General features: G+C 49.0%; 8 protein-coding genes and 1 long non-coding RNA gene across 28 annotated transcripts; 4 read left to right on the plus strand and 5 right to left on the minus strand.

The window, feature by feature from the left end:
• The first annotated feature begins 11,644 nt into the window (after positions 1 to 11,644).
• On the plus strand, positions 11,645 to 37,916 carry LOC115634909 (protein-glutamine gamma-glutamyltransferase 6-like). Its single transcript, XM_030532930.1, has 13 exons — positions 11,645 to 11,931; positions 14,112 to 14,285; positions 14,529 to 14,768; positions 22,006 to 22,124; positions 26,712 to 26,840; positions 27,013 to 27,193; positions 27,738 to 27,873; positions 30,179 to 30,282; positions 30,373 to 30,615; positions 33,263 to 33,580; positions 34,548 to 34,711; positions 35,805 to 35,929; positions 37,190 to 37,916. The coding sequence occupies exons 1-13, from the start codon at positions 11,925 to 11,927 to the stop codon at positions 37,341 to 37,343; spliced, it is 2,094 nt and encodes a 697-aa protein (XP_030388790.1). The 5' UTR covers positions 11,645 to 11,924; the 3' UTR covers positions 37,344 to 37,916.
• A 31,679-nt stretch (positions 37,917 to 69,595) lies between these two features.
• On the minus strand, positions 69,596 to 80,848 carry CCNDBP1 (cyclin D1 binding protein 1). The gene is made up of 11 exons (XM_030532931.1): positions 80,527 to 80,848; positions 80,306 to 80,365; positions 77,939 to 78,018; positions 77,194 to 77,275; positions 76,622 to 76,718; positions 76,180 to 76,253; positions 75,815 to 75,891; positions 74,278 to 74,531; positions 73,820 to 73,880; positions 73,184 to 73,230; positions 69,596 to 71,830 (listed from the first exon to the last, which is right to left on the minus strand). Exons 1-11 carry the CDS (start codon positions 80,621 to 80,623, stop codon positions 71,722 to 71,724), a joined length of 1,038 nt encoding a protein of 345 aa, XP_030388791.1. The 5' UTR covers positions 80,624 to 80,848; the 3' UTR covers positions 69,596 to 71,721.
• Positions 80,849 to 84,390: 3,542 nt separating this feature from the next.
• ZNFX1 (zinc finger NFX1-type containing 1) lies at positions 84,391 to 108,590 on the minus strand. Of its 6 annotated transcripts, none has more exons than XM_030532877.1 (14): positions 108,511 to 108,590; positions 107,185 to 107,290; positions 104,133 to 105,965; positions 102,635 to 102,766; positions 102,178 to 102,326; positions 101,746 to 101,889; positions 100,035 to 100,152; positions 98,384 to 98,634; positions 98,106 to 98,245; positions 97,628 to 97,782; positions 92,228 to 92,373; positions 91,767 to 91,877; positions 89,202 to 89,297; positions 84,391 to 87,221 (listed from the first exon to the last, which is right to left on the minus strand). In XM_030532877.1, exons 2-14 carry the CDS (start codon positions 107,243 to 107,245, stop codon positions 84,789 to 84,791), a joined length of 5,769 nt encoding a protein of 1,922 aa, XP_030388737.1. In that variant the 5' UTR covers positions 107,246 to 107,290; positions 108,511 to 108,590; the 3' UTR covers positions 84,391 to 84,788. The 6 variants fall into 6 exon arrangements, with proteins under 6 accessions (XP_030388737.1, XP_030388742.1, XP_030388738.1 ...); XM_030532882.1 differs by having other exon boundaries at positions 107,185 to 107,287; positions 108,511 to 108,542; XM_030532878.1 differs by lacking the exon at positions 108,511 to 108,590 and adding an exon at positions 108,379 to 108,487.
• A 123-nt stretch (positions 108,591 to 108,713) lies between these two features.
• DDX27 (DEAD-box helicase 27) lies at positions 108,714 to 116,640 on the plus strand. Its single transcript, XM_030533364.1, has 21 exons — positions 108,714 to 108,819; positions 108,905 to 109,036; positions 109,867 to 109,929; positions 110,142 to 110,298; positions 110,751 to 110,800; positions 110,976 to 111,062; positions 111,335 to 111,440; positions 111,526 to 111,699; positions 112,059 to 112,209; positions 112,357 to 112,456; positions 112,574 to 112,715; positions 112,865 to 113,018; positions 113,123 to 113,204; positions 113,293 to 113,470; positions 113,606 to 113,712; positions 114,076 to 114,178; positions 114,324 to 114,418; positions 114,521 to 114,647; positions 115,164 to 115,248; positions 115,771 to 115,845; positions 116,155 to 116,640. The coding sequence occupies exons 1-21, from the start codon at positions 108,730 to 108,732 to the stop codon at positions 116,168 to 116,170; spliced, it is 2,274 nt and encodes a 757-aa protein (XP_030389224.1). The 5' UTR covers positions 108,714 to 108,729; the 3' UTR covers positions 116,171 to 116,640.
• A 3,717-nt stretch (positions 116,641 to 120,357) lies between these two features.
• Positions 120,358 to 124,045, minus strand: SNRPB (small nuclear ribonucleoprotein polypeptides B and B1). Its single transcript, XM_030532865.1, has 7 exons — positions 123,932 to 124,045; positions 123,609 to 123,760; positions 122,322 to 122,433; positions 121,919 to 122,071; positions 121,333 to 121,471; positions 120,855 to 120,980; positions 120,358 to 120,545 (listed from the first exon to the last, which is right to left on the minus strand). Exons 1-7 carry the CDS (start codon positions 123,932 to 123,934, stop codon positions 120,508 to 120,510), a joined length of 723 nt encoding a protein of 240 aa, XP_030388725.1. The 5' UTR covers positions 123,935 to 124,045; the 3' UTR covers positions 120,358 to 120,507.
• Positions 124,046 to 124,154: 109 nt separating this feature from the next.
• ELMO2 (engulfment and cell motility 2) lies at positions 124,155 to 187,532 on the plus strand. 7 transcript variants are annotated; one of them, XM_030532859.1, is made up of 22 exons: positions 124,155 to 124,457; positions 142,827 to 142,962; positions 143,096 to 143,136; positions 143,624 to 143,696; positions 144,113 to 144,163; positions 146,306 to 146,487; positions 148,414 to 148,513; positions 154,119 to 154,270; positions 160,709 to 160,787; positions 161,413 to 161,448; positions 167,084 to 167,134; positions 167,442 to 167,564; positions 167,886 to 168,020; positions 168,512 to 168,616; positions 168,707 to 168,815; positions 183,879 to 184,015; positions 184,333 to 184,496; positions 184,657 to 184,769; positions 185,038 to 185,145; positions 185,508 to 185,590; positions 185,979 to 186,056; positions 186,722 to 187,532. In XM_030532859.1, the coding sequence occupies exons 2-22, from the start codon at positions 142,885 to 142,887 to the stop codon at positions 186,920 to 186,922; spliced, it is 2,199 nt and encodes a 732-aa protein (XP_030388719.1). In that variant the 5' UTR covers positions 124,155 to 124,457; positions 142,827 to 142,884; the 3' UTR covers positions 186,923 to 187,532. The 7 variants fall into 7 exon arrangements, with proteins under 7 accessions (XP_030388719.1, XP_030388717.1, XP_030388722.1 ...); XM_030532857.1 differs by lacking the exon at positions 124,155 to 124,457 and adding an exon at positions 126,864 to 126,916; XM_030532858.1 differs by lacking the exon at positions 124,155 to 124,457 and adding an exon at positions 126,876 to 126,916 and having other exon boundaries at positions 142,824 to 142,962.
• C14H3orf86 (chromosome 14 C3orf86 homolog) lies at positions 126,383 to 127,796 on the minus strand (the record flags this gene model as incomplete). Its single annotated transcript, XM_030533001.1, has 3 exons — positions 126,383 to 126,394; positions 127,278 to 127,370; positions 127,674 to 127,796. Coding segments are annotated over 3 exons (228 nt in total), but the record flags the coding sequence as incomplete, so codon positions are not given.
• LOC115634883 lies at positions 152,888 to 172,290 on the minus strand. Its single transcript, XR_003996467.1, has 3 exons — positions 172,280 to 172,290; positions 155,389 to 155,395; positions 152,888 to 153,055 (listed from the first exon to the last, which is right to left on the minus strand). It is a non-coding gene; the product is annotated as an uncharacterized LOC115634883 (long non-coding RNA).
• A 15,585-nt stretch (positions 187,533 to 203,117) lies between the features above and the next one.
• Positions 203,118 to 250,096, plus strand: SLC35C2 (solute carrier family 35 member C2). Of its 9 annotated transcripts, XR_003996564.1 has the most exons (12): positions 203,242 to 203,427; positions 203,707 to 203,857; positions 206,037 to 206,100; positions 206,340 to 206,412; positions 206,649 to 206,817; positions 207,057 to 207,140; positions 208,269 to 208,444; positions 209,211 to 209,340; positions 209,542 to 209,783; positions 229,370 to 229,503; positions 244,371 to 244,576; positions 248,824 to 250,096. XR_003996564.1 is itself a non-coding variant. In XM_030533841.1 (9 exons), the coding sequence occupies exons 1-9, from the start codon at positions 203,156 to 203,158 to the stop codon at positions 209,658 to 209,660; spliced, it is 1,035 nt and encodes a 344-aa protein (XP_030389701.1). In that variant the 5' UTR covers positions 203,118 to 203,155; the 3' UTR covers positions 209,661 to 214,935. The 9 variants fall into 9 exon arrangements, 6 of the variants coding, with proteins under 6 accessions (XP_030389701.1, XP_030389702.1, XP_030389703.1 ...); XR_003996562.1 differs by lacking the exons at positions 244,371 to 244,576; positions 248,824 to 250,096 and having other exon boundaries at positions 209,542 to 214,354; positions 229,370 to 229,388; XR_003996563.1 differs by lacking the exons at positions 229,370 to 229,503; positions 244,371 to 244,576; positions 248,824 to 250,096 and adding an exon at positions 213,292 to 214,935.
• The last annotated feature ends 33,644 nt before the right edge of the window (positions 250,097 to 283,740 follow it).

Genomic DNA, 283,740 nt, shown 5'->3' on the forward strand with positions numbered 1-283,740 from the left:
AGAGGAGAAAAACAAGGGGAAATATAAGGGGAGCAGTAAAACAGGGTTGCATTCAACACAAGGTCCCACAGGCCTGGTGGTAGCACAATCTGAAAGGGCAGGCACTGAGCAATTGTCTACACACAGAGTTCACGAGTCCTGAGTAAAGTTCCAGTCCAGTGGTGAGTCTTGGGTGCTCCTAGTCATCTTTGGCACCAAGAAACTTTCCCTAACAAACCCCTCCGGTGCCCTCTTCTGCCACTCTTTGCAAAGCCACACAGAGCAACTACCTCCCCACTTAATTAGCTAGCAGACTCCCTTCTTATGCCCAACACATAGTCACAAGCCCCAGTACCAGGGGCGGCTCCAGGCACCAACACTCCAAGCACAAGCCTGGGGTGGCAAGCCGCAGGGGGCGCTCTGCCGGTCGCCGCTAGGGCGGCAGGCAGAGTGCCTTCGGTGGCTTGCCAGCAGAGGGTCCACTGGTCCTGTGGCTTCGGTAGTGCCTGCAGGAGGTCCGCCAAAGCCACAGGACCAGTGGACCCTCCGTGCTTGGGGCAGCAAAATGTCTAGAGCCGCCCCTGCCCAGTACTCACAGCCCCATGCAGCTCTGGGCAACAGTGATACTGGGTCCAGCTCTGGCCTGTCGTTCTTGGGTGAATCCTCCTTGGCATGGTACTCTTCCTGGCTCCCATCCTGGGGTGTCCCTGATTGGACCTGTCCTTCCCAGGCTTCAGGCAGGTTCTTTGCTGCTTCACTTTGTGAGGGCCTATAGGCTATGATCCTCCTCTCTCTGGAGCTCTAAAACCACACACTGGAGTTTCCCTTCTATCTCTCACTACTCCCCCTCCCCACTTAGGAAAAAGATTTAAAGGGGCCATGCTCTCTAAACCCCAAAGGGATTACACCAGGATTTCAGATTGGCTTGTACAGCATGGTAATAAAGCCACACTCAGAATGATCAAGGGAATGAGACACCACAGGTTGGATTTGCTTGGTTTTATATGAAATTCCTCTCCCTCCACCTCACAGTTCCCATGTTCCCACCCACCAATCCCCACATTCAGTTACAGTAATTTTATCTTTCTGCCTTCTAGTTTCCACTCCAAAACTCAGTGCAGCTTCCCTTGGCTGAAAAAAACCTACTCCCCTCAGTCTCACATCCGTCTACTACCCCACTTTGGTATCTACATGCCAACACACTAATGCACAAATGCTGTCAAGAACTATGGGCTTGAGTTCCCTCAGCTGAGCCTGGGGCTCATCCCTCAGGCCAACCAATGTACCCAGTTGGGCTGCAGCAGAATCGCCTGATTGGCCAGCCTAGACAATTGGCTACAAGGAACCAACAGGTCTGCATTTAAACTCAGCAGCAATTCTCACACCTGAAACAAGTATCAGAGGGTAGCCGTGTTAGTCTGGATCTGTAAATGCAGCAAAGAATCCTGTGGCACCTTATAGACTAACAGACGTTTTGGAGCATGAGCTTTCGTGGGTGAATACCCACTTCCTCAGATGCATGTAATGGAAATATCCAGGGGCAGGTATATATATGTGTGCTAGCAAGCAAGCTAGAGATAACGAGGTCAGTTCAATCAGGGAGGATGAGGCCCTGTTCTAGCAGTTGAGGTGTGAAAACCAAGAGAGGAGAAACTGGTTCTGTAATTGGCAAGCCATTCACAGTCTTTGTTCAATCCTGAGCTGATGGTGTCAAATTTGCAGATGAACTGAAGCTCAGCAGTTTCTCTTTGAAGTCTGGTCCTGAAGTTTTTTTGCTGCAGGGATGTTTGTGTAGAGAGCCTCTACATCCATGGTGGCTAGGATGGTGTTTTCTGGGAGGTCACCAATGCATTGGTGAAACTACAATCATCCCACACACAGATGGAATACAAGCTGTCAGGAACACCATCCCTGATGATGCCACAGCACAACTGGCTGCTGAGCTCTGTGCCTTTATACTCACACACAACTATTTCAAATTTGATGACAATATATATCTCCAGATCAGTGGCGCTGCTATGGGCACCCGCATGGCCCCACAATATGCCAATATCTTCATGGCCGACCTGGAACAACGCTTCCTCAGCTCTCGTCCACTCACACCCCTTCTCTATCTACGCTACATTGATGACATCTTCATCATCTGGACCCATGGGAAGGAGACTCTGGAAAAATTCCACCACGATTTCAACAGCTTCCACCCCACCATCAACCTCAGCCTGGACCAATCTACACGGGAGGTCCACTTTCTTGACACCACGGTGCAAATAAGTGATGGTCACATTAACACCACCCTATATCGAAAACCCACCGACCGCTATGCCTACCTTCATGCCTCCAGCTTCCATCCCGGGCACATCACACGATCCATTGTCTACAGCCAAGCACTGAGGTACAACCGCATCTGCTCTAACCCCTCAGACAGAGACCAACACCTACAAAATCTCCACCAAGCATTCTCAAAACTACAATACCCGCATGAGGAAATAAGGAAACAGATCAACAGAGCCAGACGTGTACCCAGAAGCCTCCTACTGCAAGACAAACCCAAGAGAGAAACCAACAGGACTCCACTGGCCATCACTTACAGCCCCCAGCTAAAACCCCTCCAACGCATCATCAAGGATCTACAACCCATCCTGGACAATGATCCCACACTTTCACAGGCCTTGGGTGGCAGGCCAATCCTTGCCCACAGACAACCTGCCAACCTGAAACATATTCTCACCAGTAACTGCACACCACACCATAATAACTCTAGCTCAGGAACCAATCCATGCAACAAACCTCGATGCCAACTCTGCCCACATATCTACACCAGCGACACCATCACAGGACCTAACCAGATCAGCCACACCATCACTGGTTCATTCACCTGCACATCCACCAATGTAATATATGCCATCATATGCCAGCAATGCCCCTCTGCTATGTACATCGGCCAAACTGGACAGTCTCTACGGAAAAGGATAAATGGACACAAATCAGACATTAGGAATGGCAATATACAAAAACCTGTAGGAGAGCACTTCAACCTCCCTGGCCACACTATAGCAGACCTTAAGGTGGCCATCCTGCAGCAAAAAAACTTCAGGACTAGACTTCAAAGAGAAACTGCTGAGCTTCAGTTCATCTGCAAATTTGACACCATCAGCTCAGGATTGAACAAAGACTGTGAATGGCTTGCCAATTACAGAACCAGTTTCTCCTCTCTTGGTTTTCACACCTCAACTGCTAGAACAGGGCCTCATCCTCCCTGATTGAACTGACCTCGTTATCTCTAGCTTGCTTGCTAGCACACATATATATACCTGCCCCTGGATATTTCCATTACATGCATCTGAGGAAGTGGGTATTCACCCACGAAAGCTCATGCTCCAAAACGTCTGTTAGTCTATAAGGTGCCACAGGATTCTTTGCTGCTTTTACACCTGAAACAGTGATTGCGCCTGTGCTTGCCTTGCTTCAGAGCTGCTCCTACCTCATTCTTGTCCCACTCCATTCTGCTCCAGCCCTGCTCCCTTGCCTGGTTCATGAATCTGGCTCTGACTCCCTGTTCCTGGCTCTTAACCTAAGGCCAGACCTCAGGGGTATCATTTGGGGGTTGCCTCCCCTGCCCGAGTTTCATACAGGAGGTGTGCTCCCAGGCAGAGCTCTTAAATACAGCACAGCATTAGCCTTTGTCCACTCTGGAATTTTGTTGGCAAAACTTTTGTCATTCAGCGGTGTTTTAAAAAAAAAACAGCCCCCCAAACAACAAAAGTTTTACCAACAAAAAGCACCAGTGTGAGCTGCTGCCACTCATGGGGTGGGAAGAGTTTTGTGTCAGCAGGAGAGCTCTATCCTGCCAACAAACAACAGCTACACTGAATGCCTTTTAGCAGCATGGCTGTAGTAGCACAGCTGTGTCCTAAAAGGTGGGTAGAGTAGACAAAGCCTTAGTGTGGAATGTGAGTTCTGCAGAGAAGAGACAGTATTTTGTTCAGATAGGGCACTGAGGCACAGAGAGACTAAGGGTCAGATTTTCAAAGATATTTAAGGCACCTAGTCGGATTTTCAAAAGCACCTAGAGCAGGGGTAGGCAACCTATGGCACACGTGCCAAAGGCGGCATGCGAGCTGATTTTCAGTGGCACTCATATTGCCCAGGTCCTGGCCAACAGTCCGGGCGAGGGGGCTCTGCACTTTAATTTAATTTTAAATGAAGCTTCTTAAACATTTTAAAAACCTTATTTACTTTACATACAACAATAGTTTAGTTTTATATTATAGACTTCTTGAAAGAGGTCTTCTAAAAATTTTCAAATGTATTACTGGCACGCAAAACCTTAAATTAGAGTGAATAAATGTAGACTCAGCACACCACTTCTGAAAGGTTGCCGACCCCCGTTCTAAGTTATCTACAAAAGAAAAAAGAAAAAAGAAACCCTTAGAGTTTTCAGGTGCCTAAGTAGCCCCTGAAATCACAGTTAAGTTTCCACCCGCATCCCAAATCTGAAATGTAGCCCGTGCCACCCACATCCTGGTCCCTGAGAGCAGTGTGGGAAATAACTGAGAAGATGATCAAACATGTACATCTTTAACCTGGTAGGGTGACTCTCAGCCTAAAAGGGCAACACACTCAGAGAAGATGGCAGAATGGGCTCAGTTGCCACAGATTTTCATCAAAAGACATCTGCTTCTGCTTTCCTCTGGAGGAGAGGGGGGGGCTGTAAGACTCCCCTTGTCCTCCACTCCCCACCTTCCTCCACAGCTGCTGCTGCTCTTCCTCCCCCAACTTTAGGGAAAGGGATCTGAAGCTCCCTGTCTTCCTGCTGCTCCTCTCAGGTGGGGAGCAGGGTTCGCCTTCCTCCTATGGTCATTCCCTTAGTTTGGGAGGCAAGGGAGCCCCCCTTCCCCTTGCTGTTCCTCCTCCACGGCTTCCCTTTCTGACCGCAATTCTCCCATTCTTCCCGCTCGCATGCATAGAATTTAGACTGGCACTTTGATTCTGCATATGGGTGGAAAAGAAATAGGCGGGATATTAGTAACCACACCACAGTGGAGTCTAAATTCATTCTAAGTCCTGTTTTTATCCTAACTTTAGACTGGGGTGACTGATGGGCAAATTGGGATACCTGAACTAGGGCATGAAAATAATATTTTTCAGAGAATTTGGCAGGTGTCCAGCTGAAGATGTAGCCATGCTATTTATTCAAAAATGACATTTTAATTGTTTTCTGACATGTCATGATTTTTCAGCCTATCTGATCGCTTTCAGAACATTGACACAGCTCTTTACGAATCATGTAAAGGGTCACTATAAATCACAGCACATTTTACAGGTATGATGCAGTAGGGACTGTCTGAGTGGGGAGTGGGAGAGCAGGGGAGGACTTTAGGGGATGGACGATGCCAGGGCCTGTAACCTGAGCTAGGTAAGGGAGGGAAAGGTCAACACCTTTGCCCGGGAAGGGGACAAAGGAAGGGAGTGGCAGGAGGGAAGCAGTTTGAGTTTGGGCTTGGGGCTGTGTGGGCGGAATTCAGGGGATCCTAGCTAGGATCCAAGCACCCTGAAAGCCCAGAAGGACTCGGTGGAGGGGTCCTGACTGTGCCTGCAAGCTCTGCTGTAACCTGTGTTCCTGTTGTCCAATAAACCTTCTGTTTTACTGGCTGGCTAAGAGTCACTGTGAGTCCCAGGAAGAGGGGTGCAGGACCGGACTTCCCCACACTCCATGACAACAGGTGAGAATGATTTTGGAATCTTCATCATTACAGACTGGATCAGTGCTAGGAACACCAGTATTGAGAGGTTATCGGCAACGTATTAAATATGGAAACCCATCAACTTCCTGAGCAGTACAGAGCTCTGAGGCAGAAATTAGACTACTTAAATCCCTTTTTGGGAGACGTCTGTCTGCTGAGTACAAAAGAAACTAGGGAGGGAAGAACAGAGGGTGGCGTTAAGCTTGTTCAGGTGTTCTTCAGACAGAAAATTCCAGTCTGAGGTGTGTTTTTACTGAAGGGTGTGTTAAGCTTGAAGGTCAAAAAAATGGCATAATTAATCTTAGCTCTTGATTTCCATGTCTTCAATATTTGTTTCTAAATAGCATGTACAATGGCAGATGTTCTTTGAATCAGTAACCTTAACTGTTAGCTAACAAAGTAGTGTGTGGAAACAAATGTAAATGCCAGAACAGCTTCTGATACTCTATCTAGTCTAGTGATTTAGGAAAAGAAGTGGCTGGCAGAGCCGTAACTAGGTATTTTTGGGCCTGAGGCAAGAATATAAAATTGCTCTCTCCCCCAGGGCTGGCTCTTCGGCAGCAATTCAGCGGTGGGTCCCTCAGTCCCTCTCGGAGGGAAGGGCCTGCCGCCGAATTGCTGCTGAAGAATGAATGAAGGGGTGGTGGTACAGCCTGTGATTTTGGGGGGGTCAACTCATGATTTTTGACTGCTTGGGCTGGTAATGCTGCTTCCAAGATGGTCTTTGGTTCCAGTCCAGTTCCAATCCAGAGAGGGACTCACAGGTTAAGAGAGGAGGGAGGTGCTGGATATCATCAGTGGCCACTAGGGATCAGCATGTGTCCTGAGAATGCTGAGAGTTCAGCTGTGCAGGGCAGGATCAGGAGTGGCAGGTTTGTAGAAATTTTGGTGGTGTCCAGAACCCAGCTCCATCCAAACTCCACCCACCCAAGGCTCTGGGAGGGAGTTTGGGTGAGGGAGGGAGGAGGTCTGGGGTGAAGGACCTAGGTTGGGGCAGGGGATTAGGGTGCAGGGTGCAGGCTCTGGGAGGGAGTTTGGGAATGGGAGGGGTGCAGAGGGATGGGGTGCAGGGGTGAGGGCTGTGGGGTGTGGCTGCAGATGAGGGGTTTGGAGTGTGGGAGGGGCTCAGAGCAAAAGTAGGAGTGAGGGCTCTGGGGCTGGGAATGAGAGATTTGGGGTGTGGGAGGGGCTCAGGGCTGGGGCAGAGGGTTGAGGTGTGAGGGCTCTGGCTGGGACTATGGATGAGGTGTTTGGGGTGCTGGAGGGGCTCAGGGCTCAAGCAGAGGGGTAAGGATGCGGTGGGGGGTGAAAGCTCTGACTGGGGGTGTGGGCTCTGGGGTGGGGCAGGGTTGGGGATGAGTTTGGGATGCAGGCAGGCTACTCCGGAACACGGGCCAGAGAGAAGGACTCCCCCTAGCCCTTTCGGGCCGGCAGCAGCAAGCTCTGGGAGAGGAGCCCCCCTTTCCTGCCCCCTCCGAGCAGCACACTCACCCCCATCACTGTCACTGCATGTGCTCCTAGGGCCCCTCTCAGGTCCAGGAAGCTCCTCACCTCCCCCATGGTGGGTGCCAAGGGGTGCTGCATATGCCTCCTCCCCTGCTGTTGCCCCTGACTGTAGCCTCACTGAGAGTGAGAGATGGGGCTGCCTCCTTGCCCAGCATGGGGCAGGAGCAGTGGCTGTGGGTGTGGGGAGCCCTGTGCTGCTGGAGGGTCCCATTGGAAAATGAAAGGGTCTGAGAGGGAAGGGCAGGCTCAGAGTCAGTCTGCCCTGGCAGTGAGATGGGGGGCACTAGGATCCTGCGGCAGCAGTTGCTGCAGGGAGGCAACATAGAGCTGCTCTGCTCCTGGTCCGGGAAGGGGCTGGGAGAAGCAAGTCAGGGCCTGGGGGTACACTTGGGGGAGGCACGGGGGGGTGGCAAGTGGGGGAGATAATCTGGGTGATAAATATCTCTGTGCCAGCGGCTTCTTTTTTCTCCACCACTTTCTGCGCCCCTCGACTTTGTGGGCCAGATGCAAGTGGCTCACTCGCTTCGCCCTTGTTACAGCACTGGGCTGACTGTCCATTTCTAGGACTCCTTCTGTGTAGACTAGGTGAACAGCAGAGTTAGGGTCTGTCTACACAGGGATAAAAAATCCATGGCTGGCCCACATCAGCTGACTTGGGCTCACACGGTTTGGGCCCCAGGACCAAAAAATTGCTGTGTAGACATTTAGAGCTTGGGCTCCAGCCCAAGCCCAAGACCCTCTGCCCTTGCAGGGTCCCAGAGCTTGGGCTCCAGCCCAAGCCCAAATGTCTATACCATGATTTTTCAGCTGCAGAGCATGAGCCCAACTTAGCTGACCTAGGCCATCTGTGGGGTTTTATTTATCGCTGTGTAGCCATAGCCATAGCCATGAGCACTAATGAGCGGGTGAAACAGAGGCAGCTGTCAAGGCTCTGACTCATCTTACACCAGTGTAACCCAGAAATCAATTAAGAAATCAATTACATAAGTGAGAGGAGAATCATGTCCTTTATGAGCTGTAATGGAAGTTCCAAGGGAGTTTGAGAAGCCAAAGAGCTGGACACTTACCACTGCCAACAAATTAAGAGATTAGTTTTTAATTAAAAACTCAATTTGGGATACTGAATGGCCCCAAAGGACTGAGTGGCATCTGCAGTGGAAATCACATGACTTTCCTCTTTGTAATGATGAGTAACAAGGCTACACTAAACAGAGGTGCAACCTGGGTATCTTCATGAAAGAGAGGGTGGAGGAACTTGAACAATGGATGAAATCACTGTGGGAAAAAAAATCAAAGTCAAATGAGACAGGATTTGAAAGGAGACACAACCAGGACCCCTCAGGATGAGTTCAAGTGACTCAGTTACGGAGGAGAAGAAAGACACAATGACAACCAGAAAGAACAGTAAATTCAAAAGGCATTCATACCGACTTCCAACCTTATCAAGGATAGATTATTTTATGCTTAAAAGCACAAGTCTGGAAGTCAGAAGGCCTCTGCTCTACTCCCAGCTCTGCCATAGATTCACCATGTAACCCTGGGCAAGTCATTTAGCCTCCCCATGCCTCAGTTTCCCTATTCTGTAAATATTATAATGCTTCCTTACCTCACTAGACCATTGTGAGGACTAATTAATTATTCTGAATTGTTTTCAGAACTTTGGATGGAAGAAGTTACAGCAGTGCGAAATAACAGCAGAAGCACTGACAACAATAGATTTTATGCCCTTGAGAAGAAGGGCTGTTCAAGCACGTCTGGCTGTGCACTCCATAGTGAAGATCCTGGCCCAAGATATCTGTGACCCCAATTAACAGAACAGTATAGTATAGCATGCTGCTTTCTGCAGACCAGGCTGGGGGAGAAAAATAGTGGTGTATATCCTTCAGAATGCCCACTGTACTTTATAGGAACAAGTGACTAAAGTAAAGGAGGACTGGATAAAATTAAGATGCACCACCACGAGGAGCGATATAAATGCCTAGATTGATTAGACAGTCTGAACAGAACCTGGGAATATGGAAGGAATATTCAGAGAAACTTTCAATAGCAACTGGGAAGGGGGAGTTGATACTGGAGACAGCGTGCACTCATTTGTGGAGGAGAGCTGGAGATTGATGAAGTAGTGGAGACTCCTGTGATATAGAAATGACTCTACAGATCAGTTTGGCTATGTTTACACTAGCACTTTTGTTGGTATAACTTACATCACTCGAGGTCTGAAAAACGCACCCCTCAGTGACGTAAGTTACACTGAAAGAAGTGCTGGTGTGGACAGCGCTATGTCAGAAGAAGACACAGCTATCACCACTCATTGGGAGTGGTTTAATTGTGCCAACAGGAGAGCTCTCTGTGCTGCTGTAAGGTCTCTAGTGTAGACATAGCATTTGTCTCCACTTAAGCAGAAGAATTGCCTCTTGGATTCACAGCTGGCAAGATTTGTTTAAAGAGCTTTAAACTAGGCAAGATGGGGGGAAAAGGGAGAGCTTTGTCTTTGAGTCTTACGTACTTCCAAGACACAAAGTAAGGCAGAAGTTGGGTTGTTTTATTTTTAATCTTCTGTTTCACAAGTGTTAACATACTTGAGTGTCCTTACACAAATGCAAAGAGTATGGGAAATAAATAAGGAGAAAGATTGAACATCTAGGGATAGAGAGAGGAGAGACACAGAAAGGGAGAGGAGATGGACTGGATAGAATTTACAATGGCAGCAGTAAAACGTTGTGGTGAAATTCTCTGAGTTATGAAACAAGGAAAGAGGTACATGGAACAGCATCTTCAAAGCCCCACAACTGGAGGAAAGCAGGAACAAAACACTCTGAACCATTGTTGATAATGAGAGGGTGGAGCTGAGGTAAGAAAAATGACTGTAATGTAATGAACACTGTGAGTAGGAAGACAGTCGTGTTCCAGAGGGATTACAGAAAGCATCTACCAATGCTTTAGAGTGGTGAGTGACAAGGTACGGGATGACTGTTGTCTGTTTCTGATTGGGGCTGGGGGTTGTTGTTTTTTTTTGTTTAAAACTTTTTTAGTGTCTTGGTGAACACCACAGTTGGCATTCTACAGTTGTCAATGAGGTGGAGCTGAGGCAGAAAAATGTTATGTAACTTAATGAACAATGTGAGTAACAACCAGAAAGACTGAAAAATAAGAGTCATGTTCCAGAAACAGTATGGAAACTGGTGAAGGCACGATACTTCAAGTAATGAGTGCCTGAAGATCAGAACTGGTTGATGGCTGTTTGTTATTAGGGCTAGGTGTTGGGTCCAGGTAAACGTCAGAGTCTGTGGCCCTGGTGGATACAAAGAAGAGTGAATCTAAGGTGAGGAGGGGAAAAAAATGAGTGAACTCCATAAGCAGCAATCAAATGAGCTCAAGGGAGTTCCCAGTGGGAGTTTTGAGAGTCTGAACAGCCCAGCTCTGACCATTTACAAAAAAAGGAGCAACCTTTGAAATCAAAATGTCAGTGGAGATACAGAATAGTCACAAGAGAGCCATGCTTCCTGATGTGGAGAGTGGGCAATGTTCCTCTTTCTGAATCAAATCCAGAGGGCTACCCTAAATGCTGAAACTTGATTAATTTTTGGAGGATGAAGTAGAAAGTTTCAAACAGTAGTTGAAACTTACAGGACTATTAATTTTTATTGATCTAAAGGATACAGTACTGATAAATAAAGAAAACTGCCCTCAATTTTTGAAGCCTCCTGGTTTCCTCCATATTCAAATTGTTCTGCCTTTTCTGAGTTCTAATCTACATCATCAGGTTGGGGCTCCCACTAAGGGAGATTCTCAACCATGGAGATATTTAAACAAGGAGATTTCTAAAAACAGTTTTGGGAAATCATTTTAATAAGGTCTAACCTAGTCATTTAGTTATGACTTTTGCCAGGAAAATAACTACTGGGTTTTTTTCTGTTTTTTCCTAGGTTTTACTTTTTGAAACTAAAAACCAGACAGCTTTCTTGTTAAGTCTTTAATGAGAGCTAAGAAAAGGCTGTTGGAGCTGACAGGAGCCATTTCCCCACAAAAAATACTTTATTCCTTGTATTTTGAAGGGGTTGCATATTGCAATGATGGGTGCTATCCAAATATGAGACAGAAAATTGGAGTGACAATTTCTAATTATTCCCAGAGCAGATACAACACAGACAGGCCAGCAAATAGGTATAAACTTGCTCTAGGTGAAAATTCAGCATTCTACAAAGAAAGTAGCTTTTTGCAAACAAATATATTGCTGCTGCTGCAGCTAAACAAGCAAAAAAAAGAAGTCACTCTTCAAGCAAGAAGTGACCCTGAGTTCTATATGGCTCATACACTCCCACTCACTATTTCCTCATCCCTAAATGTGATTTATTCATGGATTACCTAGGATTCCCGGTAAGAAGTCCTACTTGTCATAGGTATCTCAGGAAATGTACTTCTTCTGGGTAAACAAGTTTAGCATCTCTTCCCACAGTCACACCCCATGTTAAGCAGGAAAATTGGCATTAAACTGACATAAATTATAGGAACTGGCTAATTATATTTGACAAGTCTACAGGGATCAGTTACAACTGCCAAGCACCTCACCCAACTCTCTTGAATTTCAGATGACAAAAGCAGACTTTGATCTTTATTATTAATGTGGATGAGATTTCCCTGAGGAATTAAGTAGAAGATATATACAGTTCATACAGAGAGAGAGAGAGAGAGAGAATGGCAGGTGAGTTCAATGTGCAATCTGAGTGTTCATCAGCATATTAATCATGTCCTTAAAAGTGTTTTCTTAAGAGGCATTTATTGAAAGTGTCTGTATAGATTACTTATTTCAGAGGGCAGTTTTGCATTGTAATTTACAATTGCACTGCATTGTAATGTTGTTTTGTTATTACTGTCAGTGTATTTGTGATCCTGTAGCTTGTATGTAGAAACTAGGGTTTCAACTTACTGCTGCCATCCACCTTGTGTAGGGTGACCAGATGAGAGACGTGAAATATCGGGTTGCGGAGGGGTGCTGGCGGAGCAAAAAACAAAAACAAAGCAAAAAAAACCAAGAGCCACCGGAGCATAGGAAAAATTGGGGAGAGGTGGGGAGCCTCCTCCATCTGTGCGCCGGAGGGCAAAATATTGGGACAATTCACATCCCGACCAAACATCGGTTGGGGCGCAGAACAAACAAGTAAATATCGAGACTGTCCCAGTAAAATCAGGAAGTCTGGTCACCCTTGTCATAGTATAATTCCCAAATCTGGACCTTAGAGTCCAAAATATGGGTACTAGCATGAATTCCTCTAAGCTTAATTACCAGCTTAGATCCTGTAATGCTGCCACCAATCAGGACTTAGAGTAGAGCGCCTGATAGACTCTGGTCTCCCCCAAAACCTTCCCTGGGGACCCCAAGACCCAAATTCCTTGAGTCTCACAACAAAGGGGAATAAACCATTTCCCTTCCCTCTCCTTTCCTCCTCCCAGCTCTTTTCCACCCTGGGTACACTAGGAGATCACCGTGATTCAACTCCTTGAATCACCACACAGAGAGGAATGATATCTTCCCCCAGAGGCAATCCAGATTCAAGCTCCGTGAATCTAAAACAAAGGGATTCCACCCTTCCCCTCCCTTCTCCTTCCCTGTTAAGTACAGACTCAATTCCCTTGAGCCTCAACAAGGGAAAAAAATCAGACAGGTCTTAAAAGCAAAACTTTTAATAAAAAGAAAGAAAAAGTAAAAGGTCTATCTCTGCAATTTAGATGGTAAAAAATTACAGGGTCTGTCAGCTTATAGAAACTAAAAAGAAGCCTCTCCCCAGCAAATACAATTTAAAATACTTCCAGCAAACTACACAATTGCAAATAAAGGAAAACAAATAAAAAGACTACACTGCCTTTCTACATTTGTACTCACAAAATTGGAGTAGAAGATTAGAGAGCCTGTAGGTACATGTGGTCACTCTCAGAGCCCAGAGAGAACAAAGCCAAACCCAAAAAACACAAACAAAGGCTTCCCTCCACCGAGATTTTAAAGTATCTTGTTTCCTGATTGGTCCTCTGGTCAGGTGTTTGGGTCCCTGTTTGTTAACCCTTTACAGGTAAAAGAGACATTAACCCTTAGCTATCTGTTTATGACAACCCTAACCTTGTGTAATCATTTATACAAGTGCAAAGTGTGTGTAAAATACTAAAAATCTGAATCATAGAATTTTTTACCTACTTTGCACTAGTGTAAATGGCTATTCAAGGTGGAGGGCAATAGTGAATTGGGTCCTAAGAAGAGAACTTCATATTCTAATTAGAGAGATGAAAGAAATCTGTCCAACCCAGTTTTTAAAAATCCTAGGTTTCCCTCAGTAGACTATTCTGCAGCCTGTTAAGTTTTCCCAGCTATTCAGCCTAAATTATGTTCTAAATTCATCCTTTTTATGTAATCTTATTACTCCTTGTTATACCCCACTAACCCTTCCTTCATTTTTAATATTGACGGTCCATTATCCTGTCCGCCTTTTTACCCCAGTTAGACAGATTCCTAGCACTTCAGGGACTAGTGTCCACTCTAATTTCTGCTGCCTTGTCTGATATCCCACCTGCCCATCCTTGTAAAGTGTGATAATGAAATAGCAATACTTTTCTTTTAATGACTTCATTATATGAAATGTGGAAGCTTGTTATATCATGTGAGATGAATGTAACAGAATCCAACACAACAAGCTCTTCAAGCCCTCATTAAGCATTGAGCTTAGGTAAGGTACTAAACAGTCTTCCCTTCAGTTCAACAATTCTCCAGCAGCAAAATCCCTGAACCTGTGACTTCTCCAGCCTCAAGGAGGTCCCTGCTGCCAGTGACTGACTTCTGCCTCTGGGAATTAAATATACTGGCTATTTCTTCAGCTCTTCTCTCTTATTTTACAGATCTCACACCAACACAAATCAGCTGGCATCCTAAAGCCAACACTAGCGCACACCATACTGACAGACATACCTATGCAGATCTGATTGTGAGGAGAGGGCAAGTCTTCATGATGACCCTGTGGTTCAACAGGACACTTCAGACAGGGGACAACTTAGCATTCGTCACAGAAATAGGTAACTCCTACAGATACCCTACTAATCCTCCCTCACAGAGGATTAATCTTTCCCCATTTCAGCATCCCTCTCATCCCACTCAGAGACAAGTTCTTTCCCCTCACTCATTTCACTTTTGTAACAGTGTGTCTCTAATGTGCTCATGGTAAGTCTGAGATTTGTATCAGTGTGGACCTCTGTCTATGACCCACAAACAAATACCCATTCTTAGTAAACACTGCTGTTTGTTGTTCTCTCTGCCAGGGCCAGCCCCTTCTGAGACACATCACACCAAGGCCATCTTTAACCTCTCTGAGGCAGGGGCTAGTGGCTGGACTGCAGTTCAAGGACCCAGTGAGTCCAGCTACATGAATTTCTCAATATCCAGCCCAGCTAATGCAGTCATTGGACGTTACAAACTGAGCCTCCAGATCACCTCTGGCAACAAGGTCTCCTCCAAGTTCCTGGGGCACTTTGTACTGCTCTTTAACCCTTGGTGTTCAGGTAGGAACTGAGATATTTGCTCTTCAAGGTATTAATTAAATTTTATTGCTTTCACAGCATGCACAATGAGCTCATGCCTCAGCCCTGCTCATTTAGAGTTATTGCAGGTAGCAAATTCAGCTAGTCTTAAAATTTTAAAAATTTGTTTTGACTATGAAAAATATCCAACCTCTGCATGGGTGGCAAGTTTAAACTGTACCAGTGAAATATCCAGCTGTGCCAGGTGGCCCCGTAGGACGTTTCTAGGAGATCCAGAATACCTGATTTCCACAGCCAAGAGAATGGTGAAAATCTATTAAAAAAAATGCTTATACCTGCCAAGGCCTGAGTTAGAGGCACTGTGATTTCTTGTAGAAGTTAATACCCTCACATACTCCTAAATCTAAGTAAAAAGCCCAGCACTTCCTACCAAGGTGATGAGACAGCAAATGTGAAAAATCGGGACAGGGGTGGTAGGGGGGGTAATAGGAGCCAATATAAGAAAAAGACCCAAAAATCAGGACTGTCCCTATAAAATTGGGACATCTGGTCACCCTATTTCCTACATCCTTCACAGACGGTGCTGGCCAGGTGAAGGCTGGGCCAGTCAGAATTCCCATATCCCCAGAAGGTATGTGATATGAAGGAGGCCAGGGTCCTGTGCTTCCCCACTTCTTTCACAGTGGATTGGGAAGGGTACAGCTCTGCTTCTCATATTTTGCACTCCTGTAGAAATGAAGACCCCTGAGATCAGGTCTTGGCAAACAAGTGATGATGGAACAGTGACATTTAAGGCTTGAGTTAGGCTCCTAATTTTAAGGGAATTATCTCTAACCAGGCAAGCCATTAACCCCCAGTGTAAAGGAAGAGGAACAAGAGAAATGACTGCAGAATTAGCAACAGCTTCCTCCTCTAATTACAAAGCAGCAGCCATCACATCAATAACTAGGGATCTGAGTCAGAGGCCACCCCAATTAATGAGTCAAGATAAAAAAACCTACTAATTAGCTCAGAATGCCTTGCAAGGCACCATCATAATAATTAATGAATAATACTTAGGACACAGAGGCTGTGTCTACACAGAATTTCCCAGAGAAATGCATAGCTACCTGAAACGCTATCGGCTAGGTAAGCATCTGGGCGGATGGAAATAAATCTGCAGGTACAGAACAACCCATTTGCCTGCAGTGCAGACACTGTGGTGAGCCACTGCTCAAAGTGGGGCACTGGGGCAGCAGTGGTGGTGGCAGGTCGAGTCTCATTGTTGCTGGTTGAAAATGGAAAGATGGTGAGGAAAAAAATGTGGCTCTCCCATTTCCTTTGTCCCAGTTTAAACTCTGAGGTTTGGAAGATCAGCTCCCCAAATCAGGGTATCAGAGGATTCCATCTCAATGGCCAGATAAGGGAGAGAGCCCTAACATGAGGCAGCATGACTATTATCTGGCTACGTAATATTCTACCCTGTTTAACAACAACTCCCTGATGCCAACACAGAGAAGGGCTTCTGCCTGTGGCTGGGTGATATCACTGAAGCAAGTACCACTACTGAGAGGAAGTGGAAAAGGAAGATCCTCAAAATTCAAAACATATTTTGTTTGTTCTTGTTTTAGTCTCTGTAGCTAAAGTGCTGAGATGCCAGGAAGAGAGGCACAATGGAAATGAGTAAATAACAGTCACACTCCAGGCAGGTGCTCACAAAATTCCTGCCCTAAGCACAAGAGTTGTCTCAGCCACTCTATGTGAACAATTTATCCACAGCAAACACAGCCCATTTCAGTTTGTGATGCACAGATCACTCTTTGGCACAGCTTGCAAGGCCTTACACCCACCTTGATGGCATTTGTGTTTATCTACAACATGAGAACTGTTGGACTTCATATCTAACCAATTCCAAAATTACTGAGAATATTCTAGGCATCAGTGAGCAGAATCCTATTGATTCAGGAAAGGAGGGAGATTGGAAAAACTGAAAGGGAGAAAATGGGAGACATGGCATCCCTGTAATCTGTTTATCACAGCTACGGACTCAAGCCCCTCTGTAACTGTCTGTTCATCGAAGAGCTGTTTGATGGCACCCATTAACATCTCCCAGCAGAACAATACCCCTAACTCTGCTCTACCCAGCCTCCCAATAGTGGTGAACATGTGAACATCCTGAATGGTGGGGTGATGAGAAGAATGGGGAAAGGTGGACATATACAGTCCCTAACATAAAGGCTATGTGGGGGAAGAGGTAACAGGGGGACATACTCCCTGGGCAAAAGTGGGGATATGGGCTAAATGTGCACACTCAGAGCCCCTGCTATGCAGGGAGAATGGGGAACAGAGGTGCACACATGCAAGGGAGAAGGGGGATCCTGCTGTAGAAGAGGGCACACTGAAACCCTAGCAAATGGGAGTGGGAGACCATGGTATGGAGAAAGTGGTACACAGAGAGCCCCTGGCTTAGGGTGTAGGGAGAATGGAATGGAAATGGGTGGCATAGAGCCACTGACAGGAGTTGAGGAGTACACACAACCCCACCACCAGAGGGGCTATTGGGGGAGTTGCAGGGAGTCCCTGAAATAGAGGGGTGTAGGATGGTGGCTCACAGGGAGTTTGTGGGAGTAGAATGGAGGAATGCAAGGAGCCTCTAGTATGTGCAATGAACTTTGCTCCAGCAGCTACAAACCCCTTACTATTTACAAAACAATTCTGAATATCAAACTTTTTCCAGCATACTTTGGCCTCTGGGTATTTGATAGGCAGTGTGGGCAACTGGTCCCCAAGGTCAAATAGTACTGTTTTTTACGTGATTGGTTGGTGACAGGTTGGAGGTGGAAGGAGAGGGCACTAGTGCAGAAAGCTGTACAGGGAGCTGTAGAAAGTCTGGAGATTCCTATGGTGCTAACTTTAGAACTCCATATTGGCAACCAGCAGCAGCCACAGTGCAGTGTACAGCACAGGCTGAAATCGGGGGGTGGGAGCATAGCTGCTCCTAAAGATCAGATTTATTTTTTACCTCACTTTTTCACATTAGTCTCTCTTCACCTTCTACCACCCTCACTTCCCTACAAAGACAACAAATACATACCAATGCCAACATTGATGAGGCAAACATGCCTGTTTACATATGTGCATTTATATAAACTATTCCCCAAATATTTGTAAACAGAAAACCATTGTATCAATGCTCACAGAAAAGCAAGCCACAAGGGCTGTAAACAATTCAGAATTTGACTAAGTATTCTGACACAAGAAAAGTTCAGACCATTTGCCCATCCCTAATTGCCCTGTCATTGAGTGCTATTTTAGTGAATGTGAACACATTAACTTATATTTCCTATTAAAAATGTACACAAGCCATCCTGTGGCTCTTGAAGCCTCAGTGGAAGAACTCTCCAAGTGCCATGCCACTGCTGAGGAGCCATGGTAATATGAGAGTAGACAAGCATAATCCCTTTGGCTGAGACTGCGGCATGGCTGAGGTTCTGTCCAAACAGGACTGAGGTGTTGTTGGTTGTCTGAGGAAGCAACTGAAGGATATAATTTCTGCTTCTTCATGAAATGTGTGTCCAATATTAGTTCAAATTTGCAATGTAGGGGTCTGATTAGATTAAGTGTTTCCAGGAGGTCAAGTAGTAGCAAGGCAACAGCCATCAGGCAAGAGCAAGGACTTTTACATTTACATATGGCCAGGAGGTTAAGACTGTTTCTCTGAATGTAGATCTTGCAGCTGTCATCCAGGCCTTTGTCACCTTGAGATTAGACTACCTCAGCACACACTATGGCTATGTCTACACTACAGATCGTATAGTGGCACAGCTGTATGGCTGCAGCTGCCCTGCTGTAAGGTCTCCCATGTAGCCTCTCTATGCCAACAGGAGAGAGCTCTCCTGTCAGCACAATTAAGCCACCCTCAATAAGCAGCGGTACCTGCTTGCCCACCGACATAGTGCTGTCCATACTGGTGCGAATGTCAGTGTAACTTATGTCAGGCAGGGATGTGTGTTTTTCACACCCTGACCAACAAAAGTTTTACTGACAAAAGTGCTAGTATAGACATAGCCTATATGGGTTATACCTTAAGCCCACTTGGAAACTGAGGTCAGTGTAGAAATCAGCAGCTCAGTCATTAAAGCAGAGTATCATGCAATGAAGCACAGTACTCCAGTGCTCTATGATCTGTTCTGGTTGTCTACTGTTTTTGTGGTAGAAGTAAAGGTGGGAAGGAGACTCTGGAAAAATTCCACCACGATTTCAACAGCTTCCACCCCACCATCAACCTCAGCCTGGACCAATCAACATGGGAGGACCACTTCCTAGACACCACGGTGCAAATAAGTGATGGTCACATTAACACCACCCTATACCGAAAACCTACCAACCACTATGCCTACCTTCATGCCTCCAGCTTCCATCCCAGGCACACCACACGATCCATTGTCTACCGCCAAGCACTGAGGTACAACCGCATCTGTTCTAACTCCTCAGACAGAGACCAACACCTACAAAATCTCCACCAACCATTTTCAAAACTACAATACCCGCATGAGGAAATAAGGAAACAGATCAACAGAGCAAGGCATGTACCCAGAAGCCTCCTACTGCAAGACAAACCCCAGAAAGAAACCAACAGGACTCCACTGGCCATCGCATACAGTCCCCAGCTAAAACCCCTCCAACGCATCGTCAGGGATCTACAACCCATCCTGGACAATGATCCCACATTTTCACAGGCCCTGGGTGGCAGGCCAGTCCTCGCCCACAGACAACCTGCCAACCTGAAGCATATTCTCACCAGTAATTGCACATCGCACCATAGTAACTCTAGCTCAGGAACCAATCCATGCAACAAACCTCAATGCCAACTCTGATCTACACCAGCGACACCATCACAGGACCTAACCAGATCAGCCACACCATCACCGGTTCATTCACCTGCATGTCCACCAATGTAATATATGCCATCATATGCCAGCAATGCCCCTCTGCTATGTACATTGGCCAAACTGGACAGTCTCTACGGAAAAGGATAAATGGACACAAATCAGATATTAGGAATGGCAATATACAAAAACCTGTAGGAGAACACTTCAACCTCCCTGGCCACACAATAGCAGATCTTAAGGTGGCCATCCTGCAGCAAAAAAACTTCAGGACCAGACTTCAAAGAGAAATTGCTGAGCTTCAGTTCATCTGCAAATTTGATACCATCAGCTCAGGATTAAACAAAGACTGTGAATGGCTTGCCAACTACAAACCAGTTTCTCCTCCCTTGGTTTTCACACCTCAACTGCTAGAACATGGCCTCATCCTCCCTGATTGAACTAACCTCGTTATCTCTAGCTTGCTTCTTGCTTGCATATATTTACCTGCCCCTGAAAATTTCCACTACATGCATCCAGTGAAGTGGATATTCACCCATGAAAGCTCATGCTCCAAAACGTCTGTTAGTCTATAAGGTGCCACAGGATTCTTTGCTGCTTTTGCAGATCCAGACTAACACAACTACCCCTCTGATACTATACTCACACTGAACTGTCCAGATTCAGGGATACATAACAATGAGATGTACTCTTCCTGCTAACAGATCCACTTACTCAGAAAGATCAAAAAACAACCATGGCTTTGGCTGAAGTTTATCATCAGTGTTGTTGCCAAAGAGGCCTAGAGCTCCCAGAATGCCATACAGGTTACATCAAGGGAATGAAAAAGGTTTACCTGGCTTTGAGCTTATTGAACTAATTTAGAATGTGCCCTCTTGAAAGGAATGGAAATCTCTCTAGGCATGACCTATTTTCATAACCAGGTTTATTGTTGCCTAAAGCAGCTTGCATCCGACAAAGTAGGTATTTACCCGCTCATGCTCCAATACGTCTGTTAGTCTATAAGGTGCCACAGGACTCTTTGCTGCTTTTAGCTTTTAACCACATACTTGCTAGCTGATATAGCACATAGGAAATGTGTTTCTTAGGTAAAATGTGATTGGCTCTGCTATATGAATAGCAAGTTATGAAACTGTACCCAAAACCAAAAGAAAGGAAGAAATAGGTAGACATGATGGTGTGATGAAGTGGGAATGTTCTTAATGTTTTCTCTGAATACTGTGTGGGTGCCTCGGTTTCCTCTGTGCCTTTCTTAAGTATCTAGGTAGTGGGATAAGGGTGTGTGATTGTTGCAGAGCCTTAGAGGGCTAGTGTGATGCTGTCTGTACAGAGGATGGCTGACACCCTGTCTCCTGCAACTGATGGTCTGGGCCCCTCCGCTGCAAAGGTGCCAATTGAAAGTGTTGGAGAACAAAGAGATCAGGTGGCCTCCTGGTCCTGGAAAGAGACAAAGGCCAGAGGAGGGGCTGGAAGGGGTTTCAGTTTGGAGCTGGCTGGGGAAAGAGAGGGAGGCCCAGATTCGGGGATCTGGCCTCCCTGGCCCCAAGATGGATCAGACTTAGGGGTCCATTTTCTGTACCTACAAGCTCTGTTTTGGACTGCATTCCTGTCGTCTAATAAACTTTCTATTTTACTGACTGGCTGAGAGTCATGTCTGACTGTGGAGGTGGGATGCAGGGCCCTTTGGCTTCCCCAGGAACCCAGTGGACTCACTGTGGGAAGCGCATGGTGTGAGAAGGGGATGCTGAATGCTCCGAGGTCAGACCCAGGAAGGTGGAAGCCGTGTGAGCTTCTTGCCCTGGAGACAGTCTGCTCCAAGAGAGGAGGTATACTCCCCCAGAGTCCTGACTGGCTTTGTATGGAGTAGTTCCAGAGCATCCCACTTCTCACTGTATGAAATAGGTAGATATGATGGAGTGAAGTTTTGCATAGTTATGCAAAGAGAAATAATGGAAAATGACTCACAGATGAGTTTTATACTGCCCATAGATTGGAAATGTATGGGGGAGAAGGAGGAGAAACATGAATCTTGCAGGTATACAGGAAATGTTAACCACAGAAATGACATTAACATATGACTGGATAATGTAAACATGTAACCAACTGCAAAGTGTAACGGACAAGTAAAATACTGTAAACAAGCAAGATATAACAATCCAGGATTAAGAGAGAGAAAGTTCGAACATAAGTGAGCTGCAACCTCTCTCTGTGGACTTGGTCAAGTATTAACCCTTTTTGTAGAGAGTGCTGATTAATTTTTGATGTATAATTATTGATTAATAAATTCATTGAGCTTGGTTATGTGACCTCTCAATCAATAAGCTACACTGAACCCTCTTACAATGCCCTCAGTTATAGGTGCAACAGCACCGCTAACTTTGTGCTTTCAGGTGATGATGTCCACATAGCTAACGAAGATGCAAGACAGGAATATGTTCTGGATGAAAATGGAATCATCTTTATCGGAAATGCCAACTATATTGAAGCTAGAGGATGGTATTATGGGCAGGTAAGAATATAAGAATGTCCATACTGGGACAGAACAATGGTCCATCTAGCCCAGCATCCACTCATCTGACAGCAGATGATGTCAGATGGTTCACAGGGAATGAACAGAGCAAAGCAATCTTCAAGCAATCCAATCCCTTTTGTCCAGTCCCAGCAACTGGCAGTCCAAGGCTTACAGATGGCAACAGCATGGGTTTGCATCCCTGACCATTGTGGCTAATAGCCATTGATGGACCTATCTTCCATGAAAATAATTCTTTTTTGAACCGTGTTATACGTTTGGCCTTACGAACATCCCCTGGCAATGAGTTCCACAAGCTGACTGTGTGCTGGGTAATGAAATACTTCCTTTTGTTTGTTTTAGACCTGTTGCCTATTAATTTAATCAGGCGACCGCTAGTTCCTGTGTTATGTTAAGGGGTAAACAAGACTTACTTATTCATGGTCTCCACATCATTCATGATTTTATAGACCTCTATCGTATTGCCTGCCAACCATCATCTCTTTTCCAAGATGAACAGTCCCAGTCTTTTTAATCTCTCCTCATATGGCACCTGTTCCATACCCTCAATCAGGTTTTTTTGCCCCTCTCTGTACCTTTTCCAATTCTAAAACATCTTTTTTGAGATGGGACGACAAGAACTTCATGCAATATTCAAGGTGTGGGCATAACAAATGTATACAGTGGCATTATGATATTTACTATTTTATTATTTATCCTATTCCTAATGGTTCCTAACTCATAGACTCATAGACTCTAGGACTGGAAGGGACCTCGAGAGGTCATCGAGTCCAGTCCCCTGCCCTCATGGCAGAACCAAATACTGTCTAGACCATCCCTAATAGACATTTATCTAACCTACTCTTAAATATCTCCAGAGATGGAGATTCCACAACTTCTCTAGGCAATCTATTCCAGTGTTTAACTCACCTGACAGTTAGGAACTTTTTCCTAATGTCCAACCTAAATCTCCCTTGCTGCAGTTTAAGCCCATTGCTTCTTGTTCTATCATTGGAGGCTAAGGTGAACAAGTTTTCTCCCTCTTCCTGATGACACCCTTTTAGATACCTGAAAACTGCTATCATGTCCCCTCTCAGTCTTCTCTTTTCCAAACTAAACAAACCCAATTCCTTCAGCCTTCCTTCATAGGTCATGTTCTCAAGACCTTTAATCATTCTCGTTGCTCTTCTCTGGACCCTCTCCAGTTTCTCCACATCTTTCTTGAAATGCGGTGCCCAGAACTGGACACAATACTCCAGTTGAGGCCTAACCAGCGCAGAGTAAAGCGGAAGAATGACTTCTCATGTCTTGTTTACAACACACCTGTTAATGCATCCCAGAATCACATTTGCTTTTTTTGCAACAGTATCACACTGTTGACTCATATTAAGTTTGTGGTCCACTATGACCCCTAGATCTCTTTCTGCCATACTCCTTCCTGGACAGCCTCCTCCCATTCTGTATGTGTGAAACTGATTGTTCCTTCCTAAGTGGAGCACTTTGCATTTATCTTTATTGAACTTCATCCTGTTTACCTCAGACCATTTCTCCAATTTGTCCAAATCGTTTTGAATTTTAACCCTGTCCTCCAAAGCAGTTGCAATCCCTCCCAGTTTGGTATCGTCCGCAAACTTAATAAGCGTACTTTCTATGCCAACATCTAAATCGTTGATGAAGATATTGAACAGAGCCGGTCCCAAAACAGACCCCTGTGGAACCCCACTTGTTATACCTTTCCAGCAGGATTGGGAGCCATTAATAACTACTCTCTGAGTACGGTTATCCAGCCAGTTACGCACCCACCTTATAGTAGCCCCATCTAATTTGTACTTTCCTAGTTTGTCTATAAGAATATCATGCGAGACCGTATCAAATGCCTTACTAAAGTCTAGGTATGTCACATCCATCGCTTCTCCCTTATCCACAAGGCTCGTTATCCTATCAAAGAATGCTATCAGATTAGTTTGACACGATTTGTTCTTTACAAATCCATGCTGGCTATTCCCTATCACCTTACCACCTTCCAAGTATTTGCAGATGATTTCTTTAATTATCTGCTCCATTATCTTCCCTGGCACAGAAGTTAAACTAACTGGTCTGTAGTTTCCTGGGTTGTTTTTATTTCCCTTTTTATAGATGGGCACTATATTTGCCCCCTTCCAGTCTTCTGGAATCTCTCCCGTCTCCCATGATTTCCCAAAGATAATAGCTAGAGGCTCAGATACCTCCTCTATTAACTCCTTGAGTATTCTAGGATGCATTTCATCAGGCCCTGGTGACTTGCAGGCATCTAACTTTTCTAAGTGATTTTTTACTTGCTCTTTTTTTATTTTATCTTCTAAACCTACCCTCTTCCCGTAAGCATTCACTATACTAGACATTCCTTCAGACTTCTCAGTGAAGACCGAAACAAAGAAGTCATTAAGCATCTCTGCCATTTCCAAGTCTCCCGTTACTGTTTCCCCCTCCTCACTGAGCAGTGGGCCTACCCTGTCCTTGGTCTTCCTCTTGCTTCTAATGTATTGATAAAAAGTCTTCTTGTTTCCCTTTATTCCCATAGCTAGTTTGAGCTCATTTTGTGCCTTTGCCTTTCTAATCTTGCCTCTGCATTCCTGTGTTATTTGCCTATAAACATTCCTGTGTTATTTGCCTATAAAAATCTAACATTGTTAGATTTTTTGATGGCCACTACACATTGAGTGGATGTTTTCAGAGAACTATACACAATGACTCCAATATCTCTTTCTTGAATGGTAACACCTAATTTAGACCCCACCATTTTGTATTATAGTTGGGATTATGTTTTCCAATATGCATTACTTTGCACTTATCAACATTATAATAATATATGGAGATATACCTATCTCATAGAACTGGAAGGGACCCTGAAAGGTCACAGAGTCCAGCCCCCTGCCTTCGCTAGCAGGACCAAGTACTGATTTTGCTCCAGATCCCTAAGTGGCCCCCTCAAGGAGTGAACTCACAATGCTGGGTTTAGCAGGCCAATACTCAAACCACTGAGTTATCCCTCCCCCTGTCTGCCATTTTGTTGCCCAGTCACCTAGTTTTGAGAGATCCCTTTATAACTTCACATTCTTATTTGGATTTAACTATTTTGAGTAATTTTTTTTATCATCTGCAGGATCCCCCCTGGAGCCTTATTTAAAAATTGGCATCACATTAGCTATCCTTCAGTCATCTGGTACAGAAGCTGATTTAAGTGATAGGAAAGCAGTTTCTCCTCCCTTAGTGTACACACCTCAACTGCTAGAAGAGGGCCTCACCCTCCCTGATTGAACTCACCTTGTTATCTCCAGACTGATTCTTGCCTACATACTTATACCTGCCTCTGGAAATTTCCATTACATGCATCTGAGGAAGTGGGTATTCACCCTCAAAAGCTTACGCTCCAATACATCTGTTAGTCTATAAGGTGCCACGGGACTCTTTGTTGCTTTTTACAGATCCACACTAACACGGCTACCCCTCTGATACTTGATACCACAGTTAGTAGTTCTGCAATTATATCAACTGTAGGAGATGTACTTGGGAACTCAGGTCTTTATCCCACCTTTGATTTCATGTTCTCTTATGCACATTTGTCTCTTTGGTATCTGTATCTGTTTATTTAGGGGAGTCAGGTTATTTGCTTTATTTCCAAGAATATCTTATGCTTCTGATCATGATTTTATGTATCACAATTCTGCTGTTCAGTGCAGCTATAAGGAGGACAAAGGAATCCCAATCCAGTATTAATGAGTGCACTTACATCATGTACAGGCAGAAGTTTTGTCTGAGAGGAAGGTACATAGCTAAGCACCTCAATAGCAAACTGAGGATGGTACTTATACACATATCTTATTAGACACCCATTCTTCACTCATTCACTCAAGAGAGCAGGGTGAAAAAGGGATGGAGTGTAAGTCAGCAGGTGCAAAGGAAGCTGGTGTGGTAGGGAATTAAACCTTGCATTCATTGCAGAGGATTACATCCTGAGTTTAAAACTGAGTAGCCTCAGCCCACACTTTCACTGGAGGACAATAATGTTGCCCTCCCTGCAGTGCACCACATAAGAACTTGCAGGAAGGAACAGGTTCTTCCTAACATTCTATTTCCTTGGGCTTTATCAGTTTGCTTGACTTAGTTTGTAAAGTCTTTGAGGCAAGGACTTTCTCTGTGTTATATGTTTATATAGTGCCAAGCATCAAGGTGCCCTGATGCAGATTAGAGCCCATAGGATACAAATACAAATCTAATCAATACAATAATTTGCCTTGCTTGAATTACCTTTGGAGCAATACAGATCTACTGTACCAGTTCATCCCTGGTGTAACTCCATTGAAACAAACAGTTACCAGGATGAATTTGGCTTATTTTGATTATACAATACTTCTCCAGTCTGGTGTCCATGTGCAAGCCCTCCATTATGTCCCTTCACTCCAGCCAGAGGGCTTTGTGTACCTACAGTCCCAGTACATCTGTGTGTTTGGATTTCTCAGAAAGAGGAAGTTGCTGAGGAGTTTATCTTCAAATTCTGTTTGAAAAATTAACTCTCTCTTTACAAGGCTTTGTCTCTTCTGGTTACAGTTCCAAGATGATATTCTAAATATCTGCCTTACTATGCTGGATCTGAGCCTGTACCGTCGTCAGGACCCAGTTACTGATATGTTCCGCAGAGGAGATCCTAAATATGTGGGGCGAGTGATTAGTTCAATGGTAAGGAATGGGTTATTTGCTCTTGGTTTCAAACACGTCTACCAGCAAAAAGCAGTAGCTGCATAGTGGAACTCAGCAAAGTCCAACAGAACCATCTGTGTCTGAATAATGTGATGGAAGAACTTGACACATGACTCCTCTTTTTGTTAATTCTATGTCTCTCATATTTTAGATCAACGGGAATGATAATGATAACGGGGTGCTGGAGGGAAGCTGGAATGACAATTTTGCTGAGCATGAAAACCCATCCAGATGGAATGGTAGTGTGGTGATCCTCAGGAAGTGGCGTCAAGAGAATTACAAGCCTGTCCAGTACGGCCAGTGCTGGGTTTTTGCAGGCGTGATGTGCACAGGTACATCTTAGAACAGATAATTCTATTGAAATGGAGGTGTCCTGTAACCTCCATCACTTCATGAGCATATGCGTACACTAGAGCTGGAAGGGATAAATTTCAGCTTGGGGAGACATACCCATGCCAACTCTGACCGAGCTAGAGCGTTAAAAATAGAAGTTGAGCCCTGGCAGTGCAAACATCAGGAAGGGGCTAGCCACCCTAAATACAATCCCATCTGATACCCTAGATTCATACTTAGGGTGGATAGTCCCTCACACCACTGCATCTACACTTCCTTTGGCATGCTAGCTTGATCAGAGCTAGCATGGGTATGCCTCCTTGAGCTGCAGTTTGCACCTTCTAGCTCCAGTGTAGACATATCCTACGAAACACAAAATGACTCACTCAGCACTTGGAAACTGTGCTTGAAACACAATGAAAATGCTGATTAGTCGCAGCCAGTGAAACTAGTCAGTCTGGAATGGCTGAGAAACAAGGTGTTTAGCATTTAAACATTTACAATAAGACAGTTGAAGCATTCCTGTATATTTGTGTGTTTCAGTTATGAGATGTTTGGGGATTCCAACTCGTTTGATTTCAAACTTTAATTCTGCCCATGATGCGGATGGAAACCTGAGTATTGATAAATACTATGACAGTGCTGGAAAGAGCCTTAACATCGGCAGAGACTCCTCATGGTAAATATAAAAGCTTCTGTATCTCAGCAACACTTAGGGAGAGGGCATCAGTTACCATAAAAGCAATGCTGCTCTGGTCACTGCACTAGTAAACACAGCACAACAGCAGCACAGACCTGAAGGAAATCAGAGAATCTTCATATAAAAAAAAATATCTTGATAAAAGAGTTTCCAGATTGGAAGGAAACTACACTGAACTATTTTGCTCTTGATTTAATAGTATCTGGTTTTCCTTTGGCAAAGCACTCTTATGACTTGAAAATTAGCAGTAATTTAAGAAGTTTAAGATTTCATGCACCAAATCTCTCACCCACCAATCTCTTAAAAAAAAAAAAATCTTGTTCTTGCCCATGCAGTCACGTTTCTGTTTCTCTCATGCTCTTACCCGATTTACTGCTGTAATGACCTCTCGTCATCACACATTTATGCTTCAGTCTCCTTCACTGGACTCTTGAGTCTCCTCTGGTGAATAGGTGACCAGAGTTTGTTGCCCAAACTTAAAATTAGGCATTCCCCATACGGGAATAAACAACACAAAAACCAGTCCAAAAACAAACAACTATCTTCCAACTCTCCCCAGGTTCAGTAGTTCTGTCCTGTTGCTAAAATACCAGCTCATGTCCAGAATTACCAATAGCTAAGTGTTCAAAAATCATGAGTCCAGGCCCAAAAAGTCATGAGACTAGTTTAAAAATCATGTTGTGTTGCTGGTTTTTGAAAAATACATTTTGGATTCATTTTCAACTGCCTTCTGGTTTCTGAGCCTTTAGACTACTCACTTCATGTTTTCCTACTTTTCTCTACAACTAGTTGGGCTAGATTTTTTTTTTTAATGAAAGTGGAGATTCTTAAGATTCTCACACAACCACATGACTCCATCATGTGGGGCTTTAAGAAAAACACCAGATATCACAAGACTCACAATAAAATGTTAAGAGTTGGCCACATTTCCTGGCTTATTCCTTGCACCAGTAGTCCATTTATTGATGGAGGGCATAACGCAGTAGTCTTTTGCCCTCCCTGGACTTAATCAGTGATCCTTTTGTTCTCACCAGGACTAATTGGTTCCTTACCCTGATAAAACAGGATTGAAGGGGATTGGGTTTTCCTCTTTCCCTCCCTTCTGAAATTCCTCATCCTGAGGCCCCTGAATAAAATTAGAATTGGAAAAGGTACAGAGAAAGGTAACAAAAATTATTATGAGTATTGAACAGTTTCCATGTGAAGAGAGATTAAAAAGATTGAGACTGTTCAGCTTGGAAGAGAGACAACTAAGAGGGGATATGATAGAAGTCTACAAAATCATGAATGATGTGAAGAAAGTGGTATTTATCCCTTCACATAACACAAGAACCATGGGTTACATGATTAAATTAATAGACACCAGGTGTAAATACAAACATAAAAAGTACTTTTTCACACAATGCACAGTCAACCTGGGGACTCATTGCTAAGGGATGTTGCAAAGGCCAAAACTATAACATTGTTCAAAAAATAATTAGATAAGTTCATGGAGGATAGATCCAACAATGGCTGTTAGCCAAGATCGTCAGGGACACAAGCCCATGCTCTGGGTGTCCTAAGCCTGTAACAGGGGGATGGATCACTCTATAATCGCCTGTTCTGTTCATTCCTTCTGAAGTACCTGGCACTGGCCCCTGCCAGAAGACATGACAGTGAGCGAGATGACCCAATATGGCCATTATTATATTCTATGTTTTTAACTGAGTTGCCAAGTTCCTACCAGTGCTATATTGCCTTCAGCCTTTCCTTTTTGCTCTCACACCTTACAGGGTCCTTTTTGTGACCTGTCTCTCACAGAGAACCTCTTCCCCAGGTTTCACCTTCTAGTTCCGCAGGTGCCTCCTTCTCTCTGCAAGTTTCTCTTTCAGCCCCTACTGGGCCAAGGTTTACCCAGCTTCCTTAATTGAGAGCCACCCTCCAGGTCATGTTTCCACCTGGAGACTCCCTAACTGAATTATGGATGCTTTCTTACATAGTCCTAGTAGTCACATGACTCGTCTGGGTCACTGTCCCTCCCAGGATGCTTTTTCTTAAAGGCTGAACCCCAGTAATACCCAGATAGTGTCATTTTCCCTTAGGGACGCCATCATGTTCCGTTACAATCCCAAGAGACTCAATGTTACATCACAGCAACACCTTAAAAGCATCATACTCCATTCTTGTGCCCAGAATGGTAATATGTAGGTCCTCCGAAGGATCTCTTCATAGTCCCATCATTAGACTGATTGGCTGGATTTCTGCCCTTCTTTTGAACCACACTTCTGTTCATTTTCACCTTCAGGGATTATCATGTCTGGAACGAAGCTTGGTTCAGTCGAAGAGACTTGGGAACACCATACAGTGGATGGCAGGTTCTAGATTCAACTCCGCAAGAGCAAAGCAAAGGTAACAGATAAAGTTCCGCTTATGAAATTATGTCCCTTTGCTGAGACTCAAAGTGCCTAATAAGGTTGCTGATTTTTCTTCATGCCCTAGGGATATTTCAGTGCGGTCCTGCTTCCGTCAGAGCCATCAAAGAAGGTGATGTAGACTTGGACTATGACACCCTATTTGTGTTTACGGAGGTGAATGCTGACTGTAACCAATGGATAGTCTACAAAGATGGAACCAGGAAAAAAGTGTATTGTGACACGGAGAGAATTGGCAAGGCCATCAGCACCAAAGCTGTGGGCAGCAATTCCCGTGTGGATGTCACTAACAATTATAAATATCCAGAAGGTAAAGGAAAACTATCACAGTTAATTTCCCCTTGGGGTTCTTGGCACTGGACAGTTAGGACTGGTTGCATATTTTGGTTTAATCACTTCTCTGCTTCATTTGGAACAATATTCCTGGCAATATTGTTTTCAATCTTGCTTCATAAAACAATGGGTACCACATTCATGGTGTTGTGTGCTGGATAGAATCTTTAGCAGGAAGTGCACTGACTAATATTCTGCAATAAATTGTTTCATAGAGTTCACAGATACTTTTTGCCACCCAAAGCAAACCAGCAATTAAAATTTCCTGAAAACTGAAGTAAAAAAAAACGATTGTAGAAGACATCGCTAATATCATTGAAACTGAGTTCCATATACACCACCAGCTACATAAGAAATCTCTAGACTTCTCTGTGCCACCAAGGCACTGACTATGCCCAGGTTCCATCCATGCCATTCGCTATGACATGAACTGGATCCTTGCAGGCAGCCACATGCACTAGCTACATCCTGAAATTCTGAGGGTTCCAGAAGAACATCATTCTGCTTGTTTCCATTGGTCTTAATTCTGCTTTACAACTGGGACAATTCCATGGTTTAACTTTGAATGAGCAAAGTTGAACACGCTAACAACTGTGACATGAGGAGATTCAGATGGGTAAATACACACTCATTTCAGTTCCTCAGTCACCCTTCTACCCTATAACTTCACCAGATCCTCCCCACTAGCCCCTTTTCTCCCTTTTCTCATAAGAAAGATGTCATCACCACTCCCCGACACCACACCCTTCCTCGGAGTGAATCATCCCTCTTTCTCCTTGCCTGCCTACCTGTAGCCATGGGCTCATTTCCCCCTCTGACTCCCAGACACTCCTGTGCACATTCACACTTGGCTGCCCTGTCTCCACCTTGCATTTCTGGCCTTATAGATGGATGGAGAAGTAGTAATGGGCGTCAAGTTGCATTTATTCATATTTTAACATCCTCAGTCCCCCACAAAACACTATCTTCTAATTATGGCCTGTGTAGACACCCGTTTCTATCACTTATACCCTAATCCTCCCTCCAAATGTTTGTTACATCCACTTGTTTCACCTTGTCTTAAATACAACTGTTAAGTGATTCAGGTCAGGGACTGTCTTAACAATGTGTTTCTACAGCACAGTGGGGCCCTGATACTGATTGAGGCCTCTGGGGGCTACTACAGTACACATAACAAACAATAATAGCACACAGACAGGACACCAGCATGGATTTCCCTCTGTGGAGAGATGGAATCAAACCTACTCTCGACAAGAGTCTGAGCCTTTCTGTGCTCCATGCTGCTGTGAACCTCCTTGACTTCCAGCAGCAACCAGGACCGGCTCTACAGTTTTTGCCGCTCCAAGCAGCATGCGGAATTGCCGCCGCAGACGGCGGGGGCAGTCCGTGTGCCCTTAGGGCAGCAGGCATGTTTCCGCAGCCATGGCAAGTCGGCAGCAGCTGCTATGTTTAGCTGAAGCCACAGCGGACAGCTAAACATAGAAGCTGCCACCAAATTGCCGCCACTGCGGAAACATGCCTGCTGCCCTAAGGGCACACGGACTGCCCTACCCCCACCCGTGGCGGCAATTTGGCGCGCTGCTTGGGGGCAAAACAACAGAGACTGTCGCCCCTTGCAATTTGCCGCCCCAAGCACCAGCTTGGAATGCTGGTGCCTGGAGCCGTCCCTGGCAGCAACAACCCCTCTCAGAATAACAAATCCACAGAAAACAGTCAAGCATTTTCATCCAAGGAACTACTCAGATTTTTAAGGATTAAAACTGTATTAAACTAAATGGAAACAGGTTTAAAATCTGAGCATGTGTCATCCCCCACATACCTTGTATCACAAATTTTGTCATTTGTCTACATGATAGCTCTGGAATACTGCAATAAGAAGTTTATTTGTCACAAAATACAGTTTCATTTATTCATGGCATGAAATGCTCATAGGATGAACATTCAGACTGGCAAGAAATGCTGTGCTAAGCTAAGCAGGAGCAACTTTTTTCTGCTAACTGGCTAGCTTCCTGGCTTTTGTGGTTTTAAATCATGCTGATGCTATGACATCAGTGATTTACAGACACATTTTCTGAAATGGCCACTGATACTGGGTGCTTTAGTGTCTGGATATCTGACTTCGAACACCTGGAATCTGATTTTTCACAAGTGCTGAGCACTTAAAGCATGAACTGAAGTTAATGGAAGCTGGAGATGCTCAGATGAAAGTGTCCTGAGTTGAGCACCTAAAATCAGTGGCCACTTCTGGAAATTTGCTCAGGATGTTTTTAATGCTACTATAAATAGTGTAGAAGTTAGTTATCAGAAGGGCCTGCAGAGTTATAGAACAAAGTCCTGTTGCATACTGTGGTGAAAGACAGGAGACAATAGGAGCCCTATGAGCCAGCAGTTAGCAGGAAGACAATGTGTTTCATTTTAGTGACTGTTATCATTTCACTGTTTCACAAATACTTAGATGTGCAAATCCCAGATCCAGGGAGCTACTATACAAGTGGGATCTGCAGGTACCTCAGGTTGGTAGGTAGTGCAGAGCTGGTATACTGGACTCTCTTTATAACCTTAACCTAGGGACTGTGTAATGGAGACATGGTTATGAAATTTACTGATGTTTCCCCTTCACCCAGGCTCTCACAAGGAAAGAGAGGTGTATAAAAAGGCCTGTGCCAAGGCACGTGGATCAAATCTCACAGAAAGGCTCTCAGAAGTTCCTAACGAGGGATCATCAGAAACAGTTAGAAAACCTGAAGTCTCTGGGGTATTCAAGCTAGTTGAACCCCCTGTGTTTGGCAAAGATATCAACCTAATCTTAATTCTCACCAACTTATCCTCTGAATATAAACCTGTAAAGGTGAACCTGAGTGCATCAACCATCCTGTACACAAGGAGAGCGGTGGCAGAGATCTTGCAGGCAGCCACATCTGTTGATCTTGGTTCTAAAGAAGGTAACTTTTCATATGATTGGACAGTGAGCAAAACCATGTTCTTAAACTGAGAAAATAACTATTCACAGTCAGATGGACAGGAGGATGATACACCAAATGCATATCTATGTCAGCCTTGCAATTCTTGCAAAATTGCTCAGGAACAAAATCTGGTTGTCCATCCTTTACTAGCATGACAGTTATAGTATTAAAAAAATTATGATATCCACAAAATAATTTCTCTCTGTGGTGGGCTAATGGGTAAGAGTGTTGTAAGACTAGGTGATGCTCGCTCGCTCTCTCTCTCTCAGTCAACAGGGATCACTGAAGAGAATTTAACACAGGAGGGTATACATGCAGTAAAAACAAATTAAGATACAGTAAAAGTTTCAGCAAAGCTCCATGTCTCCTTAAGGTTAGGGTTAATAAAACAAGTGCAAGATACATAGAACTTCTTCGCCCCAGAGGGCTGCAGAGGTAGAAGCTATTATTTTTCCATACATAGCAGAAAAACTGTAAGGAATGAGACAATGAGGAAGGGGATTGGGCTACTCTACAAGGGACCTTATGATAATTGGACCAATCTTTCATCTAGTCAGCAGAGGTAAAAATCTAGAAAAGGATACATGGAGGGATAGACCAAATGTCTTACCCAGCCAGTTGTCAGTAATATAAGGACAGGTATACAATTAAATGCAGAGGGCCAAATTCTACTTTCAGTTTCACCAGTGTACTCTGTATTGAAGAGAGTAGGGTTAGACTGAGGAAGCAAAATAAAATTTGTACCAGATAACAGAACTGTCTGCAGCAGCCAGCAAGGAGTGATGCAGAGCAAGGGCTTGCAGGCAAGAGATTCACATGGAACCAAACATCCTCTGTCTGTGCCATCTTGTAAACACATACTACAGAGAAGACTAAAAACAAAGTCACCCAGGGCATCTGTGAAATTACTGGAGTCTGATACTTTCCAAATATGTTTGCATTTCAGAGAAACAGATTCAGTTAAAGATCTCTTATGCCCAGTATGAAAAGTCCCTGACTGATGATAAAAAGATCTTAGTGACTGCCTTGTGTGAAGTCATGCATACACTGGAGGGAAAGATGTTGGTGGTGAAGACCATCACTTTAGAGACTCCAACCATCTTCATCAAGGTAAAGAGCTGTCTCCCTGCTGCCCATAATGGAAAGCAAATGGAAGAGTTCTCACAGAGTCTTGTGGCTGGAGCTCAGCCCAGAAGATGGGCTGTTTGCCAGAAGCTGGGAACAGGTGACAGGGGATGGATTGCTTGATAATTACTTGTTCTGTTCATTCCCTCTGGGGCACCTGGCATTGGCCATGGTCAGACGACAGGATACTGGGCTAGATGGACCTTTGGTCTGACCCAGTATGACTATTCTTATGTTCTAATGGGAATTCTAGGATCAAGCGTGAAAATCCAGACCAAGTTTTCCAAAAGTGGCTACTGAGTTGTTGTTGCCCAGCTTGAGAAAACCGTAGGATGTCAAGCTGGGAATGAAAAAATCAGAAGCCACTTTTGAAACTTTGCCCTGGCTCTCTGTGTTTATTTACCACTTGTGTTTTCTCTTCTGTAGTACAAATGTATTCAGGCACATTCCCTACCAAGTCACCTTACAAGTCAAGTGCCATCAGATCATTTGTTTTGGATTAGTTATAAATTTTCCATTCTTACTTTAATTATTGTAGTTTTCTGGCTGCTCTCAAATGACATTGCCCTGTCCTGAAATAGACTTGGAGCCTGAATTCACAGTAACATGAAGATTGATTTATACTGTTTGCATCTTTAATCACTGTCAAGAGCGTGTTCAGTGCTCATTGTACCACAGAAAATCAGGCAGGAAACTAAAGGACAAACCGATTTTAAAAGACATGTCTGAGTAAATCTGAGCGTGAAATCTTTTAAAATATATACATTTCCCTGCCTCTGCTCAACTGCACAGCTAATACAGCCCAGCTTCAGCACCAGGAAAAGGTAGGAAAGGGGAGATGCACATCAACCAGAAGCTAAATTCCATAGTTCTACCTATAGCCCATCTATCCCCTGAAGGAGAAATATGCTCTGCCCACATCAGCATTATGTCTGGCACTCCATTCCTGGGAGAGTGTCTGACACCTCCTGAAAAGGTTAACACCTTTGGCTGTTCACAAGTAAATGTCCTGCAAGGGGCGGGAGGAGAGAGCATAACAACTGTGAATCACCAGAAAAGTTTGTCCCCCTCCATTTAGATTCCTACACAGGTTGTGGTGAACAAGCCTGCTACTGTAGAGATCTCGTATGCCAATCCTCTCCCGGAGCCAGTGAAGGACTGTGTGGTGCTGGTGAAACTGATGAATCAAGAAGTCAAAATAGAGTAAGTAAAAGGGGAGTCATCTGTCCATCACTTTTGATAAAAGACTGACAGAGTCCTGACCTTGGTTTCTTGGTGAGCAAGACTTAGAACACTTACATTCCATCTTCAACATGCATTTTAAACTAAGTATGAAACTGCAAGTCTTAGGAAATACATATGAAGAACAATGCCCAGATCTGCTGGGTGTGTTCTTCTCAGTGTGCCATCAGGTCTTGAACATGTGACTTAAAACTTTTGGAGATTTCTCATTTTCAGGTGAAATTTATTTGTTATTCTTGACTTTTTGTGTAAAAAAATTGAAGACAAAGTGTGGTGGAACAGGTGGGTGAGTCTTCAGTGCAGCATCTAGAGCAGGGCTTTGTATTTCTGCTTTTAAATATGTGGGAGCTACTCAGATAGTACAGTGATGAGTCCAAGATACAGTAGATAGATAAAAGCTTGCCATAGCTTTCTTCCTCCCAGCATAAGCAAGCAGGGTTGCTTTGACTTCCCTTAAAACAAATAAATACTGATGAATGGGAACCTGGGAAAAAATTGTGCCTTTGCAAAGCATGTGAGCAGAATGCCTCATTAATTATTGTTTTGCTGGGCATTGTCTTTTTGAGTTCTTCAGTGAGGAATCCACAATGTTCAATATTCCATACGGAGACTAACAGCATGTTTTACCATGAGCTGGTCTGGCTAATACTTCCTGTGGGAACTATAAAAGTCCCCTTAGTATCCACAGGACTCTGCAAAATGAAATTCCACAGAGGGTCCCTGGAAGCTTTTGCCTCTGAATTACCAGCCCAGTTCAGAGGAAAGAAAAAAAACAAACGCCTCCACACGTCTGCCCCTACGCGATAATGATGGGGTGTCAGTAACACAGGTGCCTGACAACCCGGGGGGAGGCTCTTTACAATATGAGTTTTTGCCCATTTTGAGGCCCAAAATCAACAATCTCAAAACTAGACAGTTGACAGCTCTGTATTGCATCTAGATATGGAGATGTGCAGTAGCACTGTCCGCCCTCTCATCTCTTTCCCTTTATAAATCTAGCATTTCTTATTGCTTCCTGATTCACACAGGTGCCTTGAGTCCCAACAATTCCCAGGAAACAGGGCTGCCCCTCAGATACTTCAGATCGTCTCTTTGGTGTGACAGTTATAGGTGGCGTTGCTTTTCCTTTCCAATTCAGCTTGTTCATTGAGTCTCGCTGGGATACATAATAGGAGAATTTCCTATCTAAGCCTGAACTCATTGATTTTTTCTTTGTTTTAGTGTGGCAGCACTGGCACCCAGGGAGCGATCACAGATTTACTTTGAATTCACACCCCACAGAAGCGGTGTGATGCTGCTGCAGGTGGACTTCTCTTGTGACAAGTTTGCCTATGTTAAGGGCTTTGAGACCATCGATGTGGCCCTCGGTCAGTGATTCAGTTGCGATAGTTGTAATGTCTCTGATCACTGAGCCAATCCCCTATTTCTGAACTAGAATTAAAAAGCATTTTTCCCTGCACAATGATAGTTATGACTGTAAATTAGTACATTTTCATTCTGAATGTCCTTCTGAAGCGCAATGCAGGAAAATAGATCATCTCTCTGCATTACAACAACAGGATGACTTCTCTTACTTCCACAATATTTCCGTGTCTAATCTCAAATATCTGTATTTGTGTTTCTTTTTCACCTCTCTACTCTGCAACTCTTGTCCTAGAACAAATGCAACAACATAAAGTTCAGCCTGTAGGATACTCTCCTGCCTCAGGTGAATTGAGAGTGACAGAGTTAAACAATGAGACTATTACAATATTCCTAAGGGGATATGGGTTGTATTTGCTTCAGTGTTTTACTCACTTTATACATTGACTCTTGGCGTAAAGATTGGTCAGAACATTGGCTTTTCTCATAAGTGTTTAATTACAGTTATGGTCTAGTTGTTACCTAATCCCAGTTTGTTAGCAATTAATAAAACTTTCAAAGAATGGTTTCAATTAAGTATACTTTCCTTGTAATGCCAGTGATACTGTGAATTATGTATCCCACAGAAATAGCATGGGAAATTCAAGGTGCTGAGGATGCTTTTTCCAGATTTTACAAATTAATCAGTAATAGAATATTTTTGCCAGTGCCCACTTCATTTCTGTACTTTTGTGCTATGCTACTACCTCTATATCTGCATAACAAGTTACTGTACCATGCTAAACTTTGTCAAGCAAAACAAAATGTAAATTAGTATTTTCTTCAAACTTCCTTTCTGACCTCTAAGAATAAGAAAGACAAATATTGCAGTCACCTTGAGGCTGGAAAACCAATTCTGGGGACCTGGAAAAGCAAATTCAGGACACTAAGCATTTCCATAATCCATGCAATACACCTATCACATGTTTCCAGTCAGCCTCAGAAGCACTTGGGGAAAGAAACCAAAGACATCAGCACCACAAACTGAGGATTCTTGTGCACGTCTGCATCATGCCCACTCATAGAACATAGTTAGAGGTATGACCCATACACATTTGACACTATCTAAGTTTAGGACAGCATGCTGTGACCAAGAAGTGTCTTGGAGTTTAGAAATTAAAATCTTGTATTTACATGCAAAATCCAGCGTTGTTTCTCCCCGCCCCCACCCCCGATAAGGTGATCACAGTTACACAAGCAGCACACTGTACAGCCAGGCCAAAACTTCAAATGCATACTTTTGCTCATACCTGACTTGCAATATGTAATCACCACTGCACACTTCAATGAGGGTGTTTGCATTCACAAACCTCAGTTTAAAGCCATCTTTACAGCACCCTGATCCTGGCACTGCCAAACACGGGGTCAAGTCCTGAGGCACAATTTAAGGGCAGCCTCAGGCAACTGGGGTGTCATGAGGTGGACATAGCTATAATAATAATAATAATTAATTATTGCAATTTTGTAACATCCACAGGAGAATGTCACATGTGACTTTATCAGAAGAGTGCAAAGATTCAAGTCACTTTCCTCAGTTTATTCTCTGTAATAAGTCAGGCCCACCTATGCAAGCTAAGCAGAGCTAGATACACTGCTGCAACATCCTCTCCCACGCACCCACCCACTTTGGGTTGGCCTTTCATCACCACAGACTCTTCTGTCGAACACATTTTGTGATGCCAAAAAGGAAACCAGATAGTATATTTAATTTCCTTTAAAAATAAAAATTTTAAGATTAAAGTCAGAAAACTTACACTGAATTTAAAAAAAGTTTGAGTCTTCGAGTTCAGATGTCAAATCTTAAAAAGCCAATTGATTCAGAAAGAAAGAATGAATGGATAATCTGCTGCAGATCAGGTAAACCTAATGATCAATGAACACTCTTGGAAAAAAATAAATATATCTTCAATGAAGTAACTTCCAAAGTTATTTAGTAATGTACAGAATTTTAGCTTTTGATTATGAATTTACCAAAGCAGAAAGTTTTTAGCAGTGCAGCAAAACAATCACTTTAAGAAATAGTTCTGTTTAACCTCTCAAAACTCAAATGTTTTAAGGACTGCAAGTCTTGTATAAACAGTGTTATGAGTTCATATACATATCAGAAGACTGGGAAAATATGGAAAGCTGAGTCCAAAATTAAGAGTCCCAGTTTGAAACTTCCAAGAACCTTTCACCAAAATGCCATGTAGTTACCTACAAAAATGACATCTTTTTTTTTAAAAGATAAGTAAGGGGTCAAATTTATTCAGTGGAATCATGCATTTTAGATCAGCTATTGCACTTGCCAAGATGTAAAGATCCTCTATGTGCCCAGATATGTGTCTTGATTGCCTTCTACATGCCCTACATCACATCTTGAAAGATTAAGAAATTGTCATCTATGTTGGACAGAGAGGTGGGGAGCAGGGAGGCAGAGAGACTACTTGTAAAGTCTGCAGAATTGTTCAGATTCATCTTCCATATGTAAGAAATGCCAATATTTTACTCCTTCACTTAAAAAGCATGGTCAAAACAATACAATCATAACCTACACTCAGGGCCAGTGCAACCATTTAGGCAAACTAGGTGGCCGCCTAGGGTGCCTAGTGGTTGGGGAGCGCCTAAAAGCCTGCTCAGGCAAGGAGGTGGAATGGAGGTGAGCTGGGGCAAGCGGGGCGTGGGGAGGGCCGCCCACAGTAATGGGGGGGGGGAACAGGGGAATCATTCCCTGCTCCAGATCACCTCCACTTTGCCTCCTCCTCTGAGCACACAGCCCCTGCTCTAATTCTCCTCCAATCAGCGCCGCAAGCCTGGGAGGAGAGGAGAATTAGAGCAACACCAGCGTGCTCACTGGAGGAGGCAGAGCTGAGGTGAGCTGGGGCAGGATCCCCAGGCGGATTAGCTGCTGCAAGGGGACTCCCCAGGCGGGGTAAGCTTCCGCAGGGCTGGGTGTCTCGGTGGGCAGGGTTAGCTGCTGGGGGGGGTCTCCCTGGGCAGGGTTACCTGCAGAGGGGGGTAGTTGCTGCGGAGGGGTGTCTGGGGGGGTGGCGGGCTCCCTGGGTGGGGAGGCTGGGTTAACTGCCATTGGGGAGCAGGGTTAGCTGGGGGGAGCACAAGGTGGAAGTTTCGCCTAGGGTGTGAAACTTCCTTGCACCGGCCCTGCCTATACTATCTGTATTTGGAAATCTAGGACCTCATCCGAATCCCATTGAAGTCAACTAAAAGATTCCTATCAAAACTTCAGTGGTTTTTGGATTAGGACTCCAACACAGGGACATTCTTATACAGGTAAGCCTTCCCTTCCATTTAGAAAATAGAAAAATCCTACCATCATTTGCTGCAGCAGAGATACTATACAATGAAGGGGTGTCTCAGGTTTTCTCATTGCTCTCCCTACATCAGGGTGTGAAAGAAGGTGCGATAGGAACTGCTATGCCAACCCAACCAGTTCAACTAACCATCCATTTAAAGGTGCATTGTCACTGGGGCATTGCAAAGAAGCCTTAACAGGGCCAAAAAGCTGAACCAAAGAGTTGCAACAAGTTTGAGTAGATTAATCAAGTTTCAGTTGCTTGTTATCTGATGTGATATAATCCCACTGTTTCTTCAGTTGGTCAGTGTTTTTCAGGAAAAAACTGGATTAGCATAGACAAGATCTACATTTCTGTGTGTGAAAAATAAGACATCAAAGCAGCAAAAGGACACAGACTTTTTTTTTTCATTTATAAGTGTAGTAAGTAGAGGCCCTGAGATATAAACCTTGGTATCAAAGGCCTGGTATGAGGCCTGAGGCCTGAACTAAAGTAATGATCAAGACTTTGCTAACATAAAGCAAAGTTAAGCTGTGAGCCAGAGGCAGGCCCTGCTCACAAAAACTGGCACGAAAACGGCTGATGTTGCATAAACATATATCCACATAGTGTATTGAAGCATAAACACGGTACCAGGACACTCTAATACTGTACATTCCACACAGATAACAAGGAACAGGCTGACCCATCCCAACGACAGGGCCAAAAGGGTAACATGATGGATAGAGTTGTTTTGTTCGAACCAATATGTACAAGGTGAGAGGCGGCACCTTACTATGTAGAGGGGTTGTACCTTGCTGCGTAGAAGGGTTGCACCTCAGTACGTCAGGAGTGATGTGTAACTTCTTTGTATCTGTGTATAAGAATGCATCCCTGAGGCGCTGTCTCTGTCCAGCCGAGGGGGCAGTGGAAAGTCCCGCAACTGACTGAGCTGAGTCCATTGCCAGGGGGCACATACTCGTAGTATGTCCTGTAGAGTAAAAATCTAGAGGGAACTATCTTTGTGCTTCGTTTGACAATAAACCTGGCTGACGTGCCTTCATACCTTACTAGACTCTGTGGTCACTGGGGGTTTTCTCGGGATCTGCAGTGTCAGCTATCTGCACAGAGCTGGGACAGCACACAGAGGGAACACACGCACGCAGCTGAGTGATATCAACATTGAAGAGAGCAGAGCACCACACCAGTAGCATCTGACAACAATAAGCACCCTTGAAATTAATATGGAAGACAAGAAAAACCCAGTACAAAGATACAAGATACCTAGAACAGTGGGATAGGAAGCTCCCCTAGTTCTTTCCCTTTGAATTTGATCACATTGTAGTGAAATCTCATAACAGCCTCATTCGAGGATGAGTTGCCAGCTTTTGTTTCAAGTTAACTCTTGAGACAGGGGAAGATGAAAAGAGCAGAGAAGAGAAAGACAAGGGTCATTAGTGTAGGCAGGTCTTACTCACTCAGGAAAAACAGCTCTGCTTTCAAAAGCTTTCTCCAGGGCAAAGGGCCAAACAAACTGGAACTAAATGTCTACATATCATTAACGCCAAAACTATTAACAAACAATTAACGAGTACAGTGGAGACAGAAACTAAACAAACTTGTGAACTTTTTAAAAGGAAACCCCAACGTCTAGTATTTGCACAGGCACAAGTCAACACCAGAGCACACTGCCAACAATGCCTGCATGTAGCTCAGACTACTGTATCGTGGCATTTACATGTGCCAGTCTTAGGTAAGTGTAATTAAGCTTCTGATTGTGTAACAAAACATGTTTAAAGTAGGATGCTTACAAGGATTTTTACAACTAATCCTAATTAAGAACCACAGGTCACACACAGACATAGAGTTTAAGGCCAGATGGGACCACCAGCAGGGCTGGCTCTAGGCACCAGCCCTCCAAGCATGTGCTTGGGGCAGCATTTTCTAAGAGGTGGAACCCCTCCCCCCTTTTTTTTGTTTGGAGTGGCAAAAAGCCACTCGCCCCGTCAGCGCATGAGCCAGGATCCACACCCCCTGCCCAGCCTGGCGGCGCCCTGCACAGCCCACTCGAGCAGGAAAACGCCGCGCCGCCCTGGAGAGACTCAGAGCAACAGCAGCAGCAGGACCCCTCCTCCTTCCCTGCATCCCGGGCCCCGCTTCCCTCCTTCCCCAGCTCCTCACACACTCCGGGAGCCCCTCTCGCCGCCACAGTCCAGGCTCAAATTTCCTCTGGACTGAAAAAAAGTATTTAAATCACTATTAAAAACATTATTTAAAACGCTAATAAAAAAATTATTTAAAACAGGACAGGTGTCGACCGGCCGGGATTTAAAGGGCTCAGGACTCCCTGCAGTGGCGGGAGCTCCCGGCTCTTTAAATCCCGGCCCCAGCCCGGCTGCAGGGGGCCGGATTTAAAGGGCTCGGGGCTCCCCGCAATGGGACTGCTGCTCCTCAGCCCCCACCACCACCACCCTGGGGGGGCTGTGCTGCCACCCCTTCCCCTCCTAGCAGAACCCATCCCTGCCTGGGCAGAGTGCACCAAGCGAGGCTTGGCTTAGGGAGCTGGGCAGCTGTGGCTGGGGGGAGCCAGGCAACCAGCCGACGCCACATGAAATGAGCAAACCAGTCTGGGGATGGGGGAGGAGGGCGGTGTGGAGCCCAGAGCCAGCTGGGGCCGCATGCAAAACCAGTACTGGCTGCGCAGAAAGGCGGAAAGGCCGCAATTTTAGAAAATGTGCTCAGGGGGAGCGGCCACACCCCCTGCTCCGTCCCAGCTATGCTACTGGAGGGGGCCATGTTCTCCGTGCCGCCTCGTAGCTGCACCGCCACCTGGAAGTACTGCCACTCCATGCCGCCCAGCAGCTCCACCTGCATGGGGATGGAGTTGCGGCTGGGCCAGGGCTCGGCCACTGTGTTCTGGTAGCGGATCTCACGTTTAGGGGTGGGGAGCCCAGTACTGGGATGGTAGGAGGTGGGGGGGGGGAGAGAGAGCCAAATGCTGAGGTGGCGGGGGGGCACTGGGAACAGGGGGAAGCCCAGGGCTGGGGTGGGGAGGGCAGCCAAAATTTTTTTTGCTTGGGGCAGCAAAAAACCTAGAGCCGGCCCTGTCAATTAGGCATTTAACTCATCAGCCATGAGATTTCTTCTTTCTCTTCCATATTTCTGAATAGCTCATTGTATGGATGTAAGACTGTCAAAGTGTCCTATCAGCATTAATAATAAAGAACTTAGGGTTCTCTTGCTACACTCAAGACAGCTAAAATTTAAACAAGGAGGGTGTGAAATGGTATTTCTTCATCCCTCATATACTCTGCCTGTGTCATATAATAGTCTAGTCTCCTGAGGGGTGCAATACTTTGGTCTAATTTTAATTGTTGGGTTTAGTATGCATGTACCTGATGCTGTTGGTAGTCTGATATATGCAAGAGGTTAGACTAGCTGATCCGGTGTTCAGGGCTGGCTCCAAGGTTTTGCCACCCCAAGCAGCTGGAAAAAAACAAACAAACAAACAAACAAAAAGCCACGATCGTGGTGGAGCGCACTTCAGCTCCATCGCGCCACTTAATTCTTCGGGAGAGACTGAGGGACCCGCCGTCAAATGGTCGCCAAAGAGCCGAGCGTGCCGCCCCTCTTCATTGGCCACCCCAGGCACCTGCTTGCTGTGCTGGTGTCTGGAGCCGGCCCTGAGCGGAAGGCAACAAAAATTATTAGGGGGCTGGAGCACATGACTTATGAGGAGAGGCTGAGGGAACTGGGATTGTTTAGTCTGCAGAAGAGAAGAATGAGGGGGATTTGATAGCTGCTTTCAACTACCTGAAAGGGGGTTCCTAAGAGGATGGATCTAAACTGTTATCAGTGGTACCAGATGACAGAACAAGGAGTAATGGTCTCAAGTTGCAGTGGGGTAGGTTTAGGTTGGATATTAGGAAAAACTTTTTCACTAGAAGGGTGGTGAAGCACTGGAATGGGTTACCTAGGAAGGTGGTGGAATCTCCTTCCTTAGAGGTTTTTAAGGTCAGGCTTGAGAAAGCCCTGGCTGGGATGATTTAGTTGGGAATTGGTCCTGCTTTGAGCAGGGGGTAAGACTAGATACCTCCTGAGGTCCCTTCTAACCCTGATATTCTATTATTCTATTCTATGATTCTAATTTCATTCGGTGACCCCTGATTCTTATGTTATGTGAAGGGGTAAATCAACACTTCCTTAGTCCCATTCTCCATACCATTAATGATTTTATAGACCTTGATCATATCCTACCTTAGTCATCTCTTTTCTAAAATGAACAGTCTCAATCTTTTTAATCTCTCCTCAGATGGAAGCTGTTCTACACCCCTAATCATTTTTGCTGCCCTTCTCTGTACCTTTTCCAATTTTAATATACCTTTTTTTGAGATGGGGCAGCCAGACCTGTATGGAGTCTGGAGGGTAGCAGGGATTTATATAGTAGGAGTATACTATTTACTGTATTATCTATCCCTTTCCTAATGGTTCCTAACATCGACTTTTTTGACTGCCACTGTATCTTGAACAGATGTTTCCAGAGTGCTATGCATGATGACTCCAAGATCTTTTTCTTGAGTGGTAAGTATCAGAGGGTAGCCGTGTTAGTCTGGATCTGTAAAAAGCAACAGAGAGTCCTGTGGCACCTTATAGACTAACAGATGTATTGGAGCATGAGCTTTCATGGGTGAATACCCACTTCATCAGATGCATGTAATGGAAATTTCCAGAGACAGGTATAAATATGCAGGCCAGAATCAGTCTGGAGATAACAAGGTTAGTTCAGTCAGGGAGGATGAGGCCCTCTTCTAGCAGCTGAGGTGTGAACACCAAGGGAGGAGAAACTGCTTTTGTAGTTGGCAAGCCATTCACAGTCTTTGTTTAATCCTGAGCTGATGGTGTCAAATTTGCAAATGAACTGAAGTTCAGAATCAGAGGGGTAGCCGTGTTAGTCTGGATCTGTAAAAGCAGCAAAGAGTCCTGTGGCATCTTATAGACTAACAGACGTTTTGGAGCATGAGCTTTCTTGGGTGAATACCCACTTCGTCAGATGCATGTCATCTGCATCTGACGAAGTGGATATTCACCCACGAAAGCTCATGCTCCAAAACGTCTTTTAGTCTATAAGGTGCCACAGGACTCTTTGCTGCCTTTGAAGCTCAGAAATTTCTCTTTGAATTCTGGTCCTGAAGTTTTTTAGCTGCAGGATGGCTACCTTAAAATCTGCTATTGTGTGGCCAGGAAGGTTGAAGTGTTATACAGGTTTTTGTATTTTGTCATTCCTAATATCTGATTTGTGTCTATTTATCCTTTTCTGTAGCGACTGTCCAGTTTGGCCGATGTACATAGCAGAGGGACATTGCTGGCACATGATGGTGTATGTAACATTGGTGGACGTGCAGGTGAATGAACCAGTGATATTGTAGCTGATCTGGTTAGGTCCTGTGATGGTGTTGCTGGTGTAGATATGTGGACAGAGTTGGCATTGAGGTTTGTTGCATGGATTGGTTCCTGAGTTAAAGTTGCTATGGTGCGATGTGTGGTTGCTTGTGAGAATATGCTTAAGGTTGGAGAGTTGTCTGTGGGCGAGGACTGGCCTGCCTCCCAAGGTCTGTGAAAGTGAGGGATCACTGTCCAGGAGGGGTTGTAGATCATTGATGATGCATTGGAGAGGTTTAAGCTGAGGACTGTAGGTGACAGCCAGTGGAGTTCCGCTGGTTTCTTTCTTGGGCTTGTCTTGCAGCAGGAGGCTTCTGGGTACGCATCTGGTTCTGTTGATTTGTTTCCTTATTTCCTCATGCGGGTATTGTAGTTTTGAGAATGCTTGGTGAAGATCTTGTACGTGTTGGGCTCTGTCTGAGGGGTTGGAGCAAATGCGGTTGTACCTCAGTACTTGGCTGTAGAAGATGGATCGTGTGGTGTGACTAGGATGGAAGCGGGAGACATGAAGGCAGGCATAGCGGTCAGTGGGTTTTTGGTATAGGGTGGTGTTAACATGACCATCACTCATTTGTACTGTAGTGTCTAGGAAGTGGACCTCCCGTGTAGATTGGTCCAGGCTGAGGTTGATGGTGGGGTGGAAGCTGTTGAAATCATGGTGGAATTCTTCCAGAGTCTCCTTCCCATGGGTCCAGATGATGAAGATGTCATCAGTGTAGCACAGGTAGAGAAGGGGCGTGAGTGGATGAGAGCTGAGGAAGCGTTGTTCCAGGTCAGCCATAAAAATGTTGGCATATTGTAGGGCCATGCGGGTGCCCACAGCAATACCACGGTTCTGAAGGTATATACTATCACCAAATTTGAAATAATTGTGTGTGAGGATAGAGTCACAGAGCTCAGCAACCAGCTGCGCTGTGTCATCATCAGGGATACTGTTCCTGACAGCTTGTATTCCATGTGTGTGGGATGTTTGTGTAGAGAGCCTCTACATCCACGGTGGCTAGGGTGGTGTTTTCTGGAAGATCACCCATGCATTGTAATTTTCTCAGGAAATCAGTGGTGTCACAGAGATAGCTGGGAGTGCTGGTGGCATAGGGTCTGAGTAGAGAGTCCACATATCCGTATAGTCCTTCAGTGAGAATGCCAATTCCAGAGATGATGGGGCATCCAGGATTTCCAGGTTTGTGGAACTTGGGTAGTAGATAGAATAAACCCGGTTGGGGCTCTAAGAGTGTGTTGATTTGTTCCTGTGTTAGTGTAGGAGTCCTGGCAGACAGCAGCGTGCCATTAAAAATCCTGCCCAGCCCAGCCCGGCCCACTCTTCTCTACCCTCCGCTCGCCCCACCTCCCCCTGTGGCGGCAGAGGGCAAGGGGCAGAACCTTGGTCCTGCCAGCTCCCCTGGCCCTTCCCATAGTGTGCTGGGTTCCTGCCCCTCCTCCACCTCTCCGTCCCTCCCTCCCTGCCAGCCGATCAGCCAAAGGCCCTTGCAAGGGAGGGGGTCAGGAAGGAGCAGAGTCAGCATGCTCGCTGCTTGGCGGAGGCAGAGAAATAGTAGGGGCAGGGCCTTGGGGAAGGGGTGTGTGTGGAATAGGGGCATATCCCCTCCAGCCTCCTCCCCTGACTCCCCACACACACACCCCAGCCTTCTTCCCTGACCCCTGACCCCCCCCACGCACACCCAGACCTCTGCTCTGAGCCCCGCAGTCCTGCACACACCCGAGGCCAGTGCCCTGAGCCCCGCACACTCCCCAGGTCCCTGCCCTGAGTACTATACTCCCCTCACACACACCCAGCCCTCTGCTTGACTCCTTCACCCCCCCCACACACAATCCCAGCCCTGACTCTGGCACCCACACACATACTCAGCCCCCCCCACCCTGACACCTGCACCCCCCTCACATACTCCCAGTGTCTGCCCTGACTCTTGCACCCCCCCACATACCCAGTCCCCCCACACCCCATGCACCCCCCACATCCCAAATGGGAGCTCCTGCACCACCCCCGCACATTCCCACCTTCACCCCTCACACCAAATGGGAGCTGCCCAGGTAAGTATCCCACACCCAAACCTCCTGCTCCAACCTGAGCTCCATCCCCCATTCTAGCTCCTGGCCAGACCCTTCACCGCCCCCCAGCCATGTGCTCAGTGCACTCCCACCCTCGGCTCAGTGCCGAGAGAGGAAGAGAATGGGCCAGAACCAGGGAGAAGGTAGGTACTCACTGTATGTGGGCAGGGCCAGGACCCCAGACCGGCAGCGGGCTCAGTGGGTCCAGCAGCAGTTTTCAAGTATCTAAAAGGAGGAGGGAGAAAACTTGTTCACCCTAGCCTCTAAGGACAGAACAAGAAGCAATGGGCTTAAACTGCAGCAAGGGAGGTTTAAGTTGGACATTAGGAAAAAGTTCCTAACTGTCAGGGTGGTTAAGCACTGGAATAAATTGCCTAGGGAGGTTGTGGAATCTCCATCTCTGGAGATATTTAAGAGTAGGTTAGATAAATATCTATTAGGGATGGTCTAGACAGTATTTGGTCCTGCCATGAGGGTAGAGGACTGGACTCAATGACCTCTCGAGGTCCCTTCCAGTCCTAGAATCTATGAATCTATGAATCCTGGCTGGCAAGAGCTGGCGAATGGAACCCCTGAGTGGCAGTGGGCTGAGCCGCTCAGCCCACTGCCGGTCTGGGGTCCCAGCTGCCAGCCCCGCACAGCCCGCTGCCGGCCTAGGTGAACAGAACCCCAGACCAGCAGCAGGCTGAGCGGGCCAGCGGCATAATATTAACATTTTAATTTAATTTTAAATGAAGCTTCTTAAACATTTTGAAAACCTTGTTTATTTTACAATACAACAATAGTTTAGTGATATTATATATAGACTTATAGAGAAAGACCTTCTAAAAAACATTAAAATGTATTACCAGCATGCAAAACCTAAATTACAGTGAATAAATGAAGACTCGGCACACCACTTCTGAAAGGTTGCTGACCCCTGGTGTAGGGAATGTCCTCAGTAGATGGTGCAGTTTCTTAGTATATTCCTCAGTGGGATCTGAGGAAAGTGGCCTGTAGAATTTGGTATTGGAGAGTTGTCTGGCAGCCTCCTTTTGGTAACAGTACCTCCTTTATCAGCCTATCTTGAGTGGTAACACCTAATTTAGACCCCATCATTTTGCATCTACAGTTGAGATCATATTTCCCAATATGTATTACTGTGCATTTATCAACACTGAATTTCATCTGCCATTTTGTTGCCCAGTCACCCAGTTTTGTGAGATCCCTTTGCAACTCTTGGTAAGCAGCTTTGGATTTAACTATCTTTAGTAATATGTATCATCTGCAAATTTTGCCACCTCACTGTTCATCCTTTTTCCAGATCATTTATTAACATGATGCACACTGGTCCCCGTACAGCTCTGTGGGAGTGGAGGCACCATTTACCTCTCTCCACAGTTAAAACTGACAACTTATTCACATTCTGCTTAACACTCTGTCCCAAATTGTTATTCTTTAACTTGTTATTTTCCTATTTTGGCTTGTGTTACTTTTTCCCTGTTGTTAATATTAATTGTGTTGAGTATCTGACCACCATAAATCTTTTTAGTGAAGACTGAAGCAAAATAGGCATTAAACTCCTCAGCCATATTGATGTCATCACTTATTAAAGCAGCAAAGAATCCTGTGGCACCTTATAGACTAACAGACGTTTTGGAGCATGAGCTTTCGTGGGTGAATACCCACTTCCTCAGATGCATGCACAAATACACAACTGCCAACTATTCCGATGTGAAGGAAAGATAGGAAGAATAGTAAGAGGCCAATATGGCTCCATCAGGAACCCTTTAATGATTTGGAAATCAAAAAGAGATCCTATAAAAAGTAGAAATATGGACAAATTGGTGAGGAGTGAAAAGAATAGCACAAGTATACAGGGACAAAATCAGAAAGACTAAGGCACAAAAGGAATGCATGCATCTGAGAAAGTGGGTATTCACCCACGAAAACTCATGCTCCAAAACGTCTGTTAGTCTATAAGGTGCCACAGGATTCTTTGCTGCTTTTACAGATCCAGACTAACACGGCTACCCTCTGATATTTGATCACTTATTAACTTTCTTTCCCTGATAAACAGAAGATTTATACTTTCTTTTGTCTTTATCTTGCTTCTGATGTATTTAAAGAAGCTCTTCTTATTCCTTTTGTGCCTTAGCCTTTCTGATTTTGTCCCTGTATACTTGTGCTATTCTTTTCACTCCTCACCAATTTGTCCATATTTCTACTTTTTATAGGATCTCTTTTTGATTTCCAAATCATTAAAGGGTTCCTGATGGAGCCATATTGGCCTCTTACTATTCTTCCTTTCTTTCCTTCACATCGGAATAGTTGGCATTTGTGTATTTAATATTGTCTCCCTAAGAAACTGCCAACTCTCTTGAACTCTCATCACTTGGATTGTCTCACCATAACTCTTTACCTGCCAATTCTCTGAGTTTGTTAAAGTCTGCTTTTTTGAAGTCAGTGGTCTTTATTCTGCTATTCTCACTGCTTCCTTTTCTTAGAATCATGAAGTCAATCATTTCATGATCACTTGCCCCAAATTACCTTCCACCTTCCCATTCACAACCAATTCCTCCTTGTTGGTCAGGATCAGGTTTAAAATAGAGTTAAATACAAGTTGAGAAAGAGTGTTAAAGCAGAAGGAGGCAGCCACTTGAAATGAAGCGGGCAATTGGGGGTTAGACTGTTATGCATAAAGAATTTGAAGTGGTCATTTCAAATCTGTCCCAATTTAAGTTCAGGCACTCTGCTTCTGTTCCCAGACTTGAAGAACTCTGTTTAGCTCTGGTGGTGGTGTACCTTCCACCAACGGAAGCTGGTCCAATAAAAGGTGTCACCTCACACACCTTGTTTCTTTTATATTCTTGGACCAACATAGCTACAACAACTCTGCAAATGACTACACCTGTCACTGAGGCTTAACCTGGATACTACCTTCAGCTGTAACCTCTCTCTAGGTCCTCATATCCAGGCTATGTTTAAGTCTTGCAGATTCTTTGTATATGACATCGCTCAGATCCGGCTTTCCCTATCCAGTGACACCAGGCTCTCATAATCTGTATCTCAATGACTGCAACATTCTTCTTACTGGACTTGACAAATGCACTCCTGCCCTACTCATCTCCATTCAGAATGCTAATAAATAATATATGGAGCTATACTATCTCATAGAACTGGAAGGGACCTTGAAAGGTCATTGAGTCTGGTCCCCCGCCTTCACTTGCAGGACCAAATACTGTCCCTGACAAGTTTTTTTTTCCCAGATCCCTAAATGGCTGCCTCGAGGACTGAACCTCACAACTCTGGGTTTAGCAGGCCAATGCTCAAACCACAATATCTTCCTAGCCCCTTGCTTTCACCATACTATCCCTCTCCACTGGCTCCCTCTTTTCTCTGATATCAGTCAAACTAGTCTTCACGTTCAAGGCCCTTTCACAGCTTATCCCCATCTTACATGATACAGCAGGGCCAGAGATCAGCAGAAGAATGGTAAATGGGAGGTATATAAGCCCTAGGATGATCAAGGCCTTATTCCCTGTGGACTAGGGGAAGATTACTACAGGGTAATTGGAGCACCTGTAGTCAATTATGGCCCACCCACCCAAAAAAACGCTGCTTCAGTCAGACAGAGAGAGGGAAGGAGAGCTGACTAGAGTTTGGAGGAGTATTGCTATTAACCAGAGTACCAGGAGAAGGGAAACCCTGCCCAAGCAGAGGCACTCCCTGGCTCAAAGCACTGAGGGAAATCCTACCCAAGGGAAAAGAGGGTAAGAAGTCCATAAAGATGAAGGGGCTGAGACGTGGAGTAAGGGTGCAGATGTGGGTCCCTTCCCCACTCCCTTCTTCTTCCCCACACTACATGGCATTGGGGAAGTCATTTCACCTTTTTATCTCCATGTCCCCCACAGCAAGATGAGTCTAACAACTCTTGCTCCCTTAGAGGTGTTGTGACAACTAATTGTTAGCGCATATAAAGCACTACTAAAAGTGCTCTGAAAAAAATCAGGCCTTCCTGTCATGAGATAGATATCCAAAATTAGCTAACACTATTGTGCCTCGGCTCTCCATAGGGGAACAATACTGTTTACCTATCTCACAGGAGCTGTGAAAAAACATTCAATAATATTTGTGAGTTACTGGTATACTATGAAAAAAGAATGAGGAGTACTTGTGGCACCTTAGAGACTAACAAATTTGTTAGTCTATAAGGTGCCACAAGTACTCCTCGTTCTTTTTGCTGATACAGACTAACATGGCTACCACTCTGAAATCTGGCATACTACGGTGATGAATGCCATAGAAATGCTCATAATAAAACTAATAATTCTTTATTCAGTGCAGGTTTTGGATGGCGTCCAGTAAAGAAAGCACTGGCTAAACAACATTCATAGAATCATAGATGATTAGGATTGGAAGAGACCCCAGGAGGTTATCTAATCCAACCTCCTGCTCAAAGCAGGACCAACCCCAACTAAATTCTTTTAACATCACTTTGTATATAAGTCTATCATTAGCTTGTTAGAGACCAGAACACAAAAGAGGGGCAGAGGGGAAAAAAAGGAATGTCCCTTCCTCCCTCTCCACAGTTTTCCTTCTTTCACTTCCCTCTTCTCCATTTCCCTTTGTTCTGCTCCATGCTACAATACAAAACACAAGCATCTAAAGCACTTTTGAAACATGGTGCATCACAACAGAGGAAAGGAAAGGGGAGATCACAAATGACTGGGCTGACAGCACAGTGAGGGGATTTTAAAGTTGCCCCAGGTGGACTAGTAATACCCTTACCTAGGCCCACAATGGCTTTCACAATATGGCTCAGAAAAGTTGGTGGAGGAGCCTCCCATTTCGCATTGGCACAAAGTTACAGGTAATTATTGTAAATTCAATCTCTGGAGTTTCTATGTTGTGGTCTCTCCTGCTGCCAGTATCAGAGGAATGCATGCACAGGCATAAATGTGGTTCAGGAGAATCAACTGCCTTCCTGTACACTCACACGTATTTCCCACAGAGGGGACCCTCCTATATGAACCTGTTTCATGAAACATTTTGGCTAGGAGCCACTCTGAGAACTATAGAGTATCACACCCATTTGTGCCTTTGGGCTCCAAGCTCCATAGAGAAGGGATCAGTCACTCTGCAAAGATCACACAGAGTATTGCACCATGTACATAAGAAACAATCTTCCAGCACAACATAAATATGATTAGTCAGGCTCCCTCTTCTCCCTTCCCTACACGAATTTCTGTGTCTGGAATAGAAGCTGCGTCATCAGAAAAGACCTGTGCTCATCTTACAGTGAATGACAGGTGCTGGATGCAACTCCTCAGAAGAGAAGCAAAGGTAACACCCAACATTGCTTCTCCTAAATCAGATCCATCTCACTAGGTTCCTGGTGCCCTAGGCAGTCACTTAATTTCTCTTGTAATCTACTTTGGTGCACTCTTGCCTCTGTCAGAGCCAGCAAAGAAGGTGACATGGACCTGGAATACAACAGCTCCTTTGTGTTAGCAGAGGTGAATGCTTATTAAGTTACTTGGATTTACCATGACAACAAAAAAGGAAAGAATATACTCTGACCCCAGGAGGTCTGAAAATCTATCAGCACCAAGGCTGTGGGCAGCAATTCCCAGTTGGATGTCACTAATCATTACATGTATCGAGGAGGTAAACTCTCTATCCCAGTTCTCTTGCCATAGTCAGTCACAGTCCCAAAAGAATAAAATTTTATTGGGTGGTCGTTGATTTAGATTCTCTGCTTCAAATGGAGCAGAATTATGATGAATTTTCAAAATGTTCAATGCCAATTTACAATATCTAGTCAGCACATCAGGGTTAAGCATGGTGTTTGCAACACTCATCAAAGTCTTAATTTAAAACCAGCTTTGAATAATTACTAGGTAACAGCATTCCATCTTCTGGGGCTTGGATCAGCCAATTGCAATAAATCTGCTGATGTAACTATCGTAATATATAGTAATATCTTTGATGGGGAGTTGTGTGGGCTGAGTTTTGTGAGAGCCAGATTGAACTGGTTTCCCCTGTTCAGAGGAGACTGCAGTTCCCCAGCTTATGCAGGTGAATTAATCTTTCTGCTGGCCACACTTTATAGGACATGCAGTCAAGTGGAAAATCAGACACTTTTGTGAGACTGCAATGAGAACATCCAAACATTGACACATTTTTTTTCTTTCCTTCTTTCTTTCCAGATCATAGAATATCAGGGTTGGAAGGGACCTCAGGAGATCATCTTGTCCAACCCCTGCTCTAAACAGGACCAATCCCCAGACAGATTTTTGCTCCAGATCCCTAAATGGCCCCCTCAAGGATTGAACTCTGGGTTTAGCAGGCCAATGCTCAAACCACTGAGCTATCCCTTCCCCCGAAACCATCAAACCTATCATATTGCAGTGTCCCAAATATGGTTTTAAAGGTGATTGCCTACCAGACTCGGGGGAAGAGAGCTTGTGGCTTCTCCCCTGCAGCAGGATGATAGGGGTAGGGACTTCTGCCAGAGATGACTGCTGCCTGCTGAGAATGAGGGAGCACAATTTAACGGTTTGAGCCCCACCCAACAGATTGAGTCATGTCCCACCAGGCATGCCCCCTTTCTTACCCTCGGTATCCCCTCCCTGCAGCTCCCAGAGCAGTGGCAAACAGCTAGGAGCTGCAGGGAGGGGCTGCTGCTTCAGCTCTATGGGGAGAGGTAGCAGCAAAAGTAGCAGCTCTCCCTGCTTCTCCTGTTTGCTGCTGCCTCTCCCCATGGCTGCAGCTCCCAGCTTGCCAGCTCCCACAGCTACCATGCAGAAAGAGGGTCTGGCAGCACCATGTGACCAAGTGGGGCCAGAAAACCCTGGCAAAAATTGTGTGTATGTGTGTGTGTGACACCCCCCTCCATTCTCCCTCCAATGCATCGCCTCTGGCTTCTGCCCAGTGGGAAGGGGGATCTTTGGGCTTCAGCCCCAGGCATATCTGTAAGGACTTGTGGCTTCAGCAGGAGCATGGCTGAAGCCTCTCATTCCTGCAGATGCCTCCCATGGGTCTGAAGCTCTGAGCCCCAATAGGCGCGTCCCCGCTCTTGAACTTCTGAAAATTGTCATATGCGGCTCAGAGGGTCAGTAAGTTTGGCCACTCCGATCTATAGAATGTTGCTCTGCAAAGGCCATATGTGGAAGAGAGATAGGAAGTGCAGTAGTTTACAGGCACCATGTTGGAGGGACACAAAGAGGGCACGTGTTCCCCCCCCCCCGACCTGCATGTTAAGGACAGCTTCATTATTCAGTTGTGTCTGTCCCATTGATGACTGGAGATAATTTTTAAGTCTTCTGAAGCTGGAGAATGAGTTCAGGATGATACAGGCACAATGAGAAGGATTCTTATACATTTGCAGTACTCTGGAAACATAGTGCTTCCAGACTACTGAAAATGAGTCCAAGATCTCTTTTTTGATGGGTAACAGCTAATTTAGGCACCATCATTTTGTATGTATTGTTGGGATTATATTTTGCCATGTGCACTACTTTGCATTTAACATTGAATTTCATCTGCCAAATCACCCAATTTTGTGCAAACCTTCTGTAACTCTTTGCAGTCTGTTTTTGACTTAACTATCTTGAGCAATTTTGTATCATCTGCAAACTTTGCCACCTCACTCTTTACCCCTTTTTGCATATCATTTATGAATATGTTGAGCAGCATTGATCCCAGATCAGTACAGATCCCTGGTGTCAAAGTCAGATTCAGGACTCACAATTTATCAGATCACTCTGTTTATTAGCAAAGGGCTCTGCTAATACACCCAGATAATGTGAGCACCATGCAAGACACAAACTATCTTATTTATACAGATAAAAGGGCATGAACTTAACAAGATAACAGAAGGAAGAAGAATCTGATAAATTTACCTGGGCTAGACATGCATATTTTATCTCCTTACTAACTATTACTGATCTCCTGTTAATGTCCCACCATTAGCTTAAGTGGACCCACTGTTTCGTACCTTAATGTTTTTCTTCCTGACAACTATATTTCAACATTTATTATTTCTGCTTAAAGGAACATACAGCATTTCTTTAATCCATTCTTATTTTTTACAATATAATTCATTCTACTTTCACACTGGGAACACCTCTCTCCATTCTGAAAATGGGCTATTTAGTCCTATCCTTTGTTTCCTGTGGTTTAACTGAAGTGCCTGGGAAGGCTTTCTGGATAATTTAATGATCCTTAATTTAATGACAAGCCTTTTGTTATCTTAATCACCCTGCCTCTGTTTATAAACAAACTCCCTGCACCAAGGGCAGACATCAGAAGTCCTTAGCAGCACAGAACTCATCACATTCCACACTCAAGCTCTGGCTCCTGTGTACTGCTGGGCCCTTGCCCACCCCAGGTGATTGGGGAGGGGCATGTGACCCTTTTAGGGCCCCACACACTTGTGTCCCCTGACTCAAGCACCCAGCTACCATGCTCACAAGCACAGTACAAACATCTAGGTAGGAAGGTATCATAAACAGATAGTTAAGGGTTAATGTCTCTTTTACCTGTAAAGGGTTAACAAACAGAGACCCAAACACCTGACCAGAGGACCAATCAGGAAACAAGATACTTTCAAATCTGAGTGGAGGGAAGCCTTTGTTTGTGGGTTTGGGGTTTGTGCGTTGCTCTCTCTGGGTCCTGGATGGGACTAGAGGTGCAACCAGGTTTCTGCCAATCTCCCTGCTACAGTCTCTTATCTATTCAGAATAGTAAGTAAGTACAAAGGCAGTTATAGTCTTTTAACTTGTTTTTCTTTATTTGCAGATGTGTACTTGCTGGAAGTAGCTTAAATTGTGTTTCTGCTGGAGAAAGCTTTTTTCTATTGTCTATAAGCTAAAAACTCTGTATATTTACCCTCTTAATTACAGAGACAAATTTTGTTTTTTCTTCTTTATTAAAGTTTTCTTTTTTTTTTAAATAGAATCTAATTGATTTTTTTGGTTATCTATTGTAAGACTCCAGGGAAGGAAGTTTGCACTTACCAGGGAATTGGTGGGGGAAAGGAAAGGGAGGAGGGAAGAAAAACCTGCTCTCTGCGTTTATCTCTGTATCTCTCTCCAGGGAAGAAGGGAGGGGGAAAGTAACATTCCTTTCGGTGTGGTGATTCAAGGAATTGAATCACTGTGGTCTCCTAGTGTACCCAGGGCGGGAAAGAGCTGGGAGAAAGAAAGGAGGGGGAAGGGAAATGGTTTATTCCCCTTTGTTTTGAGACTCAAGGAATCTGGGTCTTGGGGGTCCCCAGGGAAGGGTTTGGGGGGACCAGAGGGTATCAGGCCCTGGAATTCCTGATTGGTGGTAGTGCTACAGAATCTAAGCTGGTAATTAAGCTTAGGGGAATTCATGCTAGTACCCATAGTTTGGACGCTAAGGTTCAGATTTGGGAATTATACTATGATAGAAGGAAAGTACTATCTTGTCTCTGTTATGGTCTTGTGTGAACAGTGTTTCAGAAACTCTGTAACTGCTAAGTGTTGAAATATTCTACAGAAAGAATAAACCCCAGAACTACCCCGCTAGTGAAGATGTCCACCTCCCACACCAGCCAGCTGCAATATGAAATGCTGTCTGTAACAGTGCTGAAGGGTGACTAAATTCTCTGGGCACATATTTTGGTAACGAGCAATGATAGGGATGAAATAAATGTACTCAATGGCTTATAAATGGGTGTGAGAAACAAGATCACCACAAGTTTAGCAAACATGTCTTTATTGCTAACTTTTATATAGCACCACGGCTTTGTCTAATTAATTGAAAGTATCTGTTATCCATCTAAAAGCTGAATGAGTACAGTACAAGCTTCTAAAAATTGTTTGTCTGAAGGGTACAGCACTACTTTGTGCTGCTGACAGATGTAACACATTCCTGTAACTGGATGTGAGACAAGAGACACAAGCCAAGGAAAAGCTATGTTACTGATATAATGCCACAGGTGGACATGACACTTTAAAACACATAGGTTCTAAACTCCTCAGCATAGGAATCTCCTCTGTAGCTCTAAGACAGATGCAGCTCCTATTCACTTCAGTCCCAACATAGCCAGACACAACAGAAATGTTAAAATATCAAAGTATTACTGAAAGAGGCCTCTGGTAACACTGTTGCGAAAAGTTTGTGGGGGTATTTTTTATTGCATTTTGCTGATGGATCAAGTGGGGGAAGGGTTAATCTACATTTTCTGCTTGCTTTATATTTTAGAACTATCAAGTCTTACTTCTCTTGTCTTTGCTGGAGGACTCTTCAGCTCTAAATTGAAGAGGTTGGATAGAGAATTTCTCATGCATGTGGGCATGTCCCTCAAGATTTAACAGAAGTGACAACACATTTTAAATAGGTTGAACAAAGAAATCAAATCTCTTTCCCTTAAATTATTCAAGTTTCAGTTCCTTGTGAGGTCATGGTCCCGAATCTTCTGTGACACACTGGATAGACAAGATCTGAATTTCTAATGTAAAAAACAAGCAGGGAAAATAATTAAGATGACTAAACACTTGAAGGCCTTCTTTATACAGAGGAGCAATATAGTGCACAGGTTACCATAAAAGAGTGATTTGAAAGAAGGAGGCTGTTCCAAGCAAAGAGACCAATATAAGTAGGCACAGGGGCACAAAGAGGAGGAGGACAAAGAGTGAGCGAAGAAGAGACTGGGCAGACCACAAGACGAAATGTAAGAGGGAAAGACACTGAGAAGCAGGTAGGGTCACAGCACTGTACAGCAGTGAACAGAAGAATGAGAAGACCAGATTGATGCAGAAGTTGGAGTAATCCTGTGAGAAGACTAAAAAGTGGGAAATGATAGAGTGGTGGGCAAGGAAGATTACTTTCAGTGCAACACTGAGAACAAACCAACCAACCTGGAGAGGGACAAGGAGAGAAGCAGAGATGCTAGGAGAGGAGGTTACAGCCATCACAGAAAGGTCACAAAGTCCCATGTCAGGGTTTTAGCAGTGGGAACAAAGGATAAATGTTCCCTTAGAAGCTGCTGGTATAGGATTTGGCAAGAACTTTGCTGTAGGTATAAGGGCAAAGGAAAAGGGAATCAGAGGTGGCTCAGGCTACAACCCTAGATGAGATAGGGTGTGCAGTTATTGACAAAAAATGGGCAGGAAGCTTTCGGAAGAAAACATCAGAAGGTCAGCTATGGCCATGTTGAGTCTGAGTTTGATAAAATAGTGCATGAGCTATCCATGAGAGTCATCTGAGGGACCTGCAGAAATTCATAAGACCAGAAGGGAGAGAATGAGTATGAAGAGGAATATTTTGGAATCATCAATGTAGAGGTGTTAGCTAAACCATGAAAGTTAGAGAGAAGTCACCTAGGGAACAACTAGAGAGATAGGGAAGAGGGGACCAAAGAGATCCCGGAGGACTGTCAGAGAAGGGAGGAATAAAGAGTGTCACAAAAGACAGTGAAGGTGTAGTCAATGAGGTACTGTAGGAGGGACCAACAACCCAGGAGTGTTCAGGCAGAGTTCATGTGTCAACTACTGTGGATACTATAGTAACTCCCCACTTAACGTTGTAGCTATGTTCCTGAAAAATGTGACTTTAAGTGAAACGATGTTAAGCGAATCCAATTTCCCCATAAGAATTAATGTAAATGAGAGGGTTAGGTTCCAGGGAAATTTTTTTCATCAGACAAAAGACTATATTTTATATATATATATATATATATATATATATATATATATATATATATAAGTTTTAAACAAACAATTTAATACTGGTACACTGTGATGATGATTGTGAAGCTTGGTTGAGGTGGAGGAATCAGAGGGTGGAATATTTCCTTTACTGCTAAATGATGAACTAGCAATTGGCTGAGCCCTTAAGGGTTAACTCTCTCACTCTGCAACGCCACAGGAATGGAGGGAGATATGTGCATTTCCCTTAAGAACGCTGCCTTGTTAATTAGATCAGCTTGCTGAGACCGCAGCCCTGGTGTGGGTGTCCCCACTGCTCTATGGAAGATGGGGTAAGCGGGGTGCAGGAGCAGTGGGGAGGGGGACACCCTGACATTAGCCCCCCTCTTTCTTCTCTCCCCCCTGGCACAGCAAGCAGGAGTCTCGGGGAGCAGCTCCAAGGCAGAGGACAGGAGCAGCACATGGCAGTAGGGGGAGGGACACAGCTGAACTGCAGGCAGCTGCTGCACTTGGACTAGATGGCCTCTTGAGGTCCATTCCAACCCTGATATTCTGGCAGACAGTTGGCAGCCTGTGGGTAACTGGGGTTAGAGTTGGGGAAGTTCCTGTCACCCACCCATGGATGACATCTCTCTCTGACTCTAAAGAGTCTGAAATACCTCATCTGACTATTCCTATCCATCTGCTGTTAGTGTTGCTGATCCAATCACAAGCCCACCTGGTTGAGCCCACTGTACAGAAACGGGTAAGCAACTGCTGACTTCAGCTAGATGAATGGTACTGCAGGCTCAGCACAGCCAGCCATCAGTGCTCTAGAGACAGGACAACACTGGTTATGTCTACACTGCAAATAAACCTCTTGGGCTGGCCTGTGCCAGCTGACTCAGGTTTGGGCTAACATGCTATTTAATTGCAGTGTAGCCTGTCAGGTTCAGGCTGGAGCCTGACCACTGGGACTCTGCCCCAACACGGGGTCCCAGAGCTCAGGTTCCAGCCTGAGCCTGAACACCTACACTGCAATTAAACAGCATGGCTACAGGTGTTTAACTGTGGTGTAGACATACCCACTGAAAAGCCACTAGCCCTGTTGGCTCATGTGGCTTTAGTAAACGGGGACCTTCAGTGGCCAGCACGTGAATAACAAATAGCACAGCATGCAGAGAATTTTTAATGTATTATTTTCATTTGTAACTTCATTATTTTTCCATTGGTGAAATGGTATGGGGTATGTCCACAGAATAAAAAAAACCCGGTAGCTGTAAGTCTCAGAGCCCAGCTCTGCAGATTTGGGCTCACGCCATGGTACTAAAAAGAGCCATGTGACATTCCGGCTAGGACTCTGAAACCCAGGGAGAGAGGTGGGTTTCAGAACATGAACCAGAATGCTTACACAGTTATTTTTAGTGCCATAGTATAAGCCCTGTAAGCCCAAGTCTGCACACCTGGCCTCTGAGGGTATGTCTACACAGCAACTGCACACCCACAGTTGGCCCGTGCTAGCTGACTCAGGTTAGGGCTGCAGGGCTGTTCCATTGCTCTGTAGACTTCTGGGCTCAGGCTAGAACCAGGCTCTAGGGCCCTGTGGAGTGGGAGGGTCCCCGAGCTCAGGCTCCAGCCCAAGCCAGGAACCCTACACAGCAATGAAACAGCCCTCTAGCCCGAGCGCTGATACCCCAAGCCAGGAACCCTACACAGCAATGAAACAGCCCTCTAGCCCGAGCGCTGATACCCCAAGCCAGCAGGTATGGACCAGCTGCAGGTTTTTCTTTGCTATGTAGACGTACCTTGAGACCCCCTGCTTCTGGGATTTTTTTTCTTGTGGTGTAGACATACACTTTCAGTGGACATTAACGGTATCTTGGTTTCTTTGGACAGGATTTTCATACCCTCCACCAGCTGAGACACAGAAGGGGTTAGATAAGCTTTACCTCATGCTCCCGTGAAGCTGGCCCCAGCCCTGTGCTGCATGGGAAGAAGTTTTTAGTGGCTCTGGGTACAATACAGAATGATAAGGTGGAGACAGCTGCTTAGGTTATAAGAACAGGGCTGAAGCAGTCATGAATATTAAAAGAAGCTGCATTTCTGACTCTTCTGCGTTAGTCCCAGCTAGGAAATACTGCAATAGTGAGGGCAGGCTGGCACTGGAGCACAGCATCTGTTCCCACCCCAAGCTGGGTCACATCAGGGCAGAGATCTACACAGAGCACATGGTGGGGATGAAGATCTGGTACATGTTTAGATGCACCCAGAAAAGTACCTCAGAAAGAAAGAGGAAGAATGGTCTAGGAATTAGGACACTAGCCCGAGACTTAAAGACTCAGCTTCAATTCCCTGCTCTGCCACTGATTTCTGCCTCATAGAATCTACAGCCTTGAGTTAGCTGCCCTGCCCCTCAAAGGGAGTTAGACAGCTGTCTCCACTCAGGATTCACAGCTAGGCACCCTCTCCTGGAGTTAGTCACCTAAGCCAGGTCAGCTCTTCCTGCAAAAACCAACCCAACTGAAAAAAAAGTAACAGAAGTGCTGGTCGTTCCTGCCCCCACCCCTTTATGCCAACTAGCCCAGCAGTTAGAGTACTGACCTGGGATGTCAGAGACCTGGGTTTCAGCGTGCAGCTGCAGGATCCATACAGCATCACCCTGGCTTGCTGCACACTAGGTCTCTGTGAGACAAACCCTAACATAGACAGACATCAATTGCTGCTGGAGAGTGTGAAACTGACCTCACTTTGTACGAGCCACTCATTTGCAGCAGGAAAAGCCAGATCCTGAGAGAGAAGGGAAATTTCTGCAGTTGCTCACAGTGACTATCAGGGGACAGATATACCCCATCACTGTAGCATTGCTCAGCCTGGCCCCTCCCACCACTTACACCCCTTATAAGATGGTTACGTGGCCCTATATGGGGGTTCCCAAATTTAGTTCGTGGCTTGTTCAGCGTAAGCCCCTTGTGGGCCACGAGACGCTTTACCTAAGCGTCTGCAGGTATGGCCACTCACAGCTCCCAGTGGCCACAGCAAACCATCGGCAAACCGCGGCCACTAGGAGCTGTGAGCGGCCGAACCTGCAGACACTTAGGTAAACAAAGCGTTTCACAGCCTGCCAGGGGCTTACCCTGAACAAGCCACAAACCAAGTTTGGGAACCCCTGTGCTAGATGGAATATGTGGCTTGGAAATGACTTCTCAATTCTTACTGCATATTGGCCAGGTCAACATTCATTCCCCTCCAATGACTTCAGAGGCCTGTATCAAATGAGCTGCTGTGCTCAGTCCAGTTTCTAGTGGGACAGGTGTCCACACGGCATTTGATTCCAGTTGGTGGTCTCAGCAGGGATGCCAGGGCAGAAAGGGAAATAGATACTGAACTGCCTTCTCTTCCCTGTCAGGAGAGCCCCTCCAGCCATGGGATGGTCACGCAGGCAGAGGGTGGCATGGGAGAAGCTTGCGCTGCACTCTCTATGTTGTTCCTGGTCTGGATGAAGGACCATGACACCAAACCACATTTAAGGCAATAATCCCCTAAGCACCTGCCCTTCTCTTTTACAACCATATGAAGTGCATTCTGGCCTCTCTCTTCAGGTCTTGACCCCAGTTGTGAAGACACAGCCATTTGCACTCCAAGTGGTAATTGCCAATCACCTTTATGAGCCAGTGGCAGAATGTGTCCTTACTGTGGAAGGCAGCAGACTGCTCGAAGAACAGCTCAGCACTGAGTAAGTAATCAGGTACTTTTTTCTGCTTGGCTGCTCAGAGAGATGGGTAATAGGAGCTCTGGGGTCTATTCCCCAATCACGTGTGCATAGCTGTTATTGGGAATTCAGTCCCCAGGGAGGAGAGGAAATAAAGCTGCTGAGTTATCAGTGCCGAGAGGGTCAAATCTGGTGGGAACACTGGTTTCCAGGAGAACTGGGGAAAGAGCAGAATAGGAGGCAAGAATAACAGCCAGTGAGGGGAGTGGAAGGCAGGGCTGGGAAGAGCAGATATTTTACATGAAGTCACCATTATTTCCCATATTTAGCATGGGAGCCCTCAGACCCCAAGAAAGGACCAGCATCACTTTCCAAATCATCCCCTTCAAGAGTGGCCAAAGGCAGCTCCAAGTAAACTTTAAGAGCAACAAGTTCAGGGATCTCAAAGGGTACAAGACTCTCATGGTGGCACCCAGCAGTGGCTTTTAACAACTCCATGATCACAGTTGTGTAGCCTGAAATGAAATTCACAAAGACAACGCACCAACTCCCCCCACAGTGTAATGCAACAGCAGGAAGTAACAATCAGGAAAACGATCTTTCACCACTGTAGCTACTGGAGCACAAAGAAAGTGTCAAGTTTGAGTCCACGTCTATGCAAGGCTCCTGCTGGGTGGTACATTGGTGCAGCAGCTGCTAAGCTTCTGTGGGTGCCTGGCCCTGGACCCCAGTGGCTGTTTGAGGGCAGATGAGCTGGGACAGCAGAACTGGCTGCTACAGTCCATTTTTTTGAATTAATAATAAAATACTGCAATCCTACCCCTCTCAAGTGCCAGCTTGGTTATAACATGGACTCCCTATCAGAGCCTGCTTCCTCCAGGTCCTGGCTACTGGTGCTGGGCAGCACGAGCTCCTGCATGGCAAGCCTGGCACTGCACAGTCTTGTGGGTAACTAAATCTTGATGTAACATTTGAGTGCTCTTGAAGCTTGGGTATGTTCTTATTCACACTCCATGGTTATGGAGAACCTGGAGCAAATGGGAGGTTCAAGGACAAAAAGGGGCACACTGAACAACCCTGGATCCAGGATCACCTTCCTGCCCCAGGAATTGACTTACTCTTTGTGGCACTAGTAATTTACAGGAGAAATGTTGTCAGGTTGAACCAGCCACTGACTTTCCCAACTACCACTGTCCTACAATGCTAAGAGCTGTAAAGCTCTGCTGTGGGGTCCTCAAGTGGAAAGTGCCAGTCTTCTTATTTAAAACTTAAACCATCATTTGACGGCAACATCACAGCACCAAAAGTCCCTTCAGTCTCACTTGTTGCCTTCCCCCACTCCAGCCTTTAAATGTGCTGGGGTAACCAAGAAAATGTGGAGATTTAATTAATCGAGTTGTGGGGACTTAGCTCAGGTCCTTCAAGAACAGCCTCCTCATCCTGTTCACTTCCCCTTTCCCCTAAATTAAATCAACTACTCTCACGTTCTCTCTCTGCACTTTCCCTATTCCTCATTCTCATCTCCTCGCTACCCTCACTGAGTCTCTCCTCCCACTCACACTCCTCTTACTCATTCTCTCTCTGCACACTCCCTCTCTCCAGATGTGGATGGGCTCCCACGGATGATGCTCTCCTTATCCCAGGCTTGCAGGGCAGGGGAGGAACACAGCTGGAATAAGGTGACCACTTATTAACAAAAGCCAGGATACCCTCCCTCCACATCCTCCCACACTCTGACTCCGATCTATACAGGCTGCTTTGGGTTTGTATGCCCACCCACCCACCCATGTTCTAGCTCCTCTCCCCCTTCTCTGTTCTCTTCCCTGGGCTTTGTGGGGTTTATTTCCGTCCTCTCCACTCCTCACTTTTGCTGTCTCCCTGTAGTTTAACATGGACCTAGAAAGAGTCCTCTCCCCAACACCTGCCCCTCTCCATTACCTTAGCCCCTGCAGTCCTCCTCATCCTTCCACTTCTCTTATCCTCTTGTTGGAGTGAAGAGTGGCCCAAACCGCCCTGAGCCTGAAGCAGCAGCTCTCAACCCTTCCAGACTACTGTGCTCCTATCAAGAGTCTGATTTGCCCTGCACACCTGTCATAAACAGATAGCTAAGGGTTAATGTCTCTTTCACCTATAAAAGGGTTAACAAAGAGTAACCTGAAACACCTGACCAGAGGACCAATCAGGAAACAAGACTTTTTCAAATCTGAGTGGAGGGAAGTTTTGGGTGTGGGTTCTTTGTTTTGTGTCTGTGCCCTCTTGGCTCTGAGAGTGATTTTTCTATCTCCAGGTTTTCTAATTGTCTGTTTCCAAGTTGTAAGTACAAGGATAGTAAGACAATAGGTTTATATTGTTTTTTTGTATTTACATGTGTGTAGTTGCTGGAATGTGTTAAATTGTATTCTTTTTGGATAAGGCTGTTTATTCATTTTCTTTTAAGCAACTGACCCTGTATATTGTCACCTTTTCACAGAGATCCTTTTATGTCCTTTTTTCATTCTTTTCATATAAAGCTTTCTTTTTAAGACCTGTTTGAGGGTTTTTCACTGGTTAAGGCTAAGAAATGAAGGCAGGGGGAAAAATCTTTGTGTTAGATTTACTAAGCCTGACTTTGCATACCTCTGGGTGAGGGGGGAGAGAGGTTAGATCTCTCGGTGCTTGTGTTTCAAGGACTTGAAGCAGGGAGGGTGGAATCCCTTTGTTTAGATTCACGGAGCTTGCTTCTGTATCTCTCTCCAGGAACCTAAGGAGGGAACACCTGGAGGGGAGGAGGGGGAAGGGAAATGGTTTATTCCCCTTTGTTGTGAGACTCAAGGAATCTGAGTCTTGGGGTTCCCCAGGGAAGGTTTTGGGGAGACCACAGTGAGCTAGGCACTGCATAATTCCTGGCTGGTGGCAGCAATTACCAGGTCCAAGCTGGTAACTAAGCTTGGAAGTTTTCATGCTAACACCCATATTTTGGATGCTAAAGTCCAGATCTGGGAAGAAATGTTATGACAACACCCCAACTTTTACCTCACTTAAAACCTACTTGCTTACAAAATCAGACTTAAAGTACAAGTGTCACAGCACACCATTACTGAACAATGGCTTACGTTCTCATTTTTACCACAGAATCATGAAATAAATCAAGTGTACTTACATTTCAGTGTATAGTACATAGAACCATATAAACAAGTCACTGTCTGATATTTTAGTTTGTATTGATGTCCCTAGTGCTTGTCATGTAGGCTGTTATAAAAACAGTCAAATAGCTAGATGACGTGATGTACCCCCAGGGGTATGCACAGACTTCCTGGCCAAGGGGATCCATAGAGCCACATCCAGGAGCACAGAAGCTGCTCACGGTCACCAAAGACTGTCAGGATTTAGATGCTCCCAGAAGAACGACTGGGCCGCTCCCTCCTGTCCACCCCTCAACAAAAAAGGCAAGGGGAAAAGAACACCAGCCTGATAAATATCTCCCAACTCCAATCAACTGATTGAGACGGCTCCTCCCTCTCGCCCACCCTCTTTCTCTGTGCAACCCTGATGCTCTCCTGGCCAGAGAACCCACTAGTACCAACCTCAAGAGATGAGAAATCATGAGTCAGACCCAAAAAACACAAGATTTTTTTCAAAAGATTATATTAGGTTTTTTTGGTCTGTCTTATTTCTTTAACACTCCCCCCCCCCCCCCCGGGGCGTACCTGGACACACATGTACATGCATGCACATTCTTGCATGTTGCTCATTCCCCCAGATGTGTTGAGTATGGGGATTTTGGACACCTGATGCAGGAGCTCTCACCTCACAGCTGCCTGTTCCCTGACCAGCAACTAATCCTGCCCCCCCCCCCCAATCAGTTCTACCTTGCAACCCCCTCAGTCCTCATGAGCCCGCAGCCTCACTTATTGCTTCTCTTGGGGATCTTCACCCCTTCCCCACCCTCTTGGTGGGGGTAAGCAGTAGGGTGATCAGACAGCAAGTGTGAAAAATCAGGATGGGTATGGAGGGTAATAGGAGCCTATATAAGAAAACAGGGCAGCCCCGGGGGGGGGGACAAGTGGGGCAATTTGCCCTGGGCCCCGCAGGGGCCCCCCACGAGAGTTTTTCGGGGCCCCTGGAGCAGGGTCCTTCACTTGCTCCAAGGGCCCCAGAAAACTCTGGCGGGGCCCGGGCCCCCAGAGCATCTTCCACTCCGGGTCTTTGGTGGCAATTCAGTGGTGGAGGGTCCTTCCACTCCAGGATCCGCCTCCGAAGTGCCCCGAAGACCTGCGGCGGGAGGTCCTTCCACCCCGGGGGCCGCCACCAAAGTGCCAGGTCTTTGGCAGCAATTCGGCAGCGGGGGAGTCCTTCCGCTCCAGGACTCGCTGCCAAAGTGCCCCAAAGACCTGCAGCAGGGGGTCCTTCCACCCCGGGACCCGCCACCGAAGTGCTGGGTCGTCAGTGTCAATTTGGTGGCAGCCAGTCCCTGTTGCCAAAGACCTCACACCCCCTGAATCCTCTGGGCAGCCCTGTAAGAAAAAGATCCAAAAATCAGGACTGTCCCTATAACATTGGAACATCTGATCACTCCAGTAAGCAGGGTCCCTCACTTCCAGACTGCGGGGTGAAAGGGGGACAGCTCCAGGGGCTCTTCACTCCCTCTGCCCCTGGAGTGGGTACTGCAAGGAGGATGGGAACAGAGCTGTCCTGAGCTGCAAGGCTCTTTTTTGCTCCCACTCCTGTGAGAATGGCTTCAGATTGCTGAGAGCAGGAGAGAGCAGAAGGGCCCTCCCGTATCCAATGCAAAAGTTCCCTGCTGCTGGGACAGGATGTTCACCTCTCTGTGGAAATGTCTAACAGGACCATTGGTAAGAAGGCTGTGCATCTGCTGCTGAGGTCCTTGCTTCTGCAGTACAGTGGCATGGCCATTACCCAGCTCTGGAAGGAGAAGCTTCATCTCCTTCTCAAAGATAACCAAGTTAAGGACTGTACCACATGCAACCACAATGCAGTCTGACCTAACAGGCACAGACACTCCAGCTCCAGGGACAGAAGACCACTTCCAGACTCCATCCTTCTCTTGAAGAGAAGTATGTTTAGTTCCCAAATGTGTGAAGAGTTAACCAAATAACCAAGTGTCACCAACTTGATTTACTGTTAGTGGGGGTCCACATGGGGACCCTATTCATATTACTGGGGTGCAAATTCAAAGCCTAGCTGGGACCATGTAGCTATTAAAAAGATGGGGCCTGGGTAGTCTTGAGCACTACAATCCCAGCAGAATCACCCAGGCTGAGACTAGACTGAACTCATCATCATTTGTTCCAGCCTGGGTGCCTGATGCACAGTCCAAGAGGGCACTGGGAGAATGTCATCTGCTGAGGCAGACAGCATGCTGAAGGATGAAGCCTCCCCCAGTATGTACTTTGGACAGGAGGAGATCAGCATTTGCAAAGCCTAGCTCACTACTGAGGTAAAAGGATTGGCCAGTCACTCTGTTACTGCAGCAGCGAGAACACGACTCCCATGGCCACAAGCAGAAGCAGTTTTGTTGGTCTGAGAGGCTCAGAGGTGATCTTTTCCACCATGGAACTAAACTAAGGGACCTCTGGATATGCGTTGGGAGAGAGTTGGCTAGGCTGCACTGCCATGTACAACCACTCCAGAAAGCCTGTTCTAAGCTCCTCCACCCCTAGAAGCCTCTCACTTATTCTTTAACTCCAGATCATTTACTTCTCTTCGCCACTCCGAAAGAGTGCAGTGCATTACCAGACAACCATAGCACAGATTGGCTTCCTAGCCCCCTGGCTGAGTGTGTAATGGCAGTCACAGACAGGGCTGATTTATAGAGACAGGAGGAATGGCTAAGGGCAAACTGACTCTCCCTGAGCAGAGCAACTTATTCTGCAATAGGCACAACCCAGAGCTAGAGATCAATGCACTGAAGACAGGCTGCATTTCTTATTGCTTTATAGCACCCAAGAGTGAACAGGCTACAAGGCTGGCATTATTGGCAAAGCAAGGCAGGGAAGACCAGGCAGAAATCACTGTAGTTGAAAGTCCATCACCTGTTTTTTTTTAAACTAAGAATTGATGTCTGGGATTCCACTAATATCACAGGAAAGAGACAAGGTAAGGAAGAAAAATTGCAACAAATGTTTAATACAGAAAGACAAACTCAGTACATGGCATTTGGGAAAAGCCTCAGCCCCACTGACAGAGCAGTGGAAGAGGAACCACATAAGGGTAACACTAAAGCATCACTGGGGGCCTGGAGATGAAACAGATACACGTCATCAAAAGATGGAGGAGATGTTTACTGCATTAAGCTGTCCATGTTCTCCCTGAGGAATTGGAAGCTGTTTTTCAGCATGGGGACAGGGAGCAAGTTCCAGCTGCTTGGACAACTAAGTTAAACTGTTTGTAAGCATTACTTACAAGCCTTGGCTGAACAGGGGCATTTCAAGCCATCTCTCAGAGGCAGCTGTGTGGGTGTTAGCAATGCCCAGCAGTATAGCAAAGCCCCCCTGCTTGTCTGCTGGGGTAAGAGATAAGCCTACTTCCTTGGTTTGCAGAAAGCTCCCATCCCTAGGAGTGCAAGAGGCTCTCTCTCCCACATGGCTAGGTATTAATTTGTCTCACACAGTGCTACATTCCTTGGGGTATAGTGTAACTACGTACCCACCTCTACAAGACAGTGGTCTTAGCTCTGTTGGTGGCAGTGCCCTTGGCCCAGCTGCCAGATTTTCCAGCTCTTCAGAGGCCCCTGTAACCAGTTTCATCCCAAGTTCAACTCAAGGAGAGAGATACAGAGGAAGAAAGCAAAACATAACTGATATCTTTATAAAAGTGTCCATGTCTTTATTGGGCTGATTCGGTCTTGGAAGAGGTCTTCACACAGCCACAGGCAGTTCAGAAAACCATAGGGCCCTCCTAAAGCAGGAGGTGGAATCATCCTCCTCTTGCCCTTTTTCCAAAAGGTTTTTACTAAATGTCTATCGGTGGCTTTGCAGATAATCCCCAAACATGAATTGGAGTTCCCAAGAAGTGGGGGACAGGTTACAGGTACATCCTTGAGTTTTCAGTCCTTTTGCCTTAACTTCCCCTCTCTTACAGCCCTCAGTCCTTCCCCAATGCTCTGGTATTAGAACTCTGTCCCTTTCTTCTTACTCCATATTGGTGCCTGTCAAATGCATCTCCAGACCCCAAGAACTACGAGCAAAGAAAATAACTGCACTGCCTAGATTGTATCCTCCTCCTGCATAGCAGATTGGGCTTTGTACAGCCTGGCAGCATGCTGCGCTTACCCATCCCCTTTCACCCCACCCAGACAGGGCCCAGAAGACTCACCGTGCATCTTGACTGTAGCCAGAATCTGAAGGGCTACAGAGGCATCAACACTGTGGCTGCTAGATCCCAGCGTACAGCAGGTGCTACTATCCTAAGCCCCAGCCCCAAGGTGGGTTCGCTCCAGGGAGGGGAGTTTATGCTGGATGGTGGAGCTACACAGGAGTCAGCAACATTCACTCTAATTCAAGGCACATTTAAGCCATGTTAAATGTTGTCTTATTACATTCGCAGCCTAATATCCATCTAGCCCAACATCCCCTGGGTCCAGGCAAAACCATCCCAGCTAGGCACTGATTTCTCACTGTACCTTCATACTATGCCTATCCCCATGGCATCAGGGTGCCTCAGCTATCAAGGAGAAAAAAGAGCATCAGCCTGGGATTTTAAGGGGAAGATTCTGCATCTCCCTAGAACTGCACTCTAGTGCCCACAGGGCTAGGGAGTTGAACTAGCAGATATATTCCTCTATTCCTTTCCCATGATTGAGAGGAAGTGAGGGCATCACTCCATACATTCTCAGGCTGACAGGAGAAAATGTACCCTTCATGAATCCAGTCCAGTCTCATGAAGATAGAAAAACCCTTCCTCCTTCACAGAACAAAGCCATCATGTGAACCTAGTGACATTTTATTGCCTTTTCTGCCCTGTAGGGCAGCCCTAGAGCCAAGTCCAAGGGGGCAAGACACATTTACAACATCAAGATGCAGCTTCTCATTGTCCCAGGAAACAAATCAAGGGTGGCAGTGTTGGCAATTACCAGAGAAGACCAGCAAGTCACACTTTGCATTTGCAAAGTTCTTCCAGGTTGAAAAAGCTCTTCCCTCAAACGCCAACCCCACTGCTCTCCCTATATTCAGGAAATGACCAGATGCACCAGAAAGGCAGCTGTTAGAGACCCTGGTCGCAGAAGCATTAAAGTTCACTCTGCGTGAAGTCCTTAATTTTGTCCATGTTGTGATCTACTGCACCACTGAGAAACTGAACCCAGCCTTCCTCTGATGAGGGACACACATGGCTTCCCCTGCAGAAAAGGGAGAGGCATTAGAATGACTCTGAGGTACTGTATATCTAGGCACCTCCAGACTACAGAGTGTCAGGTACCACAAGACTACGTCACGAAGAGCTAGACTACCACAGGATAAAGGAAAAGTCTCTGCAGCCTCAGAGTGCCCTTGTCATGGAGGGAGCTATCTGTACCTTCTGCCTACCCCCAGCAGGGAGCAGTCTTTTGACAACACCCTACATACACACCCACCCTTTGCCTCACCAATCTGGCAGGTTTAGCTTGGATACCAGGAAAAACTTCCTAACTATCAGGGTGGTTAAGGACTAGAGTAAATTGCCTAGGGAGGTTGTGGAATATCCATCACTGGAGATTTTTAAGAGCGGGTTAAACAAACACTGGCAGGGATGGTCTAGACAATACTTAGTCCTGCCACGAGTGCAGAGACTGGACTAGATAACCTCTCGAGGTCCCTTCCAGTTCTATGATTCTTTGTTGCATGCTGGTTTCTGTGTGTGTGGCGGTGGGAGAGAGTAGGGGGAAACAATCTGTCACCTCTACCCTCACCATGCCCACTCCTCACTAATTTCCAACCATCTATGCACCTGCCTTCCCATCCAGTGCCCTGCACCCACCCCCTACAGGGAGGGGTCTCTGCCACACTTTGTATCCACAATTCAAGAAGGATGTTGATAAATTGTACATGGTTCAGAGAAAAGCCAAGAGAATGATTAAAGGATTAGAAAACATGCCTCGTACTGACTGAGCTCCTTCAGTCTTTCTTTAGCTTACCAAAAAGGCAAAAGGGTGACTTGATCTGTCTGTAAGTAAGTACCAACATGGGAAGCAAATATTTAATAATGGGCTCTCCAGTCTAGTAAAGGTATAACATGAGCCAATGGTTGGATGCTGAAGCTAGACAAATTCAGACTGGAAATATGGAATAAATTAACAATGGGGATAATTAACCATTGGACCAATTTATCCAGGGTTGGGGTGGATTCTCCATCACTGTCTATTTTTGTTTTCAGGATTGGTCTAGTTCAAAAGGAATTATTGTGGGACAGATCTCTGGCCAGCGTTATACAGGACGTCAGACTAGATCATCACAATGGACCCTTCTGGTTTTCGACTCTATGAAGCCCCTACATCATCTCTCCCCACAGCCATCGCTCCCTTTGTTGCAATCAGGGTAATTCCCAAAGGTACACATTTGCTCTCCACACACCTTCTGAGGAGCCCAGGCTGAGTCACCTCTGGCACAGCTTCTCTAACAACATCCAGAAAGAGGGCAACTAGAACCCCCTCTCGTCCCCCCCCCCCCAAAAAAAAAACACACTGAGCTCAGTAAGGCCCACATGCCATACTCACTTAGTAATTCCTAGGACTTTCTTTAATATAGAGGCCAGTTTGGCAGCCTAAAAGGAAGCAAAAGGGAAAACAATTGAGCCAATGTGGCAAGCACGGTCCCAGCACTGCTGTGGGGAGTTGAGGACACATGCAGGAATCCTCTATCATAGGAGACATCCTAGCACAGCCGGGGGTAGGAAGAGACACCTCTATACCCAGCATGGGAGGTGACCACCTAAAGCTGTTGTGGGGAGCTACTCCCAGCCTAGTGCTGCCATGGAGGAGAAGCTACTCCCCACAAAAGAGGTAGCTCTGGGTCTTTGCTCCCTCAGGCAGTGGCATCCAGGCACCTCTATGGGTCACACAGCTATGACAGGATGGCAGTATCAGCACAGACCATGTACTCTCTCCTTCCTGGTGGGCTCAAGACTTTGTGAGAGAAGGAAGAGAACAGCACGGACAAACTTACTTAGGAAGCCAAGTGGGTGTGACCCAACAGAAAACAGGCAGTCTTCATACCCAAAAACTTGCCACTGGGCCAGGGGACAATTACCAACTGCCCTTAGAGACACTAGCTCCCACTTTTATTTCCCCTGTTCCCTGCAGGAGCCAGGCTGATGCCCTTTGCTCATGAGCTGGGGAGTGGTAGGTACTTACATTGAGTCGCACAGCCAGCTGGTTCATGGGTGGATACATGCTCAGTGCCAGTTCATCAACACTAGGGCAGAAGACAGAGATTTCAGTATGAGAGGGGGGCCTAGCAGTCAGCCCAGCCAGTGGACGGGCAAAGGGTATGCCTGCCACCAAACACATTAACTGTGGGAGCGAGTCAGGCTCTGCACAGCTCAGCAGGAAACCAACATCAGCTGTAACTAGCAAATACGGTCTCATTTCTGTCTCAGTCCTCAGTGACCACCCATCCCCCATCACAACTATCCCTGGCCCAGTCATAGCAACTCTCCTACAGACTATTCCAGGGCCCCACTCTCACAAGGGCCCCATTCCCCTCATGGGTGCAGACGGAAACCCTTGCATAATGCAATTCCCTGACCTAGCCAGCCTACAAGGACTGCCCTAGCACAGATAGCATTGAGAGGGGAAAGAGACTGACTCACCTCGGGCTGATCTCATTGGTGATGTCTGCAAGATCATCTAGCTGAGCCACCTGTTCTGGGGTGTCTGCTTTGCCGTGAACCTTCACTGCACCCAAGAGCTTCTTCAGGCAGGCTTTGGAGGCCTTCATCAGCCCCATGCAGGGGCCAAGTAGCTTTCGGTCAGCCTCAGACCAGTACATGTCCCTATTGCCCCGAGAGCCCAGCTCCTCATCCTCCATGATGTCACTGTAGGGGTCCTGATCTTCCCCCTGAGCCTGAGGACACATATTGGAAAGCAAGAGCCACCACCACCTGTCCCCATAGTGCCCCTGAGGGAAGGGGTGAGTACTACATAGAGTCTGCTTAAGTCGTTTGCAGGGTGTCCCTACAATGTCTTCAGGACTGGAGTCAGACACCTGAGACCTTTTCTCCTTCGGGAACTGGCTTAAAAAAGCTCAACTCCTCAGACATACCTGGCCACTGATCAGCAACAGCCTAGCAGGCAGTCCCTGCTCCAACCCTACACCAGCAAACTAAGCCATGCAAAGACAAAACAAGGCACTGGTTTCACAGAAGCCACATATTAAGTAGCGGAATTAGGCTGAGATTTGGACACTCAACAAGATCCATGCACTGCATGACTCTGGTTTGTGTCAAAAATCAAGATATAGGAGCCATGACCACCTGGATAAGTGTCATGGATTTACAGGATATGTGCTACACCCCAGCTTTTAAACAGTCCCTTGTTGGTATTCCTTCAGCATGGCAGACCCTCAGGGGGTCCTTCCTGTCCACAGGGGTAAGCCACACAGCCTCAACACTCCTGAGACTCAGTCTCTGGGCTCCAACATTCCAGTTTCACAATGTGAGCTCTGCCCAGGAAGTTCACTGCAACAGACTCCTGTCCAAAGACTTGTTACCCTCTTCAGAGATCCATGCACTACACTTCCAGTGACACCAGGCACCCTTTATAAAAACAGAGTACGGCTTTTAGTCAATTGAAACACAGCATCAGGAAGAAGTCCTTAGATTACATAGAGAGGCAAACGTGAAGACATAGTCCACACTGGACAAAGCCCTTTCCAGGAATCATCCTGGTTACCTTTTTCTCTCTCTCTCTGTGCCCCTCTCAAGCCAGTCTTATCCTAGTCCCCTGTCACTTGTCTTCTGCCTGCAAACTATGCTGAGTTTACATGTTCTGCTGGTGGAGTTTCCCATGGATAGGTGTCAACTGTTCAGCCCTGGGGGTTCCCATTGTCCTTCCAGACCCTCCATTGATATGGGTCTGTTTCAGCCAGTCTCTAAGGACCCAGTCATACTACACCAGACAGTTAGGTGATACACACATCTGCTTTGCTTCAGGAGCATTTTAACCCTTTGTCACACTGGGTAACAATAATCAAGTAAGTCATTGCCATGTATATCAGTAATAAAAAATATTTCCGAATTCCTAGTTCATCACAGTAGAAAACCACAGCTCAATTTCACTACAGCATCATTGCAGGAAACCCCCCAACAGTGGGCTCTGTCCCCAGCAAAAATAAAGGGACTTCCTCACCTGCTCCATTTCCTCCACTGCATCCCTGACCACACCCAGATAGGCGGACATGGCTGACAGGACTGCTGCCTGGTTATCTGCACACAAAAGTCAAAGATAGAAGGATGAAAGGGGACTGTATGGCTCTTACCAGCTCCCCAGCATCCACCACACTCCTCTGGGTCACTGGATCAGTCACTTCCACAGAACTGCAGGGTCACCATGCAGGTGACCCCACCTGGCTCCTGAGCTTGTAATAGGCTCTAAGAACGGCATCATTTCTGCTGCAGGAGCTAGGTTCCAAGATACCAGCTGTAATGTTCCCCTTTAGTAGGTTCAGGGACTGTCGATTTCTGAAGCCCACTCCTTGAATCCATGTCACTCACCTTGTGGCAGATGGGAAATCTGCTCACATGCCTCCCATATGCTACCAGTTGATATAAGCTGCTCCTGAGACAAACTGAAAAAGAAAAGAGTCCCTCAGGGTGCTGGAACCTATAAACATTGACAAGGGGATACCCTGTACTTAGCAAGAGGCAGGAAATATGGAGCTCCAAGAATCAGGCCAAGAATCTGTGCTGAGGACAACTTACTCCAAATTGCATGAGTTTCCCAGCAACACAAATATTCCCCCCACCTCCTTCACAAGAGTCCTACCTCTCCCAGGCCCCTCTCCCTGTCACACACAGAGCTATATTTAACCTCTTTGCAGGGGGGCCCGCTCACAGTTGGCTACTGTTTTGGGATGAGAGGGTATGCATGGGGTTTTCATTTTCTTTCCCCATTTACTCGCAGCATTTAACGGGGGCACTGCTGGATCAGTATTACCTCTGCAGCGGAGTACTGAGAATCACGTCTGTGAGCTGGATCATTCCTTCCACCACCTCGGCAGCAGCATCCCGCACCATCTTCCGCAGAGTGGTACCTAGATGAGATTGAGCAAGGAATGATGCAGCCTGACACTATCACAGTGAAGGCCAGCCCGTCCCCCCCTCCAAACACAGACAAGGTCAAACAGGCAGCTGCTCCTACTATTTCTCACACACATACACACAGATGTGCCTTCTGTATAAAGGCCTCGCAGGATAAGCACCTCTGCCTCCTGAATGAGTCTTCTGCTCCCCATCCTCACTTTCCTATAGCATTTTTTAACAAGGATCTCAACACACTTAAACATGAATTAAGATGCACTGCTCCCGATATCAGCCCCACTTATAGATAGAGAACCTGAGGCACAGCAAAAGGGGATTGAAATACTCAAGGCCATACTGCACGTCTGTAACAGAGCTGAGGATGGGAGTCCCTTTGCCTCTGCCTGCCACAACTTGCTCCCGTGTGAATGTCAACTTTCCTTTCTGAGGAGAAGGAGAAGTGGCACAAACCTGCCCTCACTGCCTCACCTTGGTCCTTGGGAAGCCAGTAATACACTCTGGCTGCTGCCAGGACAGCATTCTGGACACCATCGCTCAGTTTCTGACAGTCCTGAAAACAGTGGATAAAAAGGATCAGGAATGAAAGGGGTGACAGAACAATCCCATTAAAATCCACCAGCTCCATCTGAAGGCAGTTCACTTTCTTACACACTGTTGTTCTCAGCTGGAGACTCTGCCAATTGGAGGAGAGGCAAGAAGCCAGCTGGGGATAATGGGGGAAGAAAGTGAAGGACTACAGTCCAATGCATTTAAAATTATTTTGAAACGTAATAATAGAGTAAGGCCCAGTCTGGTGCTCAGCTGTCTAATGCCACATCATACTCTAGACGTCAGATTGCCTTAGGGTGGGGAGAAGGCTTTCGCATACTGGTAAATTGGTACGGTCAAGTTGGGGGTGGGGGAGGAGAGCTTGTACTATTGTCTTGAACTATATGGCTCTTTTCCCATAAATACCTGAGTTGAAACCTTCCACAGCCAATGAGCTGCTCCCTCAGCTCTGACAATTCTCTCTGCAACAAGACTAGGAAGTCATGCCGTTCTAAAGAGGAGTGAAAGGGTGCAACTACATCCCACAAACGTCAATGAGAAGAACCATTTGTTTTATTTTTTAACCCAAACTAACTTTGTCCTAGTTCAAGGGAGCAAGACACAGGAAGGGACTGCAATGTGGGAGAAACCTTGACATTCTCCTTGACATGGGGCATGCACCCACCTCTGCAGAAGGCAGTGGAGGCCTTGAGAATGCCAGACTCAACTTCGTAGCTTCCTGGGATGTCGCTCTGAACGTCTGACCTAGAGAACAATTCAATGGAGTCAGGCCACTAGGCACTGTCTCAGGCAAAGGGGGAGATACCAGGCGACAGTCAGTCATACAGCCCCTTTTCCTCCATCTGCTCCATTTGTTAGATAAAGCCTACAGCAGTTCCCAGTTAGGAAACTCAGCTTAAGGAGACACGGAGGCAATTCAGAGGAACACAAACTGTTGAACTGATCAGACGAAGCTCCATCTAGCCCAGTCTTCTGTTTCCAGTGGGACCAGCTACTTGTCAAGAAAGGGTAAGAAACTCTATAATGTTTGTAAGGATACTTACAAAATTAAAGAATTAAAAAAAATAATATATTTGCTAGAAAGTAAGAAAATGACTTTCTCAACAAATAAACGAAGAGTGTGAAAACAAGTAGTTATGAGACTAGGATGCAGAATGGGAAAAATATACTGTTTTAGTTACTTTTTGAACAATAAAAACTACAGTAATGTGACAAAAAAAGTTTTAAAAGAAACAATAGCAAACCTTCCTACTGTTCTGTTGGTAAGCAAGGAGGGGAAGTAAACAAGGAAGGAATGCAGCAGTGATAAACTGCTTCAGCCTGGGTGTTTGCTAAAACTAGCAAGTTAGCTGAAGGGTATAAGGAGAGCCATGAATCTGAACGTTCTTTATCAGATCTGATCCAATCATGCTGAGGAAAACCCGGGAGAGAGGAATATTCTCTGATCTGGTCCATCTTTGAGTATAATTGATCCTAAGATTATGGATGTGTGTTGTTGTATTGGATGTCACAAACTACTTATTATTTAGACATTTTAACTATATTTAAAGAAATTGTGTACATACCATTTGGTCTTTGGACTTAATAAAATAATGTCTGGTTAGTTAATGTCTGGTGGTGCCCTATATTATCAATGTTTATAAATCATAGTTCAAACAACGTTGAATCTTCTTTTAAATCCTACTAGGTGCTTTTCCTGAGTGAATTCCACACACAGAGTTATGCACTATACAAAAAAAGTCTCTTTCTTCCGTTTTAAATGTGTTGCCTTACATTCCTGAGCATCTCTTATTCAGAAAGTGTGAGTAGGAGCACCTAATTCACCTTCTCGAACCCCATTCGTTGTTTGGAATACGTTTATCAGGTCCCCTCATATATTTCCATAACTAAACAGTCTTATTACTTTAATTCATTTCATATAGCAATCTCTCCAGGCCATTCTTGCCACCTATCTTTGAATCTCCTCTATTGTTTTGCTGTTATACCTCTTTAGAGATGGGGTGACTAGCACTGACACAGTACTGCTCAGGAAGCACTATATGTTCAGTCTCATTTTCTGTGTCATCCCATGTGGATCCTAACTTTTTATCTTTTTTGACCACTGATACAGACTGTACAGAGCTTTTTACGGAGCTGTCCAAAACGAGGCCCACATCTTTTTCCTGACTAGCCACAGTTCACTTGAAACCTGATTTATTATTCCTTACAACATGCATAACATTGTCCTTGTCAAAAAGAACAGGAGTACTTGTGGCACCTTAGAGATTAACAAATTTATTTCAGCATGAGCTTTCGTGAGCTACAGCTCACTTCTTCAGATGCATAGAATGGAACACAGACAGGACACACACCTTCTATGGGTCATCTTAATTATCACTTCAAAAGGCTTTTTTTTCTCCTGCTGATGATAGCTCATCTCAATTGATTAGACTCTTCCTGTTGGTATGCATACTTCCACCTTTTCATCTTCTCTGTATGTATATATCTCCTGTCTGTGTGTTCCATTCTATGCATCCGAAGAAGTGAGCTGTAGCTCACGAAAGCTCATGCTGAAATAAATTTGTTAGTCTCTAAGGTGCCACAAGTACTCCTGTTCTTTTTGCGGATACAGACTAACACGGCTGCTACTCTGAAAATTGTCCTTGTCAACACTGACTTTTTCTTGTTATCGTACTACTAATCACGCAGTGTTTACCCATTCACTTAGCTTTGTTAGATCCTACTGAAGTCAGTCAGAGTCTTTTCTGATCTTGCCTAATCTACAAATTTTGCCACCACACTACTCACTCCCTTTTTCAGATCATTTAAAAAAAAATGTATATCTCTCTCAACTACCATTCCTAGTACTGAACCTTGGGGACTACTCTTCCCGGTCTCAAAGCAATTGTTCAGTCCATGACAGTACTTTCCCTCTCACTCCATGATTACGATGTTCATTTAAAAGCTTCATGAGGGATTTTGGCAAAGGATTTTCAAAGATATAACTTGTCTACTGGTTCTTTTACCTATTACTGAGGTAATGAACATTTACCTAGCGTGTCCCAGAAGCGCTGCTGCTCGAAGGTCTCGTTGCTCTCCCGCGACTCCCCTTCTGCAAAGACACCAGCGCAGCATCTCAGAAAGGGGCCGGGGCCCGCCGTCCACCCCCGCGACTCCTGGGCCACGGCGCCCCGCCCCAGGTCCCCCGGAGCCGCCAAGCCCGGCCCAGAGGCTCCCCTCCCGCGACCCCTGAACACCGCCGCGCGGCCGCACCTCGGATCCGAGACAGCGCAGCCCGCAGCGCTTCGCGGAGGTACCGCAGCGGCTCCAGCGCCCGCGCGGGCCCCACAGCCCCCGGCTCCAGCTCCATCCGCTCTGTCACGCTGCCGCTGCGCTCGTTCAAGCGATCTGCGCACGCTCACGAGCCACGCAGGAAGACACCGCCCTAGCTCACCGGCTGCTCCAAAGGGCACGCGGCGCAGTATTATAGCAACGGGTAAAAAGGGCTGCACGGGGACGGAACCCGACGGCCCAAAAGTCGGCAAAAATCGGCCGAGAACTGAAGTGGGCGGCGGTCCCAGACCCCATGACTTCCGGCCACGCACGGACCCCAATCAGTATTGCACCAGAAAGACTTCCTGCCTCGCACGGACCCCAATCAGTATTGCACCAGAAAGACTTCCTGCCTCGCACGGACCCCAATCAGTATTGCACCAGAAAGACTTCCTGCCTCGCACGGACCCCAATCAGTATTGCACCAGAACGACTTCCTGCCTCGCACGGACCCCAATCAGTATTGCACCAGAACGACTTCCTGCCTCGCACGGACCCCAATCAGTATTGCACCAGAACGACTTCCTGCCTCGCACGGACCCCAATCAGTATTGCACCAGAAAGACTTCCTGCCTCGCACGGACCCCAATCAGTATTGCACCAGAACAACTTCCGGCCACGCACGGACCCCAATCAGTATTGCACCAGAAAGACTTCCTGCCTCGCACGGACCCCAATCAGTATTGCACCAGAACAACTTCCGGCCACGCACGGACCCCAATCAGTATTGCACCAGAAAGACTTCCTGCCTCGCACGGACCCCAATCAGTATTGCACCAGAAAGACTTCCTGCCTCGCACGGACCCCAATCAGTATTGCACCAGAAAGACTTCCGCTCTTACCCGGAACCCCTACGAGAAGTGCCGAGACCGTTTCTGCGCTTACCAAAGCCGCTTAAAACAAGCGAACTTGGCTTGTAATTTCTGAGAGTTGCTTGTTGCTTCTGGTTCTGGGCTTCCTGCTTTAAGTGGCGTATTGATTGTTGCTTGTTTAGGCTTCCAAAGGAACGGCTGCTCTTTTTTAATCATTTCGCACCAGAGAGCATGATTGGCTGCCAGTTGCACAATCCCTCTGACTAAAGAAAGGATCTGGAGACTGACAGTCCGCAGGGCCAATGGGAAGAGGCCAACACTCCAGGCCAGCTCCCTTGACAGGACCTACAGGCCAATGAGGGAAGTGATTCAGGGAACCAAGCCCCCAGAAGTAGGAGGACCCACTCTTAGGCCTGGTCTACACTACGCGTTTAAACTGATTTTAGCAGCGTTAAACCGATTTAACGGTGCACCCGTCCACACTACAAGGCCCTTTATATCGATATAAAGGGCTCTTTAAAGTGGTTTCTGTACTCCTCCCCAACGAGAGGAGTAGCGCTAAAATCAGTATTATCATATCAGATAGGGTTAGTGTGGCCACAAATCGACAGTATTGGCCTCCGGGTGGTATCCCACAGTACACTACTGTGACCACTCTAGACAGCAATCTGAACTCTGATGCAGTGGCCAGGTAGACAGGAAAAGTCCCGCGAACTTTTGAATTACATTGCCTGTTTGCCCAGCGTGGAGCTCTGATCAGCATGGGTGGCAATGCAGTCCCAAATCCAAAAAGAGCTCCAGCATGGACCGTACGGGGGATACTGGATCTGATCACTGTATAGGGAGACAAATCTTCTATCAGAGCTCCGCTACAGAAGACAAAATGCTAAAGCGTTTGAAAAAAATCTCCAGGCTACACAGTGCTGTGTGACAAGGGTAACGGAAAGCCAAAGATTCAAATGGACGCTAATGGAGGGAGGGAGGGGGTACTGAGGACTCCAGCTATCCCACAGTCCACAGCAGTCTCCGAAAACTATTTGCATTCTTGGCTGAGCTCCCAGTGCCTGTAGGTTCAAACACATTGTCCGGCGTGATTCAGGATATAGCTTGTCAATTTACTCCCCCCCCCCCCATGAAAGAAAAGGGAAAGAAATCGTTTCTTGACTTTTTTTCAATGTCACCCTATGTCTACTGAATGCTGGTGGTAGACACGATGCTGCAGCAATGAAGAGCAGCATCCACTCTTCTCCCCTCCCTGGTGGCAGACAGTACAATATGACTGCTGTCATCACTATCAGCCCGTGAGTGTTCCTGGCTGGCCTCAGGTGAGGCTGATCAGGGGTGCCTAGGTAAAAATAGGAATGATTGCTGGTCATTCCCAGTAGATGGTACAGAACGGCTGATAACCATCCTCATCATAGCAACTGGGGGCTGAGCTCCATCAGCCCCTTCCCTTTCCTGTGTAAAGAAAAGATTCTGTACTGCCTGGACTATCATAGCAGCAGGATGCTGGGCTCCTCTCCCCTGCACTGCTTAATGTTCTGCCTGGACTGTCATAGCAGCACGAGGCTGCCTCCCCCTCATTTTATCTCACTAACAAGTCACTTCCTTATTCCTGCATTCTTTATAATTTCATGACACAAATGCGGGGGACAGTGCCACGGTAGCCCAGGAAGGTTGGGGAGGAGGGAAGCAACGGGTCGAGTTGTTGCAGGGGCAACCCCAGTGAATGGCATGCAGCTCGTCATTTCTGCGGGATCTGACATGGAACAGCTGTGTTTCTGATACACTGGTTCTCTAGTACACTTGCCCCATATTCTAGGCAGGACTGACTATTTTTAGATACCATAAAGGAGGGATTGACTCGGGCAGTCATTCTCATTTTTGCCTTGTGCCCCCGCTCGACCTCAGCCAGGGGCACCCATGATAGCAGCAGACAGTACAGAACGCCTGATAAACGTCTCTGCTATCATGCAAAAACAAATGAATACTGCTGTGTAGCACTGCAGTAACGCCTCTGTCAGCGGCATCCAGCACACATACGCTGACAGTAAAAAAAAAAAAAAAAAGCTGAACAGGCTCCACGGTTGCCATGCTATGGCATCTGCCAGGGCAATCCAGGGAAAAAGGGCGCGAAATGATTGTCTGCCGGTGTTTTCCCGGAGGAAGGAATGAGTGATGACATTTACCCAGAACCACCTGCGACAATGATTTTTGCCCCATCAGGCACTGGGATCTCAACCCAGAATTCCAAGGGGCGGGGGAGACTGCAGGAACAATAGGATAGCTACGGAATAGCTACCCATAGTGCAACGCTCCAGAAATCGATGCTAGCCTCGGACCATGGACGCACACCGCTGAATTAATGTGTTTAGTGTGGCCGCGTGCACTCGACTTTATACAATCTGCTTTACAAAACCAGTTTGTGTAAAATCGGACTAATCCCGGAGTGTAGACATACCCTTACTCCAGCCACTTCGTTTCCGAACAACCCGTAATGAAGTGTGAGGTCACGTGGGTCGCCCTTCTGGGGTGGTGCGCTGGGTCAATCGTGAGCCCAGGAGGGAGCGGATACCTTACAGCGAAACACCTCTGGCCAGGACCAGCACCGGACCCACTATGGAAACTTGCTGATCCCTACAAGGAGGCACTGGGGCAGCTATATAGCAGCGAGGAGGTCTGCAGACCTGGTGGCGCTCCTCCCCCACACCCTGGCCTGAGAGAGGGACACGCTGGCTCTTTTCTTAGCATGCCCCAGCCCCGGCCCCCAGAGAGCTAAGGATGTGTTCAACCCGGAGCCATCTCCCTCCCCGTCCCAGCAGCTGCCTCTAGAGAGCTGCCTGCTGGCACCGCTGGGCTGGGCGAGACACACAGGGCCCAGCACAGGGAAGATAACAGACAGCAGTGCTGTGGGGGGAGACATGGACCCTACCCTTAGGGTGGGGGGACAGACAGCAGCCTGGGGAAGAACCCAATAAAATAAATATTTAAATGACTATGAATAAAATTTATTGGGCTATAAAAGATTTCAGGTTAAACAATCAGTGCAATGAGCAATAGCCAGAGCTACTGCAGGGGCGGATACCACCACAGACAGGTGCCCGCCAGCCTTGGAAGTGCATGAGGCCCCATGCAGGCTTCAGGCTAAACCAGGTGAATTTTTGTGTTTCTTTCTATTTCACTGAGTTGCTTGATTCCACAGATAAAGTGCCAATAGGAAACGGGACTAATTCTAGCAACAAACACCAGCAAGTGTTAATCACAGGAAACCCAATTTGCCAAGCAGAGCCAGAGAACACCAGCTGGCTACTCCACACGCTATGCAGCTTGGCAGAGGGAAGAAAGGGCATTCATGGGGTTAAAAGGTTATCTGAGGGAGATGGGGCTCTTCTATATCAGCCTGCGAAGGTCCTCAAAGTTCAGCATGTTATTTGCAGTTTCTGACCAGGCCGCATGAGTTGCCCCATCCATTTCAGGGGCCAGACGGTTGCTGTGCTCTAGAGTGTGGTCTACACCCCCAATAACTGCCTTACACTCTGGGCACTTGCTCCTCTCCATTGCCCCACCGCAGTCACCAATCACATAAATGTGGCCATTGGGGCACTTGAACCAGTGACCTTGTGGATAGCCAAAGGCACTAACAATCTGCACTCGCTCCTCCTCAGAGATTCCCAACCCAGACTCTGGCAGAGCTGTCTTTAGTTCTTCCATTTTCATCTTCACCACCTTTTCATCCTCTTGGGTGAACTTCTTCGTTCCCTCTAGGATCTGCTGCAGAGTGGCAATTTCTCTCGAGATAGAAGTATTCATCTTTGCAGTTGCTGTTTTGCATCTGGCCAGAAGACTCACCAGGTATGTAAGCCTCTGAATCTCACTCTGGAGGTCAGAGAGCTCCTGACCAGTGAAGCTTAGCCGGGGCTTGTCCAACCACTCCTGAATTTCAGCCAGTCGCCGCCTCAGTCCTTCCTTCTCGCTCACATCAAGCTTGTTCAGGGAGCTCATCAGCTCACCCAGGCGCCCATAGAAGCCAATCAGGTTCTCAAGAAGTCCAATACTCTTTGTGGAGAGATCAGGATGTGTCAGCTTCTCTTCCAGCATGAGATATTTAATGGACAGATTTCTTCTTAGAACAGCCTTCCCTTCCAGCACACCCTGCAGTCTGTGCCTCCTAGTTTCAATTTCACTTACTGGACCTTGGATTCTCTCTTTCACTCTCTCTATCTCCTCCAGCCGCCTTTTCACGATGGTGCCATACCTCAAGTTCTTCCTGATCACTGTCTGGCAGCTGGGGCAGACCTTCAGCTTGATGACAATTTCATCTTCATCCATGTAATGGTCGAGGCCTTGGGCCTCAAAGATGTGGTCACAATCCTCCAGTTCCACAAAGCGAGCATCTGGCTCGTCCTCAAAGCCAAAAAAGATCTGGGTGATTTCATCCTGGTGACACACACGGCACTTTTTTGGGCAAGGTTCCCCACACAACCCAATGCAAGTATGACCACAGCGCAGTAGCTTAGTGCATGGTACATCGCAACGGGGCCTGTTGCATGGTTCAGAGCAAAGCTTGGTACACTGGTAGTGCTGACACCGCCACTCACATGGCTCCATGCATGGGATACACATCTCTCCACATTTCTTTTTGCACTGACTGTGGATGCAGCGGTTTTGACAGGCTTGCTGGCATGGAGGGCATTCCCTGGTGCAAGGCTGCTGACACTTGTGGGAGCAGATTAGGAAGCGCTTACAAGGGCTCTTGCACTGCTCATGAAATCGCCCTTCAAAGCAGGTATGGCAGGAACCTGGGCATGCATGGCCACAATCCAGTGGGATAGGGCATTTGGTTTTGCATTTCACAGGCATCCCATGTTTCATCTCCACTGTGATCCAGCACTTCACCTGCTGGTTGTGGCCACATTTCAGTGTGACCATAACCATCTCAAGACACTGAACACTGCATTCCTGCCCACAGGACATGCTACATCTGTGCCCACATTTCAGATATTTCTGACAAGGCTCTTGACAGCAAAACTCACTCTCAGGAGTGGAGCAAGGGACCATCTGCTGGTGGCCACACTTTGGGATGGTTTTCAGCACTTTCACCATGCATGGTCCACAGCGCTCAAAGCACAGCTGGGGGCAACGATGGCCATCTTTGCAGAGCACCTTTTGACAGGGCTTCATACATTGGAACTCTTTATGCTCTAAGTCATAGGGGTGACATGCTCGAGTGCAGACATGTCCACAATTCAGCCTGAATTCACAGGGGCGAGTACAACCCCCTTCAGGAACTCTGCAGAAGTCTGCTCCCTTGGAGACCAGAGTCCTAGTGTCAGGATGGTTCTGACAGCAGAGCATCAGTGAACGACCAATATGACCCTTCTCCCACAGGGTGTGAATGATCTTGCTCCAGAGAGGCACCTTGCCAAGCATTCCCATATTCCCAATACAGTATAGCCCTTTCTTAGCTCTGGATAATGCTACGCAGATCCGGTTAGAAATCTGCAGGAACCCAGCTTTCTCTTCCTTATTACTCCGCACAAGTGATAGCAAGATAATGTCATTCTCCTCACCCTGATACTTATCCACCACATGAACCTTCACACCTGTGAAGATCTTGGCAGGCATGAGTTTGCGCAAACAGAAGAGCTGCCCAGTGTAGGTGGTGAGGATGGTGATCTGAGAGGGCAAGTAGTCCTGGCACAAGAAGTATTTGCACAGCTCCACCACAAACTGGGCCTCATGTGGATTCTGATGGCTTTTCCCTTCCTGGGTCTCCTGTTCAGGGAAGTCATGCTCCACAAAGAAAAGATTAGATAAGATCCCCTGAAAAGAAAAGAGGGAAAATGTTACAATGGAAAAACCATTCTAACCTTCCAACACTGAAACCTGCTCTTCCATGCCTATGGTGACCCACTTAGCAGTTCCTCTGTAGATTACTTGGATTCAGGGCGCAGGACTCTGGTCATTGCACACTTAAGGCAAAAACTCCTCAGTCAGACCCCTCATAACATACCTAGTAAGGGAGAGTTTGGGAGCTTGTTGGCCAAACAGTGTCCCAATTGTACATCACTGACTATTCCAGATACCAGCAGCATGTAGAGGATTTGATTCCTTATCTTAGAGTCCAACAACTACAATTTATTCTTTAGGTTACAAAAAGGAGTTTGTGCTAGTGGCATGTTCACAGGCTATAAACGAGAAATCATGGCTCATTCATTCACACCTCTCAGTGTGAATACTCATGTATTTAGGATAGGTAGGAGAAATGAGTGATAAAATAACCATGCACAGTGTTCCTTTACTTGATACCTACTAGCCAGGGTGAATAACACTTTCAGTATCCTATCCCCATGGGACCCTTATACACTTTTCTCGAAGATGTATACGCAATACTTGTAGTCCACGTAATAAACTTTATATGTATGAGTTTGAGAGAGTTTGTTATTGGACTCTGAATAAGCATATGTACTTCATTCTCCCATCACACTATTCTCCCCCTTTCATGGCACTTAAGAATCTAAAATAGCCAGTCTCTGGTCTTTCATGACAATCTTTTTCTTTCTCAATTCCTCTTGCTTTCCCAATCCCATAATTCACACCATTCCTTTTATTTTTCAGTGTTTTGTTTGATCTTACTTTCCTCCCAATCCCCATTATCCTTGACACAGCCACCACAGTGCTTGGCCCCTCCAACACACACCCTACCCATTGCTGAGAAGAAATCAAGGGTTTCTCCTCTCTTCCATAGTAAGGACTAGTAGTGTCAGGGTCCCTGCTGATCCCTGGCTCCCTCCTCCAGTGAGGTGGAGAATGCAGCCCATGCACCTGTCCAAAGTTTCCATTCAACCTAGGTGAACATGCAAGTAGAATGTTCATTCCCGGACACTGGCCAAAGAGTAACTGTGTATTAATTGGGTTGCTCCTGTCTCCCTAAGGGACAATCAGGCCATTTCAGTCAGAGCCAAGTTTCTTCAGGAAAGATGGATATTCATGCATGTAGGCACAATTCTCTTGCTCTGAGTGCCTGTAGTTACAGTAATGGCTGCTTAATAAACTGCACTGATTGAACATGTTTTTCCCATTAGAGCAAAACTAGGATTCTGTGTTAGTGTCCACAGATTAATAGAATTTAAGGCTAGAAGGAACCCTAGTCTGACTTCCTGCATAACACAGGCCAGAGAATTTTACCCAGTTAACTTCTGTATTGACTCCCCTAATGTGTTTGACTAAGTAATCTTCCAGAAATGCATCCAGTCTTGAAGACATCATGAAATGAAGAATCCACCATTTCCCTTGGGAGTTTGTTCCAGTGGTTGATCACCCTTCACTTAACAATTTGCACCTTATTTCTAATTGGTATTTGGTTTACCTTCAGCTTCCAGCCATTGGTTTTTGTTGTGCATTTCTCTGCTAGATTCAAGAGCCCTTTAGTACCCAGCATCTTCTCTCCATGCAAGTACATAGCTCTTTGGCCAGAGAATCTTTTTGTTCTGTTTGAACATACAGTATCTAATACAATGGGGCCCAAGTCCTTGACTAGGACTGTAGGCACTATAGTAATATAAATAACATCCATCCATCTTTTTTATAAGATAACTACTCCTACATCACCTGATTTCTTTATTTAAGATTACCAATTTTTATCAGGTAAATTTGATCAAAGAGACAGAAATACTTGAATACAAACCCATAGAAGTGACTGGTTTGGATGATACAAGGAGAGGATCAATTTTAGTCAGTAACGGGCGGGCGGGGAGGGAGGGTGTTCAGAGAGAAATTGCTTGGTGCCTTCTGTAAACTCACCTTGATGTTTTCATATTTGAGGACAGAGGGATGGTTCTCCAGCTCCCGGTATATGTGGGGAGTGAGGAGCTGGGCAATCTCAGGGCGCATGCGGTGCTGAAACACAAACAAAAGTTACAGGAGAGCTAGGGTTAGCTATAGTCAACATAAATGGGCAAATTTCTCACATGATGGAATGAACTGAACAATCGCTCCTTTTCTGCTTCATCAGGGAGACAATGACCAAATTCAAGACAATGGTGCCACAGAAATGGGAACGAACCCTCCCTCTATCACCAACTCCAATCCAACCAGATGAAAGTGACCAAATATATCCTCATAAAAATATGGCACTGTAAGTAAGTTTGTTGCTTTTAGTGCAGTTCCCAGTGGACAGGCTGTCCCACATCACATCAGCATGACATCACTGTGACATAACCTACCCCATGTAACCCCCTGAACCCACATATTCACTATTGTTATATGATTATATTTTGTACAAAGTATGCTTTGAGAGATACCATTTGAAAAGTCACAATCTGTTAAACACTGTTACAATGTATTTTCACTGTATATGAAATTATGAGATGTTGCTATGTTTTGTGAGTCTGCTTCTCACACCCTCTTCAGTTACGCAACAGAGAGAGAGTCCAAGAACAGAAAGGCTGTACCAGAAGATATAGCGCCTGTGTCGTGAATGGACACAAGCTGGTCTGCATGAATCTGACATATCCCAGCGCTCTTCTCAGGGATTAAGCAAAACCTGGTTTTCTGTTTTGTTTTTTCAGATTGCTTTGGGAGCAGGAATATGAGACTGAGCTTCCTACAGACTCCAACCAGGTAAATTCCTATTGTGACACTACACCTCATATTTGCAACAGTAATATTATGATATGATTATGGCATAATGATGATGCATTTTGTAAAAGATTGGTCATATAAGGTGTTACTGGAAAAAGTTATGATTTGCTGTATATGATTACACTGTATGTATGTATCATTTTTGTACATAAAGTTATTAATATTGACTGTGTATCTGTATTTCATATGTAATTACACCTGGGTGACACCCACTAGGCAAAATGCTTCCAGTCTAAACAGCTGGTTGTGAAGGGCCTATTCAGGGTAACGAGCCATTAGGAAAAACAATAGGCTTTAGGGAGAAGCTTATCCCTGACCTGGTGAGCCTTCATAAAAATGCTCCAGTCAGTCCATAAGTAATAGCTGCTATGATTCTGCAAGGGGATGTGACCAGAGCACATGACTCTGGACTCAATTTTGGGTACCTATATTTTTCTACAAATTGGGCTGGGAACTGTTTTTGGAACAACGGGTTCCCGCCACATGCTAATGTTATATAAAACAGGGAGTGACATCATCTGTTGTTCTTCACTCCCCCACAATAACAACACCTAAGAAAAGCTCTGAAAGAAAAGGACTTGGAATGGAGGTGGGGATCCCAAGCTGCAAAGCAAGTGCAGCTTGTGCCTTGAGAATCTGCAAGCCTGCTTTTATCAGTAGGTCCCTACCAAATTCACAGTCCATTTTGGTCAATTTCATGGTCACAGATTTTAAAAACTGTGAAGTTCATTATTTCAGATATTTATACCCAACTCTGAAGGCAGCAGCACAGAAGTAAGGGTGGCATAGTGTAGTACTGCAACTCTTACTTCTGCACTGCTGCTGGAACACTGCCTTCAGAACTGAGCACCTGGCCAACAGCCACTGCTCTTCGGCCACCCAGCTCTGAAGGCAGCACAGAAGTAAGGGTGGTAATACTGCAACCTCCCTGCCACCTCCTTCCCTCCCCCAACAGTAAACTTGTGACTTCCCTCCACAACTCTCTTTTGGGTTGGGACCCCCAGTTTGAAAAATATTGGTCTCCCCCGTGAAATCTGTATAGTATAGGGTAAAAATACACAAAAGACCAGATTTCACGAGGGAGACCAGATTTCACAGTCCATGATGCATTTTTCACAGCCATGAATTTGGTAGAACCCTAATCAATAGTCAGGGTGAGAAACTGCTAATTCATATCCAATCTCTCTCATATTTTAGGTTTAGTTTGTGGTTTAGTTTATTTTCTAGGTAACCCACTTTGATCTGTTTGCTATCACTTATAATAACTTAATCTTTCTGTAGTTAATACACTTGTTTTATGTTTTAACTTAAACCGGTGTGCCTTTAAATGGAGTGTCTGTGGGAAAATCTCAGTTTGGTTACCACAAGCATGCATATTCCTCTCACCATTGAGGGGGCAGGCATAATGAACTAACACTGTACAGATCCCAGTGTGGTCAAGATGGTATAATTTTGGGTTTATACTTTAGAGGGGGGAACTGGGAAATTGGCCGGTGTCTGCTGTTTGCACTCAGGTAACCCAGTTTGGACGAGTAGCGCCACCTGCTGTCCTGTTGGGTGATAACAGGGCCTGGGTGAGGCTGGCTGTGTCCCCAACCCAGCTACGTCTTAGAGGGACACAGCGGTTCCCACAGTTCCCAGACTGCACCCCAGGGGTGACAACCTGTCACACTTATATCATGGAAAACGAATACAGCAAGCAGAAATTCTAGAGCTGCTCCTCACCTGATAATTCAAGCGGACAAAGGGGAAGCCGACTTTCACCAGCCGCTCAAAGAGAGACATCTCCAGGTTAAAGTTCTTGGCCAGGTCATACACATTAGCACTAGGCCGCAACTGAAAATGAAAGTGTTAGAGTCCAGCTATCATGAGTTCTCCCCCGCAATCAGCAACGCTTTCCTTTCTCCACTGGAAGGGCACCAACAGAGTTTTTGAAACAATGCCAAGTATTATGGCCAGCTCAGCTACAATGAATCAGGCTCAGAAGTGAGGTTAAGTTACTGCCAGAGCTGTACAAGAGTTTTGTCCCCAGAAGCATGTTGGAGGGAAGCAGGGCCAGTGACTGTCACTGTGGATATAGCTGGTGGGGGGAAGATGATAAACCTGTGGGACCCTGCTGCTTGGCATTTTGCTGTGCCCAATCTCTGTCTCTGTACAGTGGAGCCGGCCCCACATGTACATGTTACCTGCTGGTGGTCTCCAATGAGGATGAGGTGCTGACAGGCTTTGCTCAGAGTGGTGATGGTGTGAGCCTCCAGCACCTCTGCTGCTTCTTCCACTATGACAATTCGAGGCTCCACTTTCTGCAGGATCTGACGGTATTTAGCAGCACCTGGAGGGAAAGAGAGAGGCACCCTCAACAGAACTCAACTCCCCCTACAGGCTGCAAGCTAATGCCCAGGAACTCCAAGACAGATATTTAAGGGAGGGAGAGAACCTCTCCAGGTCTCAGTTCCCAGGAAGACACAAAGAGTTCTCTGTCATGCATCGCACATTCCAAGACTCATCCCCAAAGAGGCTTTGTAGCTGCATGTTGGTCCATGCCCAGGAGAGCTCCTAGGGGTGCAGGGATAGCTGGTGTGATCCAAAGACCTCTTGATATTAATGGGCAGAGAGATGCATAAGGGTTACAGGAGTCCCCTGGGTCTGGTATCTACATACTAGTTCACCAAAGAGTGTCATGTGAGGTCTCTACTGCCAGCCTTTATTGCACTGGTTGTCAAAAATCTTTCCTAAATGTATCTGTGGATAATATGTAAAGAGCTGTGTGTGTGTATTATATAAAATTATGGTTTTAAAGCAGTGACATCTCTTAAGACAGGTTCTACCAGACAGAAAGTAGGTGACACTTGTCTCCCCAGTTGGCCATTGTATACTGGTAGTGGTGGATTAACACATGGGCCCCAGCCAATTTGCGGGCCCCCAGAAAAATCTCAAGATGCCAGGGCAGGATGATTTAGCTGCTGCGCCCTCTGCTCTGCTGGCTGTGCTTGGGATAAGGATTCTTGGATGTCAGGGGGAACAGGGGTCAGCCAGTGAGTGCAGCTGGAAGGAGCAGCAGCAGCCGTTACCTCTTCCTTATTGTTTTCTTCACTGCTGCCCATGGCTTCTTCCCACTGATGGTGACAGGCTCCCCCAGTATTCTCCCACACCTGTTCGGGCAGCCAGGGATAAGTGGCGAAGGAAGATAGGGAACACCACCGCCTGCTTTTTCTCCTCCAGCCCCAAGCTGAGCAGGAATGCCCACTCTCAGCTGAAGTCCCACCACCCCAAGCCCAAGCTGAGCTGCAAGGACATGTTACTGATGCAGGTTGCAGCCCATTAGTAACTGGAAGAACATAGATGGTAAGAGGGCTGGGGGTGGAGGAGGGGGTACTGGGATGGGGAGCTCCCCACGGCTAGGGGAACCACGAAAATTCCCACTACTTCAACCCACAGCAACAGCTCCCAGGGAAATGCAACAAGGAGCCAAAGTGGGGGACGGAACACACTCTGCTGTCCTGATCAAGAGAGGAAACATGGAAACCCCAAACCCTCCCATGAGAGCCACCGTCGCCTCTTTCTTACTTCTCAATGTTCAATCACTTCTCTCCCCTAGAGATGACCGAGTCTCGCCTCTCCTCTTCCAGTTTTTTTTCCCGTCTCTTTTGGTGATTGCAAAGTATATGGTGAGACAGGCTTTGTTTGGGGTTTTTTTTTTGCGCCTCCGGCCACAGTGTCGAGGCCTTTGGATGCCGCTGTCGCTGCATCTCACAATGCAGCATTATTTACCCCATCCTAATGTGTCATGATGTGGCCCCATTTACCCCCTCCTGAATCCCAAAGACCTTTGCCGAGCCTACCTCCCCATGCACATGGTTCACAGCCTTGGGATCTTGGTGTGGATTCTTGCATGTTCATTGTGATACTAGCTGAGCAGGGGGGTAAATAAATGCCATATGCAGTCTTCCATAGTACAGTTCTCCCACCTTAGCATTGGATGAAAGACTATAGTACTATTTACCCCAGACTTCGGGCTTGGCTACACTGGAGAGTTGCAGCGCTGGTGGTGGGTTTACAGCGCTGCAACTTAGTAACTGTCCACACCAGCAAGGAACATCCAGCACTGCAACTCCCCGGCTGCAGCGCTGGCTGTACACCTGGTCTGCTTGGGGTGTAATGATTGCAGCGCTGGTGATGCCGTGCTGCTCATCAAGTGTGGCCACCAAAAGTGCTGTTATTGGCCTCCAAGGTATTAGGAGGTATCCCAGAATTCCTGTCCACAACAAACAGGAAGAATGGCTGAACTCCGAGGTCCCGAGCTATTTATCTAAAAAACAAACACAGCTGCTCTTTGCTCCAGCCAGTGATGAGCGGAGGCAGGGGAATTGCTTTGGAATGTTCACAGCTGTTTGCTTGAGGAGAGAGGGGAGTCCGTGTTGAGCAGCTGCTTATATGGTCTGAAGGCTATTTACGAGTGCATAATTTGCATTTAGTGAATAAGAGAGCGGTGGGGGAAGGGGTCAAAACTTTTTAAATGATTGAAGGTAGGTGCGGTGTATCTTCCAGTCCTTAGAACTTGCAAGGTAGGGAGCTGAGAACAGTGTCAGCTCCAAAAATCCACTCTCTCTGTCTCCCACACGCTCCCTGTCACACTCCACCCCACCCCCGTTTTGAAAAGCACTTTGCAACCACTTGAATGCTGGGATAGCTGCCCATAATGCACCACTCCCAACAGAGCTGCAAATGTGGCCACACTGCAGCGCTTTCCCTACACAGCTGTACGAAGACAGCTGTAACTCCCAGCGCTGTGCAACTGTAAGTGTAGCCATACCCTTCATGTTTTAGATCTTTCTGTGTATATTCCCCGCCTCACCCAGCATGGACTGATGTGGCACTGTTTACACTGGGCCACAGCTTCAAGACCCAACTCACTCAACTAGGAATTTCACAAATGAATTGTGGCCCATGCAAATTTACTTAACAAAGATGGTCAGTGGAATCAGCTGTTATGGGCTAATGGTCATCTGTTGCTATGTAAATGCCAAAGCCTGCAGAGGTGAGATAAAACAAAGGAAAAAACCCAAATAGTTAATAGAAGTAGGAGACGACATTTACCTTCAGTTTCAGTGACTTTTTTCCCCTCCATTACGCTGATGATGAGGCATTGGTATAATGGAGCAATGAATGTTCTCTCTGAAGTATTATTGGAAAACCTATGTTCTCATTTGCTTAGTAATGACTAAACATCCTGTTATGTGCTCTGACTAATCAGAACCTGGATTGTTCTTAAAAGTGTGATTTAATATAGAAATATAAGCTAGTTTCTGGTCAGCTAAAATAGTTAGTCCTAAAATTTAATTGGTAAAATGTCAATTTTCTCAGGTTTGAGATGAATTGCCTTTGGCAGAAGGCCAAGACAGTCACTTTGGCACACATCACAGTCTTCCATAATTTTTGTGATCAATTGCAAACTTTGTTTTAAACCAGTTCGCATCATTGGTTGAAAAAAAAAAAATGGTTAATCACTTCTCGTAACTGTTGTTCTTTGAGACGTGTTGCTCATCCATTCCAATTAGGTGTGTGCGCGCTGCGTGCACAGTCGTCAAAAAGTTTTTCCCCTAGCAGCACCCATCAAGTTGGCTGTGGAGCCCCCTGGAGTGGCGCCTTCATGGTGCTCAAAATATGACCCTTCCCACCCAGCACCTCCTCAGTTCCTTCTTGCTGGCTACTCTGACAGAGGGGAAGGCGGGTGGGTTTGGAATTGATATGAGCAACACATCTCAAAAAAACAAGTGGTGAGTAACCGTTTTTGAGTGATAGTTCATATCGATTCCAATTAAGTGGCTCCCCAAGCCTTACCTAGGCAATGGGGTTGGAGTTAAGAGAACACTGACTGCACTACCGCTCTGCCAAAAGCAGCATCGTCTCTGGCATGCCAGATGATGGCGTAGTGAGAAGTGAAGGTATGCACCAAGGACCAAGTTTCTGCCCTGCAGATTTCTTGGATCGGGACCGAGGCCAAGAGTGGAGTGCGCAGTAAGAGTCGGGGCTGGTATGTTGGCCACTTCGTAGCATGTGCGAATGCATGACATGATCCAGGATATTCTTTGAGATGAGACCAGGAGTCCTTTCCGCCGGTCTGCCACTGCTATGAATAGCTGGTTTGACCCCTCTCCCCAAAAAAGGTGGACCAATATTCCACAAAACCAAATGTATCTACATTCCACCACTTACCTAGATAGCAGTTCACTTCCAGCATCTTCTGTTTTCCTTCACTCATGGAACAGGAAGGATCACCAGGATCACTTGGACATTTCTCCTTCAGCAACCTTCTGAGTTCCCTGAAGTCATTCATAATCTGTGAGATATCCTACAATGCAGTGTCACTAGCACTGAAATTCACCATCACCAGAGGATTCATCCCCATCAACTTTAAAAGCCTATCTAATCTAAAGTGATGTCTCACGTCTTGGCGCCAAGAAAACAGCACACGATCCTGTTGTCATCTGTCCCTGCAGAACGTTGTACCCATTCTTCTTATGATAGAATCCCCAGCAAGGCTTGTCTGTCTTCCTTGGACAGTTGAACAGCTTTGTCAGCATGCCAGATTTTTCTTGCAAGTCGAGCTGAGCAGCTATCCACAGGTATATCCCATACACCTCTCTGTTGAATTTGACCAGGTGGAGCTTCAGAGATATTTTCAGCTGTTTCCACACAGAGTATCTGGTATAATTTGGAAACCTCTAGCTTTGTGGCATTCATCCTGGTGATCATTCTGATGGTCATAGCCTGCCTATCTTTGTCTCCCTCGTCATCTTGCATTCAGTGGTTATGAATTGCCAAGCCTCCTCTGATTCCTTGAGGGCCAGTTCCTTTCTTCACTAAATCTGCAGTGATGGAACTTCTCAGTCTCTCTGATGCTGTGTAACATCTGCATTTGCCCTCCCAATCTAAGAGTCTATTCTTCCAACAACCACAAACTTCTATGTCACACACAAAGTCCCTTCTTGACTTCAGGCAGAAAAGAAAACATGGCATATCTGGTGCAGGTCACAGCTGTTCCATTGAAGGCCATCACGTAAATGAGAGTTGGGATTTACTTTTATGTACAGTCCCTCACACTCCCTTGCCAAACTCTCTCTGAAACTCTCCTGTTAGCTGCCTGTTTGTAGCTCACAAATTTGTCAAGCAACTGACTTTTTATCCTGCTTAGCTCCACCACATACCAGCAAGCAGCAACTAGTCACTCTGTCTTCAAACGGGGGGAGGGCTAATCAAAGGACCAAAGGTCAAAGTTACATGGCCTTTACCTAGACACCACCAAACAGATCTGTTTGAGTTGCTAATTCAGAGGCCCATGGCCCAGCTACAGAAACTATACTCAAAGAAACAATGAACAGATGAGCTCAATACACCACTCACCAAGGCCTCCTACCTCTAAGCATAGAGTCCGCTGCTTCAATCTCCAAAACTCTCCTGTTAGCTGCCCCTGTTCGTGACTCCACACACACCACTTGCTGATTCTGGAGATGGAGTCCACTGGGAGCTGTGTCCCTCCACTGACCTGGGATGCGGGGCTGGTTTGTTCCCTACATGCCACTCACCTGTAGTCGTCATCCCTACAACCAGGGCCTCCTTAAGAATGCAGAGATCCTCCTGCAGCCTCAGTTCTGCCAACCTCTCTGCTGCCACCTGGTACTGCTGCTCATGCTGCAGGATCTTTCGTCGAATCTCCCCCTGATACATCTGTAGCCAGCGCCTGGAGAAGGGCATGATCACCAAATGAGAGGAAGGGTGTTCCAGTGCTTAGGACTCTAACCTAGAACTCATGAGACCTAGTTTCCAGACTGTGATCTTGGGCAAGCCATTTAGTATTAGTGCCTTACTCCCCCATCTGAAAATGAGGATAACAGCCCTGTCCTCTGTCACAGGGTGGGAAAGGATAAATCCATCAGAATTGGTGAGGTGTTCAGCTATTACCATAGTGGAGACCAGATGAGTACTTTACATAGATAGGGGAGCATGCAAACGCAGGGCAATCTCTGGGCATCGCCTGCCCAAAACACCCAAGAGCATTGTTACCTGTACAGTCTCCAGCGGGAGCTGAGGTCCAACTGCCACAAGTCCTGGACACCCCTGGCCTCTGCCTCAGTCATTGCATTCAGTTTACAGAGCTCAGCCCTCATCTTCTGCTTCATTTTCCTCCTCTGAGCTGGTTGCATCTGCAAGAAGAACTCCCATCAAGCAGTTACACGTACAGTTCTCTGCACCAGCATTCCCCCATCACTCCCTCCCTGTCCAGACAAACCAAAAGACCAAGAGCAAAAACCAAGCTTCCTAGTCCCAGTGAATGTGTTTACCTCCCACTCCACGGCTTCCTGCTGTGGCTGGGCTGCCCCTTGACCCTGCTTTTCCAGCTTCATGGCCAGCAGCATATTTGCCAGTTCCATGACATCACCATTCTCATCTTCCCTCCTCTGCTGAGGTCTGGCTGCCTCCTCTTCCTCAATCACTCGGTCTGCCTGAATCAGGTCAGCCTCCTCTGGGATCTCCAGCAGCTGTTCCCCCTCCTCTTCCCCCTCCTGCTCCTCCTCTCCATCCTGCTGGCCACCTATAAGAGTAAATCAGCCATACATGGAGGCATCAGTGAGGGCAATGCAGCTAAAGGGACGATAGAGGGACACTGCAGTAGGACGAGAATGCAGCAGTGGAGAGGGGCATGCTGAGATTTTAATTATCCACAGTACTTTTCAAACACTATCATCCTCCCTCACTTCCCCTTCAATATCATGCACTTTTCAGTATTTGCTGAACCACAGCTTCCCCTCACCAGGCACTCCTGGCTTATGCATTTGCCCCCCTACCACAGGCTTCATGCATGGTGTGACAGGTTGGGTCGCAGAGACCACCTTGAGACTGTCACCTGGTGTGCTGAGACTACCTCCAAGCCCATTTTCCCTGCCAGCTTGGAACTCCAGAAGCCTATCTTGTCGAGCCAGACATGCCAGTCTGCTCCAACATAGACCCAGGGTCTGAACCATGCGCCCCAAAGCTGCAGACTTAACTGAAAACAGCTTAAGAAGTGTTCCTGTCTCTAGCACCCAGAAATCCAGCTCCCAATGGGATCCAATCCCCAAATAAATCTGTTTTACTCTGTATAAAGCTGTTTGCTCCCCCAGATACTAATTACTTACTTTGGGTTCAATAATACAAATGATTTTATTAAGTATAAAAAGTAGGATTTAAGTGGTTCCAAGTAACAACAGACAGGAAAAGTAAGTTACGAAGCAAAATAAAACAAAAACACGCAAATCTAAACCTAATACATTAAGAAACTGAATAAAGGTAAATCTCACCCTCAGTTGTTCCAATAAGCTTCTTTCACAGACTAGACTCCTTTCTAGTTTGGGCCCAATCCTTTCCCCTGGTACAGTCCTTGTTCCAACTCAGGTGGTAGCCTGGGGAATTTTCATGACGGGAGCCCCCTTTCTTCTGTTCCACCCCCTTATACAGCTTTGGCACAAGGCAGGAATCTTTTGTCTCTGAGTCCCCACCCCTCCTTCTAAATGGAAAAGCACCAGGTTTAAGATGGATTCCAGTACCAGGTGACATGGTCTCATGTCCTGTGAGACCCTAAGCCTTCATTCTTCCTGGCCTGACTCACAGGAAGGCTTGCAAGTAAACAAAGCCATTTGCAACCAATTGTCCTAGTTGATGGGATCAAGATTCTAAACCACCATTAAAGGCCCACACTTCGCATTACAATAGGACTCAGAGTTAAATTTCATATTTCTAGCTTCAGATAGAAGAATGAAACATTTATACAAAGTAAGATGACCACACTCTGTAGATTATAAGCTTTGCAATGATACCTTACAAGAGACCTTTTGCAGGAAGCATATTCCAGTTACATTATATTCACATTCATTTTCATAAAATCTTATGGAGTGCAACATCACACATGGATATACACTTGTCTTCATACACCTGCAGGAGGTGTGAGCCTCTTACCCGCATTCTCAGCCACTGGGTTCTCTGCACCATTCTGGGTGAAGGCAGTAACCCCAAGGCCCAACCACTCCAGAATCATAGAGTTCCTTGAACCCTTGTAGTAAAAGCACTCATCATCCTAATACAATGAGAAATAAATCAGCAAGGCCTGTGCAGCTCAGAGCAGCATTTTGAAGCCAAACTATCATACACTCCTCTTCAATATACACACACAGAGGCAGCTTAACTAGGGCCAGACCCAAATCTGTCAGCAAGACTCCTGCTTGCTGCCTCAGTGCAGCAGATGGGAAAGTCTGTGGCGGCTTCAGGTACCTTCAGAAATCAGGATTTTTACTGAATTTAATCTAGAACAATTTCCCTTGGTTATTGGTGGCTTTTTATATTGATAATAAAGGGAATGTCAGCTTGAAATCTAGGCAGTTTCAAAGAGTGAGCTGAAAACAGTTTCTGGTCCTACATCAGCCCTATATCTCCCCCATCTCTTTACTCTAAAATCACTGCCAATTTTTATGGGTGAGCAGTTATATTCTACTTAAATAACTCCTCTCTTCCCTCTGGCTTTATGAGACCCACAGAGAAAACAGACTCCATGGGGAAAATGTGATACTGACTCCATATAGAGTGCTGCCAGCTGCACAGAGGAAAACCAAAGAGAACGGTTTTCCCTTTAAATTCTGATCCGGCAAGGAGCTCTGCAACAGGGGCTCTTCCCACACCCAGCTGCTTGCAGGTCCAGGGCCTTAGAGAACACAGTGCTCTAGTCACAGGCACAAGCAAAGCATTTTCAGACAAATGGGATTTAAGCTGAAAGGGTCACTTAGAATTCACTTTGCCCCAAACCAGTCTGTTTGCCAAAGACTTCTGCACTGACAGAGAGAAAACACATTGTAGCATAATGAGGACAGTTGAAGGATTTGGCAGCAGCTAGGGGAACTGCTGAGGATTTTTGTACCTAGGAAGGCAGGAGAGGCACTGAAGTTTTGGCAACAGGGAGGGGGACAAATTTCTTCTTTCCCTAACCCTTGTGAGCATGCTCAGAGAAACTTCCAGTTCACTTCCCCACTGATTCTTGATATTAACCAGTTACCCTACTGTCCCTACCCTGTTTCCTTCACTGCATCCCTTGGAAAGCAGCAGACACATTCAGCTCTTGTGCTTAAATGCTCAGCAAAGAAACTGTTAATTCTGACTTAAGTTGCCATCATTCAGGTTCACAGTTAGCATTCTACTGAGATGAATGGGACAGTTCAGATTTCTCAGAGCTACTGTTCTGGGCAGTCAAATTGGGAAGGCTTCTCTGCAGCCTCAGGATAAAGGTAAAGAATACAAATTTTCAGCAGACAATTCTGCAGCCATGGAATACACAGGGCATAAGTAAGGCTAAGATTTTTAGTAAAAGTCATAGACAAACAATAAATCACAAAAGCCCAAGCCCTGCCACCTGGGGCTGAAGTCACAGAGGTCCCTAAAAATCACCCAATCTGTGACCAAATTGTAGCCGTATGGATAAGCTCCCAAACTATTCACTGTGGCCTTCTTGCCTCGAACTCCTCACTGAAACTAGCACTTCACTGCAAGCAGTGAGGCCTGCTGGAAATGGCTGGGACTTTCCTACCAGCTAACATTGAATCTCTGTACTTAAGGATTATGTGCAGAAGAGGTACAGTCAGGCATTAGGGCTACTGGCCTGGAATGATAGGATTTCTCTTACCAGACCATTCATCAGGCTGTCCCAATGTTGTATGGTGATATATCTTTCCAAGTGGCGTTCATGCAACACTCCATGTGCTGTACACTCTAAGTGCCGTGCTCCTTCACCCAGCTCCTGCTCTGACTGTTTCATCTGAGTGATTATCTATGCAAAAGGAAAGAGGAGCGAGGCTTTCAGAAGTTATTATGCTCTGGAAATCCAGGCTGTGAGAAGAAACATCTAGAACAGCATAAGGAAAAGTCAGGGCTAAAGAGCGAATGAGAATGGGAGACTCAGCAGATGGGCTTCAGCACGAGAGAGGGAATAAAGAGGGAAATGGGGAGAAGAGGACCTGGATAGGTAACAACTGCACAGGTGGATTAGCTGCTGCATCTTTTCCCTGATGTGTGGGCAGCCTCCCCCCGCCAAGATTTTCCAGAACCCCTCACATACATTCATATATGCCCTGCGGAGGTGCGTGGGCAGGCTGCGGCGAAATTCACACTTCTTCCGCAACTCTCGCAGGGTAAACTGCTTCAGGATCTCGCTGCTGCTTCTCCCTCCAACTCGCACAATCCCACTCTTCTGAGAGGTGTAGATTCCTGAGCATGCAAAACATTAGCATGAAAGAGCCACTCTCTCTTCTCTCTGGGAGTGGGGAAAGCAGGGAGAATCACATCAGGGCCACACGCCTCTGCTCACCTCAGGGAGCCCCTCCTGTGGGGGGAGAGGGGAATTCCAGCCAGTCCAATCCAATTTGGAGTAGGATTTTCTCACTGCACAGCAGTGGGGACCAGAATGAATAGCAAACCCATGAATGCAAACATCAGATTCAAAGGAGGGCAGTTCCAGCACAAAGCATAGCTGTTTGAACTTAAACCTTTCCCCCATACCAGGCAGACCCTCTTACCTTCCAGGAACTGATCCAATGCATGGTTGGTGTAACAGACAACAAGGATGGGAAACTTCTGGAGAGTGCTTTGCCACACCTGCTCGTTGGTCAGGAAAGCCTGAACAATCTTCAAACCCACATAGGTCTTCCCTGCAAGACAAGCCCAGAATCAGAGATCAGAAATCCAGGCCATATGTGCAGTCCTGGAATCAGAGGTTTCATCAGATCAGGGTACAGGGTCAGAAGCTGAGTGTTTCATTCCCAGCTCTGGCAAGGGACTGCCCATAGTGACACAGGCAGGTCAATTAATCTCTCTAGGCCTCAGTTACCCACCAGTAAAATGGCAGTATGGTCCAGTATATAGGGCACTGGACTGGGAGACAGGTGACCTGGGCTCGGTTTTCAGCTCCCCTTCTTATCTGTCATGTGACCTTTAGCAAGTCGCTTCTCCACCTAGGCTTTGTCAGTCTTATCTATAGAGACTAAGATATTTGAGGCATGTAGTGCCTTTGTGTGTATATAAAGTGCCTAGCATAATGCAGCTCTGATCTGAGATGGAGTCTCTAGGTGTCAAAGAGAAATAATAAAATAATGCAAGGCATTAAGAACTTAGACAAGATTCTGATCTCCTCCACGCCTGCCATAATGGCGAGGTCTATAGTTCCAAGTGCCATTTCCCTACACCAGCTACAATGGAAGGGTCTGTAGTCATTGCAATGCAAGGTCATCAGAGGATTAGGAGTTGACCACTTGTAACATTTTGCAATGCTGTGGATGGGTGTGACAGATGCAGAGCAAGATTACACCAACTCCACACATGCAGACACCATGGTATCAGATCAGCCACACACATGGTATCAGTAGGAGCTAAAAGCCTTCTGCCCCAAAGACACAGGCCCAGATCTCACATAGTGTCATTGTATCCACACCAGAAACCCACATACATGGTCATATTTAGCTTTAGGACAAATCTTGATATTTGATGTTTTAGTAAATTAAAAAAAGAGGATGAGGTCACTGTCACACATAACCTAGACTGCAATGGAGTTACACGAGCACCAGCTGGGCACCAGTAATTGAGCTCCAAACACACAAAACCCATTGAGACCAATGCCTGTTCACCAGTGCAGCTGACAGGGGCTGCTCCAACCTTGCACGGCTTATGCAGAGCAGAAAGACACTAAGCTCTGTGCCTGCCCACACACAGCATGGTCCAGGAGGCAGAGATTCAGGGCCAGCTTCTCCTTTCTAAACAGGCCAAGCACTTGTCCTCCTATGAAAAGGCTCTCTATTCATTCCATGGACCTGTTAGGACTTTCTCATTCTCTGTATACAAAGCCCAGGAACAGCATCTGAGTCCAGCCTGTGCATGAAGTTGGTCGTCAAAGGATGTTATTTTTCTTTAGAATTTTCCTCTACTTTTAGTGCTTTTCCGACTGGGCTGGTTCAAGGGATGTTTAGCGGAATTTATTAACTGGTGCCCAACAGTGCAGTTCTAAGCAACAGTGTATCTCACCAGTCCCAGGAGGCCCCTGGATAATGGCCAGCTCCTTAGTGAGTGCCAACTGCAGAGCTTGCATCTGGGACTCATCTAACTTCAAGGCTTCCATTGAAGGCCACTGGTTGGGGTCTAGAACATTCACCCTCCGTCTTCTCAAGTCATCGGGGCTCACCAGGAAACCCTCCTTTCCAACTGGAGAAGGCTCTTCTATCAGAGGAGCAAGGTTGTACGTGCTGCCCATTGCCAGGTATGCTGGCTCCTTCACCAACACATCACACTCCACAATGTATTTCTGAAATGGGATGTCTTCTTCCTGGATCTCCTGCAGCCCTTCCAGCACGTGTCGGTAGGCTTCAAAGTAAGCAGTTGTCTCCACCATTAGAAAGGAGTCAGAGGGCTGCACCTCTGCCAGCAGCGCCTGGCTGTGCTCATTAAAGCACAGCTGCACAATGCCCTGGGACAGGTCTGCATTGTCACGGTTGGACACTGTGGCAAAAAGGAATGTTTCAAAGTTGTCTTTAGACATACAAACCAGAGACCCATACAGCAAACGCTTGGAATTCTGCCATCGCACAAACTTCAGGGGCTTTGTGTCAAACTGGACCTTGTAGACTATGCCAGATGAGGAGCAGAGGGGGGTGATGATCCGGGTGTCAAAGTAGATTCTGATGTCATCAAACTTCCTTTTCCTCAAACCTTTGTCCTCAAAGTTCTGCAAAAGCTCCAAGATGCCTTCCCTTAATGGCCTGACAAAGTCCTCTCTTAGGAGCCGGAAATGCGTGTCCAGGTAAACACTGGTGCTATCATACCTCCCAGAGACAATATTGGGACGAAGAAAGGGCTTTTTATCCCGATGCACCTCGTTGTATGTGGGGTAGATGGTCATTGTGCGGTAGGTTTCTTCCTGACCATCAGCCTGAGGTTGCACTAGGGTGTAGTTGTCAGCTCTCAGAGTGCCCTCACGCCTCTTCTCCTGCAGATGCTGAATAAGTGTTAGGACTTTTTCCAGGTTCTTCTCAATCTGTTCTGTAATGTCCACACCAGATGCTCTCAGGGCATTTATAGATACTGGCAGGACAGACATCAACATGGAGATTTTCTGCACAGAACTGGCAGGGAAAATGCTCATCAGATCCTGAAGGAGGGAGATGATGTTGCTTATATGCTCAGGGAACTGATGTCGTACAGCAGGAATCGCCTCAGTCATCATGTCTGCAACATACTGTGGCAGGCAGATCTTGAGGAAGTTTGATTCCTTTACCATGCCCAGGAGCTGCTGGACACTTTGGCGGTCCATTCTGGAGCTGCATGCCCTCCTAAGAACCTGGCAAATAAGCTGGAGGAAGCTGGGTTTCATGGATGTTTGAGACAGAAGCTCCTTGAGCCCTGAACTGGAGGCAAGTGTGATGACCACTTCAGAGGGGTCTTTCTGAAGGAGACTATCCAAGAATTTGTAGCCAATCCTCCTGAGTTGCTGAGGCTGTTTATTGGGCTCCTGGCACTGGGCTCCGCCTGGAACAGGATTCTGATGGAAACAAGGACTTTCACAAGGGTGGATTCTTCTGCCCCTGCCACCATCTTGGCTCTCATTTCTTCTTCTTCTAGCCTCATTTTCCTGCTCATTCCACTGTCCTCTGGGTCCATCGTTGGCTTGTGCACCCTGGTTTCTCCTTCCCTGATTGGGATACCGTCCTGCACCACGGTATCTTCCTTCCCTCTGCCCAGGGGGAAGAGGGTTATTGTTAACCCTGAGGTTTCCTCCAGGTTGGGCTGCTCCTCTCTGAGGATAGCCTGGTGCATTAATTGCTCGGTTTCTGCCTCTTTGTGGCAAGCCAGCATCTTGACACTCTACAGGACCCAAAGAGAAAAAGATATTTAGAGAGAATGCCTCCTTAGATAGGCTGCTTCCTGACACAATGTTCACTGGGATAATCCCCACTCCCCATGACACCATATTTACCAGCAGCAGCATGTTTCAGACATTTCATATCACATTGTAGAACTAATATTTTATTTACATCAGTATGTTTTCTGCTGCGTAATGAGTAAGGTACGATTCAGCCACGGACTCCGTGACTTCCACAGCAGATGAGCTGGAGCAGCTGTCAGCCCCCAGCAGTACCAGGGCTGAAGCAGCAGGGGCTGGGGAGGCAATTGGGTCAGTCCCTACCACTGGAGCAGCTACTGCTGCCAGTCCCAGGGCTGGCCACCCAAGCAGCTGGCCAGCCAACTCCCAGAGCCACTGGAGCAGCAGTGGCCACCAGCCCTGAGGCAGAAGACGTGACCCCCAATGGTCCCCTTCATCCCTCCCACTGTAAGTCCCCATCTGTCCCCCCGCTCTGGTGTTTTTAGTAAAAGTTAAGGAGAGGTCACGAGCTTACATGAATTTTTGCTTATTGCCCATGACCTGTCCCTGACTTTTACTAAAAATACCCGTGACAGAATCTTAACCTTAGCAATGAGCAGGCACTGAGGAAAATGGCCAGCATAGAGTTTAGGATTGTGACTAAATTATCAAACTATTAACCAGAAAGTAAAATAACTCCCTTTCCATGTGCTGAAAAGCTGAACAGCATGGGGCCCAAAATGAGGTCCTCTTTACAGATTGGGTTTTGCCAGCAGCTAATGGCTGGTTTAATAGCCCATGAGAAAGCAGCTGTTGGTTCAGAACTTTAGTTTTACAGTAGAGTTAATACTCAGAGCAGGGGAGAGAATGTGTCAATGGGGGGACAAATTAGGCACCAGATACTATAGTAATGATAGCCAAACAACAGACAGGTTCCAAGGCATAGGACTCATCCCTATCTGCCTCTATTTGGCATTAGTTAAATTAAACCAATAAAACCCACTGAAACAAAAATCTAAGAAGGTAGTTTTGTAAAATATGTACCAATCAATCCCTGCTCTGAGACAACAGTGATGTGTGTGGTAGAAAATCTTAGATTAAAACAGAAAGGTGGTGTGTCCAGTGCTGGGAATGGGTGACGGGGAGAGAAGCAGGTTTTAATTTCTTTAAATTTCAGTCTCAGTTTTTCCTCTAGCCCCATTCATTAAGCAGGCCACTCACCTCTCCAGTTAACATTGTGCTGCCTTGGGTAGGGTTCCTGTACAGGTCTCCTGCCATCCATTCCTGAGAGTCACTCAAGTCCTCTTCTGCCTGGTTCTTTGCGCTGCTGCAGGCAGAGACATAAAGCAAAATAATAATCTTTAAAAGAGAACCAGGCCAACTCTGCCCAGCATCCACAAAACCAGGAGCACTCTGGGCGCCTCTGTGGGGGACAGTATTAACTCCACAAGGTACGTTACCATACAGAGTAGCAATTACACCTGATGTTGCCAATTCAAGGATAGTTATACTATCTTAGCTCACCGATTAACGCTTTGCATATTAGGGACCCTTCACCATCTGTATCTCTTCCCCTAAACATGAATCTGTCACCATCCCAACTCCAATTTCCTTCCATTGAGCATTGCAACACCCCAGTCTGATGGCCTCATGCTCCCTGTCCTCCCATGAGGACACCTCTGAGCCAAGTCCTCCCTGTCCCACCCTGCTCTCTCAGAGCAATCTGCTTACACCATGGTGGTCCCTGTCCTAAGAGGTGGGAGACATAAATCCCAATAAGGCCAGCCCAGCATGCACAAACCTCAAAGAAGTGTCCCCGTGGGACTACCCCCCTTTCCTGTACCTGCCTCTCATTCCCATCGGCAGGGTATCCAAATGTCCCAGGAATCACAAATCCTGTTTGTCTAGGAAACAAATCCCGAGTCCTTACCCACCACTGTGCTGCTAGGTTTCTATATGACCGAAAAACAGCTCACCCCTTTTATCACTTCTCTATAGTGAGTTTCAGTTTCTGGTTCTCCACTAGCCCAGCCCAGGGGGGTGGCCCAGGAGTTCCTGTAGCTCTAGGGCGTTTCCAGGGCACCCAGCACCAAACACAAACCCACTGCACCAATTTTTTCTCAAAATTCACGAATGTGAAGTTCCGCAGTATCATTTCCCAGCTTCTTATAGCCTGCCCTCCAGCCCCCCCACCCCTTCCTCTCCTCCAGCCCCCGGCCTCCCCCCTTCGGGGCCGGGCCCTCGCCTCCAACCCCCCCTTCCTCGCCTCCCTCCAGCCCCTGGCCTCCCCCTTTCCGGCCCTCCCCTCCAGCCTGCCCGGGCCTCCGCTCCAGCCCCCAACGTGCGCTCCAGAGCCCCCTTTCTCTCCTTCCCGCCTGCCCCCAGCCCGACCTCCGGGCACGAGCAGCGCCCTACCGCCATGAAGGGCTTCTCCTTACACAGGTGACCCCCCCCCGCAGTACCCAGCCACCCTCCGCGCTGGGCCCAGCCTGGCCCGAGCCAAGGGCCACCCCGGGCCGGGAGAGGGAGACTGAGGACGCTTCTCACCATCACCAGCCAGGCCCCGCGGCGCCGCCCCGCCGGCGCTTTCAGTTTCCTTTCCGGGGCGGAAGGGGGCTGACTCCGCCCGGGGGCGGGGCATGTCGGCGGCGCCCGTGGCCCCGCCCACTGGGGCCCCCGCGCATGTGTCAGGGGCGAGCGAGGCGGGCGCCGCGTGCCTGCCCCCTGAGCAGGGCACTGAGGAGGCGGTGGGTGCGCGCGCGCGCCATGCTGCAGGGGCTGGGGCTCGTGGCCACGCTCGGGGAGGGGGATGCGGCGCCAGAGGAGCCCGAGTCCGGGGACTCGGCGGATGAGGAGGTGAGGGGCCGCCGCGGGCCGGGCCGGGCCGGGCCGGGAGCCAGGCTGCCGTCTGGGCCCCGCCTCACCCCCTTCTCGTCCGCAGGAGCCGCTGGGCCGGGGGCAGCAGAGACGCCGCGGCGGGGACTTCAGTGCCGGCTTCGTCTTCGCGGAGAAGGAGGCTCCGGGCGCGGCGAGCGGGGCGTGGGCGGAGGCGCTGCGCCAGCTCAGGGGCAAGGTACGCGGGCAGAGGGGTTGCTGGGAGCGCGGGGCCCAGACACCCCGCCCGAGGCAGCGGCGGGGAGCTGCCAGAGGAGGCCTCGCTGGATTATGGCTGTAGCCCGAATTTATGCATTTTTAAAGGTGTTTAATATGTGTGCGTAGTCTCATTCCGCACGTAAATGGCGTCAATTCTTCTGTTTGTAACGCTGCACAACCGTGCTTTGCAGCGGGCAGTGCTAACTGCATGGTGTGAACACGTGTTGCCTTGGATCTGTTCTGACTTTCTAGCTTCCCGATTGCACTGAACGTTTTCTTGGTCATGTGCTGTGAGATAGGGCCAATAGCAGTTGGCTCTGTTGACCATTTTCTCTATGGTAAACAGTCTTGCACTTTTCATTCTCCCCTCATAGAAGGAAGGGGATGGAGGTTGCAATGGGTAGGGTCTCCTGGGATTCGTAGGGTCCTGTTGGAACCTTACCAGATGTCACTTGGGTGCTGTGACCCTGACAACTGATCTTGGTCACTTAGCGCCCATTCCACCATCCACACTTCTGTGTCTGGTAAAGTGTATTAAAACTAAAGGAAATAATCAGTATATGCCCAAAACACGCATGTCCCATACCCTGACTCTAGGTTGAAAGGTCTCTGGGAGAGGGACCAAGTCTCCTCTCACTGCTCTGTCATGCACCTTGCAGACTTTTGGGGCCTGCATATAAATGATGATGATGATCATGTTTTCCTATTCCCTTTGTTGTTTGCCAGCATTGCTGTGTGTCAGAGCCTATGCCGGCTGGCTCTTACAGATTCCCCCTTCCTCTCCCTAACTGTCTGTGTTGCCTTGCCTAGAGAGCAGCAGCAACAACACTGGATGAGAAGATTGAAAAAGTGAGAAAAAAAAGTAAAGCCCAGGTTAGTGGGATGTTCACTGATTTGTGGACAAAAGCTTTTAGCTCCTACCACCACCAACCCTTGGAAGGATCTCCCCATTGTGGGGGGGAGAAGGGAACTCTACCCTTCTTTCCATCCCCTTTTCCACAAGAAAACCTTTGGAAACTTCTGTTTAGAGGTTGGCTGGGATCTTTCTGACATGCTCCCCAGGCCATTGATCTCATCTCTTTTAGGAAAGGGAAGTGAAACATGTTAAGATGAAAGGGGAAGACACAAAGGTGGAGAAGGATGAAACCAAAGAGAAGGAAAGCGAGGAAGGCAGTGAAGAGGAGGAAGAGGATGTAGAGTCCCAGTATTCCTCAACTGATGAGAATATCCTCACCAAAGCAGGTAATTACATGGTGTGGGAAAGGGGCTGGAAGAAAGAAAGTAGTAGGGGGCCATTGGCAGAGTGGGGAAGAGAATCTCTTGAGTGAGAGCTGGCACCAGTGGCTGCATGAAAGGGAAATGGGCAGGAATCTCCCTTATTTGGCATATCTCCTCCCTGCTGGTCCGTGCAATATTATTCTTCAAGATTTTGCTCTTGTCTAATTGGAGTTTCAGCTCCCTGTATTTCCATCAGAAGTGTGTCCTTTCCATGGGGAAAGGAACTTGCTTGCCAGCTGGTTTCCCGGTTTGCTTGGGAATCAGTTTCACAGGCTTCTCCATAAATGACTAACTGTGGGGAGATATGGGGTAGAACTCTGGCAGGCACGCTGGGATGCAGGAAACATGCCTTGGTTGGGGCTTAGGTGAAGTTGCTCTTAAATGATGCTGAATGCTTAGCATATCTCTCTTTTCAGATACCCTCAAGGTGAAAGAGCGAAAGAGACAGAAGAATGTAGGAGAGATGGTGAGTGTCACCGGAGGGGAGGGTAGAATAACACTGAGCATTTCTCCAGCAAGCATCTTCCATTCCAAAGAACCCAGACTCACTTGACAAACGATAAGTGTGTAGGATGGAGCCCAGCAGTGCAGTGTGTGTTGGAAATTGTTGCAGCTCTTCCTCTTGCTTTTATTTCCTTCAGGAAACAAAGATATTTTTCGAAGATGCGTCTCAGTACGATGATAACTTGTCATTCCAGGACATGAACCTCTCACGCCCTCTACTAAAGGTATTAAGCTCTTTCAGTCACTGCAGAAAGGATTGCAAGGACGGGGACAGGAGTTCACAGCCTGTTCCATGTGCGTTTGGGGAAGCTCCAAGCTACTCCAGTCACAGTCTCTCCTAGCAGGAGACAGTATAGGGAATGGGCATGAGCGCTAGCTCTGGGGGAATTAATGTTTTCTAGTGTAGAATAAGGTGAGATTTCCACTACACAGGTAACATCTAGATTGAGATTTCCCTTCTTTTATCTGATGCCTAACTAGTCTGTTTACTTGGCAGGCAATCACAGCCCTGAGCTTCAAGCAGCCAACCCCAATCCAGAAGGCCTGTATCCCCGTGGGTCTGCTGGGGAAGGATATTTGTGCTTGTGCTGCCACTGGGACAGGTAAGAGCCTAGATGAGGACTGAGGTGCTCAGGGAAGCATCATGTTTTTGAGGTGAACTAATTCTTGATGCCCTGTGTTCTGCAGGTAAAACCGCTGCATTCACCCTACCTGTACTAGAGCGCTTGATCTACAAGCCTCGTCAGGCTCCAGTGACTCGGGTGCTGGTTCTGGTGCCAACACGAGAGTTAGGCATTCAAGTGCACTCTGTCACCAAGCAGCTGGCCCAGTTCAGCAGCATCACAACCTGTCTAGCTGTGGGTGAGTATGAGCCATGGGGCTGAGAGTTCAGTTCACATGGACCATGCTATCCCCTTCCAAACTGCTCTAGATAACCCCTAACTCTAAGGGATGGGGGCATAGAGAACCTGGAGTCCCATGATTAGAGCTGGTCAGGCTATAGGGCAATGTTCACCTGTTCACTGTATATATACACTGATGCTTTAACCTGGAGTGGTGTCCTGTGCTTCTCCCATGGCATATGGGGACGGTCCACATCTACAATCAGGGGTCACTTTTGTATCTGATGTCTGAGGTACTCACTGAAAGGACTCTTCACTCCTGCAATGGATAGAGGCCTGGAGGGTCTCATGGTCCTTTCTGGGTATTCACCATTACAGGGGGCTTGGATGTGAAGACTCAGGAGGCAGCTTTGCGCTCTGGGCCAGACATTCTGATTGCCACCCCTGGGCGCCTGATAGATCATCTCCATAACTGCCCCTCCTTCCACCTGAGCAGTATCGAAGTGCTGATCTTGGATGAGGCAGACAGGTAAGCTGGGTGGGTTGGTGGTAGAGAATGAGGTATTGGCTTCTAGCTTGCCCATTGCTGTGAGAGGAGAGTTTGCCTGGTCTAGAACAGCAGCTGGTCAGGGTTGATGGGTAAAGCAGAATCTTCTACAGCTTTTCTCCTTTCTAGGATGTTGGATGAGTATTTTGAGGAACAGATGAAGGAGATCATTCGGCTATGCTCCCACCACCGTCAGACCATGCTGTTCTCTGCCACCATGACAGATGAGGTAAGGATGGTGCCTAAACAGTCTGTTAGGAGGCATGTTCAGTTCAGATGGGAGGGTGGGAATGGAGGGTTTGGGCAGACTTCCCTTTGTGTTGCTTCCCTTCCTTCGTTTGGATAGGTGAAGGATTTGGCTGCTGTTTCCCTGAAAAATCCTGTCCGGATTTTTGTGAATAGCAACACGGATGTAGCCCCTTTCCTGCGGCAGGAATTCATCCGGGTCCGTCCCAACAGAGAAGGGGACAGAGAAGCTATTGTGTCAGGTGAGTAGTGCGGTGTAGGAGGAGGGGTTGGATGGGTGAGCCCTGGCAGGTGGCCTAGGAAAGCTGGAAGCAGTGTTTTACTGCAAGGTAGCTTTGGGGGGACACCTAGAGCTGCCTCTGCTGCTTGCTGACAGGACTTTGTCTTTCAGCTCTGCTGACACGGACCTTCACAGACCACGTGATGCTTTTCACACAGACCAAGAAGCAGGCTCACCGCATGCACATCCTGCTGGGGCTGATGGGTCTGCAGGTAGGGGAGCTACATGGGAACCTCTCTCAGACACAACGGTTGGAGGCCCTCAGGTACTGGCATAGTGGGTAGCCCCAGAGGGGGAGAAGAGTGGCTTCTGCGGGAATTGGGAAGGGAGCCCATTGCTTGCATAACAGCTTGTATTCTCTGCGCTCAGGCGCTTTAAAGATGAGCAGATCGATGTCCTGGTAGCTACAGATGTTGCAGCCCGAGGACTTGACATCGAGGGTGTCAAAACGGTAAGTGTGCGAGGCTCTGAGCCCACTTGAGGTACCATGAGTCCGACATTGGCCTTGCCTTCCTGCTAACCCCATGTCTCCCCACCAGGTGATCAACTTCACCATGCCCAACACCACCAAGCACTATGTGCACCGGGTGGGGCGGACAGCGCGGGCTGGTCGTGCTGGCCGCTCAGTCTCACTGGTGGGTGAGGAGGAGCGCAAGATGCTGAAGGAGATTGTGAAGACAGCCAAGATGCCAGTGAAGGCCAGAATCCTCCCCCAGGGTATGTGCTTTGCTGGGACAGGATTGCAGACAAGTAGCCCCATGGGTGGTGGGGATGGGAGATGCTGAAGCACAGGCAGTTCTCATAGGGTCCGTGTATGTCTTTCTCTCTGGTCCCCACTGGGTGTGTCTGCAGATGTGATCCTGAAATTCCGGGAGAAGATTGAGAAGCTGGAGAAAGATGTGTATGCAGTGCTGCGTCTAGAGCGTGAGGAGCGTGAGATGCAGCAATCAGAGGCCCAGGTGAGGGTAGTGAGAGCTTGCTCCTACAGTCTGGGCTCGGTAGGGCACTGAGATATGGGGAACTCACTCCCATGGGTGTGGACTGGCTACTCTGAAGGATGAACAGGGCAAAGCCCCTAGCCCAGAGTAGGGCATTCTTGGTGGGGAAATGTTCCCCCAGTCACCTAGTGAAGGTGAGCAGGGGCTCTTGAGGCTCCATGCACTATAATCCCTACTACCAAGGGCTTCTATGCACAAATACTGACAGTGATCCTTTGAGGCTTGAGGTGTGGGGAGAGCTATTTCCTGCCCTATCTTCTCCAGACTGGGTAGTGGCCACTCTGCAGGTCCATGAGCTCCCCATCTGCTTGGGCTGTCCCATAGATCAACATGGCAAAGAAGCGACTGGAGGCAGGAGAACAGAAAGTGGAAGAGGGGCCTGAGCGGAGCTGGTTCCAGAGCCGAGAAGAGAGAAAGAAAGAGAAATGTGAGTCCTGGGAGAGGGAGGCCTTTGGGTCTGGACCAATGGGCTAATTCGAATCATGCATCTCTGAATTGGGTCTGAAATTGCTCTCTGTTCTTGAACCTTCTGTATTCCCTCACCCCTTGTCTGTCTGTCTGTCTCTCTCTAGTGGCTAAAGCCCTTCAGGAATTTGACTTGGCATTGAGAGGAAAGAAGAAGAGGAAGAAATTTATGCAGGATACTCAGAAAAAAGGCCAAATGACAGTGAGTGAGGGGATCTGAGAGGAGGCAAGGGCCTGGGTTGCTTGATCTGCTCCCTCATGCAGGGGCATATTAACTGTAAACTTAGATTTCTGTCTCTCCCAGCCAGAGGAGAGATCACAATTTGAAATCCTGAAGTCGCAGATGTATGCAGAGCGTGTAGCAAAGAGGAACCGCCGAGCAAAGCGAGCTCGAGTTGTGCCCGAGGATGAGCCTCCCTCAACAGCAGCAGGTAAGAGAAGAGCATTTGTTCTCCACAAAAACAGCTCAGAGAACACTTTAGCTGATTTCCTAGTTGCAGTGTAGCTGCTCCTTAGAGCTGGATGCTGCTTGTGAGAGCTGAGAGCATGCTTACTGCTGAGGTGCAGGAGAGTTTTGCTGCTAGCATTTATCTTAATGCTGATTGCATAAATGCCACTGGTGTCTGTGCTGTTAACAAACCAAATCAATAGAAAGTGACCTGGAAGACTGGAACACTGGAGACTGCAGGCAGTGACGGGAGAGTCCATTTCCTGTCCATAAAATGTATGTTCCCAGTGCCCACACTCATCACTAAGAGGGCTAAGGCCAGTCTTTTTGTTCTGCATTTGTACAGCATCTAGCACCATGGGGTTATAGTCCATGACTTGAGTTCCTAGGCGTTATAGTAATGCAAATAGTGTTGTGGACTGTGTGACCTTGTCACAGACCCTGCTTCTGTACATCAAGCCTTGCTAATCATTGGCTCTGTTGTTGCTTGCTTTCCAAGGCCTCAAACGGAAGAAGCAATCATCTGTCTTTGACGAGGAGCTCACCAACACAAGCAGGAAGGCCCTAAAACAGTATCGTGCTGGGTAACTTGGCTCAACATCACTGGGTTTGCACAGGCTGTGGTGGAGGCACTCTATTCCCTGCACATCCATGGAAATCTTCACCAGTGATACCTTCTGCAGGCAGTAGAGAGGAGCTTTATCTTGCTGCTTTGAAGGACAGCAGGGGCAAGGGAGAGTTATACAGGAGTCATTCTGTCTACCTTAAATATCTTGTAAGGAGAGCAGAGAGTGTCCTGTCTGAGAGCACCTCTGTCACAGAGCAGAGGTTTTGCTCTCATACCGCCACTTCAGGTATCTGGGGGCAGGAAGAGATCAGGTGGCATGAGTGGGAAACCACTCCTTGCGTGGGCTGGGGGCAATGCAGTGGGTGAGCAAAGGAATACTTTTCTGAGCTAAGACTATCCTCCCACTCAGCACCAGAAAAGTACTGAATCATGACAGGTAAGAACAAACCCATGGGCAATACATGAACTGAGCAGAGGGGTATAGAGCATCCTATTTCAGGGAGCATGGCTATGTCTCACTGAGCTATTTCCCATGCAGCCCCTCCTTTGAAGAGCGGAAGCGTTTGGGCTTAGCCCGACACCGGAAAGGAGGAAACTTCAAATCCAAGTCCAGGTAAACAGCCTTATTACCTTTTAAGATTTTTCTGTTGGCCTGGTTTGTCCCATTTCCTCCTCTAAGGGCTACAGCAGACAAGCACTCATGGTGCTAATCTTGACACAAAGTTAGCCCTGTTTAAACAGTGCTGCCAGCCCCAAGTCTGGGAATACACATGGAGACTTGGGTTTTACTGACACACTGGTGGGCTACTTCTGAGCAGGCTGGCATTGACTTTGCCTCAGGGCTCATTTACCCCATCCTGTCCCTTTATCACTAGTGCAGGCATTTGGACTGATTAGGACTTCCAATATTGTCTTTTTACAGGTATAAGAGGAAGTAACAGCAGCTCTTTGCCAGAGGGATTCCTTGGAAAATCTAACTGTAGGAGACTTTGTGCCTCTTCCAGAAAAACCCTGCTTTCAGAAAACCCTGTTATTCTGTATTTGCTAAAATAATGTAGCCTCTGAAGTGGCCTGAACTTACGTCTGTTAAATTCTTGGACTCCGTGCAAATGCACCAGTACCTGCTAAATTAGCACATAAAGGAAAACCATGTCTTTTGCAGTTGCAGTGAAGGATTGACTTCCTTATATTTTTGTAACATAGCCTGCTGTTCACTTAGCTGTGGCAATTGAAAAAACTAGACCATGGGAGATGGTACAAAACTGCCAGGGTGGTTCTCACATTTTACGTCTTGTGTTGTACACTTACCTCAGTGAGCAAGGAGGCAAGAATCATACAAAAGTTCCTTTAATGTTACTGTGTGAAAATTGCTGGAATAGATGTAGTAAATGGGCAAATAGTTACTCAACTCTAGACATCAATTTTTCTTGAAGAAGGGTGGCACCACTTGCTGATACTGCCAGGAACTTAGTTGGATAGAAAATGCAGCGGAAGGGGCTGTATCTACATCCAGCCCTTGTAACCGTGCTCTAAAGCATGGAAGAGTTGATGAATCACAAGGAGTAGCAGTTGCTCTAGAGCTGAGGTCTACTAGAGATAGCACAGGGCAGGAGCACTACAGGCACAGCCTGCCTCTCCCCTTGTGAGAAGGAAGTAGCCCTATGTTGTACTATGCTGCAGGAACAAATATGCATGGATTCAAACTACATTCACTCCAGCTTTTTTCTTCCCTGCTGTCCTAATGCAGTGGCTGTAGAAGGCTGCAGATGCTGGTTAAATACTCTAGCACTAGTTCCAATACATACAAGCCACCACTCTGCTTGCTGCTACTGCATGAGGTCTTACTCAGTGCATTAAGTCTTGACAAGGGAAGGGGCCCTGTGATAGAGAAAACAGTTGACCTTGGTCTGGCAAGCTTAGTAATATCCAGTTTAACAAAAGGACAGAGAGCAATTCTATAGTGGAGAGTACAGGTGTGGGTCTCGATCAAGAACGTGACCAGAAGCTACATATTAGGATGAACATGACTGGATTAGAACAGCTTGCTATAGCACAGTCCAGAAAAGGTGAAATGTACTTAAACCAGGGATGTCAAATGCATTTGGGAGTGAAGACCAAGTTCTATTTTTATTAGTCTATGTTGAGATGTAGACAGGGCCCTTTGTAGTGGCATAATGGGACAGATGCCAAACCACTGTAACTTGTTGACTTCATAATTCAGTGCTGAGTCCCAGCTCCTGGGGTCTCCTACTTATAGCAATCACAAAGCTTTCTCTTAAGTTTAAAAACTGAGCCATGGGTAACCAAACCAGTAATAGCTGTCTGAGACTGCAGCCATTTTGAAGAAAAGCTCTAGAAAGTGAATACTAGAATCCATTGTTCTAGGAGGCCTCTGGTGGAGAAAGAGGACTGTCACTATAAGTTCTGGGGGCCTCCCACCAATTGGTAACATCACAGGAGCCAATGCCAGGTGCTTCAGAGGGAATGAAAAGAACAGGGTAATTATTGAGTGATGCATCCCCTGTTGTCCACTCCCAGTTTCTGGCACTTAGAGGCTAAGGTCACCAGAGCATGGGATTGCATCCCTGGCCAGTACCCACTCAGAGACCTATCCTCCATGAATTTTTCTAATTCTTTTTTCAACCCAGTTATACTTTTGGTCTTCACAACATTCCCTGGAAATTAGTTTCACAGATTGACTGTGTGAAGGAATGCTTCCTTTTGTTCATTTTAAACCTGCTACCTATAAATTTCATTAGGTGATCCCTGGTTCTTGTGTTACATGAAGGGGTAAATAACATTTCCTTATTCACTTTCTCTACTCCATTCATGATTTTATAGACCTCTGTCATATCATACATCCACTAGATCACCCTTGTCCACACGGTAGTTGACACCCCCCCCCCAAAGAATTCTAATAGATTGAGGCATAAATTTCCCTTTACTAAAGCAGTGTTGATTCTTCCTCAACAAATCATGTTCATCTATGCATCTGATAATTCTGTTCTTTACTATAGTTTCAGTCATTTTGCCTGGTACTGAAATTAGGGTTAACTGGCCTGTAATTGCCAGGATCTGCTCTGGAGCCCTTTTTAAAAATTGTCTCACCTACCTGTACCACTACACCCCTTTGGAGTTGCTGCTGGACATGCTGGCCACTTGCCAGAGTGGCGTGGGGCCAGGATAGGCAGGAAGCCAGCCTTAGTCCTGCTGCATCACCACCTGAGCTAAGTAGTGCCCAGCTGGAGCCTTAACTCCAGCCCTGAGCCCCCTCCTACATCCCAACCCCCTGCCCCAGGCTCAGCCTGAAGCCCCTCCCACACTCCAACCCCCTTGGGCCCAACCCAAAGCCCATACTCTCTCCTGCACCCCAGCCTCCTGTCCCAGGCTGGTGAAAGTAATAGAGGGTGGGGGGATGGAGTGAGCTGGATGGGGCCTCAGGGAAGCAGTAGGGTAAGGGTGTTGGGTTTGCATGATGGTTATTTCTACATTTTCTTTGAGGTGGGTCCTGGGTTGCACTTTAAATTTAAAGTTATCTTGTGCTTAAAAAGGTTGGAGACTACTGCCCTAAAGATTTTATAGTACTGTTTGATTAATTTGATTTTCAATATATTTAACTTGATGCTTTTTCACTTGTAGTGCCACTCTCCCACCAGTACACCCTTCTGACATTCCTGTAGTATTTTCTACCTTGCTATTACTTTGTCCCATTGATTCATTGTTCTACCAAGTTTCTGTGCACATTTTATCAATATCTTCACTAAATATCAGGCACTCAAGTTCACCTTAGTATTTATACTTCTAGCATTTATATATAAGCACATGTCCAATTTGTCCCTGTCTGCCATTATGTGATTTAGTTGAATGGTACCCCTGTATTTGCATGTTTCTTTTCTGCTCCTACCTAAGGCTTATCAACTTGCATCCTCACCTCTTTATTAGGATAGAGACAATCCCCATTAATAGATCCTTTCCTAACCCATGTTTCTGCCCAAACCATGTGCTCTTCTGTAAATATCAGTTTTCCCCCAGCCCTTAGTTTAAAGCTTATCTACAATCTTTTTATTTTAGTTGCCAGCAATCTGGTAGAACCCATCCTCCTTGCGCATAAGTTGGGAAACTACTGTAGATCTGGCCCAAACAGGTGTGCTATGGAATTTTTTAATAGTGTGAGAACAAAGGGGGAATGCTGCCTTCTGATTGGCTGTTTGCTTGACTGCCCCACCACCACAGGTGGAACCACCAATCAGAGCTTCAACTGCCTATGCTTTTGAATGGACTCTGGAATCTCTTTTTATTTACTTATTTAATTTTCTCTAGAGTCTGGACCTTGACCAAAAATAGATGTGCTACTCTAGAGGCTCCTCCTTTCCAAAAGATTCCCCAGTTCCTAATGAACCTAAACCCCTCTTCCCTACACCATTGTCTCATGCATGCAGTGATACCTTGCAGTTCTGCCTGTGTAACTGGCAACATATCAGAAAATGCTACTATGGAGGTCCTGGACTTCAATATTGTACCTAGTTCCTTACATTTGGCTTTCATGACCTTTTTCCTTATGTCATTGGTACCTATGTATATTATGGACTACTGGCTTCTCCCCAGCATGTCACATAAGCCTGTCTAGATGTCTCAAGAGATCAGCAATCTTTGCAACCAGCAGGCAGTTCACCATGTGGTTCTCAGGCTTAGCACAAACCCAGCTGTCTACATTTCTAGTGATCAAATCTCCCATTGCTATTACCTAGCTATTTCTAATAAGTGGGATTCCCTCCTCCAGAGAGGAATTTCAGCATGAGGAGACAACTATAGCCTCAGCCCTCACACTTCATATGCCTCCCCCAAGGGCACCCCTCAAATGAGAATAGTCCTGTCAAGCCAAAAGTTGTTCTGCAGAGGTACAGCCATCTACCTCAAACATGGTAAGAACAAACCAGAAGTCACCCCAAACATTAATTCTTTGGCTAGTGCTTAGAGCAGTGGTGTAGTATGCACTGAGTACAAGCAGCCAGCACAACCCCTGCACTCAGACGAAGAGGAAAATACATGCTGTGCTTTTCCACCTTCCACACAGAGCCTTGGGGCCTCAAACCACCTGCAGGTGGAATAAAAATAATTCCCAAAGGAGAGTTTTCTAACTTTATTAAAAAGGGCAAATTTTACAGCCAGTAAATAAAATATACATAATGAATCCTAGGCCATTCAGGGAGGCAATACAGAGCCCATTCACTTAACACCAGCTCCCACACAATCCACAGTAACAGCACAGAACATCTTAGGGCCGAGGTGGGCGCATACCAGGGGGAGGGGGACCTGGAAGAGAAAGAACAAAGGCCATCAGTTGAAAAGTCTACAAAGAACAGGCAAGCATCTGAAGCAAGGCCATGCAGAAAGTTCTATTCAGCAACAGTGCAGTTCATTGCTTCAAAGGACCTAGAGGCCCTTCTTAAGACACTGAATGGTATTACAGGGCAGTTTAGTTTCTCGGCTGTCCTAGCTGGGGAACATAGTTCTGCTCCCCCATACCCTACGGAAGTGTATACATTGTCACAGTCCCACACTTCTGCTTACAGTAAAGAAACTGGATACCACCCTTCCCACATGCCAAGAAGGCTCACTCACCTCTCATCCCTGGGGGAGGCGGTCTCATCCCTGGGGGAGGCATTCCCATGGGTGCACCTCGGCCAGGTGGCATTCCCATTGGTGGACCCATGGGTGGTCTCATGCCAGGAGGTGGTCCCATCATTCCTGCAATGAAAGGAAGAGGACAAGTCTCAGAACTGGTACAGACACTTGCTACACCAAAGAGAGAGATGAGCATTCCACCACAGATTGGCCTTGTAATAAGCACTGAGGCTCACACTCCCAACCCAGAGAGGAACAAACAGAAGTCTCCAGCAGATTATTTGCTTACTGTTTGCTACAGTTCCATGTTGAATATAGCCACCACTCACTGCTAAAACTACTGGCTGGACCTCAGAGTAATCCTGCTTAATATCAATTCTTCACTGGGTTCAGATAAAGTCAAGATTCATCATCAATCCAGCCACACCCTATGGTCCTCCTCTTGTCCTAGACCACAAGGAAAGCTGTTCTTTACCTGGAGGAGGTGCTCCTCTGCCCATTGGAGGGGGAGGACCACCACGGCCTGGTGTATACTGGGTAGGAGCTCCTGCTATACTAGCTGTGGCTGCAGCAGCAGCAGCAGCAACTGTTCCACGGCCCTGAGGGGTCATCACCTGTGAACAGAAAGAAAATTCAAAGACTGCACAAAGTGTTGCTTTTATAGCAAATGGGACAATGAGAAGAAAGGTTTAACTTCATTTCTCATGCCTTAGGACTTTTACCTCATTTCCATTTCATGTCTGAGTCCTCATTACCAGACAGGGATGCACACCCTTAAACTACTGTGGGGAAATTCAGTGTAGAATTATACTAAGTGGGTTTTATGCAGGAAGCTGCATTTTTCCTTCAAACCCTTCCCTATCAGTGCATGAGCCACAGATGTGCGGAGGAGCCTGCTATGCTCCATGCTAGTCCCAGGACCTCAGTTAACAGGTCTATTTTTGGATTGCTGTTGCCTAGCACAATCACTTGAACCACACCAGAGCCAAGAGGTTGAAATCTATTCAAAATACAGTAATCAAGAGTTAAGTCCTTTCTTCTACTGAACTACAGCATTTCACCTGTTGGGATGGTCCTCCCACTCCTCTGACAGGACCAGCTAACCCTGCTGGCGCCTGTGGCATGGGGGCTCCAGCTGGCACTCCTCTTCCAGCTGCCCTCCCAACTCCAGGTCCTCCTGCAGCTCCAGCTAGAGGCACCCGGGCAATGCCAGTCTGAAACAGGGAAATACAAGCAATCAGTGATTTCAGTGCAGCAAGATGCTTCAGACCCCCAAGCACTTCATCTCTAATGGGTGTAAGCTACTACAGATCATGTTAGACTTTGCACAGTGAAATCCCGTGGATCCAGACACAGGCTAGTGCCAGGAAAGAGTGGAGCTAATGACTACCCATTTAAACCTCGTTGGCTATGGAAACTGGATTTAGCTGACCCTTTTGGTTCTGCACCCATCCTCCTCCTTACATCTTTTGGAGGTGGCCCCTCAACGGTCATAGACACCAGGTTCTCTCCTCGCAGCAATACCAGACCCAGGACCCGTTTCTCTTCCCGTTCCGGCTGCTTTGAATTCTTGGGTCTGAGAGAGAGAGAGAGAGAGAGAGAAGTAAGTTATTAGAGAAAAACACTCCTCTAACACCACTGTTCAAGTCTGTGGCAGATACCTCATCCAACTATTCCAAAACTGGTGACATTCCCCCATCCCAAGAACACACCAAAGCTGTCACTGAAGGAAGGGAACAGGCTCCACAAAATTGTTTCCCTGGCTTATTTTACCTGCTTGAATCAGAAGTGAGAAGAGAATATGCACACCTCCCAAAATCTATAGAGGTTCTTAGAATCCTATCAGTAAAGCAACTAACTCAACTCACCCATGCTTTTCAAACTAACACTTAACGCTGCAGTCCCTGCATTCCAACTCCTCCACTAGAGCTGCAGGAATAAAGTGAGCATAGAGAAACATGGAAGCAATCAGAACCAGAGGTACAGTGCAACCCTCATCTCAAACACCACAACCACCAAGTCAACCAGCTCTCACAACAGAAGCAGCAGGCAGGTGATTCAGAAAGCAGAGATGAAGAGCTCTATTACAAGATCTAGTTGGTCCAACTTTCCAGGGCCAGGACAAGATTGTTCCCTAGCGTACACTCCTCTAATAGTAACCCACATTAGCAGAGCTGTTACTCCACTAGTGGCTGATCTAAAAGGCTATGAATCTACTACAACTGCTAAAGACTCTTACTTTTAGGCTAGCTGGCTTTATATTCAAATTTTGCCAGTGGCCCAAGCCATTATAAGTCACACACCATGACAGCTAAAATAGCCTCCTAACCCTAGAAAGGAACAGACTCACCACAGTAACATCAGTTACATAAGTATTGGATTTATATTGAAGTATTATAAGTGTGGGACTCCCACTTGAGCTAGATATAGCTCAAAGTCAGGATGTTTTTCCATATATTCTGCTAAGTATTTTCATTGGAGCAGTGCGGAGAAACTGAGTTATATCCTCATTACCTACCCAAATAGGGCCCCTTCCATATTGGAGGTTACACCCTTCAGATATTTACAAACTATCACTCAACCTCTGCAAGGCAGTGGTGCTTAACCCCTTCAGTCTTTCCCTGGAACTCAATCCCGCTCATTCAGCTTTGTTACTCTTCCAAAATCCTTCAATGAGAATACACAGGACAGTCACCCATGTGATGCATTCTTTCTCCTCCACCCACACACACCCTGACAACCTCCGCTCACTTGATCTTGCGGAATTCATCGCAATCACACAGGATCAGATTCATGTGCTTGTCAAAGGCCTTGAAAGTGCCGATGAAGACGCGTCCATCCTGCAGGATACACCTCATGCGATAGTCGATGTGTTGCAGCATCTTGCTGCTCTTCCCCACAGTCTGCAAGAGCAGGAGCCGCGTTACACCCGGGCCCGGCCTCTCCCCGCCCCGGCCCCCGCCCCACCGCGTTACAACCGGGCCCGGCCGTTCCCCTCCCTTCAATGCGTTACGCCCGGGGCCCAGCCTCTCCCTTCCCCTCCTCCCGCCGCAGCGTTACACCCGGGGCCTCACCATAGTTGCGGCTTCTTCGTTACCAGCACTGCCGCCACCACCACCACACCAATCTCTCCCGCGCCAGCCTTGCCGACCGCCTGCTCACAGCGGAAACGTTGTCTGACCCGGAAGTGTCCGCGTGATAATTGTGCCCCCACGCTTCCGGTCCTTCCCCGCTATTTGGGCACACACCGGAAGCGCCTCCTCCCTTAGTGCCGGTACGGCTCCGCCCCTTCCCTCAGGCCGGGGGAACTGGAAGCGTTTCCGGTGGGGTTTCACAAAAGGAAACGGGGGCAGCGCCCTCGCTGCCCGCGCACCGAGCGATCGTCCGGCTTCCGCCGTAGCCTGTCCGCATCTGTGTTTGCCTGCGCCGGAGGCTATCGCCCGCCACGTGGAGCGGGGCCTGCCTGGGGCCGGGGTCTCGAGGCCAGGGCCAGGAGGCGGGGTGAAAGGGTCCGTCGCCGTCGTTTCTTACTGGACCCTGGCGGTGCCTGAGCTACCATGGCGCTTCCCTCACCTGGTCCTGCCCAAGGCCTGCAAGCAGGTGACGGGGGATTCTAGGAGCGTCTCGTTTCAGTGTTTAAATTAAACAGGCTGCATTTGCTTGCCTGCCCTCCTGCCCCATAGAGACAATCTAGTCCTCAGGCTTTCCCTCCTGCTCCCCGCATCTAGTGTTCTGCCGTTTCCTTGCGAGTTTCACCCCTGCTCTCTGCGAGTTTCACCCCAGCTCACTCCTGAGTGCTGATCTAAATAGGCAGATGCCCTACTAAGCTATTTTCTTGTAGGCATCATAGTAGGAGCTAAAGGAACCAGGGAACACACAGCAACCTTTTGATGCCAAAGGTGCTGTGCCACAAACCTCTGAACCCTTACCAAAGCGAAGGTTTAAGACAATATACTAACCATCAAGAAAGCCAAAGCTAAGAAACAATTTCTTGAGCAAGACCCTAACATAACAAGCAGTTGTTTGAAGGAAGTTGGCACTGGCCTCTCTGTAAGAAAATGTTAAAGTTCCTCTTCCATTTTTAAATATATTTAAAATGTGCATGATTTTTTGTAAATAAATCACAGAATTTTTGACACGTTGACATTGTGCAAGTAGTAAAGAGATGCTATGTCTCTGTTTTAGGAGCTATTAAATCACTCCCTCCTGATTTATTCTGCAATATTAATTGTTTTTTCAATCTGAGTGCCTGCGCCAAACTGTACAAAGCAACACTTCTTGCTGCTAGGACTAGCCAGTCTACAGTCAAAGAGATCACTTGCTCCTCTGAATCCCAGGAACAGCAAGTTGAGTCTAGGAGTCAATAGGACCTTAAATGATAGCAATATGAAGATAACACCCAGCTCTAGACCTCCTTTGTATTAAATGCAAACATTATTGTTTCCCAACTATCTAGGTACCTGGAGAAGCTCAGTCTCAGTGTAGAATAGCTGGCTGAAGCCAAACCAAAAGACAATGTAGGTGACTGGTGAAAAGTCCAAATCAGACTGAAGAGTTACAAAGAGATCTCATAAAACTGAGTGACTGACCAACAAAATGGCAAATTAAATTAAATGTTGATAAATGCAAAGTAATGCATATTGGAAAACATAATCCCAACGATACATATAAAATGATGGGGTATAAATTAGCTGTTACCTCAAGAAAAAGATCCTGGAGTCATTGTAGATAGTTCTCTGAAAACATCCACTCAGTGTGCAGCAGCTGTCAAAAAAGCTAACAGACTGTTGGAAATCTTTAAGAAAGGGATAGATATTAAGACAGAAAATATATTGCTTCTGTATAAATCCATGATACGCTCACATCCTGAATACTGCGGGCAGTTCTGGATGCCCCACCTCAAAAGAGATATTAGAATTGGAAAAGGTACAGAGATGATTAGGAACATGGAACATCTTCCATATGAGGAGAGATTAATAAGATTGGGTCTTTTCATCTTGGAAAAGAGATAACTAACAGGGGATATGATACAGGTCTACAAAATCATGGCTGGTGTAGAGAAAGTAAACAAGGAAGTGTTATTTACTCCTCAAACACAAAAACTTAGGGGGTCATGAAATTAATAGGCAGCAGGTTTAAAACAAACAAAAGGAAGTATTTCTTCACACAATGCACAGTCACTCTGTGGAACTCTTTGCCAGAGGATGTTGTGAAGGACAAGACTATTACAGGGCTAAAAAAAGAACTCGATAAATTCATGGAGGATAGGTCCATCAATGGCTATTAGCCAGGATGGGCAGGGAGGGTGTCCCTAGCCTCTGTTTGCCAGAAGCTGGGAATGGGTTACGGGATGGATCACTTGGTGTTCATTCCTTTTGGTCTGACTCAGAATGGCCATTCTTATGTTATGATATTGGTGGCTAAAGGAAAGTACGTAACCTCACACTTCACTGAAGGTACCAGCCCCGGATCACTATGTTAAGATCAGAACCTCAGAGGGTTTGTGGACTCCTGGCTGTTTCTGACTAGCCCACCAACTACAGAGACAAAAATCACCCAGTACCACCAACTGCTGCATAAGTCTCTGTCCCTCCCATCAGATGCCAAATTGTCATTCCTGCTTTCTACCCTGGTTCTCTTTCTCATCCAGCCTCATCCCTCGTTTGCTCCGGCCTTGTCTTCGTCTGTCCCCTCGTTTTCCATCCAGCCAGTTCACTTATTCCCCCTCTCCCTGACCTATCCACCTCATCCCCGCTCAGCTGCGTCCCCTCCCCACCACTGCCCTGTTCCCCATGCCCCTCTGCTCGCCACCGCCCTCATCCCCGGAGGCTCAAAGCAAGCGGCAGGAGGCGGGACTCGCTTGTCTGCCTAGCGATGAGCGGCTTGGTTCCAAGACTCCCTGTTAACGGAGTGACAGACAGTCCTCCTGTCCAATGGAAGGTACAGGAGGCTGCGTGACAAGCAGGGGCTGCAATGGGGCTGATAGCGGCCTTGGGGGCGGGTCTGCGTGACTGGAGGCGGGTCGCAGCGGGGACGGGGACTGGGAGCCGCCGGCTCGGGTGAGAGAGGGGGAGCGGGTGTACTGAGGCGGGGGGTAGTGCGGAGCTGGGGATGGTGGGAGACCGTTGGGACGGGGGGCTGGGAGCAGGCGGCACTGCCCGGGATGGGGGATGATGTGGGGCTGTGGGTGGGGGGATGGAGGGGAGCTGGGCCTGGGTTGGGGGGCCGGTGTGAGGGGGGGCTGGGAGTGGGATGGGGGATGTTGTGGGGCTGTGGGTGGGGGGATGGTGGGGAGCTGGGCCTGGGTTGGGGGGCCGATGCCTGGTCTGGGACTGTGGGGAGGCTGGGAGTTGGATGGGGGATGTGGGGCTGTGGGTGGGGGGATAGTGGGGAGCTGGGCCTGGGTTGGGGGGCCGGTGCCTGGGCGAGCTGGGGGGACGTTGGAGATGGGGGCTGGGAGTTGGATGGGGGATGTTGTGGGGCTGTAGGTGGGGGGATAGTGGGGAGCTGTGCCTGGGTTGGGGGGCCGGTGTGAGGGGGGGCTGGGAGTTGGATGGGGGATGTTGTGGGGCTGTGGGTGGTGGGATAGTGGGGGAGCTGTGCCTGGGTTGGGGGGCCCGATGCCTGGTCTTGCTGTGGGGACGTTGGGACGGGGGATGTGGGCTGTGGGTGGGGGGATAGTGGGGAGCTGGGCCTGGGTTGGGGGGCCGGTGCCTGGTCTTGCTGTGGGGACGTTGGGACGGGGGGATGTGGGGCTGTGGGTGGGGGGATGGTGGGGAGCTGTGCCTGGGTTGGGGGGGCGGTGCCTGGTCTTGCTGGGGGGGACGTTGGGACGGGGGGGGATATGGGGCTGTGGGTGGGGGATAGTGGGGAGCTGGGCCTGGGTTGGGGGGCCGGTGCCTGGGCGAGCTGGGGGGACGTTGGGAGGAGGGGCTGGGAGTTGGATGGGGGATGTTGTGGGGCTGTGGGTGGGGGGATAGTGAGGAGCTGTGCCTGGGTTGGGGGGCCGATGCCTGGTCTTGCTGTGGGGACGTTGGGACGGGGGGATGTGGGGCTGTGGGTGGGGGGATAGTGGGGAGCTGGGCCTGGGTTGGGGGGCCGGTGCCTGGGCGAGCTGGGGGGACGTTGGGAGGAGGGGCTGGGAGTTGGATGGGGGATGTTGTGGGGCTGTGGGTGGTGGGATAGTGGGGAGCTGTGCCTGGGTTGGGGGGCCGGTGCCTGGGTGAGCTGGGGGGCCGTTGGGACAGGGTGGCTGGGAGCAGGAGGCAGTGCCTGGTATGGGGGGAGGGGGAGTGTCAGTATTGTTTGTAGCAAAGTGCCTCAGCACAGGGAGGCTGCTGGATTTAACTGGCTACCATGAGGGGAACTGGGTATTTCAAGGTAGCTGTAAGATGGAGCTGGGGCCTGGGGGCCTTGCTCAGGGCTGGGTGCCAGGTGGGTTGAGGGTGCCCCAGCAGAGGTGTGGACATTGCTTGTGGCTGTGTTCACTCAGTGCTGCCTGGGCCTTGCCTGGCTGAGTTTGCCTCTATGCCGTGCCAGTACCAGAGAATAACCCTTTGGGCCCCACCTTGCCCCGTGCTGGGTCTGTGCTTTCCTTGATGTTAGTAACCTTATGTTTCTGTAGCACTGTCCATCCCCATGGGTCACAAACCAGAAATGCAGGCACATGTGGGGGAGGGCCTGGCCCAAGTTTCACAGCAGCACTGATCAAAACTTTAGAAGGAATTGGGGTAGGGACGTGGCTAGAAAGTAGTTACCTACGTTAGGATTGGGACAGGACACCAGAGTTTTGGTCTCTTCTCTTGAAGAATGCACCCATTGCACCTCTTGAGTGGACCAGAGGGAAGATTGCCCCCCACCACCACTTCCTGCAGCATCCAGATGTTTCTTGGAGATCTCTCATCAAAATACCAAACAAGCTAAATCCTGTTTATCTTGTAACATCCAATGTGATCACAGTCTGCAGTGGTGTGGCTGGAATTCTTATCTCACAATGAGCCTGAGTTTGTCCTACCTGACCTGTGCTTTACCAGGTTTTCCTGCACACTTGCACACACACTGTGCACCATCCTTAGTTTCTTTTGCAGATTGCCTCACTATGTGGTTGTTATTTGGTGGTGTTTCTTCCTTTGGGTTAAGAGCAGCCATTCTGTCAATTCTTTGCCAGTTTCTAAGCTGTGTATCCTATTGAGAAAGTGCTTGAGAGAGCTCAGAGCTCCTGCGCGCCAGCCTGGGCCTGCTTGATTTATGTGGAAAGCTCCAAGAGAGCTATTGAAAACCACATAATACAGAGCCTGCACTGCTAGAAGTTTATCGTGCACCTTTGATAACAATTGCTGTTAGTAAGATCTCTCAGCAGCATTGGACACAGTGACTCATGACTTTCTCTTCTTCAGACAGAAGTCAATTCTTGGTCCTTCAGGCCTGTCCCTGGCTTGATCTGAATCTTTGTTGTCTAAATGTTTCCTTTTGCTTTCACAAAGTCATTGGAGCTCAGAATCTGCTTTATTCTGTGGTGGTGTCTCTCAGGCACCTGTTTCAGATCCTCACTTGGGGTTGTGTTGACATGTTCCTGCTTAGTCCCCATTATATGGAAATATGCAAGCCACCTTTCCATTAATACACAGACAATATTCAGTTATACATCACCTCACACTCAGGTTATCAAGGTACACATCTGTCTTTGTCTTGTAGTTTGTGTAGCATTAAACAATCATTGGTGCATAATTTTATTAAAGCCATCCATAATAAACCCAATGTTTTGCTGATAGTATCCAAGTCTTTGCAGGGAGTCTCTTTGGTAATCTCATTTGATAATGCCATTATGACTCCATTTTAAAGTATTAAGTCTGGAGGACTAGATTTGTCAATGGGCCTACCTCTGCAGTCTGCTGTTAATATCGTGTTTTGCCATTTGAGGAATACTTGCAGGGTGTTACTGTTGCTCAGACAAATGAACTACTATTGTTAAATGCTCTTCGTCTATCTTGATTAGATTTGATATTTTTGTTTTCTGGGACTGCAGCCTATCCCCTGTCTCCTCAGCATACACATGGCACAGGTCATGCACATTATCCCAGCTGTACAGTCCTGAGTCTAACTTCCTGTTAATTTTCAAATACATTTAAAATTCTTCTTTTGACAGTTCAGCTCCCTAGGGAAGCAGCTTCAGTCTAGTTGGTCAGTATTAATTTGTTCTGTGTTCTGAGCATTAGCCTGCCTTCTCAATCAGTAGAGTATTTAGACTGCTTTTGAGATGGATGATGAGAGCTATATTCCTTGCCTGTGGAGTATGTTTCCGGCTAACAATCCACAGTTCTTTTAAATATGGCGATTGATGAAGTAGATCTAAAGAATGACCTGTTTGGTGCCGTACATCATTATTCTGCATCCCTGAAGGTGTACAATGCACAGCACTTGCTCAAAGAAGTTTTTTGGGAGGCAGCTTTTTAAGATGAATTTTGTACCAAACTCCAGGTTCTGCTGACTCATCTTACAGCATTTCTCTCCTTGCCCATCTGTCTGGTTTGTATTGTTCCCTTCCTTTTTCTAACTCTCCTCCCTTTTTATCTGTGACTAGGTATCTGCATCTTTCCTGTGAAGTATTTTCTACCCAATCATCTTGCAACAGGCAAGTTAAAACAACCACATCAGAATATAGATTTATTGGAGTCAAGTGTCATATGAGAAAGATGCCCAGTGCAAACTTCTGGTTGTCATAATATGCAGCCTCTCTGAGAAAGTTATAAGGGTGCTAGGAGTAGAGGGACACAGAAGAAGCTAAGTCTAGAATGTGTGTGAGGTGAGTTTTCTAGAGAAGAAGTATGTTTCCCTTTGTTTCTTTCTGGGTTGAGGTGAGGGAGAAGATGTGGGATACTGGAAGAAAGTTCTAAGGTAGGACTGTAGTGTAGCATAGACTTTCTCCAACTACCTTGTTTTTCTCTGCCCTACTTTGCTTGGATAAGAGAACAGTCTGTCATGAGTTTCCCTATTAGTCATATCCTCATCCCTTTGTTGTAGGGAGCTTTTTGTCTGTTGGTAGTGCCAACTGGGGACTTTCTGAGAATCACCTAGTACATTACTCATAGACTCATAGGTCAGAAGGGACCAATATGATCATCTAGTCTGACCTCCTGCACAAAGCAGGCCACAGAACCCTACCCATCCACTTTTATAACAACCCCTAACCCACGACTGAGTTATTGAAATCCTCAAAATTGGTTTGAAGACCTCAAGCTGCAGAGAATCCACCAGCAAGCGACCCACGCCCCATGCTGCAGGGGAAGGCGAAAAACCTCCAGGGCCCCTGCCAATCCGCCCTGGAGGAAAATTCCTTCCCGACCCCAAATATGGCGATCAGCTAAACCCTGAGCATGTGGGCAAGACTCACCAGCCAGCACCCAAGAAGGAATTCTCTGCAGTAACTCAGTTCCCATCCCATCCAACATCTCCCCGCAGACCATTGAGCAGACTTATCTGGTGATAATCCAATATCAATTGCCCAGATTAAACTATCCTATCATAACATCCCCTCCATATACTTATCAAGCTTAGTCTTAAAGCCAGATAAGTCTTTTGCCCCCACTACTTCCCTCGGAAGGCTGTTCCAGAACTTCACTCCCCTAATGGTTAGAAACCTTCGTCTAATTTCAAGTCTAAACTTCCTAATATCCAGTTTGTACCCATTCGTCCTCGTGCCTACATTAGTACTAAACTTAAATAATTCCTCTCCCTCCCTAACGTTAACCCCCCTGACATATTTATATAGAGAAAGCATACCCCCCCCCCGCAGCCTTCTTTTGGCCAGGCTAAACGAGCCAAGCTCTTTGAGTCTCCTTTCATAAGGCAGGTTTTCCATTCCTCGGATCATCCTCGTAGCCCGTCTCTGGACCTGTTCCAGTTTGAGTTCATCCTTCTTGAACATGGGACACCAGAACTGCACACAATATTCCAGATGGGGTCTCACCAGCGCCTTATATAATGGTACTAACACCTCCTTATCCTTGCTGGAAATACCTCGCCTGATGCATCCTAAAATCGCATTTGCTTTTTTAACAGCCGTATCACATTGGCGGCTCATAGTCATCCTGCTATCAACCAATACCCCAAGGTCCTTCTCCTCCTCTGTCGCTTCCAACTGATGCGTCCCCAATGTATATCTAAAATTCTTATTATTAATCCCTAAGTGCATGACCTTGCACTTTTCACTATTGTATTTCATCCTATTACTATTACTCCAGTTTACAAGGTGGTCCAGATCTTCCTGAATAGTATCCCTGTCCTTCTCCATGTTAGCAATACCCCCCAGCTTTGTGTCATCCGCAAACTTTATTAGCACATTCCCGCTCTTTGTGCCAAGGTCAGTAATAAAAAGGTTAAATAAGATCGGTCCCAAAACCGATCCTTGAGGGACTCCACTAGTAACCTCCTTCCAGCCTGACAGTTCACCCTTCAATACGACCCGCTGGAGTCTCCCCTTTAACCAGTTCCTTATCCACCTTACAACTTTCATATTCATCCCTATCTTTTCCAATTTAACTAACAGTTCCCCATGTGGAACCGTGTCAAACGCCTTACTGAAATCGAGGTAAATTAGATCTACCGCATTTCCTTTATCTAAGTAATCCGTCACCTTCTCAAAGAAGGAGATCAGATTGGTTTGGCACGATCTACCTTTAGTAAATCCATGTTGCAATTCGTCCCAATTACCATTGACCTCTATGTCCTTAACTACTTTCTCCCTTAAAATTTTTTCCAAGACCTTACATACTACAGACGTCAAGCTAACAGGCCTATAATTACCCGGATCACTTTTATTCCCTTTCTTAAAAATAGGAACTACGTTAGCAATTCTCCAGTCGTACGGCACAACCCCCGAGTTTATCTATTGCTTAAAAATTCTCGCTAACGGGCTCGCAATTTCACGCGCCAGTTCCTTTAATATCCTCGGATGGAGATTGTCCGGGCCCTCCGATTTTGTCCCATTAAGCTGTTCAAGTTTGGCCTCTACCTCAGTTGCGGTAATATCCACCTCCATATCCACATTCCCGTTTATCATCCCTCCATCATCGCTAAACTCCTCACTAGTCTTATTAAAAACTGAGGCAAAGTACTTATTTAGATATTGGGCCATGCCTAGGTTATCCTTAACCTCCATTCCATCCTCAGTGTATAGCGGCCCCACTTCTTCTTTCTTTATTTTCTTCTTATTTATGTGGCTGTAGAACCTTTTACTATTGGTTTTGATTCCCTTTGCAAGGTCCAGTATGATGCGGCTTTTAGCCTTCCTCACTTTATCCCTACATGTTCTGACCTCACCAAGGTAGCTTCCCTTGCTAATCCCGCCTTTCTTCCACTCCCTGTAAGCTTTCTGCTTTTTCCTAATCCCCTCTCTGAGTTGCTTGCTCATCCAGCTTGGCCAACAACTCCTGCCCATGTTTTTTTTCCCCTTTCTTGGGATGCAGGTTTCCGACAATTTCCGCAGCTGTGACTTAAAGTAATTCCACTTATACCACTTCCAAGGATTTTCAGAAGCTGGAGCTATTCATTGTTTGAGGGCTTCAGCCATGCGGTTTCTTTTTTTGTGTTGTGCTTTTCTTCCTCCTCATTTTTATTCTGTGTGCAACACACTCTGCTTTCCCTCCATAAAGCAAAGGAAACGGAGCTTTTGAATAGGAGAATTAATTCTATTTGGAGTGTAGCAGTCTTCTAGATTTGCAGCTTCCCAGAGCAGGAGCCTTTTGAACAGAGTACCGTGAGCTTCTCCGCTGATTGCCTTTGCACTTTAGCCTCCCCTTCTGCCACTGCTTTATTTGAAAACATTTCTCCAGTGAGGTACCTGCGCATAGTAAATTGATCTTTGATTAGTTTTGACGAGGCTCTTATCTCCACACAAGAAATTGTAAATCTTCCTGCAGTCGCGGAGTGTGTTGTAAGAGACTAGTAACTGTCTGATAGTAATAATCACACATAACGTATCAACCTGTGCTGCTTCCTGAGAGTTTCAAAGTTGAGATTTTGCTGGATATAGCTGAACTTCCCCAAACTCTACAAAACTTCATTACAATTTAAAATACAACATAGCTCACCTGTGGGGTCAATTTTTGTTAAGCCATACAGTGAAGCCTGTTTGCTTAATAAAGGTAGTCTCCAAATTTCCTGTATTTAGGTGCTGACCCAAAGTATTGCCAGTACAGTATATTGAGCCTTGCTTCTCCTGCATTAGAAAGCTGCATCTGCTGAGTCGTTGATTTTTGTGAGTCTCCTGAGTGATTTCTCTGTATAGCACGTTGTTATACCTGTACAAACCTTCCACTGACTATATTTCATAAACTGCTGGGATTCTTCTCTGATGCTTGTCTGTCTTCCTTGAGTGGTCCCTGTACAGTCTGCAGCAGGATTGTTCAAAGGCTTTGAATAAGTTGAGTCCACTAAATATAATACATCGGGGTAGGCAACCTATGGCATGCATGCCGAAGTCAGCATGCGAGCTGATTTTCAGTGGCACGCTCACTGCCTGGGTCCTGGCCGCCGGTCTGGGGGGCTCTGCATTTTAATTTAATTTTAAATGAAGCTTCTTAAACATTTAAAAAACCTTATTTATTTTACATACAACAATAGTTTACTTATATATTATAGACTTATAGAAAGAGACCTTCTAAAAATGTTAAAATGTATTACTGGCACACAAAACCTTAAACTAGAGTGAATAAATGAAGACTCGGCACACCACTTCTGAAAGGTTGTCGACCCCTGTAATACATACATAATTGAGTCTACAATATACACAACTATACATAAGGAGTAGTGTTCCTGAACTTTATTTTAGTTTTGTACACATGTCTCTTACAAAAGGGGAAATAGTTTAATATAATTTCTGGTCACATATTTGTAAAGTGCAGATTTACTGAAGGCATCCTCAGTCCAAACTGCAGGTGTGGCTCAGCTGTCTCTGGGAGTTCTGCAGTGATCTCTGTAGTATTGCCTAGTTGTAGAGCAGGAGATCTATTTATAACCCAGAGAATTTCGCCTTAGTGTTGAATCGTTCCATCTTAATCTGCACTTCCACTTCCAGAATGACCCACGTTTCTCACAGGATGAGAAAAGGAGCTAGAGATCTATAGGAGACCCCACCTGGACACCTCACAGCCTTACCCAGCATTTTTCCTCCACAGCTCTTGCACATAATAAATCCTGTTTCCCTCTACATTTCAGTATGAGTTTCTTCCTTCACAGTCTGTGAATCCTGGAGGTGCCATCTTTCTGTGGCAACTGGTAATGAGGTCTCAAACACAGGATTGTGATTTCCCTGCAAGAAGTGGCAGAAGAGGAAGGAGGAATATTATTCAAACACAAATCTCTGTTCTAGCTATAGTGAAACCAGGAGAAGTAGGGAGGTGTCTAGAAATATTAGGAAAGTCAGTTCCCTACAAATTCCATCTCTTTTCAGCTTATCTTCTGTTTGTCCTTCTCTCTTGTATTCATATGAGCATGTGTTTCATTGTCAGGATACATTACAGTTAAATTAATTGCAGCTATACTAGTTACAGGACTTGCACGCTACCGATTTAGACAGTTGAGGAAACCTTCCTTGAACCTGCTCTACCTCTCTTGATTGGGTCTTGCTGTGCATTTAAGACTGGCCCAAGTTAGTCAAAGTGGGGTTGGTCTGGTGTGTGTTTATGAGAGCAGTAGTTATTTGTTCAGGGAGCCCAGGCTGGGGTCTGCAACAGGCCCCAGGCCTAACCCTAGCCCAAGAATACCTGCCCTTAGTAACCCTGATTCTATCCAGGAGAGCCCTACCCTTAGTAACCTTAACACTAGACAGGGGGGTCTCAACAGGCCTCAGGTGTTTTTAGCTCTTGCTTCCTATGACTAGGATTTCCGAGACTTTGGAGGCCTGATTAAGCATTGACTGGAGAGCAGGAAATAAGGATCCCATGTCAGTTGTGGGAAGTTTTCATCCCTGCCTGTCACTGACATTTGTGGATGAGAACCTGCATGTTAGGTCCCACGGGCTTGGAGTTGTTATGGAAATCATGCATTGTCTCTGAGGACCTGTGGGGTGATGCTGCTCCTTGTACCCTAATCACAGTAAATGTAGATAAAGACTTAGACTTAGTAGATAATTTGCTCCTGTGTCTGACTCTGGCTGCTGCTGCATTGTGACTGTCTGACAGGTGAGGCTTCTTGAAGCAGTTACTCAGGAGACACAAGAAGTGAGGCTGAGTCTCAGTTTGTCTTGATGGGTTCTTCCCCCTCTTTGTTAGAAAAGGGGGATGAGGAGAGCTCTGTAATGGATTTCTCCAGTCGAAGATGCAGAGTTCCCCTGCCTCAGCAGGTTTTCTTGGGTCTATATTTCAGTCCTCACCCTTATTATCATTGCAGTTTACTGGACTTTAGGGGAATCCAGGCTTCAAGGCATCAGCCCCTTGTCACAGTGGTCAGGAAGGGCACTCCCCTTATGTGTAGGGAGTTACTCGTGTGGGAGATTTCCTTCTTCCTCTGAAATAACCAGGGCTGGGGTTTCTGACAGAGGGCTTAAGGCTATGCAGTGTGGATCTGGACATTCAGCTGTCACGCTTTAGAGAGAGACTCATTTTTGGTAGTTTTGAGTCTGTGGCTCTGGGCACTTAAGCATCCTCCTGCCATTAGGAATTTGGTCCTGAGTTCTGGCATCTGTTTCACTGTCAAGAAATGAGACCTGTGAGAAGAGCACTTTTCTCAGAGTGTCTGTATTGCCAAAACTCTGTAATTGTGATTAATACACTGTATACTATGCACAGAGTTTGCTTTCAGTATTCCCAGCCTTCTATTGGTCGCAGAAAATCAGCTTGTGCAAGGGACAGACTTCATGCTTTGTTAGGGAGGAAGGGGCAGTCCAACTATCCCAGGGACCTTGAGGGTCTCCACCTTCATTATTCTGTATGCTGTTAACTGCCTGGTCATCCCTTGTTCAGGGTGCCCACATGGAAATGCCTGGATCTGTGCTGAGTTCTCTGGCTAACAATAACAGTGTTTCTTTCTGGGCCTCTGCTTCAGGAGAGGCTTTTGCATTGAGAGGAGCAGGATGGATGGGACGATAAAGGTGCCAGTAGCAGCCTAATTACTCAGGAGAAAGGCTGGAGACCATCTGGCTAGGCAGAGCTGTTATGGATACTATCCTCAACAGCCTCAGAACTGGTCATGTGGCTTCCTTCCTAGCCAGCCTGGGCTGTCCATTCTCAGATATGCCTGGGCCTGAGGCGTCATTATTCTGTTGCTCCCAAAAGGCAAGTGATATGTCAGTATTTCCTACATGCCCTGGTATGTCCCAGCCATGGGACAATGAGCATCCCTGCTTCTGGCAAGGTTTATGGTCCCTAAATTCTCTGACCTATCCAGCTCAGACAAAAGGACCCTGCTGCAGGAGCAGAGCTCAGCCTGCAGATTGCCTTGAGCTTGGAAGTGACCCCAGAAGCATGTTACAGCTCCCTCTGGGACATATTTTCACAATGTTAACATAGTGTCTTGAACAGCAGAGGCCCAAGCTGAAGGTAGGAGAGAGCCGGGTGTTCGCCTTCTCCAGTGAGAGACAGGGAAGAGTTAAGACAAAACCCTACCATAAATGGGAGAACATTAACACACAGGCAGCGGCAGCCCATGGCAACAGGACAGTGGTGTGCTGAGGCAGCATCTTAAGCAGAGAGTGAGAGGGGGGCGCTTTTATCTAGCGTTCTCTCTCTCTCTCTGAACTGGTCCATGGCTGTGGTCTGCACTGGGATTTTCTAAATGCTTCTCTAATTGAATTCTCAGGTGAGTTTTAATTCCTTCAGGTGATTCCACAAGAAGGTCTAAAAGAAAGGACTATGGCAAGGTGTGGATATCTTGCTGTGGTGTCCTGTCCTGCAGGGACATCCTGTTCTGTTTGTTATTCCAATGAGGGAGGTGGAGTCATGATCCAAAGGGAATCCTGGAGAAGGATATTGCTCCCTCCTGTGGCCCCAATTGTGTTGCCTCCAGCATTAAAGGGGTGAAATAGCAGACATTATTCTTGTGCTGGAGAGAATGGACCTGGCAACTTTTATCCACAGTGCTTGGAATTGGGATAGGCATTCCAGCTGCTTTCTTGTCATATTGTCTGAATGACCTGGTTCCATCTAGCTGGGCGTATGACTCCTGTTGAGGTTTTTTGTTTCCCATTCACTGTGGTGCCATGCTGTCTCTGCACTTATGATCAGTTCCTTCTGAAAGCATAGGTGCTCAGGCCAGCAGCATAGGTGCTCAGGCTGTCATTGCTGTGGAAAGTGGAAGATGTTCTGTGTGTATCTTTGAGCTAAAATCAGTATCAGATCTATCCTTTGCTGAAGGGCTCACGCTCCAGGTGCCCTGTGACATCCTTCTTAGGTATGTGATGTGTATACCAGTGTATCTGGAAGCTGTGCTGGCGCTTGTGCTGCACCTGCCCTTCGAAGACCTCTTAGTTCCCCTGCAGCTTTCCATTGAGTCCTCATGATGTTTTTTTCTTGATGCAATAGCAGAGCTCTCTTTTTCTGAAGGTGTTTTCCAGATAATGCTGTTTGATTTGTGTGGCAATTGTGCGAGGTTCTCCATTTGTGGAGATCTCACTGATTCAGTCCATGCTCCACTCCCATCAGAGCAGTTGTTATGTGTGTGTTGTACTTGTGAATGGCAGGGTTTAGCAATGACTCTGCACCCAGAATATTCTGTGTTTCCATGAGCACTTGTTCCCCTTCCATTGGAGACGCTAACTGGGAAAGCAACTGCCAGTCAGCATTCATTGTTGGAATACCTATAGCTGGGCCTTTTCCTGCCTAGTCCCAGTTCCGGCTTGCAGAGCAGATGTTGCCTTTTCTGTTCCACTAGTGTTGCTATAGGATCTGAGATTGTACATCTCTTATTTCAGAGAGTTGAAGGCTTGAAGACATTGGTAGAGTTGGGTTTTTAAAGGAGCTGGAGTAACCAGAACATGGCATCACTGGGTCACATGTGCGTCATCATAATAGGCACTTTTCTGCATCAGTTGTTTTCTTCCTCTCTCTGTCACTATTCATTCACACACAGATCCCACTGACTCCTAGGCTTTTGGGAATAGACGCTGGAAATAGAGGGAGAGGCCAGGAGGTGCAGGGCTGGTTATTTGTTGCTACAAACGAGGAAAGAGTTGATTATTGTGGAGTACCAGGGCCATGCTGTACCACATCCCAGGGCTGGTAATGGGTCATGCTGAGTGTTGGGTTTGGAGCCTAGAAAGGGGAGCGAATACCCAGGCTTGTATTGGGTTGTGCTGGGTTTTGGGTCTAAATCCCAGCTACCTGCTGGGGAGCAGGTGGGATGGTGGATTGGGCCAGTGCCAGTTCTGTTCTATGAATGGGAAGGATGGGACTTGTGTGTGTGTGTGTGTGTGTGTGTGTGTGTGTGTGTGTGTGTGTGGAGAGCAGTGATCTCCCTCCTGGAGGTTTTGTTGGCTGAAGCCCCAGCTTGTTTTGGAATTCAGGCTTCGCAAGGCCTTTCACGCGCTGAAGAGAGACTGCAGTTGCTGACAATAGTATGTTCAGCAGGCAACTTCAGTGGTGCCTTCTCATTGTAGTCTACAGCTGGTTGCTTTGGGCTCAAGGGCAAGGGTGTCACTCTGATCTCATGGATGCTTGGGGAAATTTGCAGTGGTACTTGTTGGAGCATTAAAATTGTGCTTTTCCAGGCCCGGGTGGGAAATGCTGAGCTGACTCCCCACGTTCTTCATTTCCACATCCAGGAGCACTGACCCCCCTGCCCAGTGATTACAGAGCCCTGAACCAGGGGAATCACAGAAACCTGGCTTTGAAGCCAGAACATTCCACTGGCACAAGGAGAGCTGGAGTTAGTGCAGTGAGTGTGCTTAAGCTGGGGGGGGTGAGGCAGCTGACTGGCTCTGAGTGGAGCAAGGCTGTGGGCTGGCTGTCAGGTGGTTGGTCAGGGCAGATAGTCCTTCCCACAGAACGAAGGCTGTGGATTAGCATGCCTTTCCATGCAGTGATTCCCAACTCTAGGTGGGAAGCGTATGGGCAGTACTGTTCTACAGCATCCCTTCAAAGGATAGGCCATGCACACGTATGTTTCTGATAGGCTCACCTGCTCCTATTGAAACACCTTCTTCTGTGCATTGGGATGTAGACCAAGCCCTGGGCCTAGTGGGCTTCTCTCTTGACCCCATGGACCTGCTGTCTGTCCATCAGTGGAAAGTTCTCACAGGCTTGTAGGGAAGTGTGTTCCTAGCAGGCGCTCAGCCTAGGTCAGGAAACCGCTGCTGCAAAGGCTGCCAGCATGTCTTCAACACTCCCATTCTACATGTCCTGGCCTCCACTTCTCTAAGAGATCAAGGAAATCATCCTTTGTGCATTCATCTTATGGCTGGGTTCCAGCTCTGCAGGTGGCTGTGGCATTGCCTCTCAGTGTAGAAGTAGCAGGGGGCTGCCCCAGTTTCTGGCCCCATGGAGAAATCACTTTGTGCTCCAGATGCTTGTTACTCATCTCCTGCCAGGTCTTGCCTGTGGGAAAGACACCTCTGTGCTGGGGACTGATTTTTTCAGGCAGCACCTGGTCTTTCCCTTTGGGGAGAGGCTGTTTTTTTCTATGGCAGTTCAGATATCACATAGGCTGTTTGAAATCTCCCAACCTGAGAGCGAATGGTGGAGCTGGGGCCCACATCACATGTGGTTAGTGACCACAGCCCTGTGGGAGGGAGACAGGCAGCCTCCAGCCTGCAAAAGCAACTGTATTACAAACTGAAAAGAGAGGAACCAAGCAATAGCATCTCACTGAATTGCAACCTGCCACTGATGCAGCACAGACTTGCATGCCAGATGCCACAGAGGATTGAACCCCAGACACCATGCAACATTCAGGCCTGGGCAGGTCCTGACTCCCTGGCAGCTGCTGGGTATAACTGTAGCTCTGGGGGAAGCTCACAGTTCAGATGTGTCTGTGCCTGGCATGGTGATGGAGCACAGCTGCACTAAGGGTGTGGGATGGAGATGTTGCTGTGGCTCTGTCTAGGAACCTGCTTGTTTGCTTGGTGTGGGTCAAGAAGTTGACTGTTAAGTTTCTTTCCCTGACAGGCTGGTGGTTATTAATGTCTCTGAAGCATGTAACCTCTTTCATAGTTCCCATGTCCCCAGAGCAGTGGGTGCAGCTTGCAGCTGCTCGGAGTGGGAAAGGGCCTGATATTCATTCTGCACTTTTCCCCCTTCACTCACACTTTCTCTGCACACTGATGGCAACTAGGCTCCGTAAGCTCCTTATTTCTCTTGCACCATGACCCAAATACAGACTGGAAGCCTGTGATAGGAGTTAGCAGAGAGTTTTGTTGGGCTGATTATCCTGACCTGAGTGTCATCCTCCTGCTCATAGCTCTGCAGACATAATGACAGCAAGTCCCTAACCTCTGTCGCCCAGGCTGTTTTGGCAGAGCAAGGCCAGAGGGCTTGCTGCGGAGACCTGCAATCCCCCAACCCTGCTCTTTTCTCAGCATGAAGCTGTAGCCTGGTAACAAGTTAATTTCTGACCTGTTTTCTGAAAATCATTTCTCTCCTGGGCACAAGCCCAGGCTGCACAGTTGTGACTCTGGTCTGTTTGTGTTGCACTACCCAGCCACTGGGGCAAGCAGGGAGTGGGCTGGGGAGCATCCAGGGCTGACAGGAGTGGGTTGATATAGCTATTCATCTCTGCAGGAGGGCCTAGGGCAAGTGTCTCTGAGTCATTTCCAGCTGACATTTTCTTTGCTATACTGAGTGGTTTGGTCTCAGTCCACTAGGAGCTGGATGATGTGTCCAGTACACAACCACCACTATAATTCGCAGTTCTTGGCCTCCTCAACAGGCAAGGACTTAATGGGTCACAGAGACTCAACTTGCCTCTGGGGCCATTCCAGTCAAGGCTGAGATGTACTTGTGGGTGTGGAATCTTGCCCTACTGTGACCTGTGTTATACCTTGCCCCCTCGATCTCAGGGGCTGTTCCTTTGGCTCCTTCAGCTGATTGAAATATACTTGGAAATGTACAAGAGAGAAATCTTGTCAATCCTGTATAAGCATCTTGAGAGTCATTGAAAAGGAGATAAAATGGGTGCACCAGAGGCCAATGCCTGCTGCTAAGGCATAAAACTCCATAACGTACAATACCATACTCTGTGGAATGGTACCCCTGACCTCCAGCTTGGGGAACACTTGAGGAGTCTTGTCCTACCTCAACACATTTGCAGACTCGGGCGATGTCTACACTACATCAATTTCAGCTACGCTGCTGTAGAGCTTCTGGTGAAGATGCTCTAAGTCGACAGGAGAGAGTTTCCCTGTTGGCTTAATAATTCCTGCCTCCACGAGAGACAGTAGCTATGAAAGAGTAGTGAGAGAAGCTCTCCCGTTGACATAGTGCTATCTACACTGGCCCTTAGGTTGGTGTAACTTTTATGTTGCTCAGGAGTGTAGGTTAACACCCCTGAGCGACATATATTATACTGAAGTAATTTGTAGTGTAGACAGAGCCTCAGCTTTTAAAGTATGAATGCTGAACTCATTATGATCCTGCGATGGTATTTGCACTAGAGTTGGGGGGGATCACTCGCCTAAGGAATGAGAATTTGCAGCACCTTTCTGATCTCTGCCATGGAATTTACTGAATGTCTATGCCCTGCAATGTTGTGTGTTCATTTCATGAAAGCCCCTGGTAGGATGGACCATGTGGGACCCTTCATTCTGACTGTCAGCCAGAGGGGCAGTCTGAGTTTTTGTAGGAGATGGGATAGAATAACTGCTGTGTATGGCAACACTGGTGGGTGCACTCCACAGACTGCCTGTATGTTTCCTATCCAAAGGCCCAACCCTGCTTCGCACGAGATGATCCTCCTGCAGGTGCTCAGGTGCTTTGAGGATGGGTGCAATATAGGAACCCAAATGGATCGAAAAGAGCTGCTCACCATCTCCCCTTTCAGCAGGTTTGGGGGTGGATGCTGTCTTCCCCCATCTCAGAAGGAACTGGAGTAGTCTGGAGCTATGCCACCGCCTGCGGACATTGTGAAAGTGGCTGTTGAATGGCCTGGAGCCAATGCCCAACTGCTTGAAATAGACCAGGTGAGAATTGGGTGCTGAGTGCAGGAAAGGGACTTGGAGCATGGTGCTGAAACATGGGGAAACGGAATCATGAAGCTTCCCCTTGTGGCTGGGAGAAAGGGTCATTGCTGAGCATTCTCTCTTTCTGTTCTAGAAAAGGCCCCTGGCGTCTGTTATCAAGGAGGTCTGTGATGGGTGAGTCTGGCTTTCTGGAGGCCCTGCTGTAGCAGACCAGTCACCCTGGTGGGCCTGGCCTTTCGCATACCCTACCAGATGTGCTCTTGGCACAGTGTGGACTGCCTCCCTCCAGGCTTCCAAACCTGGACATGGGGCAAGCCAGGGCTCTAGCTAGGAGCGTGAACTCCTGGGTAATGGGATCCCCTGCTGTGTATGTTTGTGCCCTGGTATTCAGGGCTCCTGAGGCTTGACCTGGCTGCCTCTAAGGTTTCTGCAGTCCAGCCTTCACAGAGTTTCCCTTGGCTCCTGGTCTTATTCAGGCTGAGATCCCACCTTCTCCCTCCTCTTCAGGAACCACAATCTTCTCACTGGGGCTTCTCTCTAAATCTCCATTTCTTTACACTTGGAACAGGCCACCCCTAGTCTGAGTCCTAGCCCTGGACATAGGTGGTGGCCTGGTAGAAGGAAGAGACAGGGCCTTATGTGTCATCCTCCCCCCTGCCAGGTGGTCGCTGCCAAACCCTGAATACTATACCCTGCGATATGCTGATGGGCCCCAGCTGTACATCACAGAACAGGTCAGTACGGGGAGATGGTGTGATGGTCCCCAGGGAAGGGATTTGAAGGAGTCTCTACATTGGCCAGCTTTGAGCTGAAGCTGTCCCCATTACTGGATGGGGTTTTTCCCCACCATTCTCCTCCTCCTCCTCCTTTAGTGGCCACTAAACATGGAAACTTACATTAACCAGTGCAGTCCCAACCCTTCTTCCCCTCTCCCCTACACCTGACTGGGCACAGCTATCCCATGGCCCACCTTCCCCTTCCTCCCCACAACGTGCTTTTGGGCACAGGGACCATATGGTCCAACATAACTCCTTTCCCTCCGTGTGTGTGTGTATGCACACACACATACATAGATGCAGAGGATCATGGCCAACTGCATTTCCCCATCACTACCTCACACTGCTCAGATATTTCTCTTTTCTCTTTGCAGACTCGCTGTGACATTAAAAATGGGACCATCCTGCAGCTGGCTGTCTCCCCGGTATATGCCTTCCTTCAGCTGTGTCTCTGCCATAGGCTCATTCCAGCCACTGGGCCTACTCCCTGCTCCTCCTCCTGGTACTGGGCCTACTCCTGCTGCTTGGTGGACTAAACTGAAAGATGATGCCCACTATGAGCAGCAGTTTAGCCCCAAGCAGGAAGAGCCAGCTTTACTGATTTACGTACAAGAGAAAAATAAATAGTTTCAGTGACTTGACCTATTGAGTTGCATCCCTGGTGAGGTGATGTAACCTCACAATTTCACCCCATTAGCTCCTCCTGCCTCCCCACTTCTCTTGTTGCATCTTGCTTTAAATTAGAGTTTAAATTCCTTGGAGCAAGGCCTGTGTCTTCCTGAGTGCACAGCGCCCAGCACAATAGGGCCCAATCCTGAATGGATGCTGGGGATTACCACAATCACATAACAGTAAAAATAAATACACCTCTACCCCGATATAACGCGGTCCTCAGGAGACAAAAAAACTCACCGTGTTATAGGTGAGACCGCATTATATCGAACTTGCCTTGCCCCCTTGTCCCTAATCACCCCCAGGACCTCATCCCCTGACTGCTCCGACCCCTATCCACACATCTCGCCCCCTGACAGGCACTCACAGGCAGCGGTGGAAAGCGGAGCAACGTAGCACCACTCCACTCTGCCATCTCTCAGCCACGGTGCTCTGCTTCCCGCTGCCGGTGAGTGCAAGGAGGTTGGGGGAAACGACGCCCTCCACACTCACCTGCAGCAGGAAGTGGAGCGACTCAGCCCCCGCCTGCTCTGCTTTCATTGCCCCAGCCATGTCGCTGGGAGGGAAGAGGGGGGTTGGGTTGGGGAAAGGTCCCACACTCACCTGCGGGGGGAAGCGGAGCGACGCGGCCCCAGCCTGCTCCACTTTCATTGCCCCAGCCATGTCGCTGGGAGGGAAGAGGGGGTGTTGGGTTGCGGAAAGGTCCCACACTCACCTGCGGTGGGAAGCAAAGTGACGCGGCCCCAGCCTGCTCCGCTTTCATTGCCCCAGCCATGTCGCTGGGAGGGAAGAGGGGGAGTTGGGTTGGGGAAAGGTCCCCCACTCACCTGCGGTGGGAAGCGGAGCAACGCGGCCCCAGCCTGCTCCGCTTTCATTGCCCCAGGCATGTCGCTGGGAGGGAAGAGGGGGTGTTGGGTTGGGGAAAGGTCCCACACTCACCTGCGGTGGGAAGCGAAGCGCTGCGGCTGGGAGCTGGTGGAATGGTGCGGGCTGGGGCCGGGCTGCTCCGCTTCTGCCGGTGAGTGCCGGGGGGATCCCTTCCCCCAAGCCCCCTCCCCTGAGCAACACAGCTGGGGCTGGGCGAGGGAAGCAGAGTGGACTGCTCCCGGCCCCCCCTAATCTCCCAGGCCACTCTGGGACTGCAGGGCCCCCCAAATTTCCCCCCCACAGCTCCTGCCTCCTAGATCCTGGCTGGGGGAGAGCCACTGACTGCCCTCGAGATCCTTGGCCCCTTACCCAACCCCTCGGCCCCAGCCCAGCACCCTTAACACGCTGCTCAGAGCAGCATGTCAGAGCTTTACCGCGTTGTATGCGAACCCGTGTTATATCAGGTCGCGTTATATCAGGGTAGCAGTGTACATTTTAAAAAGCAGCTTACACAGGGATCGCTTGTCCTCCTTTGAAATGCAGCCACCTGTGAGATAGGAGATGGCAGCTGTTTTTTAACCACACAGCAAAGTAGCATACTAGTTTTGTGTGAGAAGTGGAGAAGAGTTCTATCTCCTTCAGTGTGAGGACAGATGGAAAGAAGAAAAAGTGGTGGATGCATTAAAAAGCTTTAGAGAGATTTTTCTTTGGAATTAAAAGGTCTTTTGAGGACTCATATTTCTTATGGTTCCCACTTTCAACGTCTGTACCTGCTGGAGTGGGACTGGGTGATTTATCCAGCATTAGAAACTAACACTTGACCCACCTGCCAATTGGCTGTAGTTACAGCTGAGAGCAGCATTCCTGATCCCAACTCAATTTGCCTAGACAACTGGTTTCTGTTCTGCCAGTTCCAGTAACCCTTTGGCCTTGCTATGTTCCTTCTGCCCATTGCTGCATCCCTGGCAGAGGCTCAGGAAGTGTCAGCAGACCTATGAGTAACTGGCAAGATCTTGCCTGTCTCCCAGTCCAGGGCAGCACGACAGCTGATGGAGAGGACCCAGTCACACAGTATGGAGGCCCGACTGGATGCCATGAAGGAACTGGCTAAATTGTCTGCAGATGTGACCTTTGCCACAGAGTTCATCAACATGGAGGGCATCACAGTGCTGACGCGGCTGGTGGAAAGTGGCACCAAGCTTCTGTCCCAGTAAGTGTTCCTTTACTCTGGACTCTTGGAGCAGGGACTGGTGCGGGGGAGGAAGCTGGGGGTGCCGCAGCAACTGCCTTGGTTCCAGCAGGGATTAGAATTTTTTTAAAACATTTGTTGACTGTTAACCTGTCATAAAACCCTGAGTTTAACATTGTATCTCTGGCAACTGCCAATATAACAATCACCATGAAAGACATTTATTAAACACACAGAAAAGAGGAGAAACAGTTATAACTGTTGAAACTTAAAATATCGGGGGGAAACTTAATTTTAACAGTCACCCTCATTCCCTTCCACTTAAGTTCTCGAGTCTTTTAGAAGTCTTGCTCATGCATCTTTAGATGGTTTTAAAAGATAGTGTTAAATGTTCTTGCTGGGGAAAAGTCAGCAGTATATGGTCTCGAGTTGCTGAAATTGGATCCCATTCCTTTTAAGACCAAATAAGACAATCTGGCGCAAAATGGAAAAGACAGGAATAGCAAAAAATAAGACAGAGTTTCTGTCTTGAAGTTTGTGTTTTCCTTGCAGTCTGGCTGCTCAGAAATTACAGGTACAGCGTGCACATGCCCCCATTAACCACTCAGAAACCTGGCAGACTTTTTCCAGAGTGTATTGGCATAGTTCATAGCTGCTTCTCAGGGTACAACCAAATTGCAAAAGGTGGAATTGTTGTGGCTGACTATGCCAGACTCTTATTAGGCAGAAGGCAGGAAGAGATATATGGGAAAGAGGGGAAATATGGTGGGAGAGGTACAATGACACACTAGGAGGAGGTGATAGCAGGAACCTCAAGTCCAAGTCTAGCTGTTGATGAAGATTCAGCTCAACCCAATAGAAAGGGTGATGTTTTTTGGTTCCCGTTCCCAAACCCTGGCTCTGATCTGGTCAGGATATCTTTCACCATCAGGACAATGAAAGCCCAGGGTGTGATGGTTGATTTCTGGGCCTCAACAGGTGGAGCGGAGGGGTGTGTGGCTGTAGCAGCACTCATAATGGTGCCATTCACTCTCTTTCTGCCAGCTATCCAGGTCACAAGTGTAGCCAGTTGCCAAGTAACCCCCAGCAAAGCAGGGCACACAGGGGGATAGCAACCCCGTCCCATCCACAGTTATCAAAATACACATCCAGAGATTCCACATATGACCATTTCCAGAATCTCTTAGCTCGTTGTCAGCCTGTGACCTCCCCAAGAGTCTTGGAGACCCTGAGTCCCAGCTCTTTATGCTAAACTGATACAAACTGAATGTGTTTGATCTCCAGCTTCTGCTTTTTTATATACAGTTTTTATAACAGATCGAGCTAAACTTTTGTTGCCTTCCACCTGCTTTAAATGACTTAGGATACAGGCCTCTGCGCAGCTGATCTCAGGGTCTAGGGATCCTGTCCAAGGTAGAACATCTAGTCAGGTTGTGTTGGAGAGATGGGAAGCCTTACACTGGTATTTGTCCTCTTGGATCTTGCTGGAGCAGCTTTGCCAGGGTGCCTCTTTTAAGTAGAAACGTTGGACCCAGTCAGTGCAGAGGGTTATTTACAGGGACATGGATGGTGCATGTCACTTCATACTAATAATGTTTAGCATGCATAGCACTTCACATGAGAGACCCAATCACTTGAGCCAGGTCTGGGAGCACTGTAGAAGCCAGTGCAGTGTCTAAGGATAACTCTGTACCTTGACACACAGGAGACCTAGCTGTGAGAGCTGAGGCTCGAAGCATTGCAGAGGCAGGGCAGTGCAGTGGAATATCTTGCCTCTTAGTAATGAACCCTCTGGCCAGTTAAGGGGCTGTGTGGAGCAGATGCTTTGGCTGGAAGTCTGGGGGTGGGGTGAATCCTGTGAAGCCACAGCGTTTGCTGAGTGGCTTGTGTCTTCTGCCCAGGCTTTTTTTGTGTCTCCTGTAATCACACTCCCCTTTGACCTCTCAGTTACAGCGAGATGTTGGCGTTCACCTTGACTGCCTTCCTGGAGCTCATGGACCATGGCATTGTCTCCTGGGACATGGTTTCAATAACCTTCATCAAACAGGTGTGGCTCGAGGAGAAGGGGGAGGGGTGCTGTGTGAAGCAGCAGAGGTGTGGCATAAGGGGGAGGAGAGTTGCATATGGTAGTGGGAGGAGTGAAAAAGGGAACATGTGGCACACACATGACATAGGAGGAGGGGGAGAATGGGGAAGGTGTGCCATGAGCGGGACAGAGATGTGGCGTGGCCTGTGGGGAGAACAGGACATGATACTGTGGGGGAAGTGGGTGTAGTGTGGCATGGGGTAGGGAAGGAGACATGATGTGGAGGAAGGCCTGGCATAGAGTGGTGAAGTAGGGCATGTGATGCACACACATGGTGCAGGTATGGCATGGAAGAAGTGGGAAAGGAACAGCTTAACTCCAAACATTTTCCCAGTGGATTTTCTGCTAGAGGCTTGTCTGTGTTGCAGTCTGTGTCTGGAGTTAGCAGAGGAGGTGGAAAGCTTTCCTGCTGACTATTCAGACCTCACCTGCAGCTCTAGCACAGCCTGCCCCCTGCAGTGTCATTGTTGCTAGCAGGGAGTGTTACGAACACCCTGCTGACCTGAATTCTGGTTGGGTTCTACTCCGTTCAGGAAATGGGTCTCTGTTCATGGTGGTTCCTGTAGATTCATGTTTGGTGATTGCAGTGCTTGGCTCCTTCTCACCTGGGCAGACAGGACACAGCAGCACCCACCAGTGTTATAGATGTCTGGGTTCTGCTTCTGTCTGAGCTCTAAGCCCTGCTATACTAGATCACTTTTGGAGGAAAGGTTGGGGTCAAAGTGGTGGGCAGGCACAGGGGGCAGGGATCAGATTATAGCCTGTGTATTCACAGAATATCAGGGTTGGAAGGGACCTCAGGAGGTCATCTAGTCCAATCCCTGGCTCAAAGCAGGACCAATCCCCAACTAAATCATCCCAGCCAGAGCTTTGTCAAGCCTGAACTTAAAAACCTCTACGGAAGGAGATTCCGCCACCTCCCTAGGTAACCCATTCCAGTGCTTCACCACCCTCCTAGTGAAAAAGTTTTTCCTAATATCCAACCTAAATCTCCCCCACTGCAACTTGAGACCATTACTCCTTGTTCTGTCATCAGGTACCACTGAGAACAGTCTAGATCCATCCTCTTTGGAACCCCCTTTCAGGTAGTTGAAAGCAGCTATCAAATCCCCCCTCATTCTTCTCTTCTGCAGACTAAATAATCCCAGTTCCCTCAGCCTCTCCTCATAAGTCATGTGCTCCAGCCCCCTAATCATTTTTGTTGCCCTCCGCTGGACTCTTTCCAATTTTTCCACATCCTTCTTGTAGTCTGAGGCCCAAAACTGGACACAGTACTCCAGATGAGGCCTCACCAATGTTGAATAGTGGGGAATGATCACGTCCCTCAATCTGCTGGCAATGCCCCTACTTATACAGCCCAAAATGCCGTTAGCTTTCTTGGCAACAAGGGCACATTGTTGACTCATATCCAATTTCTTGTCCACTGTAACCTGTAGGTCCTTTTCTGCAGAACTGCTTCCTAGCCATTCAGTCCCTAGTCTGTAACAGTGAATGAGATTTTTCCATCCTAAGTGCAGGACTCTGCACTTGTCCTTGTTGAACCTCATCAGGTTTCTTTTGGCTCAGTCCTCTAATTTGTCTAGCTCCCTCTGTATCCTATCCCTATCCTCCAGTGTATCTACCACTCCTCCAAGTTTAGTGTCATCTGCAAACTTGCTGAGAGTGCAGTCCACACCATCCTCCAGATCATTAACGAAGATATTGAACAAAACCGGCCCAAGGACCGACCATTGGGGTACTCCGCTTGGGGAATCATCCATAGAATTGTGCTTCAGAATCTCAGCTTTCAATTAAAAATAAAACTGAGTTTCTAGCCCTTGTTATTGCAGAGAAAACACGACTCCAGTATAGGTACTGCAGTGCTGTCTTTCTGATTCTGGGGACAGTTTGAAACAACTCCATAAGATACAAGAACAGAAGAACGGCTATACTGGGTCAGACCAATGGTCCATCTACCCCAGTATCCTGTCTTCCAACAGTGGCTAGTGCCAGATGCTTTAACAGGAATGAACAGAACAGGCAATTTATTGAGTGATCCATCCTCTGTGTCCCGTCCCAGTGTCTGGCAGTCCAAGGCTTATGGACATCCAGAGCATGGGGTTGCATCCCTGACAATCCTGGCTAATAGCCATTAGTGGACCTGTCCTCCTTGAATGTATCTAATTCCTTTTTGAACCGAGTTATACTTTAGTCTTCACAACTTCCCCTGACAACGAGTTCCACAGGTTGACTGTCCATTGTGTGAAGAAGTACTCCTTTTGTTGGTTTTTAAACCTGCTATCTATTAATTTCTTTGACCCCTGGTTTTTGTGCTATGTGAAGGAGTAAATAACACTTACCTAATCACTATCTCCACACCATTCATGATTTTATAGACCTCTATCATATCCTTCCTCAGTCATCTCTTTTCCAAGATGAACAGTCAGTCTTTTTAATCTCTGCTCATATTGAAGCTGTTCCATACCCCTAATCATTTTTCCTGCCCTTCTCTGTACCTTTTCCAATTGTAATATATCTTTTTTGAGATGGGGCAACCAGAACAGCACTTAGTATTCAAGGTGTGGGCCTACCGTAGATTTATATAGTGGCATTATTATGTTTTCTGTCTTCTTATCTATCCTCCATCCTGTTAGCTCTTTTGACTGCCTCTGCACATTGAGCAGGTATTTTCAGAGAACTATCCACAATGCCTTGAAGATCTCATTCTTGAGTGGTAACAGCTAATTTGACCCCATTGTTTTGTATGTATAGTTGGAATTTCCAATGTACATTACTTTGCATTTATAAACATTGAATTTCATCTTCCATTTTGTTGCCCAGTCACCCAGTTTTGTGAGATCCCTTTGTAACTCTTCACAGTCTGCTTTAAACTTACCTGTATTGAGTAATTTTGTCTTCTGCAAAGTTTGCCACTTCACTTTTTACACCTTTTTCCAGCTCATTTAGGAACATGTTGAACAGCACAGGTTCCAGTACAGATTCATGGGGGACCCTGCTATGTAGCTCTGTCCATTCTGAAAACTGACAATTTATTCCTACCCTTTGTGTTCTGTCTTTTAACCAATTACTGATCTATGATAGGACCTTCCCTCTTATCCCATGACTGCTTACTTTGCTTAAGAGCCTTTGGTGTGGGACCTTGTCAAAGGCTTCTGAAAGTCTAAGTACACTATATCGACTGGGTCATCCTTGTCAACGTTTGTTTGACTCCCTCTAATAAATTGGTGAGGCATGATTTCCCCTTACAAAAGCCATATTGAGTCCTCCCCAACAAATCATGTTCATCTGTATGTCTGATAATTCTGTTCTTTACTATAGTTTCAACCAGTTTGCCTAGTACTGAAGTTAGGTTTACTGGCCTCTAATTGCCAGGATGGAATATGGAGCTTTTTAAAAAAACTGGGATCACATTAGCCATCCTCCAGTCATCTAGTACAAAAGCTGATCTAAGGGATAGATTACATACCACAGTTGTTAGTTCTGCAATTTCTACTCGTGGGAAAATACTGCGCCAAAAAAATTAAAAATTCTATGTCAAAAAAAAAAAATTCTGCACACAATATTTTAAAATTCTGCAAATTTTATTTGTCAAAATAACACTAGATAATCATGCCAGTTTCAATTATTTTGGTAATTTATTTCAAAATACCTGTCAGCAAGTATGTCTGTAACAATACAGACACACAAAAATTCCCCCAGGAGTAGAGAATTAAAGAAACCCCTATGACAACCCAGTTCGTATTTCTTTGCGCCTCCCGCCCGAGCCCAGCCGGGGTGGCCAAACACCTACAACTTGTCCCCCTGAGTCCAGCCATGGGGGGGGGCCCCCAGCCAATAAACCTGAACCCCTTTCCCCCCCAGAACCCAGCTGTGGCCACCCCCAGCCCAGACATGTGCCCCCCCCTTTGATCCCAGCCGTGGGCACCCCCCAACACAGCCCCCCTACCAGTCAGGGATCCAGAGGGAGAAACAGCCTGCTGCTGGGTCCCAGGCTTATGTGGAGTTTCCTGCTGTCTCCTTCCCTCATGTGGAGAACTGCAGCTGCTAGGCAGGAACCCTCTAGCTTCTGTCCCCTGCCTCTTGCCCTCCCTCCTCCCCAGGCTCTTGTGTGTGAGAGCTGGGCTTTGCGGGCTCCAGCAGCCCCTAGTGGTAACCAGCAGTATTGCAGCCCATTTCTGTAGGGGAACGTATCAGAGGGGTAGCCATGTTAGTCTGGATCTGTAAAAGTGGATGCATGAAGTGGGTGTTCACCCATGAAAGTTCATGCTCCGGTACGTTCGTTAGTCTATAAGGTGCCAGAGAACTCTTTGCTGCTTTTGTGGGGGAAAAGAAATTATGGACAAAAAACCAATTTCTGTTAAATTCTGCATTTGCAGTGGCGCAGAATTCCCCTAGGAGTAAATAATTTCGTATTTAAGTTTCATCAGAGCTCTTGGTGAATACCATCTTATCCTGGTGATTTATTATTGTTTAATTTATCAATTTGTTCCAAAACTTCCTGTACTGACACATCAATCTGGGACAGTTCCTCAGATTTGTCACCTAAAAAGCATGTCTCAGGTGTGGGAATCTCCTTCCAAATTCTCTGCAGTGAAGATTGATTCAAAGAATTAATTTAGCTTCTCCACAATGGTCTTGTCTGTCTTGAGTGCTCCTTTAGCACCTGGATCATCCAGTGTCCCATCTGAGGAAGTGGGTATTCACCCACGAAAGCTCATGCTCCAAAACGTCTGTTAGTCTATAAGGTGCCACAGGATTCTTTGCTGCTTTTACAGTGTCCCACTGATTGTTTGGCAGGCTTCCTGCTTCTGAGGTACTTAAAAAAAATTGCAGTTAGTTTTTGGGGCATTTGGCAGTTGGGCCAAAATAGAATCTGAAGGCCACCTAATTATCCTTTTCCACTTGACTTACCAGAATGTGAATTATAGCTGTAGCCAGCCCATTTTAAAAGTCAACATTAATTGTGTTACTGTTCACTATCCTAGCAGAAACAACCAGCTTATATGTGTCTCCCACAATCTCAAACTGCTCCTATGCTTCTCTAGGTGCTTAGATCTCCAGCTTCTACAATGTAGTTATTGGTTCTTGATACAAAATCCTACAGCATGCTGCCAATAAGGATTGTAGAGATGTCAGAATCTCTTATCTCTGTGTGGCAGGTACAACATGAGGCATGAATGAGACAGACTTATGCTAAGGAAGGTTATAGACCATCTTACTCCATAAAAGCAGGAGATGCCCAGGCCACGGCCTCTGAGAGTTGGGGTAGTGTCCTCACAGTTGCAGCAGCTGGACCTTCTGGGATTGTGGTGCATGTCACATGCTCCATACTGAGCGGGTTTCTCCTGCTCTCATGCAGCTTCCAGGAACAGTGTGCCTCTTGCAGGCAGCTGGATGCAAGGTGAGGTGGTGCTGATTTTAAGAGCATGATGTAGTTGCTACACTTCCTTCTGGTGTTCTGAGGCCTGCCTTCTCTGCCAGCCTGCGTCAAAGCACTTTGGTATCTGGTTTGTCACATCACCTCTGTGGTGGGCATCTGCTGAGGTGCTGGTTTCTCTGGTTTTAGATTGCAGGATACGTGAGTCAGCCCCTGGTGGATGTCTCTATTCTTCAGCGATCCCTAGCCATCCTAGAGAGCATGGTGCTGAACAGCCAGACTCTGTATCAGAAGATAGCGGAGGAGATAACTGTGGGGCAGCTCATCTCTCACCTCCAGCTGTGAGTATCCAAGAATCCAGAGTGGAGAGATCTAAAACTAAACTGAGATTTGTAAAACTTTTTTAGATTATTTTATATTAAAATTCATAACAGTGCTGTTTTAAATAGCATGACTGGTAGGGTGTCTTATCTGAATTTTAGAAATCTGCTAAAGGCAAAGAACAAGAAATTGGAAAATTATGGCACTAGTCCTGGAAATACTTGAGGACATGAGTAATTTCCCTCATGTGAATAGTCTCACTGATTTCAGTGGGATTAATCATGTTATTAATATGCATGTGCAGAATAGTTGGCAGGATTGGGGCCTAAAACTGTATTGTTAATCAAAGGTTTTCTTCTATAAATCCAAATGGCACAAAATCTTTGGCGCTGTAAAGCAAAATTACTTCAGTGTTACCAATGAAAAGTTGTTTAGTACTTCAGTACATTAACAAAGTTAAAACTTGTGAACGTTGTATATACAAACTCACAAACATTGATATTAACATGAATATTTCATAATGTAACACATTCAACTTTAATTACAATGCATGATCAAAAATCACAGGCCAGTTACCAAGGAGTCCTAATATTTGCATTCCCTGAGGATGCCCTCTGTGCTTTCAGAATTGCTTGAGGACAATCAACTTAACGTCTGACAAATGCACAGCTACCTTCTTGTTTTGTGATTGGCAGCTGCAAGGTGGTTGTTGCAAAATTGTTTAATCCCATTAAACCTACTCCTGCAGCTGAATCCACGTGCGCTGAGCACCATGAGAGTCAGTGGGGGGTCCATGCATGTGCTGGGGTCTGCCCATGTGCATTGCATGCAGTATTGGGACCACAGCTGCTAATATGTTTTGGCATCTTTCGTCTCAAAACTTTTGAGAATAATTCTAGAATGCGTGTTACTGTGATTTTTCTTGCAAAGATCTGCTTAACTTAACCATACTGACTACATTTGTTGTCACAAAGCTAATCACATGGCATCATATTTTCTTTCACCTCTGACTGTATTATTAGTGATCAGTCAAATATTCAGATACATGTGGATGACTGGAGCTATTGTGCCTGTCACACAAGTAAGCAGCTTCTCCCTCAGGAGTGACTATAGCATACACAATAGATGCATTGTGCACATTACATCTAAAGACATTTCAGCTCCTCTTGGATCACTTCATCCAGAAGATGTCCAGCCACTGCAAACCCTGAGGGAGGAGTATTGCCTAGTTAAAGCCCTTGAGCTTTTATTTGTGGATATTTGACAAATTGGAAGGTGGTGCCTGTTTCCAATAGAGCTGGGTGAATAACTTATTTGCAGTTCTGAAAAATGTAAAAATACCAGGTTTGAGTCCAGTCAAATCCAAAAATTGTGAAAAAAAATTGGCAAATTGAAAAAATCAGTTTCAGGTTGAACTAAAAAAGTCTTTTGAACAAAAATATTTTATTTGGGGTATTTTTAAGGGGATGTGGAGGTGACAGTGCATTCCTTTCTAACTCTTGACTCAGTGTTTGGGGCACATAGCTTGGATGCGGGAGTCCCAGGTTCAGTTCCTTCCTCTACCTGAAATTTGAACATTGCAGGAAAGCACCCTAGCCACTGGGCTCTGGGATATTCTAGTCTGGGTCTCTCTCAGCCTTTCCTGTTGAAGCTATTCCATTGTGTAGCAATAAGAAAATAGTTTTTGGAGCAGGGAATGAATTTTATAGTCTTACATTAATGATGAGGTTTTTTACTTGTTTGTATAATTAGTTTGTGGCATTTGAGGTTTTTTCTCTTAAAAAGCTTCAGCCCTGAAATGAAGCATCTCTGATCTTTGTTGGTATATTTTGTTGTGAGAACATCACAAACTCAAATATGCCCTGACCATGAGTGCCCTGGCTGTCGGAAAACTGCAGATGACTGCATAACCGGATGGTCAGGGCATTAATCTAGGATGCAAGAGACCAAGTTCAAGTCCATACTCCAATAACTGTTTATACATAGTAGAATAGCTTCAATAGGAGAGAGGGAGACCCTCCCACGCACCTCAGACTATCCCCTAGTCCAGTGGCTAGGGTGTTCTCCTGTCATGTGGGAGATCCAAGTTCAAATCTCTTCTCCACATCACACACAATGGGGAATTGAACCTTGGTCACTGTGACATGCCTGGGTATAAGTTAGACCATTGAGGAGCTGTGTGACTCCCTTCCCTGTAACCTGGGGTGCCTTACAATGTCTTGCTGTTATAGTCTCCAACCTAGACTGCTCACAAGCAGCCACCAGCATGCAGGCCACTCCCAGATGTGTCTCTGTAACTGCAGCATGCTCATCACCTGGCTTTCACCAGCCTTGGTTATACTGCAGGGTGACTCTGATATACTCCTGGTCTAGTACTTTGCCCCAGAAATTATGGAATCATAGAATATCAGGGTTGGAAGGGACCTCAGGAGGTCATCTAGTCCAACCCCCGGCTCAAAGCAAGACCAATCCCCAACTAAATCATCCCAGGCTTTGTCAAGCCTGACCTTAAAAACCTCTAAGGAAGGAGAGTCTGCCACCTCCCTAGGTAACCCATTCCAGTGCTTCACCACCCTCCTAGTGAAAAAGTTTTTCCCAACATCCAACCTAAACCTCCCCCACTGCAACTTGAGACCATTACTCCTTGTTCTGTCATCAGCTACCACTGAGAACAGTCTAGATCCATCCTCTTTGGAACCCCCTTTCAGGTAGTTGAAAGCAGCTATCAAATCCCCCCTCATTCTTCTCTTTTGCAGACTAAATAATCCCAGTTCCCTCAGCCTCTCCTCATAAGTCATGTGCTCCAGCCCCCTAATCATTTTTGTTGCCCTGCACTGGACTCGTTCCAATTTTTCCATGTCCTTGTAGTGTGGGGCCCAAAACTGGACACAGTACTCCAGATGAGGCCTCACCAATGCCGAATAGAGGGGAATGATCACATCCTTCAATCTGCTGGCAATGCTCTGTATGTTGTGCACTGTCCAGCGCCCTTGCACACAGTCCAGAAATATTAAGTTTGTTAATCCTTTAAGACAAATTTATTAACTACAAAGAGAGAGATATTAAGTGAGTACAAGCAATGAGGCATAAAAGCAAGAAACGGTTACAAGAAAAATAAGGATGAAACACTTACTGGTGCTTAAGACTATGTCTACACTACAGACCTTATGGCACAGCTGTACCGCTGCTGCTGTGAGGTCTCCCATGTAGCCTCTCTATGCGGCTGGGAGAGAGCTCTCCTGTCAGCGCAATTAAACCACCTCCAACAAGTGCTATGGTGGTGGGAGACGATCTCCTGCTGACCTAGTACTGTGCACACCAGCACTTCTGTTGTAACTTATGTCAGTCAGGGGTGTGGGGTTTTGTTGTTTTTGTTTTTTTCCACATCCCTGACCGACAAAAGTGCTAGTGAAGACATAGCCTAACTTAACAAACAATGTTAAATTTAAAGCCACATTTTTCTCACCACATGTTCTCAGCAGTTTTACTGACCAAACTTCTTAGGTCAGGAGCCCTCCTGCAATCTAATGGCTGCTTCCTTTGTTCCATCGTAGTGAATTGATGGGCATGGGTTGGGGGGATACCTTGGGGTGTCTTTCCCTTCTTTTATAGTTCTGTCCCCCTTTGAGAAGCATTTCCAGCTGGGAGCAAGGTGACAGGCAGTCTGTGTGGAAGGAAACTCATGCGGTTTCTTTGCAAAGATGTAGATTTTTTTTGCCCCTGCCTCCTTTCCTGTCAAAGTATGGCCGCTTAGCAGGTAATGGTCCATCAGCCTTGTTTACACCTGGCTGAGGTATCAGTTTGCCCTTTGTCTCTGAGGAATTGGTTGGTTATTTCCCAGACTTCTCTGGGAAACATACTTGCAGGGCCGGCTTTAGGAAGTGCGGGGCCCAAATTCGAACATTTTCGGCGGGGCCCTGGCAGGGATGACTTAAAAAAAAAAAGTTGGAAAAAAAAGCCTTTCATTTCTTTCATGTATTATTTACTTTCCATAACTATATAAATACTAAAATTATATATTATGTACATTGCATCATATATGCTGTTGATTGGTTATTAATGACTGTGGGTCCCAGCTGCTCCCTGCCCCCCTCATTGAAGCAGGTGTGCAGGGTTACTGCTGTGGGAACTGCAGGGCACAAGTGGACATGGGTCTGGCTGGAGGCAGGGTAAGGGGTGCGGGGCTGGTTGGAGATAGGGGGTGTGTGGGTCGGGCTGGCTTCAGGCAGGGCCACGGGGGGATGCAGCAGGGGTTGGCAGGGCTGGAGACAGAGGAGTGTGAGACTGGCTAGCTTCAGGCAGGGGGGTGCAGCAGGGGTTGGCTGGAGACAGGGCAAGGTGTGCAGGGCTGGTGCGGGCAGCAGTGTGTGTGGGGCTGGCTCGCTTTGGGCAGGGCCACGGGTGTGTGGCAGGGATTGACTGGAGACACGGCAGGGGGTTTGACAGGGGACTGGCTGTGGGCACGGCGTGCAGAGCTGGCTGCAGGCAGGGGGAGCAGGGCTGATGTGGGAAGGGCAGGGGGTGCAGCAGAGGCAGCTGGAGCCCCAGCCCTTTAAATAGCCCCCAAGCTCCCTGCTATCCCAGGGCTTTGGGGCTATTTAAAGGGCCCGGGGCTCCCCAGCTTCTACCCCGCCCTGGACCTTTTAAATAGCCACCGGAGCGCTGGGGAATGCATGGGGGTGGCCAGGCTCTGGCGGCTATTTAAAGGACTGGGGTGGCAGAGGCAGGCAGCTGGAGCCCTGACCCTTTAAATAGCCCCCGGAGCCCCTCACTACTCCAGGGCTCTGGACGCTATTTAAAGGCCCGGAGCTCCAGCCGCGAGAGCAGGACTACGGGGCTTGCCGTGCTCCGGCCGGGGCTCCAGCCAGGAGAGCGGGGCCTCGGGGCTTGCTGCGCTCCGGCCGGGGCTCCAGCCGGGAGAGCGCGGCTTGCCGCCCTCCGGCCAGGGCTCCAGCCGGGAGAGCGGGGCTTGCCGTGCTCCCTCCTGCCCTTCGCTCAAGGGAGCAGGACCACGGAAGACCCCTGAGCAGATCGCAGCCAGGGACCCGGGTAAGTTTAAAAAAAAAAAAGTGTCTAAAGTGCGGGGCCCGATTCCTGGGAATCGGGCGAATCGGCCTAAAGCCGGCCCTGCATACTTGTAGTCAAGATCTCAGCTTTTGTTTATAATTTCACATATTGCACCACTATGTGCATTTTGCCATGATATTGATAAGCAAATTATGAGTTTTTAAATGCCTCAAGAGGCATGCCATGTACAAACATTATTACAATAGTGTGTAGGGTGTGAACCCAGCGGTGTATTCTATCACAGTTGCCCACATCCCAGGTAAGTGCCCAGTCACTGGCTGCTAAAAGTTTTGTAAGGAGGGCATCGCCACTGCATTTTTCAGGAAATAAACTGTTTGCTCTAAATATTTCGCTGAGCTCTAGTTGCAGATATAGCACTGACTATTTGCTTTATTGAGTTCATGTTTGAGTGTTTTATGTTCTCAACAAAATATACTAGCAAAGATCAGAGATGCTTCATTTCAGGGCTGAAGCTTCTTAAGAGAAAAAACCTCTTAAATAAACCTGAAATGCCACAAACTGTTAGGATACTAATTATATAAACAAGTACAAAACATCATTATTAATAATGTAAGACTATAAAATGAGGAGAAAGTAAAGAACTAATAACGTAAATAAAATATCTCATTTTTAATTTTTTAATTACATTTTTAAAAATCTAAAACTTTTTAATCATGATTTTTATTCACTTCCCACCAGGGAGCCAGCTGCTGCTCCTGTCTCGTTTTGCTTCATGTCTTCACTCTTTTTATTTTTGTGTGTTCAACTCTGTGCCACACATGGGACTGGCTACCATGCCCCCTCCAGCTCCTCCCCCGACCTGAGTGACCCATCACAACCTCTCCCCTTGTTCAGCCTTTGCCATGGAGCCTCCTTGTCCTCCTCATGAAAAGTCTAGGCTAATGAGTCAGGGCCTGTAATTTTACAACCCCCAGCTCCCATAGCCCAGAGGTTGAGGCTCTGGCACCTGAGTAACATGAGCTGCATTGTTCAGAATGTGGATACTGCTTCTGGCAGTTGCTGCAGTTTGAGTTTCTTCAGAGACTGAGGCCAAAGGTTGTTGGGCTTGAGAATGGTTTGTAAACTCTTGATACAGTGTCCCTGTCATGTGAGCCAGAAGAAATAGTGTAGACCAAAGCATGTCATAGTGGGAGCATGTCATAGTGTATTTTCCTCTGACTAGAGCAGTTTCTATCTGTCAGTTTAGTGGCGCTCTGAGCAAAGCTAGATGATGTGGTGGTAAAAATAGTTGGGTACTGTCCTGAGGAGCTGCACCAGCGCAGATCCTGCCTCCAGATATCCTGGAATAGATGGGGTGAAGTGACAGCCTGTTCTGCAAACACTAGCTGCTTCTTTCATCTCCAGTTCTCCGTGTGTCTCTGTCCCTGCAGCTCAAACCAGGAGATTCAGACGTATGCCATTGCCCTGATCAATGCCCTCTTCCTGAAGGCGCCTGAGGACAAGAGACAGGTCTGTGACCTCCTTTCTGTAGCCAAAGCCCCAGGCCTGATTAATGGCTGACTGCTTGTTTGGCACCTGCAACATCTGAGAAGTCTCTCTGTCTAAGCAGAAGGGGGCCCAGACTCAGCCAAGCTCTTTCTATTGCTGTGGGACTCTCTTGCAGTGGTTCAGCCTGGGGGGAATGCGGCGATTCCAATAGAGAGATTGACTGGAGCAGAAAGCTGCTGGTGTGGGGCATGTCCAACAGGAAAATGGGGTGTTGCTGGAGGGAGAAGCATAGAGCAGTTGTGTGTAGAGCATGGACACCCTTTGGAGAAACTGAGTCCTGTGGAAATGCCACGTGGGAGTGCAGCACGGGGTGGGGAAGTTAGGAGCCCCATGGGACTGTCCAGCATATGCACACAATCTGAGTCCCATGGGCGTGTCCCCATGACATGCATAAGAAAAGTAAGATCTCTGCTCTGCTTGAGGCGCCCCAAGATCTTAGTTAGATGTGGGGTGTGCATACGTCTGTGTTGTGAAGCTTTGCTCTGTTAGCTCTTCCTCCTCCAGTGCCCTGTTTGTGCCCGTGCTTTGGGCTCTGAGCTAACTCCTTTATCTGCTTTTCTTTGTGCCTTTTGCTTTCTGCCAGCAGGACAAGCTCCTTAACCCGCTAGACCTGCCTGTCACTGTAAGTAACTCCAGCCCTGGGGGAGGGTCAGATGCCTGCTGAGCTGTAGGCATCCTAGGTAGTTAGCCTCCAGCTGTCTGTCCTAGTGCCAGAGGTGCTGCATGGGGATTGGAGGTGAGGGGTGGTCCGGGGGATGGTGCTGGAGGAACCATAGGGAGGGTCTGCTTGACTTTAGTTGGCATAGAGGATATTTATAACGATGGTCCATAAAGGGGTTGTTTGCACTGGGGAAACTTTTAAAACCCGTTCAGCTAAATCAATTTTAAAACCAGAACCAGTTTAGTAAAAACAGTCCAAGCCACTTTCAACTGCCTAAAACTGAGTCTGTGCTACAGCTCTGATTGATTTTAAAATAGGCTAGAGTTGTGGCTACACTTGCAGATGTAGAGCGCTGTGAGTTAAACCTGCCTTCGGAGAGCGCAGCAGGGAAAGCGCTGCAGTCTGTGCACATTGACAGCTGCTTGCGCCCTGGCGTGGCCACATTTGGGGCACTTGCAGAAGCACTGGGAGCGGTGCATTATGGGCAGCTATCCCAGCATGCAAGTGACTGCAACGTGCTTTTCAAATGGTAGAGGGAGGAGGGAGCGTGACAGGGAGTGTGTTGTGTTATGTGGGGGGAGAGAGAGTGGGTTTTGGGGGGGCTGAGAGCATGTCAGCATGCTGGCTTGTAAGTTCAGACAGCTGCAGACCTCCCGCTCTCCCCCACCTCTCTCTCTCACACACAGCATTCCACACTAATGGCTTGCATGCCAGCTGTCAGAAATGGAGCTTTGAAAGGGCATTTCCGCATTCCTACAGGAGTTCAAAACAGTGACAAGAGTGGCCACTTGACTTAAGGGGATTATGGGCCTAAACTGCAGCAAGGGAGATTTAGGTTGGACATTAGGAAAAAGTTCCTAACTGTCAGGGTAGTTAAACACTGGAATAGATTGCCTAGGGAAGTCGTGGAATCTCCATCGCTGGAGATATTTAAGAGTAGGTTAGATAAATGTCTATCAGGGATGGTCTAGACAGTATTTGGTCCTGCCATGAGGGCAGGGAACTGGACTCGATGACCTCTTGAGGTCCCTTCCAGTCCTAGAGTCTATGAGTCTATGGGACATTTCCAGATGCCGGTCAGAGCGCAATAATGCAACACCTTGTTCACACTGACGCCTGTGTGTTGTAGTCAAGGCGCAGCAAACATTATTCCTCTCGCTGAGGTGGAGAACCAGCAGCGCTGTAGCCGCAGAATCAGAGTGCTCTACATGCCTTGCCAGTGTGGACGGGGAGTGAGCTAGGGCACCCGGGGCTGCTTTATTGCGCTGTAACTCACACGTGTAGCCAAGCCCTAGAAAACTTGCTATGTAGACAAAACCTTATGATAGCAGAGGTGAAGGGGAACATTCACAGTACTCAATGCTGATGCTCTCAGGTTGTAGTGTATGTCATGCCTGATCTGGGGCCATCCCTTGAGCAGTTGTGCCCTAAGAATACACTTCAACCTCCAGCTGTCTGCCTCAGGATTGTTGCTTGTGTCCCGCTGCCCATGCAGTCACGGGCGGTGAGTTCCATACCCACGTGGTGCCCAGGCACCAGCAATATTCAGAGCCCAGGGACCCAGCTCCACCAATGTTTGGGGATAGATCTCCCTCTGGCCCCCTCTGCTGCCCCCGCACTGCCCCTGAGTGTCCCCCACCCCCCACCCCTTGCTGGCCCCATGCATGTCCCGGGGCTCTGGAGGGAGCAGAGCATCCCTGCCTCTTCTGTGCAGCTTGCCTCCCTGCAGCAACTGCTGCCGCAGGGTCCTAGTGCACCCCATATCGACTGTAGGGCAGACTGACTCTGAGGGTACGTCCAGACTACCCGCCGTATCGGCGGGTTAAAATCGATTGCTTGGGGATTGATATATCGCGTCTAATCTAGACGCGATATATCGATCCCCGAGCGCGCTTATATTGATTCCGGAACTCCATCAACCCGAAGGGAGTTCCGGAATTGACACAGAGAGCCGCGGACATCGATCCCGCGCCGTCTGGACGGGTGAGTAATCCGATCTTAGATATTCGACTTCAGCTATGTTATTCACGTTGCTGAAGTTGCGTATCTAAGATCGATTCCCCCCCTAGTCTGGACGAGCCCTGAGACGATCCTTTCCTTTTCCGGTGGAGCCCTCCAGCAGCACAGCCCCCCGTCCCGTTCCCCCTCCCCCTGCCCACGGTCACTGCTCCTGCTCCATGCTGGGCAAGAAGGCAGCCCCATCCCTGACCCCCAGTGAGGCTACAGTCAGGGGCAACAGCAGGGGAGGAGGCACACGCAGAACCCCCTGGTACCCACCACGGGGGAGGTGAGGGAGATTCTTGGACCTGAGAGGGGCCCTACGAGCACATGCAGTGACAGTGTGCTGCTGGGGGGGGTGCGAAAGGGGGGTTCCTCCCCCAGAGCTCGCTGCTGCCGGCAGGGAAAGGGCTGGGGGGGGTGTCCTTTCTGGCCCCTGTCCCAGAGCAGCTGGCTTCCACCCCAAACTCATCCCCAGCCCTGCCCCACCCCAGAGCCCATACCCCCAGCCAGAGCTTTCATCCCCTCACACACCCTAACCCTCTGCCCCAGCCCTAAGCCTCTCCAACACCCCAAGCCCCCCATCCCCAGCCAGAGCCTTCACCCCCCCACACTCCTACTCTTGCCTTGAGCCCCTCCCACACCCTAAACCCCTCATCCCCAACCCGAGCCCACATCCCCCTGAACCCTAACCATCTGCCCCAACCCTGAGCCCCCTCCTGCATCATGAACCCCTCATCCCCAGCCACAGCCCTCACCCCACACCCCAACCTTCTGCCATAGCCCCTTCCCATGCCCCAAACCTCTCATTCGTAGCCCCAGACAGAGCCCTCATCCCCTACAACCCTACCCTTGCTCTGAGCCGCTCCCAAACCCCTCATCCCCAGCCAGATCCCTCATCCCCCCACACCGTCTGCCCCAACCCTGAGCCCCCTCCTGCATCATGAACCCCACTGCCCTCACCCCCCACCCCCTGCCATAGCCCTGAGCCCCCTCTCACACCCCAAACCTCTCTTCCCCAGCCCCACCCCTACACCCCCTCCCTCCCCAAACTCCCTCCCAGATCCTGCACCCTGCACCCCAGACATCCTTCCCCACCCAAACTCCCTCCCAGAGCCTTGGGCAGGTTGGGGGCTGAGTTTTGGGGGGGCACAGTTTGGGCAGGACGGGTTCCAGGCACCACCAAAATTTCTACAAACCGGCCTCCCATGCATGCAGTTTAGAGTATGATTTAGTGACTTCCATTTGGTAGGTTCTCAAAGCGTTTTGCAGACATTTGTAGCAGCAGAGAGCACTTTATTCTTGCTAAAAATGCAGCCACCTCTGAGGTGGCTCTGTTGATGCTTTTAACAGCACTTAGCAAACATGATGTAATATTCTAAGACAGACAATGGGTGGGCTTACCATCTCAAATGGAAAGTTCACAGGTAATTCAGGGAGGAAGAACGTAATTGTGACTAGAAGTTTGGCCAAGATACCAAGGCTAATACCCAACTCATAACATTTCCAAGGGATCTTATGTTCTTATCTTTAACGACCACTTAAATTTTCCTTGCATCTTTTGTATACCACCTTATATGTTGGGGTCCTGGTCCACAACTAGGGCTCTCAGCACTACAGTAATAATCCAAAAGAGCACCTCCAACCCCACAGAGCCCCAGTACCATCTTGGGGCACTAGGGACAACACTGACTTGGAGAGGAAAGCGCCCCCTGCAGAGTCACCCTCACCATTCCCTGCAGCACAGTGTCCCCAGGACTATGCTGGAGCATTAGGGACAATATCAGTCACTTGACAGTGGTTAGGCAGTGTGTGTGTGCTCACATTTCTACTTGCTATGCTAATCAGGATTGTTTCACTGTCTCCTTTCTTTCCAACCATTTACCTGCTTTATCCATCTGTTGTCTCATCAGATGTACAACCTGTAAGGTCTCTGGGGCAGGGAGTCCCTTTATTTTGTGTTTGTAGGGCACAAATCTCTAAGGACATTATAATAGAAATTATAAATAATAAGAAACCGTGCTAATTCAAGGGACAGTGTATCCTCTTTTGAACCACTTCCTGCAGCAGCTGGATGTTCAGACGTCTCCTATCCAATTACTGACTCATTTTGACTATAGTTAGTGTGTGAGTCCTGCTGAGCTCACAGCTCTAGGTGGTTTGGCTATCAGCCAGAGTGTCACTCTGCTCTTCCTAGTGGTTTCTGTCTCCAGCAATATAGAGCCAAAAGAGTAAAAACTAAGACCCTAGGAGCAGGCTGAAATGTACATTTTGCCATACTTCCTGTGTGGCCTGGAACTAGCAGGATTGGCTTGGGGAATTGGGACAGTGCAAGGGAGATCAGGAGGGGTAGGTTGCACTGGTGTAATTTATTTAAGTATGATTTCATATTCAAATCCAATTCTGGGCTTGCCCAGCCTATGTTCACCAGTGTTCACAATGTGCAGGGGTTCTGAAATGGACTGTTCCGCTGAATCCATTCCAGATGGCAAGTGGCCTGATAGGTACGCCTCCTATTATCATAGGCCCATCCAAAGACCTTGCCCCAATAGCAAATTTCTGAAAAGCTCCTACCATTATATTAGCTCTGGCACAGCTCCACCTGCTACTGTAAACAGGTTGCTGGTATTTTAACCAGTATGTCATCTAGACCTGTGGAGAGATGGCAGGTTAGTTGATATATGCATGATGTCTGGTCAGCTGGCCATGTTGGTCCCAGACACACAGGTTTGCAGTAGACTCACGTGTCTGTCTGTTGGGATGAGGCACCTCCTCAGCATGTGTGATATTTAAACATGTCTCACTTCTTCTTTGCTAAATTTGAAAGAGCACTGTTAGAGAGCCTTTGCTCCTCAGACTGAGGTACAGGCCGAGGGAGTCACTAGGAAACAAAGCCACTGGAGCAAAAATAGCAACTGAAAACTTCACGCATGAAACTTATTTCCTTTCTATTTGTGTAACTCAAAATCAGCTCATTGTTTTGTCCTCAAACTGCCACTTAAAAATCACCTTTGAGGCTGAGACAAGGGAAATGTGAGCTCCAGAGGAAGAGTTCTGAGAAAGTGATAAGCTGTTGAAACGGGGAAATCTTGTGTCAGCTCGGAACATGCTGGCTGGGCTGTTTACCTGATTGCAGTAAGACTTCTGCAGACAAATACATTCCTGCACTGGTCAGAGTACACGTCCCCAGTTCACGGGTAGCTGGGACAGTCTTGGTCAGCAACGCAGGCTAGGGCAGCCCAAGTAACACTCCATGCAGCTGTAACTCCAACAGGCTTGGCCAGCAGGAGACATCTAGGGCCAAGCTTCCTCCTGCCTCCGGACCTCCACACATCCTCTTGCACTGGTGGTATGCCAGTCCAAAGGAGCCGTAGAGCGATAATGAATTGGGCCCTTAGATCTCAGGTTGACCAGCGCTCTAAAGAGACACGGGTGGGGTGGAGGAATTGTCCCATGGTGATTGTCTGTAATGAGTTATCTGTCCTACATGGTATGGGCTGTCACTGATCTGTCGCTCACCTTTTCTCTCCTTTCTGCAAGAGGTGGGTTCTGTTTTTGTTTTTCTCTCATATTCCTTTTATCTCTGAATCCCCAACAGGAAATGGCTAATGCGTTTGCCCAGAAGCACCTGAGGTCTATAATCCTGAATGTGAGTATGTGACAAATGACAGAGAGCTTCTCAGTCATTACTAATTGGAAACCTTGCTTATGCTGAGTTTAAATCTTGCTGCCTAAGGGCACCTCCAGGAATATGAGTCTGTTCAGAGTGGAATTGCAACCACTCTTCCAAGAGAGAGAAGAGAGTTTGCAGCATTTCCTCCTCGCATTAGGGCAGGTCCTGTCAGGTACTGGATCTTCACAAACACGGGCATGGGCAGCCTGACTTGTGCCTAGAACAAGCAGCACTCAGTAGTTTTTCTTACTGTTCACTCTTGTCCCCACCCTTGATATTGCAGCATGTGATCAGAGGAAACCGCCCAATCAAAACAGAAATGGCGCATCAGCTGTACGTGCTGCAGGTCCTGACCTTTAACCTCCTGGAAGAGCGGATGATGACCAAGATGGATCCCAATGATCAGGTCATTGTTAGGGCTGCAGTGAGTACACTGTAGGAGAACTCCCAGGGTCAGCAGGCTGGGTACAATTATAAGGGACAGGAGGTGCTGAAAGAGGGGAATTGATTCATGACTGGCTTCCTTAGCTCCACCTCAGCTGCAGGGAATGTTAAAAGTTGGAGTTCCCAATGGGTGTCACTGTAAAAAGTGCCAGTTTGATTCCTGGCACTTGGTCCATGCCCATAACATGAACTCTGGAGAGAGACAGGACTGTATGGTGTTGTGTAGAAATATTGCCTGTGTGATTACTGATGCACTGCAATCTCCTTGCCTTCTGTCCCTCAGGCACAAAGAGACATCATATTTGAGCTGAGAAGAATCGCTTTTGATGCAGAGTCCGATGGCAACACCGTACCTGGGGGCGGGACAGAGAAACGCAAAGCCATGTACACAAAGGACTACAAGATGCTGGGATTCACTGTATGTATCCGGAGGGATTGCTGATGCCACAGTTTGCTAGAGGCAGCTTAAGAGTTCTCTGTCGGGGAGGGGAGAACAGAAGGAGGCCACGAAGTGAAAAGATCACACCCCATTTCTGTATCGGAGCCTAAGACATCTCCTGAGAGAGGAACTTTGCAGAGACAGGGCTCCCTGTTCGTATCCTTGTGAACTCACTGCTCAGTTAAAACCAGTGATTAGGCTCAGGTCTCTTGGCATGATGCGCAAGGATCTTCTCAGAGGGCACAGATACTTGTGTGCGAGTCACGTTTATCTCCACAGGAGCAACAAAAAACATTTCCAGAGACAATTTAGATAGGTGGCCATTCAAGTGTTCCCTGGGTGGATTGCTCATTTCCGGGGAAGTGTTCTGAGAGGGTTAGGGACCCCCCTGCATGGGCAGATTCAGGGAGGCTTCTTTCAGGATTCCCTGGGACTAATGTGTTTGGGTTTTTCCTACACTCTTCTCACAGAATCACATCAATCCAGCCATGGACTTTACCCAGACTCCCCCAGGGATGCTGGCTTTGGACAACATGCTCTACTTGGCCAAATTCCATCAGGACACCTACATAAGGGTATGGAGAGAAGGGTACCTCCTGCAAACATCATCACCCTGGTTTGTGCTGTGTCATGCATGTGCTCTCTCGCTCTCGCTCTCTCTCTAGATTGTCCTGGAAAACAGCAGTCGGGAGGACAAGCATGAGTGCCCGTTCGGGCGCAGCGCCATTGAGCTCACCAAGATGCTGTGTGAAATCCTGCAGGTTGGGGAGCTCCGTAAGTGCCTCCATCCCAGTCCCTGGAACCTTTCTCCAGATGTTCTGTGTACTGGGAAGGTGCTCCCCTGAAATCACCCACAGGGTATGCATTCTGTGCCCAAGGGCAGAGAGCCTGGAGCCTGCTTTCTTGTGATCCATGCGTGCTGCGACCAGGGTCTGTGCTCTCTTTGGTGAGTTAGGCTGCTCGGGCTGGAGTAGGGTTGTACAGGATCAGAGGACAAAGTGGTAAAATTGCCTGCACAAGAGCTCACCCAGCTGGTAGCACCAGTGCTGAAGAGCAGGTAAGAAATGTCCTTATATAGGCAAGGCCGTGGATGCTTGGGGCCTCCTGAGTGACGTGTGAGAGTCCAGGAGGGAAGCTCTCCTCTAGGACTACAAGGATGACAGTGCTCAGCTCTTCTTTAGGTATGTGTCATTATGGATCCCACTACAGGTGTGCATGTACGTCATGCATGCAGTTCAATCTTTTTCTGAATAGTAATGTCTGTTAGGCCCTGTGTGTGCCGTGTGCAAGGGCATAAAAGGAAAAGAGACCACAGCCCTATCTGAGTTCCCTCTTGCCATCCATGGCAGAGACACTGACCTTAATGAGTGTCTGACTCATTACTCTTTCTTGAGCTTCAAACTCACTTCAGATTACTTTTATTCTGTGAAGGAATTCCTCTTCACTTTCTCGTTATTAACTTTGACTTGGACATTGAAAAAAGGGGAAAGTATAGGGGGAAACCTGCCTTAAAGCTCCCTTGCACACAACCTGCACAGCACAGTGAGGCACTTCACCCATGCTATAGGTTAAAACCCTGTCCATTGTGCGACGGTCTCATGTCCTTAACTGATCAGCACAACAGATTCCATTTCTGCCTTGGGGAAGGGCACATCTGCAACAAGTGCTCATTCTGCTGTTCCTCCTCATCCAATATGTGAACATGAAGAGTTACATCTCTTTGATCGATCCATGAATGATGCAGCCAATCCTGGAGATGACAGCTCCACCAAGCTGGAGTTGTGGAGGCTATCCCCAGAAACTGCTCCACTAACCACATACCCCTGGTTTCCATCACGGTAGGAAGAAGTCATCAAAAACTGTGCCAAGTCCTCTGGTATCAGCCCCAAGATCTCCAAGACCAGGCATAGCACTGGCATAGATGGCCTTACTGCTCAATGCTTTAGCACCAACTCCAGGACAGAGACACCCTGTACCAACAGACTGGCATGGATTCCAAGTGCAGCTTGTAGCATCCAGCAGTTTTATCCCGAAAAGAGGATTTGAAACATTCTTCCAAAGACAAATCTAACCCCTCCATGACATTGAGGGCTGGGAGCAAGGTACAGACTATGAAGACAGCACAGGAGACAGCTGTACTTTTACAAATTTTGACACTGAGACTCACACCAGTACTGAAATCCATGCCAATCAACAAACCTTTCTGGTACCAAGATGCACCTTAAAGGAACTGCCATCACCTCTGCACTTGGGACAGACACCAGCACTGGAGGCCCCAGCACCAGACATACCCCCAGTGGTACTGCTGTTCACAGAGCGGATTATACCCATCTGTAGCATGTTCTGGATCTCCCGTTCTATAGCAGCTTGGGCATGAGGAGACACCCGGTAGGGTGGGGTTCTGATTGGGTGAGCATTACCTGTATCAATGGAGAGGTATGCCCGTTCAGTCCGTCCTGGGGTGGCTGAGAACAATGGGGCGAAGCTAGTGCACAGCTCCTTGATTTGTTGCCACTGCAGACGTTCCAGGGTGGTTGAGAGGTTCACCTCTTCCACGCCACCGTCTTTTTTCCCGTCGTAGTAGACATCGTCAGGCCACTCAGCCTCATCTCCCTGGACTGTAAACTGACAAACCTGTAAGTCTCTGGAATAGAAAGGCTTGAGAGAATTAACATGGTACACTTTAGGCTTTAGTGAGGAATTGGGAAATGCTATGAGGTAGTTTACAGTTCCCAGGCGCTCTTGGACCGTGAATGGCCCTTCCCATGATGCTTCCATCTTATGGGCCTGTTGCGCCTTCAAGACCATAACCTGGTCTCCTACCTTGAAGGAACGTTCTCTGGCATGTCTGTCATACCAGGCCTTTTGCTCTTCTTGAGCATCCTTTAGGTTCTCTCTAGCAAGGGCTAAAGAGTGTCGGAGGGTGCTTTGTAGGTTGCTTACAAAGTCCAGAATGTTAGTTCCTGGAGAAGGCGTAAACCCCTCCCATTGCTGCTTCACCAACTGTAATGGCCCCTTAACCTCGTGACCATACACAAGTTCAAACGGTGAAAACCCTAAACTGGGATGTGGTACAGCCCTGTAGGCAAACAGCAACTGCTGCAACACTAGGTCCCAATAATTGGAGAATTCGTTGATGAATTTTCGTATCATGGCCCCCAAAGTTCCATTGAACCTTTCCACCAGGCCATTGGTTTGATGGTGGTACGGGGTGGCAACCAAGTGATTCACCCCATGAGTTTCTCACAGGTTTTCCATGGTCCCTGCCAGGAAATTAGACCCTGAATCTGTAAGGATGTCGGAGGGCCAACCTACCCTGGCAAAGATGTCTGTTAGGGCCAGATGTCTGTTAGGGCCAGGCACACATTGTTAGCCCTGGTGTTGCCTAGAGTGACTGCTTCTGGCCATCGGGTAGCAAAGTCCACTAAAGTCAGTACGTACTGCTTTCCTCTGGGTGTCTTTTTTGGGAAAGGACCCAGAATATCCACAGCTACTCGCTGAAATGGGACCTCAATTATGGCGAGTGGCTGGAGAGGGGCCTTGACCTGGTCTTGAGGCTTTCCCACTCTTTGGCACACCTCACAAGACCGGACATACTTGGCAACGTCCTTGCCCATCCCCTCCCAGTGGAAGGACTTCCCCAACCTGTCTTTGGTTCTGTTCACCCCAGCATGGCCACTGGGATGATCATGGGCTAAGCTTAAGAGCTTCCCCCGGTACTTAGTTGGAACCACCAACTGTTTTTGCGGCTGCCATTCTTCCCGATGTCCACCAGAAAGAATTTCCTTGTATAAAAGTCCTTGGTCTATAACAAACCGGGATCGATTAGAAGAGCTGAGAGGCGGTGGGGTGCTCCGTGCCGCCGCCCAAGCTTTCTGAAGGCTGTCATCTGCTTCCTGCTCAGTCTGGAACTGTTCCCTTGAGGCTGGGGTCACCAGTTTTTCCTCAGACTGTGGACTTGGGCTTGGTCCCTCTGGAAGCGATGTAGGTGATGGGGTTGTTTCCGTTGCTGGTGTACCGCTCTCCGCTGGTGCACCTGAGGTTATTTCAGGCTCTGGCTGAGCCTTTTGGGTATGGCTGTCTGTTGCTTCTGCCAGTTTTGGCTCGCTGGCGCCCTCTGGCGTTGAGTTTGAAGATGGGGTTGCAATTGCTGGTGCTGGTTGCTGTTCCAGTTCCGGGCCTGGGACTGGAGGTGCTGTGGCTGTTTCAGTGGTTGGCATGGAATCTGGATCCACTACCTCTGTCTGGGTCTCTGTTAACACAGACGGGGCCTCTGTGGACGGCTCAGGAACAGGAATAGGTCTGGAAGCTTGCCTGGTTTGGCTACGTGTAACCATTCCCACTCGCTTGGCCCGCTTCACCTGGTTGGCCAAGTCTTCTCCCAGTAGCATGGGGATAGGATAATTGTCATAGACTGCAAAAGTCCACATTCCTGACCAGCCTTTGTACTGGACAGGCAGTTGAGCTGTAGGCAAGTCTACAGCTTGTGACTTGAAGGGGTAAATTGTAACTGTGGCCTTTGGATTGATGAATTTGGGGTCAACGAAGGATTGGTGGATAGCTGACACTTGTGCCCCTGTGTCTCTCCATGCAGTAACCTTCTTTCCACCCACTCTCAAATTTTCCCTTCGCTCCAAGGGTATTTGAGAGGCATCCGGGCCTGGGGATCTTTGGTGTGATGGTGGTGTAATGAATTGCACTCACATGGTGTTCTTTGGACAGTTGGCCTTGATATGTCCCAGTTCATTACACTTAAAGCATCTTCCATCTGATGGGTCACTGGGCCGAGGTGAGTTACTGGAGACTGGTGAGGTGGAAGAGTAGGGTGTCTGTGGCTTTACTTGGGTGGTATGTGGGGTCCTTGGTTGTCCTCGGTTGTAGGGTTTATGGTCGGTGTGCCCCCTGGGGTATTCGTTCCCCTTGACAGTAGCTTTCTTGCTTTCTGCCACTTCCATCCATTTGGATCCAATCTCCCCCGCCTCAGCGAGATCTTTGGGTTTTCCATCTTGTATGTACCATGTGATGTCTTCAGGAACACCATCCAAGAACTGCTCCATTTGTATGAGGAGGTGCAGTTCTTCCAAGGTTTGAACGTTGTGTCCTGTTATCCAGGCCTCATAGCTTTTTGCAACGTAGTAGGCGTGTTTGGGAAATGACACATCTGGTTTCCACTTTTGGGTTCTGAAGCGCCGACGGGCATGATCGGGGGTTATCCCCATTCTGTATCTGGCCTTGGTTTGAAAAAGTTTATAGTCATTCATTTGCTGCTTAGGCATTTCAGCTGCCACCTCTGCTAAAGGTCCACTGAGCTGTGACCTCAATTCTACCATGTACTGGTCTTCGGGGATGCTGTACCCAAGACAGGCTCTTTCAAAATTTTCCAAGAAGGCCTCGGTGTCATCACCTGCCTTGTAGGTGGGAAATTTCCTGTGCTGTGGAGCAATAATTGGCGCCGGGTTGTTAGGGTTGGCTGGCACATGCAGCCCAGCTTTTGCCAAGTCCAGTTCATGTTTTCTCTGTTTTTCCTTCTCTTCATTCTCTTTTTGGTGTTTTTCCATGTCTCGGCGGTGGGCCGCCTCTTCTTCTTCTTGCTTCCTTCTGTGGGCCACCTCTTTGGCTGCCTGTTCTCTTTGGTAGGCTGCCTCTCTTTCTCTCTCTCTTATTTCCATCTCTGTTTGTTTTATTTCCAGTTGTCGCCTGTGTTCAGCTTCTCTGACTTGTTCTTCGGCTTCAATTTTTGCCTTAGAAGTCATGGTTCCTGTTTTCTTGTGTTGGGGTGCCCTCCGGTGTTTATCTTCTGAACTGCAGGCTCTGTTGCCTCCTGGGGTCTGCCTAGCAACAATGTTTGTTTGTTTGTTTCCTTTCTCCCTCTAGCGTAAACTAGAAAAACCACTTTATTTGCATGATATAGTGCTGGTACTTGCCTCCTAATGGGAGGGCTATTGCATGACAAAAGACCTGTAACAGCTCCTTAATGGCTTCTTGCTTAATATGCAAGCCACAAACTGCCAGAGAGAGCAGAAAAAAAAATTCTCTCTGGTTCCCTTTTAAAACCAAACTGTTTCTCTCTGCTAAAAAGCCCCTAGCAGAGAAAAGAAAAATAAAATATTTCTACTGGCTTCTGGATTCTGTCTATCCCGTAACCGCTGCACACCATGTCATACTCTAGTCCCAGATTTGGACCTTAGCGTCCAAAATATGGGGGTTAGCATGAAAACCTCCAAGCTTAGTTACCAGCTTGGACCTGGTACTTGCTGCCACCACCCAAAAAATTAGAGTGTTTTGGGGCACTCTGGTCCCCCTGAAAAACCTTCCCTGGGGACCCCAAGACCCAAATCCCTTGAGTCTCACAACAAAGGGAAATAATCCTTTTTCCCTTCCCCCCTCCAGGTGCTCCTGGAGAGATACACAGACACAAGCTCTGTGAATCCAAACAGAGTGACTCCCCCTCTCCGTTTCCAGTCCTGAAACAAAAGCACTTTCCTCTTCACCCAGAGGGAATGCAAAATCAGGCTAGCAAATCCAACACACACAGATCTCCCCCTGATTTCTTCCTCCCACCAATTCCCTGGTGAGTACAGACTCAATTTCCCTGAAATTTCCCAGAAAAGAAAACTCCAACAGGTCTCAAAAAGAAAGCTTTATATAAAAAGAAAGAAAAAATATATACAAATGGTCTCTCTGTATTAAGGTGACAAAATACAGGGTCGATTGCTTAAAAGAATATGAATAAACAGCCTTATTCAAAAAGAATACAAATCAAAGCACTCCAGCACTTATATTCATGCAAATACCAAAGAAAAGAAACCATATAACTTACTATCTGATCTCTTTGTCCTTACACTTAGAAACAGAAGATTAGACAGCAGAAACTTCTTTTCCAAAGCTCAGAGAAAGCAGGCAGACAGACAAAAGACTCAGACACAAAATTCCCTCCACCCAAAGTTGAAAAAATCCGGTTTCCTGATTGGTCCTCTGGTCAGGTGCTTCAGGTGAAAGAGACATTAACCCTTAGCTATCTGTTTGACACCAGCCCATTCCTTCTCTCCTACTTCAGGTAGGGAACCCTCTTCCATCAGATCAGTATAAGGATCTGTAGGACTAGAACCCAGGTCTGTAGAGTCAGGGCTGCAGTTCTACATCATCACCAGGGAGCCATCCAGAGCCCCATCCAAGGAGCTTTGTGGAGATTAGGTGCTGTAGGAAGAACTGCCCACTGGGTCCAGAGCAGCAATAACCTGCAGCTTTTTGATTGGTCCGTGCTCACTATTTAACCCTAGAGGGTGCCCCAGGAAGTTGTTTAGGCAACCACACAGACCTCTGGCCTGCTGCAACTCCAGACATCCCCTAGCTTTCTGATCTCCAGTCTCCAAACTCAGCCTGAGTCTGACCCTTACTTTTGTCTGTTCATTAGATCTCTTGCGATTACTCTTATCCCTGCTAACTGACTACTCCCTTGTGGCCACCCTTGACTGTGTTGACAGCAGCCCAGCCATCACCCCTAGGTCAAACCACTTACTCCTCTGTCTCTTACTCTCAGAAAAGGATCTTAGAGGGAGTTCCAGCAACATTCCTTAACAGGCACTGATGCATGACTGGCAGTGGATGGGTCAACTACAATCTGACCAGTACCCTTATAATCTGCACCTTGACCTTACTGGCCCTCCTGGAGCCATCCACAGTCCAGGAGCAGACCCCTGTTGCATGTATAGGGGAAAAGGATGACCTCTCAGTCACCACTGGGTCAGTGGCCCCTCCCCTCACCAGAACTAGGGGAAGCCTTTCATGAACAAGTCAAGGCAGCTTGAGAGATTCTCCAACTGTCCTCCCCACCAAAGGGGTCTTCATTTTCTCCTAAGGAGGTGCTTGCTTCAGCCCAGACACCAGCCATTGTTGACTTTAGAGCCTTCCAAGACATGCTCTCAAGGACAGCTGAAACATCAGCTGTTGAGATAACAGTGATCCAAGAGAACACACACAAGTTGTTTGACATTTTTAGCTACTCAGTGCCATCAAGGATTGCCCTCCTGATATAATGAGGGCATACTGGACCCACCAAAGGGACTGTGGCATGCCCCAGTCTCTCTTTCCCCTGCCTGGAACTAAGAAGAAAAGCATTGCCACATACTGTTCAAGAGCTTTGAACATTTTTATATGCATCCAGCACCAGGATTGCTAGTAGTATCTGAAGTTCAGGAGAAAAGACCAGATCCACTAAGGAACTCCTAAAGATAAGGACCCCAGGAAATTAGACCTTTTTAGTCAGAAGGCACATTCATCTGCCTCCCTCCAGGCGTGTATCATGAACTATAAGACCTGGTTCATGAAAGGAGTTTTTTTAGGAGGGAAAGAGTGTGATTCTTCCACCCTCTTCCTATTTTGTCTCCCACAGGAATGCAGAGAAGAGCTCAGAGAAACCATGAGAGGTCCAGATGGTAGCAAAAGACAGCACTACAAGTAGCAATGGACAAGTCCTGGTATGGTTGCTAGATCCATGACTATGGCAATCACAATGCACAGGCTTCCTGGTTACGGGCACCTGTTCAGCAACCAGATGGCTGAGGCACTCCCACTCCCTCAAGGCTTCAAGGACAGTGCTGAGGTCCCCAGGGATCTACATCCCACCACCATATCAAAGCTCTTCCAACATCAGACCCTGCAAAGTCAAAGAGCACTCGCCCATTACCAGGTACCAACCAGATACGCATTCAGAAAGCAGGCCTGTAGCTCCAGGAGCACACGTCATCTTCCTCTGTCATGCAGCAGGTTTGATGGGGCTGTTGAGAACCACATCAAGACCATCCCAGAGCTGACCTTGAGAAACCACCTCACCCACTTCCATCTGGTGTGGTCAGGAATTATACCAGCAAATGAGTGCTGGGCGTGCCCCATGTAATTCTTTTCCTTGCCCCCTACCCACTCTCCTTCCCTGTCCATCTTCATGGACCCCTCACAAGAGCCTGTTACAAAAAAGTGGCCTTATTGCTTCATCTAGGATCCATAGGACAGGCTCTCGACTTTTAGGACACGTACTTCCACACAGAAATCCACCTGGGCCACAGAAGTACCTGAGGTTTACAGTAGAGCCCAAGCACTGCAAGTACAAAGTCTTGCCTTTTTGGTTCTTCCCAGCACCAAGACTCTACAAAATGTGTTGCCACGATGGTGGCACACCTACAAGGGCAGCTATGACTAGATGACTCGCTGTTCAGAGGCAGATCCTGTTAGGAAGCTCTGACCAGACTCAGTTGTGCCCTTCCCCAGTTTGCGGAGCTGGACCTCCTGGTGAATTACAAGAAATTGTTTGTTTTTTATCCCATCACAGATGATAGTTTATACGGGCCAGGATAGATTCCATGACAGCAAGGGTTAATCTGCCAGAAGACAGATTCTTCTTTTTCCAGTTATCACTGAACACAGTGAAATCACAACTAGCTATGATGATACAGATTTGTCATGCATTATTAGGCTATGTGTCCCTGTGAATGTACCTGATGCTGCTTGTCAGAATTCATCTGAGGCCTCTACAGTTCTGGCTCAGGTAAGTTTACTCTTAGGCCAAGTACCTGATGAGCAGGAAAGTCCTACTACTACCTCATGTCCTCTTAGTGCTGGACTGATGGCTGCATGCCAGCAAAGCCCAAAAAGAGATGCAGGTCAAAGTGACCCTGTTGCCAACTATGGCATTAGTTGACATATTGGGTACAGGCTGGGGAGCTCATCTAGGCCATCTACAGATACAAGGAATCTAGTCCGCAGAAGACACAGAGCTGCATATAAATGTTGTAGAACTCAGAGCAATTGGACTGATGTGTATAGCATTTCTCTCAGTCTTACGACATTCCATAGTGCAGGCAGCGAGAGACAATACATTGGCATTTCATTACATGAACAAGGAAGGGGTGCCAGCTCTTTGCCTCTCTTCAAAGGAATGAACAAACCGTGGAAATGGTATTATCTGTATAGCATAACCCTGGGAGCTCTGCACCTCCTGGGAGTTGTCAACAATCTGATGAACGTCCTGAGCAAGCAGTCCGTTACCAGTCACAAGGGTTGATGCAGGATTCTCTCACTAGGTTGACTTTCCATCAGTGGGCGACAATTCTGATGTGTACCACCAAAGACAATACCAAGTGTCCAAACTTCTGTTCCAGAAAGGGCATGATCCTTTGATCATTGCTGGATGTTTTTCTTCTGCAATGGAATCAAGATCTCGTACTGCCTTCCCACTAATTCCGCTAATCCCCAAGACTACTGGCAAAGACACACTATACCAGGGCCATATTCAGAGCCCCTATTGACTGAGGCAGTTCTGGCTGACAGACCTGTTGCAGGTGTCTGTGCAATCACCAGTCAGGCTGCTGGGCCAATTAGACCTTTTCTCACAAGGTCAGATTCTCCATCTGCACTTGACTGCTTGAATGCTGGCTGGTTAAGCACCATGGTAAAGGATTGCTCCCTACAAGTTCAAGAAATCCTGGTACAGAGCAGGAAAACTGACTCCACCAAATGGAAAAAGTTCTCTGTATGGGCTGCCTGATACAGTCTAGTCCAGAAGATTCTCCACTATTTGCTGCAGTTAAAACATTATGGATTGTCCTTTAGTTCAGTCAAGGTCCACTCGTGGCAATATCAGTGTATTATCCACCGATACAGTTGCTCTTGATCTTCTCTAATCCACCACTATCCAAGTTTTTCAAGGATCTAATGGCTACTTACCCACCGGTCAGGGAACTTATTCCAACATAGGACCTCAGCATCATCCTTCTAAGGCTAACGGAGCTCCCCTTTGGGCCCCTCTTGGAGTGTGCTATCCACCATCTCACTCTTAAAACAGTCTTTTTTTGGTGGCCGTCACCTAAGTCAAGGTGAGATAGCTTCAGGCACTGATGCAGAACCCCTGTATGCTTCGTTCCATAAAGACAGGATTGTACTAAGACTTCCTGCAAAATTAATCCCCAATATGGTTTCTGAGTTCAAAAACCAATCTGTTACTTTATCTCTGGTCTTTCCAAAGCCACATTCCACCCAAGAGGTGAAGCTGCTGCACATTCTGGATGTATCAGAGTTCTCCAATATTATAGTGACAGGGCCACACTTTTTAGACTGTGTCGACATCTATTTGTGGCTGTAACCAGCTGCTCCAAGGGGCAGGTTATTTCATCACAAAGACTATCAAAATGGGTAACTCAGTGTATCTTGTTATGTTACTAGCTGGCCACTATACCTCTCCCACTGACTGTTAAGACTCTCTCCACCAGAGCCCAAGCAACATCCACCTGCTTTCTAAAGATGCCAGTTATCCAAAATCTGCAAGGCAGCTGTTAAACAATCCATTCATATTTGTCAAACACTATGGACTGTACTTAGCTGCTAGATCTGATGTCAATTTGGGAGAGCAGTCCTCCAATCTCTATTTGATTGATGCAGCTGATACTTTTAATTCCCACCATCCTGAGGGGACAATGCTTGCCAGTCACTTATAGTGGGATCTACACTGACTGCTACTCAGAAAAGATTCCAAGCTTGCCACATGAGGTTTATGCGAACCTACAGTGGGATCCACACTGATGAATCATGGTGACTGTAGGATAAGAAACTGATCTTTTAATCATTCTTTATGGTACAGTGCAAATCACAGTAGGGGGAATAACATATGGAAGAAAGGGGAAGTTGATAGTAATGACTAAATTTAAAAATTAGGAATAGTAGAAAATTGATAAGAGAAGCAGAGGGACAGAAGGAGAAATCTGTGTCCAGCAGAGTTAAGGACAGTAATAAGGAGGAGTTAAAGTATATTAGAAATAAAAAGAATCCTAAAACTGGTGTTGGTCCTTTTACTAGATGGGATTGTTAGTGTTATCAATAATAATGCAGAAAAGGGAGAAGTGTTCAATAAATATTTCTGTTCTGCATTTGGGGAAAAAACAGGTGATATAGTCGTATCATATGATAACATTCTTTCCAATCCACTAATATCTCAGGAGACTGTTAAACATTTTTTAATCAGCAGAACCAGATAACTTGCATCTATGACTTTTTAAAAGAGCTGGCTGAGGAGCTTGCTGGAAAGTTGATGTTGATTATCAATAAGTCTTGGAACACTGCGGAAGTGCCAGAAGACTGGAAGAAAGCGAATATTGTGCCAATATTTAAAAAGGGTAAACAGGATGACCTTGGTAGTTATAGGCCTGTCAGTCTCACATCGATCCTGGGCAAAATAATAAAACCACTGATACAGAACTCTATTAATAAGAATTAAAGGAGGGTAATATAATTTAATGCCAATCAACATAGGTTTATAGAAAACAGAGCCTTTCAAACTAACTTGATATCTTTCTTTTTTTTTTTTTTTATCATCACAGGTTTGGTTGATAAAGCTAATACCGTTGATGTAAAATACTTGGGTGCCATGAGACATTCTGATTAATTTTATATCGTTCTAATTTTTTTAATGTGGCACACATTAAATAGATTAAAAGATGACTAATTGATGGGTCTCAAAATGTAACTGTAAACAGGGAATCATCATCAAGCAGGTATGTTTCTAATGAGTTCCCACAAGGATTGGTTCTTGGCTTTACGCTATTTAACATTTTTATCAATTATTTGGAAGAAAACATAAAATCACTCTTTTCCAATTACGCAAAAATTGGGGGAGTGATAAATAATGAAGAGGATAGAATCATAGGGTTGGAAGGGACCTCAGGAGGTCATCTAGTCCAACCCCCTGCTCAAAGCAGGACCAACCCCAACTAAATCATCCCAGCCAGGGGTTGGTCAAGTCTGACCTTAAAAACCTCTAAAGATGGAGATTCCACTACCTCCCTAGGTAACCCATTCCGGTGCTTCACCACTCTCCTAGTGAAAAAGTTTTTCCCAATATCCAACCTAAACCTCCCCCACTGCAACTTGAGACCATTACTCCTTGTTCGGTCATCAGGTACCACTGAGAACAGTCTAGATCCATCCTCTTTGGAACCCCCTTTCAGGTAGTTGAAAGCAGCTATCAAATCCCCCCTCATTCTTCTCTTCCGCAGACTAAATAATCCCAGTTCCCTCAGCCTCTCCTCATAAGTCATGTGCTCCAGCCCCCTAATCATTTTTGTTGCCCTCCGCTGGACTCTTTCCAATTTTTCCACATCCTTCTTGTAGTCTGAGGCTCAAAACTGGACACAGTACTCCAGATGAGGTCTTGCCAGTGCCAAATAGAGAGGAATGATCACGTCCCTCGATCTGCTGGCAATGCTCCTACTTATACAGTCCAAAATGCTGTTAGCCTTCTTGGTAACAAGGGCACACTGACTCTCATATCCAGCTTCTCATCCACTGTAACCCCTAGGTCCTTTTCTGATACAGCGTTATCTGAATAGCTTGGTAAACTAGGTGCAACCAAATAATATGCATGTTAATACAGCTAAACGTATATATCTAGAAGCAAAAAATGTAGGCCATACTTACAGGATGGGGAACTCTATCCTGGAAAGCAGTGATTCTGAAAAAGATTTGAGAGTTGTGGTGGATAATCAGCTGAACATGAGCTCCCAGTGCAATACTGTGGCCAAAAGGGCTAATGTGATCCTTTGATGCATAAATAACTTCTACTCCTACTCAGAATTCCCTTATTTTACCTATTTGGCACTGGTGTGACTACTGCTGGAATACAGTGTCTTGTTCTTGTGGCCAGAATTCAAGAACGATGTTGATAAACTGACGTGGTTCAGAGAAGAGCACAGGAATGATTAAAAGATTACAACATACCTTATAGTGATAGACTTAAGGAGTTCAATCTCTTTAGCTTAATACAGAGAAGAATAAAAGATGACATGGTCACAGTCTATAAGTACCTACATGGAGAACAAATATTTTAATAATGGGTTCTTCAGTCTAGCAGAGAGAGGTATAACACGATCCAAGGGCTGGAAATTGAAGCTAGACAAATTCAAACTGGAAATAAAGTGTACATTTTTGACAGGGAGGGTAATTAACTATTGGAACAATTTATCAAGAGTCATGGTAGATTCTCCACCACTGGCAATTTTTATATCAGGATTGGATGTTTTTCTAAAAGACCTGCTCTAGGAATTATTTTGGGGAAGTTCTATGACCTGTGTTATACAGGAGGTCAGACTAGATCAGTTCCCAAACTTGTTCCGCCACTTGTGCAGGGAAAGCCCCTGGCAGGCTGGGCTGGTTTGTTTACCTGCCATGTCCACCGGTTCGGCCAATCGCAGCTCCCAGTGGCCACAGTTCTCTGCTCCAGGCCAATGGGAGCTGCTGAAGCGGTGGCCAGTAAGTCCCTTGGCCCGCACTACTTCCAGCAGCTGCCATTGGCCTGGAGCAGCGAACCGCGGCCACTGGGAGCTGCGATCTGCCGAACCTGCAGATGGAGCAGGTAAACAAACCGGCCCAGCCCACCAGGGGTTTTCCCTGCACAAGCGGCAGAACAAGTTTGAGAACCACTGGACTAGATGATCACAGTGATCCTTTTGACCTTAGAATCGATGAATAAGGTGCCTGAACAAAGCAGCAGAAGTAGCGGAGTATTGCACAGTGATTGTTGCTCACCAGTTAAAAGAGACAGACTGATTCTCAGATCTGGACTCTGAAGTAATTTCCACATCTCCCAACATATACTAGCATGGGTCAGGGGAGGTAAACCATGGACAGGCTCATGTATCCTTTTTAAAATTTATTTATTTAAATTGAATTTAGTAATTTTGCATTAAACTACCATGAGTTCAGCTCCTTTTGCTAGTTTCAAGCTCAGCAGAGTGAAAATCACCTCCGGTGCTTTTCTCAAATTTGGAGACTCCAGGAAAATATGAAGACCAAGTATAGTGGCCAAAGACACAATCACGAGTACAAAGTGTTATCTGTACTACAAGTTTTATTAAAGCACCGAGTAAAGTTAAAATTACGCATGCATATATAAATCTTACAAAAACCATGCAATGACTAAGACAGTAGTCATATTCATATCCTCAAAGATATTCTAGCATCTGATGGATCTCTTAGCAGATGACCATTGATAGAGGGATGATTCCTGCTGGGTTTCCTCATGGGGTTGTCCCTTGTGGGTCTTCCCACTTTTACCCAACCAGTTAACCTCTTCTATATTGTTGTTCTGATCACATATGCGTGAGGGTTTCAACCCTCTTTTCTTTATCTGTACTTCCACACTCCATGAATACTGGGGTGTCCCATTTTTCATAGGTTGTTTCTTAGTTCCTCTTATTCTCATTAGCATCTATGTACAACATGTAACCTGCAGTCAAGACAGGACAGTCCATGTTACAATCAGGTGTCTTGTGGTCTTAGACAATACATGGTAGTTTATTACAATCTAGTTTTCTTTAATATCACCCATTGGCACATCTTTTACAGTAATCTTGTGACTTTACTGGCATAGGGTTATTCCTAGGTCACCCACTCATGTCAAGCATTCTTAAGTCTATGGCCTAATATGGCTAAGCTAAAAGCTTACAGCCCTCAGGTCCTGCATTCCAGCCATGCTTTACTGATATACCTAATACAAACTCATCACTCCAAAATATTTGTCAATTTTATACTTCTATAATCCAACAATTTAAATCTATTTAGCATACATTTATTATATATGAAATAGCATATGAATTGACCATGACACCAAATACCACAATGATTAATGGATGATAAATGAACTACTTGGCTACAATCATGTTAGGGTCAGAAGTGTGTATTACACACACTGTCAGGCTGCTCCAATTGCAACAAGTTTAGTTCTTCCCATGAGCTCCAGGACCTCCTACCCTGGCTGCTCAGACACTCACATAATTTCCTTCTCTGTCCCTGAAGCCAATGAGGGCCGGAACGACTACCACCCCATGTTCTTCACCCATGACCGAGCATTTGAGGAGCTCTTTGCCATCTGCATCCAGCTGCTAAACAAGACCTGGAAGGAGATGAGAGCAACGGCAGAGGATTTCAACAAGGTCAGGAGGATGGGAAGGGCTCTGTATTGGAGAGGGAGAGCGCACAGACAGACTCCTTACTCAGCAAAGTATGGAGCAATGGGGAGGTGTGTACAAGTGCACATAGGAGTATGTTTAGGATACTGGTGAAGGAGGCAGCCCTGTGAACTCTGCTTTTCCTGCCCTGGGCCCTCAAAGCCCTCAGCTGGATGTGCCCCCAACCACACTCTCACTGTATCTGTCCCTTGCAGCCCTTGGCTGAATTCAGCCCTGAATCTCAGCTCCCCTTGGGCAGCAGGAATGTAAGCTGCCTGTTATCTCCCATCCCATCTCTCTAGGTGATGCAGGTTGTACGTGAGCAGATCACCCGAGCTCTGCCCTCCAAACCCAACTCCTTGGACCAGTTCAAGAGCAAGCTGCGCAGCCTAAGCTACTCTGAGATCCTGCGGCTGCGCCAGTCTGAGAGAATGAGCCAAGATGACTTTCAGTCACCCCCCATTGTGTAAGTGCCTGACGGGCAGCTTTCTTCCCCACATACTCATAGACTCATAGATTTTAAGGTCAGAAGGGGCCATTATGATCATCTAGTCTGACCTCCTGCACATTGAATTGCGGGCTGCTAACCCCAGACTCTTGTTTACTCAATTGTCTTTGATCTCCAGGGAGCTGAGAGAGAAAATCCAGCCTGAGATCCTGGAGCTGATAAAACAGCAGCGTCTGACTCGGCTGTGCGAGGGAAGCAGCTTCCGGAAAATTGGGAATCGCAGGAGACAAGGTGGGGCCTGGTACAGCCTCCCGGTGTGGGAGCAGTGAAGCAAATAGGACCAAGTAGCTTTACCAGTTGGCAAGGAAGGGAGTGGATAGACAGGGATGCTACACTGGCCAACAGGCTGGGATGGCACAGAGGTGCACACATACAGGAGACCGCAATCCTTGTCGCAGCTGGCACAGTAGAGAATGAGCTAGTGGGGCTATACAGGGCTATCATGGGGACCTTATCTGAATGACTCTGCTTATGCCATGCTATGCGTTGTGTTTTCCAGAGAGATTCTGGTACTGTCGTCTGGCTCTGAACCACAAGGTTCTACACTACGGAGACCTGGAAGACAATGCCCAGGGCGAAGTGACTTTCGAGTCACTGCAGGAAAAGAGTAGGTCCAGGTTATTGCCCTGACGCTGGCACTAGTGCAATGCCTTATGCTCTGCCACCTAACGACCATTGGTACCAGTGACTACAACACTGACTGGTACTCAGAAGATCTGAATTCAGTTCCTGGCCCTTCCCCAAACCCCTGTGTGACCTTCGATGTGTCACTTGGTACTTCCCACATCCAGGGGTTATGGGGGTAAGTTCATTTGTGTTTGAGGCTAAGACAGTCTAGTAATGGAGTCTGTAGAAAAGCCTGTAAACAGACAGATGGACATGGGGCCATGCATCTCTAACTTCAAGGTAAAGCCCCATCTCTTCATAGTCAGGGTTCCTCCTGTTGTGACTTTCCTGTTTCACTCCTAGTCCCTGTAGCAGACATCAAGGCCATCGTCACAGGGAAGGACTGTCCACACATGAAGGAGAAAAGTGCACTGAAGCAGAACAAGGTAACTGCTCCCTTCCTTTCTTTGGTACAGTCCCTTGGCTGATGAGCAGTTCTTGGAGGGGTGGAAGCAGCAGAAACAAGAGCTCTAAATGACAGCTGTCTATGGGAACCATTTATGCACAGTCCCAGCCTAAATCTGGGACCCCTGCATCTCCTTTCCAGTCCCTGGTCTGTTTGCTGTTTCACTCCGAGAACCACTGCCCACTCAACTTGTTCTGTGACTGGCAAGGTGCTCTGGTGCTAGTTGCACAGTGAGGAGGTGCCCGGGGCACAGGATTGCATTGTGGAGGTGTCCTGGGCTGCAGCTGGGACCCCCAACATTGTTGGTGTAGCAGAAAGGACTGTTATGATGCTTTATCTAGCTGATGATTAAAAACCTCTTCCTTCAGGAAGTGCTGGAATTGGCCTTCTCGATATTGTATGATCCTGATGAGACACTGAACTTCATTGCACCTAATAAGTATGAGGTAAGAAATGGGGCTGTCAAGTTGCAAAGAGGAGACAGGGAAAAAACAGTTCCCCACAGGGTTTGGCCAAGATGCCCCAGTCTCACTGTTAAAAAATGTTGCCTAATGCTCAACCTAAATCTCCCTTGTTTGTAATATCATCCTGTTAAGGCAAGTTCTAGCCCCTTGTACCACCCTGAATGACTTCCCTTAGTCCTTGGTAGAGGTGCCATCTTTCTAAGTTGCCGAGGGGTGCTCGACCCCCGCTCTGGAGAACCCATGGAGTCAGCGTCTATGGTCCTTGGTGTTGGCCATCAACAGGCTGTTCCTCACATGCTCTGAGACGTGATGCCTAAAATTGCATTGTCTTTTCTGCTGCCATGTCACATTGCAAACTCATGTCCAATTGAATGCTCACTCTCATGTTGGGGGTCTCAGTCATTCTTGCTTCCCTAGCTTCTCCCTCCCATTAGGAGTCTGTGGTTGAATTACTTCCCCCCAGATTAATTTGCTGCATTTTCTGAATTTCTCACTTTATTTCCTGCTGTGTCACCAATTTCTGAGGGCCTCCAGTGCGATGTTCCTACCCATGGTTTGTGCTGGTGTATTTTGGGGTGGGCGGCTCCACAGGGGCATTCCCCATGGTTTATGCCGAGGGGTGTAAGTTGTCTACTTGTTCTCCACAGTACTGTATCTGGATCGATGGACTCAATGCCCTCCTGGGGAAGGACATGTCCAGTGAGCTAACCAAAAGTGACCTGGACACGCTGCTGAGCATGGAAATGAAGCTGAGACTCCTGGACCTGGAGAATATCCAGATCCCTGAGGCCCCACCACCCATCCCCAAGGAGCCCAGCAGCTATGACTTTGTCTATCACTATGGTTGACACAGGCAGAACTGGACAGGGACAGGGGAGGAAGGGACAGCTACTGCTGAAAAGAAACTCAGAACCCTGGAGATTGTTCGGAGATTGGCATCATGTCCTTTGTTTGTACAGGACGAGTTCTGAACATGGCAACCACTGATTACTAATCTCTCTATGCCCCAGCCATTCCAGTAGGCCTGCAGCTTCTTGTTTACCCACCTCATTATGAAGTGAGAGTCACGATGCTGGGGTGCCATATGGGGGAGGCACCCCGTTCTCTCACCAGCAACACTGCATGGCACTAGGTGAGGAATATGCCTAGCAAGAGGAGGAGCTCCTGCCCTGGCCATAGGGTTGGCATCCACCCCTGTATCCCAGAAATGTTGAGTCTCCATTCAATCCCACCTTCTACCAGAAAACATAATAAAATCATTGAGTGACTGACAGCTGCTGCAGCAGAAAATGGTGCAAAGAGGGAGTTCTTTGGTCGCTACAGGGGTGACACTGGTGCCTGGGGGACGAGAACAGAAGCCAATGAACAGTTGGGGGTCAGCATCCCTCGGTAACTCATTATTGTATGATTTTTATATGAATTACCATAATATAAATAATAATCCTTACCATATCTATAGTATTTAACTCCTTGAAGTGCTTCATAAGCATTAATGTTAATCCTACAACCCTTTTTTTTATGAGCTGGGAAAACTCAACCACAGACATTTAGTGATTTGTCCAAGGCTACAGAGAAAGGGTCATTGCCTGAGATGGGTTTAAGCTGTGTCACAGCATCTAGCTTTTATGCTTTTTCCTCTATAGCTATTTCCTCCCACAAGCATTGAGTATCTTCTTGTCCATCTGTCCATCCATCCATGCGATACCAAGATCCAGCATCAAGGCACTGATGCTGCTTCTATATTTCAAGGGCATCAGACGTTCTTTGCTTGCTTCACCAGATCACATACTCCAAGCCTCTGCACAGGGAGAGGTAAGGAGGAATTTCCAGCAGGAGTGAGTGCTCTTCCAGGCAGTCATGGAGCAGTGAGAATCATATGTGAACTAATGTTCTCTGAGTAGCGTTGTTCTCCTTCCCTCATACTCCTGGAGGCTGGGAAGACCGTGAATGTAGCAGCCACTTAGCAGGTGAAACAAATTTTCCCTAATTACATCTGTCATGCAAAGGCGCCGACTCCGTGGGTGCTCAGCACTCACCAGCAGCTCCCCATGGCCCTGCCCTGCCCCCCTGCTCCAGCGTGCTGCTGCGTCCTTCTCTCCCCTCCCTCCCAGTGCTTGTGCCGCGAAACAGCTGATTCGCAGGGCAGGGAGGGAGGGGGGAAGAGGTGGGGCCGGGGCGGGGATTTGGGGAAGGGATCCAATAGGGGCACGGAGGGGGCAGAGTTAGGGTGGAGACTTTGGGGATGGAATGGGGGCAAGGCGGTGCGGGCACCCAATGGCGCAGGAGAAAGTTGGCACCTATGCCATCATGTTCTTCGAGGGCTTGCACATGGCCATTCCACTGTAGGCTTGAGTGTGCCTCGTGCAGTTGAACTTTTTCCCTCAGCAGAAACCATTGGGCAGCTTGAGTGCCCTCTGTCACTGCACGCCACTGCATGCTTCTATACCAGGGTGGAGCCACCCCGACCAACATCAAGTCCTTCTTACCACCAGTGATGGCTGTCAGAGTGGTGTCAGATTTGTTGTCATAAGTGCTTCCCTCACTCCTTTGTATACTTATATCCTGTTGTTGTTAGGAATTAGTTAAGTTTACTTATTTGTTTTAGCTAGTTTTAGTGATAGATTTTAGTCTTACGTCTTTTGGGACCAATTTTTCATCTCTTGGTATCGGAATCAGTACTGCACCGATGCCATATGCCCCAGGTTTTAAGTCTGTGCCGGTCAGTGACCTACACCCAGCCTGTGTGAAATGTTTCGGAGAATCCTACAAAGGTGACAAATGTCATATCTGCAAGGTATTGAAGCCCTGATCAAAGAAATATTGAGCAGCAAGGCTCAAATATTTACTCATGGAGGCAGAACTTCTCCCTTCCTCTCATTGGACTCGTCTCACGCAGAGAGCGCCCCAAGTGCATCAGCTTCAGTACAAAGTGCACTGCAGATGTCTACAGCTCCTCGGTCCCATTGGCCAGTACTGAAGAAAAAATGTAGCCCCTTCTCAGGCTCAGTACCTCACTTGGGTGTACTGGTGCCAAAGCCAAGCAGAAGCAGAGAATGTATGAGACATTTGAGGGAGAGTCTCTCTCTGGAGCACTCTAAGAAGAAGGGATCTCTGCCTCTGGAGGCTGTGACAGGTCTGTCAAGGGCATCCCCTGAAAGATTTCTGTGGCAAAATCATCAGTCATTGCTGCTCTCAACTACCGTGGAGGCACCTGCAGCCAAAAGGAATCTGCTTAGCCTCTCGGTACTGGTATCCCTGGCAGAGCAAGGTGGTTTGCAGTTAGTACCAATACTTGCAATACCTACCTCACCACAGGAACCTGCAGTACCATTACCTCCCAAGCTTCCACAAAGGCTGGTGCAATTGAAGGCCAAGCCTCTGATGATAGCCTGAGCCTGGGAATGATGGTACTGGGGCTATCTATCTCCAGTCCCAACTGGTTCTGTCCTCTCCTTCCCTCTCCCCATACCCTCCCCCTGTGACGAAGTGGGGCTGTTCTTAATGTTTCCTCTGAATACTATGTGGGTGCCTCAGTTTCTGGCTGACACTTTGTCTCCATGGCAACTAGTGGCCCGGGCCCTTCCCCCCTGCAAGGGGATGCTAAAGGTGTGGGAGAACAAAGGGATCAGGTGACCTCCTGGTCCGGGGAAAGAGACAAAGGCCAGAGAGGAGGGGCTGGAGGGGGTTTCAGTTTGGGGTTGGCTGGGTATGAGGAGTGAGGGCAGATGGGGTGGTCTGCCTCGCTGGGCCCCAAAATGGACCTAGCTGAGGGGTCCCATTCTCTGTACCTACAAGCTCTGTTTTAGACTGTTCCTGTCATCTAATAAACCTCTGTTTTACTGGCTGGCTGAGTGTCACATGACTGCGAAGTGGGGTGCAGGACCCTCTGGCTTCCCCAGGACCCCGCCTGGGTGGACTCGCTGTGGGAAGCACACAGAGGGGCATATGCTGAATGCTCCAAGGAGAGACCCAGGAGGTGAAGCTATGCGAGCTTCTTGCCCTGAAGACAGTCTGCTCCAAGGGAGAGGAGGCTTCCAAAGTCCGGCCTGGCTTTGTGGGGAGCAGTTCCAGAGCATCGCCTGGGGATTCCGTGACACCCCCATTGTCAAACATTTCTGAATTCTTCCTCTTTGGACTCAGAGATGCATTCGTCTGTCCCATCCAAGACAAAAGGCATACCCTCTATCAGAGATTCTCAAATGGGTCATGCAACAGTCACAGCACTGGCCTCCGAAGGGGCAATGGGCCAATCAAGGATGGGTCTCCAGCCCATATCAGAGGCCATTCTGAACTCTATGGGGTGTCCCTCCTCCTGTTAGGACCTCCCTGTAACCAACCATCCCCTTCCTTGTCATTGAAACCACTCTGGGAGCATCAGCACCACAAGCATAATTCTCCGGTACCCAATACGAAGGTCGGTACTGAACAGACAGAAGTCACTTGGTGGCTTCCCCACTACAAGTCATGGAGCAGCCATCACCTCAGAATACTGTAGTGTCCTCTTCCTTCTCACCAGGTGAGGCGTTTGAGGTGGCAAGTGATTCACCACTGCCAGAGGCCCACAAAGCTCATCAGAATCTATTGAGAAGGTGACCTCTCTTCTTAATATTCAGGCAAAGGAGGGGCGTGTAAGTTCTCACCATTGATGGATGTTTTGATATTGGCAGCCCATGCCAGAGTGGCTCCGCTGATTAACAAAGCCATTATGGAGCCAGTTAAGGCACTGTGGCAGACACTATACTCCTTACCCCTCCACACATCCATCAAAGCCAGCTGAAAGGAGCTATTACATCCCCTCTAAGGGATACAAGCATTTGTACTCTCACTCTCCCCTGGTTCCCGGGTGGTGGCAGCTGCTAACAAACAGAATAGACAAGGACACCAAGCATCAGTGCCTAAAAGTAAAGATTTGAAGAGGCTGGACCTGTTTAGTACTCTGTAGGGAGTCTACAACTCAGGACTGCAAACCAGCAGTGTGACAAAGTGGGAATGTTCTTGCTGTGTTATGTGAATGCTGAGTGGGGAGTATTGACCTGGGAAGGTGGCAGGGGAGTTGTGCTGGGATGGCCTGCTTGGGGAAGGGAGCATACCTGAGCATGTAAGCTGAGAACCCAGGAGGGAGGTTGGAGGCCAGGTAACACCTCTGCCCAGGAAACTGGACAAAGGCTGGGGGAGGAGCCGGGAGGAGGCTGAGTTAGAGGCTGGAGGGTTTTTCAGTTTTGGAGCTGGCTGGGAAATGGAGAGGGGGCGCCCCGACAGGGCGTAGGCTCCCCGACGGGGCTGTGGCCTCCCTGGGGCCCCCAGATGGACCTAACTAAAGGGGATCCTGTTGTCTGTACTGGCAAGACATGTCTTGGACTGCGTTCCTGTCGTCTAAATAAACCTTCTGTTTTACTGGCTGGCTAAGAGTCACGTCTGACTGCGAAGTGGGGGTGCAGGATCCTCTGGCTTCCCCAGGACCTTGTCTGGGCGGACTTGCTGTGGGAAGCGCATGGTGGGGCATATGCTGAATGCTCCAAGGTCAGACCCAGGAGGTGAAGCCATGTGAGCTTGCCCTGAGGACAGTCTACTCCGAGGGAGAGAAGGCTCCCCAAAGTCCTGACTGGCTTTGTGGGGACTCCGTGACAAGCAGGCGCTACTGAGCCGCTATGACTTCACCTCTGGGAGAACATTATAAAATTTAAAAACAAATTAGCAGAGGATTATACACAGGAATTTGAAGAAATGGTGGATGAAGGTAAGCTAATTGCCAGAACTGCTCTCCAGGACAGTTTATATCAGAGGTGGGCAAACTACAGCCAGCGAGACTAGGGTGACCAGACAGCAAATGTGAAAAATCAGGATGGGGGTGGGGAATAATAGGAGCCTATATAAGAAAAAGACGCAAAAATCAGGCCTGTCCCTATAAACCGGGACATCTAGTCACACTATGTGGGACCCTCCTGCTTGAGCTCCTGCCCCGGGAGGCTAACCCCGGCCCCTCCCCTGTGATTCTCCCTCCCCCTACAGCCTCAGCTTGCGGGCATAGTGCTCTGGGTGGCAGGGCTGCGAGCTCCTGGGGCAGCACAGCTGCAGATCCCGTCCTGACCCGGTGCTCTGTGCTGCACAGTGGCGTGGCTGGCTCCAGCTGGGTGGCGTGACTGCCTGTCCTGGCACTCTAGGCGGCACGGCTGTAGTGCCACCAGCGCTCCAGGCAGTGTGGTAAGGGAGCAGAGGGGACTGGATAGAGGGCAGAGGAGTTCGGGGTGGTGGTCAGGGGGCAGGAATGTTGATAGGGGTTGGGGCGGTCAGAGAGGGAGAACGGGGGGGCAGTCAGGAATGAGAGGAGGGGTTGGATAGGGTGGCGGGGGGCAGTTGGGACAGGGAGTAGAGGGGGGTGGATGGGGCAGGAGTGGCAGGGGCCATCAGGGCATGAGAAGCAGGAGGGGTCAGATAGAGGGCAGGGCTGGGCCACGCCTGGCTGTTTGGGGGAGCACAGCCTCCACTAACCGGCCCTCCATACAATTTTGGAAACCTGATGCGTCCCTCAGGCCAAAAAGTTTTCCCGCCTCAGGTTTAGATGGTGCAGATGTGGGAAGCTCAAACCACACCATCAGCCATTTCTGTGAGAAGGTGTTCATGGTAACAATCATGTGGGCCCCCGCAGAAGTCCAGCAGATAATTCCAGTCCTTCCTTTTGAAGGTCCTTCTTTGTTTTCCGTTAAGATGGACAATAGACTCTATAGCCTAAAAGATTCCAAGACAACATTAAAATCTCTTAAAATCTTATACTCCAGCAACAAAGAGGAAACAGTTCAGTCCTCAGCTACCATACAGACAGCAGGGTTTTTCTCCACAGTCTCAAGATCAGTTAAGAAGAAAGGGCGGGGGTTATAGGAGACTACATCACCAACCTCCTCATCAGCATGCGTGAGCTCATCCTGTCCAGTCACCTTGTCCAATCAGACTTTTTGATGTATTGGTGGACATTGTACCAGTTACTGTTGTTCCATTTGTTTCCCACCTTTTGTTTACAAATTGCTTATCCCACTTCCTAAGTGCTTGGGCCCAAGTAACATCAGATCAGTGAGTCCTGAGCATGGTGTAGCTGAGATATGCCCTTCAGTTTATTTTTACCCTTCCTTCCCCCCTCCCCTTCCCTCTTCAGGGACCATGCTCACAAGATCATTGTTGAGCAGGAGGTCTAATTGCTATTTCAGGCAGCGGCCACAGAGGAAATCCCATTGGGCCTCAGGGGAAAGGTTTCTATTCTTCTACTTCGTTATCCCCAAAGCAAAAGGGGGTCTCAGGCTTATTACAGATTTGAGACAGTTGAACAAATACCTGAAGAAAATAAAATTCCACATGGTTATTCTCGTTTCAATTAGTTTTCATTTGTGCATTCTGCACTTGGTGTCTGTGCACCTAGCACATGACCACCAACCTTTTTCCCTCAGTGGTACTCGTTGAGTAGCTTGAGATCCCCCTGCTGCTGTGCACCACTACATGCAGGTATAAAGGGCAGAGCAGCCCCTAGTCATGGTCAGTTTCTTCTTACTGACCATGACAGTCATTGGAACTCTGTTCTATACTGGAACACTTCTCTCAATCTTTGTGAACATAGTGTATACATATAGTTAGCCTAGTTCCTAGGACAAAGGATAGGGAGGCTAGGCTGAAATTCCTACCGATGGAAGTGGCACTCAGGCCACCATCAGAGCTGACCCAGTCTGACTCAGTGCCAAGTGCTGCAGCTTCAATGGAAAGTGCACCCCTGTAAAGCTAAGATAGATGCTTCAGCCCATGGCTGGGGCTCGGGCTTCAGACAAGGCTCACAAGTGAAAAACAGGCTTAAGTATCACACTGAAATGTAAGTACAATATTTATATTCCAGTCAATTTATTTTATAATTGAATGGTAAAAATGAGAAAGCAAGCTACTTTCAGTAATAGTGTGCTGTAACGCTTGGTATTTTTATGTCCGATTTTGTAAGCAAGTAGGTTTTAACTGAGATGAAACTTGGGGTGTGCAAGATAAATCAGACTCCTGAAAGGGGGTACAGTAGTTTGGAAAGGTTGAGAAGCACAGTACAAGAGAACAGGCAACTTCAGTAACTTTGTTGTACAAGTCCTGATTGTAGACATTTGTAAAGCAGCAACTTTATCATGAGTCCACACTTTTGCTTCTCATTATGCCATTTCCTATCAGTCCAGGGATGATCCCAATTTCAGACAGATGTCTGTCTGAAAATCACTGCTCAGGTAGATGCTGAGCCCACCTCCATGTTTGTGAGTCATCTACAGGGGCATGGACATGTGGAGGCAGCCAAAGAAAAAAAACGTTACCTGTTTTTCTGTAAGTGGTGTTCTTCAAGATGTTGCACGTGTCCATCCCACAACCTGCTCTCCTTTCCCTCTCTAGTAGAGTCTATTCAGTACAAAGGAACTTGGGGGTGGGGAACAGGGGCAGCTCTGCCCTCTCACACCAGCATGTGGGGGGTGCGGTGACAGAGGGCGTTCAAACTGCCCTGATGGGTAACACTGAGGGGAAAAGTTGTGCCACAATTGTGCACGAGGCCCACACATAGCTACAGGGGAATGGGCCTGTGCAACACCATTTGAAGAGCAGTCGCAGAAAGGTAGGTAAGCATTTTTTCTAATTAAGAACTTTACAACCCAAAACCACGAAGTTCCATGGAAGACAGACCTGAAAAGAAGCCATCAGCTTCGTCTGTCCAATCCAGCAGTCAACACATTGCCCATTCCCCTCAACCTTGTAAAACATCCCACTTCTGCAATAGCTGCAGTGTCAGCACAGGGGCTAGAGCTAGAGACAGGTTCTCCTGGTGTGCTCTGCTGGGCGGGAAGGACAGTATTTCTAGTTTTTCCTGAAAGTCAAACTCTTACCTATAGCCCACCCAGGGCGGGAGTGGTACAGTACTGCTTGCTGAGGAGAACGGGGGGCTATATGGTACTGCTCACTGATGGGAAAGAGAAGGGGGCTATACAGAACTGCTTGTGAGGGGAAAGGAGAGGGGGGCTATACGGAACTGCTTGAGTTGGGGTAGGCAGGCTGTACAGTACTGCCTGCTGAGGGGAAGGGGGGTGGGTGGGTTATAAAGTACTCCTCACTGAAGGGAAAAGGGAGGGGGTGTGATGGGTTGCCTCCCCCACACTCTGGGGTGCCACTGAGCCTGCCTGTTCCACCAGTCTGGGCTCCCTTATATTGCCCTGCTGAGCCAAGCCCTCAAGCCCCCTCCAGCACACACACAGGTAGTGACACGCCCAGCTACAGAAAGACAGACACGGAGATCAGCTCTGCATGGGAAGACTCAGCTAGGGAACTGCCCAGCACTTAAGTGCACACCTCCTCTGGAGCATAAACCCAAAATTGTATGGTCTTGAGGTGCCCAGGGAACAGTACAGCATAAGCTAATTGAAATTCGCCTCCTCCCCTAAGATATGCACAGCTTTTTACCCCTCAGTTATGAATTCCACAAACTAGTTTTAGAGAAAACAAAAACATGTTTAACAACTACGCAAGATAGATTTTAAGTGATTATAAGGGATAGCAAACAGATCAAAACATTACTGAGCAAATAAAACAAACACACAAACTAAGTTAATACACTAAAGAAACTGGTTACAAATGGTAGTTTCTCACCCTAGATGTTGCTTTATGGCAGATTGCAGAGGTTCTTGAAGACAAGCTGCTCTTGCCTGCAGCTTAAAAGTCGAGGTAGTTCTTTCATGGGCCAGACACCTTTTCCAGTCTGGGCTCAGTCCTTCCTACCTTTGGCCTTGTTTCTTAGATGTTTTTGGCAGTCATTCTGGGTGGGGATTCAGTGAAGAATGAACACTAGAATCATAGAAGATTAGGGTTGGAAGAGACCTCAGGTGGTCATCTAGTCCAGGGGTCGGCAACCTACGGCACATATGCCAAAGGTGGCACGCGAGCTGATTTTTGATGGCACACGGGGCAGGCTGAGCCGCTCAGCCTGCCATCGCTCTGGGGTTCCCGCTGGTGGCCCCTTGCCAGCCGAGGGCCTTGTGAAAGTAGAATGAATTATATTGTGAAAATAGAAAGGATTAAAGAAATGCTGTCTGTACCTTTAAGTAAAACTGTTGGAATGCTGCAATCCAAGTATCAGGAATACAGACATTCACATAGAACAATTGCACTGTTTAAGGGCAATTGGTGAAGTATTAGCCTTAGATCGATAAGAGTTAGTAAGGAAATAGGATATGCATGCTATGCCCCTGGTGAATTTTACTGTTTTGCTTTCTTTGTCCCTTTGTCTAATTCCTGCTCTTTTATCTGTATAAATAAGACTGTTTGGGTCTTGCATGGCCACTCACATTATCTGGGTGTTATTGGTGGAGCGCTGCGCTAATAAAACAGAGTGGTCTGACAAATTGTGAGTCCTGATTCTAACTTTGACAGCCTGCTGCCGGTCCCACTCAGCATCCGCTGCTGGCCTGGGGGAAGGAACCCCAGGCTGGCAGTCGGCTGAGACCCTGGCTGGCAGGAGCTGGCAGCCGAAACCCCAGAGCGGGGTGGGCTGAGCACCGCTTGGGGGTTCCTGCTGCTGGCCCCTTGCCAGCCAGGGTCCCGCCACCGGTCCCACTCAGCACCCGCAGCTGGTCTGGGTGAGACCCCGGCTGACAGGGGTGAAGGAACCCCAGGCTGGCAGCAGGCTGAGACCCTGGTTGGCAGGAGCCAGCAGCCGAAACCCCAGAGCAGGGGCGGGTGGAGTCGCTTAGCCCACCGCCAAAACCCCAGAGCTGGGTGTAGGGCCGGTGCAACCATTTAGGCAAACTAGGCGGCCGCCTAAGGCGCCTAGTGGTTGGGGGTGCCTAAAAGCCCCCTCAGGTGAGGAGGTGGAGGTGAGGCAGGGGTGTGTGTGTGGAGAGGGTTGCCCGCAATAACGAGGGGGGGCGCACAGGGGAACCGCTCCCTGCCCCAGCTCACCTCCGCTCTGCCTCCTCCGCTGAGCACACAGCCCAGCTCTGTCTCCTCCAATCAGCACCACAAGCCTGGGCGGGGAGGAGAATTAGAGCAGCGCCGACGTGCTCAGTGGAGGAGGCAGAGCCGAGGTGAGCTGGGGTGGGCTACTCAGGCAGCAATAGTTTCCACAGGAGCTCTCCCCAGGCAGGGTTAGCTGTCGGGGGGGAAGGGGGAATTCTCCCCAGGCAGGGTTAGTTGCCATGGGGGTTGGGGGGGAGAGGGGTTAAGTGTCACGGTGTGGGGGGTAGCTGCTGCAGGGGGGCTCCCCGGATGGGGGGCCGAGTTAGCTGGGAGGGGTGCAAGGTGGAAGTTTCGCAAACTTCCTTGCACCAGCCCTGGCTGGGTGGGCTGGCCCACCACCGCTCTGGGGTTCCAGCTGCTGGCCCCTTGCCAGCCAGGGTCACACTCACCTTGCTTCTGGTTGGAGTTCCAGCACAGGCCCCCTGCCAGACAGGGTCCAGGCCTCTGGCCTTGCTCAGCCCTACCAGCCGCCAGCTCCACTCACCTCAGCTGCCAATCTGGGGTTCCAGCCAGTTAACAACTGATCACTCAGAAGCCTGTATGCAGCTTAAAGTATCCAAATACATGCCACCAGACATTGGAAAATGCTGCAAGGAAAAGCAAGGGCAAGGATCACACTAAACTAATTAGATCTGCATTTTAATTTAATTTTAAATAAAGCTTCTGAAACATTTGGAAAACCTTGTTTACATATAACAGTAGTTTTGGTTATATATTATAGACTTGTAGAGAGACCTTCTAAAACACATTAAAATGTATTACCAGCATGCGAAGCCTTAAATTAGAGTGTTTACATGAAGACTCAGCACACCACTGCTGAAAGGTTGCCAACCCCTGATCTAGTCCAACCTCCTGCTCAAAGCACTGATTAACTCACTGGCCAGCCTGAAATAGGGTTTACGTATGGTGGGAATCCTTTGTTTCCCAGTTTGATCCCCACCCACCATTAGTGGAAAAATACCAACAGTCCAAGATGGAGTCCAGGACCAGGTGACATGATCACATGACCCTGCAGTGTCAAAGCTGCCATGAGTGAAAGGCCATTTGAAGCATCCCAAGAAGCTTCCCAGGAAGGTGGGAGATGAGCATCTTCAAAGTCCTATTGTTCTCCCTAATGGCCAATCCAGACTGATTGTGTTCTATCTCGTGAGCAGTCCAACCCAGTATGGACCCAGCAATGAACACATTGCCCGTTGTGTCTGGTGCAAACACTTTTGTAATTGTTACATACTCAATATTCCTAACTTCAGATATAGAAATGATACATGTGTAACCCTTCTGCCCCTCTGAGTTGGCAGCAACAAGGGCCGGGTTCAGTATCCAGGGGTTCCGTTTCAGTAACACAATGCGTAACCGGCTCGAGCCCCCACCCAGTGACCTGGGACACTCACATACCACACCCCCCTGGGCGCCTCTAGGAGGCAATACTTCCCCTCTCGCAAGCACGGAGTCTGAGTGTAGCAAAATCTTTTTAATAAAGGAAGGAATTAATGCGGCATCCCATTGGAGAAACACCACAAACAGGGTTATAACACAAACCATAAACAAAAACCCACCTCCAAGTACGTTTGGCACTGTCCTTTTTCCCCTTAGGGTTTTAAGTCCAATCACCCCAAAGTCCAACAACCCAAAAGTCTCTGGTCAATGCCACCCCAGAGTTCGAGAGTTTATCTGTAGAGGTCCCTCCCCCCAGCCTGGATAGAAAGGGGCACCCTACGTGGTCCTGGGCCAACTGCCCTGCCTCTCCGTGGGTTCTGCTTCCACCTTCTCCACAAACTGCCCCGCTTTACCAGCCACTGCATGCTGCTCCTCCAGCCGTCCTCAGAAACTGCTCCACTCCACCAGCTGCTCTGCTCCATGAGCTGCTCCGGTTCTCTCTGCAAACTGCTCGGCTCTGCTCACTCTGTGGGCCGCTCCACCCGTCCCACAGCTACTCCGCTCTGTCAGCCACTCTGCTGCCACCAGCTGTCCCATGATCCGCTCCAGCCATCCCCACAACTGCTCCACTCCGCCAGCAGCTCTGTTCCACAGTATAGCTTTGGGCTCCCCACTAGTTAGCACCGTACTCAGTGATTTTAGCTTTTTAGTGATTTTCAGCTCTTAGTGGGGGGGAGCCCCAGTGCTAGTGCACCATTAGCCCAAAGTGATTTCAGCTCAGTAACCTGTATTTAGATTCTTGAGGGAATAAAAAAAATCAACTCTGACATTCCACAGTGGGGGGGGAGGGGGGGAGGAGGAGGAGGAGGAGGAGGTGGTGTGACTGGTGCTTCTGGCTCCACAAGGAGCCTGCACCACCAGGCACAGATACCTGTCCCCAGCCCCTCTCAATTCTCTGGGTTTTGGAACCCATGTCCCATGTCTAGCCAGTACCGCCCAAGTGAGGGTGAGCAATTTGTCACCAAGCAGTCCCACAGCTCGGCAGTCTGGGATAGGGTAGGCGTGCCTATGCAAATACACTCTCTGAACTTCTTTCCACCAAATGTCAGTGTAGAGCTTATCCTGACTCTGCTTACACATGCATACAAATGAGAGAATCATATTCAGTAAATCATAACCTTTTCATTACCTAAGACCACCCATCTGGCATAAAACATCTGAGTTATGCCATATTCATATTACAATATTTTTAAGAAGAATATGGGGCATAGTGTCACAGGGGGGCTATGTGGAACTGCCCGAGTGGGGGGCACCGCTCACTGAGGGAAAAGGGGAGGAGGGTTGTACAGTACTGCTTGCTGAGGAGAAACGGGAGGACGGGTATACAGCACTGCTTGCTAAGGGTAAAGGGGTGGTATGGTATTGCTCGCTGAGAGGGCAGGGGGAGGGCAGGGCAGGGGTGTGCAGTAGCGCTTGCTGAGGGAAATGAGAGGGGGACTGCACAGTACCCCCTACTAAGGGGGAAGGAAGGAGCTGTACCTACTGCTTGCTGGGGAGAGGGAAGCAGGGCCGCCAAGAGGAGGGGGCAAGTGGGGCAATTTGCCCCGGGCCCCCGCGAGCCACTCCAGGCTTTCAGCGGTGGGCCCTTCACTCGCTCCGGGCCTTCAGCAGCGGAAGACTCAGAGCCGGCGAAGGAACCGCCGCTGAAGTGCTGCCGAAGCCTTGGAGCGCTGCCTGGTGAGTATAAGCGCCGCAAGTGGCAGGGGGGAAAACAAGAGGTGATCGGTGGCACTTGGCTGCTCTACCACCGCTGCTTCATTCTTCGGCTGCATTCGGTGGATGTCCTTCCCTCCGAGAGGGATGCGGAACGGAATTGGTGCCCCGGGCCCCTGAATCCTCTGGGCGGCCCTGGAGGGAAGGGGTGGTAGGCTGTACAGCACTGCCCGATGTACCATCTGCTGAGCAGAAAAGCGGGGTACCACTCGCTGCGTGACAAGGAGAGGGGAGCTGCACAGGAATGCCTGCTAAGGGGAACGGGGAGGGGGCCTGTACAGTACAGCTGGCGAGAGGGAGGCCTGTATGCTGCCTCCCAGTGACTGAAGGGGGCGGGGGCTGTACAGTACCACCTGCTATGGGGAAAGTGGGAGGCTATACCTACCGCTCGCTGGACAGGGAGAAAGGGAGGCGAGCTGTAGGGTGCTGCCCACTGGGGAGCGGGAAGGAAATGTGGGCTATACTGTACCGCCCAATGGGGGGGAGGGTTATCCTGTACTGCCTGCTGAGCGGACCAGCAGGGCTGTACGGTACCGCCTGCAGCAGGGAAAGGAAAGAGGGACTGTATGGTGCCACCCGCTGGGGAGGGGGACGGTGAGAGAGGCTGTACGGTACCACCCGTGAAAGGAAAAGAGAGGGGGACTGTATGGTGCCACCCGCTAAGGGGGAAGGGTGGGGAGGGGAGTGGGCGCTGTATGGCCCCGATCGCGGAGGGGAAAGGCGGGGTTGTACGATACTGCCCACTGACTGAGAGGGGAAAGGAGCAGACTGTATGGTCCCACTCGCTGAATGAGGCTGTACGATACGGCCTGCAGGGGGTATGCGGTACCGCCTGCTGAAGGGGAGGGGTGGGGGACGGGCAGAGGGGTTGTATGGTACCGCGGGAAGGGGGCTGTAGGAGCGGAATGGGGGTGTGCGTTGTACCGCCCGCGGAGGAGGAGGGGCCGGGTTCCGTACGGTACGGGACGGGTCGGGGGGGGGGGGCTGTATGGTACCGCCCCGGGGGGAGCGGAGCAGGGGGTACGCGTTGTACCGCCCGCGGAGGGGGAGGGGCCGGGGGTCTGTATGGTACCGGTCGGGGGGGGGGGGCTGTATGGTACCGACCCGGGGGAGCGGAGTGGGGGTGCGCATTGTTCCGCCCGCGGAGGGGCTGTAGGAGCGGAGTGGGGGGGTGCGCGTTGTACCGCCCGGGGAGGGGCCGGGGGTCTGTATGGTACCGCCCCGGGGGGAGCGGAGTGGGGGTGCGCGTTGGCCGCCCGCGGAAGGGGAGGGGCCGGGGGTCTGTATGGTACCGGTCGGGGGGGGGGCTGTATGGTACCGCCCCTGAGGGAGCGGAGTGGTGGTGCGCATTGTTCCGCCCGCGGAGGGGCTGTAGGAGCGGAGCAGGGGGTGCCCGTTGTACCGCCCGCGGAGGGGGAGGGGCCGGGGGTCTGTATGGTACCGCCCCGGGGGGAGCGGAGTGGGGGTGCGCGTTGTACCGCCCGCGGAGGGGGAGGGGCCGGGGGTCTGTATGGTACCGCCCCGGGGGGAGCGGAGTGGGGGTGCGCGTTGTACCGCCCGCGGAGGGGGAGGGGCCGGGGGTCTGTATGGTACCGGTCGGGGGGGGGGCTGTATGGTATCGCCCCGGGGGGAGCGGAGTGGGGGTGCGCGTTGTACCGCCCGCGGAGGGGGAGGGGCCGGGGGTCTGTATGGTACCGGTCGGGGGGGGGTCTGTATGGTACCGCCCCGGGGGGAGCGGAGCAGGGGGTACGCGTTGTACCGCCCGCGGAGGGGGAGGGGCCGGGGGTCTGTATGATACCGGTCGGGGGGGGGTCTGTATGGTACCGCCTAGGGGGGAGCGGAGTGGGGGTGCGCGTTGTACCGCCCGCGGAGGGGGAGGGGCCGGGGGTCTGTATGGTACCGGTCGGGGGGGGGGCTGTATGGTACCGCCCCGGGGGGAGCGGAGCAGGGGGTACGCGTTGTACCGCCCGCGGAGGGGGAGGGGCCGGGGGTCTGTATGGTACCGGTCGGGGGGGGGGCTGTATGGTACCGCCCCGGGGGGAGCGGAGCAGGGGGTACGCGTTGTACCGCCCGCGGAGGGGGAGGGGCCGGGGGTCTGTATGGTACCGGTCGGGGGGGGGCTGTATGGTACCGCCCCGGGGGGAGCGGAGTGGGGGTGCGCGTTGTACCGCCCGCGGAGGGGGAGGGGCCGGGGGTCTGTATGGTACCGCCCCGGGGGGAGCGGAGTGGGGGTGCGCGTTGTACCGCCCGCGGAGGGGGAGGGGCCGGGGGTCTGTATGGTACCGGTCGGGGGGGGGGGGCTGTATGGTATCGCCCCGGGGGGAGCGGAGTGGGGGTGCGCGTTGTACCGCCCGCGGAGGGGGAGGGGCCGGGGGTCTGTATGGTACCGGTCGGGGGGGGGTCTGTATGGTACCGCCCCGGGGGGAGCGGAGCAGGGGGTACGCGTTGTACCGCCCGCGGAGGGGGAGGGGCCGGGGGTCTGTATGGTACCGGTCGGGGGGGGGGGCTGTATGGTACCGCCCCGGGGGGAGCGGAGCAGGGGGTACGCGTTGTACCGCCCGCGGAGGGGGAGGGGCCGGGGGTCTGTATGGTACCGGTCGGGGGGGGGGCTGTATGGTATCGCCCCGGGGGGAGCGGAGTGGGGGTGCGCGTTGTACCGCCCGCGGAGGGGGAGGGGCCGGGGGTCTGTATGGTACCGGTCGGGGGGGGGGCCTGTATGGTATCGCCCCGGGGGGAGCGGAGTGGGGGTGCGCGTTGCACCGCCTGCGGAGGGAGGGAGAGGGGCTGAGGTCTCCCCCCCCCCCATGGCCCTGCGGATGACGAGGCCGGTTCCGTGATGCTCCGCGCGGGACACGTCGGGGGGGGGGAGGAGGAAGAGGCGGGGGCGGCTCCGCTGCTCGCGCCGTCCCGGTGCAGGGGCGGGGATGTGGAGTCGCAGCTGCCCGCGCGGACTGGCCTTTGCTCCCCAGGATGAGGCCTGGGTGCCCCGCCTGGTCTGTCCCGGGTGCGCTGGGCCACGGGGCTAAGCGCTTGACGGCAGCCCCAAGGGGCCTGGGCCCGAGCCCCGAGCTGTGCCATGGGCAGGCGGCCGCCAGGCCTGGCCTTGCTGGGGAAGGCAGCGCTGACGCTGGGGCTGGTGCTGCTCTATTATTGCTTCTCTATCGGCATCACCTTCTACAACAAATGGCTGATGAAGGTAACTCGGGGCTGGGCAGCGCCCGCCCGCCCCTCACCCCACCACACCCTCCAGGGTGCCCAGCCGCCAAGGTGGGGCGGTGCTGGGGCACACGTGGTCAGGGTGGGGGTACCAGAAGCCTGCTGGTGATAGGTGTCTGAGCAGCAGGGGATGGCATGTGAGGGCAAATGCAGGGTGGGTGGCAGCAGGTGCTGGGTGACTTGGGAGGTGACAAGGTAGCTAGTAGTGCCTTGTGTATCTTGTGACAGGATCTGTGTGTGTGTGTCTGGCTCCCTGCAGAGTTTCCATTTCCCTCTTTTCATGACCCTGTTGCACCTCCTGGTTATTTTCCTGCTCTCCGCTCTGACCAGGGCCCTGATGCATTGCTGCACCAAGAGGTCCCGTGTGGTGCTGACCTGGGCTGACTATCTCAGAAGGGTGGCTCCAACAGGTGCGTACAGCCATGGACTTGAGGGCATTGCCCACAGATTAGGGAGAGAAGAGAGCCCTCTACTTTTCTTTCCAACACAAAAATCGTTGTTAATTTACAGATAACCTTGGTGAAGTAACTGAAATAACAAATGGTATTTTACAAGGGTGCCTCAGCTTTTGGCATGGTGCCTGGATAGTGTGGCAGAAGAGTGTTGCTATCCATTCTGGAATGGCTTCATTTAAATTTAAAAATGTAGGTTTTTATGCTTTAACTATGTAGATGATGACTAGTACAAACCATACAATATCCTTTACGTTCATCTTGACGATAAATATGCTTTCGGTTTTTGATGTTACAGACTTTTGTATTGAAAAGCTGAGTCACAAAAACTGCCAGGGAATCCTGGTGGGTGTGGTAGGTTGGTAGGAGACATTTAGGGCTCTGGCAACTGGTAAGATGTGAGAAGCAGCTTGGGATGTGGAATAAACACCTTCACTGAATGGCTTCTGCTATAATGACCAGGAGTTAAATAGTTCATGCAGCTGATGTTTAATTTATCACATTTAGGTTTTGGAGATAATATCTGTTGTGATTAATGTGCCAGTTCACACCTATTAGAATAATTGTTTCTGGCTATCTGCAGTCAGTTTACAGTCAGGCCATGTTTTCAAGATTTTCCTTATAGCTGTGAGGGATATATTGAATTATTTCATGAAAATTGAAATGCTGGAGCATGATTCAGTAGGAAGGAATAGATTCTGTGGCTGCAGAATGGACAGGACCCTGAATATATTCTTTAAACATATATCTACAGTATTAACATTAAAAAGACTTTGAAGTGACCAGTTAAGACAATTTACAGCAATATTCTGCAATGCTGATAGTTTGTGTATTTCATTAACCATGATACAGAGATGTGGAAATTCATTTAATTAGCCTTAAAGAGTCCTATGGCACCTTATAGACTAACAGACATTTTGGAGCATGAGCTTTCATGGGTGAATGCCCACTTCGTTGGATGCATGGATGTGGGTATTCACCCATGAAAGCTCATGCTCCAAAACGTCTATTAGTCTATAAGGTGCCACAGGACTCTTTGCTGCTTTTACAGATCCAGACTAACACGGCTACCCCTCTGATACTTAATTAGCCTTATCTTTCATTTTCACTTCACTCTTGCCATCTGTAATAGACAATTAGTGTATATAGTCCAAGTTATACCTATATTTGTACTGAAGGACTTGCATGTTAATATACAAACCCTAGAGTCATAAACTATTTGTGGAAATTGTTTTTCTTGATCACTCCCAGTCCTTTAATTTGAGTGAAGTATTTACCTAGTTATTTCAACAAGTTTTAGTCAAGAGGTTTTTTTGGGTGGGATTTTTTTTTTATTACTATTATTTTTGGTGCCATCGTGATGAACAAATTCGTAATACTCAGACTTAGCTGCTGCAATTTTCCATATACAGAAGTAAAGGTCTATACTCTGATATATGTTCAGATCGTTCAGAACACAGCACCTTTCCTACTCAGCTGCAAAGGTTTTTGGCAACACAGCTTTGATCTTTTCTGCACTGGCTCTCTGAAGAGTCTGGTCCATAATCACTGCCGTAACTTACAGAACCCTGCAGGAAACTTGCCGTGGTTCCTTGAGAGACTGTCTCCCTCCTTATGTGACCACATCCTCTCTTTCCTGTGTTCCAGAGAAACAATAAAACTGTTGGCCTCAGAGGGAGGTTCGTGGATGGGCACACAGGACCTTCACAGGAGTCAGACCTAGATGAGAGACTGTCCTGCCAAATGAAATCTGACTGAGCACTACGTTGGTGCATTCAGAGCTAAACGCAGAATCCTCCCTTCACTCCAGCTTCCATATAGTAGCCCCTCATTCTCACCCTGCTAAATTCTGAAAAGGTTTAAAAAATTGCAAACCCTCAGTGCTCCTAAACACAGGGAATGAAGAGATCATTGTTAGAGCTCTGACTCTTGGGAAGCACTCAGATATTAAAGTGATGGGCACTAGTCAAAAAATAGGCTTGAGAGAAAAATATAAGGACCCATGAACGTTTTCATCAGGTTGACCTAGGACAGACTGTCCAGGCACACTGAGTTGTCTGGGGCAGCAGGGCGTTCTTGGCAACACATTCTGATCTGGTGAAAGGACATTAATGCTGGGGGGTTCTTGTTTCTTTAGCATTGTCGACTGCCTTGGACATTGGGTTGAGCAATTGGAGCTTCCTGTACATCACAGTCTCCCTGTAAGTAGCATCCCCATATCCACCCTGGGAGACATGAGTAGTGGGTTTGGTGAGTGCTCTGGCAGAACCAGGCAGCGGGTCCTGGCCTGAGCACCAGATATTACAGGTGCGGTCTTCAGGTTCCAGACCTATGGAAATGGATATTGGTTTGGGGCTGGGTGGTCTGGCTTCCCAAGATGTTGTGTTGGTAAATGCCACATGATACTGGAGAATGATTGATTGTGTTTTGACCTTTACAGCTACACAATGACAAAATCCTCTGCTATCCTCTTCATCCTGCTCTTCTCCCTGATCTTCAAACTGGAGGAGCTGGTAAGGGTTCTAGTGTTGTGAGCCCCTTGGGGAGGCAGCTGGTTAGAGCCCGAGGTGTAGGGATGGGTGTAGGTGAGGGCCTGGATCCTGAGATGGGGGAGGGAGGAAGGGACCATGAGGGGAAGGGACCATGAGGGGAAGCAGCTCCCTGATTAATGGGTCTGGAAAAGAAGAGCAACTTGTCCTTATGCAGTCTTGGAAGCCTCCATGGTGATGCTGTGTTTGTTCTCGCCCAGAGGATGGCGCTGGTGCTGGTGGTTCTGCTCATTGCTGGGGGGCTCTTCATGTTCACGTACGAGTCCACACAGTTCAACATGGAGGGGTTTGCGCTGGTGCTGGGTGCCTCCTTCCTTGGGGGCATTCGCTGGACTCTCACCCAGATGCTCATGCAGAAGGCCGAGCTGGGTACGTTGGGAGGCAGGGTGTGGAGGGGCAGTAGCATCCCTAGAGCAAGGGGAGGGAATGGGAAGGTGGTGGCCCCTGAGGCAGGGGAGGAAATGGGGAGATGGAGTGGGAGGCAGAAACTGTCATTGGGACATGGGATAGGCTTTTTGCTCTAGGAACAGAACTAGTAAAGGCTTCTTTATGGGCTGCCTCTTCACTCAAATTTTTCTGACAGGTCTGCCCAACCTCTCCTCCCACAGGGCTTCAGAATCCCATTGACACCATGTTCCACCTGCAGCCTCTTATGTTCCTGGGGCTCTTCCCTCTCTTTGCTGTGTTTGAGGGTGAGTTGGCTTGTGACAGGAGGGGCTCTTTTGGGGGGCTCCTGGAGGATCACCGGGCAGTTTGCTGCAATAGAGATGAACTGTATAGACAAGGGAACAACTTCCTGAATTTGCAAAGTAAGTAGGTGTTACTGTTTCAGGTTTAGCCGCATTACTGATCCCCTTCCTGGCCTTCCTTGAGGGCACCCACTTTAGGTTTAGGGCTTCGCAGGTGGTGACCCATGCTGCTGTCCCAACAGATCAAGGGTTTGGGCTTGCAGTTCCTCTGAATCTCACTATGCCAGTTACCAGCCAGTCTTCACAAAAGAAAATACATTTTATTCTTAGGGCCAAAGTATTACAGAAAAAACAAAAACAAATAAACCTAACCTACATGCATTCTAAAAGCTTACCAGAGATCACGCCCCCCCCCAGCTCCAGCATAGGCCTGTCAAAGGTGTTAGTCTTTCAGATGTCTTGGCTGGGTTTGCTTTCCTGGTTGCCAGTTCAGGTCAGGTTTCATATCAAGAACCAGAACCTCCTAGGGACAGTTCAGCACTTCTTGTTTGGTTTGGGCCTTCAATCTCTGGCCTCTTGTAACAAATCATCACAGCTCAATGGTACTTTCCGCAGGGGGAAGCTTCCAAACACTGGTTTTTTGCATCACCACTGCTAGGGAATTTGCATTAGTCACTCCTTAGTGGTTCCATCTTCTTCAGGAAACCCATCCACAGTAAGCCAGGAACACACAAATATAGATTACCGGGATTGATACAAAGAATTACGAATACTCTGCAGCTCATAGTGTCTGGCCCATCTCAATATAATGGCCTTTTGAGGTTTTCCTGTTGTAAACATAATATACAAGAGGGTCCCCAAAGATGCTGCATGTGATTGCAATTTGTGTCATGGTAGAGACCTGTGGGCCCAGGAACCCAGGGCCTAAGGCAGCCCCTGTACCGGCGAAGTATTGAGTATTGGGTCAGCACACCTCCTGGTGTGGGGGCTACAAGTGACAGCACCTCTCCTGGTATGGGGCAGAGAGATTCAGAGGATGGCATTCACTTTCCTACTGGTCAGTAGGGAAAGTGCTCCATTATTGTCTGTGTCAGTCTCTCTCTTTCCCTGCTCCCTTTCTCTTGATTTCAGGGTTGCCCTTATCTACGTCGGAGAAGTTGTTCCGTTTCCATGAGGCAGGGCTGTTGCTCAGTGTGGTGGGGAAGCTCTCCTTAGGGGGGTTTCTTGCTTTCGGCCTGGGCTTCTCCGAGTTCCTCTTGGTTTCCAGAACCTCAAGCCTCACTCTCTCCATTGCTGGCATTTTTAAGGTATGGAGCAATGATTCCTGTGGTAGTGCAGGTTTGCCCCAACTGGACCAGCTCAGACAGCTCCAGAGCAGTGTAACCTGTTCCAAGGTCCTAGGAAACAGGTCTCTGACACCTCACCTGCACTGCTGCTGCCACGTCCTGCCTCCCTATGCCTGCAGTTCTAGCTGCTTCAGCTGAACTGGACTCCTGCAGTGCCCCCTGCCCATCCCCCATAGGGATCCTACAGCAGCCTCCATCAGTGAAGGGCAGAGGCCAAAGGCTTTCTTGCCAGAAGGTATCAGTGAGGTCCAGAGCTTGGTTGGGTTCAGGATGTGTATGAAGAGCAACGGACTCTCAGTTTCATTAGAGGGGATAAACTCTCCTGCTTTAGGGCATGGGGCTAGCCTTCATTAATGGGGTTTGGATGACTCCCCTGGCAGAGGCAGTCCCAGGCTCCCTTCTGTATGGTTTCCTGCCCCTTCCTCTGAGAAGACCAGTGGTGGTGACACTGCAGTTGGAGACTGAACTAAAGGGCCCATCCTCTGATCTGGTAGTCACTGTATTCCTGTGTGGCCTGGCCTTGCAGGTGCAGCCCCCAGAATACTGGTGTCCTTTTTCATCTTTCTGGGATCTGTTTTTTAAAACCCTTCCACGTGGTCAGTGTTGGCACTCTAAGGAGAGAGCACAGGCAGGGTTGTTTGAGCGTGTGGTGCACAGTTCAGCCACTCCTCCTCACTCCTTGGCTTCACCCATATCCTGCCCTGCCACCTGTTCTCTCTGTTTCAAGGAAGTATGCACCTTGCTGCTGGCCACTCACTTGCTGGGAGACCACCTGAACCTCCTGAACTGGGTGGGCTTTGCTGTCTGCCTATCGGGAATCTCCCTGCATGTCACTCTCAAAGCCTTCAGTTCGAAAGGTAATGTTGGTGAAGCCCCTGGTCTTTGTAGGAGCCCTTTCCAGCCTATGGCATGCCCCTCCCTGCCTGCACTACTGCCTCCATGATGAGCCCGGGCTGGGCCTGAGGCCTCTGTAGAGAGGGAGGGACTAAGGCCTCTGCTGCGTGCATTTCAGTGGGGAAACCACCGGTTTAGTCACTAAACAGGCTGTCTGTGTCTAGGTGAAAAGGAGTCAAAGCTTCACAAAGGGACCAGCTCCAGCCCTGACCTGGAGCTGCTGCTGCGGCGCAGTGAGGCTGAGGAGGAGGAAGAGGAAGTTGTAACCGAACTACAGCACTAATTCAGCCCTGAGCACAATGCCCCTGCTGCATCTGATCATCAGACACAACTGAGCAGCAAACAGGTCCAATAATCTTGGGCTGCCAGCTCCTTGAGGTCGGGCACATGAGAGGAAGTAGAGCTGGTGAGGGGCCTGCTGCTCAGCACCCACAGCCCAGATCCATGGAGCCTGTTTGGGTGAAACAGGCAGCACTACACACTTCCCCTTAAAAGGGATTGGAAGAGAAACCCAGCTGTAGTGTGGGGGATGGGGCACAGAAACTAAGATTGTAGAGCGAGGGGAGCCCACAGGTTGCAGGTCATGGAGATGAGGGTCAGGACTCACTATGGACTCTTCCTCCAACTTGTTCTGTTGTTGGTTCCAATGAGAGAAGGCAGCAGGGCCCCTTTGGGGCTCTTTCCCCACAGCTTTGCCGCTCAGAGCCCTTACGTTCTCTGAAGTTGATGGTAATATATAAAATCTGGGACTTGCCCCCATGGGGCAGCCATTATACCCAGTAACCTGTTTGGTCCCAGCACACAATGTGAAGAGAGGCTACTCCCTACTTGTTATTGGGGACGAATCCAGGCAGGATAATCAGGGAAAGATGTGCGTTGCTGGCCCTGTAGGGTCTGGGGGGCATTAAGGGCCAGGGCATCTAGGCAGTGAATTTCTTTATTGAAAGGAGTTCTGATTTTTCATGGAAATAAATGACTAGCCAGCTCTCGCCTCTGCATGCAGCTGAACGTGTGTGCACCTGTTACAGAAAAGCAGAGGCAACTCTCCCTCCCTCCATCCAAGCCGTTACCTCTATCCTGGCACCGTCCTGTGGGATGTTCATACTACCACTTGCCCAGAGAGTCTCCCTGGCCTGGCACACAAGGTGCCTTTGGCTGCAGTAGGTAGGTGTCAGTGCAGAGTGCTGAATGGCACTGGTGTGCAGTCCCCTTGTCCTCTCCAGGAAATTATTATAAAGAGAACTGCAAGGTGTCTCACCTCTGGACTGCCTCCTCCCCAGCATGCCTGAAGAGCAAGTTGTGCTCTCTGCTGACTTCCACCAGAAGGAGGTAGAAAAGGAGTGTCTCCTAGAAGCCCATGTACCAAGAAGGAGGCAAAGGTTTTAGTGTCATGGGTTCCTGCAGCAGCTTTCACACTGTAACTGCCGTTGATTTTAGGCAATAACTCCTGCTGCCAGGTTAAGGGCCCAGCTGCTCTTTCCTGGGAGCACAGATTGAGTTATGAGTTTTGAGGATTAATGTAATGTTCCCAGAAATGGACAGCAGGTGGCACTACGACCCCATATTCCAAAGCCACGTTGCCACCCAGGCAAGAGAAGGCGTGTGTGTGTGTGAGAGTGAGAGATAAGTAGGGCCCTACCAAATTCATGTCCCTGAAGAACACATCACGGACTATGAAATCAGACCTCCCTATGAAATCTAGCTATTGGAGAGAGAGAGAGGGGCAGGGCTTGGAGCACCCTGGTTGGGCGCCTACCGTTCACCAGGCTCCAGCTGCTAGTCTGCTGGGCTAGGGAGGGACAGGACTTTCTCTTCCTCTGCATGGCCGCTCTTGGGAGGTTATGAGAGATCAGACCCATCTCTGGGTACCTCCCCCAGCTGCAGGAAGCTCCATGGCTGCTGCCTTCAGAGCCCAGCTCTGAAAGCAACACAGAAATGAGAATAGTAAGCTTGCACCTCCCCTATAACAGTTTTGTGACCCAATGGCCCTCTTCAGGGTCTGGGAGTGGGGCTTTAATCTGAGCTGCTCATACCCTGATTCTCAGATAGCTCTCACCTCAGAGCAATGTTCTGACACTCCCAGTGAGAATCCAGCTACCTTGTCACTAAATTCACTTTCCTGATGGGAAGTGCCAGAGCCATGAGTGAACTTTAGAGTAACTGACTTGCACCTCCCAGGGCCTGGCAGCTTTTCCATGAGAGAGTGAAACTGAAATCTCCATATATCTGCCCTGCCCTGCCCTGCTGGAGGGAAGAGCTCAGAAATCTGCTTCTCCAAGATCTGGCAGCTGCTGCCAGGAGGGTTCAACACCATCTCATTTCAGGAGGGCAAAGAGGAAGCCTCAGCTCCGAGTGTCTATGTTGTGGTTCCCTTGCCTGGACAAGGCAGAGTGGTGATAACTGTGGCTCTACCATCTATTCTCCAGCAGGCACTGTCTGACAGTCTCTTCCCAGATCCTATGTCTGGGAAGAGAAGCATAGAGACGCCTGCTGCTTCACTTTACCTGCCCCAATATCTGCTTTAGGAAGCCAGAGCCTGAGGCGGGGAATTGTCATGGTGAAGCAGCCTTCACCTCTATGTCCAGTGCAGCTTTGGGCCAGGCTAGGAAGGCCGGAGGCTATGGGAGGACACTCTGGTCCAGTTTTCTATGAGGCTCGCCAGTTAGGAGTGACAGTGGAACTGTGTCCTCTCCTTTCTTGCCCCATGAATTAGGCATGCCCCTGTGGGAAGCTCAGTAATGCTTTTATTAATAATTAATTACTCCCTGTTCCTCGGCAGGGAAATGAGCCTCACTGAGGCCTCATAAATCCAGGCAGGGACCCTGCGATAAAAGGCAGGAGGAGTTCATTGCGGGGCACCTTCCGGAGCTGCCACAGCAGCTATAGCATTTAGTGAATAATGAATGCCTGTGGAAAGGATGGGTCTGACCCTGTACACTGGCACAACCAGTATCTGGGTGCCTTCCACTTTCTGGAGGCTTTTTGAGCGCTTTTCCTGTTGCTTGGTGGGGAGGTCTTCTGCGTTCTGAGCCAGTGGATGTTTCTGAGGGGCTCCTGCATCTGCAAGGGCCCTTACATAGCAGAAAATTCATGTTGTCTTGCTCTCTAGAAATGAGACATTGTCCCATTTTACTCGCTGCCCCTTGCTGTTCCCTGTCAGGAACTTTGAGGGGCACAGGATTGGATCACAATGTAGACAGGCAGCGTCTGTACAGGGCTGGGCTAGGACAGTGAACTTCATCCAGAATATAAAATAAATAGGCCAGGTAACATGGAGCTGGGGATGTTGCCTGGTACTAGCAGCTCTCAGCACCATAGTTGTGACCTGGCAGAGGGGATGTAGGTCAGGAGAAAAGACTAGTGCCTCTGCTCCATCTCTAAGGAAGGGCTTGTAGGGACACTCATCGATCTTTAGACAATAGCAACCACTGGCTCTGGTGGTGCACTGCAGAGTCACAGTTGGCAGGGCTGCCTGTGGGGGGGCAAGTGGGGGAATTTCCCCGGGGTCCTGCAAGCCCTGGCGGAGAATCCCTTCCCTGGCTAGAGCTGCCTTTTCCCTGGCTAGAGCTGTGGTCCGGTCTCCAGCAGTGGGCCCTTCACTTGCTCCAGGTCTTCTGCAGCACTTCGGCAGCGGGTCCTTCAGTGCTGCTGAAGACATGGAGCAAGTGAAGGGCCAGCTGCCACCAAAGACTCGGAGTGCCGCCCGGTGAGTGGAAGCGCTGCAGTGGGTGGCGCCTTTTTTTTATGTCTGCTCCCCTGCTTTGCCCCAGGCCCCCTGAATCCTCTGGGCGGCCCTGGAAGTTGGTGTCATTTTGGGGGGTAAAACTAATGTTTACAACAAACCAAACTGAAGTGAGTGTAATGTAGGTGAAAGGTGCTGGCCTGGAGCTCTAGATACTGAATTCTCTGTGCAGGGGCAGAGTAGGACAAGCAGCCTCCTTGTGGTCCTCCTCCAGGAGTCAAAGGGGAGTGTGCTTTCCAGTCAGCCCATTGCACACGAGAGCTGTAGCACATGGAGGATGTTCCTCCCAGACTACCAACTGCATGACTGTTCCCAGTGGGCCCTGCTTGCTGCTGGCATCGTGACTGGACCCTGGTCTGCTGTGTCCCTCTTCCTAAGCAAAGTAACATGACAAACCAAAAAACTCTGATTTGGACTCAAGTCCTGTTTCTCATTTCCCCCAAGACCCAGAGGGGAGGGGCTCTGCCTGGGCCCATAAAGCATATGTCAGTCCCAGCACTGTAATGAGAGTTCTGTTTGACCCGGGTGAAGCCTAAAAAGTCAAATAATCAGACTGTTCATAAGTGCTTGGCTTCCCCAGCCAAGCCTTTGGTGAGTCATGGAGGCACATCTCAGAGCCAAGCCCCCAGCCATGTCGTCTCAGAGCCGAGCCCCTAGCCATGCTACGGAACAATGTCGTCTCAGAGCTGAGCCCCAAATGTGCTATGGAACTGCGTCATCTCAGAGCTGAGCCCCCAGCCATGTCATCTGAGCCGAGCCCCAAGCCATGTCGTCTCAGAGCCGAGCCCTCAGCCATGCTATGGAACCACGTCATCTGAGAGTTGAGCCCCAGCCATGTCGCCTCTGAGCTGAGCCCCCGACGTGCTATGGAACCACATCATCGCAGAGGCGAGCCCCCAGCCATGCTATGGAACCATGTCGTCTCAGAGCCGAGCTCCTGACATCCTATGGAATCACATCTTCTTAGAGCCGAGTCCTCAACGTGCTACAGAATCGCATCTTCTCAGAGCTGAGCCCCCAACCATGTCATCTCAGAGCCGAGGCCCCGACGTGCTACGGAATCACATCTTCTCAGATCCAAGCCCCTGACGTGCTACAGAACCACGTCATCTGAGAGTTGAGCCCCAGCCATGTCATCTCAGAGCTGAGCCTGTGGGAATGCCACGGGAGCCACATCATCTCAGAGCCTCACCTCGCCTGTGCTACCAGAGCCACGTCATCTTGGGGCTCATAAGGTGAGGGAACCACACGGGCCCAGTACTAACAGTGAACAAATTGCTAGGCCTTATTACATGCACGTGGCTATGCTGGTGTGGGTTGAGGGCTTCAGAAAACAACACACTGAGCACCATGAGGGCTCACAAACTATTAAAGGGATACAACCCCAATTCTGTACATTATACCTTTGCCCACCCTGCTATTTTGTTTCGCCTTTGCTGTGCTGTATGTGATCAGGAATGATGAGTTTCTTGGGGCAAGGACTGAGAGTTGTTTACAGGATTTCTGTTGCATTCAGAAATCATGAGTCAGGCTGAAAAAGTTCCTTGGATTGGTTTAAAAAAATTAGATTTAAAAAAAAAATAATAAATTTTGGGTGTTTCTTTGTCTTTGGGTCACTGAGCCTTTGGGGGCTCTGAGCCTTCAGGCTCCTGAGGAGAATGGACTCTAGATTCTCTTCACTATGAAAGAGGCCAGTGATCTGCTTTAAAAAATAAAAAAACCTGCTGAAATTCTTTGTATTCACCTGACTCCAGGTGCTGGAGCTTTGATAAGAACATTATCACAAATCTTGCAGTAAAATCTCATGTTGGTTGTACTGTTTTTCTCTGCACAATGAAGTGTGAAGGATGGGGAATGTTCTTTATTAATTTATGAATACTGCATGTGGCTATTGGGATAGGTACTGTATAACTATTATGAGTTAGTTGATGTTTACCATATGCATTTGTTGGTTTAGTATAACAGCAGGCAGTTGGGAAATAAGCAGGAAAGCCTGACAATGGGTCTAGATAAATCACTGGCTGGCCGAGGTTAAGAGTCAATGTCTGAGCCATTACCTAGGAAGATTCATAGATTCATAGATTCTAGGACTGGAAGGGACCTTGAGAGGTCATCGAGTCCAGTCTCTTGCCCTCATGGCAGGACCAAATATTGTCTAGACCATCCCTAATAGACATTTATCTAACCTACTCTTAAATATCTCCAGAGATGGAGATTCCACAACTTCCTAGGCAATCTGTTCCAGTGTTTAACTACCCTGACAGTTAGGAACTTTTTCCTAATGTCCAACCTAAATCTCCCTTGCTGCAGTTTAAGCCCATTGCTTCTTGTTCTGTCCTTAGAGGCTAGGGTGAACAAGTTTTCTCCCTCCTCCTTATGACACCCTTTTAGATACCTGAAAACTGCTATCATGTCCCCTCTGAGTCTTCTCTTTTCCAAACTAAACAAACCCAATTCCTTCAGCCTTCCTTCATAGGTCATGTTCTCAAGACCTTTAATCATTCTTGTTGCTCTTCTCTGGACCCTCTCCAATTTCTCCACATCCTTCTTGAAATGCGGTGCCCAGAACTGGACACAATACTCCAGTTGAGGCCTAACCAGCGCAGAGCAGAGTGGAAGAATGACTTCTCGTGTCTTGCTCACAACACACCTATTAATGCATCCCAGAATCACGTTTGCTTTTTTTGCAGCAGCATCACACTGTTGACTCATATTTAGCTTGTTGTCCACTATAACCCCCAGATCCCTTTCTGCCGTACTCCTTCCTAGACAGTCTCTTCCCATTTATATGTGTGAAACTGATTTTTCCTTCCTAAGTGGAGCACTTTGCATTTGTCTTTGTTAAACTTCATCCTATTTACCGCAGAGCATTTCTCCAATTTGTCCAGATCATTTTGAATTATGACCCTGTCCTCCAAAGCAGTTGCAATCCCTCCCAGTTTGGTATCATCTGCAAACTTAATAAGCATACTTTCTATGCCAATATCTAAGTTGTTGATAAAGATATTGAACAGAGCTGGTCCCAAAAGAAACCCCTGCAGAACTCCACTTGTTATACCTTTCCAGCAGGATCGGGAACCATTAATAACTACTCTCTTGAGTATGGTTATCCAGCCAGTTATGCACCCACCTTATAGTAGCCCCATCTAAATTGTATTTGCCTAGTTTATCAATAAGAATATCATGCAAGACCATATCAAATGCCTTACTAAAGTCTAAGTATACCACATCCTTCGCTTCTCCCTTATCCACAAGGCTCATTATCCTATCAAAGAAAGCTATCAGATTGGTTTGACACGATTTGTTCTTTACAAATCCATGCTGGCTATTCCCTATCACCTTACCACCTTCCAAGTGTTTGCAGATGATTTCCTTAATTACTTGTTCCATTATCTTCCCTGGCACAGAAGTTAAACTAACTGGTCTGTAGTTTCCTGGGTTGTTTTTATTTCCCTTTTTATAGATGGGCACTATGTTTGCCCTTTTCCAGTCTTCTGGAATCTCTCCCATCTCCCATGATTTCAAAGATAATAGCTAGAGGCTCAGATACCTCCTCTATTAGCTCCTTGAGTATTCTAGGATGCATTTCATCAGGCCCTGGTGACTCTCAGGCATCTAACTTTTTTCTAAGTATTTTTAACTTCTTGTTTTTTTATTTTATCTTCTAAACCTAACCCCTTCCCTTTAGCATTCACCATGTTAGGTATTCCTTCAGACTTCTCGATGAAGACCGAAACAAAGAAGTCATTAAGTATCTGTGCCATTTCCAAGTTTCCTGTTACTGTTTCTCCCTCCTCACTGAGCAGTGGGCCTACCCTGTCCTTGGTCTTCCTCTTGCTTTTAATGTATTGATAAAAAGTTGTCTTGTTTCCTTTTATTCCTGTAGCTAGTTTGAGCTCATTTTGTGCCTTTGCCTTTCTAATCTTGCCCCTGCATTCCTGTGGTGTTTGCCTATATTCATCCTTTGTAATCGGTACTAGTTTCCATTTTTTATATGACTCCTTTTTATTTTTTAGATCATGCAAGATCTCGTGGTTAAGCCAAGGTGATCTTTTGCCACAGTTGCTGTCTTTCCTACCCAGCGGAATAACTTGCTTTTGAGCCGTTAATAGTGTCCCTTTGAAAAACTGCCAACTCTCCTCAGTTGTTTTTCCCCTCAGTCTTGATTCCCATGGGACCTTACCTATCAGCTCTCTGAGCTTACCAAAATCCGCCTTCCTGAAATCCATTGTCTCTATTTTGCTGTACTCCCTTTCACCCTTCCTTAGAATTGTAAACTCTGATTTCATGATCACTTTCACCCAAGCTTCCTTCTACTTTCAAATTCTCAATGAGTTTCTCCCTATTTGTTAAAATCAAGTTTAGAACAGCTTCCCCCCAGTAGCTTTTTCAAACTTCTGAAATAAAAAGCTGTCTGCAATGCAGTCCAAGAACTTACTGGATAGTCTGTGCCCCGCTGTGTTATTTTCCCAACATATATCTGGATAGTTGAAGTCCCCCATCACCACCAAATCTTGGGCTTTGGATGATTGTTAGTTGTTTAAAAAAAGCCTCATCCACCTCTTCCACCTGGTTAGGTGGCCTGTAGTAGATTCCTAGCACGACATCACCCTTGTTTTTTACCCTTTTAGCCTAACCCAGAGACTCTCAACACTTCCGTCTCCTATGTCCATCTCCACCTCAGTCCAAGTGTGTACATTTTTAATATATAAGGCAACACCTCCTCCCTTTTTCCCATCTACCCTTCCTGAGCAAGCTGTACCCATCCACACCAACATTCCAATCGTGTAGTATCCCACCAAGTTTCAGTGATGCCAACAGTGTCATAGTTGTATTTATTTATTAGCACTTCCAGTTCTTCCTGCTTATTACCCATATTTCTCACATTTGTATATATGCATCTAAGATACTGGTTTGATCTTGCCTCCCGGTTTTGCCCTGACCCTCCTTTCTCTCTGCCATTATAGCCCACGCTCCCTCTTGTTTCCGACCCATCTCCCACGTCTTCATGTTCCCCACTTACCTGTGGGCTTTGCTCACCTGTCCCCGTCAAATCTAGTTTAAAGCCCCCCTCACTAGGTTTCCAGTCTATTTCCAAATAGGGTCTTTCCCCTCCTCAAAAGGTGAACGCCATTCTCTGTCTTGCAGTCCTTCCTTGAATAGCATCCCGTGGTCAAGGAAGCCAAAGCCCTCCTGGTGACACCATCTTCGCAGCCAGGCATTCACCTCCATGATGCATCTGTTTCTGCCCAGGCCCCTACCTTTGACAGGAAGAATCAAAGAGAATACCACCTGTGCTCTAAACTCCTTCACCCATACTCCCAGAGCCCTGTAGTCACTCTTGATCCACTCAGCATAACACCTCACAGTATCATTTGTGCCCATGTGGATGAGTAGCATGGGGTAGTAGTCAGAGGGCTGGATAATCCTCGACAATGCCGCTAACATTTCGGATACGGGCCCCTAGCAGGCAGCATACCTCCCGAGATGAAATGTCAGGGTGAGAGATGGGTGCCTTCGTCCCCCTCAGCAGAGAGTCTCCGACCATCACTACCCTACGTTTCCTATTCGCAGTGGTGGCAGCAGACCTCCCAGCCTTAGGGGTACGAGGCTTCTCCCTTTTACTGTAGGGGATTATTCCTTCTCTTCTGTATCAAGAAGAGCATAATGGTTACCTATTACCACAGCGGGAGGGGTCAGAGCAGGGGTGGAGCACTACCTGCTGCTAGAAGTAACCAGCTGCCAGTGTCCACCCTGAGCCATCTCCTCCTCACCGGGGGTGTGTCAGCAGTCCTGTGTACTGGGACAGCTACGTCAGCTGTCTCCACATGGACACTGTCCAGGAATTGCTCGTGGATTTGGATGCTCCTCAACCAAGCCACCTCCTCCTGTAGCTCTCCCATCTGCTGCCTGAGAGATTCCACCAGTAGGCACCTTTCACACTGGATGCCCCCCGTCTGGATATCAGTAAGTGGAAATTGCAAATTACAGTCCCTGCAAAACCACACCAGGATCTAGGCAGAAGCATCCATACTCATGTGCTCTGTCTGGCTACAGGTGCAGGTGGAGGAGACAGAGGCAGTGTTGGCACAGGTGTTGCAGGCCTTCCTAACCATCATAAGCCTCCCTATGTCTGCTCTGCTCCCCACTTCCTTAGTTCCAGCCAAGTTACAAAGCTTGTTTTGTCAATGCCAAGAACAAACAGAGAATGAGATAACAAAGAATAAAGAGTTAAAAAGATGCTTGTAGTGGGGTGATCACCCACTCCTGCCTGGGAGGGCTTAAAACAGCCCTGGGAGAGGGCTGGGGCAGGGGAAAGGTCGGACTGATTGGAAAGCAGCCATAGCTGTGGCTAGCTTAATGAGGGCCCAGCTGGCCCTTATAAAAAGGCTGTGAGTCTGAGGCCCAAGAGAAGCCTCTCTTCAGGCTGGGAGAGAGCAGGGCCTGGCTGCTGAGAAGCTCAGGGTACCTAGAGTAAGGTAAGGCTGGGGAAAGGCTAGAGGGGCTGGGGAGCTCTCGCCTGGCAGCTCCCCAGGCTGCAGGGCCTTGTCCAATGCCCCATAGAAGTACTGGGTTGTAGAGAGAGGCAGCAGGTCCCAAAAAAAACCCTGCCTGTGATGAATGGCTTATACTGCAGTCTGCCCCAGGGACTGGTTGGTGACTGGCAGTAGCCTACAACTGAGGTGAGGTGGGGATAGGGGGTGGGGGTTTCCTGGTAGGGGAGACCCTGAGAATGAGGGATGTACTGTCAGGAGGCAGCATCCCTGATAATGGGGTAACCCGAGTCCTGGGAGGGACACCGGCCTAGTGGCAGCAGGATACTGGCGTGCAGAGGGTGCTCTGGGCTGGAAATCGAGCTAATTCCGAGAGACCAGCAGGAGGCACAGCAGGGGTGAGTCGGTGCCCCGTTACACTGCTCTCTAACCAGAGAGCTGACAGTGGGGAATAGATTCCCTAGACTGACACACACAAATACCTGAGCGGTGGGCTGAAGTTTTTAGGCCTTGCTAAGCAACCAGGGAATGGGAAAGTCTTAGCTAAGAGAGGTGTGTGTGCAGCCATTTTATTAGGCCAGTGATCTGCTGTTCTTCATTCCTACCTGCTGTTAAGATCAATAATACTTTGGTTTAAGGTGGCTGTTTTGGGTCCATAATCATGGGTAGCCACAGGCTCCCAAAGGGAAGAACCACAGGTACTGAACCCAATTGGCCTGCTGGAGTGAGCATGGTTGATCCACAGGGATCTGTACCCTAAGTCCTAGTCTGAAAGGGGGAGAATCACAAGATGGCAAGAGGCCTGTCACTTGTGTAGGTGCATTCAGAGAGGACAAAGAAGGGCTCAGAGGTGCAGTGAAGTCTGGAACCATGACATGAGGTCCTTAGTGTGGTTTTGGGGGGCTGTACCAAAATCATGTTCCCATAACCTCAGCAAGTGACTAAGCACAGAGGGTCTGTGCTGTCACCCTCAGACTGAGTAGCGGCACCCTGGAAGTTGTATGATAAGCGCAGGTCCTTCTACCACTGTACACCTGAGGCAGGAGAGAGTGGAGCCCTATGAGATGAGAGGGCCTGCATGTGTACTGCCCTGCAGAAGTGCTGGGGAGAAAGAGTGTCACCTTTGTGAGCACAGACACTGTAGGAAGGGAGGAGTCTAGTACAATGGAATTCACCCTGCAGAGTAGCTGAAAGTTCCCGAATTGTATGTGCCAAATGATCCTCTACAGCACGTGTCAGGCCACTAGGTGGGTATCTGCTCTCCTAGGCCGCATGCAGGGGCACCAGGGCTGGGATCCTCTTTCACAGCTGTGAGCACAGGGGAAGCTGTACACCAACAAATTAGCTGCAGAAATGAGTCCCACAATGGGAGCTGCAAACTGCAGAAGGGCTGCGCTGGATTTAGTCACAGTGTAATGTTGGATGTAAATGTCATTTCTATAGGTGTCTGACCCAGGTTACCAAATAGTGGGCTGTAAGGAGCTCTCTGGTCAGTTTAACCAGAGTAAGATATCAGACTTAAGCAAAGGGAGGGAATTCTCACATGCTGAACTGCTGTTGAGTGCTTGGTGTTGCCTGGGAAACCCAGGAGGAAAGGAGACATTCCTGCTGGTTGTCAGTTTATCTTTGCCTTCCTTGCAAAGCATCCCCTGAGAACCCAAACTTCGTGAGTGAGGGAATGTCATAAACAGATAGCTAAGGGTTAATGTTCTTTTACCTGTAAAGGGGTAACACCAGTAACCTGAAACACCTGACCAGAGGACCAATCAGGAAACAAGACTTTTTCAAATCTGGGTGGAGGGAAGTTTTGGGTGTGAGTTCTTTAGTCTTTGTCTTGGGTCTGACCCTCTCGGCTCTGAGAGTGATTTTTCTATCTCCTGGCTTTCTAATCTTCTGCTTCCAAGTTGTAAGTACAAGAATAGTAAGACAATAGGTTTATATTGTTTTTTTGTATTTACATGTGTGTAGTTGCTGGAGTGTTTTGAATTGTATTCTTTTTGGATAAGGCTGTTTATTCACTTTTTTTCTTAAGCAATTGACCCTGTATATTTTCACCTTATACAGAGACTATTTTTAATGTATTTTTCTTTCTTTTTATAAAGCTTTCTTTAAGACCTGTTGGAGTTTTTCTTTAGTGGGGACTCCAGGGAATTGAGTCTGCAGCTCACCAGGGAATTGGTGGGACGAAGAAGTCGGGGGAAAATCTCTTTGTGTTAGATTTACTAAGCCTGACTTTCATACCCTCTGGATAAAGGGGAAGAGAGATTAGCTCTCTCGGTACTTGTGTTTCCAGGACTGGAAGCAGGGAATCTCCTAGGGTCGTCCAGGGAGGGGAGCCTGGGAGGAAGTAACCAGGAAACAAGGGGAGGGGGTTATTTCCCTTTGTTGTGAGACTCAAGGAATCTGAGTCTGGGGGTCTCCCAGGGAAGGTTTTGGGGAGACCACAGTGAGCTAGGCACTGTAGAATTCCTGACTGGTGGCAGCATTACCAGGTCCAAGCTGGTAACTAAGCTTGGAGGTTTTCATGCTAACGCCCATATTTTGGACGCTAAGGTCCAGATCTGGGAAAAAATGTTATGACAGGGAGCACAGTCTGTGTCTGCCCGACACAGGCCCTGCTTCGCCCTACCCTTGAGAACTGGTATCTCTGGGTCTCTCCAGGCCTAGCCTGCTCTGGCTTGTGAGTACTAGCATCTCTGGCTCTCTTTCCCAGACCTGACTCTCAGCTACTCCTGCTGCTGTGGCTCTCTGCTGGGCTCCCCGCCCTGCCATGGGCACTGGCAGAGACACCATTACACGTCTGTCAAATCTTGTGCTAATGTTAATTAGCCAGGGTTGGTGCAGAGTGGAATGATAATTGACACTGTCTCCTGTAAGGTGAGGGTCTCCTACTCAGGAGGCCTCCCACCAGCTGCTCAAAGAGTGAACCAGTGGGTACATGTCTCTGTAATACAGACACTAGTGTATGTGTCATATGGGGCATATATAAAGGCTGACACCTCCACCCCTTCACTGTGGGGGCTTAGCCAGATCACTCCCCACTACCTTTTGGGGTATTTCAAACTGAGGTATTCCCTGGTGCTGAGTTGGGGTGGCAGTGGGGGTTGTGGGTGTGGGCTCAGTCAGTGGTGGGTATTCAGCCCAGAAGTGTAGCCAGGGGTTGGGATGCATGGGGTGACCAGGCAGGTCAGGAACAGTGGGAGTCAGGGGTTCCAGGCCCTGCCCCCGATGTCCTTGCTCTCATGTTATTGATCTCATCTCCTGGTGCTGGGGGGGCTACTTATTCATCCTGTTTCTAATTATAAAGTGATATTAATGCTCCCCAACAGGAATGCCAATGGCTCTGAGTAACCGAGAGCACAAGAGAGACAGAGAAAGCAGGGAAATGGAGCCGAGAAGGACTAGAAATGGATGCATGATTGAAATTTAAAAGCTGCCCCATGCAATGCTCCTCAGTGGGTGGTTCTGCCTTACTGAGAGCTGCTGCCCCTTTTGTGGCTCTGTGGGGCCTCCCCATGCCACTTAATAGTAAGCGCTGTGTAATTTGTTTGTAGTGAGTGTTTCTCCCCTGCCCTGCCCCATGGCTCAGCCTCTGGGAAAGGGGCATCCATTGCCTCTCACTCCTCTCTGTGTTTCTGCTCTTGTCCCTGGCTCACCTAGCGTGACCACACAGCAAGTGTGGAAAAATTGGGACGGGGTGAGGGGTAATAGGAGCCTATATAAGAGGCTCAAAAATCAGGACTGTCCCTATAAAACTGGGACATCTGGTCACCCTAGGCTCACCACTTCTGCAAGGCTCCTGTGATTCTCTTGGCCGAGTGTGCTGTAGGGATCAGGGCAGAAGTGCTATCTGTGGGGGAAAGCTCTCAGCTTCTCCAGTCCTGGGTTCTCCTAGGGATGGGGCAGGAGCCCTGGCTGGAGTGGGAGGGGAGGGGAGGTACTTCTGGCTAGTCCAGCCCCAGTGTCTCCCAGCAGGGGAGGGTGGGAGTGTGCCGTAGGGAGTAGGCCAGGCTCAGTGAGGGGGGTGCTCCTGGATACTCTAGTTCCAGGCCTGCCCAACGGGGTGCTCTAGGGAAGGTGTCGTTGGGGGGCACACTTTGCCGACTGGCAGTGAGTAGGGGCTTTGGTTGCTGCTCCTGGGTTGTGGGGAGGCTAACGCTGAGCTGAGCCGAGCCAGATGCGAGGCAGTGTGGGAGCAGGGATGGTGCTCCTGAAAGATGTTTAAATCCGCCAGTGTCTAATTTAAACCCAGCCATGAGCTCAGTGACACGATAAATAATTTTTAGTGTGACATTACCATTATATCACTAATTGCTTCATGCTACCTCTGGCCTGGGACATAAATTAACATTGCTGAATCAGCTCTTTTTGTTGTTTTCTGTAAAGGAAAGTAACTGCACTGGAGTGCAGTCACCCAGTGTCCCCTGGCCAGGGGGTGCCAGTCATGGGGCACTGGGCCCCTGTTCGGTGGGGTGGGGCAATTTCCCTTCTCCCTCCAGGGTGCTGGGCCCCCACTGGGTGCCGAGGAGAGATCTCATCTGGATGCTGGGCTCTCATTGGATGCTGAAGGGTGATTTCACTCCAGGGTGCTTGGCACCTGAGGGGTGATTGTCTCTACTCCAGGGGGTGAGAGGCCTACTGGGTTCTGAGGGGAGATCTTACCTGGGGCCTATTCCCCTGCCCCTTGTCCTACGGGATAGGGAGCTGTTCCTCTTCCTTGGATAAGAGGTTTCTCTGTGGGCAGGGGGCAATTCAGCTGCTCAAGGCCAAGGGAGTGCGCTCTCCCTTGGTGCCAGTTGAGCAAGGTCCCAGCTGATCTGAGTGACCCTGAAACACGGTGCCTGGGGGCGGGGGTCACTGTGCCACACTCAGCTCAGACTATGAGGCTGGTGAGTTTCTGGGCCTTCATGCCCCAGGGCTGAAGGAGAAGGGCACTGGCTCCTGTCCTTGTTACCTGCCTCAGTGACCCTGCTAGGGAGAGCACATTGTCCACAGCACGACCTGCCAGCAGCTGACATGACTGCTACTGCATCTGTCCCCTCGCTGCAGTTGTAACAAGGGCCCCCCCAGACATTCCATGTCACGTGATGTGTCCCCATGCCCAGATCCCTCAGCCACAGCCGTAGCCCTGGAAGAGGCAACTCAGGCAGCATGTTTAGCCAGTGGTGCTGGCCCAGCCTGATGAGCAGGGTGCGAGCCAGCTTACTGCTATCTCCACCCCAAGGGGGAGTGATTTGTGCCATGTCCAGGGCCAGGTTGGGGTGGCTAAAAGGTGCACCCCACACTGACTCGTGCTGCAGCTGTGGAGCCCAGTGCATACACCTCAGGCTGAACATTTGCTTCCAGTCGGGACATCTCCAGTGCCAGAGACTTTCTCCTTTCCTGGCCCAGACCCACGAAGTGCTCAGCGCATGAGTGTCACTCTGCCTCCTGACCTACAGTCTACTCCATCCATGGGTGCAGAGGAATGGCAGCTCTGAGATCTTGGCCATGCGGCTTCCATCAGAGAGCAGGCAGAGAATGCTGGGGAAGGATTTCTGCTCCATGCCAGGGCAGGGCCTGGTGGGTGGGAAATGGAAAAACGTCAGAGTGTTTCTAGGGTAAATCTCTGAGAATGAAGGGAGGCCTGAAGTGAATGTTTCCTGTGCAGTGACTTTTCCAAGCATCCAGAGCTGGGCACTGTCTGTGCTTAGCATCCTTACTTCAGGCAGCCTGTAGAGGGCAAGGCTGTTAATTACATGACAGGTCTGACTCCACCCACCAGAGGGCAGTGTAATTGTGCATGCATGAATACAATTACACCCAGCAGAGGGCAGTGTTGTGTACAGGTGCTGGCTCACTGTGGTCTCATCTGTGCGTCCGGCTATCCCTCGAAGCAGGGATGATGTCTGCCAAGGGGGTTCATTGGTGGGTTTTTAACTGGCTGAGGAGCTCAATTCATGCTCTGCAGATTTTCCCACAGAAGTGACAGGTGTAATCTTGGAGGAGATGTAGCTGTTGATTGGACTGTTGTGCCCTTTCTTTCCTCCTTTGTCACTTCTCTGTCTCGTGAGCACATCTGTTCTCCTCAAAGTGAGCTGCCCAAGATGGCCTGAAGCCACATTGTGATTTGCGGAGGAGTTCCTTGGCAAGGGGGCGAAGATGGTTTAGTAGGACCGGGCAAGGATCTTGCTGTAATGGAGAGAAGGGCAATTCCTCTGTAGTTCCTGCAAAGATCTGTCCCCTTTCTTGAACACTGTAATAATGTTCGTGTTCTTAAAGTCAGGTGGAATTTCTTCACAGGTCCAGATTTTGTTGAGGAGTTGGCAAAGTTTGTGCTGGAGCATTGTTCCATGAGCTTTAAAAACCTCAGCTGGGATGCGGTCTGGACCTGGTGCCTAGTGACTTTTTTTTTGTCTGGGTGATGGCATGTCCTATTTCCTCAGAAGATGGGGAAATCAGCAAGGTGTGCCATTGCTGAGAGTTGTAGAATGGACTCGGTGATGTCTTCAGAGACCATGGATTTGTGATTTAGTGGGCTCCCAAAGTACTTCTTCCAGCGTTGTTTAATGGCTGCATTGTCCTTGAGTAGGGTGAAGCCATCCTGGGAACATAAAGGGGAGGGGTTGGGCCTTTGGAGCTTTTGTTGCTTGAAAGAAGCTTCTCATGTCATCCTGGTCTACGAAACCCTGGACCTCACAGGCCTTCTCTTGCCACCACTTGTTTTTTATGTCATGTAGCCTCCTTTGGACTTTGGCATTGAGCAGGTGATAAGCCTCATGGTTTTTGTTGGTTAGAGGAATCATTTTTACCAGTTACAGTATGCAGTTTTTTCTGTTGAATTAATACTAGGATTTTCTCATTGTTTTTGTCAAACGAGTCTTGGTTCCGATGAGTGGTCCAGAGAAGAGCAACAAGAATGATTAAAGGTCTTGAGAACATGACCTATGAAGGAAGCCTGAAGGAATTGGGTTTGTTTAGTTTGGAAAAGAGAAGACTGAGAGGGGACATGATAGCAGTTTTCAGGTATCTAAAAGGGTGTCATCAGGAGGAGGGAGAAAACTTGTTCACCTTAGCCTCCAATGATAGAACAAGAAGCAATGGGCTTAAACTGCAGCAAGGGAGATTTAGGTTGGACATTAGGAAAAAGTTCCTAACTGTCAGGTGAGTTAAACACTGGAATAAATTGCCTAGGGAGGTTGTGGAATCTCCATCTCTGGAGATATTTAAGAGTAGGTTAGATAAATATCTATTAGGGATGGTCTAGACAGTATTTGGTTCTGCCATGAGGGCAGGGGACTGGACTCGATGACTTCTCGAGGTCCCTTCCAGTCCTAGAGTCTGAGTGGAATAGCCTATCATTTCAGCACATGCACTGTGAATGGTATTTTTAAGTTGATCACAGTGCTCTTGAATGTCGATGTTACCAGACAAGTTAGAGTTTCTCAGACCAGTGTTGCTGGAACATCTCACAGCTGGCTTGGTCCTGAAGTGCTTTGACATTGCACCACTTTTGCTTAGTCTTTGGGTGTTTCTGGTGTGGTGGAGCGATCTGCAGGTACATGACTGATCTTACTAATTGATGGTCTGTCTAACAGTGATTGGTACCTCTCATGGCTCATGTTATACAAATATCGGCATAATCTTGAGCTCTGGCTATGACTTAGTCAAGGAGGTGCCAGTGTTTGGACTGAAGATGTTTCTAGGTGGTCTTAAATTTTGTTACTCTGCCTAAAGATGGTATTTGTGATGAGCAGGTCATGCTCCACACACTTGCTGAGGAGGAGAATACCATTGGGGGTTACATTTCCCACCGCTTCTTTGCCTATTGTGCCGCTCCAGAGTTGGGAGTCCCATCTGACTCTGACATTGACATCTCCCAGGAGGATGAATTCGTCTGCCTTAGGTGTGGCTGTGAGGACGGCATCGAGAGCACTGTAAAACTGCTCCTTTCTTCCTCATCAAGGGTTGGTACATGTGCACTGATGACTGTGGCTTATTGGTTGTTGCTGAGCTTGAGCCAAAGAGTCAGTGATGCTCGTTGATCCCCACAGGAAGCTCCAAAAGCTGACTGGCGATCTTGTTTTTGATGGCAAAGCCAATCCTGTGACTGAGTCTCTCCTCGGCGGCTTTCCTGTCCGAAAGTCTCCACCTCCATCCTCCTTTTAATTGACCCTCATCAGCCCTGCGGGTCTCACTAAGAGCTGCAATGTCAATACTCTGCAGCTGGGAAGGCGGATGAGGGCTGCAGCAGGAGGGAGGCCCCTGCTTGTCTTGGCTGTCCCTGCCACTGGGTCAGGGTTTTCCTCCTGTCAAGTCTGGTGTAGTCACTGCGCACCAGTTTCCTCACATTAAAAGATTTCACGCGCTGGCCTGTGCCAAAGGCCTCGCACCCACACAAAGCCCTGCGGTGACAGATGAGTGGAGGGGAAGCCAGGAGCAGTGATCTCTGGGAGTCTTTAGTCATAAATCTGCACGCAGGCAGCAGCCATGGAACAGCCGTCTTGTGCTTGAATGAGACAAGTGAATTTCGGCAGCAGTGCCTGTGACTGAGCAGGCCTTTTTAGGGTACCCTCTGATCACCCTAAATGGGGAGGGAGCTAGAAAAAGTTCCCCAAACATAGGCTGTCTCGCACTCTTCCAGTCTGGATGGTTGCATCCAGTGGGATCACTCAGCTCCACAGCTGAAACAGGAGAGAGAATGAATTTAGCCACCTGGAATGTCCACACCTGTATGGACCCTCAGCACAGTGAATGCCCAGAAGGAAGAATTGCCATAATTGCCGGAGAACTGGCAAGACTTAACATGGATATTGCAGCTCACACGTGCATGCACACACAGGCTGCAGAAGCACCTGGTCTGGAATAGCCATGTTTGTCTCATTTCTCTGTAGACTCTCTTTAAAGTAGTGTGGATACTCGTTCCTGCAATCCCTCTTGCTGTGGTTAATTGGACCGTGGTGTTTTTACCCAAGTGGCCCTGTCTGTGCCTGTGTGGTGCTGGGAACCCCACACACAGACCCTGGCATAGTCTGCTGGCAACATCACAGTTTCTGCTGCCTAACTGCTCAGCACCCTCTAATCCAGCATAGGAGAGCAGAAGAATCCTGGGGAGGGCAAGTGCCATGGGTCCCTCCCTGCTGCCACCTCTGTAAATGAGCTTGGGCTCAGTGACCTCTGGGCATAAGCAGCTCCCCTCGCCTATTGTCAGCAGCACTTCACCAAAGTAGCCTGACAGCAGTGGAGTGGCGGGATGAATGAGAGATTGGAAGGCATGCATCTGAGGAAGTGGGTATTCACCCACGAAAGCTCATGCTCCAAAACATCTGTTAGTCTATAAGGTGCCACAGGATTCTTTGCTGCTTTTACAGATTGGAAGTCAGTGTGTCAGCAAGTTAATTCACACCCAGGTCACTTCTGGTCCCCAGAATCAATTCCTGGGTTAGATCCAAAGTGAAATAAGTTTGTTGGGCCTTGTACATCCACAATCCCAAATTACCACCCTCTGCCATGCCATTTAATGCGTAGGAGGAGGCGAGCAGGAGCTTGTGGGTGGGAACTGAGGTGCACCCACAGCGCAGATGGAGAGCTGTGCCTGGCATGGCAGAGGGTGCTGCAGGGAAACACAGAGGGGCACTGGCAGAGCATTGTGTGGGGAGCTCAGGACTGGAATGGCGTGGGAGGGCTGTGGCTCAGGGTGGAGGTACATGGGCAGGGCTGAGTGGAAGACACTGGCATTGCATGTCTAGCTCACACTATCCATCTCACTTTTATAAGCTCTAAAATTTAATGAAAAGAAGAAAAGAACTCCCTGAAGCGATAAGCGTCAGGACTGTCGGAAGCAGGAAAAGAGACCAGCACATGGCAATGAGGACAAACAGATCAAAGAGGAAGAAAGACAGAAGGAAACAGTGAGTGTAATAAAATGAGAACAAGATGGAAAGATTAAAAAAAGCACAAACTTAAAATGACAACAGCAAAGTGATGTGAGGAGGGGGCTGACCTGTGCTCTGATGCTAGGGGGTGGGGGTCTCTGAAGGGCAAAGGAGATGGGTGCTGAGGGGAGAAGAAATGGGGAAAAGCACAGAGGGGCTTCCCCAGCGCATCAGTTTGGGGGTAGCAGTGAGAAGGGACACTAGCCATGCTTCTCTCCTCATGGCCTGTGGCACCACTGCAGGGTGCGGCTGTTTGCAGTCCTGATGCAAAGGGGCTGCAGGTCCTGTTTACCTCAGTGGAACTGCTCTGGACTCACGTTGATATGAGTGCAGAATTTGGCCCATAGAGAGAATCTACCCCACATGGATGCAGGTGCCAAGGACCAGGTGGGAGGCCACAGGTCTGGCAGCATGGGTTAAGTATCTCAGTCCCTGGTTCACCCATCCCAGGCAACTGTAGAGCTGACTGTGGGTTCTGTGGCTGATAAGGAGGCCTCATGCCCAGGGGCATGTCCCAGGGAGCCTTGTGGCTGCTTTGTGACCACTTTGCACCTAGCAGAGATGAATGGGGCCTCTCAGGCACCCAGAACAGAAGGACTCTTTGTCCAGGTGAGGTTCCTTCTCGGGAAAGCTCAGCAGCTGTTGGGGGAAGCTCCCCTGATGCAGTCCCTGCTTTTCCTCACCTGCAAGCACCAGGCAGGGGCAGTCTGCCTGCAGCAAGAGCTTGGTGTTTCTGCAGTGCTCAGTGCTGGTTGCCCTTGGGAGGCTGCTGTACCTTCAGGCTCTAGTTTATGCCACGGGCCACACCTGGTCCCATGACAGCCCAGCACCAGAAGACCTAAGGGAGGCCTATCATCTCCTCCCCCAGGGCTCTGCATCCAGGAGGCACAGCAAGTGTAAGGCAGGGCAGAGCCAGACCCTTAGTATATGGGGTGATGAGTGTGGGGGCCCAGCTGCCCTCTCTCTCGTCATGACTCTGTCAGGATGCTGGGCAGGTGGCTATACCCGTTCTACCACACCCCTGTCCATCCTATGGGACGGGCTGTTGTTTGCAGAGACTAGTGGGAGGTTTGGCATTTAACCCTCATGATGGAGTAGGTGGTTCTGAAAGGGGACCTAGAATCCCCACATTACTGTCACTGCAGCATCGCAAGCTGGGGCAGCAGGTACCTCGCCTGCCACAAAGGTCTCAGCCCTGCAGTGTGGGCCTGGGTTGTCGCTCAGCCCTCTCAGGGGCTGTGGAGAGGAGAGCAGCCATCAGCCTGGGCATAGCCCTGTCCCCTCCCTGGATGTAGCACAGCTGCTCCCACCTGGGCCAGCACCACGGCAACATGTATGCCTGCGCACACGCACACACCTCCACACCAATAGGCACCTGCGCGCACAGTTAAGTTCCCATCCCCCACACAGTCAAGCGCACCAAAAGCACCTCCCGCTCCCACACACAGATAGGTACCCAGCCTGTACACCCATGCAGCACCAGAGATCCCCATGGGCACTGACACAGGCCTCCCCAGCCCTGTTTCTCTGGGAACAATGCAGAGGAAGGTGCTGACTGTGATTTATTACTGATGGCTTTTAGAACTAACCAACCAGTGGAATCAATGTTGAATGAATCACAAAGGCACCATGCTCCTTCCACAAGCTGTGCACTGGCCTGGGGCAGGGGGGGGTGTTCACATGTTTCCAGCTTCTGGGCCCTTTGAGAAGCCCCTGTATTTGAACAACAAATTCTAAGATTGCTGTTGAAATGCCAACATGGCTAGCCCCTTGTGGGAGGGTGCAGTGGGCCCTCTGCACAGACACCACATTGACTAGCAACCACCGCAGCAAGGGACTCCAGTGTGAACCATTCTGCTGCGCCTACTCCTCTCCTGACAGCTCCACCCAAGCAGCAAGCTTCCCCACCGCAATGGCACAGCACCCTTGAATCTCACTGTGAAGGCCTGGAAAAGCAAGAGGGAGCATCAGATCATGGGTGGTTGAGTCAGGCTCTGGATTGGGGATCAGGGCGTGGTGCCCAGCTGCAGCAGGGCTGTGCTTCATTTGTCAGGTAGTGAAAAGTCTCCTCAGCTCCTGGGCCAGTGTTTGGGGGATGTGGGGATGGACATACAGCTTCTCCCACCTTTTGTTCCAAGCCCTGGTCCTGCCGTGATATTTGGTAACAGCAAAGTCCCCAGCACTGTGTCTGAGACTACCTAGCTTTCTCACCAGGCCGCTTCTCCACAGGTGCCTTCTGGCTGCAGTTTCCTCTCCTTCCCCCACCCCCATCCCCTGTGGCAGAGTTCCCAGAATGGGCTCAGGCATCCTAACCCTGCTCTAAGTCCAAGCGTGGCCTAAACTAGCGTGTCCCTGGGGACCCCAGGGAGCTGATCCAGGGACTCCCTGCAGGCTCTGAGATAGCTATCCCAAAGGGCTGGGTGGGGATGCAACATGGAGCTGAGCTGCATCTCTGGGACTCCAAGGAGAATTATTTGTGTTGCAGGGGGGCCGGGAGGCCCCCCGCGCTAGGTGCTGCATACCTCCATAGCTCTGCCCCTAGAAGCTCGCAGTCTGACTAGACAGGACAGTGAGGGGACCTGCAGCACCAGGAGCCTGTCAGGGACAGGAATAGGCACCAGCTCATCAACTCTGGGGGAGCAGCTTGGAGTACAAGGGGGTTGCTCCCGTACAGCCTCGCAGACCTCAGGCTCCTGCTGTCACTCTGCCAGGAGCAGAGGCCGTTGCCAGCTCCCAGCTGCTTGCTGGGTGAAAAGGAGCTATACCGACCATGCAGTCATTAATCACAGGAAGGCGGAAACGGCCAAGCCCCATAATTGCCCTAACCTACTCTGAGACACCACAGTTAATGTGCTAAGAGCCTGCTCTCTAGGGATCAGGCTTGTGCTAGTGACACTGCTGGTCCTGCAGCCCTCCCTCCACAGGTCCCTCCCCAAAGGCAGGGGACTGTGCTGCCATAGTAATGGAGTGTGCGCTCCTCTCTGCTCCCCATGTGGGAGGCTGGACTGTGATATACCTAGTGCTATCTCCTGGGTTTCCTTTGTAGGTCCCCCATCCCTCTGCTGCTACTACTTTGCTGAGGGTGCTGAAGGCCTTCAGGTGGCGCTCTCCTCACTGGCTTGGAGCCAGCACCTTGTTGCTTAGAGGCAGGGCTGGGGGACACTGGCTCTCTGGACCTTGCTGGCTTGGGCAGCATATCCTGCAGTCTCCTTTAACGCCCAGTCAACTCAGGCTTTTCTCAGCACTGCTGTTGGTGTAGCTGAGCACGAGGAGGCCCACCGAGCAGGGGCCTTCCCAAACCATGCACCAAAGGGTGACTAACGTGTGATGAGCATGGCTTGTTTGAGCCTATCATGGGAGAGGGAGGGAAGCTGATGGGCAGGGACAGGCATGAATGGCTCTGCATCTGTCAGCACTCCGAGCAGGGACTGCTCCTGGGCTGTGCCTGGGGCATGGTGTCCCCACCCTCCCTGTGGCCATAGACACTCAAGCATCACCTAACATGTCTGGTGGCCTCCTAGGACCCTTCTCACAGGCAACTTCCTCTAGGGAGGTCAGCACAGCCCCCCAGACTTCCTGATCTGCAGCCAACAAACTCCAGGCTGGTTTAATTTCCTCTTCTGCTCCTCTTTAACCCCAATCCCCCACCCTGTTCCCCTTTACCAGAGCGCTGCTCCTTTCCCCCTGGTTCCTGTCTCTCTCCCACAAACCCCTCTAAGTGCCTCCATCCCAGCCTGCATAGGCTGAGGGGGCTGGAGTCCTCTCCCGGCTCCTCTGTGGTGCTGCAGCCTCCAGCTGTCACCGAGCACATTCTGCAGCCTCATTTCTCCCATCACAATTGGAACAACAGCTGCAGCACTGCTCTCCATCTGCCTCTGCAGAGGCAGCTCCAGCGAGCATGGCCCAGGATGCAGTTATCCCCCTGCAGCCTGATGGGGGAAGGAGGGGTGCTCTGGGTGTTGCCCCCTGCCTCCAGGCAGGGAACAGTGCAGATGTGAGGGCATTGCCAGTGAGCCAGTACTCACATCAGCCCAATAACCTGTGTGTGACTAGAGCATCCCCAGAACGGCCCCAGCCTTGGTGATGAGATGGAGAATCCCCCAGGCCAGGGCCCTGGGAAGTTTGGTCCAGGGCTGCTCCCCTGCACCGTGAACAGTCTGGAATGTTCCTGGCTTTAACGTCCAGCCCCGGCTCGTCCGGGCAGTGACCACTGGGCAGGCGCTATGAAGAGAGCCGCCGCCACCACATCAGCCCAGCACTGCCCGTTGTCACATGGCCAGGGGGAGCCCACTCTGATTGGCTGCTTCTCTACTGCCCTGCCTCCTGTGGAAGAGCAGCCAATCAGAGCTGCTGCAAGAGCCAGGTGACTTCCCCCCAAGAAACTGAGAGGAAGTTTGCCGTAGGGAATGGGGGGTGGGGGTAAGGATCAGAACGAGTCCACCAGCTCAAGGCCGCTCCCCCTCCTGTGAGCAATGGGTCAGTCTGCTCCCCCCTCCCCTGTGAGTGGGCCCCTTACTGAATGGGGGAGGCGACCTGGTGACGGGTGATGTGGAAAAAGCTGAAGTGCTCAATGCTTTTTTTTTTTTTGCCTCTGTCTTCACAGACAGGGTCAGCGCCCAGACTGCTGCACTGGGCAGCACAGCATGGGGAGGAGGTGAGCAGCCTCAGTGGTGAGAGAAACAGGGTGAGACTATTTAGAAAAGCTGGACGTGCACAAGTCCGTGGGGCCGGATGCGCTGCATCTGAGGGTGCTGAGGGAGCTGGCTGGTGTGATTGCAGAGCCATTGGCCATTATCTTTGAAAATTCGTGGTGATCAGGGGAGGTCCTGGAGAATTGGAAAAAGGCAAATGTAGTGCCCATCATTAAAAAAGGGAAGAAAGAGAACCCAGGGAACTACAGACCAGTCAGCCTCTCGTCAGTCCCCGGCAAAATCATGGAGCAGGTCCTCAAGGAAACCATTCTGAAGCACTTGGAGGAGAGGACGGTGATCAGGAACAGTCAGCATGGATTCACCAAGGGCAAGTCATGCCTGACTAACCTGATTTCCTTCTATGATGAGGTAACTGGCTCTGTGGATATGGGGAAAGTGGTGGATGTGATATAACTTGACTTTAGCAAAGCTTTTGATATGGTCTCCCACAGTATTCTTGCCAGCAAGTTAAAGAAGTACAAGTCTGTCGCATCTTAGTCAGGGGTTCCATTTCGCGGTTATCGCGTAAAGTGAAAACCATATATAGTCAAAACCCCAAGCCCTTTAAATCCTGCCCACAGCTCCAGTGGCAGGACAGGGGTGGGGGGAGGGCATTTAAAGGGCTGGTGGAGCCCTTTAAATGCCCCCTGGTCTCACCGCCGGAGCTGGGGGTGGGATTTAAAGGGCTCCACCAGGATTCCTGCTGTGGTGGGGAGCCCAGAGGAGCCCTTTAAATCCTGCCCGCAGCTTTGGTAGCCGGGCTGGGGCTGGCATTTAAAGGGCCCGAAGCTCCATGGTGGCTGCAGCCTCGGGCCCTTTAGGTCGCCCCAGGGGCTACCATCCACCTCTGCAGCTGGGAGTCCCCTGGATGATTTAAAGGCCCTGGGACTCCCAGCCACAGCTGGTGCCCTAGGACCTTTAAATCTTGAGGCCATGCCCCCTCCCGGACTCCAGGCCTTTCAGCATAAAGCTGAAATCGCGCAGGTTAAATGCACGTAAGTTGCGAGAGACCTGTATGGATTCGATGACGGCGAATAGGGTGAATAGAAAGCTGGCTAGATTGTCAGGCTCAACGGGTAGTGATCAACGGCTCCATGTCTAGTTGGCAGCCGGTATCAAGCAGAGTGCCCCAGGGGTTGGTCTTGGGGGGCCAGTTTTGTTCAACATCTTCATTAATGATCTGGATGATGGGATGAATTGCACCCTCAGCAAGTTCAGAGATGACACTAAGCTGCGGGGAGAGGTAGATACGCTGGAGGGTAGGGATAGGGTCCAGAGTGACCTAGACAAATTGGAGGATTGTGCCAAAAGAAATCTGATGAAGTTCGACAAGGACAAGTGCAAAGTCCTGCACTTAGGAAAGAAGAATCCCATGCACAGCTACAGGCTGGGGACTGACTAGCTAAGCAGCAGTTCCACAGAAAAGGACCTGGGGATTACAGTGGATGAGAAGCTGGATATGAGTAAGCAGTGTGCCCTTGTTGCCAAGAAGGCCAACAGCATATTGGACTGCATTAGTAGGAGCGTTGCCAGCAGATTGAGGGACGTGATTATTCCCCTCTATTCGGCACTGGTGAGGCCACACTTGGAGTACTGCGTCCAGTTTTGGACCCCTGACTACAGAAGGGATGTGGACAAATTGGAAAGAGTCCAGCGGAGGGCAACGAAAATGATTGGGGGCTGGGGCACATGACTTACAAGGAGAGGCTGAGGGAACTGGGGTTATTTAGTCTGGAGAAGAGAAGAATGAGGGGGGATTTGATGATAGGCTTCAACTACCTGAAGGGAGGTTCCAAAGAGGATGAAGCTTGGCTGTTCTCAGTGGTGGCGGATGACAGAACAAGAAGCAGCAATGATCTCAAGTTGCAGGGGGAGGTCTAGGTTGGATATTGGGGAAACATTATTTCTCTAGGAGGGTGGTGAAGCACTGGAATGGGTTACCTAGGGAAGTGATGGAATCTTCATCCTTAGAGGTTTTAAGGCCTGGCTTGACATGAGATTTAGTTGGTGTTGGCCCTGCTTTGAGCAGGGGGTTGGACTAGAGTCTCTTCCAACCCTAATGTTCTATGATAGGGGTCAGTTGCTCCCCATCCCCACAGCAGGTGTGGCAGGGGCAGTGAGCTGCTGGAGGAGCATAGGGGGCAGGGTGAGCCGTACTGGGGTGCATGTAACTGATGGGAACATGGGAGATGCTGGCCAGTCTGTGCCCTGCAGTGGGGCAGACTCACTTGACTGTCAGTACGGAGAGCTGGCAGTGCTGTCACTGCCCACGCCCCGTAGGGTCAAAGCCTTCAGGCTGGCGGAGCTGCAGACTGCTGGGGCAGGGGCTGCAGCACCGATGTGATTAGCTCTGCTGCTGTCACCATGTCCTCCCTCAGGGGTGCTCATCGCACAGCTCCCCCCAGCAGAGCTCACTGACTGCTTTATTTATGGGAGCTGCCCACACTAGGGGATGGTAATTGGCACCTGTATTAAACAGCCTGGTTTCAATTACTGCCCGACGCAGCTCAAGCTCTCTAGAGCAGGGAGATTAGGCTGGGGGAGGGGAGCTGTGCTTGATTTCTCTTGCTCTCCTCAGCAGATGCTCCTTCCACTGGCTCCCTCTAGGGCTGATGCAGCTTGTGGGATTCTTGCTCCTCTTTTCAAACTGTGTCTGTCTCCTGTGCCTTGCCAGGGCTGCCCAGAGGATTCAGGGGGCATGGGGCAAGGTGGGGGAGCTGTGGCACTTGTACTCACCTGGCGACGGTCCGTGTCATCTGCGGCATTTCCGCGGCAGGGGGCCTTTCAGTCGCTCCGTGTCTTCGGCAGCACTGAAGGGCCGCCCGCCACCGAAATGCCACCGAAGACCCGGACCGACACCTCACTTTTCTCCCGTCTGGACAGCCTTGTGCCTCGCTCATGTCAGTCATCCACAAGAGCAGCCAGGAGTAGCTGGCACTGGGCTACAGTTCTGAGGCTGCTCCCCAGGAGTCTCACTGGAGGGGTTCCTGCTGCAGGACCTCTGAAGGGCTTGCTGGAGGGGCTGCAGAGGCAGCAGCAAGAGAGTGAGGCACAGGCCTTGCTGCCTGATTCTGGCCATGCCATTCTCCTTGCCTGATGTCCCCTCCCCTGCTGCACATCTCTGGCAGGCTCCTGCTGCATTAGTGCTCCCCCTACTCAATGGGCTCAGCCCTCTCCTGCTGCCATCCATCATTTCTGATCCAATAAACTACAGCACCATTAAAATGCAATGGGAATTGTTTTCTGTGTTTTAGAGACACAAGCCCTTAAATTTCAATTTGTTTAGCAGATGATGAATGGGGAGTTGTGGTCCATGCTAGAGCCACATCCAGCAGGGAGGGGAGAGAGCTGTGGAGTGCAGAGCCTCTGCCACAGCCTCTCTCTTTCTCCCCTTGATGCAGTGAAGAGCTGAGGATGGAACCCAGGAACCTCGGGGCCAGCCAGGGCCTGCTAGACTGAGTCTGTCTGACTAGGGAGCAAGCTGGGGCCTTTGGATAAAGTGGCACAGAACACCTGCTTTTGAGTGATAATGGGAAACTCCCTGCTCCACAGGCCATGGGAACATGCTGGGTGGGGGGAGTGAGGGTCAGTAAACCAGGGTTTGTGCCCCCTAAGTGTCTGCCATGTGCAGGATGCTGCACAACATGCTATGGCTGGAGGGAGCGAGGGCTAGTGAGCTAGAGCAGGTGGGACAGGGAGCCAGGTTGTCTGGGTTCCATGCCTAGTTCTGAGAAGGGGTGGATGGGAGCAAGGACACCTGGGTTCTATTCCAGGCTGTGAGAAGGAAATGGGGTCTAGTGAGGTGAGGAATCATGAAGAGCCTGGGGACAAGAATCAGAGTCCGTGGGTGCATGAGGGAGTGACTCAAAATCTAGGTAAAAAATCCCAGTGCTGGGAAATGGAAGGGGGAGGTGGTCAAATGGCAACCGGCTGCATCGGGGGAAAGACAGAACAGACTGAGCTCATGCTGGCGAAGGGGGTGGGGGGAGGTGTTCTTACAGATCTACTGGGAAAAGAGAGGGAGGCAATGGTGCTGGCACATTCATGAATGAGGAGTGGGGTGAATGGCACCTCCCTCAGGTGGTGGGGATGCTGAACTCCTCTACAGAATCTCAGTTAGAGCGTGTTGCTACAGGGCAGGTCGGGGAGCTCTTGGGAAGTAGCCTATAGCAATTGGGCGGGGGCATCGCCCAGCCAGGGGCAGTAAGGGGCACTCCCTGGAGTGCAGAGAATTCTTTTTGGAAAATCTTGGTGAGTTGATTGGGGAGGCAATGGCTGAAACAACAGCGAGGTGATAACACGCAATACCTTACTGCTGAAGGACTGGGCTAACGCCAGCCCCCAGTTCCAGTGCCACTCTGCTGGAGCCTTCTGGGGCAGCATGCTTGCCCAGAGCTGAGTGGGCCCAGCAGGTGTGAGTTCTGTCAGTGATGCTGGCAGCGTTCTTTATTAGGGATGTGTGCACATTTCTGTCATGCCAGTGCCAATCTGCCTCTTGTCAATACTGAAACAAATATTAGGAGGAAAAAAACCCCAGTAAACTGTAGCCTGCCTCCCACTTTCCCTACCTCCACTCTTCCCGATGCCAGCACCCAGTGCTCCTGTCCTGCCCCATGCCCAGACAGCACCCCAAAACAAAGGACATGTGCATCATAACATTGTGAGCTGTAGCAGGCAGTGGTGTCATAATGGGGGCTGGCCGGAACATTGCTAGGGTGTATTAGGGCATAACCATAGCCCCCAACCCCTTGCTGCCCACCTGACCCTTGTAACTCTAATGATTTAAAAGCCAATTGTATGATTTTTTATTTTATTTTATTTTTTTTTTAGCCTGATGCATGCTATTTTAATGCTGGGGTCAGTGATACTGTCTCTTTCTGGTGTCCAGTGCAGTGTGGCACTGATCCCACGAGGGAGGGGTCTCTGGGTGCTCACTATAATGTCAGTCTTGAGCCTCCTCATTCCCACTCTGCAGATGACCCTCAGTCCTGATCCCTAGCCCCTCCTGCTGGGATGCAGCCCCCCCGGTCCCTGGGATAGTTCTCTGACTCCCTATGGCTCTGCTCATCAGTTCTGAGAAGCAGCATTCCTGCTACCCTGGCCTGTCCCTCTCTTTCCACTGGCTCTTGCAAGTAGGCAGGCACATAAAGGGTTAAACAATGCTGGGAGAATCAGTATTTAATCCAGCGCTGTCCCTTCCAGCAAACCTAGATGGGAGAATTACTCCCTATTGGAGGCAGCTTCTCTGAGGAAATGGAAATGCAAGGCTGGGGATTAGGGCGCCTATCGCTGGAAATGGGTTTCTTATCATGTGCCTAAGCTGAATTGGTGGGACAGCCTCTGGAAATTGAATTGCCTGCCCGGCTCTGTCTTTCTGTCATTGCCTCCATTCTCCCCCCTGTGCTCCGCCTGGCTCCTCCTGCCTCCCCAGCTTTTCTCTGGCACTGGCAGAGTTCTGTGTGCTGCTGCCTGAGTGGCATAATTGTAACTGAGAGAGGGGGGAAGATGAATGGGTTTCGAACTCTGAGTCGATCGGAGCCCCCCGCCTGTGAGAACACCTGTGCTAAAGATATTTAATATTCAAGAGGGTGAGACTGAGAAGATCTTTCCCACTGCTTGTACCTTCCCCTGTGGGATGGCTATGGCCAATGACAACCTCCCTGCCCCCCAGCTAATCCCTGCCGGACAGCTATGGGCCAGTGATCCCTGGCTCAGTTCTGACTCCACAGGGACAGCTATGGCCCTGTCCCCCCATCCCTACTTCATCCCTGACCCAGAGGGATGGCCATGACCCAGGGACCCTTAAGCTATAACTTCACTGGCGTGAGTAGAATAGAACCAGTAACTGACCACCCCTCTAAAATATGCTGCCCCAGCTCATACCATTCAGCAGAGCCTCCCTCCTACTGGGACCCAGCTCCTTTGTACACTGCAGGTGGCACCCAGCCGGATGCTAACCCACTTGGACACAGCCCCTCCCTTGGGACAGGCCAGCATGAGAGACTGCTGCAAAGAAGGCTAAAGAGATGAAGATGGAGCTTTCCAACTCAGGGAGATGAGGAGAGGCAGGGCTAAGCACACAGGCTGTCTGTCTGTCCATCAATACCCTATTTCTAATGTGCCCATCGCCATATCTCTGCACCGGTGGTCTGTGAGGGTCTGAATGTTGGAGGTTCCTTTAGAATTAATATAGCAGCAGGAGCTGTGCAATGTGTAATCAGTTACAGCCCTGGGCCAAGGAGTTCTCACCCTGCAGGCAGAAGCTGACATTACAGAGTAGGACGTAACCCATCAGGGAGATGTGGTGGCCTGTGCTGCTGGAAGGCCTCCCACAGAAGATGAGGGCTGCAGGGCACATGGTGCACAGGCATTGGAGGCTGCTGCTTGCATAGTTGGCTGCGTGAAGGAAGGTGTGAAATAATCAGAAAGTAGAAGGCAAAACTGGAAAAGTAGGCAGAAATTAGCACAAAGGGATTGAGCTGGAGAGAGTCCAGTGACTCAGTGGATGAAGAGTCCTGGCAGCATGAATGGCAAGGAGAGAGCCAGGTAAGAGCATCTGTTGGGAGTTTGGGCTGAGTATGTCCCAAAGCAGGGCATGGACAATGCTGAGTCCCATCCCCCAGCACCCTGCACTCAGCTGTGAGCTACTCAGCACCAGAGCCTGCCTATCCCAGAGCACGGAGGGGAGTGTCTCTCCCTAGGCTCTGGCAAGGTGATGCTTGCATATGAATGTAAGGGAGGAGTGAATGGAATAGACTGTGCCTCTGGGATGGCCCAGGCCGGACATCATGGGACTGCTCAGTCCCAGCTGCTGCAGTGACTCAGATCAGTGATCCGATCACTGTGCCAGCAGGGCACCCACATGGCCTGAGCTGTGTCCTGCAGTGACAGCACTGAGCACCAGGCCAGGACGATTGTAGTGTTTATATTCCCAGATTATATTAAACTGACTAGGCAACACATTAATTTATTCTCTCACTCCATCACTACTGGGCAGAGTTAAGGTTTGTGGTTGCCCTGACTGTGCATTTCCAGACCTTAGCATGTATGGGTATCTTTCAAGTGTAACCATAATTCTGAATTTTCTGGTTTATACGTTTGGGATAATTACAACTTCCCTGCTGTATATTTTACCCTAAGTTACTGAGACACACTCTCAACCTAAATGCCATCTGTCTGTGTCATTTCCTGTTTTATCTTAATTAAAAATGTTACAGATGAACAGCAAATAGGAAACCCAGCAAACATTTTACCATGCAATATTCATAGTGAATATCGGCCTGCAATCGTTGTTTTATGTGAACCTTTAGGGACAGATTTGCTAGTACACTCTGGCTGCTTTACCACGCTCTAGGACAGCCTGCTATAGTGTCCGGTTTTCAGAGATTAGAAAGTTGGCAACCCCCTCATGTGGCTGGCCTGCATGCTCCCCCGGCTACACAAGGGGGTTGCCAACTTTCTAATCTCTGAAAACCGGACCCTACAGCAGGAGAGCTGGAATCTCCCTATCTCTTCCCTAAGGCCCTGCACCTGTCACTCACTGCTCTCCCCCCTCCCTCTTCCTCCTCACTCAATCCTGTCCACCTCTCTCCAGCTGGGCTCCCACTGCTCTGGGGGCTAGGAGGGGAATCTGCCTGCCCACGAGTTGCAGGTAGGAGGCCACTCCAGCTGAGCAGGGGCTGGCGTGGGTTGATGACCCAGCTCCTCCTCCCTTGGCGCCCCCACCTGTGGTAAGTGGACTTTTGGTGTCTGGTGATGAGTACATGTGACTGGACACTGTACAGGTCCTCTTTCAACTGGACTTTCCAGTTGAAAACCAGACACCTGGCAACCCTAGGTTTACAGCTGCTTTGCTTTGCCATAGCAGCGTAAAGCAGCCAGAATGTGCAGATTTCCTCCTTCCTGCTCTTCTGAGGTTCTCCTTGCATCCTGTCCTCCACATGCCTTGGTGCACCCCACAACTCCCACACCATATTCCCCAGCTATACCCCCATACCAGTTTTCCCCTCCATGTTCTCCTGGGCTTGTGTGCACCTCACCCCCCATCCCAGTTTCCTCCTACTACTTGCACATTCTGTTGCGCAATCTGCTGCAACAGGTAGCTTTTGACAGGAAACATTTTGCATTAATGACTGCTTTTGCTGTCATTTTTCATAGTTGAAAGTTTATCTGTCAGCATCAAATAGTCTCCTTCAGAACCTTTAGAGAACTGAAGAAATGCCTTCTTTCAAAATGGCCATGTCTCCCATTGTTTTCAATGGGTCTGAGGCCGGTGTGGGTAAACATTTTGGCCCAAGGGCCACATTTGGGTATGGAAATTGTATGGCGGGTCATGAATGCTCACAAAATTGGAGGTTGGGGTGTGGGAGGGGGTGAGGGCTCAGGCTGAGGGTGTGGGCTCTGGGATGGGACCAGAAATGAGACGTTCAGGGTGCAGGAGGGAGCTCCAGCCTGGGACAGGGAAGTGGGGGGGGGGGTAGGAGCTGTGGTGTGGGCTCTGGGGTGCAGGAGTGTGGGACCAAGGGGTTTGGAGGGTGGGAAGGGAATCAGGGCTGGGGCAGGGGGTTGGGGTGCTGGAGAGGGGCAGGGGGCAGGGTCTGAGCAGTGCTTACCTCAAGCAGCTCCCAGAAGCAGCAGCATGTCCTCCCTTCAGCTCCTACGAGAAGGTGTGGTTAGGCAGTTCTGGGCATTGCCCTGTCCACAGGTGCTGCGCCTGCAGCTCCCATTGGCCGCAGTTGCCAGCCAATGGGAGCTGTGGGGGTGGCACTTGTGTTGGGAGCAGTGTGCGGAGCCCCCTGGCTGCCCCTGGGATGAAGTGGGGGGGGTTCTTGGGGTTTCTGTGTCTTCCAGTGGTTTGCATGCACAGGGGGTGGGACTTGGTGTTCCTGGGTGTTACTGGTTTTACGAGGTGAGGGGAGAGGGAGTTTGTTGGTGCAGAGGACTGGAGAGGGACTCAGGACCCCAGCCGAGGGCCTGGAGGATGGAGACCCCAGCGACTGGTGACCTGGAGCCCTGGAGATGCAGCTCAGGACTCACAGCCGGTTCTGGCCAATGGGAGGACAATGGGCTGTGAAGAAAGGATTCCGGCCAGAGGAGAGCTGAGAGGAGAGGAGACCCAGGCCTTCCTGCTTACGACCCTGTTTCCCTGGAGAGAAGCCAATGGACAGAGGGGGCTTGGGGCCAGGGATATGGGAGGCCCAGCTGGGAAGCAGGGGGGCTCTGGGCTGGAGGGGGAGCAGGCAGAGCCCCCCTGGATGCAGGGAGACTGGGATGTGCTGGGCTGAGGGAGGCCAGGCTTGAGGCTCTGACAGTTTCCTGTGCTGCGTTCAACTCTCAATAAACCCTCCTGTTTTATGCTGGCTGAGAGTCACTAGGGTCTAGAGAACACAGTTGCATCGTCCCCTTCGGGGGTGAGGAGGCCCGGGAGGTCCAGAGCGCATGGACTCCCTGAGGGGGCCCATGGTGAGAGACAGACGTGCTGAGGTTCAGAGAGGTGCGGCTCCAGGAGGTGGAGGGGCCTGACCCGGAGAGAGAGTGGACCCCTGAGAAGGGCTGTCATGCGTAAGAGCTGGAGGGGTGACAGGCTGCTGCTTCCGGGAGCCATGAGGAACCACGGGAGACGTGACGCAGGGCAAGCCCCAGACCCTGCTTCCTGGCAGGAGCTCGAAGGCCAAATTAAAACGCCTGAAGGGCTGGATGTGGCCCCCGGGCCATAGTTTGCACACCCCTGTTCTAAGGCCATACAGTGCTACCACTAAGATGCCTTTTCAAAATGGCTGCCAATTCCTATTGTTCCCATGAGACTGAAGCCAAGCTGCCCTCAGGAAAGCAAATGGCCCCTGGATTAGTTGCCGGGCATCTGGTTTTTGACCAGAATGCCTGGTCAAAAAAGGACCCTGGTGGCTCTCGTCAGCACAGCTGACCGGGCCGTTAAAAGTCTGGTCAGTGCTGGGCTGGTCGGTGCTGGTTGGTGGGCAGGAGTGGAGGGGAACCCTGGGGTGGCCTGAGTCCCACAGAGAAGTGGGGCAGGCCGCTGGGAACATCCCTGCAGTAGAACATTGTTCTTTGCCCTCTGTGGACAGAGAAACTCTTATTTCTGAAGAAAACCAGGAAACATTGCCATTAACCCTAGAAATATTTCTTCCCTTGTAGTCTTGGTGCGAGGCTCCAGCGAGTGCTAATTGTACATACGGTTTGGTGAGTCTGTGTTACGAAGAGGCAGAGGGCCAAAGCAAGATCTGAGGGGCACTGCCTTTCATAAAGAACCCCTTCTGCATTCAGCGTGAATGCCTGGTGCAGTTAACAGCTTTTCTTATATGCCCTCAGACCAGTCACTCTGGGCCTGACGCGTCAACACGGTAAGTTCGGAGAGGGTGCACTGCATTTCTCACATACAGATAGGCTGAGCTCCTGCCTTACGTGCAAAACTCAGCCCAGCCTTAACTAGGGAGCTGCAGCTGGTGCCACTGTCAGTTATTTCGGTAGGGCTGCCTTAGCACTCTCTGCTGGCACTGGGAATTCACCACCAAACAGCCAGAGGGGAGACATTCAGAGCACTTGACATGGGGCAGAAGGGGGGCCCAGCTCTGTTCAGCACTAAGCACTACTTCCTGTGCTTGATTTGTAAAGTACTGAAATGTGTTCCCTGCCTAGGCATGCCCTCACCCACCGCCTGTCCCCCTCATCTGCCCCTTGCTGCCAGGGCTATGCCGTGGAGCTATCCATAGGTCCGTTTTGCACTGGGAAGGGGTGTGTTTCACTGGCGTTCACCCTGGGAATCTCTGCCTGCCCGGCCTGTTTCCAATGCCCGAAGCCAGCGTGTGCTGGCTCACTCCCCAGCCAGTGCCTGGTTTCGTGGCAGGCTGCATGGCACAGGCCCTGTGTGGAGTGTCTGATCACCAGATGCAGGCACAGCTTGCAAGGGCTGCCCAGGGCCGCCCAGAGGGGAGTGGGGGGCAAGTGGGGCCATTTGCCCCAGGCCCCACAGGGGCCCCCATGAGAATATAGTATTCTGTAGTATTGCAACTTTTTTTTTTTATGGAAGGGGCCCCCAAAATTACTTTGCCCCAGGCCCCTTGAATCCTTTGGGTGGCCCTGGGGCTGCCAAGCTGAGAGGCCAGCACTGCCTCAGGCCTGGACATGCAGTGAGTCCTGTGAGCTGGGTCTCCCCAGTAGGGGGCACTGGGCGGGGTCAGGTATCTATCACTTTCTCCAAACTGACTTTCTGGTCTATATCATTTTGGGCTAAAACTGATAAATCAAGGTGACTTTGGGGAGAGAAATATTTCCTGTTCCAGGATTTGCATAATCCTGGCTGGCGATATGATGATGATGTTTGTTAAAGACAGAACACTATAAATTAATACCGTTAAGTTGTTGCTGCAAAATGCAAAGCAGGTAATTTACAGCAGGCATGAGCAACAGTGTCTGTGAGTGCAAGAGACTGGGGAGCAGGCGGAGCCACTCAAGCGGGCGATGGGGAGTCAGGGGCCACTAGGGCAGGGGTGTGGCACGAGCTGGCTTTGTCAGGCAGCTCACGCAGGGCTACAGGCAAGCCAGACCCATGCAGGGAGAGCTGGCTTCTTCAGTCCTGTTCCCCCACCCGGCCACCCCTGGGGGCTCCTGAAGTTCTGCCCTGGCTCCTGTTCCTGGGATATTCCTGCTGCTCTCCTCTCCTGTCCTAGTCCTAGGAAAGCAGCAGAAATGCTCTGCTTGGGCTGCTAAGGGGGTGCCCTGGGGGAAGGCAGAACTCGGGGCAGGGGTGGCTCTAGACATTTCACCATCCCAAGAAGGACGGCATGCCGCAGGGGGCGCTCTGCCAGTCGCCGGGAGGGCAGCAGGCGGCTCTGATGGACCTCCCTCAGGTATGCCTGCAGAGGGTCCACTGGTCCCGTGGTCCGCTGGTCCCACGGCTTTGGTGGACCTCCCACAGGAGCCACAGGACCAGCGGACCTTCCACAGGCACGCCTGCGGGAGGTCCACCAGAGCCGCCTGCCACCCTCCCGGTGCCCGGCAGAGCGCCCCCTGCGGCATGCCGCCCCAAGTACGCACTTGGCATGCTGGGGCCTGGAGCCGCCCCTGGCAAGGGGTCCCCTGGAGGACAGAGGATGCTTGGGTGACCGTTCTGAGCACCTGCCCCTTGTTTGTCTCAGGGCAGTGTAAGATGGACAGCCAGCTCCCCACCCCGGGATACCATCGCAGGAACCTGGGCGTCTAGTTCCAGCCCCAGCTCCCTTCACGCCCATCAGGGCTCAGCGCACAGGACGGTTCATTCAGCAGTGCCACTGACAGGCTGTGGTGAGGAAGAGTGCGCTAGGGACTGGAGTGAGATGCAGAGAGCGAGTGACTTTGCCTCCCTTGTTTCCTAGACAGCTCCATTCTCTGCACATTGCCCTGGCCTTGCCTGCCAGACCCTGCTGGAATCCCAATGCACCGTTTACCTTTGCAGCTGCATGGCTTTATGCAATGGGAGCTGCTGCGCAGGGGCTGTAGCAGGATTTCAGGCTAAGTGGATCCTCGTTTAGGCAGGTGGCAGGGTTAGAGTGATAGTGCTGGGAAGCATACAAGGGAGAGGGGCATCCAATGTGGGGAATCCGAATCATCCTGGCCCACATGGGGATCCTCTGTCTCCCAGCCCATCCAGTGCAGGGATCCCCAGGGGAGTCGGGTGGAGAGGCTTGGAGGCAGGAGGCATCCCAATTTGTTCCCCAACTGGAACTGGCTGGCTCAGCTGTTTCACAGTGTGTCTACCTGCACAGTCACTGACTTTTGTCTGAGTGCAGCCCTCAGAGCCCGGATCTCAGAGACTACCTGGGCCTGAGGAGGTCTCAGTGCCTCCTGCTGCCCTCAGACAGGAAGGTGTCACCTGGAGGGACCCAGGCATGAGCACTACTGATCCTAGGAACGTCTGCCCCCGCAGTCCTGGCTTCCGGCTGGGAGCAGTGCATGGCCCCATCCTTATTCTCTTCCCCTCCTCCTGCCAAATTCCTAGCTTTGATTGAGAGCCTGTCGAGGCAGGAGTAGGATTCACTTCATTAACACAGATTTATTCCTGTATAAACCTTTCCTCGCTTTATTTGCAAAGCATTCAGACTGCCGGCACTGCTGCTAATGACTCCATTCCACGGGTAGGCCAGGTGTGTGAGTACAAACATGATGAGTGTGATGTGTGGCTGAGTGTAAGTGTGAAGCTGCAATGTGTGTGTGTGCATGCATGAGAGAGTGTCGTGATGCAGGCTTGTGGGGTACAATGTGTGTGTGTGCACACCATGATGTGCTATCTGTCCATTACATGTGCTGCTGCTCACTACGCCCTGCGCAGCTGGGCCGTGCTCTGGTCCCCTCTCTAAGGGGACGGGGAGGAGGGCTAAGCCTGGCATGTTTGTGTGTATTTATTACATGGTTAGATGGGCCCTGGCTGTGCCCAGCCAGTGCTATCACACGGGTTTGGGTGTGTAAATAGTACAACCATATCACTGCTCCCACCACCTTTGCCCTCAATCCTGACCCATAGCTCCCTGCTAACCCTGCCCTGGGCTCCCCCAGTTCCGCCAAAGGGCTACCTTCTCACAGGAGCCCAGACTTTGCCTTTCCCACTGATTAAGACACCCCAGATCCAACCACCAGGCAGGACCGGCTGGGGCAGCATTTCTGACCGTCAGCAGTATCTGTCCAGCTGAATGGAAGCTGTGAAAATGCAAAGAGACTCACTAACCAGGCTGTTGCTGTTGCAATTCATGGTTTCTTTTCCCTCTCGTTCCCAACCAAATGTTAATTTTATGGAGGTCTTTATAAATCTTCCAGCCTTCCCCTGTCCATGGGCTACATAGATTTCATCTTGTTGAGAGGTGACACTTCTGGCCTTTGGTACCAGGCTATCAATTTAATGCGCTGAGTGTAATAAAAAACACAGGACCATATTAACTCACCATTACTCTGCTGCTCCTTCCTTAACCCTTTCCACACTGGTCTGAAAATGCCCTTGCCAGACAAGTGCCTCACACACTCCCTGTGCAAGGATCTTGAGCATGAGGGGCAGCAGATGGGTCAAACCGCCTGAGTTGGCCCCAGGGCCAGAAGCTTTGGGAGCCAGCTTCTGCCCTCTGCAACCACCATCCCACTGAGGGGCAGAAGGCACAAGATTTGCATCACGAGAGCCAAAAGCCAGCGTGTGCCCCTCTGAAGGCTTGTCCCTGGGTGGTCTCCCCCAGCCTCTTTCCTGGAAGAATCACATAGCGCTGTTAGAGCCACAGCTAGCAAAAGAAATGGGAGCTCAGCCTTCCTGTCACAGACAGGCATGGAATGGCCATGCTGCCTAGCCCATCCAGGGCCCGACTCGGGCCACTGAACAGCGTTGGCATGCATCCTTATCAGCTTCCTAAGGGTTGAACATTGCACCTTCCCCCAAGGCCAGACTAGCGCCGCCGATCCATAGAGGGCAGTGTGCTGCAGGCCAGGCAGCACTTGTGGTGAATGTATGAGGTGTCTAGTTCACGCTGTCCTGCCCTGTCCCTCCATCCCCTGCTGATGTCCAGTGATGGAGCAGCCAGAGGCCCCAGCACTATCCCAGACCCCTCTCTGATGTCTCCATGTGTCTCCCTTCCAGGACTTTGTGCCAAAGGCTTTTCCACTTCCCACTACCCAGCTAGCTCCAGGCTCATCTGGATCCACCCTGAGCCCTTGTAGCCGAATAAAGCGCAGTTCTACCCCGCTGGCTGGGAACAGAGCCGGAGGGGCTGGCATTCAGGAGCACCACGCAGGCTGGAGCACAGCTCTTCCATTTCCTCACTGCGAAGGCTGCCCCTGGACACTGCCTCGGCGCACTTACCTGTATTCTGGGCTCGGCTGTGGGCTGGCTCCTGAGGGCAGCCTCTGCCATTGCCGGTCACAGGAATTTGCCCATTGGCAGCATCAACAGGTATGAGATATACAAACATTCTTGAGACTAATGGAAAGCTGCAGCTCTTCATCCCTTTTGGCCCAGGGCACACATCCCCCTCCATTCCGCCTGGCTGTGGGTGACCCCCCAGGGCTGGATGTCACATCTGAGGGGTGAGCCTGCTAGGGCAGGCATGGGCTCACTGTGTCTCTGCAGTGCCAGGCAGACAGCCAAGGCCTGGCCCTCACCTGCGTCCCGGCTGGGCCTGTTTCTCTGGCCTCGGGTACCATGCCCCCATTATCAGCACCTGCGTACGGCTGTCAGGGAGCCTGTTGGATCTTACTCCTTTCTTAGCTCCATCCCTTGTGGCCTAGTTCTACCCTGTCTCTCACCCTTAGTAACTCCCCTCCCCCAGTGCCAGATACAGGCCACGGCCAGCCCCTTACACACCTGCTCAGCTGTGTGGAGTTAGCTGTGTTCCTCTCCCCAGGACTCCCTCCCTGCTGGGAGCATCTTTATTGCCCTTCTCTGAACTCTTTCCAGTTTGGCTTGTGGCTTGTCCCAGCATCCTCCCCCTACCCCTGCCTGGTTCCACCCCTCCCCCAGGTGCAAACTTTCTCCAGTTTCAGCCAGACAGCCTAAGGCAGCCCCAGCTCTTTGCTTGCCAGCTGGGGAATGCTGAGAAGACACTCAGAGCCTAGGGCCTGGCAGAGCACAGCCAGCTGTGGGTGATCTCAGAGAGCTTTCTGACAGCCCTAGAGCTGGGCTGCTGTGGAAGTAGGGAAAAAATTGACAAGGATTTGTAGGGGATCTTAATGCATGTCAGTTAGTTAGCAAAAGTCAGGCTAGCAGTTAACAAGAGTTAGGCCAGTTGTAACCCTAATGATGCAAAACTTGTAGAAGTAAGAATAGTGTGAGGCGAGTAGAAAAGAACTGTGTAAAAAGTTATCACGACCTTGCACTAATAATTAAATGCATAGACTGGTGCCCAGAAGTAAAAAAAATAAAATAGCAGAATAGCCCATGTATAAACAAAAGCAGCTGTTGCTTATTATTGTTTGTATTATTGCTTGTTATTGTCTGTAACAAAGGTATAAATGCTTGCTGTAATTGCTTACCTGTTGAGAGACCTGTCCGGGGCTGGGGTGACCCTGTGTCCTAGGGCACTCCCTCCCTCTATTGCAATTACTGGAGAAATAATAAAGTATTTAATTTTGCTGCACTCAAACAAAAAGCGAGAACTGAGTTTTTTTCTCCGACACAGCTCAGGGAATGGGGCAAGGAGGGGCCATTGGCCAGGAGAGAACTGGCACTGAGCTGAAATTCAGCTGTGTGGCTCCCCCTTTGCCTTTGTGCATGCATGCCGCTGTCATTTCAATTGTTAAGCCCTCAGCGTCCCTCCCTGAGCTTTGTCTGTCTCAGTCAGGTCACCCCGGCTTGGCTCTCAGGGAGAGCTGAGAAGGCCGTGCCATCCTGAGGGCTGCCTGCCTTGTGCCCAGGGTTGTGGATGGACACTGTCTCATACCTTTGGGGAGGGGGCAGTTGAACTGTGGGTTGGATGGAGGGCAGCTGTGTCTGGTGCCTGGCTCTGCAGGCTGGGCAGGTTGCTGTGCTGTGGGCATGGGCTATGGGCCCAGTGAGGGGCCATAGTGTAGATCTGACTATGTTTTGATCTAGGCTGGCCCTGCTGCAGATCTGTGCTGTTGCAAGAGCTGGGGGTTGGCTAGGGGATTTTACTAAAAGGCTCACTGAGGACCAAGCATTTGGGCTCCACTTAGCACTATTTTAACCCTTGGCCTGGAAACTGCTTTTGTGCCCATTTTTCCTCACCGTTGGGGTGAATGTGCTGGGGCAGGACAGTGGTGACACCAGGACTTCTGGGTGCAAATGCCTGGGGCAAGACCCAGTTCCAGTCGAGCTGTCAGTCTGGGAGCAGAAGTAGATGGATGCGGAAAGCCTTTACATTCAGCACATGATCAATACTAAGCCAATCTGCTGGAGTCTCTTATAAGATTATCTGGCCTCGTGTATCCAGTCGTAAAAAATCACTCAGCAGCACGCTGGGGAGAAGTGCTGCAGATCCTCTCTGAGAAGGCACAGAGCCAGAGTGAGGGACTTCACAATTGTTTCTTGCAGTAAATAATTCATCCACTTTACATTTCATTTCATTGGGCTGTTCCCTGCCCCGGCCCCCCACGCTCTCAGCTCCTTCTTCCCAATTTCCTTCTCTGGTCCTGCTTCTTCACACTCTCGTTAATTTTTAGTCCCCACCCCATACGTCTTCAAACGGGGCCTCAGTCCAGGTTGAATTTAGCATTATTTATTAGGTGCATTGTCGTAGAGCCAGAGCAGGAGCCCGATGTGCAAGGTGCTGTACAAATAACTTAATCTGACCATGGCTCCAGCTCTCCCAGTTTCTCTCCCTGCCTAGGAGATGGGATCAGATCCTGCTAGAGCCTGGCTGAGCCCTTGTCTCCTGGGCCAGGCTCCACCCTCCCTCTCTGGGCTCCCTCGCCCCAACACTGGTCTTGATTCAATGCCAGCAAACATTAATAATACAAATGTCTGGAATGTGGTACCGATGCTAATAGTATTTCTGTACTAATTAGTAACCCTGTTCGAACAAACTCTCTTGTAATGATATAAATTATCAGCCTGCCAGCCACGGAGTGGCGGGGCTGAAGCTCAGACACAGACAGAGCAGCAGTTAATTGGCGGGAAGCTTGCTTTGGGCCTGATCACAGAGCAGGTAAATTCCTTGGCAGCACCCACCCTGGAAGCTGCTGCCTGGCTTGGCCTGGCCCCCCTGCCTCCTCCGCATATGGAGGGATGCCTGGTCCTGGGGGGGCAGCAGATTTAGATGTTTGCCATGGAGTGTACCTGTGTAACTTGGGTACCTCTACACTGGGGCCTGAAACTGATCCCATGCCAAGATGTCCAGCTGGCTCCACTCTGTCCTCTGCCCATAGGACTGCTGGGGATCGCACCCAGTCTGTGCACTGACACAGGCTGCTCCAGCTGCAGCGTAGGGATTAAGGTGCCATTGACCCTGGAATAGGCCAGGATATCTCTTTCTCTCTCTATCCATCCATCCCTGTACACCTTCTATCTATTCAGCTATCTATCCCTGTATACCATATCTATCTATCTATATTCTCTGGCCCCCATCCCAGATCTGAGCACCTCACTATCTTTACTGTCTGTACCTTCCCAATGCCCTGTGTGGCAGGGCAGGGCTGTTATCCCCCTTGTACAGCTGGGGACTGGGGCACAGAGAGGCTAAGGGATTTGCCAAGGCCACACAGGGCATCTGTGGCAGCGCAGGAGTTTGCACCTGGCTAGTGCCCTGGCCCATCCTGCATCAGGGCAGCTCTTTGCGAGGCAACAATTATAAACATGGGCTTAGCATCCAGCAAGAGCCTCCCTTGCCCCCGTCACACTGGAGGACCTGCAAAGCCCAGCACAGGCAGGGAGCCCTAGCGTGTTCGGGGAGCAGCCTCACACCTTCAGAATGTGCTTCTCTGTGAGCAGAGGCAGGCCCCGTCCCAGGGAGGAGCCATGGCGGGTGAAGCAGCAATGCCCCTGGAGTTAGGCCCTGAAGCTCGGAAGTGGCTCGGGGTGAGAGGAAGGTCTTTGTGCCAAGGCCTGGGCACTGTGGCCCTGATGCCTAGCACCACAAAGTGCCTGTCAGCGTTGTGCTGAGGTGCTGGTGGAAGCCAATGCATGAACCACAGAACTATTGCTCTGAAGCTGCTGCCATGCACACCTGGCACTGGCAAGCCATGAAGAGCACCTGGTCCCAACTCCAGCCAGGCATGGGGACATAGGCCCACCTTCAGCAAAGCGAATCTCTCACGTGTCCCCGTCCACTGCCTGCTGGGAGGGCAGAGTGCAGGCTGCCCAGCTTCCTGCCTGCTGCCTGGTTCTGGATACACTCAAGGATTTGGACAGGGTCCTGTTCTGCTTGAATCTACTTGAGTGCCTGCAGGTGCCTACAGGACTTAGGTGACCTGGCCCCTCTGCTTCCTGGAGATGCTGGGGGCACCTTCTGGGTAGGGGAGCATTAATAAGGCTCAGCCCCAGTGTCTGGTGCAACAGAGTTCAGCACCATGGAGTGAGCAGGGAGGGGAGGCTGGGGAAGCAGAGTTGGAGGTAGAGCTAGTGCCTGGCCAGACAAACACCTTCCCCTGTTTTCCATTGGCCTGGGGCTGCATTGGCCTGGTGGTGTGCAGGGAAGAATAAGAACATAACATAAAGAATGGTCATGCTGGATCAGACCACTCCTGCCTCTGACAGCGGCCAGTGCCAGTGCCAGTGTTTGAGAGGGAATGTACAGAACAGGGCAATTTCAAGGGATCCATCCCGTTGGCCAGTTCCACCTTCTGACGGTTGGAGGCTTAGGGACACCCAGAGCATGGGGTTGCATCCCTGACCATATTGTCTAATAGCCGTCGATAGAACTGTCCTCCATGGACTTCTCCAATTCTTTTTTAACGCTGTTACACTTTTGCTATTCATAACATCCCTTGGCAGTGAGTTCCACAGATTGTTGTGTGAAGAAGTACTTCCTTATGGTAGTTTAAAGCTGCTGTTTATTCATTTCATCAGGTGACCCACTTCCCTGTTTACTTTCTCCACACCATTAATTATTATGTAGCCCCCTATCACATCCTCCCTCAGTCATCTCTTTTCTAAACTGAACAGCCCCAGTGTTTTTAATCTCTCCTTATAGGGAAGCTGTTCCATCCTCCAACAGTGCTGGAACTAGGGATGCTGGGAGTGCTGCCACACCCCCTGGCTTGTAGTGATTTCCATCACACACAGGGTTTACAGTTTGGTTCAGTGGCTCTCAGCACCCCCACTGTACAAACTGTTCCAGCACCCCCTGCCCCCTAATAATTTTTGTTGCCCTTCTCTGTACCTTTTCCAATTCTAATATCTTTTTTGAGATGGGGCAACCAGATCTGCACCCAGGAGCCAAGGTGTGAGCTGACCATGGATTTGTATAGTGGCATTATATTTTCGGTTTTATTATCTATCCATTTCCTAATGGTTCCTAACATTCTGTTTGCTTTTTTGCCTACTGCTGTGCATTGAGTGGATGTTTACAAAGAACTATCCACAATGACTCGAAGATCTCTTTCATGAGTGGTAACAGCTAATGTAGACCCCATCATTTTGTCCACCAGTGTAATATACGCCATCATATGCCAGCAATGCTCCTCTGCTATGTACATCAGCCAAACTGGACAGTCTCTACGGAAAAGGATAAATGGACACAAATCAGATATTAGGAATGGCAATATATAAAAATCTGTAGGAGAACACTTCAACCTCCCTGGCCACACAATAGCAGGTGGCCATCCTGCAGGTGGCCATCCTTAAGGTGGCCATCCTGCAGCAAAAAAACTTCAGGACCAGACTTCAAATAGAAACTGCTGAGCTTCAGTTCATCTGCAAATTTGACACCATCAGCTCAGGATTAAACAAAGACTGTGAATGGCTTGCCAACTACAAAACCAGATTTCCTCCCTTGGTTTTCACACCTCAACTGCTGGAACAGGGCCTCATCCTCCCTGATTGAACTAACCTCGTTATCTCTAGCTTGCTTCTGGCTTATATATATATATATGTATATATATATATATATATATATACACACACACACACACACACACACACCTGCCCCTGGAAATTTCCGCTACATGCATCCGACAAAGTGGGTATTCACCCACGAAAGCTCAAGCTCCAAAATGTCTGTTAGTCTATAAGGTGCCACAGGATTCTTTGCTGCTTTTACAGATCCAGACTAACATGGCTACCCCTCTGATACTTGACATCATTTTGTATGTATAGTTGGGATTATGTTTTCCAATGTGCATTACTTTGCACTTGCCACCATTGAATTTCATCTGCCATTTTGTTGCCCAGTCACCCAGTTTAGTGAGATCCCTTTGTAATTCTTCAGTCTGCTTTGGTCTTAACTATACTGAGTAATTTTGTATTGTCTGCAAACTTTGTCACCTCACTGTTTACGCCCTTTTCTAGATCATTTATAAGCATGTTGAACAGCAGTGGTCGCAATACAGATCCTTGGAGGACCTTGCTGTTTACCTCTCCATTGTGACAACTGACCATTTATTCCTACCCTTTGTTTCCTGTCTTTTAACCAGTTACTGGTCCATGAGAGGACCTTCCCTCTTAGTCCATGACAGCTTACTTTATTTCACAGCCTTTGGTGAGGGACCTTGTCAAAGGCTTTCTGAAAGTCCAGGGACACTATATCCACTGGATCACCCTTGTCCATAAGTTTGTTAACACCTTCAGACTATTCAAATAGATTGGTGAGGCATGATTTCCCTTTACAAAAGCCATGTTGCATTTTCCTCAACAAATCATGTCCAGCTGTGTCTGATCATTCTATTCTTTACTAGAGTTTCAACCAGTTTGCCTGATAATTGCTGGGATCGCCTCTGGAGCTCTTTTTGAAGTCGGCGTCACAGTAGCTATCCTCCAGTCATCTGACATCAGCGCTAGGTTACGTACCATAGTGAGTCACTCTACAATTGCACATCCGAGGTCCTTCACAGCTCTTGAGTGAATATGGTCTGACCCTGGTGACTTAATTCTATTTAACATCAGTTTGTTTTACTATTTGCACCAATATGGTTGAGTACATCTGGCATCTGGAACGGTGGCTCAGGAGCCAGTTTGGGGGGTGAGTGATAGATGTCAGGCTGTGGCAGAGCCTGTCTGCAGGGACCAGACTGGCCCCAGTGACTAGTTTGACATCTCTTTCCTGAACCTCTGGATAAGGGGAAGAGGGTGGCTAGGCAGGCTCATTTGTGCCACAGCTGCGGCAGCCTTCAGTGGCGGGATTGGGTGGGACTCACATGGGCAGAGGGATTTGCCTCAGGCCCTTCTGCTCCTGCCTGAGCTTGGAACTTTCCCCTCTCCATCACAGACACAGGGCACCAACCAAAGCCTGGTTGGCAAAAACATTCCCTGGTTGCCTTTGAATGGATGTGAGGCTGGACAGGTTAAAGTAGCCGGGAAGGGTGTAAGGGCACATGAGCAAGGGGGGATTTGAAGAGGGCCAGAGTGTAGGCTCCTTCCAAGGCTGAATCTGCCTGCAGCTGGGCAGGGTGGCTCTGTTCTGTGCTTGTGCAGCACATGGTGCCCTGAGGCAGGGGCTAGGCTTGGACTCTGGCTTGGCCCCGGTGCCTTGCTGGGCTGGCGAGAGAACCAGGAGCACAGGGACATGGGCTAAGCTCAGCTCTGACACCAACTGCCTTGGCTTGGCCCTTCCCCAGTCCTTCTCCAGAGGGGGCAATTCCCCCCCTCCTCTATCTGTAAAGCACTTGAAAGATGGAAAATGCTGCTTAGCATTACTGGTCCCTGGAGCCCACGTACTGTGGTGATGGGCGCTCGAGAGACAGCAGAGCGCTGGATAGCTGGAATCCTTCCTCCATGACAGGCTGCCTCAGGAAAACGCCTCCTCCAGCGCTGAGGGGCTTTGTGGAGCCCAGCCTGCTCTAAACCTCAACTTTGTTCTGTGCTGGCAGAGTCCCACTACCTGAGAGACAGCGGCAGCCTTGCCTGGTTCTGGCTCAGGGAACTGGACAGCTAGGCCAAGGGGGCAGTGCAGGCCCCATGTGTTGTCACAGCGGGGATGCCAGGAAGCTGCTCCCGGAAGGGAGATGGGTTCTGGCTGCTGCTGCTCCCTGCCCAGGAGCCTGCATCTGCAGCAGGCATGTAAAATGGGCTGCATTTCAGCAGCGTTTCCTAAACATGCCCGAGGCCCAGGAGCTACCACACTCACTCCTGGCTGCGGTTTGCTCCTCACTGTGCGTCATAATCTCTTGTTGCTGGGCTCAGGACAGTCCTTCTTTGCTAGGGGAGCAGTTTTAGCCCCAGATGAGCTGCTTGCTGCTCAAGGCCAGAGAGGATGGATTGCTCAGTGACTAGTGGCTGGGGCCAGCTGTAGCCTGCCTCCTTCTTTTATCCAGGGGTGATGTTGGCTGGGTGCTCAGTCCAGCCCCTCAGCAGCACGGGGGTGATGGGAATAGGCACCTGGCACATCACCCTAAGCAGTGTCCACCCTAAGCAGTGTCAGGAGGCGGGTCTCATCCTGGTGTTTTGATTGGGTAAGCCAAGCTGTCACACCAGGCAGCCACAGAGCTCTGCAGCTCCTGCACCTGCTGCTCCCTTTCATCTCCTGCGTGTGCCTGGTGGGAGCGCAGCCTGGGGAGATGCTTGCCCACCGGGGACTTGGCTGCACCCTTTGATTTAACACAGAGGCATCAACATCAAAGCAGCTTGGCAGAGGCAACCTCAGCAGTGCAGCAAGAGGACTGCAGCCTGCGGGCGCTGTGCTGCCTAAGGCTGGCTGAACTCCTTCCCATCCTCGCAGAATGACCTGGCAGCAAAGGAGCGGCCAGGGCACAGCCCTCTCCACCTGCCCCTTTGAGCCTGAAGGGGCTCCCCGATGCCCCCGCCTCTTTGCTCCCAGGCACCAGCCTTGGAGTTACGAGGCCTCGGGTCAGGAGGGTCTGTATGTTAGTTGGAATCTGGCCCTGACTGCTAGAGAGCTGAGCACCCAGGCTACCGTAAGGCTCCATGGACTAGAACTGGGTCTGCAGTGCCAGGGATGGCTGATGTTCCCACAGCGCCAGCAGGATGGTATGCAGTGCCCCCTCCAAGGAGCACTGGGGATTAGGCACTGCAGGAAGTACCATCCTTGGACCTCTGATTGGCTACGCGTGCTGTTTAACTCTGGGGGGCGGCCCAGCAAGCTGTCTGGGCAGCCACAGACGTCTGGCTTGCTGTGACTCCGGATTGCCCCATTCCAGCTGATCTCCAGTTCTGCTCCTGGTGCTTGCCCAGCAACTCCTCTGACCCCTGCTCGCTGACCACCCTTGATGGGTGGGCACCAAGCCAGCTGTGACCACTAGGCTGGACTGCCTTTGCCCCGGTCCTTCACAGATGCCCCTGCAGCCAGTGACACAGCACCTCTGAAAACCAGGCCCAGGGTCTCCAACTTTTCCACCCTGTGGTTCCCCATTGTGCCTGTCCCTTCGCTCATCCCCTCTGACTTCCTGCCGTGGCTGTGCCAGTGTGCAGAACTGTGCCTGTCAGCCAGGCCAATGGGGGTCTTCTCCCCAGGATTGGGGTGGGGGGTTGGAGGGAAGAGGCCCCTTCTCCCCAGGCTTGGGGGGAACGGGGACCTTCTCTCCAGACTCAAAGCTGACCTTGCTGCAGAGGTGTCCTCGTCTACCCCCACGCTTCAGCCCCGTGTGGGGAGCTGGAGCTGGCATGAGAGTACTGCTGAGTGCAGAGGAATTAGTCAGGCGGAGGCGACAGGGCCCTTTTGAAATAAGATGAATGGGCTAGAGTTGGTGAAAATGATTCTAATTTATAATCTGCTGCTTTGTGGAGCTCCCCAATTAATTCTCTACAGATACATAAACAGGCCGCATGTTTGTTTTGCTTCAAACGTAATAGACATTACACTCTGTCCCCTGCTTTTGGTGCCGGTTCCTGTCAGTGGTTCGTCCCTGTAGCTAATTCCTCACACCTGTCTCCCCGGCTCTGGGGAGCAGGGCTGAGCACGGGAAGGAAACGCCAGGCTCCAGGAACCTGCGGCACAGAGAGATAAATTGCTGATCAAAGGGCTACCGTGCAGCATCTCTGCATATTTAGTCCCAGGCAAGGCAGCAGAGCCTCACTCAGGAAAGCGCTTTGTTCCCAAAGAGCCGTCTCTCCGGACAAGCTCTGTCATAAAGAGCGAACGGGGAGGTGCAGGCCAGATCTCCCCAGAACGGGGGCAGGGAGGTGGGTGCAAGACTCTGGCTGTAAGAGCCAGACCTGCATCTCCAGCCTGCAAAGAGCTGTGTGCCACACCAGTGACATGGGACACAGGTCACAGAGCTGACAGACTGTCATTCGGTGCATAACCCTGCCCTGGGCTGTTCTTGCCGTGGGAACCATGGGAGCCAGTTTAGCCACAATCTGTAACGGGTTAGTGGGAGGCTCCTACAGACCGTGGCTAAACTGGTTCGTTTGATTCACATGGAGAGACCAACCTCACAACCAGGCGCTAGCACTCAGCCCAGGGCAATCAGTGCCGGGAGTATCACGCCCAGGGAGAGATGCTTGGGCCTCACTTAGGCAATTCGAAGCCTGGGATTGGAGGTCCCTGGCCAGGCCGTCCCCAATTAATTTCCTGACATCCCCTCTACGTGCAATTAATTCCAGCAACCCCACCCTGTCCCCCTGCCCACAGCACTGCCTCTGGGTCCTGGGGAGTCGCTGCTGATGGTGTCCCTCCCCAGGCTGCTGCAGCCAGTGGCCCTGCTGGAGCTGATGTGCAGAGGGTGCAGGGAGTGCTCGGGCCCAGGGTAGCCCACCGCAAGCGCGGCGATGTAGCAGTAAAATGGCAGCGCCACAAAGGAGTAGGGGGAAGGTGAAAGCAGCCAGCAGGAGACCTGCCTTCAGACCTGATTGACTCTGGGATGGCCCTGGGATGCACCCCATTGTGCCTGGTATTGTCCAGAGTATAATGACCTTCCCAAGAATGGCATTAACACTGCACACTCCAACCCCCTGGACGGGACGGCCCACCAGGGTTCTTTGCCTGCCCATGGCTCGGCCACAAGCACATCCATCGGAAGGCTCAGGCTCCCACTTGGATTTTAAGATGAAAACGTAAGCAAGGAGATACAGGCGTGTGGGAGTGAGCCAGGCAAATCCCCAGTGATTTGGCTTTAGCAACTCTATCACTTCTAGGGCTGTCCCCATCCTGAGACCTGGCACCTCCCAGGACTGTGAAATCCCACTATAACACGATGATCGGGGTCCAAAAAATTGGATCGCGCTAAATGCGGGGTCGCGGTATAGTGGGGTTTTACCATTTCAAGCTGGTCAGTTTCAAGCCGGTGGATTTCTCATGGGCAGAAACTACTTTCATTTGTGAACTGTCCATAACAGTAACTAAAAGGGTGCAGCTCCAGCAGCAGGGGCTGTCAGCCATGCAGTGGGACAGGGAAACACTTGGGGAGAGTAGGGGAGATGTGCAAGGGGCGGAGGAGCAGCTGGGGAGGAGAACGGCTCTTCTCACCAAAAGGTAAGCGGGGGTAGGGGAGGAAGAGGCAGTGGGGAAGGCACATTCCATTTTTTTTTCTTCGGGGGTGCTCCAGCTTCTTTCTTTTCTTTTTTCTTTTTTGCGCTTCCGTGGCGCTCTGGCCACTTTTTTTTTTTTTTTTTTTTTGGCCTGGGGCGGCCGGAGCCACCTTACAATCGCGTTATAGCTGAATTTGCATTATTGCGAGGCGCATTATAGCAGGGTTTCCCTGTATTTATAACCAGAAATAATATCAACACCCCACACTGCTCCCTGTGGCCTGGCTTCAGCCTGCAGCAGACAGGTCTCAATCCGCGTCTAGCCTGTGTGTGTGGAAGGGAGGCTTAGGGCTGGGGACACATCTTGCTGAGGGAAAGCTGAGTTTCAGAGCTGAGTTTTGCATTTAGGTCTGACTGTTCCAAGGCTTCTCATTCGTAACCTTCCTATAATGCAGCTTTTTAGTTAACTCTTTGTCATAAACAGATAGCTAAGGGTTAATGTCTCTTTTACCTGTAAAGAGTTATCAAACAGTGAACCGGACACCTGACCAGAGGACCAATCAGGAAACAAGATACTTTCAAATCTCGGTGGAGGGAAGCCTTTGTTTGTGTTTTTTGGGTTTTGTTTTGTTCTCTCTGGGTCCTGGAAGGGACTAGACATGCAACCAGGTTTCTTGCCAATCTCCCTGCTACAATCTCATATATATTCAGAATAGTGAATATTTGGTAAGAAAGGCGGTTATAGTCTTTAGATTATTTTCTGTATTTGCAAATGTGTAGTTTGCTGGAAGTATTTTAAATTGTATTTTTGCTGGGGGGAGACTTCTTTCTAGTTTCTATAAGCTTGACAGACCCTGTAACTTTTACCATCTAAATTACAGAGATAACTTTTACTTTTTTTCTTTCTTTTTATTAAAAGTTTTGCTTTTAAGACCTGTCTGATTTTTCCCCTTATTGAGGCTCAAGGGAATTGACTCTGTACTTAACATGGAAGGGGAAGGGAGGGGAGAAGGGTGGAATCCCTTTGGTTTAGATTCACGGAGCGTGTATCTTTCTATCTCTCCAGGAGCCCAGAGAGGGAACACCTGGAGGGGAAGAGAAGGGAGGGGAAGTCTGGGAGAGGCAATGGTGAGGAAAGGGGTTTACTTTCCTTGTGTTAAGATCCAGGGGGTCTGGGTCTTGGGGGTCCCCAGGGAAGGTTTTGGGGGGACCAGAGTGTATCAGGCACTGGAATTCCTGATTGGTGGCAGCTTATCAGATCTAAGCAGGTAATTAAGTTTAGGGGAATTCATGCTGGTACCCCAACTTTTGGACTCTAAGGTTCAGTCTGGGGAAAGATACTATGACACTCTTATCCATCTCTCTAATGCAATCGGACCCAGATCCCACATTTGCAAGAGACAGTGAGCTTGGGCATTATTGAAGCATTTTGTGTTTCTTCTGTCATAATGGCCCTCCTCTAAACCTATCACCCAGACAAAGTCATTCTTTTCTGTTATGGCCATGAGCTCCACAGCCCAGGTTTGGCTCCTGTGAGGGTTCTGCCTCTGGTGATGGTCTCCAGTGTCACCAAGTCTTATCATTTTTTGGTGTCTCCTGATATTTGGTGTTTTCCTTAAAGCCCAAGCTCTGGGAATCGTGTGATTATGGGAGAATTTCTGTGTTCTCTCTTTTTCAGATAATCTTTTGGCCCTCCTGGTTGCAGAAAAAGCCTGAAAGAGCCACCCAAGTGCAGCCTGAACACAGAACCTCCAATGTATCATTTAAAAAGATCCTATGTTTTTTGACCAATTGTATGGGGTTGGAGCTGACATGTTATTTTTTGGTGTTGGCAATGCTGTGTCTCAGCAGGGATCCAGGCTCAACCCACAGAGGGCTTTGGCTGTCAGTGCAGAAACCTTGGACTGGACTCTGTCCCAAGTGTTAAGCCAGTGCCGTGCCCTGAGGACTGGGAGATGCACTCATGCTGACCTGTGTTGCAGAGCAGATGAGCTGCTGCATTCTGTACCTGTTGGAATGTTTCCAGGGTATATGGCTTCACTCTCAGGTAAAACTAGTTCCACTAAGTGAGCCTGGAAGTTTTGGCTGTTTGGTTGCCATGGCCAGGGGTGAGTTTGCCAGCATGAGTGGTCAGTCTGCTTTAAGTGGCAGGCAGGCATGAGCAGAGCTTGCCATTCCTTGTTCTGGAGCTAATGGGCTTATAGTCTTCTCCTGCTTTTGCAGCTGAGCTTGGAAAGTCCCACCAAATGGCTAGCTGTGCAGTTAATCCCTCTGTGCCATGCTCATTGCAGCATCTCTGAGTGCAGCTAAAGCTTCATGTCCAAACAATCCAAGTTCTACCCCAGGTAGGGTGACCATATTTCTCTCTGCTGAATATGGGACACCTGGTAAAATTACCTGTATTCAAGTTCAATGGTAATCAATTGGAACAATGCAGTACAAACATTCAAATTAACATCAGGTTGACAGAGCCCCTGTTAAAAAGAAATACTGTGTAGTTGGATTCTTTTTATTTACTTTCTTATCTTTAAGGCTTTAGGGTTCATATGGGAAGGAGTGACACACAAACCCCTACCCCCCCCCCACGGGTAGAGGTGGCACACACAAGCTCCAGTTCACTTCTCTCACACAGGGGGAGGTGACTGACTGACCAGACCCTCCCTTCCTGGCACTCTCCGCCCTCCATGCCTGGCTGGGACCCTGCGAGGGACCCACCCCTCCTGGTACCTGGTGCCATGTCTTCCGAAGACAAAACATCTGTGTGTGCGGGGGGACACAGGTCACATCCCCCCCCCCATTTCTGCCAGGGTTCACACCAGTATGTGGCCAGCAGCAGCCACTGTGGGAGGGAAGGGATGGGAGAAGCGGGAGGAGGGATGACTTGGCCAGTGTCTTTGCAGAACTCATCCTCCCCATTTCCCCATGGCTGGAAGCAGCTTGTCCCTTCCTGCCCACACAGTGTCAAAAGGCAGCTAATACTTCCAGGCTGCTGCTGGCCACAGACACAACCCAGCTGCCTTGGGCTACACTGCAGGCAGGAAGGGGTTAAGCCTTAAGGATGCATTGTGTACCAGGGCCCAGGGAACCTGACTGCAGGGGCTTCAGTGAACCCAGCCAGAGAAGTGGCTCAGCAGGGGAGGGTGCCTAGGGGACGGAGGGACCCTCTTCTGTGGGGGCAGGACCCAGAGCGGGGGTTGGGGGTGAAGAGGAGGCTACGCCTCTGTGCCCGGGCTGCTATGGAGCCTGCAGGGTTGGGTCAAGAATAGGCTGAAAATCGCCCCCCGCCCCACTCCAAAGCTTAGCTGAGGGGTGGAGAGGCTGCCCCGTGCCAGCGCTCTGCGGGGCTTTGGCACATGCAGGGCTTGGCTCCTCCTGGCCAGCGCCCTGCACCGAAGGGTCTTGGGCTTTCCCAGGGCACCGGCCCCGCCAGAGGCAGAGGGGGAAGGAAGGAGCCTGCCCACCAGGCTGTTGGTGAGCAGAGCACTCGGACCAGAGGCTGCTTCTCTGCACAGCGCTGGGAGTGGATCGCACCCCTCCAGAGGAGATTTGGAGGAGCAGTGGGGCTGGGGGGGGCAAAGGGACAAAGCAGGGAGAGGACAGCGAGAAGGGGAGCACGTAAAGGGCTGATGGGTGGGCGACAGAGGTGACATGTAGTAGGCTGGCACCTGTCCGCACTCACCTGCTGCCACAGCTCTCAACACACAGGCAATGCCGGCTGGAAATGGGACGGTGGCTGGGTCCTGCTGACTGAGAGCCCTTACGCAGCAGGGGCTGTGCTGATGGACCAGCAGGGAGAGCAGCTGGCCTGGCACGCTGTAACTTTCCCCTGCCACTGGCCTTGCAAACCCACCCCCATCAGGTGCCACTGGATCCCCTCCCAATCACCGAGGGGTGGGCGGGCTGCTGGCAAGGGACTCGGTTAGCAGCAGGACCTGTCAGGAGTGAAGTGGGGGAGACAGAAAATATGGAACAATATGCCTGTTTTAAGAAAAAGTTGGGCCACCTGCAGGAGGGCTGAAATACAGGCCTTTCCCTTTAAAAACAGGAGATCTGATCACCCTAACCCCAGAGAACATGTGCCGCTCACCCAGGCAGAGGAATCACAGAGCAGTCATTTCTGCCGCTGAAGGAGAAAGGTAGCTTTGGTGGTTTGTTTCAGGCCCTCACACTTCAAACCTCTTGAAACAGTAGCCCAGGTGGCCTGTGCCCTCCCTCACGCTCCAGGGCTGCTTCTGAGCTCCCAGAGCCGGTAACAGTGGCTTACAGCTCTGGCACCTGGAACGCTGGCCACAGTTCTTGGTGGAATGGAATAAAATTATAAAAGCAAAAATATTGGCTAAAATCCAGGAAGAACTTTTCAGGAGGCATCCGATCAGGCTGTGCAGTGCCCAGCAGGAGCCCATGGCCCTGGACATCGAAAACCCAACTAGGCCTTCCAAGAGTGGTGCAGGGACACACAGAGCCTGTATGGGTTTCTCCAACAAGCTGCACAACAACCATGTGTTGCAATGGAAAGAGAATTCTGAAATGCAGCCCCTGTGTGGTGGGACCTGGTGGCTATTTAACAGCACCTAGCAATGCTGCCCAAGAGTTAGGATGTGTTCGCTAAGTGCAATGTCTCCAAGGCCTCAGGACCAAACCATTGCTGGAGACAAACCCACCTGGCTCCACAGAGATTTCTTAAAACTCATCCAGTTCTGGCTTGTGAGAAGAGTGGGACCATTTTGCTGAGTCCTGTGAGGACAGAAATGAGATGTCATCCAAACCCCAGTGCAGAGCAGGAGCAATAATCAGCAAGAGACGCATCATGCCTGTTCCTCTCACCTGGGGTTCTCCAGCTCCCTGGTAGGAGAGAGAGACCTTCTTCCTCTTCCCAAAGCCCAGTCCCACTCCTTACCCCTCCTCTGCTGCCTTCTCCGCGTCAGAAGTTCATAAATGACGGAACTTCTTCTTGTCGGTAAACCTGCCTGGAGTGAAACAAAATAGTTCAAAGCACTGTGCAGCCTGCTGGGGTGCCCACTAAATGCTGGCTGGGGGTAATGACGGGCATTGATCACTGGGCGGGAGGGCAGGGGTGGCTAACCTGAGGCAAAGCTCTTGCCATCTCCAGAGAAAAAGGAATTTAAAAAAATCAATTTAGCATGTAACTTAATGATGAGATTGAGCACAGCCCAGACCCAGTACATATGGGGCCTCTCACTCCTCTTCTGCCCTCACTACTGGGCAGGAGACCTGGGCCTGCGACTTCAAAGGAATCTGCAGCCCCCTGCCACTGCAAGGTAGCAGCCAAACTGCCGCGGTAGCTGGTGGGCTGCCCTGGCTGCTGTGGAACTAGCCCTCCATGCCGTGTGCCCTGTCCCCATGCTGGTGTTGGTGGCACCATGGTTCACTTGGCCCTGGAGGAGCAGGAGTAGAATCGCTGATTGGCCGTGGGGGGGGTGGCATGTCTTGCACTGGCTGCAATGGGCTTGGGTGAGCTCCACGCCTAGTCTGTGGCTGCTGGAACGTTTGCCTGGTCGAGGCCAAGGTGCAAGATCCCGCATTAGCTTCCCTGCATTGGGTGCAGAGAAGCAGGCATCTTTCTAGTAGTGCTGCCGTCTGCCCATGGGAGGGTTCCAGCCAGGGAGGGATTTGGCTCAAGGGCTGGCTGTGAGAGAAGGGAGGCAGGCCAAGGACACTAGCCTGGCAGCAGGGTCACCAACTGGCATATTGCCAAAGCTCTGGGGCCTGATGCCCTGTGTGTCACACGCTTGTGCTGCCAGAAGAGAGGAGCCAAGACTCAGGGTTTATCAGCCCCCAACAGGCCTCCCTGCTGGCTGCCTGTCTGCTGTAGTAAGCTACGCTCTCCTGCCGCGGCATTGAGGAGTATGTTACTGCTGCCCCAGGGCTAGTGTGTGTGTGTGTGTGTGTGTGTGTGTGTGTGTGTGTGTGTGTCAGGGAAGGGGGTGTCTGGGCTGTATAGAGTGCTGTGTGTAGGGTTATATGGGTGGGGAGGTGTCTGGTGGGGATCGGCTGTATACAGGAGTAAGTGCGGGTGAGAGGTTGTATGGGCATAGAGAGTATCTGTGATGGGGTTGGGCTATATAGTGGGATGTGTGTGTAAGGTATGGGGGAATGGGTAGGGAGTGTCTGGTGGGGATGGACTGTAAAAAGAGGGATATGTGTGGGTGATGGGTTGTATGGGCGTGGGGTGTATGTATGGTGAGGATGGGCTGTATAGAGGGATGTGTGTAGGTATAGGATGCATGGGTGGGAGTGTGTCTGGTGGGGATGGGCTGTATAGAGGGGTGTGTGTAGGGGATGGGGTGTATGGGTGGGGGGTGTCTGGAGGGGTTGGGCTGTATAGAGGTGAAGGTAGGGGATTGGGTGTGTTTTTGGGGGTGTCTGATGGGGATGGGCTGTATAAAGGGTATGTGTATGGGACTGAGTGTATGGGCATGGGGTGTGTGTGGGGAGGTGGGCTATATAGAGGGTATGTGTAGGTGATGGATTGGTTGGGCATGGGGGTGTATGTGTGGTGGGGATGGGCTGTATAGAGGGATGTGCACAGACATAGTGGGGAGGGGTGCATGGATGAGGGTGAGGTTTTTGTCCCCAGAGATTCATAGAGTTGAAGGCCAGACGAGAGCAGCTGATCCTGCATCGCACAGGCTGTTACAGTTCACCCTAGTCCCTCTGAATTGTGCCCAGTAACTTATGCTTGGCCAAAGTGCCTCCAGAAAGGCCCCAGCCGTGCAGTCCTGGAGGTGGAGACTCCAGCACGTCTGGTGGGAGTTTGTTCCATGGTTAATCACCCCACTGTTCATGATTTGCACCTTATTTCCCGTTTGAATGTGCCTGGGTTCGGCATCCAGCCTCGTGGTCTGCATATCTCTGCTGGATTATGGAGCCCTGGTACCTGGGAGTTCTCCCCACGAAGTTAGTTACATGGTGTAATCCAGTCACCTCGCAATCTGCGTGTGGCGAAGCTCACAGCACCAGCTCTGTCACTCTGTGTCAGGCATTTTCTTCAGCCCTCAAATCATCTTTGGGGTCCTTTCTGCTCCCTCCACTGGAGATCACACCGCAGACTCCTGGCCACCATGCACACCAGCGCTGGTCGGTGCAGTTTGGTGTCTTTCCCCTTGACTCGGGCAGGGGAGGCTGCTGGCCAAGTGGTCAGGGAGGGTGGGCATCTGTGACCTGGCCTGCCTCCCCAGATGGCCGCTCTGCTACTGCCCTTTGCATTGTGCTGTCAGCAGCAATGACAGGAAAACTTTATTCACTTGGCTGGGACTTGAGCTGCGATTCAGAAACGTTTCCCTCTAGCGTCACCAAGACACACTCTGCAGCTCCCCTCGAACTATGGCTATGACCCAGCCGGGTCCTTCGCCCAGCCCCCGGGGAAGTCTGTGCTCGGGGAGCCTGCTTTCTCACCCCAACCCACTCCAGGACAGCTAGATAATTAAGTAATAATGAGCCTGCAGGATTGGGGCCCCACTGTATAGGGTGCTGCGCAGACCCAGGCAGGCTCACTCTCCCCTGCTCTATGAGCTGAGAGATCAGACTGGGGCCATGGGTGTGGGCAGGGCAGGGCCTCAGTGGGTTCTGCAGAACAGCAGCGACTGAGGGTGGCTGTGTGCTTGCTGGCTTGGTGCAGTGGAGGTGAGAAGGGGTGTGGACTCCCTGCTGAGTGGATCCATGGCATTTCTTCAGCAGCTCCCAACTGAGAGCACGGCTTCCTGATCTATACTCTCCAAGCCAGGGAATTCATTTCCAAAGTGATGGAGCGCCCATCTCCAGGAACGCACGGAGATTGGCTGCAACTCATGCCGCAGAATCACCCAGGCAAGTGAAGCAAGAAATTCTAAATGTTTTTCGTTTTCAGCTCTCTCTGCAGCCTGCACCTCCCCAGGAGCCGCTGTCCATTGTTATTTAGCTTTTGTTATTCCGTTATGGTTTGGTAAACAAGAGTCTGGGAGCTTCTCAGAGCCTGGCATGAGTGCCAGGACGGCTCCACACCAGAGCCCCCTCTGCCTGGGAGGCAAGTCCACCTCTCCCCTGTGCTGCCAGCGCTCCCCTTCCCCCGCACTGGGAGACGTCCCCTAGCTGGGGCCAGGGAGACTCTCATATTCAGTCCTAGGGGCCTCTCTTCCCCTGCAGTGGGAACACTCCCCACTGGGGTCAGAGGGCGAGTTCACTCCATAGCCTCGGTCTAATACCAGCTCTGAGATGCTGCTAGTGATGGTAATGTTAATCAGTCCGGGAAGAAGGGGTGTTGCAGCCCAGGGGTTTCTGACTGATTAGTGGAGAGAAGGAAAGTTCACTCCTGGCTCTGAGATGTCTCCTTTAGTATGGCCCTGTTTGCCCTGCACAGCTCAGACCCTGCTGTTTACCCAGTTCTTCCTGCAAGGCCCTGTTCTTCTCCATCTCTGTCTTCACTGGGGGAAGGAGACCTGGTGACCATAGGACTGTTGTAGTAATTTGGTTAAAGCAGCAAAGAGTCCTGTGGCACCTTATAGACTAACAGACGTTTTGGAGCATGAGCTTTCGTGGGTGAATACCCACTTCCTCAGATGCATGTAATGGAAATATCCAGGGGCAGGTATATATATGTGTGCTAGCAAGCAAGCTAGAGATAACGAGGTCAGTTCAATCAGGGAGGATGAGGCCCTGTTCTAGCAGTTGAGGTGTGAAAACCAAGAGAGGAGAAACTGGTTCTGTAATTGGGCAAACCATAAGCAAAAAAACTTCAGGACCAGACTTCGAAGAGAAACTGCTGAGCTTCAGTTCATCTGCAAATTTGACACCATCAGCTCAGGACTGAACAAAGACTGTGAATGGCTTGCCAACTACAGAACCAGTTCTATAAGGTGCCACAGGATTCTTTGCTGCTTTTACAGATCCAGACTAACATGGCTACCCTCTGATACTTGACAGTAATTTGGTTGGAATAAAGGGCAAAAGAGTCAAAGGGGTTACCATGACCCTCAAACTGTCCAGTGTTAAACAAGGTATATAGAGACCTCAGCCTGCTTAGGACATGGCAATTGCTCCATTAAAAGCCTTTCCTTAATGATACAGAAAAGAAAGAAACACAGTTCAAGCATCTGAAATGTCAAGTATTGAATAAGGTTTTCGTTTTAACAGCATCCCTTGTTCCCTGTCCCTTTAGCTGGAGAGAGCTTTTTGCAGGAAAAATCCCCTTGATTTGCGAGTCTCTTAGCTAGTATTAAAACTAACTGTCCTGATGGGGGACAGGGAAGTTAGCTGAGATGGGTGGGAGCGGTGGTTGTTGTTAAAGTTTGAGCCCATTTCCTAAGACAACAAAGGGGAAGACAAAACAACAGCCAAGATAGAAAATGCAACTTCTGTCCTTGGTGTTGATTCCTACTTGTGCCCTCACTGCTGGAGAAACACGGGCACAGCACACAGTCTTCTCAGCCAGCTCAGAGGCCTGGCAATTTGTCCCAGCATTGGGCTGTTCAGGGTACTGCTTTTGCTGCCTCTTTCTGGCTACAGCCTCACAGCAGTGTTGCAAAAGACACAGTCTCCTTGGCTGGCTGAGCCAGCCTGTCAGACGGGAGGAAAAAGGGAAGAGAAGAAATAAGGTGGGGAAGGGAAAGAACACAAAAGCGGGCTGATATGCGTGACTGAGGCCTTGGCTACACTGGCACTTCACAGCGCTGCAACTTTCTCGGTCAGGGGTTTGAAACCCCCCCCCCCCGAGCACTGCAAGATACAGCGCTGGAAAGCCTTAGTGTAATCAGTGCCACAGCGCTGGGAGCAGGGCTCCCAGCACTGCAAGCTACACCTGCAGAGGATGTGGAGTATGAGCAGCGCTGGGAGAGCTCTCTACGCCCGTAGAGGCCGTGGAGTACGTGCAGCGCTGGGAGAGCTCTCTACACCCGTAGAGGCTGTGGAGTATGTGCACTGCTGGGAGAGCTCTCTACACCCGTAGAGGATGTGGAGTATGTGCAGTGCTGGGAGAGCTCTCTACACCCGTAGAGGATGTGGAGTATGTGCAGTGCTGGGAGAGCTCTCTACACCCATAGAGGCTGTGCAGTACATGCAGCGCTGGGAGAGCTCTCTACGCCCACAGAGGCTGTGGAGTACGTGCGGCGCTGGGAGAGCTCTCTACGCCCGTAGAGGCTGTGGAGTACGTGCAGAGCTGGGAGAGCTCTCTACACCCGTAGAGGCTGTGGAGTACGCGCAGCGCTGGGAGAGCTCTCTACGCCCGTAGAGGATGTGGAGTACGTGCGGCGCTGGGAGAGCTCTCTGCACCCGCAGAGGCTGTGGAGTACGTGCAGCGCTGGGAGAGCTCTCTACGCCCGTAGAGGCTGTGGAGTACGTGCAGCGCTGGGAGAGCTCTCTATGCCCGTAGAGGCTGTGGAGTACGTGCAGCGCTGGGAAAGCTCTACCCCAGCGCTGATGCTGCGACCACACTCACACTTCAAAGCACTGCCGTGGCAGCGCTCCCGCAGCAGTGCTTTGAAGTTTCGAGTGTAGCCAAGCCCGAAGTCTCACATCCAGGTAGTATTCAGGATTTAGCCGACATGGTGGAGGTGGTGATGTCACGTGGCTCCCTCTCTCACAATCAGGATGATGGAGGCCCAGGAGATGGTGGAGGTGGCAGCCAGGATGGTGCAGCTTGCACCAGTAGCCAGTTTTTCTCCCTGAAGTCTCTCTAAGGACCAAAGGGAGGGCTGGGTGGAAGAGCTCCTTCTGTCCTTATTTTAGCCACAAATTAGGCCTAGTTTCTAACACACCAATATGGGTTCACTGATTTTCGATTTCACACTGTTGTGTTTGCCAGACAGGATCTTAACCCAGTTCTGGAGTTCTGTCGGGCACCTGTTTGTTTGGCCTGGGCTCTGGCTACGTGAGAGCGCTCACAGCTGTCCTGAAGCAGCTGCGCTGCTGTAAGCTCTCTAGTGGAGCCACTCTAAGCCGCGGGGCGTCACTTTCCCAGAGCAGCAGTAGCTCTGTCAGCGGGAGAAGCTCCCCACTGACCTAGCGCTTAGGTCGAGATAACTTACGTTGCTCGGGGGGTGAGGGTGGGGTATTCATACCTCTGAACAATGTAAGTTGTACTGCTATAGGTGGTAGCGCAGACCTGGACTAATCCAGTCTTTCCATCTCCCTTCTGCAACTTTCCCCATCCATGGTGGTTGTTACAGGTTATTGTGTTAGTTTACAAATGTTCACTCACTTTTCACAGTTATGCTCGCAATTAGGCCCAGTTATCACAATAGGACCTGAGGGAGAGAACGGAGCCAGCCTGGCCGGGCCATCAATACTCTGGCACTGAGCAGCAGAGTGTTGTTTAAAGCCTGACTCCACCTCTGAGCCCTGCATCTTTGAGCTCCCAGGTCCCACTCTCCATCCTCTCTTCCTCTGAACCTCTCCTCTACCACAGTGTCAATTCTCCCCCGCTTCCTGCTCCCCTGCTAACTCAGCCCTGAATATATTTTTACATGTTACAATTCTCAGATGTTTTTAAATTTAATGGGTTCTTTTTCCTCTTCTCCTTCTCAGCACCTATGCGGGAGTCTTTCTGAGCTGCTGCCAGCTCCAGGGATTAGAAGTGCATATAGGGCTGATGGTGTGTTTGAAGTTTAAGGGTAGGAAGTGGCCTGTGTAACATGCTCTCCCTCCCCAGCCTGGGGCCCTGGGGCAGGCTGCTGCTGCAGAGCCAAAGGAAGTTTAAAGTTAAACTTTGGAAGCTGAGCTCTGGACACAACTTAATCTTGTTCTGAGACAGGCCATGCCTGGAGCTCAGAGGGTAAGGCTTACAGACTGTGTACGGGAGTCTATATGCTATTGTCCCTCCACCCCTATAGGCCACTATTGCATAAGACAGGACATTCGCTGGAGAGCTCTCTCGAAGGCCACTGGCTGGGCTGGGGCACACGGAAGGAAGAGGTCTCTGCAGCTGGACCAAAGATAATCATGTAATAAAAGGAGAACAGACATGGGTGGGGTATGTGTGTGAAGAGGGGTATGGAAGAGCCCAGCATTCAAAGGGGCATTTTGGGGCCTAGGGAACTATATTAGATGCCAAAATGGTAACTGGAGCTCACATGCGGGACCTGGGCACCTGGCAACCAAGTCTGAAAATTTGGCTGTCCATCTCCTTATTGCCTTTCTGAAAGGGGATCCATTTCTAGCTGGGAACAAACAGCCTGTTTCCATCAGAGCTCTGCTCAGCTAGCTCCAGGCCTGGCTCTGCCTCTGTCGGAGGTCTCCCTCCGTTGCACTCAGTCAAATATTTCTCTCTTGCATATTTAAAGCCCTTTTTTCTAAGCACTAGTGTGCTCTACAAAGATAGGACCTGAAGGAACAAATTAGGAATAAGTAAATAATTATCCAGAAGCCCTGAGTGGAAGCAATGAGCAAAAAAGTTGAGGCACATCCCTTCCCAGCAGGAAGCAAAAGGGCTCAGTACATAGAACTGGGAAATAGTAAAACTACAGGTAGCAAAGAAAAAGCAGCAATGGAACTGAGATTGCAGATGGCTGTATGTGCTGCAGGCGAGAAGGCCTGTGGAGAGAAAGACTTGAAATGCTAAGGTCCAGACCAGAAATTGGAGGCATAAAAAAACCAGGAAGCCAATGCAGGCCTTGAAGGAATGGAGTCACAAGGTAAAAACTGGAATAATGAAAGCTCAAAGGAACGGCATGATTTTGAATCAGAGGAGAGGACAGGTGTTGGCAGGCCACCAAAGAACCTATTATGAGAGTCAGACTTGGAAAAGCACAGGACAGAGATGGAGATTTGAGTGCACCACTCATCAAGCAGGCAGATTCTAAGATGCTTAGGTAATGACATCAACAATAATTGACTATGGGATAGCATCAATACAGAGGGGAAGGTGGAACTACAGATCAGAGGGAATGATACAGCTGGATTCCATGGCACAGAGACTGGAGAGAAACAGGGAGAGTTCATCCCAGATACAGAGACTCCCAAGACAAAGGAGTCTAATGGGACAAGAATATGGATTTGGCTCTTATCCCTGTTTAATGGTAACAGATCAGCATATCCCCAGCCTGAGACACTGCTTGGACAGTGAGAAATGAAAGACCAAGAATCTGTGGAAGTAGAGACACACAGGCGAGATCTGTGCATGTATTGCCAGCCTGTGTCTGGTTCAGACATGGTGTGAAGTTGATGGTCTAGAGAGGAAGGAAGCAGGCTTAACACAGCTCCTGGAGCACTCCCAGCAGGAGAGTTACAACCATGAGCCTTGTGAAAAGAACACTCCAGAAGCACAATTGTGCAAGAAAACAATGTCCTGTGTATACAAAATGGAGGCTAATTGAGATAATGCTACCCTACCAGGCAGTGTGTTGCCAGTGGATCTTCTCAGAGCAGGGGAGGGAAGATCCTACTCCACTTAGCCTCAGCAAAATAGCTACCAGCTCTAGCAGTGAGGCTGGCTGAGTGCTCTGCTCCAAAGCCAAGGGAAGAACGGAACTTAGACAATGTGCTCAAGCAGTTTTGAAGCCAAAAGGAGGAGATAAATGGTCCAAAAATGACCTATTATCAAAGGTTCTGAAGGGAGGGTTTCAAACAGGAATTCCTGACAGACTCTTGGGGTCAGGGGCGAAAGAGAAAGCTCTGGGTAGGAGAGAGATGGCCTGGCTGAAGAAAGAGACCCCACAGTGCTGTGAGCCATACCGAGGAATGTACTGCACCACTGCAGATCTTACCAGGTGAGGCCTGGTCTACACTAGAGAATTAGGTCAGCGTAACTACATCACTCAGGGCTATGAAAAACCCACCCCTGAGTGGCATGGTTAAGCTGTCTGAAGTCCCCACGTAAACAGTGGAAGAATTCGCCATCAGCCAAGCTACCGCCTCTGGGGAGCAGATTCCCTATGCCGATGGGAGAGCCCCTCCTGTCGGCGTACTTAGTGCTGACACTGAAACTCTACAGCGGTGCAGCCATGCTGCTGGAGTGTTTTAAGTGTAGCCAAACCCTGAGTCACAGCTCCCTGCACTGCACTTGTAGAGACTGGCTCAGCCAGGGCAAAGGACCTGTTATCAGGTAGCCTCGTGGGTGAACCACTCTCTCCTGGCAGATAGTGGGCACCCCGTGGTGTGACAAACTGGGAAAGTTCTTAATGTTTTCTCTGAATACTGTATTGGTGCCTCAGTGTCCCCATGGCAGTTCTTAAGTATCTGGCAGAACAAAGGGCCAGTGCACCTAAATGCCTGGCACTCCGTCTCCTAGCAACTGATGGCCTGGGCCCCTCCTCTGCAAAGGTGCCAGCTGAAGGTGTTGGAGACAAAGGGATCAGGTGACCTCCTGGCCCGGGAAAGGAGCTGAGGAGAGAGGAGGGGCTGGGAGGGGTTGTTAGTCTGGAGCTGGCTGGGGTCCAGGGTGGAGGGCAGACCTGAGGGTCTGGCTCACTGCCCCCCAGAATGGACCCAGCCGAGGGGTCCGGTTCGCTGTATCTGCAAGCTCTGTTTTAGACCCTGTTCCTGTCATCGAATAAACCTCTGTTTTACTGGCTGGCTGAGAGTCACGTCTGACTGCAAAGTGGGGGTGCAGAACCCGGTGGCTTCCCCAGGACCCCGCTGGGGTGGACTCGCTGTGGGAAGTGCACGGAGGGGCAGAGGATGCTGAATGCTCCAAGGAGAGACCCAGGAGGTGAAGCTGTGTGAGCTTCTTGCCCTGAACAAGTCTGCTCCAAGGGAGAGGAGGCTCCCCAAAGTCCTGACTGGCTTGGTGGGGAGCAGTTCCAGAGCATCGCCCGGTGACTCCGTGACACGTGGCATAGCCAGGGGTGGACTTCTGCCAGTGCCTCTAACAGAGCCAGGGACTAAGGAGAGGGCAACGTTTTGGGGGCAGCAGGGCTGGCTTGGGGCTCCCTGGTGCTACCCTGTTGATTAGGGAGAGGATCCTAACTGCCAGGAGGGCTGCAGTGGTTCGTCTGCCTCTGATGGAGCTTCCCCCTCTCTGATTGCCACCAGCCTCTATCTAACAGGAGAGCTGGTCTCTGGTCCAGTGCTGCAGGATGAAGTATTACTCTCCTGAACAGAGAGATGGTCTGAAGCTGCTGAGTCTGGCTTCAGAGGCTGAGCCAAACTGGAACTTCCCCAAAGGTCAGGAGGTTCTGGATCCAGCCACACTCAGCTCCCACAAATGTTCCCCTGGCAGCCTTGCCCCAGGGTGCATGTGCTCGCATGGCGTGGGGGGTGTTTGTGCTCGCCTGGTGCGATGGGGTTCTGGTTCATGACAGGGCTCCTAGGTGCTATTGCCATGCAGATTATAATAATCAATAGTGGGGGGCTAGGGAATCTGTTAATTCAACACAAATGCTTCCTCACACCATTAACCAAGGAGAGGGCGGCGCTGGTGAGCAAACAGCCCCAGCCAGCTCTGCTTTCCTTCATGCCAGAGCAATGCCTAGCAAGCTGGACATAGGCACGGAGATAACATTGAGGGCCAGGGAGGATCTTCCTCTGGGAAATGTTTTTAAAACACCCATTATTTGCTCTTCAGCAGGGGCCCCGGGAGAGTCAGTTTGGCTGAGCTGGTGTAGTAGCAACCAGAGGGGGAAGCTCCATCAGAGGCAGAAGAACCACCACAGTGCTGACAGAATTTTAGCAGGAGTTATAGGGGCTCCCTGGGGCGCTCTCAGTCATATCCCAGAGTCCTGAGTTAGACCTGTCTCTGCTGGGATGTTACAGAGAATAGGAAACCTTTGACATTTTGAGCTCCATTTAGCAGCAATAGGTACAGATGGAAGACATGCTGAAGTGAAGGCCCCAGCCTGTGTGCATAGGGTAGGAGAAGTAGGCTGAACGTTGCAGAGAAAAATATCATGGTGAGCAAACAGCAGGAGCTGTGCATTCCAGAACTGACGGAGTCATTGGGCATCACCAAGTCTTTACATGCAAGCAGAAACAATTGATCAATATGTGACAGAATTAAGGATGTGCAGTAAAATCTAGGAGCTTGGGGATCTGACAGAATCATTAACAGAGACCAGAGTAATCTAGGGAATGCTGCATAAAACATAAAAGGAGAGGCTGGTGTGTGGACAAGAACTGACAGTAAGCCCAACTTCACAGATATACAGGGCAATCAAAATCACTGACACACAAACCAACCCACTGCAGAGGGAGCCATAGGCAATAGCAGAAAGAGAAACCAACGGTTGGAAATGTCTAGCAAAGGAAGAAACACCTTGTAGGACATTCCAAGTCTGAGCAACTATGCAGTATGGCCCCAACCTGTATCCTGCTTTGCAAGAAGCTGCAAGCGGTGTGGTAAAACTAAGCAGCTTGTAAAGATGTGTGATCCCAGCTGCCTTGTGAGGAGTATCTGAAGGGTTCTACGTAGAGGAAAACCAAAAGACCAATAAGACAGTCCCTTCCAGATGCATGACACAATCCACACTGAGCGATATGGAACTAAAACCAGTAGCAACAAAGATCCAAGTCAGGTGTTAAGGAATGAGGGGAAGGTCTTTTTAGCATAATCTAGGAACTGCTGCCACCATTCAGTACATAATGTGCCAATAATGGCTCATAATAGGCTCTACTAGGGAAACAGCAGGAACAGGAGAGAGGTGCTAGGTGCAACTTCAATACAAATGGAAGGTGAATGACTAGAAGATGGAATATCTGGAAACAGAACAGTGAATGGATATTCTTAGTTACTGGGGACAAAGACAATGAGTAGTTGTGGATCTGCCTACCCTGCAGAGACCTTAACTGGGATATTTGAAAAGCGCCCAAGAATAAATCACTGCACAGTTTGAAAACACAAACATTTTTGGTTAATTACATGCATCCTCAGGATTCTGGTGACTGAATGAACAGAGATGAGCTCAGAATGATGCACATTTAATATATATTTTGGGAGGGTCAGATTCTTGCAATTGCACTTTGGAAAAGACCCAGAAGCTTAGAACGGAATGATACACAGAGGAGCACATTATTGGCAATGTCCCAACAGTGGTTGATATAAGAAAAGCATGACTTAAACAGGGAGTGAAACAAGCAGGGCTGCCTGTGACAGGAGTGTGCACCTGAGGACTGGCCTGACGTCTGCAGAGGTATCATTTCTGTTAAGGACATTAAGCCTCATAGAGAAAAAGTCTCAGCCACAGACATGATGCTGCATCCTCAGTGTGAGCAGATGCAATGAATTCCAGGAATGGTCAGTTACCTGCAAATACCCTTAGCCATGAGACCTGAAGACGAGCTCTGTGTAGCTTGGAAATGTGTCTCTTTCACTAACAGAAGTTGGTCCAATAAAAGGTATTACCTCCCTCACCTTGCAGCTTTGAGCAAACTGCCCAGATTTAATGAGGGGGAGAGGTTAGCTCTGAAAATGCTCAGACAAAAGCCATCCTCACAGGGACTCTTCTGAAACCTGGAAGTAGAAAGAGACCACAAGTCTCTGACAATACTGTCTAATGAGCCATCAAGAACTTGATTTTTAAAATCAAGATGCTGAAGATGTGTGTATGAGGTGTGTGCACCAGGACACCTGTTTGTGCACATTTACCACAAGTACACATGTAAACTGGAGTAGATGTGCATGCACGTGGGTCAGTGGTACCTCCCTTGTGTTGGCTCTGTCCCTCTCCCTTACTACTGCTTAAATCAATAGGCTGCAAGAGCAAACATTTCTACTTTAGGCAACACTGTATCTTGGCACAGAGAACTATGCGCTACCATTGTACTCTGCTCACAGGAGTAAGACCTTACCCCAAGTTGGAGGCTGTAGAAGATTCTGACTTATTTACCTGCAAGGAAATTCGATAGGATCTTTGGTACTTACTGTTTTCTGTATCCTGAAATTGCAAGATACCAGCAGTAAAATGGTTGACCAGAACATGAATGCTCTTTTTGCAAAGCATGGAATTCCATATACACTGAGAGATAATGAGTAACACTCTCTCAGAATACAGAAATTTAGTAAGTGACTGGGATTTTGAGCATATGACTTTGAAACCTAATGATCAAACAAATGGCCTCGCTGGGGCATCGTCCGAGACAATTATTAATCGGATGGAAAAGTCAGTGGACAGGAAGGACCATTGAGCTAGATCGAGCTAGAAATCAGCATAGCTCCATGGAGTCCAGTGGGGGAGTGACGTCAATGGAGCTAGCAGGTTACACCAGTGGAGGATCTGCTCCAGTCCCTATAAAAGCACTCTAGTTGCCTGCACTGCTCCAGTGGGAGACTGGAAGTCCCCAGATCAGCTGCTTATTGAAGAGGAATCCAATCTAAGGGGCTGCCAGGGAAGAGCGATGTAAGGCTCCTAATTCGGAAGGAAATCAGAAGATTAAATCTGAAAAACTTGATTTGGATAATAATCTCCATTCCTTAAAGCTGGCAGCTGAGAGTGGCTCCATGGCTGCATCCCCAGCAGGTGGTGCCAGAGAAGTGCAATCAAGCATGACTGGAGCCAAGCTTATGCAGCAAGGGACACAGGCCTGGAGCCTGCAGATACGAACTCTCGTGCACATGAATTTGCAGAGCTTTGTCAACATTTGATAGAAGAGGGATAAAAAAAAGCATATGAGAGAGTGAAATCCGTGTAGCTGAGGATCTACCTAAGAGATTAAATGGCCTAATGGAAACATCTGAGGGTTTCTAAAGTTGCTGCCTGACCAACAGGGAAGCAGGTGGCAAAGATGTGTGAGATGGCAGAGTGCGAGTGAGCTCTTCTCTGGAGCGGTGCAGTATGTCAGAAACAATTCATGCTGTTGTCTGTGTGTGAGAAACTGAGGGGGGGGGTGATAGGATGGGCACCATGAGGGGAGTTTGCACAAGGTCTTTGGAGCAGACAATGAGAATGGGAATTAGGGTTGGTCTCTGAGAATTTTGAAGAATGTGTTTTTATGATTCTAATTCCTGCTCACCCCCAATAGCGTCCGGGCCTCAGCCATGGAGCTATGTGCAACAGGGAGGACAAGTAGGACTTGGAGCTGAACCAAACTTGGCAGCTGTGGCTGGGGAAGGTGCTCAAGGGTGTTGGGGGGGAGTTGGAGTGGGAAGCTGGGAGTAGGGCTGGTGGTCTGCTGGAGGCAGGGGCTTCCTGGAGGATAGAGAGTGCAGGAGTGCCTGGGGGACAGGACCTTCTGGGGTAGGAGTAGGTTGCAGCGCAGGATGGGGTGTGGTACTGTGTGGGCAGGGCGGGGCGGGCTAGGGGCACACAAACCCGTGGCTCAGCACCGATCCCCTGACAGGGCTAAGATGAGCCAGGGACCCCTAGGACCCCGGATTGGGGTGTTTGGCATTTTCAAGGGCAGGTCGTGTTGGGGATTGGTGAGCTCCGTTGACAAAGCCCTTCAGTCAGCACTCACCCTCCATCCCCGTTGGGACGTCTTTGGACTACAGATCATGTCCCATATGAAAGGGGATCGTGCCCATTCCCTTGCTCTGCACTGGGCTATAATATCGTGTGTTTACAAGATGTATAGAGGGTTAGATCTGCTGGGACCATTCTGATCATCCAGTCCATCTGACCTCCTATGTAACCCAGGCCCAACCTCCAGCCCTAGCCCTGAGATTCCTGCATGCAGCCTGAACTAATGGGTATCTTAGAAGGACATGCAATGGCTGAGCCTGCAGCAAGGTCTTTGTGTAGACACACTACAGCGCAAGATACCCCGTGTTCTTTAGCCCTGGCCTCTCCACACTGCATCTTCCACAGCCTCCTCTGGGCTGATCTAAGTGCACTTCATTGTACTCTCTGCAAAGCACTCTGGGAGCCACCTACCCTGATACCAAGTCTCTAATGCCACCTTTGCCTTGTGGTTTTTAGGCCGAGTGGCAGCTTTCAAGCCAGGCACAGCTCACGGAGGAGATGAAAGCATGGAGCGGAGCAAACAGCACAGAGCCTGTCCAAGCACTTGTTTATGAAAGAGCCACCTGGAATGCAGGCTAAGTGGAAAGGTGCCACTTGAAAGATACCTTAATGCCTGTGAGTGAAAAAAGCATCAAGGGCTGGGAAGCAGGGGGAGCGTCCAGAGGCGACTGCATGGGCGGACTGCTAATGGGACTGCTCCTGGAGTGAGCGGCAGCGCGCAAGCCTGTGAATGGGAATCGATGGGGGTGCGTGACGCAGCAGGAGAGCAGCTGGGAATAGAGCTGAAAGAGCAGAGCGAGAGGGACTGACGGAGAGCAGATACCAAGTGAGAGCAGGGCCAAGGAAGTGCCCAAAGGAGATGTCCCAGGAGAGGGGGACAACTTTGGGCTCTCTCCGGATAGCCCATGAGGAGCAGCTCTTAACCATGGCATGTCCAGAGAAATGGATAACCATGCACACGCTGCTGCCTGTAGGGTGAAACCCACTCCACGCAGGTGGCTGCACTTCCCCAGTCCTCCACACTGAGCTGAGGCTCTGGCTCCCAGCGCATGTGAGGAGGATGGTGTCTGAGCTGCTGGGCTGATCCAGGCCAGGGCCGGCGCTACCATTTAGGCAGCCTAGGCAATCGCCTAGGGCGCCAGAATAAATGGTGGGTGCCGTTTTGCCGGAGGGGGCGGCAGGCGGCTCCGGTGGAGCAGCCGCAGTGGTGTCTGCAGAGGGTCCGCTGGTCCGCGGCTCCGGTGGAGCTGCCGCAGTCGTGCCTGCGGATGGTCGGCTGCTCGCGCGGCTCTGATGGACCTCCCGCAGGCACCACTGCGGCAGCTCCAGGAGCCGGGGGACCAGCATGCGGGGCGGCGAAATTGCCGTCTGCCTAGGGCGCTCAAACCCCTAGCGCCGGTCCTGATCCAGGCAGAGCTTCCCCGTCAGCTGAATCTGCAATGGCTCGCCCTCCTCACATCATCAGCAGCTGCTCCAGATGCCCAGAGGCTCTGAAACTTCCCCTTACCAGTGCAAACAGGCCCAGGGTGCTCAGTGCTGTTCAAGAGACAAGTACAGGCCTGATGCCTGCCTTGCACAGCTTTCAAGGCCCCTTGTTTGAGATCATCCAGGGCTCCACTCTGTTCCCTTTGAAACCAATGGGAGGTTTGCAGGGACCAGAATCAGGGGAGTTTGGAAACTGTTAGTCGAGGAGGACTATGTTATGTGAGGAGGAACACATGGACTGGAGATAGCCATGCACTCCATGCTACAGCGCGCTCCAGCGGGGCTGGCCATCCTAGGGGCAGATCATTTACCCATGTGAACACCACCTCATAGGGCAGGGCCAGCCCTTCACAAAGCTCCCTCCTTCCTTGGCCTCACTAACGCCCCCTGCTGCACTCAGTGTCTGCAATTTACAGAATTTCCTTGGCTGCCTGCCTGCAGCCCACCTTATCGCGCCAGAGCTGCTACCTGGCACTCCTCCTCCTTCCTCTGCCTCTGGAACTACTCAGTGCAATGGAAACTGTGGGATCAGGTCAATTTCAACAGCCCCCTAGGTCAGTTACCAATTACCTGCACTAGATACTAGTTTGAAAAGGAGCCTCTGATCTTTTCAACTTGCTCATTTTCCGCTTTCCGTTTCAAATTCTCCACTGCTGGAAATAACCCCAGCCTTTTACAGACCATAGTAAATGAGGATTTCATCCCGTTCCCTTGGTTTTGCTGATATGGACGTTTTCCTACACAGACAATGCCATGGACAATCCAACCTGTTTCCAGACTCTTCCACCTGGGCCCTTCCAGCCCCGGCCACCTGGATGATGTCAGGCAACACTAATGGTGCATGGAGCGTTTCTGGATAGGCCATTGACCCCCATATGCTATCCTGGACTGGCCTTTTCCTCTCGGCCTGGACTAGGCATCCTGCTGCCTCTGGTGGTTTCTCAGCCTGAATTTAGAGCTAGGTGAAATGTGTTGGATTGGTAGGTCCAGGGGGCTAGGCCCCTCTTCCCCGGTGCACATGCTGCACTGCAGCAGCAGTACAAGATTCCCTATCAGTGTGCTCCTGCCCTGCCCTGGAAGGAGAAGGAAATTCAGGCTCCATGGCCCAGTCAGTCCTCAGCTGACTTGGAACCAGTGAAATGCTCTGACCTATGCCAGCCTGATCCCCACATTTTGTGCTGATGAAGATGCAGTCTCATAGTGCTGGCTGGGGCCAGGTTCAATGTGGGAGGTGGCCGTAGGAGGTCACAACTTGCTTATCCATTGGGGCTAGTGCAGGGTCGTTCCCCCTCATGTCTCCCAGCCCAGGAGCTTGCCAGCAGAGAGGCTTAGTGGCCCCTGGAGTCTCACTGTGTGCAGGCTGCAGGCTCCTGGGTGAGAGGGAGCTTTCTGGTGGTAAGGTTTCAGACTCCTCTGTGGTTCTTGGTACCATGGAGTCAAGCAAGCCACATCCCAAAGCAGGAGGCTTGGCACACAAATGCAGCAGCACATTTTACATAAAGTTCAATTAAATATTTGCTTTATAATTGAGTAACAAATTATTCATAAAGGCATCGGAATCTAATCACTGGGCTGACACGATGGAGTCTGCAAATGACATAGTACTCAGGGAGAATAGAGATTGGGGAGAGCTGCCAGCCTCTCCCAGCTGCATGGGACGGGGGCAGGGATCTGGATGCCGGGGCTGCCTCAGAACCAATTTCTGGCTCCTAAACTCTGAGGAGAATTCAGCATGGTCCCAAGCAGGCCAGGGAGCGTTCAGCCCAATGCCTCAGCAGCAGTGCAAGGTGCCACCGTGTGCGGAGTGGCTGTGGGGCAGCAGGGTGGGGTGTTTGTAGTGTGGCCAACTCTCACAATTTTGTCATGAGTCTCATGATAGTTAATGTTTTCCTTAAAGCCCCAGCTCCTGGAGTCAAGTGGATCTGTGATGATTTCAGCCTTCATTCTTAAATAAAAAGTAAGTTTCTAGCCCTCGAGGTTGTGGAGAAAGCTTCAAACTGAGATTCCCAGTGCATCTACAGGCTCAAAAAGCAGAAGGCAAATAAAAAAAACCCAAATCTATTATTTTTATACAATCTCATGATTTTAAATCCAATCTCATGATTTTTGGTGAGCCTGACTCGTGCATTTTGAACATTTGGAGTTGGCAGTACTGCGTTTGTCCCCACCTCACCCACTCAGGGTTCTGTGTGCCTGGCCCCAGGGGTGGGGTGGGCAATGTACCCACCTCCTAAGGGACAATGGGGCACAGGGCGGGCATGGTAGGCTAAAGGGGCAGGCCAGGCCAGGCCTGCGTATGCCCCCTCCAGCCAGGCTACGCTGAGGAAGGCTGGCTTAGCTTGGGGCAGGTTTGGGAGTGGTGACAACTCTCGTGAGCTTGTCACGGAAGTGCTGTTGTACAGGACTGAAGTCGGTCTCTGGTGAGACAGTGCGGCTCTCTCAGGATTTCAGCCTGAGCTTTAACTGGGGCTGCTGCTCCCTGACTGGGCAGATGGCGTCCTCCCACAGTTTTGGCTGCCACCAGCAGAGGCTGCCGCTCCCCAGTGGGGTGCTGCAGAGCCCTGCTGCCTAGGGTGGATCCTGGGCCCTGGGAGAGATGGTGTTGGAGGGTGCCCCTTGGAGCCACCCCCCTAGCCTGGCACTGAGCCTGGCCTGCATCTTGGGGCCCCCTCGTGCATGGAGCCTGGCCTGCCCCAGTGTGGTGAGCTGCTTTGCC

This window comes from Gopherus evgoodei, chromosome 14 (genome assembly GCF_007399415.2).
Source record: "Gopherus evgoodei ecotype Sinaloan lineage chromosome 14, rGopEvg1_v1.p, whole genome shotgun sequence".
Classification (NCBI taxonomy): domain Eukaryota; kingdom Metazoa; phylum Chordata; order Testudines; family Testudinidae; genus Gopherus; species Gopherus evgoodei.

Coding starts and splice junctions, on each gene's coding strand:
- LOC115634909 (XM_030532930.1), top strand. Junction 27,874..30,178: donor ATCGGCAGAGACTCCTCATG/GTAAATATAAAA, acceptor TTTCACCTTCAG/GGATTATCATGTCTGGAACG. Junction 30,283..30,372: donor TCCGCAAGAGCAAAGCAAAG/GTAACAGATAAA, acceptor TTCATGCCCTAG/GGATATTTCAGTGCGGTCCT.
- CCNDBP1 (XM_030532931.1), bottom strand. CDS start 80,623: ATGGAGCTGGAGCCGGGGGCTGTGGGGCCCGCGCGGGCGCTGGAGCCG. Junction 80,366..80,526: donor TGCGCTGTCTCGGATCCGAG/GTGCGGCCGCGC, acceptor GTGTCTTTGCAG/AAGGGGAGTCGCGGGAGAGC. Junction 75,892..76,179: donor GATTTCCCATCTGCCACAAG/GTGAGTGACATG, acceptor TTTTGTGTGCAG/ATAACCAGGCAGCAGTCCTG.
- ZNFX1 (XM_030532877.1), bottom strand. CDS start 107,245: ATGGATGGCAGGAGACCTGTACAGGAACCCTACCCAAGGCAGCACAAT. Junction 98,246..98,383: donor AGGAAGCCGTGGAGTGGGAG/GTAAACACATTC, acceptor TTCTTCTTGCAG/ATGCAACCAGCTCAGAGGAG. Junction 89,298..91,766: donor TTGTCCGCTTGAATTATCAG/GTGAGGAGCAGC, acceptor TTTGTGTTTCAG/CACCGCATGCGCCCTGAGAT.
- DDX27 (XM_030533364.1), top strand. CDS start 108,730: ATGCTGCAGGGGCTGGGGCTCGTGGCCACGCTCGGGGAGGGGGATGCG. Junction 111,700..112,058: donor CACAACCTGTCTAGCTGTGG/GTGAGTATGAGC, acceptor TCACCATTACAG/GGGGCTTGGATGTGAAGACT. Junction 112,457..112,573: donor CTGCCACCATGACAGATGAG/GTAAGGATGGTG, acceptor TCGTTTGGATAG/GTGAAGGATTTGGCTGCTGT.
- SNRPB (XM_030532865.1), bottom strand. Junction 120,981..121,332: donor CAGAGGAGCACCTCCTCCAG/GTAAAGAACAGC, acceptor CTTTCATTGCAG/GAATGATGGGACCACCTCCT. Junction 120,546..120,854: donor GCCTCCCCCAGGGATGAGAG/GTGAGTGAGCCT, acceptor TTTCTCTTCCAG/GTCCCCCTCCCCCTGGTATG.
- ELMO2 (XM_030532859.1), top strand. CDS start 142,885: ATGCCACCGCCTGCGGACATTGTGAAAGTGGCTGTTGAATGGCCTGGA. Junction 161,449..167,083: donor CGCTAGACCTGCCTGTCACT/GTAAGTAACTCC, acceptor AATCCCCAACAG/GAAATGGCTAATGCGTTTGC. Junction 184,770..185,037: donor TGGGAATCGCAGGAGACAAG/GTGGGGCCTGGT, acceptor TGTGTTTTCCAG/AGAGATTCTGGTACTGTCGT.
- SLC35C2 (XM_030533839.1), top strand. CDS start 203,308: ATGGGCAGGCGGCCGCCAGGCCTGGCCTTGCTGGGGAAGGCAGCGCTG. Junction 206,101..206,339: donor CTGTACATCACAGTCTCCCT/GTAAGTAGCATC, acceptor TGACCTTTACAG/CTACACAATGACAAAATCCT. Junction 209,341..209,541: donor CAAAGCCTTCAGTTCGAAAG/GTAATGTTGGTG, acceptor GTCTGTGTCTAG/GTGAAAAGGAGTCAAAGCTT.